The 220,332-nt window shown below is 40.5% G+C and overlaps 2 protein-coding genes across 2 annotated transcripts; one reads left to right on the forward strand and one right to left on the reverse strand.

The window, feature by feature from the left end:
* Positions 1 to 922: 922 nt before the first annotated feature.
* On the reverse strand, positions 923 to 5,887 carry arsa (arylsulfatase A). The gene is made up of 8 exons (XM_073471957.1): positions 5,650 to 5,887; positions 4,444 to 4,684; positions 4,109 to 4,327; positions 3,164 to 3,333; positions 2,916 to 3,040; positions 2,545 to 2,672; positions 2,350 to 2,452; positions 923 to 2,237 (listed from the first exon to the last, which is right to left on the reverse strand). The coding sequence occupies exons 1-8, from the start codon at positions 5,868 to 5,870 to the stop codon at positions 1,942 to 1,944; spliced, it is 1,503 nt and encodes a 500-aa protein (XP_073328058.1). The 5' UTR covers positions 5,871 to 5,887; the 3' UTR covers positions 923 to 1,941.
* Positions 5,888 to 23,877: 17,990 nt separating this feature from the next.
* shank3a (SH3 and multiple ankyrin repeat domains 3a) lies at positions 23,878 to 219,000 on the forward strand. The gene is made up of 25 exons (XM_073471272.1): positions 23,878 to 24,020; positions 46,777 to 46,899; positions 73,403 to 73,837; positions 100,632 to 100,835; positions 105,001 to 105,072; positions 130,701 to 130,809; positions 131,341 to 131,492; positions 132,297 to 132,464; positions 136,186 to 136,302; positions 145,368 to 145,445; positions 145,785 to 145,851; positions 146,764 to 146,993; positions 147,445 to 147,614; positions 157,849 to 158,030; positions 177,356 to 177,469; positions 195,430 to 195,505; positions 198,650 to 198,732; positions 200,046 to 200,170; positions 200,601 to 200,736; positions 204,500 to 204,580; positions 205,187 to 205,314; positions 205,525 to 205,630; positions 207,665 to 208,191; positions 208,279 to 210,374; positions 217,522 to 219,000. Exons 3-25 carry the CDS (start codon positions 73,526 to 73,528, stop codon positions 218,090 to 218,092), a joined length of 5,904 nt encoding a protein of 1,967 aa, XP_073327373.1. The 5' UTR covers positions 23,878 to 24,020; positions 46,777 to 46,899; positions 73,403 to 73,525; the 3' UTR covers positions 218,093 to 219,000.
* Positions 219,001 to 220,332: the final 1,332 nt, after the last annotated feature.

A 220,332-nucleotide genomic window follows, 5' to 3' on the forward strand; every position in this document is an offset into this window, starting at 1 on the left:
TCACCGTGGGGAGCTTTTCATCCAAAATCACTCAACTGTTAAAAATCACAGATCACTGTATGCTTTGCTGTGATTGGTGTGACTTTCAGGTCAAAGAACGCAAAAGGCCCTCTGAAAAGCCATATTCTCACACCTCTTGACTGTTTAACTGGTTTTTAGTGACGTCCTAGTCTCCATTTTCTTTTGACTTGGCAGTTACAACGATGGAAAAGGAACGACTAGATTGAGCGGTAGCCACATGTCAGGAATTCTGTATTGCAGTGTGCCTACTGTACAGTGAGAGCGTCCTGCTAACACTCGGTCCTGGTATCACAATGTAATCAAACCTTTAATAAAGCATTCAAAGGGAGGTTTTATAGTCATGTAAATGGTTAGACTTGAATCTTGTTTTTTAAGTATGGTGGATAAAAGGGACGGCCACATGTTCTCACGTTTGTCTGGTCAAAAGGTCAAAGCATCATTCTCACATTACACAATAACCTACTGGGTTTGCTGTAGCGTACAATAGCTTACAGTCGAGCACCTTATATAGAGGAGGGGGTATATTTAAAAAAAATGATGTGGTCACTACAGCCATCTGAAATTTCAGGCATCTCCATGTTCTCTCAGACACTGTTTAGCATCTCGTTCTGCTGCTTTCAGTCACAGTCCGCCAGAACAAACACCTCAGATCTGCAGGATTTCAGTTTACACTGAAAGCTAAACGTGGCAGGAAGTAGGGTGTTATCTACATATGTATCGCTGTCAGTTAGATCATGTATATACAATAGCGAATTTAAGATAGTGCTGTGTCCTTTATGTTGAGTATGTTATGAAATGAAATGAATATGTACATTAATTAAAAAGACGTTTTAAAAAAAAGAAAAAGATCACAACCAGACGAAAAACCCCTGACGGAAAAAGAAAAACACGTAAATATCTGTGATCTGCAATAATTTTATTTCAGTGTCTTATGTTTCTACACACGATGTTATCTCTGTCACGCGGGTGGCATTTGGGTTCCTGCCAACTCCATAACTCTCTACACACAGGCTTCAGCAGCACATTTAGGGCACATTTGTAAGATGTGACATCATTAAGTGTGTGACACATCCACCAGACTAACGACCAATCTGCTGTTAGAGCTGAATAGTGACTGAGTCAGCCGCCACTGGAAAACTACTTTTTGCGTCTTGCCGATTATAGTAATCGCCTTTGAGCTCCAACAGTGTGACCCATCTCTGATCTGTATCTATTTGCTTCTGATTTATGTTTTTCTATCTTGTTACAGCCTAGTTAAAATCCTTCTCTCCACACAGCTACACAAAAACAACCTCTGAGGATGATCTAGTCCCATATAGCCGCTGAGACAGTTAAACCAAACTTTTGACTTTATTACATTAACAAGATTCTTCACTGTATACCTAGAGCAAAACAGTATGTGACAGAACAAACATATCCTATCTTGTATCTTTAAAAACAAGGACTTGTAAAATTCCAGGGAAAAACTGAAAAAAATGACAAAAAAATCACTCTGCCTTGTCATGGGTTTGGTCTTATGAATAAAATATATGCTTGATGTCCGAAACCTTTATCGTCGTCTTTATTGTTCTGATCTATTTTGATTGTATGTGTGATTGAAACATGTTGCGATGCATTTTCACTGAAGAATCCACACATTTATTTCAAATCTTTTTGGTACTATAATAAAACATATTAAAATAGAAGTCAGGAAAATATACAGTACACAGTCATACATTAGTTGTAAATGTATTAAAATTAAGTAAAATCATCTCCTCATTGAGGAAACAGATTGTTTGCTGTATCGCTTTTCAGTATTAACAGTAATAAAAGTAGCGAGGCATCATCAGAAAATCACAAGTGCAATCTTGAGGCAAAATCAGTGCAATACCTCCAGCCTTCCCCTCGCTGTCATCATCAGAAGCTTAAGAATCTGTCCCATCAACACTGGCAGCAGCTGGGTTTAGGGCTACACGTAGGATTGCAGCAAGGCTCCAGGTTCTGGGCTGTCCCTTTTGATATCTGGCTCTCTCCGAACACCATGGAGGCTTCAAACTGCTCCTTGATTTTCTTGATTCTTTCCAGCAGGGCTTCAAGGTCAGGTCTTCCCTCCGGAGGTAGAGGGTAGTGCTCCGAGGGGTCGGCCTCCAGGTCAAAAAGAAGAGGGGGGTCGTGGGCCTTGAGGGCTGCAAATGGTGAGCAGTCTGGGTCTGGGATAGTACCGCTGTGGCTAGCACCTGTCGCACAAACATGGACAGGCAGGAGCCAAAAAACACCTTAGATCTGACTGTGGGATTAAGCTTGATCTTGAGATTTCAACAAAAATTGTGTATATGAAGCCAACTGTACCTCGTGTATAGAAGTGGGCCTTGTACTTCCCTAACCTGAGAGCAAACAGGCCGAACATCTCGTTGGGATCTGTGGGGTAGAACATCATCGTCTCCCTTTTACTCTGCAAAAAAAAAAGATAGATAAAAATAAATACATCAGCTTGTTTCTCACATCATTTAAATCTCCAAAGAGTGTGAGATATTACGCCACTACCTGTCCTCTGTTAAAAAGGATGTCTGTCATATCGACCCCGTCCAGCATCACCGGGGGTAGTTTGGCTCCTGCCAGACTTGCAATGGTTGGGAGGATATCTAGAGTGCTGGCCATCTCATGAGTCACACCTAAATGGAGCAAGCAGCAGCAATCAGTAGAAGGTCATGCGCAAATCGGTTTAAATTCAATTCATTATGGTGTTTATTCTCATACTGGAATCAAAGGAAACAGTTCATGCGAGGAATGCACGAAATCAGTGTAAAATATGCAGCTTTATCTACAGTGGTATGTGTAGGGAACTCTGGTTTAGTGTCTTTGCAAGCTTCATTAAGTCTACACTTTTTATGCAGATGAATCTAAGGTGTCCCGACCTGGCCTGATTGTCCCTTGCCAGTAGGCGATGGCTGGCTCTCTCATGCCCCCCTCATATGTCGTGCCTTTTCCACATCTCATAGGGCCAGCGTTACCTCCACGGGACATACGCATCAGTTCAGGCCTACACACACAGAGACGTGAATAACATGGTGTTTGATAAAAGACAAAAAAATGCAACACTATAAATACTGTACCACTGCTAATGGGGAGGAGAAAAGAAAGAAAACCAGGGGCAAAAACCAACCCATTGTCTGAAGTGAAGAAGACCAGTGTGTTTCTGATCACGCCTGTTTTCTCCAGGGTTGCCATCAGGTGTCCTATTGTGTTGTCTAACTCCAACAGAGCATCTCCAAATGGGCCCCTTAATGTCCGCCCCGCTGCTCCTGGACCTGCATACTGGGGGTAGTGAGTGTGCTGTACAAAAAGCAGGAAAAGGTAAAGAAATTATTGTAGTATGTACTGTGACATGAATTCGCAAACATTGTGGACTTTGTGGACACATTTTTAAACGAGAACACTGATTCTTCACTGACTTGGCGTGAATGCACTGACCTCCATCTACATTTTTCAATGTCCAAAGTTCATTCAAACATCAAAATATTCAGTTTAACTGGACAGGTCGGCTGTTTTCCTATTCACACGTTTCATACTTTATAAAATATTCCACGTTTTCCAGGAAATCTGCACTTTTTCATACATTTTCAAGTCTACTTTCGGCAAGAAACTCCATAATTTAGACCATTTCCCACTTTTCCAACTCTTCATACTACTTCAGCTGCTCCTTCATAAAAAGTTAATAAAGCTATGCAGTTAAGCTCCAAGCCATTAGCCAAGTAACGCAGTTCAGCCCCGAACTTACACTATGATTTGCATCCTTGAGCCCTTTCACACTTGTCCAACTATTCATACTCTTTTCTATCTACTCATTCATACTTCAAGCCAGAAACTCAAACCTTATAATGTATTTTAATTCAACTTTTAAATCCTGTTTATACTAATTGGACCCTTTACCACTTCTCCGACTTGTATTCATTCTACTTCAGCTGCTTCTTCATGCAAATTGAAACCAAGAATTCAGTTTAGAGTCAGCTTTTCAACATCTTGTATTCACACCTCAATTACCTCTGAAATTGCTTCCCTAGTTTTAAGTGTATTTTATTCTATCCCTGATGTTTTTTTTGTTGCTTACATGAGAGGGATAGTAGAGGAAGAAAGGTTGTTTTTTCTTGGCAGATGTGGTAATGAAATCGGTTGCAAAGTCACTGTAAGCCCTTTCCAGATCGAGGAAGTTGACAGGTTGCTGCTTGATGACCTCGTTGTGCATGAGGGGAACAGTCACAACGCCCACATCGCAATTTCCAAAACACTTGATGTCTGGAGGGAAACAAGTCAGGTTATGACAGGGGCCCTGGGAGAGAGGAAGAAAAAGAACAAAGATTGCTTTAACAAATAACTTCAGACTACTTTTCAAAACGTTCAACCATTGTGAAACTCAGTTTTGGAGCACAGTTCAATCATACCGACCATGTCGTGGGAGTAGGGGATGCCCAGGTACTGGTCGAACCCCTGCTTGGTTGGAAGAAACGTCCCATTTTCACCAACTCCTAAGTGCCACTTCCCCATGGCAGCAGTAGCATAGCCCAGAGGTTTCAACACTTCAGCTATGGTGGTCTCATTCAGAGGAAGGCCACCTATAGAGCCTGGGTACAACACTCCTGGGTAGACACCTGAGCGGGTCTGATAGCGCCCCGTCAACAACGATGCCCTGGAAAGCCATCGAAACAAAACAAGGCCGTTATTTTAATGTGGTGCAGACTCAAAGGTTTTCATGTCGCTAGAAGTATCTCAACCAAGCTCACCACAAATTGCTCATTTACATTTACAACATGGAAATATCCCTCATGAACATCTTATCAGGTATGTGGATGAAGGATGAAAACGGTACAGAATATGCAGAGCAGAGGGATAAAACTACACCCAACTGTCTGTTTTCTATACGAGCTTACATTTTCGAAGGGATTTCAAAGTAACTGGTAAAAACTGTAAATGTGTAACTACAATCTGCATCATGTTGTGTTGTTTAATCCTCATCCACTGGGTTCAAAGTCTGGTCAACAGTGAATTGCTGAGGTGGATCAAATGATATAATATTTCCTGTTTTAGTCAGAGCATTGAGATGTTTTTGTGTAACTTCATACCCAAGCACTAGGAACCACTTAACAATCAGGTTAAGGCGTCCTCACTACAAAAACATGATCTGTTTTCAGTTCCTCCTTCAAGTGTCGTTCTGTATAAAGTCAAATGTTTTGTTATTGTATCCTGGCTATACACACACACCCACACACACATGCACTGGATTTATAGTCTGTCTGCGAATCAACAGTAAGTTTCAATCACTTTTTCTTCTTTTACTGATGTATTTCAATTACTAAAGCATTATTATATGTAAGAGAACAAATCAATAATCAGACCCCTGGAAATATACTGAATGTGTGTGTGTCCTTGCAGGTCGAAAGCAAGTTATATACAGCATGTTACTCACACTCCTCAGCCTCTTTTTACACTCATATTTAAGGGGTGTAAGGTGTATTTAATTTTAAGTCCATAATTTTTAAGCAGCAGAGGGTTAAGGCATAAATGACAGTGTGAGGACAGATAAATAATCAGGTTGTCCAGACCAGCCCTGACTCTCCCTCCCACACACACACATGACATTTAACAGGCGGATACCTGGACGGGCTGCACACCGGGCTGGTGCAGTAGAAGTCTGTGAAGCGGAGTCCATCCTCTGCCAGGCGGTCCAGGTTCGGAGTGATTGAGCTGGGGTGTCCATAACAGCCCAGGTCCCCGAACCCCAAATCATCCGCGAAAAGGAGCACGAAGTTCGGCGGTGAGGCCGAGCAGGTGTGGAAAAGTAAAATGTTCACAAAGAAGAAGCGGATGTAGTCCATCCTGCGGCGTCCTGCGTCTGAGTGAAGGAGAGGAACCGCAACAGAACGTCACGTGCTCACTGTCGCGCGCGGATGACGTCAGGCGCGTCCAGGAAATGTAGTCTGCGTCTCATTTTGGACTACATTCAGCAGGTAAACTGGTTAATTCTTGCTAATGGACGGTTTTACCTTCTTTCTCTGTTGTAAATCACAGCAGCGAACAACAGGAAAGTCCAAACTTCAGACTCAGGTGATGTGTAGATGATTATTGTAGCTTAATGTGTCTCTGAACAATCTGCACAACATGTTTCCTTTGTTTTATTTAACAATTTAATCTGTCTTCAACCAGCCCTGCTTTATGTTATGATTCTAGTGCTGCTATGTCGGCCTACATGCACACCTATGGTATACATTCTTGTGTTTTTGTAGGCTAGTTAAAAAAATTAGGCTAAGTTAATTTTTTTGAGTGGATTTACTATGTGAACTGATTGGAGTTGATCTGTTTATTGATTCAGCAGAGTGGTTTTAAAATAAAGGAAACTGTGCTCTTTATATGAGCCCTTAAAAAGATGGGTATTAACAGGAAGTTAAGCATTTCACCTGTCACAGCTGCTCATCTGGACGTTTACAGTAAAATCTTTGAACACACAAGTTTGTATCAATATGACGTATGAAGAAGTGCTCGTCCTGTCACCAGACCCTGCCCACTGTGGCCGGACCGAGGCTGTCCAGAATGTCCTCAGCTGTTTTTGCACGTCCAGTGTTTTGTCTTACTCTCCACTGAAGTTATTAGTCTGAGGGCCTGCGGCCGAGTTTCTGTCCTCTGTGGCAACCTTGGTTTCTGCCACTGATTCAACCTGACACATGGTCAATTACGTAAACAAGAGCAGAAATAAATCTGGGGTGCAGTGCTGCAGGAGCCACCGGTTTGAGAAGAAATGGACGTCACAGCTGATTTTGTAACGTGGAGGCTACAGTCCAGAAGTGGGCCTATTTATTTATTTATTCTCAGAGCTAAGCTTCAGTGAGGTGGACAGGAGGGCGCTACCTGAATTTAGATAAGCTGGCATTGAGTGTGTCGATGAGAGGGAGAGAGAGAGCTGAAATGAGTACATTGAATACATAAAAATCCCAACACATATGTACACCAGAACACTTCACTCAGGTGATTCTCAGGGGATTTTATGCAAAGTAATGCTGATACCCGAAACAGAGTCAGTGAAGAGTAGACTGCTATCGGAATCCAGATAATGGCTGTTTCCTGATGAATTATGCAACATATCCACTGTACCTTTTCACCAGTGTGTGTGTGTGTACACATATGGCTATCGGTTTGCTTGCATGCTGTCCACAGCACTGTTAAGCCTCAGGGAAGCGTTGCTGTGGCATCGGCTGATAGATAGTTTTGATTTACTATTCACTTTCACATCTCTCTACAGTACTGACCTACATTCAGCAGCCACTGTGTGTGTGTGTGTGTGTGTGTGTGTGTGTGTGAGAGAGAGAGAGAGAGAGAGAGAGAGAGAATTGAGATAAAGGACATGAAGAGGCAGATGCTCCACAATTATTGATACAATTTTATCAGCTGTTTTTACATTCTCTGCTGTTTGGCTTCCCTTACTTGCATTTTCCATGCTGTGGGAATATCAAACTCACCCACCTAACCATAGATAGGTGTTCTGTACATACCGTGGACTGTACAGAGAGGGGAAGTCCCGCCCTTTCCAGTGTGCCCTATGGGACTTTTGGAAAATTGTACAGTAGTCAATGGGGAGAGACAAATACATTTTTGATCCCGTTTGAATCGTGCCACGAATCAGAGATATAATGTCTACAACAGATACTTTCGTGAGTCAAGAGAGTCGCCAATTGTTGTTAGATTAGTAAAATACCATTTAGTTTTGTGTAAAACCGCTCAGTGACAGTGAACTGCATCATCTCACTCAAAAGACATCACCAACACCAACATGGCCGTCATCTCGGCACAGAAAAAATAGCAAAAATAGCGAAAATCACAATAAGTCTGGCCATATTGACAACTGCAGTCATGTGAATGGAGAGTTAATAAGTTCTGTGACAAAATGTTGCCTTTGTCATTTTTGACCTTTCAATGATGTAGCCACTACAATACAGGGTTTTTATTATTTCCTTCCTCTTCCTCATTTCTTTCTTTTTTGTAGTGCCTGGATTGCTTTTGGAATCACCCTTTTCTCCCGTTTTCCAAGAGCACCTGACACAATTTCTGCCTACATTGTGTTAAAAAAGAGCAACCTTCTCTTTTTTTTTTTTTTTTTAAATAAGGTCCTATGGTGGTCTCAATGTTAGCAGATAGGATGTGGGCCAAACTAAAAATTAGAGTACATCGAGTAAATAAAATTTTTTTCTAGAATCTTATTATTGTTCCTTATAATTTCCATCTTTGGTACGTACTTTATGTCGTGTCTGACATCTGTTACTGTAATACTTGACCTACTGAACTAAAGAGAGTGCACATAAACACACACATATACATGAATATTCATATGCAAGCATGTATACATAATATAAGCAAGAATGGAGCTGCTGTTTGCCAGAAAGCCAACATGATCACTGTGAGTTTTTGAAGTACTAGCTCGCTGCAGGAGCTCCCTTCATCTAATCTTCTGAAATCCTGAACATCTCTGCAGGGAGCAACATGGTGCTACATGCCTGGAGGGTAGCCGCTGACATTCCTCCTTTTTCATGGCAGGTGTTGCTTTTACGATTTAAATACCACAAATCTTTGGTTCAGGTAAACGATGAATCAGTCATTAGTCCGGTAGCTTGTAACGGAATACCTGGAAGCAGCCATCATTAGGAGCAAATCATTTATGATAATGACCGTTTATGTTTTTCCACCACTAATGACTTGTGAGGGTGTTTGCCAGACAGCCCATCTAATGGCCAAGCTTGTCTTGTGGAGAGGAATGAGGAATGAGCCGCTGTGAATAAATGACAGTCTGTGTGCTGCGCAGCCCTGCCTGCACTGTGATTCAGTAAAAGATGACTGCTCTGACCTTTTACTGAGAGTAAATGAAAACTGTTGTCATTGACAAACACAGCGCAGAACAAGTAGCTTGAAGCAGCTCAGGCTACAACAAGGTCCTCACCCCTACCTGTGTGTTTGTGGATGAGTATGATGGTGTGTATGAATCTGTGTGAGCCCGTATCAATACGTCTGTTGAGCATCAGTTGCAACACTCTGGTGACTGTTGCTCAGGAGAGTGTTGCTGCGTTTATTTGGGATTGAATATTGGGCAAATTTATATTATAAGATGGATTGTCCTGCCAGAAAAACTCATCAGATTTAATGTCCCTCGACACAGAGGGTGTGTGTGTCTGTGTGTGTGTGTGTGTGTGTGTGTGTTTGTGTGTGTGTGTGTGTGTGTGTGTGTGTGTGTGTGTGTGTGTGTGTGTGAGTGTGTGAACCTTCGCACCTTTCAGCTTTGAACATCTGCTTTCACAGCCTATGGGTGTGATGTTTGTGTCTGGGTGTGTTTATGTATGTGCACTTACAGATGCGTGCATGTGCATTTAATGCGATTGCTCCAGGCAGACAGATAGAGGTGTGGTACAAAACTGCAAAGCTGATGGAGAAAATGAATCCCACCACCCACTCTTATCCCTAAGGACGGCTACAAGGAGAGAGGGAAACCAGTCATCACACCTGCAGGGGAGAGCCCCCACCGCCACCACCACCACCACCACCAGCACACAGACACACACCTCGCCATCTCCCTCTCCTCCTTATCTGAACATGCTCGTTTATTTGGCCTCACGAAAGGCACAGCAGGTGCTCACTGGGATGTGAGCCTACAGTACACATGCACCGATTGATTATTGTGGAGAAACACTTTTTTTTTCATCATCCTCTTGCTGTTTGTCATTTCACACAATATTAACAGTCTGAACCTGTGAGTTAAACTGTGAGGGATAATGCCGCAGTGTTTGTGGACCACTTGTGTGTATGTGGAGGTGCAGGCAAACTGTTTGAGCACTAGTGGGCGCCATTGGATCACAGTTCACCTTCACTTTACTTGCATGCATTGGTCTTAACTGTGTCTGTTAAGGGAAAAAAGGGCCTCCATTCAGTCTGATTTCTACCATTAGTTCCACAGACAATCTCTGTTAGATCTGATCTCCCGGGCTATGCTACACAATGCATCCAGCAGTAATTGGGCCATTGAGGGTTGATATGTATCTGCAGCACATGTTAAATTGCAGTTTAGCTTGGTGACATTTCTGTGCTGGGTAAAGCTGGTCTTTTCATGTCTTCCTGCAGCTGCCTCATGTTAGCATTTACAGCTCTGCCATTTCTATTGGTGAGAAAAATCTCAGATGGATGGATGGATGGATGGATGGATGGATGGATAGATAGATAGATAGATAGATAGATAGATAGATAGATAGATAGATAGATTGCTATGATCTTGTCGTCATCCACATGCATTTTGAGCAAACACCACAGCATCTATGTAGTTGCTTTTCATTTGATCCACCTCAGACAAAGTGATGAATACGGGCAGATTGTAAATAATACCAAAGTGTTTTGCATCCTGTGGTTTTCATTAAAGCCTTTGCGGAGAAACTGCACTTTTTTGTGATAAATGATATGATTATTCATCACACATTGTCAGCATGATATTAGAAAAGCATAAAAAATATCGTTTAATTTGTTTTAATAGCAAGATTACATTCAAGATACTATGGAGACCGCCTGAGGTTTTTTGCTTAAGGCAGTTGTGTGAGGATATTTTGCAACAATCTGCTGTATGAAAGCAGGGATCAACCAGTCCTTTCGATGATGAAAAGTCATTGTTATTCTGGCTCGTGAGCTGAGGGAGCAGTGATAGAAAACATCCTGGCAAATAAACAGAGGTTCATTGGCACAATAGAGGCTGGAACAGAGCGCAGAATTATGCAATGAAATCTAACAGGCCTCTGTGGAGCAACATGAGCTGAAGAACTCATAAATGTTTGAGGACCTGCTGGGGTAATATGCACTTTCGTCGACATTCGCGGCTCACATACTGGAGCTCTCATTGTGCTAAACATAGAGCAAATGCTCCTTTGAACTGCACGTCACCTGTGCACAAAGCGCTGAAGAGACATTACAGGCAAAATGAGCGTTACCGTCATTTTCGTCCTCGCTTCACTACATACACACATTGACAGTCAGATCCACCATCCACACCACCTGTGATCCAGTTGGTGTGTCCCCGTGTGCTCCCTGCTTCCTCATGATGGACTGCTAGTGGTAAGACCAACCTGCCCTTGCAACCATTTCCTCCACAACTGCCTGGTAATATTATAAAGAAAGGCAGCCTGAGTGGCCCTCGTGCCCGCTGCCTTGCTCCAACTCCCCTCCGGCTGTCATCTGCTGCCACACTGCAAAGCTGCTTCCACAAGTGATTTATTCCTTTTTCAGGCTGACTCCTGCATCACCCCTGCTCTCGTCATGCAGACGAGAGATACACACAGATGACTCGAGAGGAACTGCACGGAATAAGATGACTTATTCTCAAAATGGAGTTTCTGCTGCATTTGTTGGGCTGTGAGATAACTGATGTATGCCAGCGGCTGAGCTAAATATATGAAGATGAGTGCTACATGAGATAAATGCCAACAAATGTGCGCGGATGTTGAGATTTCTCACCCACCGGCTCCTCCATCCACTCCTCGGCTCACCTTGAGATGTGCCTCGGCTCAGCTTGTCCTTGGGGACAGAAAACCCTCTGCTTTGATTGTAAACAACTCTGTCTGAATTTATTATCATCCACCACAAGTGTATAATCACAAAGAACAGTTCCTCACGTCTGCATTTCCATATTCATGTAAATGCTGCTTTCCAAACTAAATGGTAATTTCTTTCATTTTCCAATTTGAATTCTGCTTTGTCATCATTTGTAATTGGAACAGACATGGCCAACCCGCTAAGCCGCACCATACTCCTCCCCCATAGCTTCTTGTGATTGATTAAAAAGAGTAACACACAGGGAACTATTTAAATTTAATAAATCCTGACTTACAGTGCTCAGGTTGACAATTTCTTTTCCTGTACTTGTCATGCTACCGAAATTAGCAACAGATCTATATTTATTTATATCACTGTGGAAAACTGTATGTAAATCTGCTCTCACTTAAAAGGTTTGTCATTCGTCGCACAGAGCAAACTGATGTCAAACACTGACACGTGCAAACAGAATATATTTCACAGTAGAGGATGTAAACAAGGTTGTTAGGCTCTTCATTAGCAGCTCCACTGCTTGGCTCAGTTACAGTATATGACCCGATCACTCCTAATGACTTTGGAGCCACAAAGTAATAGATGCAAAAAGCATGAGCTGACTTCATGTTTATTTTGAGAGTTTATCTTGATCAGCTGTTGGTAGACGTGGCTTCTTCTGCAGCTCGTCCTGGGCCCTGGGCAGGTCTGATAGAGGTTAGAGTAAACAATGCAAACAAATGGAAATGGTACAATGGACACTTGAAACAACAGTCATTTTTTTTATATTTAATATAATATGAAATATTCAATAATACGTATATATGATTACACTCATTCACAGTGTGTTATCAAGATATTCATTCGCTCTTTATATACATGCACGCTAATTTCAAACTTCAAACTTGAAGTCATGTTGAGTTTAAAGGTTCATGGTTGATCTTGAAAACAGTAATAAGACAATATAGATTTAAGTTTGAATATATAGGTCTACTTACTAGATTTCCCCTGTGCTTTCAGCCGTATCTCATTGCCTTCTTCAACAGATAATTTTTTTTACAGTAGTCATATTTCAAATGAATGAAGAAATGTAGACGTATATGATTATAGCGGTTCATTTTATCTGCCATGATGCGAGTTGACAGATGCATAAAAACACTTAAAATGTACTTATCTCTACTTACAAATTCATCTTTGTGTGTTATAAACCATTTATTAATTGCCCACACTGCTAATAAATGCTAATCAGGGTGGTTAAAATAGTCATTAGCAGCTATTTCTCAGCTTCATAATGAGGCTCAGTGTCTCTGCGCCGACTTCAGTGGAGTAGGCCTACAGAGCCGCTCATCATCCTTGTTAACGTTTCCAGTGCCAGATTGCTTTAATCACATGGAATTCATTTGGCGAGGAAGCAGGGAAGGGCTGTAAATGAATTAACAAGTATAGCAATACAAAGTGTCTAATTACAGTTTTGACTCTGAATTAGCATGGCAAGCTATAAGCCACATCAGTTTGAGGGGTGATTCTTCATGGAGACGAAAATTCGCTCTCTCCCAAAAAGGAATGTGAGCTATCATGCTGCATATCAGCTCCCATACAACAATGTTCCTGGGGTTAGCCTCTGAGCAGATCTGGATCCTTGAATCAATTACCACTCCAATGCCCACAAACCCAGATCCCATTTCTTTGTGTCACGCTCGATAAAAGCTATTCGCTGTCTTTCTACGCTGTCTGTCTCTCAGTGCTGAAGCTGCTTCTCATTTGTCTCATCTGATCTTTGGCTATTTCACATTTTGTGAAGCCGCACCGAGCTCGTGCTGGAGTAAGACAACTCCTGCAGGTGTGTATGTCACAGTTTAAGTTTTTACTTTTCCTGCCATCACATCACAAGCTCAACTCACCTGTGTCCTCTCTGAAGAAAAAACACATTTGATGAGTACAAGGAATTCACATTAAAGTGGTGGCAGCAAAAATAAAGTTGGCTACCGCTACAAAATGATCTGCTTTTTATGAATGCACCTGGCCAATGCCTGAGGTTGGACACTGTGTACCATTGTGCTTTACCTTTTATTACTGGCTATGGAAATCTGTAGTCTGTATTCAGCTGCTAAATGGCCATCTCTGTATTTCTGCAGACTTTTGTATCAGTTGGTTTTTATATTTAAATCTCTTCTTGGGCTGGTTTCCACTTATTCGTGTACATATAGGTGAAAAAAAAACCAAAATTGAATATGGCCTGCTGTCTCAAATTATTCTATGGATGTTTGTCCGAAGAGTAAACTCAGAATTAAGGAAAAAGCTTTTAAATACGCTGTGCCTTCATTCTGGAATAATCTACAGAAGGACCTGAAAATGTCAGAGTTAATTAACTCTGCCCAGGAGGTTATATTTTCGACCATGTCCCTTTGTTGGTTGGTTGGTCGGTTGGTTAGTTGGTCGGTCGGTTGATTAGTCTGTTGGTTGGTTGGTTGGTTGGTCTGTTGGTTGGTCGGTTGGTTAGTTGGTTGGTCTGTTGGTTGGTTGGTTTGTTGGTCTGTTGGTTGGTTGGTTGGTTGGTTTGTTGGTCTGTTGGTTGGTTGGTTGGTTGTTCTGTTGGTTTGTTGGTCTGTTGGTTAGTTGGTTGATCTGTTGGTTGGTTGATTGGTCTGTTGGTTGGTTGGTTGGTTGGTCTGTTGGTTGGTTGGTTGGTTGGTTGATTGGTTGGTTGGTTGGTTGGTCGGTTGTTCTGTTAGTTTGTTGGTTGATTGGTCTGTTGGTTGGTTGGTTGGTTGGTTGGTCTGTTGGTTGGTTGGTCGGTCAGTCGGTTGGTCTGACGGTAGGTTGGTTTGTTGGTCTGTTGGTCAATTGGTTGGTTGGCCAGTCGGTCGGTCGGTCGGTAGGTCTGTCGATTGGTTGGTTTGTTGGTCGGTTGGTTGGTTGGATTTAAGCATGTTTTATTTCATCTGGATTAGGCTTGATTGAATTAAAGGAGACTGTTTGTCCCTGATCTTGTATTGCATTCTGACTGTTACTGTGTTCACTCGTTTGTGAGTGAGTTTCACTGCTACATTGCCATAAATGCTCACTCAAAGACTGGTAACCCGTTTTTTCACAGTGAGTCTGAGGATGCCCTTTTGGTACTACTCTGTTCTTGCAATTCATTGTCATTTTATTTATGTACAAAAACCTGTCAGTTTAAATATACTGATGTTCAACCATTTCAAAAAAGAATGATCAATAGCTGTCATAGCCAGAGACTTGTACTACACCCACACACACATACACACATACAGATACACACACACGTCTCCCTTTATGTTGGGTACAGAGGCTAGTGCCATGCTTATTGATCAAAGTGCAGCATCTACCTTGCTGACAACAAAGTCTCAACATGGTCCCCGGTGAAACAGATGGATATGTACAGCAAGTCCTCGCTATCAACAAAATACAACTGTCAAACAAAATATAATCATTAACAAAAGGAAACAGTTGCACATGGGGATAAAGTCGTGATAGCATGAAAACAAATACACACACACACACACACACACAAGAAAAACATATTCAAAGAGGTCCATTGAGAGTGGTGAGGTAAGTGGTGCGTTGGTTTAAAGTGAACGAAAAACAAAAGAGGTTAAATAAGGATAGAAATAGAAATGAAGTTGTGTTAACTGAAAGAGCCTTAGTGATTGAATTAGTACAACATTCTCCTAAATGTTTATAGGGCAAATAATCTGGCTGCAAGTCTGTATAAAACATTCATTTTCATCCCTTGAACTTCTCTGCTCCTGCCTCCTTCTGTCTATACGGACGCCACTTGACACTGATCAGCGGAAATCAGCTGCGGATTCCCTTGAAGGTGACCCTTCGGTCAGCATTGTTCCGCTTCGCCATGAATATGTAAATTGTCTTTTTTGGCTCCATTTGAGATGAGATCAATTTGAGGCTGAGGAGGTTTGACTCATGGACTGTTAAATACCCAGCAATCTCATTGACATGAGTGACAGTGGCTGCCCTTCTCAGGTGGGAGAGTGAGAGGAATATTAGGATAGTTGAGCAAGCATATGTGAGTGAGTGAGTGTGCACGTCTATGTGTGTGTGTGTGTGTGTGTGTGTGTGTGTGTGTGTGTGGGTATAACTGTGCCGATAAAGATGTCACGCCACAGCTTGAGAGTGGTAATTATCAGAGGTAAATCCTTATCTCCCTAATTCTGATCTGGTAAATTGCCAACCAGAGAAACAGAATTTTTGCTGACTTTCAATGCGGAAAAAAAATACAGGATGCAGATAGTTACTGCACAGTACAGATAAACAATGGCTGGATTCCTCTCTCTCTCTCTCACACACACACACACACACACAGAACATCCCTCAATTATTAATGTAGGTGTGGATTACCTCTGCAAAGAGGGAGAGTTTACACGTTGGTAAAAAAGTGATCCGTTTCACTCTATCTGCCCCATTTCCTATTTCCACTTTCATCTCCATCAGACCTCCTCAGCCCTATCATCCCCTTTAACTCTGCAGGAGAACCTTTGAACCTGCCTCATGATGAAACACGCTCACGCACACACAAACACACATTGCCAGCTAATGACTGGCCAGTTGCTGAAAGGCTTGCCTCCCTCTTTTTCTCACAGAGGAGGTATTCAGTCCCCCCACCACCAACCACCACCACCACCTGCGTCTGTCTGGTCTGTCCTAGCCTGGCTAAGATCGGCTCAGCGTGACTCAGTTAAGTCTGTTCATCTCCGTTTGAATGGCCAGGTATTGTTTCACTAGCCAGGATCCTCTTACCATGGACAACAAAGAGAGGCCGCCATACCCTCCTTATACACACACACACACACACACGCACACACACACACACACATGCAGAGGAGCAGACAGAGTAGTTGGGTCGACAGCCTGAGAGCAGCAGTCACATTTTTTTCCCAGGCGTCTGCCTAGAATGCTGCAAGGGATTCGAGTTGTTTCTAGACTTTTCAGAGGAGCAGATACAGAATTTGTGGTGGCCGGAGTTTCCTGCTTTCTCATGACTTAATCACTCTGCACTTTTCTTCCTGTGTACTCATTTTGTTGATGGGACTCAGCAGTGTTTTCTCCTCCTGCTGTCTGGGGTCCATCTCTTCAGGTAGGACAGAGCAAAGGATGAATGAATGAGTACTGATGCTGTTCAAATGTTTCTTGTTTCTAGATATCTAAAATCATGGACGATCATTATCAGTGAATGTTTGTTTTTTTCATAAATTAATAATCACTAAGTGCATCACTCATAGATGCATTGCGTTTACTTGGATGTATTTACTGGACTTTATTACATTAGCCTTGGATTTCGTATAATCCTTTTGTCGATTACAACCTCATTGCTGTTTTTTATTTTTCCACAAAATGTGATTTTGATATTCCCAACTAAAGCTGTTGTTGCATCTCCCTGACACAGAGGTGGTTCAGGCTCAAGATTTAAGATTCACTTTATTGTCCTCCACTGCAGGAAATGTGGACTGGGCTTTCCCCATGCTGCTTCCAATCAAAAGAATAATTCCACACACATAAAAGTCATATGTAAAAGACAGCTGCAGGGAGCAGGAAACATACCCAAGAACATGAAATAAAAGCTAGAAAACCTCGTACAGAAAAATTACAAAGAGGCGCTTCAACTGGAAAACAGTCAGTCATCAATAAATAAGTCTTCTAGCTTCATGTCGATTGCATCCCTATTTCATCTGCGACTATTTAAATTCTTTATTGAAGCAGACATAAAAGAGTTTATTAACAACAAATTCTCTTTTTGCATTCACTCTTCCTCCTTTATTCTACAAAAATTACTTGGGAGTTTTTCATTTCTTTCCTAGAAAGCTTGAAATGTGTCAAAAACCGTCGCTGTTGTAGGCCTGAAAGCCCATTGAGACGGAATATGTGACATTCAGGTGTGCAAATAAACTTAATTTGACAATTAAATTGAGCTCCAACTCCTGAAGCATCACTCAGACCAGCACAAATATGAGGGATTCAAAGGGCCCGTACAACAATCAGTCAGGAGAGCAGGAAATGTGTATCTATTTTCCAACAAGTCTGCAATATTCAAGCAGCTTCAATAAAGGAGGCAGCAGAATAATAGAATAGCGCCAAGTAATAACACCAGAAACTATCAAATCAAGGAAACCAAAAGGAAACAGTGTGAAGTTCTGAATGAGAGCTGAGGTTTATTAAGTTCAAGTCAGAATCAGGAGGATGTATAATAGATAAGAAAGCTATAAGAGAGGAGAATTACGTCTCCGTGACTTCCCCTCCATACATTTCCCAAGCTGCATTGAGGACTCAAGCCAGGAGCTTTGCTAACACAAGCACAAGTATATTTGATAAGGGCCTTAGGTTGCTTCTAACCTCCTATGCTTTATATTTAATAACTTTGGGACAAATATAAACAACTTATATTAAAAATACATCTCAGCTGAGTATGCGACGATACAGTTTGATGAGACTCTTTTCCAGAAAAAGTTTCCTCTGTGGCATGACTTCAGGATTGCTCATTAAGAAGCCTCAGAAGGTAAATAGTGTTTGTTTACACGCTCTAGAAAAGTGAGGGTCCTCTCTGTGTCCTACCCTGATGGCCTCGACATGCTCTGTGACTCCTTTCTCCTTTCATCACCGCTGCCCTCGGGGCTCCTCCTCGCCCTCCTCAACTCCTCCATCTGCTTCAATTAGCCGGAGTGCAGGGTGGAGCGCAGAGGTCGATCACACAAGCATAGAGCTGCAGGTGCACCTACAGTATCGCACACATCTGGCAAACAGGAGTCACTCAGTGCCTGTTAGGGGGCTCACTGTCACAGATGAGAGTATGAGGCTGTCATTGCTGGAGATGGAGCTGCTAAGAGTATTTGTGGGGGTGCCGGGACACTGTGGGTGCATTGAGACAGGCAGTCAGTGACAATCAGAGCATCAGAGATACAAACACAAGCTCACCTCCCGAGCCTGGGAATCTGCAAGCTCATGTGGCAGCTGTGTCTAGTCCTACTCTCATTCAAATAGATTCACATCTGTCCTGGTCTGTGTTGGGCCAGTCACAATTTTTCATCTAATATGAAGCGGGTTTGATACAAAACTACAACAATAACTGCCAGAATACTTTCACATCAGTTGAGAAGGGTTTATTTCGAACAGTGGTGATCATCTACGAAGGTAAAATTACTGTTTTTGTCAATGGAGTCTGGTAGCTGTCAGGAAAGCAATATAACAGTTGCTTCTGGCTAAACAAAAAGGATCTCATCTTTTTAATGTGAAGGTCTGTCTCTCTATGGATCCTTTCCATAATATTGTCAGACACTTGGAATAACAAACTGAGCCTGTCAGAGGAAAACAAGCACTTTTAACAGACGCTCTTTGACGGGCACAGTTAAGGATTATATTGCAGCACTGGTTATCGACTGGACCAGTTTCAAAACTTTTTTTTACTTTAGGTGTAATTCCACCTTTACAGACATATCAATGTTTTACCATCACAGCAAAATTTCTGCAGGCTGTAGTCTGTTTACATTTTTCTGCTGCTCAGTGCTACGTCACAAGTTTTGTTGACTTGTTGTAGGTTTATCCAATTGTGTCCAGAAGCATTCTCGGTGTGTGCCTCTCTTAACGCCCCTTAGAAATCGAAAATGCACTGAGAGTTTCTAGACTAATTCGCATTTGGGAAATGGTCTAGCGGTGCCAAGCTATCGCCTCCCCTCAACCACTTATCACACTTCCAGCCCTTACCTTCCCTTCTGCATCAGTGTGTCTGCTGTGCATGTATAAGAGTCTGTCTGTGCTTCTATTCTTCGTGGATTAGCAGTGAATGTCCCCGAGTTTTGTACTGGTGTTCCAGCACTGCCGAGCAGCACAGTGGACCCTGATAAGAGCTAGTGGGGGATATTATTCTGTCTTTACACACAATGTTATTGGTGTGTGATTCAACCTAGTCTTGTTTTACAACATGCGCATCTACATGTGCCTTGTATATCGTGGTAATACAGTAAATGGGGGCAATTTATCCAGTTTGTATCTCCTGGAGTAATGAGGACATCTGGTCTGTAGGCCCATTCTGTCTTACTCTGTACAAATTGTTTTTAAGGAGGGAGGGTGCTGACAAATGTGTTAAACCCCAACAGTGTGATTTACTGGCTGCAGTATTGAATAGCTGAATTCTAGGTGGACATGAAGCATCTGTTACTGTCAGAGTCCTGCTTAAACGTGGTCGCAAATGAAGAGTGAGGGGAAAAAAAGTTCTCAACTTCAAGTAGCTCAAGATGTCAGCCATATGAAAGGAAATGATACACTGATATACAACATATAGCACGGTTTAATTGATGTGCTTGCTGTGATATTGTAATGAGCTGACCATAGGTGGTAGCACATATTTATTATTGGGAGAAAAAAAACTGCAGTGAATGATCAACTTTTTTTTTACAAGAGGAATACCTTTTTTCATTTATGAGCAGGGGTGGTACAAGTAGAAGGACAGATACTAAAAAAGTAGAAGCACTGATTCAACTTCTTTACTCAAGTATAAGTAAGGAAGTACAGAAAAGTGTAAAAGTAAAAAGTATCCCTCTGAAGGACATTTCTACCAGCCATTTCTGTGCAAAGCTAACTGAACCTCACGTTATATTAATATGATTCAAAGACTATTGAACCTAAAGGCAGAATCAGTAGGATTTGTCCAAACACACCAGAAAGATAGTTGATTGGTGAGTCTAATTACCAGCACGTCAAATACCGACATTTAGGGTTGGTAAAGCAACTCGAGCGCAGCAACAAACCGAGAAAATAAGAAAATACAGGCAGAGGGCTGCAGATATGAGACACTAACATGTCTTTTCTCCCCATTTCGAGTGGCCTTGTAGCAGCTAAATGCTCTTCTGTGTTTAACTAGTGTGTCTGTCTACCTAAAAGTGCTGGACAGGTAGTGTATAGTGGGTTATCAGAGCCTCTGAATGAAAACAGCCGTCTGCTGCAGCTGGAAACAGCACAGATGAGAGCTGTGAGACTGAACCAATGAAAACAGTGAGGTCGCAGTTACACATAGTGAGTTTATCCACTGGTATAAAAATATTGATTAGAGCAACCTTAACCTAACAAAACCTCAACACACATTCATGTGCACAAAAAAAGAATCTGACCACTCATTGCTTTGTGCAGTTGTGTTAGCCGCCAGCAGCTGGTCAACCGCAGGGAAGTTTTAGCTCCTAATTACAACTTTCACTGCCGGACAATATACTTCAAAGTGTCTTTGGTTTTTATTTTCTGTCATCAAGTAAAGCAGAATATCTTTCCTTGCTTGAAAGAGGTAGACAGGCCATCTGTGGAATGGGTACAGTCAAGCCCTGGCTCAAGGTTTTGAAGCTTTTTAAGCTCAGAGAGTTCAGAGAAATTTCAACATACAAAATTTATACCAAGGCTTTTGAACAGTTCAAAGTTGAATCGCCGTGACTTTCAGAAATTTGTCAAACTTAGGGGCAAATTTGAACTCTGAGCGGTTTTATAATTGCACATACAGGTCCAGATGTGTGCCAGTCTGTGTTCCTGCTCCTACACAGAAATAAACCACTGAGTCATTTAACCCTGAATCCGTCTCTGTTGTCAGCAAAAGGCTCCCAGGCTGCTGGCAATGTCGGCACGAAGGCGATCAAAGGCCTTTAGATCTGTACATCTGTGTGCCCTGCAAATATTGCAAGTGTTTCAGCCCCCTACCAACAAAGAGCTCTCTTTGACCCACATGCTACGCCACTAAAATAAAACAGAGGACCTCGACGTTTGTGATTGGCCTAACGAACAGCAGACAGGTCAACCAATGGCAAAATGCGATTGAGGGCCTCGAGGGATGAGTGATAGAGGATGTGATACCAGCAGAACAGAGGCAGATGCTCTTTTGACTCCCTGTCAGACACAGGGAGGGATGCTAATGACATTCTCCCTCAAGCACCGAGGAGATATAGAGGGAGAAACACTAATGACTCTCTATCTCTCTGGTCACTAGCGGGCCTGCAGACAGCTTGTTAAATCTCATAGCAGAGTAACAAGATGTTATGCAGAATGTTTGCAGGCAACAACACACAGAAATTGTCTGGCAATTAAAAGCATATGAGCAATTAACAAGGTCTATGGTGATGATTTAAATAAGTTTTACAGGGGCGTCCCCACTGTGATTGTTTCCTCTTAAACACCTTGTGTCCATTTTCTGTGAGAATAAAACAAAAACATGGTTTCATAAAGTGTAAACCCACCGTGACGTCACCCAATTAGTTTGTGGGCCACCGTTTTGAATCCTTGAGTTTGGCATTAAGGTCTTTCCCATCTTGGTTTGTTGGAGCCAGAAGTGACCGTATTTGGACGAGAGGGTGGTATGGGTCTGACTGAGGACACAGTGGCAACTTGCCAATCCATTCACAAGGTAGCCACGTCCAAAAGCATACCCTGCTTTATCGTCTATTTTACTCTATATGGGGCGAGAATTTACTAAATAAACATCATGCTGTATAGAAGAAGACTTGAAACTAGTGATTGTGACCATAAACTCATTACAGAACTGTTTGCTGAGGTGATGAATCAAGTGAGAAGTCAATTTTTCATAAGCTTACATACAATCAATCTTATTTTTGAAACCAGTGGGGTTGCCCCCTGCTGGCCATTAGAAAGAATGCAGCTTTAAAACCCCAACAGCTCACTATTTCTACAAGATAAGTTAATATCATTATCACAACATCAGATATTAATGTAAGCCTACACCTGAAAAATAATGCTAACATTAGCTAGCTAGCTACATTTCCACCTATAACGTGTGCAACTTACTTCAAACTGCTTGCAGAGGGCAGAAGATGATTTTTTTCCAAGCTGAGACAATTGCACTTCATCATGTCACGTTTTATTTTTTTTAGATTTTGGTGTAATAAGTCTGGCCAGATGTGGCCAGGGTTTGTCGCTGGAAGGAGCCTCCTGTTCTGGGTTTTGCTCCGGCATCATTGCATCGTGGTCAAAAGACAGGTGGTGCTTCTTTTTCTTCAGGCAGCTGGCGACTTGGCATCTGCAGTAGAGGTGCTGAACGCTCTCCCCTACACTCAGTCCCCGACATTTAGAGCAGACTTGTAACATAGGTATACACCCCAGCTCTACTGTTGCCTGGAAACCTGGAGTCCAGTCTTTAAGCTACGCTAAGTGCATCCTGGCTGTAACTTCATATTTAGCATACACACATGAGAGCTGTAAAGTTTCTTAGCAAATTAGTGCGATTCCCGAAAATGTTGAACTGTTCCTTTAAAACTAAATGAATATGGAAGGTCATAGTGGAGCTTAATCTGTATCCTGCACTTCTGTATTTCAATAAAGGAGGATGTCTTCACAACTTTCGCTTCCTCCCAAACTAATATCTGTCATCGCTAATGGTGGAAGGCAGAGTAATTGGCGATATTACAGTCTCTTCCTCTGAGAATCCTTCCATGATTAAGGAAATTATTGTTCCCCAGCGTGTGATATATACACGCAGACATGTGCAGGCACACACACATAACGGTGTATCCACACACACACACACACACACACACATTTACAGGAACTCAAGTCATCAGAGGTTACAGTGAGTAACAGAGAAATTACTGGCAGTAGTAAAGCTGTTATTCAGAGGTATAAAATCATCCCTCTGACTTGTGTTTTTCTTCTGTCTGTATCATTGTGACTTTGTGTGTTTTACACAACCTTATTATTCTCAGTTGCAGCGCAGTTACATAACCAAAGAAAACAAAACAGAAAGCTAATACAGGTGAAAAAAAAAAATATTGGGTGGCTGAGCAATAACACAAACCCTCTCCTCTCTGGAGAAGATTTCAGCATCATAAAAAAAACACGGGCTTTATCTAATATCCTCCCGAGTTTTTCCATCTATTTTTTCCGTTCAACAATAAGCATTTAGGCTTCACGAAGAAGGATTTCTTCCTCTGTCTCATATGTTGTTTCTCTCTCTAGACATGAAGCTTGAGGTGAATTCTGAAGCTCTGCCTTTTCTTCATCCCTCATTGGCTGAGAGAAGCCTATAAGGGGAGCCACAGCGAAGAATGATCGACTGTCCCTAACCCCCTATCAAGGATGAGACAAGGACTCTGGGGCAAGAGTCAGACTCATCTGTCACTTTCAGATCCCCTCTTACGCCCACGCATCATTCACTGCTGTTACCATTTCACAAACATGGGATGGGGAACTATAAAAACACCAAGACTGAGGTCAATGAACCTCGGGGTAGTCGCTGTAGCAGGCTCAACACCGTGTGTGTGCTTACAGAGGCTCTGTTTTTTGTTTTACATTGTTTTGAGCTAAATTAAGTTAGTCACTGACACAGAAATTCTCTCTGGATAATTCAACTGCAGAAAACAACAATCAGCCGAGGCATTGTTGGAGTTCTACAGGTGGTCAAGTGAAAGCAAACTGTAAGTGCACTTTGATTGAAGCACATTGTTTTGCTGGAGAGATATGTAATGGAGCGCACTGGAGTCTTTTTCATGTGTTTGTCAAAAACGCTATTTAAATTTGTTTTTGTCAGAAATGTTTCAGCGCATAGAAAACCTGCAAGACATCAGAGCCTTTCTGTCGTGTTGTATTCGCACAGACTCGAGTTGACATTTAACCTCTTCTTTCAAAAGACAGCGTCTGATTACGTTAATTTTCTTCTATCCGCAGGCGCGATATGATCTTCTCTTGAATGTGACACCACACAGAGTTCACGGTTTTGATTTAGTCATTTAAATAATTTATCATGCAGATTAAAGTGGGGGCAAATGATAAAGACAGCCGCATATTTTGATGATCTGGTCTCTTGACAGTGTCACCAATATCATGATAAGTATTTAGATCCTTTACTTAATATATTAACAGGCCTACTTGATAGTTAGTAAAAGTTCTGGGTGTATTTCATTGTTTAAAAGGGTGTTATGTGGCTTTGAGGTAAATATATTTCATGACTGAATAAACTGAATAAACAAACTTTCCTCAAAGGACAACACAATTTCATACTGTTTTATATTTTATATTTGCTGGACCGTTCTAAGTAGCCACCTTCTAGCTTCAAACAATGTTCTGGGGACCTTATTCCCCTCTGAGGATGTCTTGTTAATTCAGTTATGGCAATATATTAAATAAATATACAAATATAATAGTCTATATTGTTAACTTATACTTGTAAACTACATAGCCCCTTTAAGTAAAAGTCCAGAAGTATTGATAAAGAAACTGTATCACCTGTACTATGCAACAGGATGGCCCATGTAAGTGTTATACTAGTAATATTTTATTTATCATTTTGTCATTATTACGTTTACATGTGAGCAGCATTTTAACGTTGTAGCTGTAGCTCTAACTCTGTATACTGCTGAGAGATATAATCTATAAACATGCTAAGAATACTATAAACTGATCACATAGGTTTTGCACGTTAAATCTTAATATTTCGTAGAGTACAAGTATAAAGTGGCAGAAAATGAAATACTCAAGTGAAGTACATGTATCTCAAAAGTGCGTTTAAGTACAGTACTTGAGCACTTAAAGGGGCACTATGTAGTTTCGAAAAAAGAAAAGATGTAATAATACAAACTCAGAAATAGTTATTTAATATGTTTCAATATAAACAGGCTGTCCTCTGTTCTGAAGCTAGAACAGTAGCTACTTAGAACGGTCCTGCAAAAATAAATGCAGTAAAATAGTATGAAATTGTGTTGTCCTTTAAGGACAGTTCAGTTTATTCAGTCATGAAACACTATCAGTGAAGAAACTTCTCTTTTCCTAAAATCTCTTCCCCAAAACTACATAATGCACCTTTAAATATATAATATATGACATGATCCTACAATATTCAAACCCAGAGAAATCCATACTTAATTCAAGGTAATGGTGCGTTTCATTTGGTCTCCTGTCACTTTAACTTCCTGGGAACATCACAATGATACTTCAGAATGAGGAAGGAAGAAGGAACGTGAATGTGCATAAAATGTCACACAAAAGTCACAGCAAATCCAATGATTGCATGCTACTGCTATTTGTTTTCATTGTTATGATCGAGAGACCCCCGGTGGCAGATATACTGTACATACTGTGTGTTTAACTTTCTACCACATTCTCTGTTTTATACATTTGGTATGTATGAAGCTCCTTGTGGCATTCAGACAGTTAAGTCCATATAGTTTCATCTTAAAGTGGTCAATTATATTTTAAAAAATGACAAACAAACAACAAACTGAGCTAATGTATCCTCTCTACAATATAAGTCATGGTACAGACTCAAATCTGCATGTCGCTGTTGGCTATCATAGCTAACGTATCATAATATGTTGTGGCTACCTTCTTATTCCTACTTGTAATACTGAACATTAAGTTAGTGTTAGTTTAGCGAGGTCATGTGAGCATCTCAACTCATGAAGGTCATGTCAGAGCCCCTCAGCTGTGTTCTGAGGTGTTTAGTGTCTCCGCTCCCTGGTTCACTCCTCCTACTGATCTAATCGTCACTGTAATGACAGTGTTGACTTTGCCGCCGGCTTCGCTGTCTCTCTCATTTTCACTGTCATTTCGTCTCTCCGTCTCTTTCTCTTACTTTATGCGTTTGCCCTCTATCCATCGTCAAGGATTGATTCAGTGTTTAACATTAGCATGACCTCAAAAATCCACTCAAGTAAACCGTCACTGTTCTGCATGCTCTGAGCTGTGTTACATCCACCCTAATATTTCCCCCATCTTTGTTCCATTTTATGTTAAGTCAACACTCTCTGGTCACTCTGGGCAGCATGTGTCAAGGATAACAGCGTTGTTGCTCTTGAGTTCATTTGGCAACTCATGTTCTGGTAGGTGAGAAGTTTGCATACATCCAATTACTGTGCGTGTAGATCAATAGAACAAGAGGTTTAATAAAGTCATGGATTATTTTGTAATTTAATTCTCTTGCAAACACTCCAGCATTACATTTCACCTCATCTCATCAAAGAGGAATGGGCGTTATGATTAAACGCCTGTTATTGGATAACTCTCGGCTGTTGTCATGGCAAACAATCAGCCTGTAATTGAATGCGTTGTTCTCAATCAGAGAACCCTTGCATGAATCATGTTGTTGTGTGCTGGAGCAGATATCTGTACATACAATTAACATAGGGTTGTAGTATGAAAACAAATCAACATGTTAGCTCCCTTATGGTTTAATGTTTATATAAGATTTTGAGCCCTCTGAGACGAGTTTGTGATTTCGGCAAACAGTAATCCCTGAGTTACTGTGATTCGAGGACTATAAAGCAGATAACGACAGCGAACAGACTTGGAGATACTATATTAATGAATCATTAAGTCATGATTAGTTCGTAAATATAAGTGAATCAACATACTGACCACTGTCTTAATGAATTTTTGCACAAGCCAATAACCACTTATTAATTACTGCATACTTAATCATAAGTTACTGTTTTTGTGTACCTTTAAGTAAAGTTACTAGCATGTGTCACTCAGCGGCTGGTTTGTAGTTAAAAGTACAATATGTAAGAACTGGCAATCTGTTGAATTTATACCCAAAACAAATAAGAGGCAGCATATCACCAAAGTAACAGCTATAGTAAACTGTTATCCCTTCACATTCTGTGGTTATTTTTAGTTATTTTTTTGAATGTTTTCAACCAAAATTCTTACATTTTGCACCTTTAATCAGGAAACGCTCATGAAGAAAGTGGTCAGTATGTCGAGTCACAGATATTTATGAACTAATCATAACCTAATGATTTCTTAATGTGGTGTCTCTCGTCTGTTCCTTAATTATGAAGTAGTTCCTGATTCATTCCTGACTCGTTCTTAAAGAGCTACGTTACTTATGTAACTTAAGTTATGAACATACCTACATTACATTCTGACTTCAGTGACATAACTATGTAAGTAAGTTAAAACAACTCACTGTTGGCTTTTACTTATTACACTGGAGACGATTAGCGGTCCTGAGCGAAAGTCCTGTGCTTGTTTGACCCAACCATCAACACCTAACCTCCTCCCTATGTGGTCTTTATAGTAGTTTATTTGACTTTCTACTTAGCTGCCATAAAAATGACTATGCCCACTAGAAGTCATCACCTAACAAGAAGCATAAATATGGATCGTAATAGGACCAATAGGGTTTTTCTTTCTGATGAGGACAACCTGCACTGCCTATATAAATAAGACTTGATTTTACACAGGCAGTGGTGCCCTTTAACTGACTTTAATGTTAAAGGACCAACCCACCAGCCCTTCCTGGTACAGGCTTAATAAATCGCTGTCATACCCTAACCTGGTGTTCATGCTGAGTCGAGGAACAGGCCAAGCAACAGGGTTCCACCTGTGCTGGTAGAGCTCAAGTGAAAATGCACAACCTTGGCTTTATTTCATCCAGGTTTTACCCTCTAATGGGCTCTATAGGCTTAAGAGGGTGCTCTCAGATGCTTGCACTCCCTGCCGTGACGCCAGCAAAACACAAGGTTGTACCTTGGGTGATGTAAATGAGCAGTCTGGTGCTCTTTTACCCATCTGCAGTATGTAATGGCATTTTACACACCTTCATGCCTCAGTAGTTTGTTCACTGAAATATTTGTGCAGCAAACAGTTGTCTATTCGCCTGCTTTGCGGTATGTGTCTGCATCCTTCTCAAGGTTTAGCACCAGGACAACAGATCTGTGAGCTGTTGTTGGACTGCTACCTCCTTTTCTGCATTGCAGGAGGTGGGTGAGCAGGGCCTGTTTGTCCCTGACACCTTTGTCAAGTCCAAATGAAATTATCCACTCACCCGGGCTTCTTCAGTTCAGACCTAGAGAGGGCTCTTAGATTAGTGGCAAAACATCTTCGACTCTGCAGCTTCAGTTTAGTGGATAATTTCATTTTGACTTGATGCTGTCACACCTGGGTGAATAAGATGAATCTGTCTGTGACAGGTTGTGTTCATTATTATCTCTCACAAACCTGTAAGTGATAATAGGTAGGAGAGGTTTTGTGATTGCATCTCACAGTGCTGAAGCCACTCATGTGTCAGCATTGACTCAGTGACCCACTGCACCATGGTGTGCAGTGACTGAGGCTTGTGTCACAGCCTTTGGTTATAAAGAACTGAGAGACAAAGTACTTCACCTACGTTCACAGAATTAAAACTACAATATCCAAGCACTCTTGTTTTTAGATGGTTAACTTTTCGATCCATCCATTGCACTCTTATTAGCAGCCCCAAGCAACTCGGCAGTGGTTAACTCAATTAAGCAGCTCCATTATAATCAGTGGGAACGGCAGCCTGAGCTATCCTGAAGCTGATGGAGGGTTTGGTGACGGCTATAACCTGCTGTTTACATGCAAAACGAGCTCACTAGTGGCCATGTGGTCGGGCTCAGATGGAAAAAGGCACAGTTGGATGTTGATTGAGGAGCTGCAATTTACATGCTGTGGAGATGTGGAACAGGTCTTTTTGAATCTTACAGCTTCTGCTCCTGGGGATTTTGCCACAGTGTTTGTCTGCTAGGCTGCAACACAGGCATAGACATTAGTAAACGGGCAGCATCCGATCTGTTGGATGGAGAGGATAGACAGGTACCCATAGAAACAGACAGAAGCCATGCACGAACGTGCACGCAAACCACCACTGAGTGGAGTAAATTCAATTACAGAGAACCACAGGGGAGCATATAAAACAATACGCTTGTTGCACTTTCATTATAAGCAATATCAACAATGCTTAGCCATTACAAATGGAGGAAAATGACTGTAATATTGTGGATTTGATGATTGCAGTCTCTTTCTGCAACATATTAAAATCCTGATTGAATTATTGTGCTTTGTTTTCATATGAACTGGCTCCACCTAATTAACAGTGTTGCAGCTCACTTCTGAGGGTTTGTCTTTGAAGTCTTGCCCTCTGCATACAGTGAGAAAAAATGTGTCTAATCTGTGGAGCTGTTCCTTCTCTCCGCTCTGTGCCTCGACGGTAGCACATTCACTCAGATCACGATTCAGCTGTTGGCCAAAAACAAAGAAAACAGAGAAACTCATTACTGCTCTTCTGGCCTTCCAGTTGGATTTATTTTTCAAGGGGGGAGTCTGCAAAACATTCCAGAAATAACTGCAGCATGTGTGCGTCTGTATTTGTTTGTGTTCGTCTGTGTTCATGTATGAATCACTGAAGCTTAGTGGTGTCTCACAGGGCAGTAAGACCTCAGAACTCTGACGTACTATGGGTGTTGTCCATGCTCAAATATGGATTTCCCTTCAGTCCTTTCGTAGTCTGTGTTTAAAGTTTGTTCTTACATATTGCACCTTAAACAGTATTTATTTAAAATGTGGTTCATGAAAATGTGTTTTCACATCTAGGGACTAACAACAGGCTAATGTATGCGTGCAACATGGGTAGCTTTAGAGCCTGAAATCCATATTTGGTCCAGGCTACACAGTCCCACTGTTCTGATTAATCTGTCTCTGTAACATCTCTCAGATGTATTTCTCTTTATCAGATCTGGGCCCAAGTTGTGCCCTCATTGTCTGTCTGTGCTTTGCCAGAAGTGGCCACTGGACAGACATAGCCGGGCAGAGGTCTCATAGCTTCTCGCATCTCATCACTGGGCAGAGGTCCAGACAATCCCCTTTAGAGGCAGCCGATCTCTGTCTTCTCTCCTCCACGCTCTCAGTGGCTCAACACTTCCAAACTATCAGCCAATAGCTCTGCGAGGCCAGAGTCGAAGCTGAGAGGAAGGCCGATAGGACAAGTAATTAGTGCTCGGCACAAAGCTTTGGTGGGTGTCTTTGTGTTTGTGTGTGTGTGTGTGTGTGTGTGTGTGTGTGTGTGTGTGTGTGTGTGTGTGTGTGTGTGTGTGTGTGTGTGTGAGGGATAGAAAAGGAGAGGAAGTGAGATAGAGATGAGAAGGACAGACCAAGGGAAAGGGAGAGAGGGCTCGTCCTTGTGGAGTCTCAGCGCCCCCACTGCTAAAGAAAACCAAGAAAAGTGATTGCATGTAAGGGTCGTGTTCCAGACTTCATTAGCAAAATGGTTTCCCATTGGGTAAAGGTTACACATCAGATATTCAGGCAAGGGTGTGTGTAAAGGTATAGGCAACACATGCAATGCACATGCAGTAAGGGTTAGGGCTTTGAAAGAGAATGTGTATGTATAGGATCCTCTTGTGTGCTAGTATGAGTGTGAGTCTGTCTTCCTATTGACCTCGGTGTGTGGTTTGCTTTGAGAACAGATGCTCTGAAGAAACTTTTGCTGCGTGTGTAGGTCAGCGCTTGCTGTGTCTTTTATTAAGTGCGTCCCTCAGTCTGCTTCTGTCCTCCGAATGTCCTGTACAGCATTTATTGCTAAGTGACAGCGCTGGACAGCAAGGTCAGGCCACAACGGCCACCGAAAACTCACTGCTGTTAAATACATTCTTAAGTCCTATACTAGGACTGATTATACTTGGTAATGTGAGAGTTGCAGAGATCTTTGGTGGTTTTAATCTCATGGAAATATGTAGATTTGTGAAGTACAAATTCCAACACAAATGACCAACCCCCACTTTGGTGAAGACTGAGGTCCTCTGCTGAATATTTATCCGTAAAAGTCATTATAATTTTAACTGTATTTTGTTTTTGGTGCACATTTTCTTTCATTTTCTTTCACATTATCATTTCCTTCAATTTCTACAGTCAAGAAAGCTGTGAATCATTGTGATTTGTGAAGGTTATAAAATGGTTTTGAACAGTCTTCAAGTTTTCCCTTGATGAATTAGAAAGTTAGGAAATGTTTGCTCTTGACTTACACCAAGGTTTTTTTTTATAGTTAATTTTATTGTCATTTGCAAATATGTTGCACAAAAAAAAACAAGATAAGAGCCTTGGAATTCCCAAAACAAATTTCAGAGTGTCAACAACAAAACTGAGGAGAAGAGGAAAGAGACAGAAAACAGCTGGAGTTAAAGAAACAGAGCAATTGTGTTTATTCCAGCTAGTTTTTAGTAGTTAAGTAGCTAGTTAAAACAATTTGTTTCTAGTAGACGGATTAACAACCGTAACTGCAATATATGTACAATCCATACTCATTACCGTTAGAGCCTTAAGGACACACAGACTCTAAAGAGCCACCCTGACTGGACACACATAATCAAAAAGAACCAGTTTCCATTATTGTGCTATTTTTCTGAGCTCCAATAAACTGAATTAGCACGGTAGGTAGAGATCATTGTACTTTGTCCCTACTCAGTCAGTCACATTAAGGTCGCTTGGTTTCAAGGGAGCCTTGGCGCCAAGAGTTTGATTTCCCTGTTGGAGTGGAGACACTCAAGAACCCTTCACCCTTAAAAACCAGTGAAGAGAAACGCCTCAAATAATCACGCTTTGACTGGAGCTCTAATCCCCAAACATCTGACACAATTACACATATTACCACAGGTAATTAAACTCCACACAAAGCACACACACATGCACTCCGTGTGTATTGCCTGAGCGTATGAGTTTAGAGAAAGAGAAGTACCTGCACATTTGTGAATATCTTATTAATTCAGTGCATAAAACCAGACTTTTCTCTTGAAAAATGTAATTAGGCAGTTACTTTTATCATAAGATAAAAGTGGTTATATGTATTTTTATCTTGTTTAAGATGCTGCAGAAATTGGCATCGAGGGGGATTTTTTTAGTGAAACAAAAATCTCTCCATTCCACAACGAAGGGTAAGCATGCAAACAAACTGCTAATTCACTTTTACAAGATAGGCGGAGGGTTGAGGAAAATGAGCACTGAGGGCTATGTGAGCTCAAGTGATGTCAGCTGGAGTTTAAGGTTGATTACTGATGCGTTTCTCGCTCCCTGACAACCAGTGAGAGGTGAGAGCAAGGAGGGGGAAGACAGACTGACGGACAGGAGAGGAAAAGGAGGAAACGGAGAAAGGAGAAATGTCAAATCTGGTGCATTGGAAGTGATCTTGGCAGGAAACCTAAGTTACCATAGCGACCTGGTGAAAGCTCTGCAGCAAGTAAGAGGCAAGAGAGAGAGAGAGAGAGAGAGAGAAAGAGAGCAGAGGTATTGTGTCTCACTGTCTTGGTCCTTAAAAGAAAAATTTTGAACATGGCTGTTGACTCAATGACTACAGGTCTTTGGCGCAAGTACACGATCAACTCTTTCAATACTGAACACCGATTATTGACATAATTCACGTACCAGTGTTTATCTTAACGATCAGGGGAACCTGACTTTCTGCTACGACTTTCTCTCTTTCATTATTGAAGCCCGGTCAGGTTAATCAAAGCCCTGTTAGTCTCATCAGTGCACCGCTCCGCAGTCTGACAATTCCTGGCTGAAAGGATATGAAGCAGAACTACACATCCATTTACATCAGTACGGTCTTTGTAATGTGGATGGTAATTGGTAGTCTTTGATGCGCCGGACTGCTGGGACCGCTGACTTTAATAAGCTTATTCACCAGCATGAAGATTCAGATAGGGGCTGTACCGTAGACGACCAAGGGGATAAATGAACACACTCTCACACACACACATTTTAAAACACACACCCATGCATGAATGCGCATAGTGTTGCAAATACATGACAGCTATAAGGGCACATTGTACTAGAGAGCAACGTCTGCCTACACCCACAGATCCTCAGGAGAAGTGTCAGAGGATACGGTTATCTGTCTATGTAACAGGACCTGCTGATTATTCAGAGCTTGATATCCATCTCCCCGAAGATGCAACACAAGATGGACACTTGGCAGGACAAGATTGCCAAAGCTGCTGCAGCTACTCCTTAACTCTTCCTGAAGTTGTCCTCATACTATTCTTCTGTCTCTCTTGAGCTCTACCAGTGTTGTGCACCCAGAAGTCATACTTGAGTAAGGGTAAAGATAAGACTCTAAAATATTACTTTGGTGAAAGTGAAACTCAACCATATGAATAGTACTTCAGGGAAAGTGCTAAAGTGTCAAAAAGTAAAGTACAAGTAAAAATAGTTTACATATATTGTGATGACAGTACAGTATCAACCTGATATACTGAAGTGAAGTACCTCAAAAATAACACACTTAAGTAAATATACTTACTTCCGTGTCTGGTCTCAACTGTACACAATGTGTCAGCTGGTGGGAGACCAGTGCATATGGTACATTAGCCATTTGGCTTTGTGTTACCTGAGCTGAGGATGTAGTGCTTTGTCCCTTTCTGTAAACATTTAACATAGTCTTTTTCTTCATTTAGGATTGCTATAACACTGGTCTGTGGGACGCATCACTTGGCCATCAGGACACGCTTTTACACAGATTTTTAATATAACCAACTGTTTGGTCAAAGGTCTAGATAATCACCACCATGAGTGCCACCAAAATGTATGCCTGGAGTCAGGTCACGTCTTTTCAAAGTATCGTGATGTTATTGGGTTATTATTAACGATACATGTGAGCTGTAGTGTTGCAGGTGATAAATTATGTTTTTATAAGATGGTCCAACGTACTTTTGGGATGAGCAAAAATAGCATCAACTTAATTACAACTACCTCAAAATTGGTGTTAATAAAGTATTACTTTCCACCAAAATCCATTATCCTACCTTCAGAGCTGCATATACAGCATTTTTTTAAGGCAGGTGAGCCTTTGAGAGACTCCTGGTAATTTGAATTGTTAACGCCGTGTTAAGCAGGCATTGGTGGAAAAATGGACAAATAATCTGCTCCATTACATCCTGGTTGTCCAGACTCCCTCCTGCCTGATCCCTCTCCAGTTCTCTCTGTGAGTCCTCCACAAATGTCAAGCAACGACATTCCTTGGCGAGTCGCTCACTCTCCTTATCACCCGGGATTTGCGCGTGTGTGCATTTCCATGTTTGCATGAGTGTTTCTGTTTGTGTATGTGTTGGTCGACATTGCTGAAGGGTTTTCTTTGTATGTTCTGGAGAGGCTGAAGAAATGTCACTCAAACTCTGGATAGTACAGCTAACACACCACAGTTACATTTGTTTCTACCCATTTACACAGAGTCACCTTTTTACCCAGAGAAGGGTGGATGGGTAATAAATCATCCCATGTTCAATCACCACATGTTTTGTCCCATTTGGAGAGATTGCCACTGTTTACTTCCTGTTCACACCCATTTCTGAGCAGGGGCTTTATGTGTGTGTGTGTGTGTGTGTGTGTGTGTGTGTGTGTGTGTGTGTGTGTCTTTGTGCAGTGTCATCTGGCACCATGTGTGAAAGAGATTAAATGTTTCCCACCAAAATCTCATTTCTCTCCACTGCTCTTTTCATATGCACTTGTCACGATCCCAACAACTCAAACACTGCTGTTAGAAGTCCCAGGGAGGGTATTCAGCATGTGTCTGTGTGTCTATGTGTGTGTGTGTATACGTGTGTGTATGAATGTGTCAAGAAGTGTTGAGTACATGTTTATTTCTGCTGCAAAGTGATCATCTTGTTTCCACACACGTTCACTGCAATTATCAATTTAATGTTTTGATTGTAGATTTATGGTATCTGTTATGCCTTTGCGTGTGAGTGCTTTACAAAGTGGTATCACAATGTGAAAAGGTTTCTCTTGTGTCGCTTTTAGAAATGCTGTATGGTCTCCATGGTTACCAGCAGGCATGCTTTTTCTCTCTTTTACGTTGAGTAAACTCTCCTATGTGGGTAAATCAACAGAAAAAAGACTGTTTGATATACTGACCTATACTGTTAGAAATGCTCTTTTCTGTTCACAACTTCCTTTTATTATTTTTTAATGCCTTTTGCGTTCAGCATTTCGCTGCCTCGGGCTCATGCCATGTACTTTTATCAAGAATTATTTTACTCACTGATCAATTGAGAAAAAATAACACTAATACTTATTTTAAGTAATTCCTTCTTGAAGATTTGAGGAAATGGTTGCCTTTTGTGTAGATGTAATCATACATGACAATGAAATAAAAACTAGAGCTTTATGTAACCATAACTTTAAAACACTAGAAGAACAAATAAAACAAGATTTCAAGACATGGTCAACAAACAGTCAACACTTCATCAAGTTCATTCACAGGCCACATCAATGTTGTTAAAATGAAGTCTTAATTTCTGTACCTTTTTCAAATGATTCCCATATTCATACCGAAGACAACTTTTCAACAACTAGATTAATAAATATACTTGGAGGTCCCTAAGGAGACAGGGGGTGTAGGGGTGCCTAATTGTATTTGTTACTACTGGGCTGTGTGCATTATAGAAAAAAAGGCTGCAACAAAACAAATATTTTCATGTTTGAATAATCTGCCAGTTATTTTCCCCATAAATTGCCATGGGGAATTGTGAAGTTGTGAACATTTCAGTAATTGTGAAATGTCCTCAAATTGCTTCTTTTATCCAACCGACAGCCGGCACAACCTTCCAACCCAAAGCGTCTCAGACTCAACAATCAAGTGTCTTACAAATTGGACCTTTTTTTTAACAAGCTGGAACCATCAAATGTTGACATTTTTACTTGAAAAATGACTGCAATAATTCATTAATTAGCAAAATAGTTGGCAATTAATTTTCCTTCCATTTACTAATTGATTAATGAAAACCCCCTTAATGGTATAAGTTCAAGGACAGAAACTATAAGTCATCAACAAGCAACAGGATCGTGTGGTATGAATGAAGGCTCCATACAAAGCATGAATCATCCATCTGTTGGCCTCAATTCACGAGACATGCACACGTACACAGCGAAACGAAAACCAGGGGGAGGGGACATTAGATAATTGGCAGTTTCTCTTCCATGAGCAACTGTTTGTTTTGATGTCAATTAACAAAACAGGGGTTCAGCTTAATGAGGCTAATGAGGAAGCACCTCATTCGGCTCTGCTAGTTTAACAATCTGTCAGTAGAAGAACGAAACACACATGCATGCACGCGCGCACACACATTTTCCACTCAGACACTCGCATAAAAATCAATGATGTCTTATGACACAGCTGATCTGGGTTTAAACTGAAAGCGTAATTGTAATTTGTGCGTTTGCCTGAAAAATATTGAAAACATATAATAAACTTTGAAACGGCTGAAATACAAAATTTTCAGCCAAAGAAACATATTTAATAAGCACTGTACTCCACCTTGTTAGACCTTTCAGGTTGATTATTTAAATTTCTAATCAGTCCGAGTCATCATAACTAATAATGACTGTAATCAGAGCCTGTTTCATGGCTGATGATGAATACTCTCCATTTTCATTATCATCATCATGGGTATGGTTGTCTGTGTAATCTACCCCATAGTGATGTGTTCAAGTTTGATGATGCTGATAAGGCTAATCAGCAATTATTTTGCGAGAGAAAGCGGAGGAGCGAGTCTGTCCATGCCTGCATGTGTGCATAAGTGAATCTGAATGTGTTTTTGAGTCTGTGTTAGCAGCACATTAGCCTTGTTTATTAGCTCTGGTGACAGCCGTGTCAGAGTTGGTTCGGTTCAGCTCTTCCAGTGGTGGTGGGTTTGCTGAGACAAACTGTGCAAGCAGTAAACACAGTCGATGCTATGCTCCAGTGAGAGCTGTTAGCGCCTTCGAGAAGAGTTCAGCTCAGAGCATAATTGCGTAATGTATAATTATCTTCATCTGTCTTAATCCTGATCAAAATTCAGTCCAGGTAGGACTCAGAGGGGTTTGTGCTCATCTGTATCTGCTTTGGGAGGACACTCTTCATTTACATTTTGCCCTTTTAACCCATGATTTGCTTCAGAAGTTATGCGCAAAGAATACTTTGGACTGTTTGATCTGTAGGAAGAAAAACAAAGTTTAGATTCAACACCTGAGATTTAAGTTGAAGTGAATTTTAAGTTTCACTGGACGTTCCATCAACTTTCATCGTCTCATAATGAAGTTGCCATTTGTTTTAAACAAAGTGACATAAAATGTAATTTACTTGGGGATGATTCGGTGAAGCAAAATGTTTGAACAATAGATTAATCCCATTCCTAATATCTAAATGAGAAAATTCCTGAAGTGAGGAACTGGCGAGACATTTAAAACACAATACACATTTCCCACAAGCTGTTTTTGTGGATTTTTAATTAACTAAAGCAGAAAGAGGACCACACGACTTAATATTGTCTGTCTGTCTTGTCTGCGATACAGCGGAGAATTGTTGAAAGTCTCTTCATGCTGGGTGGCTCTGTGGTATTTGCTAAACCCACAGCCTCTTAAATAGGTGTCCTTCACTAATGGCTAACCATATTCCCAGGTTGCTACATCTATTTGCATAGTAAATGCCTGATGGTGGGCTAGAGACTGAAGCCCAGTCAAATGTGTGATAGCAGGTGTTCCAGGTTGTAGTCATGGTGGTTTGTTTTTTGCCTTTCTGTTTGATTACTGTTTCTGTGTTCTGCATGGCTGAACACTGAGCCGCACAGCAGCGCCGGTTATCTATCTTTCTGCATGACACACACACACACACACACACGCACACACATGCAGACACAAACACACACTGTGAAACAAAGTAGAGTCCAATTTATTTACACCACCAGCTGTTCACACCCATCAAAACTGGCTATCATAAACACTGCAGTGCGTCTGAGACAAGGTGGACACAAAATAGAATCTCTTTTACATTCATTAATTCAACCGACTGACATAAAAATATGAACCGAACTGACACCACAGATGGGATAAAATGTGGCTGTTTAAACATTGACTTACACCCCATGCTGCAGGTCAGTAAATGGTTTACCAACCTGGCCCCTGTGGCCCCTCAGCACCAGTTTTGAGAGTGGGCACTTTGTCTCATTCTGACCTTCATTTATCAGGCTGTTTATTCACCCAGGACTACACACAGTCCTGCCTGGCAGCAGGGATGTGGGAACAGTTGATGATGGATTAACAGAGGAAGACACTGGGATTGGTTTAATGCCAGAAGATGAACTCTTGTGATTTGGTTCGTTCTGCTTCCCATCCAAAGCTCTCACTTCCTCTCTCTTTAATTCTTTTGCACTCTTTCCTCCAGCCTCCTGTTACTGTCCTCAAATTTTATGCAGCACATTTTTCATGTTTATCAACCTTTTATCAACATCCTCATCCACATATCCACAGACATCCTGAGCTCTATCGGCCTGGGGATCATTTTATCTGTCTTTTTATTCCTGTGTTTCCTTTCCATTATCTGTCCAATTTTTCTTCCTCTTCGCAAACAATTAATCAATCTCCCCCTGCCAGGTGCAAACCATCTATCTCTCTCCATCTCTACACCTTACTCCTGCTCATCTGCATGCTGGTCTCTTTTTACGTTCTCTGTCTCCTTCTCTATTCATTAATTCTTCGTCTCTGTTTGTCTCTTCAGCGGCTGTCTGTAGAATATAAACTTAACAGAGAGAGGATGTCATGTGATAGTGTGTTTCCCCTGTTTGCTGTGATCAATGTGTCGTGCTATCTTACATATGCTTGTTTCTATTGAGCCTGGCAAGAGCTGATCAATATCCTGAGTATAGACACTCATCACCAATTGCATCCTTCTCAGTACGTACGTGCTTGCAGATCAATAACAATGATCCCACTTTAGTTATATCCACAGCCCATACACATAATTTTACATCACAGATAGAGTACTTCAGACTTAATGACACTCAGTTGCTCAAAAGTTTGATTATTTGACAGTGTACAAAATGAGGAGGTAATCGGAAATAGACTGAATGGTAATAAAAAAGCCTGCCCCTCCATTTAAACCTGTTATGACTTGTAATGTCATGACAGGTTTTTTTAAAACTGGGAACATTTGATGAAATATTTGTCAATTTCTTAGGTACTCTTTGCAATTCTCTTTAACTCTATAAGTCAATATAAAGGGTCTTAGTAAGGTGTTGCTGCCAGCACAGCTTCAGTGCCCCTTGGGTTTGATTCCACAAATCTCTTAAATTGTAGTGGTGGAAAGAAACACCATTCCTCCAAAAGATATTTCTTCATTTGGTGTTTTGATGATGGTGATCGGGAGTGCTGTTTAGGTCCAAAATCTCCCATAGGTGTTCAACTGGGTTGAGATCTGGTGATTGTGAAGGTCATAGCATGTGATTTGCATCGTTTTCATACTCATGAATTTATTGAGCCCTTATGCCCTATGGATGTGGGCACTGTCATCCGTGCGGAGATTAAAATCTATTAGGATAGAAATGTTTCATCAGAGGATAGAGGTGATCCCTCAGAACAACTGAAGGCTCATTTATGATCAAATTAAGATAAGCATACAGGTAGGGACTGAACCCTCTGTCCATAATCTGTGTTCATGTCATCCATACTTCTGCACGTTTTCTGAAAGCTTACGGATATGGACCAATGCTAGTGTAGCAATGTAGCCAATAGTTCGAGCAAGACACGAGGACTGGACGGAGGAAAAAGTACTTACAATGGCAAACTTTTTTGCGAGTTGGTGAAAAGTTTTAAACATCTGTATGGTGTTACTTAGCCCGGGCACAGAGACAAACAGTTACTATAGAACGGCTGGGAGGAGATTGGACGGGTATTAATTGTGAGTTGTATGCTGCCAAAGGAAAATGGGAGGTCCGTGAGAGACCGATTTGACTCTGAGCGGCGCCCTCTTGTGGTTTTATTGCATAACATGGATGTATGTGGGCAGTGACGGTTATATTGTTTGAATTGTATAAACATGTCTAATTTTGTACGTTAAAGAAGCATAAATGAGCCTTGAGAGGACAAGTGGACTCAAACCTTGCCAGCAAAATGCCCCCCACAGCATAACAGGACCATTTGTGGTGTGTCTCCACTCAATTATTCATTTAATTTGTCACCTCAAATATGATCAAAAGAATTATGGATTGCCTTTTAAAGATAGCAGTGGTTATTCAAAAACCCCTCTAATCTGAAAGATGAACTGATGTTGAAAGACCTATTGCAGGTAATGAGTTTTTTCACAGATTTATTCTAACCGAGTAGAACATGCTTCTTTGAACAGGTACAGGTGCAAGGGACTGTTTGAAGAAACTCTAAGTGACTAAGATATTGTTTACGCCACAAAAAAAATCACAAAATGCATCTCCAAAATGCCGGCTTTTGATAATGTCAGATGTTCTATCTTAACTGGCAAACTGGAACATTTTATGTAGCTGGGATAATTAATTTATTGACTCACTATGTTTTGATCCTTGTAACTCTACAGGGTGTGTGCTCAGTATTCATGAACACCATCATCTCCTATGTCAGCCACCTAATCTCCTCCTAATACTTCCTCTACTACATTTTTGTCTTTTACTATTGCTGTAAAGGGGCTTTTCCACTGCTCGGCTGGCAACAGTCCAGCAGAGATCTTGAGAGATGGAGACAGAGGGAGAGGATGGCGGAGAAGAGAGAAAAGGCAGCAGAGGGGTGGGGTGGAGGTGGACTGTGGGACTGCCCAGAGGGTTGCTCCTGCCAAGAAGGCACAGAGGAACGTTTGTGTCTGTGTGTGCAGAGGACCAGTTTGCCACATCACAGATCTATTGTTGAGGCTCTACTGCCAAGGCTAACGGTGGGCCCACACAGCCATCTGTCTTCATGTGCTGGCCCGCTGGTTAGCAGCTAACCGCTCAGAGAGCCAACCTCTCCCCTCTGCTGCCTTATGAAGCCAGAGTTCAACTGAGCATTAAAGGCATGATACGCTAATATATGACACAGAGTGCATTTTCAATCATTTCAATAGCTATGAGCCGTTTGAGAGGGCATTGTGCGTCTTGTCATTATGGTGTTTAAATGGGATCATATTCTCTCATAGCCCCCCTCATTACAGGCTTCCTTCAGAGCCAAGGTGAATTATAATCAAAGGCAGAATCAAGCCCATCCTTTATATGTGACCCTCCAACAACCCTACATCTAAATCGTCTTTGTCAAGGTCAGTTGTGCTCATTGTTCTGCTCTGGTAGACAGGAAGTAAGGGAATGGCACCGGCCTTTCCTTCTCGGTTTGTAGGTTAGGGTGCATTGTTTTGCACAGGGTGGTGCTGTTGATGGTATCAATAACATACTATGCCTGCTTGTGAGTGCATTGTGGTTCCTTTGGTGACACAAAAATAGCATCTTGCTGTAAAAGACTCTGCCATATCTGGATTTCAGGTGGGAGATGAATCCTGGCTAATTTAAATGATTAATAGTTCGAGGATTTTTTTGTGCGACATTGAAAACATGTGAACATAATAGATGGTTGCTGTTATCAGCTCCAGAGTGTCCTCTGACTTGTTTTTGTAATGTCTTTTAAAATGCATGAACACACAAAACTATAAACAGGTGACACCTGCGACTTGCTGACTTTGGCTTCAACTTAAAATGCAAAAATGTATCCTCTGCCCAGCATGTGTTCTCTTGTTTTAGTTTGGTGCTTTCAGACGCTCACACTCTTAAATACACACACACAGTCCCACTTGTACACTTTCACATTCATGTACACAAACTCTCAGGCACAGTAGCCAATGATTTACAATTTCAGAAGTGTCATAGGTAATTTTTCATAAAGACAGGTTGACAGTGCTTGAAAGTAGGACCAGAAGAATTTTCAATCCCCCCCTTTTTTTTCTTTTTCACTAATGCTGTAAACACTTGACTCTTTTTTGTTTTCCCCTCCGGCACTCTACTTGATACAGTACAATGCATTCATGAATATTCTTAGGGGGCTAGTTCACTTGTGTTTTTCTAAGGCTGCCTCTTTCATCTGACAGAAGGTTGAAGGAGGATGAGATAAATGAGCTGAGCTGCTGGGTGTCCTGTCTGTGTAAAGACAGTTATTTCCCTTTATAAGGTGAAGTTCATAGCTACCTTCGACAAAATAGAACATTAAAACAATTGTGAATATAGAGATACATTTCTTAACTTCATTTGAGTTTGTTTTTTTTGTGCAGTGCCAGTTCAAAACATGCTGTTATAGGCACAGATTATCTGGTAATGTGAGGGGTTTACAGATCAAGTCTTAAACCTCATCAGTACCACCCTAATAATATCACACATGTTCGATATTTACGATTTAAACTACGATTTCCTTGGTACTTTCTGAACCAGACCACAACAACAACAACAACAACAAATGAGAGAGGCATCCGCTGACAGCTGCCAAGCAAGGTTAAATTTGTAGCCTTTGAAGCTAACGTTGGCTAGCATAATACTGTTGACAGAAACAAAAAATCTCACCTCAAATAATCGTCTCCCCACTCATCCAGACTCATTTAACCTTCTGCTTTTGTGTTATTCTCACTGCAATGCGTTACTGAAGCAAGTTGTTGCATCATGCTAATCTCCATTTTGTTTATGTCTGCTTCCCCATGAGACCACATGACAAGGATCATGTGCAAGCCCAGCTTTAGTCTGCAGAGCCATTAAGGTCGAGTGCTGAAGCTATCCTCCTGCTGCTGATGCACAGTATGGTGTTCGCTGTTTATTCAAAATTTGGAATATTGTACATGTCATGTGTCTGAATTGTACCACATTTGACACTGCACTTGCTTGGGCCCTTAGCAACACACCTGTCAAGTGTGACATAGATTGGGTTGAATGGTTCTCGAGATATGTGAAGGACATACATACAGACAGACAGGCAGAGATTCCTAGCTTTATATTAGATGTCAAACCCACCCTTATTGCAAAAAGACTTAAAATACAACTGATACCATAAGGCACATATCACTAGGATAAGAAGATGCAACCTACTATATATATAAGAAGACATTTGTTTATGTTTTATTTCAACCTTTTGGTGCTACATGTTGGTAAATGTGAAAGAAGCACTGAATATTAGACTAGGCATTCTTATACATAATTTAACTGAGGCAATTCATCACCATTCAAACATCTAAGAGAGAATCCTCTTTTCTGTGAAGCTTTTCTGCAAGATTTAGGAATCTGGCTGCAGGGACTGGCTCCTGTTTAGTCAAATGAGCATCACTGAGGGCAACCACTGTTGGTAGGAAATAATGCCTGGCACAGAGTTCGTTTTTCAAATCATCCCACCGGTGTTCGGTTTTGAAGTCTGGGCTCTGTGCAGGTCAAACCTTTTTTCTTTTACAGATATGCTTTGTGCATAGAGAGGCCAAGAAGGGCCTTCAGCAAACCGTTGCCATAAAGTTGAAAGCACACTATTGTTTAAAATATGATTGTACCGATTGTATCTTCTACCCTGCATACAGTATTATGTATCTACTAATCTATCTATCTATTAGCAGGGCCTAGCCCCAATTATGAGAAAAGACCCAGCACAGAAATATGCTATAAAAAAAAATGACATGACACGATTTCAAAGTAAAAGCATCCCGTCCACCATTAATGCATATAATCATTAAAAAAAACCGCACATGCTTTTATTTTGGAATGATTGAGTATTTTTAGCAGCTAGTAGCGCGGGCCTCGTCGGATCCATCATCTCTCACTCACTACTCGCCATTTCTACATGCTCTCTCAGGTAAAGGTGTTCTCCTTATAATAAGCACGGGCAGGGTAACGTTAAATTAATAACGTATATTGTTTGAAAAAGTTAATATTAAACCTCATACAAGAGCGTGAATTAAAATGCTCACACCTGTAAGTTAGCAAGACAGAATAACTACTTGCTTTGACCTCGGTTTTAATTTAACACGTTAAGGTCGCAGATGAAGAGGTTGTAAATGTTGAGGAGAAAAAAAATAATAACCTAGAAGTTGTTTTACACTGTTTACATCTTACGTCAGTTAGCTAACTTATTTTTAATTGCAGTAACCTTACAGTACATAAAGGTAACGTTACAGTAGAAATGGGCAGCTAATATTAGTAAGCTAGCTTAGTTGTCATTGTTAAACAGCTTCACAGCCGCCATTTTGACACGTCAAACGCAGGTGTAATTAATAACATCAAGCAAAAATGTCCTGTTAGTGTTGTTACATGCTGGCTTACTGTTATTACCAAGTAGCAGCTTAGCATAGAAGGACCGTAATTAATGTTGATAGTTACACCTGTAGTTTCTTGTAAAACTTTTTTTTTTTTTTTTTTTACAGTGTATTGCCACATAAAGTTAAGTAATGTCAATGTTATGAATAGTAAATACCTTTTCTGTTGAGAAGACAGATAAAACGTGTGCTGGGATGAAACTTGGTGGCATCATCGTACTGACTGTAAACTGACTGTATCATTAATCTCAGGTTTATGAGTTTTAATGGGATCTTTAGACCATGTTTACTACTGAATACCAAACACATTTTAGCTCAGGACACAACAGCATACGTATATTGCACAAAATACCCTGAGAATTATCATGTAATGGTATTCAGATGTTATTTTCTGTGCCATCTTCTGTGTTGTCACAACATAGATGACTCAGAGAATTCAAGTACAATGTAGACAGGCAGTCTTTCCATCTATGTCTTATTAAATGGCTCAGTGCTGTGCTCTGTGTTTCTGAGCTCTCCTCTGTGTTTGATATCTCATTTGGCATTCCCTCTGTGCGCAGACCTCGTTATCGTATTCCTATGGAGTGCACTGGCATTTGACATGCAGACACCAAAGACTCTGGCAGCATTGCAGATCAACTGCCTCTCACAGCAGAACTCCCTCTCTTTTTGTCATTGGGACTCCTCCTCTCTATCATGTCTTGTCTCTCTAGACTTCAAACAGGTGATGGACCTAAGGGATCATGGGGACTGTCACGTTCTTAAGCCTCAATTTGATTAGAGTCATTTTCTCATGTTCCTTGCTATTGCAATTGGATTGTACTCTTTATTGCCTAGTAAAGACTTTTTATTTAGGACTCTCACAGAGGGTAATGCTCTGTTATTCAGAAATGCTCTGATCACATTCACACAGTTACACATTCAAACCTGGAAGCCCCACAGTACAACCACAGTCTGATCTGCTGGTCACTGAGTAGCTCTGAAGGAGCAGTGGAGATTAAAGGTCTTGCTCAAGGGCAAGTCAGTGGTAGTAATGGGGTCACTTTCCACACCCAGGTTTATCCTGCCGGTCCGAGCGATTGAAATGGTGGTCTTCTGGCCACAATTTCGCTGGTCTCACCTTTAGGCCGCCTCTGTCCCACCACTTGTATTTAATTGCTTTTTTGTGAAAGATGTGTCCATTTCAATTAAGAAAAAAAAAAGAAGATTATTTGAGCTTTTAAGCTAATCACCAGCTGCGACAGAAAATGTGGCCATGAGACACCTTTCTTAGCAGGAACAACCACAGTGGAGGTTTTGAGTACTTTGCAAGGTCTGTCTGTCTGTGAAGAGATTTTTGTCAGGGCGATTGCATCACAACTATGCAGGATACAGTCACAAAACTTTACAGTTACAATGAAGCCAATTACAAAGATGGATGTGGTCTGACCCATGACTACTGAGTACTCATGTAATAATGTAGTAATCATCATTACTGAGTACTGGTTGGAACATGAACAGCTGGTGTGATCCCATTGCAAGATGGCCTCAAGTTCTTGACATTAAAATCTGGCTTAAGTAAATTTTTTATAAATAGCCCAAAATCAAAAATCATCATTTGCCTGAGCAAAGTGAGTGGCAATGTGGTGCAGTGGTTAGCACTGTCACCTCACAACAAGAAGGTTTTGGGTTCTAACCTGCTGCCCGAGGCCTTTCTCTGTGGAGTAGGTGTGGGTGTTGTTGTGAATATGGGTATGAATGGTTGGTTGTCTCTGTCAGCCTTGTGATAACGTGGGGACCTGTCCAGTGTGTACCCCGCCTCATGCTCCAAAGAACAAGTATTTATAGATAATTTAAAGACATTGCATATTTAACCTAAAAAAACTATGGATCAGACTTTTTAACACCCGACAGTTTAAAAAACCTTGATCTGCCTAATCCTATAGATCAGTTTAAGACACTTTCTGTGGCTAGAGGACTTTTGATTTTTCCTCATCATTAGTTGTTGGTGTTTGGATTCAAAAAAATGAAAGCTCTGGGGGGCCACTGAGTCACTCATGTGATAAATCACTTGACAATAGAAAGGAGTTAATAGCACATTTATTTTTGTTTTTTAAAAAAGATTGTAGTTGTTGTAAGTCATTAAATCACAAAATTAAATGAGTTTAAATTGTCTCCAAAATCACTTTCAAACAAGTCACTACCAGTTGTTTTCCTTTGGTTGCATGAGCAAACTAAATTGTCTCTAAGTAGGGAAGGAATTAGTAAATCAACAGTATTAGCTATTGAGGTGTTATTTATAGCCTGTGGCGTGTGTTGGGATGAGGCCAGATGGACAGCCGTGATCCTATTACCTCTGTTACTTCTCACTGTTGTTTGTCTGCCTCCAGATCCTTCAATCCCACACCAGACAGCGCACATGAACAGGTTTGGTTCTTCTGTTCATTAAATCCGAGCAGACCATTGAGGTCCATGACTGTCCATTCAGGGAGCAGGACTGAGCACAGTTCATGGTATGTGTCTCTACAGAAGGATTTTGTTGATTTTTGTTGTCATTAAATGCTCACATCCGTGCTTTTTACTCTTTGCTGTGTGTTTTTAGTGTAATGGTGTGAAAGTATGTTTGCATAGATGTTAAACAAAGTCATGCATATTTGGTAATTCATGACATCTCCTGAATAATTTGTAGATAAAAACAGATTACATGAAGGAGAGGACTTTTCTAAAAAAATTTAATATTCAAGTAGAAAAGAGTAGAATGTAGAATGATGGCTTTGGATCATGATAACAAATTATTTTGCATCTATAAGGTTTGAAAACAAGTGCACAAGGAAGGGAGAAGGGTAGGAGATCAGTGATTGGCTGATGGTCACTCTGGATGACTCACGTGTAGCTCATTCATGTTTCAGACAGTGTTGGTTTGTTGATTGAGCAGGCTCTGCCACTGCCACTGCCCAAACAGGCAGTTGTTAACTTCACGAGTCTTTAATTGAAATTGTGATTTTTTTAAGATTTTGTGAAAGTCTTAATGTTGTCAGTGAAAGAAAATAAATATGAATTGTGAAAAAATAGGCAACACAATACCGCAGTACCTTTGACAAAAGCCTCAAAGAATATGATTTAAACAGAGATGCTTTGACAAATAGCTAAGCATCACTTTCTTGTGGCGTGTATATCTTATACATGAGGTCATATGATATTTAAATTTCAAAATAAATCTTCCCACCTGTAGTGGAAAATGGTACAGAAAGAAGGGTTGTCAATCTGTTTAAATGTGTGGCTACAAAATGGCAGGGATTGTCATCAGGATGTTTTTTTACATTTGAGACATTCTTATCATCTCCCTGTTAAAAATGTATGATGACTGCATTTTCCTTTTTCCCAGAGTCTGTTTTATGTTGCTTTTCTTATTTTCTGTTGGTAGATAAGGAGACGTGGTGAGATGCAGGATAAAAGATTCAAAGATTATATCTTTATTTCCTTTGCAGGCAGTCTTGGTTTGAGTAGGGAAATTAAGTAAATTATTTATTTAAATCTTATGCGAGGGAAAATCCGCCACGCTACCCCAATTCTCGTCTCCCCTCCTTTCGGTACCAGAGGAACCAAGTTTAGATGGTTGTGCAAATTGTTTCACCACCTTCAGGAGAACACGATAACCACACAAAACTGACTGTATTCTCTCTGCTGATGTATTGACAGGCACTGCTGCATTAATGAGGCAATGAGAAGCAAGTGTTTCTCACGAAGTCTGCTTGCTCTGTTTGTCATCACAAGTTCCTGTTTGTCATTATGATCATGACAGTTCTTTTTGACAGACATACACGTGGTAGATATCCATGATGGCACCAGCAATGGTGAAATGCTGCTACTGAATATCTTTAGAGGCAATTTTGAGCATACTCCTTGCAAAGACACGCTCATTTAAATCAGCTTGTAAAGTGAGTTTCTTAGCTGAGTTAATTTGTATTTCAAAGGAAAGTTTGTATCTTGTTGTGCTGATTTTTTACATTTAAGCGTGCAAAATCATTTTCAGTCAGGTTTCTTAGTTTAGGGATATATTTGCTCTTTTTTTTAGCAGTTGACAGCCGATGCCAGAGTATTCAGTGTTGGCTTTATGGAGATCAAAAGATGAAAAAGTGGAATATACAGTATGCATGTTGATGAGGTGCTTTACCTGAGTCAACTCCACTCACCTCCTCCAACAGCAGATGAAGTGATGAAAATGAGGCATGATGGATCATTAACACAGCTGAATATCACTTAGACCTTGAGAATGGAGATGCATTTTACTGACTAAAGGCGCACTTAGAGTGCATTAATCTGCACTGCCATGGGAAATTATAATGCACACACACCAACTTTTAATCAAGTATTTCACATTTTATGAATCAAATGCACAGTGAGTGTATTTCCATCAGTTGTGCAGATGTGAACTTACTGAACCACAGTTATGTCACGGTACATTCATGGGAATAGAAGATGGCTTTCAAGACTGACTGTAATTTATATTGGGCACCTATTTTTTCTTTCTCTTTCAGTTATGTTGGCTATATTTCTAAAGTGCATTTTAAATATGCTCTTAATATGCCTTCCAGTACTTTCAATTGTTAATATCTTGTTTGTAACTTTGAAAAGGATGAAATCAGACTTTAATCTTTAATATGTTCCAACTTAAAAAAAAAATGTTTTAGCCAAATGTGTTTTGTTTCATATTCACCATAGTCATAAAATACTTCATTTGAATTTGAATGAAAATTCTGCATCTTACACAGAAAGGGGGCATGTGTTGACACACATCAGCATGTACTATGACAGTCATTGCCCCAAGGCATCAACCAGGACATCGCCATCTTCATCAGACTCCACCATCAGCGCTCTTATTCAGCTTCCAACTATCAGTTGACATTTATATTCAATAATTATGCAAAGTCACTTCAGTTGCTGAATGTAGAACAGTCAGGAGATAACAAGTGCAAGGGCAGATAAGATGGAACGCAATGTAAAAGGCCTATCGAGGCGCAGAAAGTGGAGAGCGACAAAGATAAAGGAGGGCTAATTGTTAAGTATTCTAATGGATTGTTAACCAGTTATTTCCTTTGTTGGATGTACAGGGTTAGTTTAAAGTTAAGAATTAGATAAATGGATTCATACCAAGTTAGAATCGGGGCTTAAATGTTTGTTTGCCCATCTCTCTCTCTCTCTCTCTCTCTCTCTCTCTCTCTCTCTCTCTCTCTCTCTGCCTTATGCCTGCTGCCTTTTATCATTTGCCTTAGTCACTATCTTCCAAAACATGCAAACTGGATCATAATTATGCAGACATCTTAGAAAGTAGTATGGAAGGGCTTCTCTCCATCCTGCCTGGTTCGCCATTTCTCCGGCACCTCTGCTTAAGAGTCTGGCTGCTTCCCCAGACTCACGATCCCTTTTTGTCTGGCCAGCTGGTTTCAAAGTAATGTGCTGAGGTTTGATGTTAAAGAGCCATTTCTTTTCCCATGCTGGTGTAAAATCACCATCTGTCTCAGTGTCTGCTCTGATTTGAGTGGTCTCTCTGCCAGACCAGCCTGCGGATGCACCTCTGTGAGTCCAGCATCACACCCTGTTGCCCTTACAATTTGCTCAAGGAACTGTTGCACTTGATTTATATATACAAGCAATATAAAGCAAACAAGTGCCAGTTTTTATCCCTAGTAAATATTTGTTGAAGTTTTCAGTTTGTATGCTACTTATACAATTTACGATCATTTAGGGTTGTTAAGTTTTGCCTTTGGACCCACTGTACACTATTTTGTGTGTACTTGTTGTGGCCTGTATGTTTGGTAGATATTTGCCAAGTTACTGTCATGCATGGATATGACTCAGAGCTAGGCTTAGGGGGACTAACTTTTTCCCACCGCTTTGAAAAACAATTTTAACTCTCCCAAGTGAATGTACACTGTCCTGAAGTCAAAATGATGTTTCTTTACTTTGCTATTATCCTGTAAAGTTGTTAAAAGTTAAAAGTATAAGCATTCAAAGTACTTTTCCCTCCAAACTGTACTCCTGCCATGTGTTTAGCTCTGTTGGCTGTCAACTATTAGCTCTGTTAGCTTTTAGCGCTGTGGGCCACACGCACTGCAGAACTCTGCTGTGCACCGGCTGCTAACAGCTAAGAGTTACTCTACTCCTGCTGATTACCGGCCTGTAAGATCAAAATAAAGGCCTAGTTTAAAGCTGGGCCTGGTTCGAGCAAGGGGATGGAAGATGGTAGGTGGCTCCAAGCACTTTACGTGCCTGGCACACATTTGTGGTCCTGGAGACACCTATTGTAGCAGGAATTACCCCAGAATTAGTTTTCACGACTTAACCAGGTGTGTATATGTCTGTCTGTCTGTCTGTGGACAGAATGTGTCAATGCAAAAGTGTCACAACCATGCAAGATGCAGTTACTAGTCACACAGGTACTTTACACGTGTGTAGTTGGGATCAAAATGAAGGCATAGTTTGAAGATTTGAACCATGATTGCTATGAGTAATAATGTAGCAATGACTTTGTTTGTTGTTCACAATGTAGCAAACCAGGGAAAATATGGGGTGTGCTCCCCATTGATAGTGAGCAAGGGTCTGTGTGACCCTAATTTTAATGTGTCATGTTTTTTTGTATATCTCGTCCTGAGTAGCCAACCAGTATAGTAACTATAGTAACAGCACGAGAAGACGTGCTCCATTGTAGTCAGCGCTTGGTTTAGTGTGTCACTTGCTAAATGATAGTTATGTGCAAAAATCCCTTTTTGTCCCAGAGGCTTCCCAATGAAGATCTCTGTTCGTCCCAAACATATTTTAGACAGGACGCCGTTAGTCTTGAGCTCTGGATATCACTGTCAGTCAGTGAATCATGTCAAAAATTGTGAACAATGTCTTTAATGATTTTTCTTTTATCAAAGGAGGGTTTAATCCCCACAGGTCTTCATTTTCTTGTATAACTTGCTAACATGAAGAGGTCACAAACACAGTATTTTAAATAATAATTAGATAAAATGCAGATGCTATTCAGGCCCTTGCCTTGTAAATTGTTCCAACAGCAGCCTTTGAGAGAAGAGATTAGCACCATTGACATTAGCATATTGGTAAAAGAAACAGCTACCTTTACACTCGTGGTTAATTGACTTCATTTTACATGCATGCTTCTCCTCTCTCTCTCTCGCTCTCTCTCTCCCTCCCTCTCTCTCTCTCTCTCTCTCTCTCTCTCTCTCTCTCTCCATCACTCTCTATCACACTCTCTTTCTTTCACTCTCTTTCTTTCACTCTCTTTCTTTTATCTCTCTCCCTCCCTGCCATCCTCTGGGCTGAATTAATGAGAGATCAGTGAAAGGATGTTTACAAGATTAACAAATGCCTCAACACTTAGTCTGTGTATATGAGCGTCAGTGGGGGTCTGTGTTGTCCCAGAGGGGCTGTGAGGATTACACCAGCATACAATTTACAAGATGCATTAGTTTTCATCACAGCTCTCCATAGCACCAAACTGATCTGACACAATTATACCTGAACAATCTGCGATGACTTGTGTATTATGTAACAGAATTAATGTCAATAAATAACACAGGCCATGATATCTGTCTGTATCTGTTCTCTGTTGGGACTGCCCGACCAGTAGACTAAGTACTGGACCTAAATTCATTAACTGTCTTTGCTTAGTGTAAGCTTATTATCATAAAAGTGTGTATTCTTTATTTAAACCCACACATTAAACACATTATCATGGCCAACATGGCAAGTTTTTGAGAAGAATGTGCTTGATTGATTTTTCTGCAGCTTTATTTTTCCTGTTTCTCATCACTGATCCTCCTCTCCTCCCTGCTCTCCTTTTTCTCTCTGTCTATTTCCCCTAAGCCTTTGTAGGCTTAGAAGTGATTCCACTAAAGAACATTTTTACACAAAATCTGCCATCTCAATCTGTGCCTGACTGAATTGTGAGTTAGCATTGTAGAGGATATTATATTCTAGGTCTGCGCCATTAATCAAAATAAGATCGAAATTGCTTTATTGCCAAGTGTAATATCCAAAATGCAGAAGCTAAAAAGATAAAATGTTTTTTAACTGTGCTGAACTGAACCAAACCATCCTAAAATCAAAATGTTGTGTCCTTGTTATTATAATCTATAGGTGCCAGTTAAAAGTATCAGCGTTAAAGTAGTTTTACCTCCAAACTGTACTCAGCTAAATCACTTTATTTACTGTGAACATTAAACTGCAGTTCACTGTTTAACTCTTGATGCTCCTCTTCACATAAACTCTCAGTGCTGTGTGTTTAGCTGTTAGCTGTACAAGCTCTATTAGCTGTAAGTTATTAGCTTATTAGCTAAGTTATTAACACAGATTTGCTGTTCACAATATACAGTAGCACTATCAGGGAAGAAATAGAATGCTTCCCTTGTCGATTGTGAGTCCACTGCGTCCTTTAGGATTTTAAACGAGACATATTTTTCATAGATCTCGTGCTAAGTAGCAAGTCAGTATAACTAGCGCTGTCACAGCGCTGTGGAGATGGGTCTGACTATGCAAGACTGTAACTTAAGAACCAGCTTGAGAATACACGCTTCATTGTATGCGGTGCTGAGTTTAGTTTGTCATTTGCAAAGCCATAGTCATACATACAAATTACATACACGTTCTTTTCCCTCGTCCCGGAGCCGTCTTGGAGAAGATATCTGGCCGACACATTTTCTATCTTCCCCAGGATGATGGTATGCCGTTAGTCTCGAGCTCGGTTATCATTAGAACATTTCCTACTCTTGCAACATTCAACTGAGTTTTGGGACGAAGTTGGACTGAAGAGATTCTCAAAGCCAGATTCTTGTCTCCTTTGTAAGTAATTGCAAGGGGGAAGTTACAATAGAACTACAATCAGGTTTTTTATTAAAAGGGCTGTATGCACATGCTCGCACAAAAATATTTACACACATACACACACAGCGAATGTCCCCTCAAGTTAAAAGAGCGACAGGTAATTACCATTGGCTAAGGGTATTGACACCAGCGAGGCAGAGATGAGAGGAGATGCTCGACTGAATTATTCGTACTAATTACTTTCTCCCATACACCTATGGGAGCTGTGTGTGGGTTTAGTGTGGTTTGCATGTACATGTGTATTTGAGTGTAAAATGTGAATTTGTGTGTGTGTGTGTGTGTGTGTGTGTGTGAGATAGTGCCAGTGCCAAAGGAAAAGCTATTGCAGCTGTCTGTGGCTGGCAGAAAGGCATCTTCAAAAGCCTTCAGCAAGCTGAAGGCGCACATTTTCCCCAAACTGCTACACTATACAGTAGACCAATTTTAGCTTCTTTTGAACACTGAATTACTCCAATTCTCTGTGAATTTGGCAAACATTTTTGTTACTGTACTATTTGTTTGATTTAATGGTTATCTACTTTAGCTTGAGGGACAACTCTCTTATAAATCAAACCTCTGTTGTATCTGTGGTAGCAGGTCTACATATGAACAAGCTGGAGCTATTGATTTACTGTACTGTGTCTGTATTAAAAGTACCTGTATAAATGCGGTTAATGTGGGCAATGACAAGCAATTTATAACATTTTCTTTTCCTGACAGCACTAGAGACTACTCTATTGCCTACCAGCCTTATACTGTGGTAAATCTTCCATGAATATTAGGAAGGATTTTTCTGGCGATCCAAATGGTCATTACTAGACACAACATTTAGTCATTATGGCTCCATCTGGAAAATAACTCAGGATACACTTCCTGTTACACACACGTGTGTGTGTCTCTTTGCATTTGGGGTGTAAGGTTACACAAATTTCAGGGTTTGGTCAGTAACTTGGGTTTTGGGTCACTGTTCAGAACAATTTCAGCACAGCAGGGAAAACAAACAAATGTCACGTCTTGAAAAAAGTCAACATTCAACAGTGGGGTCATTGGCAATAACTCTTAGTGTAACAGTTAAGGCACCTACACTGGCAGATTGTCATTAAGAAAAAATGCTGTGGGGAGAAGGACTTGCCTCCCAGCCATTATACTAATTGGCAAATTTGGATGATGCCATTGTAAATGACATGTTTGGAAATGCTCTCACAGACATGCTGGACTTCAGTTGAACATAAGCCCTTTTCACACAGAAACTCCACATTATTGCTGCAAAGAAGGCTTGCTTTACGCTGCCTTTTTTTGTTCACACTGAACCAAGCAGCGCAGTTTAAAGTGTGTTAATTCATACAGCACGCCGGTGCTGCAGAACCAAAAGAGAAACTCCTACTGTCCATGGTCATTTCTGTTTCTACTTACAGTATGTCTTTGTTATTCCAAGAAAGATAACCCCATAGGATATCTGTAAATTATCCAGTAAGGGAATCAAACCTGCATACATTATGGTGTACGGTTAATCCTGTAAAAAACTGGCAAGGCCACTCGTTACTCACTGTTCATCTAGATCAACTTCTTAAGATAATAGAGGAGTCAAGCCAAACTGTGCAACACAAGCTTATGACCTCTCATGGGGCTTGGTTTCCATAACAACTCCTCTGACTTGCATATTCATATTCCAGTGAAGGTGACAGAAAGTAGACTAAATGGTATGTGTAAGTGGATAGGAGGCAGTGTAGTAAGTGGGAAAGTGTAAGAGAAAAATATGCGGATGTTACAGAGTATGTAGGGGAAAGAGAAGCATTGGGTAATGATGCTGAACATGGTCTAAAACTGACAATGCTTTTGATCAAAAATGGAACTGCAAGCATGATTATATTATCTCATGCATGCATAGTGAGTGGCATTTTGGTGAACAACATGTTATTTTAGTACTCAAACCACTGCTAAAAAACAGAATACAAACAGTATCAACATAGTAAAAATAGCCTTGTTTGCACATTTGAAATTTCTTGTGTGATGCTGAAATGTGATATTTGGCCATGGCAAAATTTGTGTTATCGACAAATATCGTTTTGTGATGATACTGATAATTTAAACCCCCGAGATTTGTCAATAAAGGAGCTCATTTGTGGTACCAAATAGCTGTTCTGTGTTACAAACACACACACACACACACACACTACTGCCTTTTATATCATATGTATATCCCCGAAGATGCTCAGATGATTTACGTGGCAGACTTCTGGTTCAGTGGCCAGGCCAACTACATAGTGAGGTCAGTGTTTTTATGCAGCCCTCTGCTGTGCTTTGCTCTTTCTTGCATTACACATTTAGTTTTTATCTTCAGTCCTACCTTTCCATAGTTTTTCCGTTTCCGAGTGGTGGGTGTGCTTTGTGTGGCAGAAAAATGCATTGGACACAACTGCTCTTCATTCACTGCCCCGGCAAAAGAGGGGAATCATTTTTCTCTGCTGGCTATTAGGCTGAAGGACCTCAATTTCACATGCAGGCAAATGCACACAGGCACATATACACACACTTAACTAACACACTTAACTAACACACTGATCCCTGTGGACATAGACATGGGGGTATTAAGTCATTATTGTAGCTTTAGAGAAACGAGTACTTCATCTCGTACCCCTCTCCAGAGGAGGCTATTGATTAGCCTTCTCTCTGTAGATTTGTAAGTGTGTTTGTGTGTGTGTGTTTTTTAGTCTCAGGGCATAGTGTGTCTTTGTCAGATATTTATCCTTGAAATGTCAGATGTGAGTGAGAAGTGTAAATATATCTAACATACTGTACTCTTTATCCAACCTCCAATATTCCTTTGCCTCCCTCCCTTGATTTTTTTAATGCTTAAACAGTTGTGAACAGTTGAAATCAGACCGCTTACCAGCAAAATTATAACTTATCAGTGTACTCATGTGGCATAGTCCAGTTCTCAGCTATTCATTTATATCCTCATTATATCCCAAATGTGTGTATTTTTGTTATGATAATTATTACTGGTTGAACCATCTGCAACACCCTCTCCTTCCTGCCTCTTTGTCAGCCACTGGCAAGGAGCCCTGCTTAGTAATAACTCTCTTTGGTTAATCTGGTGCTAGGTAGCCAAGGGGCAGCCAATGAAAGACAATCCATTAGTGAGTGACCATTGGGATAGCCAGAAAAATCCTTCCAAATATTCATGGGAGATTTACCACAGTTTAAGGCTGGTAGGCAATAGAGTAGTCTCTAGTGCGATTAGAAAAATAAAATGTTATAAATTGCTTGGCCATTGCCCACATTAACCGCATTTATACGTGTACTTTTAATACAGTCGTTGCACAGAAGATGATGCAAAATGGAAACCACACTGTCACTGTATAACCATCCATAATGTCCTCCTCTTTGTATCCCAGATGACATCTTTATTGTCAGCTCTGTTTCCACTGTAATTTACAGTTAAATGTCTGGCAACTCTGACTGTGCATTATGTTGTAACCCCTCCCACACCAGCCCACGCTGTCTGAGTAGCATGTGCTCTCTGTCTCTTGTCAGAGAGTCTGCCCCTTCTGCCTACGTCACTATTATCTCTGAGGTGCATTTGAGAATAAAGTTATTTTTAACCACACGTATTATTCCCAACATCATAAACTATCCACTGCTCTGGGCCCACTGCCAGTACTGTCATTGCAGTGTAATGGGCAATACATCAACAAGTGTGTTTGTGTGTGTTTGTGTTTGAATGAGTTTGTGTGATTCAATGTGTAATGTCTCAGCTTTTTCAGACATGAAGTGGCATGTAGGAGTCTCACAGTGCTCATCTTTTATCAATGGATCTATTGGATGTGTGCTGGTAAACGTTTGTAAATGGGCTGGTCAGAGATTAAACCTGTGACTCATTTTACACAACATACAATATGTTGTAAAACTGGTTTCGATGGCTGTGTGATATTTATAAACTCTAGGTAAACGCATAAGGAAAATTAAGGTGGTAATAGTTGCTGTTCTGAGGCTCTGTGGCATGCGGCAGCCTGGAGTTCTGAGAATGCATTTTCACACCCGCTGCCCTGTGCAGTCATGTTTGATATGCTGCTTCTCTCTCTATTGCTCAGCTCCTAGTGCTGTACTGTAATTACTGCACTTGGCAGAGAGTCACGACACATCGACAACAGATGAATTTGGGTGCGGGGAGGGGATGAGCAAAAGAAAAAAGAGATGTGGGGGTGCGGATGGGTGTTGTGAGGAAAAGGAGTACGACAGAATTATTTCAGACTTCTACGAAATAATTGCAGCACTGGGAAAATTGAAGTTTAAGAGTAAGCCATGCCAGCAGATGCAGGTGGACATATGTTTATGGATGAGTGTGTGTGCTTGTCTCTGTGTCTGATGCGATATCGTACAGTTGCATGCTCACCCCAATAGTTAGCAAATCTCTATGACAGTTTGTATCTGATTTGGCCGTAAGACATTCTATACGTGACATGTTATACCTTGCCATATTATTTGAACTAACCTTTTTACTATTTACTTTAAAAGAATGTCCAGTCAGATTGGGATTAAGAAATGTCGCTCACTATCTGTAGAGTGCTGTATTAATTTACTGCAAATGCAGTATGCAAATGAAACATTTCCTACTGCTGCAGCTTCACGTAATAGCATTTTACTTGTGAAGCATAAGTTGACTTTTATTATGAAGTAGGCTAGTCATAGAAAATGCGTGTGTACACTTACCACTACCGTTCATCAAAAATTAGTCTACAGAGCAAAACAATGGTCAATTTCAGCATTTTATGACAGGGGATCAGTTTGAAATATATCAGGGAGTAGTTTTATACAGACCTCCAACTTCTTAGTGAGGTAACCAACTCATTTTGCCTTATGATCAGGTTGTCTATTTTAATTGGGTTTAAATCTGAAATATTGCCAAATAGGCGCTTTTGGTTTTTGCTTTGACAACAAATTATCCACTGTCATCTTGTTGGTCAACTCTCCTTACTTTTGTCACATGAGAAGTGAAATGCGACTCCTGTTACTCTGTGCTGCCACTCTGCTGCTGGCACTGCTGCTGCATGGTACAGACACCTTTGGTTTATAATTGTAGTGTCTGTCATTTCAACTAGGTGTTGATAAAAAAAATGGCAAAACAACAGTGCCTCCTTGGCAAGTCATGTAATTGCTGTATGCCAGAACACCGTGTAACACCAATTTGTGACAAAGAAGCTTAAATGTAGTCTCTGAGTTTTCATCCATTTAATTTAGCTAATTTTGTGTATTGGCACTCATCAGCACGAATTAGAGACTCCATACTGTATATGTAACTGCTGGAGTGAGAGGAGGAGATACAAATAGGCAGAAAGGAGTTGAAGTGGTGTCACACGCTGTGATAATATCAGGAGAAGGGGAATGGGAGTTATGATGTAAACAGAATTCAAGAGATTTTTGTACTGTAATTATAGCTGTGCATGTTGCAGACATGAAAAAATGCTGTTAAATACAAAATAGCTTGTTTTCATTACCTTATCTGAATATATTAATTTCTCTTACTCTTACTATGTCGTGGGGATGACAACTCACCCAGCCAATGAGATTCTGTGTCTGTTTAATTGTTTTACCAGTATGCCGTGAGTGGTGGTGACTAGTCCTAACTTTGAGTATTGTTTATAATTGTTAGGGTCAACGTGTTTGTTTGTTTGTTTATTGGTTTAAATATACAGAGACAATGCACATTAATAAACATTTCTGTAAACATGCCGGTTTAGCCACGTTGGCTAATTTTCAACCGTAGTCTCTGGGGCAGGTGACTTGAGCACTACAATAATTAAAAATGCATTAAAAAATAAACAAACACAAAACAGTACTATGCCTACTTATAAAGTACAGTATACAATACAATATATTACAGTGCATACAATAAAATACCTTCATTACAGTTTCAGAACAGATGGTCACATAATTGACCGTCTCTCAACCATAGTTTTAAATTTCTTTTAAAAGAAAGATAAGTGTCATACTCCCTGAGCTGCACTGGAAGAATATTCCAGGTGTGAGTAGCTCTCACCGTGTTGCATTTTTGAGTAAGAAGAAATGGAAGTAAATCATTGTGGACATCTGAGCAGCCAATAAAGAACTACAATGAAATGAATAGAGCAGAACTGGGAAGCTAACAAATGAGAAAAGGCTCTCTGAGTTAACTTCCAGTTGTGCCCTATAATACACTGTCCACACCAGGTAATGTTGGTGTGCATAGCAGGAGAGGGAAATAGCTTTTTGGGATCAATGATGCCTCTCAGAAAAGATTTTTGCTACTGCATATATATGCTGGTTCAGGACACATTTTATTCATGCTTGTTGAAATTGAACAGGAGAAAGACTGAGCAAATCAACAAGGATGAAATAATCTATATACCTTGAAATTTTATGCTTAAAACAAATACAAATATTAATCATGGTGTCATTGTAACGATGCAAACTATCCAAGTGCAATAAGTAAACCCCAGGATAACATACAGTACGGCTAGGACAAACCAAACTGAAAATGTTTACAGTAACTAGTAATGTTGAATATTCATGAATACACTTGTGAATCACTTGCAAGCCTAAAAGTAAATCAAGCATAGATTCTTGGACTATTCAATGTTGGCGTTAAAACATATTAAAGCATCTCCTCAATATCATTATTCAGCTGAACTGAGTGCAAGGGAAAATTGAGATTCTCTGTTTCATGGTATCCAGCAAAATGCATAATGGCAGCAAGCAGGCATATTAAATAGTCTTTATACTGGCAAGTCATTGACACACAAAGCCACACAATGAAAGAGAGATTGAGCCCCTATCCATGAACACTCTCCGGATGCATTGAAGGGCTGTCACTTCCAAATGATGTCTTGATACCATCTGTGCATGATTGTTTTACCATCTCCTTTAATGATGCCTTAAAATCTTGAGCACATAAATACCACATTTTGTTTGCGTAACTGTGAAGAGGCTCATATTAGACACTCTTCCATACACCAATCAACACAGCACTGCACAGCATAATTCACTTCCTCCTGTTACCTCCTCTTGATGTCACTGGCATCTATTTGTATGCAAATTAATTGTGTTACATCAAGCAACTGATGGGAGCACGAGAAACATGGCAGGGTTTCAGGCAGGTTAGGTTATGAATGTCAAGTTCGTCATATTTCTCACACTCGTTGTGCATCCTGTGAGATGGCATTCACCATCCTTAAATCCAGAGTTAGAATCACTTCAAGGAGATGCCACACACAGAAAAAGCAAAATTTTAGGCATGACAGCACAGCGCTTACATCAGGCTCTTAATGATGCTTGTACATCAGGCGGCACAGTCGAAGTCACACATGGATCAATGATATGAGACTGGTGCGCTGTTGTGTTCGGCAGCTGTTCCAAACTGAAACTGTGGTGTTACCATGTTGAGTTTTTAAAATTGTTTCAACAGTGCCTCCTGCTAACCACCTAAAAACCCTCTCATACTTGTTTTCTACAAAATCTCCTTGGCAATAATAACAAATTGCAATATCACAAATTATTATTGCACAATTCCACAAATGTTATGAAATGAGTTAATGAAATGTGGTTCATTAATTCTGGACATGATGCGCAGACTTTTTGCAGCAACTAGCCTTATCTGGTAAAGAGCTGCCCTTTAGTAATGTGTGGCTGTTATGATCTACCCTTTTTCTTTCTCTTCCCATTACTCACAGTGATGGGGTTGGGTTAGGGCTGAAACACTGTTTCCTCTGTTTTTATATCAGTGAAGATGACACAACAGTGGAAAAGGGGTCTGCTGCAAGGATTGAATAATGCAACTGCAGAGACTAACTTAAACTACTTGAAAATACTGCAGCAAAGACCTCTCGCTGATGAGAGTGTTTGTTTAAATGTTTTTATGTACTTGGCAGCATCCATACACTTTGATCCTAAATTTTCTGAGGTGAAAGCTAGCATGCATGTGGTGAGCAGTGCTTCTCACATCCACACATACACCTGGTAAATTCCCAGCACATTAGATTCTGGAGGGTGGCTGCATAGGATTTTTTTGTGACTCGTGATCCAAATGTTTCCACTAAAGGGTAACCCCACCAATCTTACACATTCAAGTGTGTTTACAGTACTGGGGGAATACTACGGCATATGTGAAAAAAGTAGTATAAAGCATTTTGTGGCTCCTGAGGAAGCTGCATGTAATCTGATAAATTGCCTACAATGATATCACTCAGTGGCTTAGTTGCAGTGTGGGTGGGTGTAAGTAGGTGGCAAGTTTTGAAGAGTTTTGGTTGCAACAGTTTTGATCATTTGTTTTTTTTAAACTGCCCATAATGAGTCCAACAGTGTTATAGGAGTGCTTGTTAGACTGATAGATTGCTTTTCAAAACCAGTGCCTACATTACCCACAATACAACACAGCCACTGAGTGACATAATTGGAGACAATTTATCAGATTACATTACAGCGCCAAAGTCCAAAAGTCAAAGTTTTTGAAAAAGATAAATGGACTAATTCCAAAATTATTCTGCTTTAGTCCATTCAAAAACAGCATTATCACTGCGGTTAAAAAAACGTCTGCTCTGCCGCTTGCTGCACACAAAGGGAGGCACGCCGCTGTAATAATGAGGGGATCTAGCAGCAATCTTAAAGCACCACAGTGACAAAAAAGCTATAAAACACTATAATAATAAATTACTTGAGTTTTTCCACAAAGAAGATCATATTTCATATCTGCATTTGCTCTTCGTACCATCGAGACACCATCACTTTCATACCAACGACAACTGTAGAAAAAAGAAGAAATCCCCAGTTTGGTTTAGTTATAGTCATTAAAGAAAATTGATGTTATAAAAAAAAGGCTAGCACATTTAATCTGATGAATCACTGTATTCAAATTGAGAATTTGTTCGAGATTTTTAGGGTGTTGACGTCATAAATGTTAGACATTTAAAGCTTCAACTGAAAACCTCAGTAAAAGCTTTTAATGTAAAAAAAAGGACATTCGGTACAGCCCTACTTCTGATGAAGTTGCTGCCTGTCGTAATTAAGATCATTTAAAAAAATGTTTGAGTTGGTTACAAAAAGACATCTCGTGTGTGAGTGGTAGAAATGATGTACACAAAAGAACATCTTTCCATTCATGTTAAGTATTTTCCTCAATTTCATTTATTTATCTGTTCAAACTGCAGCATGAATCCATTATTCTTTTTAAGATGTGGGTTTTTTGTTTGATACAGGTCCAGATAAGATTTTATCTACTTGTAGGACACTCACAAAAACAAACACGCTCTCAGCATGGTCAGAGTTGTCAGAGTTTCTTAGCGTGACTTCTCAAATCAGCTATCTGGTCTGTTGTGTCAAACTGCCATTGGACTGGATTGTGACCCAGATTCAGTGTGTTTCTCTCACAGATGACAGATGTAGATCAATAGTCATAAAAACTCAGGAATAGATGGCTTAGTAATGGCTTATACCCCTGCTTTTAGAGGGATCAAATGGGTTTATCTTTTTGTGAATGAATAGGGGCTTGCGTTCAGTCTGTCTTTTTCTCATTCTTTCTTTGCCTTACACAGGAGACACTTTACTTGTTTCCACCACTCTGTGTTAATTTCCCCTTATTATAAACCTCATAATTTATTTCTCAATTTTGCATGGATAAGGATGCGTACAAGCGCAGAGAGAGAATGCTGTGGGGTTTAAGGGCAGCAACAGAGTAAACAGCATGAAATATTGATGATTTTCTGGAAGGAGGATGCCAGTTGCAAAAGACACATTCATATTAACAATTCTCTATTATTATTCAAAAATGATTCTTGCTGCTTCAGCAGCAATATGGTCAGAGAAACAGTGTATGCACTCACTGTGCATTGGGTTATTCAGTTGTGTAATTGTAGGCCAAAATGTGTTCTATTATGATGCCTGCTCATTTATTTTTTTATTCAAATACATTATATACAGTAATTTTATGTAATGATGAACACTGCCTCAATTTCGGGATTCATTGGCATCATCCGCAGTTCTGATATTAAATCAGCAGTTTCCTTCTTGGCCAGGGGGTGTGTGAAAATAAAGAAAAGAGGCTTTGGCAGCAACCCTTTTGATGAAATGCACTAATTTGGAGTTACTGTCTTCTCTTACTGCAATACATACGTGAGCATTCATATTCTTTTTAAAAAAGTGGTGAGTTTTATCCAGCCGACGGCCTACATATTGCACTCTCTTTGTGAATTTTTTTTTTATCTTCTGTATGTAGCTTGTAGGATTCTTTAATGTGGCATTTGTAAACCAAATTTAGCTTACTTTCCTTGAGAGAGAGGAAGAGAAGAGAAAGAGAAAACAAAGGTTCACAGTTGTTTTGAATTCATCATTGACTGCTATTGTACTTGTTGTGTATTGAACAGTTTTTACATACAGAGGCTACCACTGTGTAACAAGTCATGAGCAGCAGGAGAGCTATGTAATTTACTGGGAGGCATCTACCTTAGGCAGCTTTGCATGATTAATTAGTCCTTAATACTGGCCTCACACTAGCACATTGGTATTTACGAGTTGAAATCATTTGGTGTGAAAGGAACAGTGATGGGATATTTGTGGAAATTTTAAACATTTAGACCTGCAATAGCCAATGAGAGCAAGCTGAATGGGAAGTGTCACCAACCAGATGTTGTGTAAAATAGAAACATGGTCACCAACAGCACAAATTGGACCAAAAGATCAGGGTCCATATCCTGTAGTGTTAACCAAGCTTTACATCATCGTAGACCATAAACACATGTGACACACACATATGGTGTATGAGTGTGTGTGTGTTATGTGTATTGTAGACATGTTGTGTTTGATAGTATTATTTATCTCTTTTCTCATGGTCTGTCTTTATCTGTGACAGTTTAATTACTCCATGAATTGGATGAGTCTTTGCTGACAAATATCAGACTCAAGTTTTTGTGTTGATTAATTAAATCATAAATTATTGTTTTTCAGTACTTTGAAAGATACCCTGCACTTTCATTGTTTTGTTGTCTTGACCAAACAGGGATGGTCCCCAAAAAACTGATAGTAAGTGGCAGTTGCTGCATTAGAGAATGAAAACTATGCGGTCACTGCCTAATTCCTTTTTTTAGAAACATGGACTTAACATGGGCTTAAGTAAACAAACAGTCCAGTTTGAGAGTCTCTGCTGACCTCAGTCTAACATTTCTTGGGTCTGATATGGATTTTTTATATGATCACTAAGCACTATTGAAAATAGTTATAATATCTATTGTAGTATGGGAGGATAATACAATTTGGATTCAGGGAAATTGTGTTATGGCTTACAGTAAATATTGTCTCTGACTTTGCATTGCAGTGAATAAAACAATACATGTCTCCTGTGTAAAGGTTTCCTAAAGCTTTAAGGTAGCTTTTAGGGTGGCATCTGCCCCAAAAATCAGGTATTGGTTTTGCTCTACAGTGTAGTCAGTGTGCTCATCATGTGCGGTTTGCTCATTGCAGGAGATGTGCTGGCAGTTAGCCCAGCAGGAGGCTGCTGCATGACAGATTCTATTGAGGAATTAACATCTCATTGTCATTGGCAATCTGAGGTGTTTAATTGGGAAATGTGATGATTTCCAAATGTTCAGCCTCCATCAGCCCTAGTCAATGTAATACTGTCAATTATTATCCCAGTTTTTTTTTTTTTTTGTTTTGTTTTTTACACATTATTGCATTTTTTCCTAACATGTTATATCTCTTCATACTTAAACTATAATGGTCTCTTTGATTTGAACGAAACACCTGTGCGTCTCACTTTACTAATGCACCTCATGCTTTTTGATAAACAGTTTAAAAGCTCAGGGACTGAATATCAGCCATTATATGAATGTGCGTATTTTAGTTTATACAAGGGTTGCAGAACTAGGCATGTGTTAGCCTTGAGTGTATGCGTAAACTTACTGTAGCTCTACTAATAGTAGAGGTGTGGACATTTTTCTCGATTGTAAGATGCATTTGCATGCAACAAATGGGGACGTGGAAGATTATGCATCAATGCAAAGACAGAGAATAATCAAGAGTTTGTAGTTTATGCTGATTGTTGATTGTCCTGCCTTGGCTGGACAATAAAGTTATGTCACGATTTTGCTCCCATGGTTTGAATTGTTGGCGGACATTAGGCTAACGTTACTTATGTAGGAGGTATGTCGGAGGGAGGCAGAGATCATCTGCAAGTGATACAAAAAACAAACCCGCTGAGTATTTTTTTAAACGGGGCACATGTCAGATTTTGTGAACTTGCTGGGAAGCACGAACTGGATGAGACCCACGCTGAGTGTGATTTCTGTCTCACAACGATTACTGATCACGTTAGCTCTTTTCACCTGAAGCTAACATCTGCAGCCATAAATAATAACTGTTACAGCAAGCCCAGCTAATCAGCCAAGATCTGAGGAGGTGCTGTCAACCTTGCCGTCCAACTCTGAGAGAGGTGTATGCAGCACAGTCAATAAATGCCTGATCTTAAAGCTGCTATGTGAAAACAATTTTATTGTAGATAACAAAAAACAGACAACAAAACTTCCAACACCTTGGAATGAGGATGGGTTGAAACTGCATTAGCCGTTGTGGTAGTATTTTGTGCTTGAAGGCATGAACCCTGATTCCCCAGTGTAGCATATATTTGATAACATTAACTTAAGCCTGGCACAGTGACATCCTTGACCTCCCCAGCATCCCCTGCCTTTTAAGCACTGTGGTGGTTTATGGAGAGATAGTGCAGTGCATGGTATGAAACAGGTCTTAATTGGCTGGCAGGCTTTATGAAGTTCTCTCTGGGGAGTCCCATTGATTATTAAAAGGCAGGCTGCATCAAAGAGCCAACTGCCACTCCAGCAGCAACCCTGGAAACACAGAGATCAACAAAAAAATGATCATCCACAACTTCCTGTGGTTACATAGAGAGAATTTCTAAACAGACAGACAGATAGCGAAAAAAGGAATTGTGTGAGAACAAGAGGAGACAGTATCAGTGAAAGATAGGAGGAGAAAAATCAGTGAGGATGCCGTGTGGAAATGGATTTTGGTACACACATTTTTTTTTGTCAGTTTTCGTCTGCATCCCTAGAAATATTCCTTAGCCATGTACTTTACACACAGCATGCTTTCGAAACCTGTTTGCTGGCTTTTTGTCAGAAGTAATCAAGAATGAAAACCCAGTTCTAGTTGTTATATATTTCTGCTTTGTTTGTTCAAAATCGTTTGATTTTGGATATTGATAGAACTGTTTGCATATGTCTGTGTTGCTGTCTGTAAGAGAAGGTGGTACCACAAACCAGTGTTAAAAGTGTCACATCAGCTCCAGTGATGCGTTGCCCAGACTCCGTAGAAAATCTTTTCTGACAGAGCGTAGAAATAGCCGTGTCCTCAAATGTACTCTTTGCAGTCTAGGCATAAAAAAAAGAGATGCAAAAGGTTTCCCATAACATTAAATTTTTTCTGGCTGTCACATTTCCAGTCCTGTCTGCAGGGGTGACAGATTGAAAAGCCATAGTGAAGGAGCTTGCCAAGCAGGATTTCTACTCTGCCAACCAAATCAAAACAAATATTGATATCATAACTCATGACCAGCCTAACAGTGTGATTACCCTGCTGTGAGCCTATGAATATCACTGTAGTTTTCATGTATGTCAGCTCTGTGTGTGTGTGTGTGTGTGTGTGTGTGTGTGTGTAAAAAGAAAAAAAAGGGGGGCACATCTGCTTACTGCGTCAGCCCATGCGTACTGGATAGAGACAGTGGCTTTGGGATGTGGTGCAGCTACTGTAGAGTATTGATTCCAAAAGCTTTTAGCGCATGGCTAATTTTCCATATGGGGCCTCTGCGTGTGGCCCCGGGGCTCTGAATAGGTCAGGCATTGTTTTGTTTACACTAAGCAGCTAATCTGTGTGAGCTGGCTGTGCATGTGTGTGTGTGTGTGTGTGTGTGTGTGTGTGTGTGTGTGTGAGAGAGAGAGCGAGAGATTGTGAATGTGTGTCTGTTGACAGTTCTGATTTTGAAGGAGGCTACTGTAACAGAGTATGTATGTACTCTAACGCATACACACATTATGCACACACACACGCACACACACACACACACACACACACCCCAATATATGATGATACTTATGCTTCATATATTACACTTCAAAGTAGGCTGCAAGTGTAATTTTTAGAAAATAATTTCAATTTTAATTTTAGAGATGCTACAAAACTGTTTTTTTTTTCCAAACGTCCCAAGTGCAGTAGAGGTTGACTACTCTCCAGCAGCCTCAGCAAAATCATTCTAGGTTCTTAATCAGATGTGTGAGGAGTCCAATATTTATAGGATTTTATTTTTAGGAGATAGCTACTGTTGCAGCTTGGTAATGCCTCCTCACCAATTCCTGCTTTTAGGGTGTCAGAACATTTCCACATTTGATTAAAGAAAAGAGATTACTGCCATATGCATTAGCATCCTGTTGTGTACACAGTAGTCCTCTACAACAGATGTTTGTCCTGTAAAACATGAAGCTGACTTGCCACTTTCCTTGTCAATCAACTTCAGCCTGTCTGCTGGACTGGTAGAGGGGGGCTGTAGTCATCAGTCATTAATGTCCAGACCACATCAAACCCACCAGCTTCCTCTATGTATCCATCAGAAGACTGTTAGGAGTTGTTAGTATAGCCTGATAATGCCAAAGCATTGAGCCATCTGGTTACGTAACAATCAGCATCTGCCATTATGTGAGAGCAAAGAGAACTGTCACTTTCCTTTTGACAACCTTCCTTCTAATGCCTCAGCTTCTTCTTCCTGTTACTAAAGTGTCATCCACCTCAGGTGTACCCTAAACAGCCCCATCTCCTGTTCTTGGAGATCAATCAAGTATTGTAGACAGACAATTCAGTTCCCCTTCCCTGATGGTCCATATCTGGATCAGCACAGATGGTAGCATTTAGAAAAGACATGCTGCTTTCAAAAGCCTTCTACTGATGCTGGGAGATGGCCCCACTGCTCCCTCCACAAAGTCAAAAAACAGATAGAGACACAAAGAAACAAAAGGAAGGCTAAAAAAACAATACAAATTACAATTAAATTATATGAATCTCAATATCTAATTCACACCCAATAATATCACATTTCTTACGCTAGCTTCAATCTAGTATAGAGTGCATGTCTGGATAATTGATATCCATCATACTTTATCTTTATTCCAATTGAAAAATGGATGTCTGCTCTCTTCTGAGGTCATCTCTACTGAAAGAACAATCAGCCTATTACACCTGGTAGTCTAAAAACCACTTCAGAACGTTATAGCAGACAGGTAACCAAACATATTCTCCCTTTTTGTTTGATGCTTCTCAGCATTAACAATGAATAACCTTCATTCAAATAAGAGAATGGAAATGTTTTAAGGGGCAGAAAGATAAAGTGTGTACTTTGTGTGTATGTGCAAGTGTGTATGCGTGTGCATGTGTGTGAATAAATGTGGCCCCGGGTGACTTCAGTTTGTGAGTGGCCATGACATTTGCTTTACCAGGTGTAGAGGAGCGTGAAGCAGACTCTGATGGGGCCTGTGAACAGTTATCACATTTACTCCAGGCCATGGGCTATGTGGCTGGTTTGTCAAAGCTGACTGTATGTAATGCTCTCCCTCCCTCTCTCCCACCTTCCTTTTCTGTCGTTCCTCTTCCACCCTCCCTTTTTCTTTCACGCTCCTTTTCTCTATACTTTTTTCTTGGCCCACTGACTGTCTCAGCCACATCCTCTCTGACCCTCTCTGCTTCATGCTACCTCAGCCAACTGTTTACCTTTATCTTCCTCCCTCCCTCAGCCCCAGCCTCCTTTTTTCCAGTGTGGAAGTCTTAGAGGGGAGCAGGTAGGGCTGGCTGAAGGCTGGCAGTGGATTTCAGGAGTGTTTGTGAATGTCCTCATGTACAGCTCTATGGCAGTGACTTTTAAAGCCTAGCAGATGTTTCAGATACACGCATATATTGCACTAGATCCATGCACACACTGCTCTGTATAGTCATGAATTATTCACTTTGTTTTCACTGGGCTGGAGCGCAAGAGATGGTGGTGAGAGGGGATGGGGTGAAAGAGATCTGAGCAGAAGAGAAAAGAGGCAGTAGCTGTTAGCTGAGGCATGGGAGCTAGCCTTCTTATAATTCTAGTCCACTCTCTTAATGTTCCCAAGCAATTGGAGTTAGACAGAATCTGGACTGCAGTGTTAACCTATAGGTACACTCATAGCTCCCAAATGTTTTTAAGTTAGCTCTGTTGCCAGCTAAGTCTCTAAGCAGGTATTCGAATCATTACATTATGCTATGCACGTTATTAGAGGTGCAGGTGAATTTTGTCACTGTACTATTATAGGGAAAGATGATAAATGGTGATATTGAATTATTATCCTGGCCAAGTTATGCCACTGTAATTTTTTTTCCCGGCCAGATTCAAGGTCCAACTATTTCATTAAGTGGTTGAACCATTGCCAAGTGGTGATCATTTATTCATTTTATGCTGTTTTCAGAATGGAATTAAAAAAAAAACAGTACACCGTAAGTATGTCTGCAATGTACAATTCTTCCCATCTGACAGTCTATTGATTGTTTTACAATTTGGAGGTTCATCAAAGTAAATAGCTGAAAATAGTTATGATCATTTCTGAGAGCCCGAGGTGATTCAAATTAATCGATGATCAAAATAGTTTACGTCCCAATAATCTTTTTAGCTAACCAATCATTTTAGCTGTAATTATACACATACCAGAGTAATGCTTTGATCTGAGATATGGAAGTCATATCCTTCAAAATGCACTGGTGAAAATTAAGAGGAAAAGAGGTTTAATCAAGTTGAATAAAAAACAGTGTAGCGCATTTTGCAGTTCCCTGTATTTTTCTTTTGCCATCTGTCCAACCAGATAACTTGTTCCTTATATGTAGATCTCTTCAAGTGCTGTTGCCCACACAGCTTATTCTTGTATGATGCAAGTAGGATGAAATCCCTCCCTGGCCCTGCCCCAGCTATCTAGGGGAATCATTATTGCTTATTGGCAAGGTATCGTTGGTCCCTTTGCCACATTCCCAGAACTTAATCCTTCTAATTGTTTGATCCGTTGTTAGTTATTATGCAGTTCATGTACATTCTCATTATCAGTCATTTTAAAAGTGTTGCATTCTGGCTTCTGATATTAACAAATACTCAACTCAACAATTCTAAATATCTTAATATGTGGTTTGAAATTTACAAAATGTGTTGGGAGATAATCCATTGTGTGAGCTTTAGAGTCTTTTGACCAGCACTGTAAGGGCACAGAATTGCTTTATAAAAAGTGAATATTGAGCTGCACTACAAGGCCTGGGGAAGACTTATTAATTTTCTTTACCCGAGAGACCTGGCAGGCTGAAGTCGCGTACAGGTAGAGTGATCTGCTAAATCCTCTAATGTATTAGGTCTGCCTGCCATGCTCTTTCTCCAGTGCTAATGGGATTACATACTGTAGAGTGTCCAGCAGTGGCAAAGCACTCGCATGCAAACCTCTGTAGTGCAGGGAAACATGTACACACAGTTCACCCTCTACTGGATGATTACAACACAGCCTTCGATTTTTAATGAGAAGGATACATCTGATTCAGAATGACTTAGGGTGCACTCACACTAGGCAATCTGTATCGTGCCCAAGCACACTTGATCCCCAAAGTCCAGTTTGTTTGACTAGTGTGAGCGCTCCATGCTCAAGCACGGTACACTGTCTTTGCCGTGGCATGGTTGGAAGAGGTGTGCTTCGGCACGGTACAGTTGCTCATGCACGAACACGAGCACGGGTACACAACATAGAGATGTATGTACAAGAGTTAACCGTGCTCAGGCCCGGCTGGGGCTGGAGCAATATGAGTGCAGGCCAGCGGGGGGACTGGGGAGGAGGGACAATCGTGCTTCGGCACGGTACGGAGCAACTGGGCCAAGTGTGAGTGCGCACTTGAGTCCATATTTTCTACCAACCAGGCAATAGGTGCGATTTTGTGAGCCAAATAACTTTGCTCTCAGCTCAGGTAAACAGAAATTATTAGTAAACATGTCTCCAAATTATTCAAATTAATTAATTAAAAGTATCAGCTCTGAGACTTTCCTGTCAGTTAAGTCTTTTCACAAGGTCGATGAGTGTATAGGATAGCAGCAGGATTTGCTTTAAACTCTTTTCTCTGAGAAGCTCTCAGCAGGAATCTGAGGCTTTTCTGATATAATGAGGTGATATTTTGGCTAAAACTATCATGGCAGGAAATCCAATGAGACATACTGAAACTTTACAGGAGGAAAAACCACTGGCAGAAACTCTACCCCCTCATAGCTCTCTTCCATCACATACTGCAATACTATTTGTTAGAGCATAGCATGTAGTCAGAATAGCTATTCCTTTGTTTGTATTTCTGGGTCTTGTTATCAGCAGCTTCTTGGACAACTTTACCAAACTTTTACCTTTTTTGTGAGTTTGTGTGTGCATGTATCAAGTAGCTATAGAGCTTTCATCACTTGTATTCTCCCTAAAGTACTTGCTTTAAATTCCAGCCAATAAGAAAATGCTGTCTTGGGGCTGTCGGGTCAGCTTGAACAATGATGGCACTGTGAACACAATGGAGCATAGCACTGACTTAAGATCACAATTAATAATTTACAGACCTGTCACGAATGTTTCATGGCACATTTTCTTTGCATGAGAAGCTCACTTTGGAAGTGGCAAAGCTGAAACCCTCAAGTATTTGTCCTACACACCACCTGGAGTTCATGTACTAATCTCTTCTGATAATCATCTCCACTGATATCTTGAGTCCTATGGTTCAATTAAATATGACAGCATGAACTGAATAGGTCAGTACCTTAAGGGCTGATCAATGTAAAAACAACACATCTTTCTTTTTGAACATCACAGTCACAGACTTTGAAATCGCTTTGGGATATCTATTTTACATCACACTTAGATCGAAATCAAGGTGCAGTCGAAATGAATCGCAGTCCCAGTCTTCACAGGGCCTGCATGATGGAAGTGTAAATGAGAACAGTACCACATATGAGAATGAGTAGAACTCCCATGAAAACCTTCTTTTAATGGCAGCCTGCTTTGTCAATGTGTCGCTATGCAACAGATAGATAAAGTGAAGCATGAAGGCCAAATCCTGCCCAACATTGATCTGAGCAAACAATCCCCCCTCCTGTGCTGTCCTGACGTCACCACAGTGTCAGTACACTACAGCAAGAGCAACAGCGTGTGAAAGCAGCTGTGTCACACTGTGAACATTGTAGCAACAACATGTGCAGGCTTCATTTTTTGTGTGGTACTGGAGATACGAAGTTGCTTTACATCCGATGAGTTTAACATACTAAAAACGGGTAACATCAAACTAAAGTGAAAATATTTTCATTTCAGCAGTCACATTAATTAAGTAATAGTGCAAATGTTGAGTAATGCTGTCCAACCATTCTGATTTTGGTCTTCTGTTTTTGTTTTATCTACTTTGTAAAGGTCCAGTGTGTAGGATTTAGTGGCATCTAGGGGTGAGATTGAAGATAACAGCCAACTATACACCCCTCACTTCACCGTCCCCTACAGTGGCAGCTAAAAACAAGAAAAACCCAAAAGAACCTCTTTAGAGCCAGTGATTTGTTTGTCCGTTCTGGGCTACTGTAGAAACATAGTGGTGCAACATGGCGGACTCCTGCTCCCTCTGTAGATATAAAAGGCTCATTGTAAGGTAATGAAAATACAACAGTCCTCACTTTCACATGATTATACACTAATCAAAACATAATCATGAGCATTATATTTCTACCAATATTGAATTCTGCCCTCTAATACCCCGAAATCCTCACACTGGACCTTTTAAGACTAAATGTGCCTCATTTTTGTCAAATTGCGTCAGGATAATCTCTTCTGCAAATTACAGATTAGAGTTAAATAATTTAACACCATTCAGTGAATGTAATTCCTTAAATCTCGACACATCTCCACATCTCTTCTCAGTTTTATTTCGAAGTTCCCCTGGTACTTATCTTCTCTTTTTGTTTTTACCCCTCTCTCTCTGTAATCTCTGATTACCCCCTCCTCTTTGCCCATTCCCTCTCTGCCACCCTCCTTCCCTGAATCTCTCTCCCTCCCTCTTTTTCCCTCCCAGGCGAGTGATGCACGCTGCAAGCAGTGTGTGAGCAAGAGCCATCGGTGTGTGTGCGTGTGTGTGCGCTCGCGTGTGTGTCTGGAGAGAGAGAGAGAGACATAGACCGAGCCCCTAACACGGAGCATGCCTCTGCGTCCGGCAGCCGGCAAACATGAGCCACCCAGCCCTCCACGGCAGGACCAGCAGCAGCAGCAGCACACACACACACACTCACACACACCCACACACTCTTACACACACGCAGCAAACGGCAGCCAGGGGGCCAGCACTGACAGCGGCAGCTCCCGGGAAGAGGACAGCGGCGTTCCCTTTCCTGTCGGTGGTCTGGCTTTCCGTCCCGGCGCAGAGCGGAGCCACAGTGCAAGAGCACCCATGGAGGAGCCGACAGGCAACACCGTGGTGATCCGCATTGGAATCCCAGACCTACAACAGACGGTAAGAGCTCGTTCTTTAGCCACTGCTGGAGAGAGGATAAAAGAGAGGGAAGCTGCCTCTCCCCCTTTCTCGCTTACTGTTACTGGATGCTTTCTCTTGTCTCTGCTTTATGGATTTTGCTTTATTTCTTCCAAACATCTTCAGTTATCTCTCTTTTTCTCTTTCTGTGCCATCCTGTCTTTATAGCATTCCTCGATTTACTCTCTATTTCTTTTTGTATGCACACTTAGTGGCTGTATTTACTTGCTGTCTTCTGGGGGTTCCTCTCCCCACCGCCTATTCCACTGATGTCTCGCTAATAAATCTACCTCTTCATTAACTGGGCTTCAGCTGACTTTGACAACTGGCCACTTAGGGTGAGAGTGGGAGAGGGGGAGGGAGGGGAGAGGGAAAGAAAAGGCATCACGAACAAAAATGCCTATGAGCGGCATCATAAATCCACAGGAAAGACACAAAGTAGGGAATCAAGATAGTTATACCTGAACTGGGAAACTTTACCTCAACCTCTGTCTGCCCCTCTCTGTTGATGCTTGTCCAGACAGGATGAGGGATCCAATCCTTCATTCTTCTTAATAAAATCTTTACGCAGAAGATGTAGCCCGTGTCTGTGTAGGCTTGCAGCTACTGAAAATGCAGAACCATTAGACTGTGACATTGATCCTTTCCTCCTTCTATTCTCCCATTTTCAGTTTGCCTTTCCTTCTCTCCACAAAATCGCTATGATTCAATGTGTGCCTTTGTCTGTATTTGTTTGCTGCAGAAGGTGGTATGAAACAGGGCAAGTTTCCAGGTCCTAAATAAGGTCATTTCGTTCATTTTTCTCACTCTGCTGTTGTAATTTATTTGGATATCCTGCCGTGTTTGAGTAATTGTTAAGGACAGTACAGCCATTCTTACTGAATTGTTTCTTTCAGTTGTTTTAAAGCACTTACAAGTACTTCAGTCTTTACTGTAAAGTGAGGCCAATATTTCCATTAAAATGTCCTTTACAAGTCACGGGTTAAAACGATCTTGAACAGAAAGTGATTGCCTGGAACTGCACATAAACGCAGAGAGGAAGAAACATTTTAGCCTTCATTGGTTGTAGAATGAAATAAAGTGTTAGCAATTCAACATAATCTCTAACCCAATGCATAGTCTCTCTCTATCCTTGCTCTCTCTCCCTCTGTCAGTAGCACACATTAAGATCACACTATTAGAGAGAAACCATGTGACATTTTCTATATACAGAGCATCAGATTTCCACTCGTTCTACACATAGTCTACTAATGGTGCCGAAATAAAAGATTCAACTTTTCCAGCCAGTCACCGCATTCTCGTCTTCAGGTGCTCAGTCGGCTTTCTGTAGGGGGCTTAGTTGGAGTCTCCTTTTGATACTTTCTCCAGACATTGATGGCAAGGGCAGAAGGCTGCCTTTGTGTTTGTTATTGTTGATTACCTCATTGTAGTTGGCTACTTGGCTGAAATGACCCATTGTATCTTAGCGAGGCTCGGGCACTGCATGCTAAGAATAAAGACAGGAAATAAAAGGAGAGCAGTTGAAAAGAAAGCATTCCCCTAAGGTGCTGCAGAAAGGCCGTCTGTGAACAAAAACGGTTTTCAGTCGAACTGTAACACACCAACATGCACTCACACACACATTCAAGCATGCACATACCTATCATATATACACACACAAAGATGTACTGTATGCGTGGACACACAAGCACACCTGGAAATGCTCGTTCATGCATGTGCACTCACACACAAACATGCACACATGCCTTTAAGTCCTAATCGTAATTAAAGATGCTCTGCAGATCATTCGTTTTACTTTCAAGGAGTCACATTTAGTCCAATATAAGGACAAACAGTCAAGAACACAGACAGTGCAATATAGTCTTCGATGGAAAGACAAACAAAGAGAAAGTCTCAAAGTCTGACAAACAAACATGGAGGCAGATGACAGATGGCCAGAATCTTACAGTTTGAATCTTTTATGGAGCAGTCAGAAGTGACTTGTGTATACTCTGAGTGAGCAAGAGATTACACTAGAATAGTCCTTCCGAAGTAGGATTACACACCTCCTGCTGTGTTTCAAGCCTGGATCAGGAGAACGAACCGCCATCTAATGATAACACCAGGCAACACTTTCCCTTTTTCAGCAGGAAAGAATAGGAGGAGCGAGGCCTCATGTGGGAGGAGTGAAACCTCAAGTTTAAAATGGCTTAATCCTCACACTTTCTTTTTCAGTGCATGGCCTAATTTGCTAGCTAATTAGTATGGAGTGTTGGTATTGTGTGTTTTTATGCAGAATTTCTATTTGTGACTGGGAACTGAGGAGCATCATATTTTCATTTTATCAATTTAAAGTAGAACTCAAAGGGGAAATCCAACAACTTTCTCCCTGTAGCATTTTCAAGTGGACTTATTGATGGCAGTGCTGTTGCAAAGACAACTGGATCAGTTCCTGTTTTCATCAGAGTAGCAACTACCAACAACTCAGGACAAAATGTGAGATTACACATTGATTTAGTCTGAAATGGAGATGTGAAAGCACATAGAAATGGTGCCAGGCTGCCAGCCTGACTGGATCGCCAGTCAGTCATTACTTTCCCAGGAGATTTCCTGCCTGGTGGTAAACAAAATTGCATAGTGAAAGCAAGGTTTATAGTCTAAACACTGATGGTGTCATAGATGAAACCCAGCCTGTGTTGAATGTATTCTGATTGTGCTCTGTGGGGTGTATAGTGAAGTAGTGAAGTGAAGTAGAATTGTCAAGCGCTGTTAAAGTTGGATGTGGCATTAAGAAAGTTGTGCTTTTGGTCTTAAACTTAAACTGATAAGGGTTCCAATGTGTAGCCATTTCCAAAATATAATGGTGATTAAACTTATGATGTAGACTAAGGAAAGTTGATTATTGCATGAAAGTTTTGCTCAATCTTCAGTGCAGCATCAACTAATTACTATGTCTTGGCAGTAGGAGAAAGTAAGGTTGCATTTGCTCTTGATACCACCATTTGTTCAGTCAGACTCTTGTGCAAATTATTCTCAAAGATTGTGATATTTTGTGTGTCATCGGTATCATTTGTCATTCATCATATCCAGCTCCATCAAAACTCTATTTCTATGATTGGAGCAAAAGGGACAGCTTCCCAATACTGCTAATGGGTGCCATTCATCTCTCAACAGAGGAGAGGCAGACACTGACATAAATAGCCTGCCCCACTACACTTTACTCTTTACCTGCATTGATCCTTATTCTTCATTTGTTTCTCTTATTGCCTCTTTCAGTTCATTCCCTCTCCTTTGTCATTCACAGAAGGTGAACAAAAAATCTCCGTTATCCCTCATCCAGGCTAGTATATGTCCTCCTTAAGTCAGGGACCATAGACCTATGCTATATATCTGAGGGTTCTGCACAGTATGTTTACTGTTTGGGGAATCATTTGTTTGTCACTTGTGAAAGTCCAAGATCTCAGCTCTGTTATTCTCAACTTTATTATTCTCACCTCTATTATTCTCAGCCATCCTTTGGGATGTGTCTTATCGAGAGAAACAGAAATGGATGGCTAGGATGGATGGCAGCCCTTACTAGGTGCATATTTTCCTGTGCACATGACTCACATACTTGGTTGTGCCAGGTTGTTCCTGCTTTCATCATATACCTTTATGCAAAGTGTTGAACTTCTCTCAGCAGCATGTTTGCACTGTCTGCAACTATGGTCTTGTGTAGTGTGGTTAAATGTTAGTCCTGTTGACCTGGCTTTGAATCTCTACTCCTTCTGCAGCTATGACTTGTGTCCCTATGCTGTCCTTAAGTCTGACCTTTTTTAGCCATCTGTAAAATTTTGGTTATGTGCACCCACCTCTATCTGCTCCCATCTTCCCGTTTAGGAGATTGGCTTTCCAAGGATCCTCTTGCAAACATTCTCCCTATCTGCTGCTGCTATGAGGTATTCTCTGAGTAGTTTATTTTCAGAAGCCTTTTTACTGATGTACTTGTGGATGCTTCATGTTTCATTCAGGACAACAGCCTCGACGCTTACTAAGCCCTTCTCTCTCTCTAGAACACATCCAGTCTCTGGATGCTGAAATTTGGACACAATATCCAACGTTATTTTTGTGAATCAAATCAACTACCCAACTAGTCTTAAAAAGAGTAAGAGGGCAAAAGAGCCTGTAAGCCAGAGAATCTACTCTTAAATTATAACTTCAATTCACACGTTAATTGTTTTATTGCAAAAAAAAAAAAACACAACAACAATAGCAATGAGCTGCCATAACTTGAAGTTTAAGAGGTCCTTTCCTTTGAACACACAAGTAGAGTTTAATTGACTACTGTTTTCGATGTATTCTAGGGAGACATTTGTGTCTAAATAACTAGTTGTTTTAAAATTTCCATCTCTGATTTCTTAGATTTGATACCAACAGCTTCTGGTGCTCTTTTGGATAACTTACCAAATTAATATGTGAAGACATGTAGGGCTTGTGTGATAGCCTTGGACCTTGTTCTTTCCGCTGAACTGAGAGATAAGTACCTTTACCTACTGGGATCGCTTGTGGAATCGCAGGTACTTGTAATCATGCTGTTTCCAGTTCGTGCTATGTAGCCGTTTGATCTCTTTAGTCCCAATTATCCATTCTTACTTAACTACCATCTGCCTGCACCTTCAGTCTGAATGACATTCTGATGTCATTGTTGTCGTTCCAGGTAAAGTGAAAGTGTTGGTTTGCCTTAGCTGTTCAGAATGGGAGCATGCTGTTTGTAACTGGTTTATTTGTGTTGCTGGTAGGGCTGACCCTGTTTAATCGATAGATTGATTGGTTGGGTTTTATGCATGTGTGCAACCAAGATTTCAGTGGCTGAAAAAGTTGCTATTTTTAGTAACTATTTGTTTGATACTGCACTCTTGGACTAAATTCACAATGTGAAAGATTGCCACTGTGGAATTTTTGAGTTGAGACCAAAAATTTGAAAAATGAGCATGCTCTCTTTAAATCTTCAAGACCAGAAACCTTTACAATTTGTGCTTGGGATTCCTCTCTAACACAGTATACAGTATAAAGGTGTATGTCATACTAGCAATATGTTTTCTGGAAATTCTATTAAGAAAATAACCATATAATATCTACATGTCTTGATAATTTAGTGCATAGAATACCGAAAATTCATGCTACTATCATATATTTAAAAAAATTTTTTTTGTAAATATTGCCGTAAAGTAGCCCTGGTCTATAATGGCTTAGAGATATCTTGTCAGAAAAAGTAACGCAAAATCTCTACTAATTGATAAATCCCTAAAATGTAATGGTGTACTGTATATCACCAGCCATCAGCCACTCTCTGTCAAACCACTTGGGCTCATTGTAATCTGATGAGAGAGCTACAACATGACAGAAACAATTAATGACACTTAGATAACATGAATCCCAAAACATGATTTGGATGGACAGTAATCCAAACTGTACTCGGTGGTCGAAAAAAGAAATGAAACTCGTCTTTTATTGCACAGCTTTTAAACGATGTATTTAAGCAGATGTAGCTATCTCCTTGGTGCCCTACAGTAGACACTGAGCACCATCCAGTGCTGTTAGTTAGAATCTACTCAGTCCTCTGTGATATCCAATTCTCTCCAATTCTTCATGTGCTTGTTGTTGGATGTCTGCTGCTGTGCTGGTGACTGGTTTCTGCTCTGGGAGAATGCAGTGTACTGCTTTCAGATCTGTTACCCACTGAGCATCGGTGGAATGCGATGATTGGTTCTCCCATATGTTCTTCGAGCAGTCTTTACTTTCAGCGCTTGGTGGGTCTGCTCTTGCTATATTTCTGCATTGCAGCAGGTACATCACTGTAGATCAGAGCATTTATCATTTTCGCCTGTGCTTCTCTGGTGTTTTTCTTAGTCTTGCTGCCAGCATTGTGAACCTTTGTTTAATAGTCTCCAGGGCCTCAGTTATGGACATCTCACTGTAGTTCTTTAGTAGGACATGTTCTTGATTACTACACCTGTAGTTTTTCCAAGGATGACACTGGTTATATCTTACTTTCCTGATCTTGTGGCTTAAAATTCTTTGTATGGGGTATAGTGGTAGTGATGATTGTGACGTCTCCAAGGTACTCATCAGTTCTGGTAAAATATTCAATGGTAATGGATGGAAACAAGCATTCATTTGCATTTTCTCAAAATTGGGTTGAAATATGCAATAAATTTAGATTTAAACCTGGCTACAGTAGCATTCTCTAAATATTCTGTGTTTATATCTGACTCATAATTTCATGTGTCATTATGACATTATGATTCATTTCATTATTTCCCTTTTTGGTCTTTATTTTCTCTGCTTCCTCTCTCCCTTTTACTTCCCTGTCCACTGTCTTTCATCCACACTTCATGTCTCTCTCTCCACATCTGACTTGAGTCTTAGACACAGCAGTGGTTTGACAGTTCCTCCAAATACGTTCAGGCTTGCACACACACACACACACACACACACACACACACACACACACACACACACACACACACACACACACACACACACACACACACAGATTGACATGCAGTGTTGTATCAGTGATTGGTGGGCATCAGGAAAGCCTCCCTTGTCCCCATGTTTCTATTTTTAGCTTCATTCACGTTGGCAGCAGACGTGGCTAGCATATTCCTACGTCCATTTGCCCACAACACTCAGGAGAGAGAGAGAGAGAGGGAGAGAGAGCTGGAGAACGATTTGACCTAGTGTAACACACCTCCCTTGGTCCCCCTCCATCTGTCCATCAGGTCCTATCCAAAGAGAGATAAAGCAGAGAGGGAGAAAAGGGTAGAAATAAGAGTAGTGTCATTTTCTGGCAATTCTGAGAGCACAGTGGGCAAAGCAGGATTGTGTTTTGAGATCAGCAATGCCAAACCACTGTTCTTACAGAGAACACAAATGTTCCAGCACCAGTATGACCCAATACAGATCAGTTTGATTTGTACTAGTGAATCTATCCAACATTTCCCATCACAATACCTAAATCACAAATACTGTACAAGCTTTTTTTGTCTTTAGTGCAGATACTCACAGTCTTACATTAGGGAAAAGGTAATTGTGATGTAACAAGAGAATAAATGATTTTTTTGGGGACAGTGCATTTGGTTCCTAATAAATTAAATCATAAAACAATTAATGTTCACTGGAGGATAGCCAGTTCTCAGCCTTTTAATTGGTTTATTGATCAACTCTCCGTTTGGTTTAACTCTATTATACAGCTTCTATTTTTTTTTTTTAATCTTTCCCTTTCACTGCTCTCTTCCTCTCTGTTGTTTTTGTCACTTTGTTTTCCTCCATCTCTTTCTCTCCGCGTCTAGCCTGAGAGAAGCCTGGGAATAGATGGAGACATTAATATTAGCCCAATCAGACTGAGCTTTTGTTACAGGTCTGGGCTGGATATTCTTTGTGTTTGTGCAGCGGGAACACCTCTCACCATTGTAATATTATCTCTATAACCAGGAAGGAGACGACAGTAGATTTTAATATGTGATTTCTTTTTTTTTTATCCATTGGACGTGTGGTGTGACCTCCACCAAGAGATGAGATAACCTAATTGAGTAATATTTTATGAGACTTAAGCTACCTAATTGTACAGTTAAACAGGAACGGTGCAGGTACAGTGAGAGGCTCTCTCAAAGAGCCTTTGAACACAGTCCTTGCAGTCGATATAGCAATACCATACTCCTTACCTTGCTGCCAATGGGAAAAGGAGACCCCCTGGCAATTTACACACTTCCAATAAGCTGCACTACAATAGTGCTCTCCTTCATTCCCCTTAACAGCAGGGGAGATCAGGCTCTGCTATTATAACCATAGTGAAATTGGTCTCTCTTTGCGGTAGCTCATAGGTAAGCCACAAAGGTAGAATGTCTTTTGCTGTCTTATTGTGGCCCTTCCTTATAGTCAAATATGAAAAGAATCACAGCTTAATTGCTTTTGGTTGAAGCTACAACCCTACAGCAAGCTTTGCAAAGACTATAATTACATATGTTAGTCATCATTTGGTTTTAAATTATGTTGAGCCACAGTCATAATATTAAACATGCTATCCTCTCAGGATGGGTCGGCATGTTGTTTTAGCACAGTGCTACAATTTTCCACAAATTATGTACTTACCGTTTTCATGCCCACTGGAGCTGCCTGCTCCTCCATCTTAAGTTGATTTGGTCACATGGATGCACATTGTGCAATCAGAGGTTGTAATTAGTCACGCGTTAAGGAAAAGCTTGATAAGCCATATCAGGATTTCCAGAGAAAATGTAAAAGATAAATTTTACTGTTACTTATTTTACATATTTTTTTAGTTTAAGTTTAACATTGTTATTTCTAAATGTATTAATTCCAAGATATCAAAATAAGTAGTTGGAGCCATGTTTTATACACTTCATAAATTGCTGAAATGTTGACTCTTTACATGAGTAAGATAAAACTTACTTTATTTCTCTGCAAATCTGTTTGTGTGTGTATGTGTGTGGAATTATGTGTCTGTATGCTTGTGTGTCTGTGTCTTTATGAGGGTTCATATCTCCCGGTTGACTGACGTTAACCGTAGATCTTGTTGGCATATTCAGTCTCGCCTGTCAACAGTAATGGAGAGGAGGACTTTAATCGATATTTGTTGTGTGTGCCACTGTGTGTCTGTGACTGTTTATGCATGCATAAACACACATATTGTCTGAGTGAGGCAAATGGGAAGTAGAGAGGTTCACTTCTGACAAACGTTTAATATATTTAATTGTGAAGCTGTGTGTATGTTTGTGTGCCACTATGCACACACATCAATACAGTACATTTATAGTATGCACTACACATGTGTCATATGCGTCTATATTGTAGCTTCTGTAGCCTTTTCCTACCTGGAGTTAGTCTTGCAGCAGATGAGTAGCTTGTCACTCACCTCTAATTCTAGTTGACTTCTCTCTGGTTGTTTTCCTATATCATGTTGTTTGCAGTCATCATATCTGTGTGGTTGTGTGTGTGTGAGTGTGTGTCTGTGTATGCATGCAGATGTGCGCGCATGCAGAGTTGCGTGTACACTTTTTCAGCAATTATAGATGAAATTGAAAAGTCAAGTGGCTCCTGTGGCCGGTGTGGGTTTCGGCTGAGCAATCACACCGGTGTGCAATATGCGTGCATGTGTCATGTCGCACAGTTGAACAATTCACTGTAACTCAACAATATTAGTGTGTGATTGGCTGATATGAATTCAAATGTTCACTAAACTGCACTCATAGTTAACAGCTTAACCCCCGCTTTACACTCTGTTGCCAGTTTACTAGGTACACTTCTGCTAAACCTAATGTGGAGGTGCCCGGCAATAAATCTTCATTAGGGTTCAATTTTGTTGCAACTGTTTTACAATGATGTTGACCCAACTTAATGACCATCATTGATGCCGCGCTGGTGATAGCTATGGCTTAAGATATTATCTTTCCGTGGAGTCCGTGTGATATCTCGGTAACACCTTGAGGGAATTTCTTTAGATTTGGCACAAGTGTAACTCTAGTCAGAAATTCTCCAATACCATTTTTTCCCTTCCTGATATCGATTTTAATACCTAAACTTGTGTATCAGCCAATACCGAGTATTGATCTAACACCAGTGCGTTTAACTGGTGTATACTACTAACCTTTTATGGCTATGAAGTAATTGCTATGATTGTTGTGTGGCCTGTTTAGTTGCACACAGGTGTACGGAAAGCTACTGAGACGTAACAGGGTCCCCTTTCAGGGCTTAGCAAGTGTGTGATGTCAGATGGGTGCATAGCCTGCCATTTGTGCTGATACATTTGCTGAGGCATTCTATGGAGAGCGAATTCTATTGGAAATGCATTGCAAACAAAAGACAGCATCTGATAGATGTATAACCAGGATGCCAAAGCCGGACATCACCGCAGTGATGCGCCTGACATGTGGGAAAGGCAGGTTGACAGTGACAAGTAAAAACAAAAGAAGCTTACATTCAATGAAAAGCACACAAGGGATATTGGCAGGTGATGTGTCAGTATCTTGACATGGGTTCAGACATGTCTCCAAAGGAACCTAGAACCTTTATGGATCCTGTCACTCCAGAGCTTTACCAGATGACTCTGAGCTTTGACAGCAGTAGACAGATGATACCATTTGAGCTTTCTCTGCTTCATGACAATGGCAGTCTTCAGTTTTTTTAAAAAAAGGTTCAATTTTAATCAATCAAAGACATACATTTTGAATGTCAGTCTAAATTTGGACCAAAAAAGTATGAACAAAAAACAAGATGAGTCAAGATGAGTCACTACACCAGGTGCCATTTACAAAACAGTTATTTTGGTGTTCTTTTCTTGGTAGTAGTTTTACAATTATTAATTCACTTAGAACGCTTGGAACGCTTTACTTGGAACATGGAAAGTTTGAAGAAATAAAGAATTTGATTTTGAAAATGTAGTCAATGAAATGAACTACACATTGTGGCATTGCTACACAAATGGGCAGGTATAGTGAGAAGCGTGTCATCATAGTGGTAGAAGAAATGTCTGTGCTCAAAACACTTTAACCAACAAGCCCCACTGGCCAGTTTGAACATTTCAGCAAGTTTCCTTGGCAACTAGCTAGGGTGCACTGCTCCTTGGCACACCCTGAGAGTAACTGGCTGATGATATGCAAATTTAAGGAAACAGAAACTAAAGTGAAATAAAACAAGTGAAAAGAGAGAGGCAGGATAAACCTGTTCTGTGAAAAAAACAAACATTTCCTTCCTCAAAATCTGTTTAAATGCATACTGTAAGTTGAAAGTGTGTTTACTGAATGCTGACATAGTTGCTGCACCTGTCTGATGTAGTTGTTAAGATGCAGGATAGTCCTCTGTGTCGTGCTGCTGTGGTCCTACACGAGGGGATGCAGAGAAATACAATGTAGATTTAAAATGCAGTCTGTGTAAGAGGGGACTGAGGCAGACAGAGAATCTGGCATAAAGAAATTGGCAGAGAAGAATATCTTTGTAGCAGTACCTGTTTGTTGGAGTGCGTGTTGTGCATATACCAAAATGCTGCATTTTGGTAAGTCACGACGTTCTGCCATTCTTGATATATTTTCATTTTTACCTCGAAACTTTTGTTAACAATGTCCATTTAGGGTTAAAGCACTTTCTCACCAGTGCTGCTGCAAGAAATGAACCCTGTTTCGTGTCCTCCCGAGTAGTGATTCTCTGTGTAGTAGTGACAGATGATGGCACCATAGCAATCTGCCAGATCTACCACCTGACAGGTGTTCAGAGAGGAGAGTTCAAGAAACTTTTGTGGTCACCCAGAGCCAGTGACGGGAGAGAGTTTGCAGTACAAATGAAGCCAAATACTCAACGTGAAGTGGCCACTGACCAGAGATTACAGCCTGCAAGCTCTTTAGACATTCAGGTCCAGGGTTCTCTGCAGATGAAAGATAAGGTTCCTCTGAGTCTCAGCATCTAAAGCTGCTCAATTTGAAGCTGTTAGAACTACACATCTATAATCTCTCCCCCTCTGTCTGGCTCACACATTAACTCCCTCTGTTTCGTTCGTGGTTCATGGCAGTCTGTGTGTCCTGTAATCTGTACCATGATAACAGGAGATTGTTTTATTGGAGACATTTAAAGTCAGCTTGAGGAAATCACTACAAATTCTTGTCTATAACTCGGTCTGACATAACAGATATCCCCTGGCTTTGACTGGTATGATGCCATGACTCATAAGAAGTACTCATGTTAAACTGTTTAGACTTGGAACTAACCTTCTGTGTAATTACATGCAACATTTGCCTGCAGACAAAGAACAAAGACAGCAGCAACTCTTAACATTCTGATCTGCACGTTAGCCATGATATTTGTCATCCAAGTCTTTAATGACTTACCGTCTCTGGTGTCAGCAGACCTTATGGGCACCCTTGTGGAATAACGGCAGTTTTTTGCTGTCTTTGTAGATGATAATTTCTTTGTTGGTCATTGTGCACTATCCTGTAAGATAAATATGCATTAAAACCCCTTTCAATCATTGAGATTCATGTTGTGCTGCTGCTGTAGCACTCAGCAGATTGCCCACACACCTTTACTTTCTGATCTACTTTCCTTGACAACATGCCAATTCAACACAAATTAAACTCAACTATTCGTAGCAAATGGACAGCATGAATCACGCACCATTTTCCATAATTAGGGAAAGTCCATCCTCAGCATTTTCTGTGTGGACAGTGTTAAGTGTGTGTTCACACAGTGTCTTTCAAGGTGTCTGAATCTTGATGGTAGCCCATTAATCCGACTTAATTGAATCAATGCTCCCCCCCCCCCGCCTTCCCTGTCTCAGGGGTGTAGGATGGTAATAGTTCAGACGTAAGCCCTTGGGTGATGTGTCCATTCTATGCTATTGGATTTGGAAAATTGACTAGAAAGTCCAATGTGTATAGTCAGTAAGATTTAAGATTAAAGAGAGAGGCTTGTTGTGTTTAATTGATAATACCCCATATGAAACAGATTGTGTGTTAACTGTTAAGAGTGAGCTCAGTTGTGGTATGTGATTACCAAAAGGGGTCAGACTCTCATTCAAATGCATGTGGATGCTGACTGTCATAGACACAAATGGAGACATATTGTGTTTATATTAGTTTGTCCGCCAGCCAGATGTGTCCTCATGACCTGTTCACTTGTAACAGCAATGTTTCATGGTTGACTTGCTGCATGCAGTTATTGGAAAAATAAAAGATGGCTGCTGTTAGTTATTCACATATTTCACTGATGCAGGAAGGATGCTTTCTAGGACCTTTTCTTTGAAATTGATAGGCTGGTTTCAATATACTGAATTATATAATCTTTTATATTAATTCCAGATTCATTTCAAAGACACTGCTGAGTGTCAGACCATGCATTGGACCTTTTTAAATGTGTCTTGTCAAAGAACCAGTTCTACTCAACCAAACCTAAAAAACAAATCAAGAAATAAGGCATACAGCACGTGAGAAATGGGCTTCCCCAACTTCTGAAACTGTAGGTCATGCCTTTTTAACATTTTGTAAAAAACGATTTAAAATTATTTGCCAATGATCCATTGCTCAACTCTTTAGCATGCTAACAAGGCTAAACAGGGAGAAAAAGACTAGTGTGATTTATCGGCACACCACACATAGTGCAAGTGACTCTGTCTGCACTCTACACACCAGTGAACACCTGACAAACTTGAGTTTTTGGCGCTGTAATTACACTGCCCCAAACTGTGACTGATTTCCATTCTCCTTTCTAATTTGCCACATCATGTAAAGAAGTCAGGTTGTGAGACAGATTGACTGTTTTACCACTTTACACACTTGTCCTGAGCATAGACTGTAGAAAAAGAAATGGACAAAGCCAATGTGACGTCTCCCATTGGTTTTTGGAGAGAGTGGAGCTGGGGTGGATACGCATTGCTTCATCTCTATCCTGACTGTATCTGACTGAGCCCGAGGACACGCCATGCCCTGAAGCATACCCTGCTTTACCGTTTACTCAAAATGGGACAAAATCATAACAAAGAACTCCTACACACTGTCTACTTCACTTGGAATCAGGAAAAATGTAATAATAATCTTCCAGTACACAGACCGTAACCAGTTATTTTACAAGACAAAAAGACAGGTCCCACTGTTGACCCATGTGGACCAATCAGGTCATACTACAAGTACTGTATTGACTGCAAGTGAAGAGAACAGTGTGAAAGTTTTTTGTCGTGACTTTGCCAAGCCTTGGTTTTCTCCTAATGTCAATCAACAAAACTTTGCTCTGTGACTCTAAATTGGACAATAATTTACAAAATTAACATCATGCTGTATTGAAGAAGACCTGAAACTAATGAATGGGACCATAAACCCTTTAGGAAACTATTTACTGAGGTAATAAATCAAGTGAGATGTACAGTCATTTTCTTATAAGCTTACATACAATCACACCTCTTTCTACAGCCATTGGAGTCACCCCCTGCTAACCATTAGATAGATTGCAGGTTGATGGCACTTCACCATCAGCTTTACTTTTCAGACATGTAAACTATGTCCACTATTTTATAATGCTGTCTATGGTCGTGACAGATTTCATCAGCATAACCTCAAGGTTAAGGAAGTCGTTCTCTTCACATCAAACTAAGTTTGTTCCACTGAAAAACTCAAGTTATTGGAGAAAAGTTAACTAAACTGAAACTTGATATTACATAAAACAGAAGGAAATCTTTGAACATTAATGATGCTGATGAATATTCTTCTTAAGTCTTCTCATGTTTCTTGTGGATGCACTGCTGTAACACATCTGCCTGACATGAAATTGCACTCCAGGTCCCCTGAATTACCCTGAACGCAATATGTAGCCTGATGCCACTGATGCCATGTTTAATATCACATGATGTTTGTCTTCTGCTACACTCCAGTACTCCTCTCACAAGAATGGAAAAAGAGCTCTGCCTGGCTTAAACTTTCTGAAATTATGTTTAATTGATTGCTGCCTGAACTTGTACATTATTGAAGGCTGATGTTGCAGCTTTTTTTTACGATCCAGAATAGGCAGGTTGACCATTTCATCAATCAATCACTATAGAAAATACATCTTTGGTCTGTAAGACTTGGTGCAGTGTAGTTAGGAGCAAGGTAAGATTGTTGATACAGGGTTTATATTTGGATGCTATTTCTTATTTATCATCTTTGTTTTATTTAACATCTTTGTTAGTAGCACAGTGACATAAACATATTGTAGACAGAAAGAGACAGAGGCAGAGATAAACAGACTCACTAAGGGGGCGTTGTAACGAGACAGAGAGCAAGTCATTCACATGTCAGGCACTAACATGTGCTACCTCTTGCTGCTCATTAATTATAAATTGTTGCTTTAACTGTGCTATAAAATATGGAAGGCAGAAAGATGAAACAGTATTAGTTTATGTCCCTGTTGCAGAGTCCCCTCCTATGGGATCCTGATTGAGACAGAAAAACATATGCACCTGTTATCGTCTTGGACTCTGGCCAAACAGAAGGAAACCCAAAGAGGAGAGAGCCAGGGGAGGTTATGAGGAGAAGACAGAGGCAGTTCATTTAGCCTGTCTGTCAAATAAACTAAGCCTGTCCAGAGTTGATTGCTAGCACAATGAATATGCATACATGCTGGAAGTTTCTGTTGGCAGAAATCTCTTGTTAAACTCATCCACTGTATAGTCCGGTTTACAAGGGAACAAGTTATACTAGTGATCTGTATTTCCCCTGCAGGGCATTGGTTAGCACTCGTAGCTCTTCCCAAATTCAGTAGGAGGCTCAGCACTGTTAATTAGTGCATATGTCATCTGGGCAGCGACAGCCAGAGGTCTTACGAGATGGAGACAGGGCTGTGTGAGAGTCATTACACTCCATCATCTCAGCACTCCTCTCTTATTCTTTCACTTCACTTCTCCACTACGCTTCACTCTCCTTTCTCTTCTCTGTCGATGCATCACTTCTTGCTAAAAGGCAACAACAATGCCCTGTCTCTTTCTATTGTGACTGGATGCCATCTGTGCCTTTAGAGATACCATAGTCATGTCCTGCTTCATGCATCATCTCTGCTTCCGTAATCACAAACAAACACACACAAACAATACATCTTAATTAGTAAGGCACTTTTGGGCCGTGTTTTGAAGTCAGATGTGAAATGATGTAATGTGTATTTGTGTTTTTTCCACTTAGTTGACCTGTTTGCGCTTACTTGAACTTGTGTTCACACTGGCTTGTATTTTTTATTTCTCTCTAAAACAAAACCACTCAACCCATAACCCTAACTTTTTTAAAATTCACTCTGACTGTGATGCATTTTGCCTCATTTTTGTTGCATTGCAAACAGAATCTAGCCTACTAATTGTATTCCTTAATGTACATGAAGGACTTCAGGTCAGACTTATCAATTAGTTAGTGAACTTTGTCTCTGCATTAGTGTAGCTCCTCACGACTTAAAAGCAGTCAACTGGGTAAGTAGGCAACGAGTTTGATCTCTTGCTTGAACAGCAGGGTTATTTTTATGTCACATATTATAAAGTCGCGTCAATAGACTGTTGAGTCGGAAGAATTAATATATTTGTGATTCTAAGAGGAATAAAGAGAGACTAACACTTGTAAATCCAGTTAGCTTTACCCTCCAAATGGCCACTGATCCATGCTCCACGCTCCATGCTCCACGCTTCCTCTGTTCATTGTCCCACAATGCTACTAAAGTGTGACCTACAGTTTGTCTGTCATCTCCTCCCTCAAGCAACTACACTCCTGTCCAATCATCCTTCACTTATGTCTCTAATTTAAGCAGACAAAAGATCAAGGCCTGGCCTTTGATAAAAGAGTGTGAAGACGAGAGGAGACTAAAAAGAAGAATGTTATACCCCAGGGTGTCTGATCTCAACCAGTGTGTGAATGAGTTTGACATGGACGGACATTGATTAACACACAAGGCCAAACTGGCTGTACATGTAAACAATCAGGAACACACCCATCACATGCACCTCGGCAGAAGAACGTGACTTCACATTTCTCATGAAAAATTGCTCTTTTAAGTGTCGTGACTAGCTAATGTAGTCTTATCTTGAAATAAAACACCCCCTCCGGCTCTCCTTAGCACTTATTTTTTCATACTGTTGCGAGATCATTTTAGTGACACAAGAGTGTTACAGTACTGAGCCTGTATGGCTCTGATGCTTTCATGGACTGTGTAGAATTCAAGCTAATTCTACCCATTAAGTTAATTTGTATATGGTCCTTTATATAGAATCTAGACCTGCAATTAACTATTTTCATTATCAATTAATCTGCTGATTATTTTCTGAATTATTTCTTCTGTATGAAATGTGAAAAAATAGTTAAACTCCCTGTACCAGTTTCCCAGAATCCAAAGTATTGTCTTCAAATACAAAGTCTCACATCTGAAGAGCTGGAACCAGCAAACATGCATGACATTCCTTGAAAAATAAAACGATTTGATTGATCATCAAAATAGTTGCCAATTTATTTTCTTTCGATATCTATCGTTTCAGCTCTAAAAGAATCTGCCCATACTATGTTTGCATACATACTGTAATATCATAAAAGAATAACACTGGACAACATTTAGTCTGAATACCAGCTCTTACATCTCAACATTTACCTGATTCTTCGTTTGTGTCCGTTTCTTTTCTTCTTGGGTCTTGTTGTGGAATTGTTCCGCTCTGTACACACAGGGTCAAGATCAGGGCTTTATAGTAGGAGAATGTAGTTACACATGGTTGAACATGGCATGCTTGAAAGGATGATCACTCACTCACCATTTCAGAGGGGATCTACCAGTTGGACACAAATACACGTGTACGTACTCACTTGCACTTAACGTGTTTTCAGGCAGCAAGCTGCGACAACTGCATCTGTCTCCAAGCAGTGTTGTGTAATTTTGCAAAAGTACCAGCCATTGCTGCTACTAGATTCCTATGACATGATTAAGTTAAGCTAATTAATCATAAATCGAACTAATCAGAAGCATTGTTTATCAGCCCAAATAAGATAATCAAACTTTGAAGCTGATGTTGCTCCATGACATTTTTTTTTTCATTTAGCAGTTTGTACATTGCTGTTGAACAAGTATATGCAGTAATTCCAGTAAAATATACCCTTTTAATGGTGGATATTAGGTGAAATAAATAACACTAGTGATGGCTGCAGTCCATTTAAATGAGCCAGTTCCAGGGCTCATTGGGACACTTAATGGAATGGAGCCTTCATTTTTTAGACCTGTGCTTTACTGCTTTGAAAAGTCGAAATGTCTGCGGTGGAACGGTTCTGTTATCTCTTGATTTGTTTTCCTTGGTGTACTGTCAGTGGTTGCTGTGGTCACATGACGACCCATGACAGTAGGAGTCAACCATCATTACCTCAGGTGGGAGTAGGGAATAACTCATGAGTCATGAGAGTAGCAGCAGCTTGCTCATTTCTTGACACTTATCCTGCTGTCTGTCTCATCTGCCAAGATGCTTACATTGAAAACAATTTAAAAAGCCTGGTGTAATCGGTAAACAAGTTTGTGAGCCGGTGGAAAAATGTCATCACTGCAGCAACCCTACTTGGAGTATGATAGAAGTTATGACTGTTATAACTCGTCTGTTTAAATCTTTTAATATCAGTCCCGAAAGTTTCTAAGAACTAGATGACTGGTAGCTTATTTTGTGGAAAGAAAATTCAGTGACAATACATTTCCATCTTTTATTTGCCACCTCCTGCTTGCAAAGGTTGTTGTGATTTTACTGTCAGAACAGAGTCCTTTGATAGACTGCCAGGCAGAAACACACAAACACACACACAAAAACAGTTGCATATACTCACAGTTACACACTATCCTTCTTGGTCAAGGCGTTTTTCACTATCCTGCTCCCGCTCTCTCTGTCCCTCAATTTGTTTGTCTTCTCTCCTACCGCACTCACGCTCTTTCTTTCTCTTTCATGCTTTGAATGTTATATCAAGTCTGGCTGGCTCTGCATTGCAGTTTAAAGGCACGACTGAGCAGAGGGAGAGATTCATTCATAGCCTTTATTTAGACCTCTGAGACACTTGGAGGGAAAACCCTCGTTTCCAATGGCACCAAAGAACCACAGCAAAACACAACAGGACCTGTCCATTCATTTTAGTGTTTGTGTGTGCATGCATGCTTGTGTGTGTCTGTCTGTCTGTCTGTCTGTTTGTTTGTTTGTTTGTGTGTGTGTGTGTGTGTGTGTGTGTGTGTGTGTGTGTGTGTAGGATAGCAACAAAAATAAGTTTTAATTAAATTGTATTAAAAAGAAACTGTGGCTGGTCAGTTGAGGTCAGATTTTCTCTTTATTAACATGTTAACAAGCACTATTGAGTTTAAAAATTGCAGTTTTAATGTTGTTTCATTAGATAATGAACACATTGGGTATGTCAACCAAACCTAATGTGCAAATTATAAAGGTATTGACTCATTTGACATTGAGCAATGTAATCAACAGAAAGCATTCAACAACTGCAATAGTTCATGTACTGCTTCTGTTGAGGAGACTGCAAAGTTTTTATTTCAACATACTGTTTACATTTGAAGACCAAATAAAATCAGTCTACCCTCATTAATTTTGTAATTTATGCTGTCAATTTGTTGTCATGAAAGACCGTGTAACCTTCCAGCCTCATTCGTTTTGTCACATAATACCCCTATTGGTAAGAAAGTTGACTCGTCAAAAACTGACACTTTGGGATTGGAGGTCAGGTTAGCTTTAAGATTTTGGTGATCAATGAGGCAAAACCATCACAAGACCAGAGTTTCATAGAAAGTCATGCTAGAACATGTTCACTCAAAATGTTTCAAAAATGCAATCAGGCTGACAAAAATCTTTTACTGTTGAGGACAAAATCATCTGATAATCAAGACAGTAAAAGATGGCTTTTTTTTTGTTGTTGACTAAAAGGGAACCAGTTTTCTCAGGCTTTGAACAAATTTAGTGAATATCTGATTTACTGTCCAACAGCTAGCGAAAAAATCTGTGCAAATATCATATATGGTATACTTAATCTTTACTGACACAGCATGGAAACAAAGCACTACACAAATATTGCCCCGTCATCTCTTACATCTACACTGACAAATTAATCTATTAACACCTACAGTACACATAAGTAAACTTGTGATATGTCAGACGTTACCTGTTGTTTATTGATAGTCTTTCACAGAAAATGTAGTAGTTGTAGACTACATGGTGCATGGTAATTTGACTTTTCTGAAACAATTGTTATTAAACAGCCAATATCTATAAGTGAAAAAAAAAACGTGGATAAATTAACAGTTACAGTATTTATTAGCTAACTGGCTTTTTTGTAAATAAAAATCTGTGTGGAGTTGTGGTCTGACCGACAGTCAGCTTGATTGGGAAGGTTTGTGCACTGGAAAGTTCATTGACATTGTTGGTGCAGCTTTAAATGTTACACTGCAGCAATTACTCTTTTGGCCAGAGACCTGTGTGAGGCCTGGAGCACACAGAGAGCGAGAGAGAGATGGTAGATTATCAATAGAAATCCAGACACTGATTTTAGATGTATAGCTTTTAAGAGATCCAATTTTTTTCATCTGTGATCCGATTTCAGTCCCTGAATTTGAATATCTGCCAATACTGATACAATTTACAGCTGTTTTTCTTTTCTGTATTTCAAGACTAGAATATCTGCAAACTAAAGACATGCTGTGTACAAGCTCACTCAGTTGCAGCCTGTCTCATGTTACATTACGACAGGATCTTGGTTCAGTACAAGCTCCGCCTGTCCCTCTATCTCTATCTATCTTTACTGTTTAATCACTGATTAATTAATTAATTTGTCCTGCAAGATTTTGGCCATTGTCTTGAAACTGCATTAGTACATATTTAGAGACTAGAGGTCCTGCTACTGTGTATCTAATACGTAAATTGATTTATTCAACATTATTGGACCAATTCATAAATGGAATTTTGCAGATGATGACTGGTGATAGAGAGTGGGAGTCATATCTGTGCAAAAAGAAATGAGTTGCATTGACACATCACGAAAATGTGCTAAAATTAAATAGAAAGTCTATCATTTGTTGTGCACTTGTGTGGGCGATGAGACAATGGTTGTGCAGACTGCTCCTTCCAATTGTGTTTTTCCAGGAGAGTGTTAGGGCAAGAGTTCCTGCCTAAAGACCCTGCACATTCACACAGGTGTTTAAAGTTATTCTGGCTGATTAGAGTTTAATGAGGTCACTTAACTCCAGGTGCTTAGAAGTATAGAAAGGGGTAGTCAGGGAGATGTCAGTAATGTCCTGAGGTCTAATCAGCCAAGATTTGTAAAAGTGTAGGTTCTTATTTCTGTTAAATAGGAAATGTAATATATACATGTTCCACTATTGATTTTATTAATACTGTGATATATATTTTAACTGATTTAATATTAGGTTTAAATAGTAGCCACATACAAATTATTGTAAATGTATTATCTGTCAAAATCTGGAAAAAATGTTAAATCAATCAATTATAATGGCCCGAAATTTGGTGATTTCAGCCATTGGTTTTAATTGTTCTTTAATGAAACAGGAATAGGGTAATGTCCTTAAATGAAAGTTTTACTGCTGATGCTTTTACCGAAATAGTCTCAGCAGTGAATGGACAGGTGGGATGAGATGCTGGCAGGAAAGGAGACTTGAATCAGTGAACGAGTGGACAGCATGTTTTACGACATGTAGGGTGTCAGTGTTTCATTCTAATGCCAGTCCTGTTTTCGTTGTAAATTCAAGCACAGTCAATTTACACAGAAACAGACAAGGAGACACAGTCAAACACAGATTAACTAGGACAAGTGATGCAAACAGACTCAAGGACCTTCAATTGCATAAATGAGCAGCTTGTGCTGCCACCTTTAGAACTTAAATCAAGGTTACTAATTTGGTTGAGTTTTAGATTTAAAAAAGCACTTAATTTCTGCTATAATGTTTTTGTATTGAAAGATCACAGGGAAAGCGAAACATACATGAGGAAGATATGAAAACATTACAAAAAACAGCAAATAAAAAACAATAAATAATTAAATATATGAAAAACAAACTGTCTCTCATAACTAACTCCCTTTCCATTGCTTAACAGTTCTTTGATGTCCCTCCCTTGTGTTGAGTCATCGTCTGTACTGATAAGTGATGAACTGTGCCTAACTCTCTCTGTGTAACTGTGTTTTATTAAGAGCTGTATGAGAAGCCCAGTGGACTGACTATGTGCCAGGCTGATGCATAAACTGATATTTTCTTTCATGTTGTTTTAAAGCTCAACAGAGAACAAATTATGTTCTGTGTTCTATTAAACTAAACTGTCAAATGGCTAAGAATTGTATCTTACATGTATGTGAGCTTAGTAGGATTGTTAGTCTGCACAGTGTAAATGTTTTAGTACATGCAGTTTTAGTTGCTCAGCAATGGCTCCACGGTGCAATGGGGTCCAAGAGGGTGCGGTTTTCTCTTCAGATACACTATATTATTTTGTTTGACTGTTTTTTCTGTAGAAGTATATGAATAAATCCTAATGGCACCTGCCATAATTCTGTTGCTTTGCTTGTAGTCTGTCTAAACCATGTTTTACAAAAGCGTTGGCTGTCGGCCGGCTGGCAGCCGTCTACTTTCTTAATGTTTCAAGTTACGTCAACGTCACTTTTTATGTCCTTCTCATCTTTAAGTCTTTTAACTTGATGAAGGATTTCAGTCATTGGACAGCAGCCAAAGTAGACTTGGTGACCAATTTAAGCATTTAGATTTTTTTTTTTTTTTAGAGAGAACGATGCCATCCATTATGTATTATCTAGTGCACAATCTCCCCTCAGTCAAAACCTCCCATCTACCTAAAGCGCAGATGCTCTGCAGAGAAACACACAGCGCTAGAAACATTCTCTGGTATAATGTCCTGCCTTTAAATGCATTGATTGTGATGTGGCCTCTCCTTTTTAATGTGGGCGTGCTTATGCTGTGTATTGTAAAAGCTTTTAAGTGCACCTGGTTGGTGTGATGTCATGTGATACCACAGTGATTTTGATCATTATGAAATGTTTTATACTTAACAATTTGCCACCCCCACACGCGGACCCCCATTTGTTGTGAAAATGGTATCACAGCTAAAAAAGTCAAAAATGCAAGTTGTTTGTTGTTTGTGACTAAACACTAAAATAAGGAGGGGAAATAAGTCAGTCACACTGGAGAAATACTGTACCTTCTTCTCATTGTTATAACAGTGTCCAGACACGGACAAATCCTGGACGTATGAGGTCTTGTTCAAAGCGAGTGACCAATGAATGATGATGTTCAAATCCTCCTTTACTCCATCACAACTTACTCTCCACAGTGGCACCTTCCTACTTTTTGTATGTACAGTACATTATTAGTTTTCACTTTCTATAATTACTGCAGTCACTCTTGAAAGTGACTTTGCCAACTCCGACTAATTTTGATTGAGTTTAATTTCTCTTAAGTCCTTCAAGAAGCTAATAACATACAAGGACATTTTGCCATGAGTGAGTTTGCTTTATGGGTATTGCCATGTCTTTTTGTTTTTGAGGTGAATTTTTTAGGAGTTGTCCTCTAACAATTTGCTTGTGGCAACAGCAGTGAGAATAGGAGTTAGAGATGGAAACCTCGCTGTTAAGAAACACATCTGAATCCGATCTCCATTTATCTTAATTTATCTTATGCCTTAAAAAATGTCAAGACAGTACTCATACAGAGAAAGACAAGTAATACAAGATATGCATACACACGTGCAACAGAAAAGACAATTCCATATGTCTTATAATGACATTTGAATATATATTTTTCTTTGTTACAGATATGTGCAGTTGTGTTTGTGTGTCTGTGTTCAGTTATTGCTGTGTGGCTGATGGTAAGAGCTCTGTGTTTCAACTACTCTGTCCCAAGAGGCCTCCTTAATCCTAGGCCTTCAGTCTCTATAAGCCTCAGTTTAATGAAAAAGACAATCAACTTCAAAGTGAAGATGCTGCTTTTTAAAAACCTATATTTGATGTTAGTTTTGTCACGCTGGGGGGAAAACATTCTCATATCTCTTATCTTACCCAGGTTTTCAAGTAGACAGTGACAGTACATTACAAAAGTAACCAGCAGAGGGTGGGAGTTTGGAGATGTTGCTGCTCAAGGCATCACTTTTCATAAACACAGATTAATGTGTTTTGTACGTTGTCCTGAAGATTGCTGTTTGGGTGGACTGATCCCACTACTTAGATGGAAAATAATTCCCGCTGTCAATGTAAACATTACTCTAAGATGTAACTAAAATGGAAAGGAGCTTGGAGCTCAATCATAAAGTGATCTTTTTTTGACTTGTTTTGAAATGGTTGGAGGAAAGATATGTGGCTGGAAGGGTTGCAATATTGAGCATGTTGCACTATAACCTTTTTTTCCATTCTGAAAACTAAAGCTGCTACAGGCAGTAAGAGTACAGCTGTTGTCTGAAGCCTTTTTTTCATTTTTTTTTTTTTTTATTTATTTTTATTTTTTTCCACTCCAGACCAACTCAGATAGAGGCATCCCAGCAGAATGATAAAGAGTCAGAGTGTTTACGGTTTACCATAAATAGCACAAGCTTTTTGCAAGCTGGAGAGAGAAACATATTAGTAATGGCTGGATTTGATGGCCTCACAGCCAAACAACATATCACAAGCTCAGGTTTCATTAAGAGATGTAAGTCTGGAAACAACCACTTGAGAACCAATTTAGCCCAATCAGATACTTATCAACCAATCAGTGAATGTTTAGTTGATAAAATGACTCCCAACATCATTATCTACTACCTGTCTGAAAGAGGAAACTCTTGATCATCTGCCTCCTTTTTTATCAATAACATTGATCATATTAAGTGTAATAGCACTTCTGCAGTTTCCTTTCCCCTGAATTGCTTTTGGCCAGTACCACTGAATGATCTAATGCAGTGGTTCTCAAAGTGGGGGTGCACCCATAGGAGGGACCTGGAGTTATAACAGGGCAGGTGCGGCGAGGTGAAATGAATAAGGCGTGGTTCTGCACAGCTTACAAAGCATGGAGAAGTTTGTGACCCGACTCCCAGGTAAATGTAAAATGTAAATGTAGTGTCACTGTTAATGATGCCGCAATTAAGGTCTCTTGTTACTTATTTAATTTTTTCAGTAAGATGTCATACTAAAGTTGCAGTTTTGTATTGATTCCAGACAATGCTTAAGATTATGATTAACAGAGGAGTTTGAAAATAATATCTACATAAAGGGAGGCCCTTCAGAAAATGTTTGGGAAACACTGATATTGGATCGATTAGATAGATATAAGATCAGGATACCATACTGATCAGTAGTTTTAAGAGATGTAATAGGGGCTGTTGGCCCTAATCTGCACTCTAAACTGCAGTAAAAGATCCTGCCTTGTGGATGTGTACCAGACGTGTTTAAACGCTGCTGAAGAAAGGCCATCTTGATCCCAAAGAAAAACCTTTTCCAAAACTCAACAGCAACAGCAACAATTCTCAAGAAAGAGGTATCAGAACAACTTCATGGAATAATCAATAGCACTTATTCTGACACGCTGTGCATCATTCAACACTACTGAAAATCATATCACTACTTCTGGACCTGCCCTCAACTGCTTTTCGCCTATCTGACAAAGAGGACATTGTTTCTTTTTTGGATGATTTAAAACCTCATCCTCTCCTGAGATCAAATGTGATCTACTGCTAGCTCAGTTTTGTGGAACCCTTCTTTTTTACTGTATAGCTATTTTTAGAGAATATTTTATGTTTTGCCATCACAAAAACTCTTTTCCAATGTATCATACCTATGCAGATGATGTCTAGATACTCATTAAAACCCACTGACATCAGCTGATTACTACACATAGCTGCCTGGGTTTTTTAAGGATCGATGACCTGCAATATTCAACTGCAAATCTCTGTTCAGCCCCTGATGACTGGAGGTGAAAAGCGCTACCATTAAATAGAGCCACTCCTTCCTCCCTCACCCTAACATTATATCTGCTTTAGTGTATCTTGGTGTTGAGTTCAAATCTTGAGCAGTGTACAAAGACATTTGTTCAATCATGCTTTTATATCTTTGTAGTCAGAATTCCTTCTCTAAGTATGATGTGAGATTTCTATCTGCTTTTATGTCTTTGCACCTTTTTTCTTTTTACTAGGCCAAGATTTTCACATGGATGCACTGATGTGCACATGTTTGTTTCAGTAGATGTGCTGTATTGATGTGAGAGGGTGTAATTTCTTGACAGTTGTGTGTGAGTGTCAGAAACATAGTTGTGCTGAACAGTATAGAGATGACGTTCCAAATCGATATTGCAGGCAGCATTGATTGATTTATTACTCGTGGGTTTCACACATTACTTCTCACTCTTTCTCTCTCCTCTCTCTCCTCTCTCTCTCTCTCTCTCTCTCTCTCTCTCTCTCTCTCTCTCTCTCTGTGCTCCCTCTCTCTCTCTGTAGCTCAGGCTCCACAATGTGGTAACTAGAGGGAAGTGCTCTGCCTAGCCACAATAACCATAGACCTTTACACTCTGAACAGACTTGAGCACAGCACAGTCATTTATTTTAAGTGTTAAACTTAGCTAGATATACCCACTATGTAAGGTTCAGTTCACAGTTAACCAACCTTTAACTAATTTCTAAACATCAGTAATAAATGGCAAAGATAGTACCATTAAGGTTATCTCTTAGAGGAGGATTTCAGTCTTTGATACTGTTGTTTATTGGAGTGCAGAAGTTAACCAAATGGATTCTGTTTTTCACATTACTCCCACCGGCATCCAATCCTGTGAACTTTTTCATTTATAACTGGAGACTGCAGCTATTGGTGTAGCAGTTACATATTGCCCAGCTTAATTTCAGAGCATGAATAATGCACACTCACATGTAGACTTCAATTTATGTTGCTGAAAAATGGGTATCAGAAGAGTGTTTCTGTAAGAGCCTTTGCTTATGTTATGGTTGTGTTTACTTTAAGTAACTAGCACTGGATGACCTTTTGTGAAAAGTAATGGATAATGCCACCATACCAATGTGAATTTCTTATTATAATAAAAGGCCTTCATTCTCCCCTGGGCATGACATTGGAAGTTCAATAAATGCCTCTCTGATGAAAGAGGTCCTATTTAATATTCTTGCTCATTTTTCAGCACCTAAATGTTATATTTATGTGAATCAGTAAAATGTACCTCTTCAATCTCTTAGTTTTACCTAACTGAATGTGATATTTAGAAAAATGACATGTGCTTAACCTTTTCCCCTTTTTCGCTCTTGTCTCTGCAGAAATGTATGAAATTCAATGTGGATGCGCCTATCTGGCTGTCCAAGCAGCGGATACTGTGTACGCTCAACCAGAGCCTGAAGGATGTACTCAACTATGGCCTATTCCAGCCGGCTTACAACGGCAAGGCTGGCAAGTTTCTGGATGAGGAGAGACAGCTAAGGGAATATCCCTTCCCATCCATCGCCCCTGTACCTTACCTGGAGGTAGGTATGAGCCATGTGTATGTATGAGGCTTTAGGGAGTGTTAGCAGGAGAGAGCAAAAGGTGGAAAGAGAGGTGGTACATGCAATCACACCACACATAATCTCTCTGTATGCACCATTGACACATATAAAGATGGTTGACCTGTCTCCACTTACTCTAACTGTACAAAAATGTAGCCAAAATATCCCAGTTCACACTTAAATTACTTTCCTTATGTTTAACAATTCTGAATCAATTCTCAGATTCCAAAGCTTAAAGTTTTCTGTCACGTTGACTGGACTGAAAAGGCAGAACCCAATAGTGAGGGCACTGGGCACCTGGACAGTATACTGCGTACACGCGTTAGTATTATCTTCCTCAGAAAAGATGAGCGTTTGGGCATATTTTAGATTTATTACCTTAATAATTAGCTTTACAAGATAAAGGTCAAGTATTTCATGAATACACAACACACCATCAACAAGATACTGTACCAGTGTTACAGTGGAGAGCTAGTCTCTGGGGTTAATGATCCAGCCTTGGAGACAGAGGAAACTGAGTATACAAATAATGTAGGAGTGATCTTCTTTAAATCAATGTCATATTAGTATGCAACAACAAGGTGATGGTATATGCTCCAATATTCAACTTCAAACTAACCTTTAATGGCCACTGAAGAGGTGCCTCACATGATTTTCTTCATATAGGCTAAACACATGGTGCCTCTTGTTGTCTGTTAATCATCTGATAAGCAAACTTATAAAAGAGTATGTACTGCAGCTTTTTTGAAGTTTCCATATGTGCATATTTTTCCAAGTAGGGTGTGGGTGTGTACATCATTGTACAGGCAGTGTATGTTTTTTCTGTTATGATGTGTCAGTCAAACCCGCAGCAATAATACCATGCTCATTGACAGTGTGTTGTCTGCAGAGGCTGTCATCTCTCAGAGATAATTGTTGTGCTTGTCCATCATGGTTCTTGATCTGAGACAAAAACAGGCATATAAAAATATGTTGTGTGTAAAGATGTCAGGTGGTTTTCTGAATGGCCGTTTTTGTTTTCACTCATTTTATGATGTGTCGAGAGATGGAGAACATAATAAAGATTTACTCTACCCACGAGCGTCAGTTTAATGTCAGTCTCTGATGCATGGGAAGAAAATACTATTATTATGAACAACAACATTACTTGTGATGCCTTGGAAATTGTAATATATATCTTTAATGAAAGAGGCTTCTCTGTTTTCTTTGGTGGTACAACATTTTATAAAGCCAAAACCCGTTTTGTATTCTCAACCTCTTATCATGGCTCTTTTTATTTCAGATTTGATTTGCTGTTCAGAGTTGGGCTCTTAGACAAAAGTCGAAAAACTGACAACTTTCAGGCTTGAGGGTTTTAGCAGGATTTCACCAGCTTTGATGTGTTGTCACAGAATCAGACATGTTTGTTTGAAATGCTAATATCGACTTGATTCAGACGTGTTGAGAATTGACAAGTTCAACTTGAGCCATTTGTAAAGTCATCTACTTTAATTAGACCTTAAATGGGTTTGAATTGACATTATTCTTAATGTTTTTAACTTCAAACTAATTTTATATAAACTGGCAGACAATCACTAGACAGTGAAAGAGATAAAATTCAAATAACAATTTACAAAGTCCTAGAAACCATCCAATCAGATTAGCTCTTCCCTATACTGGAACTGTCGAGGTCGATGTCACGAGTGGTACTCTTTATAGCTAAAACTCTCTAGTTGTAAGTTGGCAAATAAATGGTAGATGGCAAGGATCAAGTTGTTTATAAGGTCATCTCTTTACCCTTCATTGTGTCCTTGAGGCTGCTACTGCTGTTTGTGGCTCTAAGTATTAAGAATCCTTGATTTAAACACGCTGTTTGTTAATTAACAGAGCTGAAACAATGACAGAAGAATGGGGCAGTGAAAGAAGAGAAGAAAGGAGAAGAAAGTATTACTTTCCATGAACCATAAAGCGTTTTGGGAGTGTTTCAGTCTAAAAGCTGCTGTGCTACTTCCTGGCCTGCACATATAGGCGGATAGGGCTTAATGTCTCTGCCTAAGTATTGATGTAATTTTTAAATGGCGTCTGCCGGTGGGTATAGCTGTGGTGGTAAATGGCATAGGTCAAGAACACGAGTGAAATGCCATTTAGAGGTGGCATAATCTTATGTCAGTAGGACAGCACTGACATATGCCAATACTTCAGGCATATGGCATTAAATTGACAGTTTCACCATAAGTGACACACAAGGAAAGACGTTTACCGGAGAGGAAGTTAGTGTATGTTGTCATGCGATTTTGTTCTGTATCATACATTTCTTGTTCAATCTAAACCTACGTTGTTATCTTTTTCATGTCTAAACTTGAGTCTATGGTTGTACTTACAAAAGCTTACAATCTAGCTGAATAGGCGCCGGCTCCAAACCGTTTGTGTGAGTGTCTGATACTACTCTGTTGGAGCACTGTGTGTGTCATTGATTGACCAGCAGTCATTCCCTGAGGGCCTATGCTGTGTAGAGATGATTGACAGGTTTGGATTAGCAGCTCAAAACCCCTCTGCACTGTCACGGATTTACCCTGTTGGTGAACACCGTGCATCGGTGGAGAAACAGACGTGTATACACACACATACACATGAACGCTTGGAAGCAGGTGCACACCACAAACACACACACATGCACACATAAAGAGAGAGAGAACTGAATTACCTTGTGAGTTGCGGGCAGTGGAAGTTCTAAGGCTATTACAGGCTGTCAGTGTTCAGTGAAACCCATCTATTAAATAAGCAGCATGCAACAGACCTAATGAATGATCTGTCTTTTGACAAGTTGGGGTATGGAAAGAGACCAGAGCTGCATAGTACAGAAAACTGAAACCATGCCAGTGATTTGGCAGTAGTGTAACCATCCTTAGAAAAGTGCAAATATATCTTTAACAGTCATTTGAAACTTTGATTGCTATGTGGTTATTGGGTCTGGTCTGTATTGTGCAATGCAGTATTTACATTACATTATATTAGCATATTGAAAATGCAGTGTTATGAAGAAATTGCTTTTAGTTACTTGAAACTAACTGCATCTAAATACATACTGTAAGTATGTCTCAGTGGGCTAAAGCACCAGATTGCAAGTCCAAATTTCACTCTAAGCATGGACAAAGTCATCACATTTATAAACACGACATGATGTTAAAAGAGCTTTGATGTTTTTAAAAATCTTTGTCAATGTATTGTTAACAGTGGTAATTAGAGCTACAACAAGACCAATGCAATTTGGTATATCTCCAGTTGTAGAAACAGTTTTCACTAAAAGTGTGATAAAAACACATCTTTTTTTTAAAAAATTGTTTTGCAATTTATATTCCAGGAGTAGTATGTTTTTAAGCTAGATGCAATACTTGAATACTAAGATGACAAGCAGGAGTGCTGGAAAAGATAAGACAGCCATATACAGGGAGATATTTGGTTATTAAAATAGTCAAATTTTTGTTTCTTTCTCTCTGCTCTCTCTTGCTCGATTTAGAGCTCTAGCTCCAAAGACAAGCCAATATTTAATTAAAAGTTATTTGACATAGTTTGGTCTGAGGAGCTGATTCTGTGTAACAAATTAATTTGGAATGACTTTGATAATTAACACCATTACAGTTTTTTTTACAGTTCTCAATAAAGTCCACTTTTTTAAAAATCGTCTCATAGCATAACGTCAATGTCAATGTCGAATAAACTGTAGCTCATCTTTCATGGCTTTGACACACAATGTATTCAGTGACCACATCTCTCAAAATTCATTAACTCTTTTCTCACTCAAGCTCATGCATATGTTTATGTACTGATGAAAAAAATGTAAAATTTACCCTCAAAGCCTTACATGACCCTATACCCAATATACAAGCAACCAAAGTGACTGTAAATCAGACTGAAATTTGCTTTGTTGTTGTTTTTAAGGTAATTTTGTAATAAGTTGGAAAATGTGTCTGTCAGGAAAAAGAAATGCCTGTTTGGAAAAAGTGAGCTCAGTCTCGAGAAATGTGTTATCAATTGTAAGAAAAAAAAAAACTGCATTGTTTGCTTATTGTGTGTGTGAAGTATTTATGTAAAGCAGTAAAGACACAAACAAAAAGAAAGGGTAAAGCCAGCTAAGCCTCTTATGTTTGTTCTTGGTCTGTTTCAGTTCCGCTATAAAAGACGTGTCTACACCCAGACTCACCTGGATGAAAAGCAGCTGTCTAAGCTCCACACCAAGGTAAGACCAAACAGCTGCACACTCTGTCATCCTGACATCTGAAGAGCTATTGCTGTGTGCAATCCTCTAAGCTGAATGAGTGACACCTAAGCAGTACATAAAGCTTTGGTTGCTCATAGCTCTGATAGCATGGTGGCTAAGTGGTTACAAGGTGCTTGATAAGAGGACCTTAGTAACAGCTCAGGTACTGTAGGTGCGTTTGTTAGTTCATTCATGTGTGATTGCAGTACTCTCTTTAGGCCATGCAGGGCCTTGAGAATGTTTGTTGTGCTGTAGATGTGACACAGACATGAACCAGATCTGTCTTGTGCTGCTACAGTATAGCGTTTTAAACAGGTGGAGATCAAGATCAGAGTGGTTTCATGTATTTCCAGTCATGTGCATCACCCCAGTCCTGTCAATTTCTCTGTGTAATTTCTTTTGTCAAAATACTCAGCAGGCCTTAAACGTAAAACACATAATTTGCTGTCATACTCAAACATAGGAACTATAATGGAAACCAACATGACATCTAATGCTGAACTAATGCTGCTCCAACATACATATGTTTAATTATGGAAAAAGGTGGACATTTAAGCAAAGGCTAAAGCAAAACTAACGTCTATTAAATCATTTAGAAAAAGTCTGTTTCTGGTTGAGAATATGTGTAACTAACACTAACACTGGGTATGAACAGATGCAAAAGGCAAGACATGTTCAGAAAAATCAGTCTTTACTTTTTAAATAGTTTATATAGGTTTATAAACAGCAAAAATAGGCAGTTCAAACTGGCAACCAGAACCAAAGAGGCATCACTGGGAGAAGGTGGCCGAGGGCAGGCAGGTGGACACCAGGGCAGATTGATTCTCGGTAAGGCTACTGAGCAACCTAGACAGTCTAGGAGAGTGGGCACTGTATAAAGTATACAATGACCAGTGAACTAATCTGGAGCAGGCATGCAAGCAGATGACTATTTTGGTGATAGTTAGAAAGACAGACAGACAGAATAATAGTGAAGAGCTGCTGTTGGGTGCAAATCGCAGAACTGCAGTTATGCACCAGTCAGTTCTTTTTACCCTTGTCATTATCAAAAGCCCATTCTTCAACCAAATAATTAATTTATCAGCATTTAGTGATGCTGTCATCACATGCAATTTAAATATGCAGCATCACATAATAACTTGATGAATAAAATCCCATGAAGTAAGACCACAAAGTAAGCCTCTATCACCCTTATGTGTGACTAATATATTTAGATGTGCTTTTCTTGTAGTTAATACACTAATGCTGGTGAGAAAAGCTTAACAGCTTATTGCTGATTTAGCTTTGTTGTGAGCTTCATTTATATATCCCATGAGGAAATTTGATTATATTGTTAATCCTCTTTTTCATAGTTTGAAGAACAAGTGGACAGCAAATATTTGGTGGTTCAAGTATTGATTAGCACCCCTACTCACAAATTATGTTCACCCCCTCAAAATATCAGTGAAAGTATGCATGCGCATGCATTGTCACAGTAATATATTTGGCTGCCTTTACAGTCTTGGTATGTTGCATAGTTGATTACAACTTGGTGATCAGATGGGACAACAGCGCTTCAGAACAATATACATATACACAGGATATTGAAAAATACAATTACAAAATGAACAGAGTTTGTGACCACATGTTTTGTTTTACAGAAATGCAGCACACAGCTGGGCTCCTTCTGAGAGACTTTTTAACAGCATTTGGAAAGTAGAGGCTAAATGTAGCCTGGCAAGATCCAGCCTGATGTTTTGGGGATTTGTGGCAGTGTCCTGGATTTTAATATGGGACATTTAAAATATCATTGAAAATGTTTTCTTAGAAAGAGAAGGAACTTTCAAAAATTTAATTTTTGTTTTGTTTTCTTATCTCTTTGCCCATCTACTGTATATTCATGTTCATATGCTGTGTATTTGTAAAATACAAAGTTTAAAGTTTCAGAGAGAAAGAGAGTGAGAAATCGTGAATGAGAGGGAGATGCAGAAATCAGGGTTGAGAAGGATGAGTCATGCTGTCAAATATTGTTTCTTGTTTAACCAGTCTGGTGTGAGGCGCTGCCGTCTGCTACTGTGCTACATTTTTATGACAAAAATTATGAGTGGTACTCAACTGACACACTCAACCAAGATCTGTTTCTGCCCAGCTGCAATTTAGGTGGTAATTTCACACAATAAATCATCAATAAAGAGAGAACTGGCTGTGATTGGCCTGCATCATTGGCCAGTAGAAGTAGAAGTGGTAAAATTCTGAAATGGAAGTGTGAATCTCCCAGTCACACAACGCTATCTCACTGAGAGGACACCTGAATGTGTGAATGGGCTGTGAAAGCCACTGTGTTGTCTCAGCTATGTATTTTCTTTAGCAATGAGTAATCCGGACAGCTGTGTTATTGGAGAGAATGAGGGGGTAATTTTGCTATACAAGCAGCCATAGTAAATTCTTGTTTTCCCTTTGTTAGACAGCAAAGGGAACATAATAGGCACCTAAACACAGATGCACCAATCAGTATGAGGTCAAATATATCTCACAATGCATGTGTTCACAAAATACATTATTATGTGTGTTTGTAAAATATTGTGCACAGATTTAAACGATGAAAAACTGGAAAAGTCTGATTGCATTTAACACACCAACCTGGCTGCTATAAATGCTACAACATCCACTGTGCCCTTAGTGAAAGTAATGTAGAAGGGATGCATCTCCTAGTTCATATACTATTCATAGTCCTCCTGAAGTCTGTAGTCTACTCCAGAAGTGCAGATATGCAAACTATATGCAGATGTATGAAATGTTTCTCTGTGAAACACTGACTTTATGTAAGTTGTATATTAATTATTCCTAGCAAAAGTTGTAGTATGCTGATTATTCAGTCATGAATGTTAAAGGCTTTTTACAGATCTCTGTCTTGGCAGTGGTAATTAAAACAAAATATTCGCTTGGGCTTGCATTAGCGAAGATTAGCTTTTAGGCAAGTGATGTTGCAGAGTAATGGAGCATTGACGTTTGCCCCACTCTCTTTTTTCTGAATGGCAGATTTGCTTTTGTTGCATAATGACATCTAGGGGTAAAGCGGGAAATCCTGTTATGGGTGACTCTTGCAGCTTTAGCAGTCACGACATTCACTATTCATCCTGCAGCAAGCTGCACTGTCAGGGAGAGGTCAAGCATTAGCCTACTTTGCTGGTATGGAGCTCATTAGCCGCAGGCTAAAGTTTAAAATGAGGTCATAATTGATAGGATTTTCCCATTCTTTTTTTTTCCCCTCTTCACTCGACCCAGCAAGACCTCCTCACCCCGAAACTGTCCTGGTTAACCACACAGGGTAGCAGTATAGGGAATTAACATTGTATACGTTTAGAGGAAAAAAAGGGTGCATGTGTGTGGGTGCTTGGTGTAGGAGGTTGGCCATGTGATAGAAAGGGCTGCGGAATGGTTGGCCTTCTTGCGGTGGGACAAAGGGCTTCCAGTGATGGAAATCCTCCAAACCCTTTTAGTATTTGTAGTCCTTTAGGCACTTTACTTAAACTGACTCAGTCATTAACTGTCGTTAACATCTAAAACTTGAATTTACCCCCAAAATTTCCAGTTGGTTAAGAGATGTTCTAAATGTACAATGTTCAGTCACCAGCAGGATCTGTGCTATTATTTAAAATACAATTTTTATGAACTACACTACTTTGCCACTAAGAACTGTTGGGCTGCATGAGAGCAGCATTCCAGGAATTAACAGTTCCTCACAAGATAACTTGCTGTCTTATTTATTAGAGTACTAATGCTTAATCCTGCACCAAGGATTCATCAGTGCAGATGTGTATGACCTTGTAGGGAACTCCTCAAACATATACTGGAGAACAAATCTTATGCAGTTTTATTGGACTTTTATACCATTGCAGCCAATAATATATATAGACAGTAGGCATGCTGGTTGCTGGATGGATGGATAGAAAGATTGGTGTGATGTATATACAGTACAATTATGAATGAAAGCCTCATAGCCATAGAGACGGCTGGGGAGGGGGTGGAAGAAACTAAAGAAGCATATACAGTAGTAGAAAGCATTTAGTGACGCCCTATTTGGTAATGTGGTCACGGAGCCAACAAAGCATGTACACTGCCGGATCGTGGGCCTTTCATTTGTGCTATTATCATAGAACCAGTTGATGAATTGTATACAATATATATATATATATTTGTTCTTTTGGATAAAATGATTTTGTCCATTATGATTCTCACGCTAAACCAGTGCTGACATAATGCCAAATTTTTGTTGTGTACATGTGTGGGAAAGCATAATTCACAAGCGTTTTGCAGAGTAATGCTATTCCTCCTACACTGAGGCGTTGTGTTGCATAGCTCATTGTATTTGTGAATGAGAATTCCTGCATTATATTCAATTTACAATGAAGCTACACATAGAATGTAGCTCATTGTAGGTGTGATATTATTCTGAGATGCTAGATCCCACTGAGCATTTGTACAGTGCCTAAACCCTTCTATCAGTGCAGTGTTATTGCAACTGCAACCACCATGAAATCTGATGTGGGATTTTTGTATAATACACACACACACACACACACACACACACACACACACACACACACACACACACACACACACACACACACACACACACACAGTTCACAATTGTACACACAACTTCATGGCAAAGGATGAGAGGATATTTCCAGTGGGGAATCCCTCACACACAAAGGTCCCCTTATGGATAATCCCCTTAAAAGAAGAGGAATGTAGTACTTTGAACAAAGTGGAGACATACAGTAGCTGGCGATAAAACATGAACACACACACACACACAAACGCAAACAGAGACATGGAACATGGGATTTTAAAAATATTTTCCAAGTTGTAGAGAGGGCTCAGCTGTTTCTAATTTGAGATGTATGTATCTCTGTTGTTGTGTTGATGTGTGATGATGTACTACATGCGTATTCACACACATTCTGTGCTGTATAGGTGTGAGTTGTGTAATTGGGGTTATTTGTTCAAACAATTTGTAGATTTAAAAACCATTGATTTTCAGGAACACAGAGAGACAAAAACATGAGCATTAGTCAATATTCCTAAAGCTCCTACTGTCATGTAACACTTGGTTTAGCACATCGCTGTAATAACTGAGATTGCACCAATATCCCCTCTGTATTTTCACATCTATTAGGGATTTCCACTTTTCCCTCTCTCCTGCTCATTCTTTTCTTTAATTCCTCTCACTTGGGATATCAATATCTACCCTCGCTTTTACACCACACCCACTCTCCCTCTCATTTTCTCTTTCAGTTTTCACTCCCTCTGTCTTACACTCTCACTCCTCCCTCTATTTTCCCTCCCTCTTCTCTAGCTCTCTCTTTCCCCACCCTCCCTCCGTTAGCTCCAGCATCCTGCAAAATCACCCCTTACCATCTCTCCGTCTGTCTGTGCAAGTACAGGAGTCAGTGTGTGCATCCGTGCTGGGGTGAGTGCTTGTGTGAGTGACCATGTGAGTGTGCATGTGCTACTTTTACGAGACGAGAGGTAGTGAAGGAGAAGGAGAGGAGACGAGGAGGAGGGGGACTGGATATGGCCATGTGGATGATGTTTTGGTATTGGGACTGTAGCTGACCTACGGGATTGCGCGTGTGACAGGGAGTGTGTTTGTGTGTGTGTGAGATGGGATCCGCTCTGGGCAGAAGAAAAGCAGCTGAAAGAAAGGAAAGAAGAACTAAAGCAGCCAGGAAGGCCAGACTCAATAGTAAGGTACCCCAATTGCTCTCATCATCTCTTTAATTTAATTTTTATCATTATCTCTGGTTTAAACATGTCTTTGTCATTCCTCTGCCTTTCTGCTTTGCATACTCTATCTCCAATTATTTGCGAACACTCCCAAACCCATCCCTGCCTACCTGTCTATGCACTCTCTCTCTTCCTCTCTCTCTCTCTGGCTTTCGTTCTGTTGTTATGCTCTGCTGCATGTTGGCTGTGTGAAGAGCTGGTGCAGTCTTGTCTGAAACCCCGACAGAATGCTAATGTTTCTTACTGCACTGGTTCAGTTACTCACCATGGGCTTGCATCATTGCGTGTGTTTGTTAGTGTGTGAATATATTTGTATGCCTGATTATGTCAGAAGATGTGTGGATGTGATAGCTGTGACCAGTGTGTGTGGTTGTGTTTTGCCTTTAGATCTCTGAGTAAGTAAAGGAAAACATATTTTGTGTATGCGCGTGTCTTTTTGTGGCAGGCACACAGTCACAGTATGCAAGTGTGTGTGTGCGCACATGCGGGTGCACGTGTGTACTAAAATGCGTTTATGCATGAATGTGACAATGTGTCTGTTAGGATATGCCAGTGGGACTCTCTAGGACAGATCTTGCCTTCTGGACACTGTCTTTTATCATAATGTTCTGCATGTGTCACATTGCTGTCATTTTGATGCTCTCTGATGGAGACAGCCTCACTCTGTGTTTGTGTGTGTGTGTGTGTGTGTGTCGGAGAGAAACAAAGCTGCAAAGAGCTGAAAAGACAGCATTATATCTAGGGCACATTGGGTAAACTTGTTAATCTGAGTAACTGCCACACACAGTATTTTCTGTGAACCTCTGCTGAGAGTCTCAGAGCTGTCAGTCTCAGTCAGTGAGGGCTCAGCAGGTGGCAGCTGTCAACATTATGCCCTGCAGGCAGCTTGACCTGAGCTGATCTACTCTACAAAATATTCCACAAAAATATGTCTTATGTGAGTGTATCAGGTCAATTATTCATACAGTATGTATGGTATGTATGTGGTATGGAAGTCCATCATTTAGAGTTCAGGGTTATGTCCTTTCTGTTGTTTTGTAACTTTGTTTTTCATAAAATTACAAATTCAGCTGGTGTACATTAAAACTACACAATGCCCTTAAGTGTAAGTTGTTTTTTTGTTTTGGCCCTGCCTTGTAGGGTGACCATCTCTTTTAAAAGTTCAGATGCCTAATTGCATACTATGCACTGGGCTGCTGCTTGCACACATAAGTGTGTGTGTCTTCTGTACACTGCTGCTTGTCTAGTATGTTTGAAAGTTCTTCTGTGACAATTTACAGCACTGTAGTCTAATATGTTTTACTTCTTCACCTCCCCTCTTACTTTTTCACCTAAACTGAGTAGGGTGTATGTGTTTTTGTGTTTGTAAGACATATACATGATTAGACAGATTAGAAAAAAAATTATTCTGTTGTTTTCAGTATGCACTGAAACCAGGCCATGTAGAAACTACAGCCCCAGGCTATTCATAATACACCCTAGTAAGCTTTATGTGGGTCTCTGCTTGTAGGTACTGTTAATGTTAAGTATTTTGTTTCTGTTTTGTGATTCATGCTTAATTGCCTGGGCCCTATGTTTACATATATTCGTCAATGACTAATAGGTACAACACGTTTTGGAACTGGTCCAGTAGATTGCCCCAGTGGGGCTGCAATAGCTGAAACCTAATCTTCAAGGGCTTACAAGTTGTACATGCTGCTGCCAAGCTTCTAACCCTAAGTCCACCAAAAGATCCCATGTTATACCAATCCTTATGTCTTTCAACTGGCTGCCGATCAAATTTAGAATCTAATTCAAGATCCTTGTAATCTTCATTGCATGATCAGGCACCTGCCTACATTAAAGAGCTACTGCTGCCATTTAACACATGTAAGACTCCGAGGTCCTCTGATCAGTTTGTTATCTGTACCTTGCCCTGGGCTAAAGACAAAAGGAGATGGTGCTTTTGAGAATGTAGCTCTTAAGCCTTGGAACTCTCTCCCAGTGGAGCTGGAACTGTGGACACTAGTGACACCTCTAAAAGGCAGCTAAAGACACATTTGTTTAGACTTGCTATTGGGGTGATTTGTTTCTTAATTTTTTGCTTTGCCTCTTTTTTTTTAGCCGGTTGTCTGGTTTAAATGTCTGTTCTGGCTCTGTCTCTTTGTTTGCTTTTTGTTTTTCTTTGTTTTTTTTGTGAAGTGCTTTGTGATGTCTGTTCTTTAAAGGTGCTAAATAAGTAAATGTATTATTATTGTTATTATTAATATTACTTTGACCGTCAGAGTAAGTCCACTGACAGTGCCTTTTTTGTACTTTCAGACTGAGATTGTTATTGTAAGTGTGTGAAAACATTACGGAAAGGATCCCTGCAGAAAATGACTTTTTTTTTTTAAAAGAATTAAATCCTTCTAGACCAGAAGCAGAAACAGAAACAGCCTCTATGTCACTCTCGCCAAATCCACTAGACCCCATTTACAGAAATAGTCATTTTATCATCATAAAACACACTTCATTCAAACTCGACAGACCACCAAAATACGTAACCATATGGCACAGGTTTATAATTTCCCTACTTTTAGAGAAGAAAATTCAAACTCATATTTTTAATATTTACAATATTAATGAGGTAATGATACAAACTCAGAATTTTTTTTCCACAACTGAATAAACAAACTGTTCTCAGAGGAAAAAAAGGTCCCAGAACACTGTTTAAAGCTAGAAAAGTGGCAGGGTCCTTAAAACATAAACAGAGTAAAACAGTGTAAAATTGTGTTGTCTATTCCATTTATTCAGGCATGAAAAGGAGGAGAGTTTGTTTATTTAGTTTTTTTAAGATCTTCCTCTTCTAATTAAAATGTATTTCCCAAAACTACATAGTGCACCTTTAAGTATTATGTCAGTGCAGTAGAAGATATGTAGGAATATGCAGACATAGCATCTCTTTACCTTAAAATTTAAACCAGATTGATTCATGGCACTTTGGACAGTTTGGTGATGATTCTATTCTGAAAGTTTCACTAAGTTCTGCGTTGACATGTAGAAATTGGTGACATCCACGAATTTGGAGCTGAGGTCAGGTTACGAATTTGGTTTAAGTGTGTTGTCCTACTCCTATTGTGTTTATATTGGAAAAGGTTCAGTGACAACAGGCAACAAGACAAGCAGAATTTAAATCGACCAATTTCCCAGTTTGCTCTCCATCAGTCAGCCTCTGACATCTGCTGTATAGTGGATGCAGTCACCTCCACATTCCCCATTCTGTGTGATATGGTTCATAATGTACCTACATTTCTGTGATAGATAACACTCATGCACACCACAGCCACCTGCCTTCACTGGCAGAATAAAAAATATCTTATTTTGTAATCCCAACAGAAAGACCATTGTTGGCATAAAACTCCATGTACTCTCTGCAAAAATCCTGTCTGCTGTTGGGTTTGTTTGTGTGTGCATTCTGAAATCTGAGAGGACATTTTAGACACTTCTGATCATGACTGTTGTTTTTGACAAAAAGTGGAAGTATCTAGCATTTTGCCTCCATACACTCAACCGTCCATTTAACTGAACTGGAACTGGACTTGCTTTTTGGTCTTGATGATGTTACAAGTCATTGCACAAGTTCATTTCACAGTAAAAATAAATAACACATTGTATGGCTCTTGCTCCACATCCCACTAGCAGGAGGCTCAATCATTCTAGGTCAGGCAGTATGAATAGATGACTGCAGAATAGGGTGCCAGAGGCATAAAGTACAATAGAGTTCTAATAATCATCTGGCTGAATAAATACACTACCCACATACCTGCTCTCTTAGCCTGGAGCTTGCTGGCTACCCTCTTCTGTTCGTGCTCTCTGGCCCGGCCTGTTTGCAGCCATGATTCAAATGAATGGGAGGTTTATTTTTGCTATATTTTCAGCTGTATTTGGACATATGTTTTACTAGGCGGGCTCCAGTTCACCTTTGGACTCTTTAGTTGTGTGTCAGCCCCTGGCTGTGTCCCCCTACTGTCTGCCTGCCGGTGTCCTGGTGTCTGTTTGTGTGTCTGTCTAAAAGCACATGACTGAACCTGATTCAGCTCTTTCTTTCTCTAGACTCGACTTGATTCTGATGACAGCATGCATTCCCCTCATCCACCCTACCCACCCTGCTTATAAACACAAACACACAAAAACACAGAGTCATGCATACACACAACAAGAGAGCTCTAGTGTCATATTTCATGTGACAGATTTATGGTCTAAAACTTGGAGTGCACACTGACTTTAAGTCATTACTCAATCCAGAATCTATCTTTTAGTATCATCCACCCCACGTAGAAACTGTGGCTATGAAAAATGTTGTTTTCATCCACACCTGGTCAGCTTACATTCATGGTGGTAACAATGAACTTTTAATAGTGGCGCAGAGAGAAATATATGATAATGTATTATTCAGAGAAACTTCTGAAACCATTTCTGCAGCATAATCAATTGCTCATCCATCTCTAAACTCAGCATGTTTCAAACATTCACAAAATACGGCTGGATACACTTTTCCATCTCGGTCCTCACATACACATTGTTGTCTTCCTTGAAGGCAGGTGCACCCAATGGTTTGGTGTTGTTTGTGATACATTTAACTTTCAAATCAGGCCACATTTCCAGCTCACTTAATATACAGTATACGGCTCTATATTTGTGAACCATGCGGCGATGATCACAGTCAAGTGCACCCTGCCCATTGCGTTAGGGGCACTGCTCCAAGTGGACCTATTTGTGTTTTTGTGTCAAAGCTTGCCTGCTGTATCAGTGCTACACTTGGATACAGGATGGGAACAGAATATATATTATCAAATATTATAAAATGCCTGATTCCAAAAAAGTTGGGATGCTGTGGAAAACATAAATAAAAACAACATAATTTGCTAACCCTCTTAGACATATACTCTGAAAAACAAACATTCATTCTGATGCCTCTGTGCTGGTGACAGCCGTGGCCGGAGACATTATGTTTTCAGGTTGTCCATCTGTCCCATTCTCGTTAATGCCTCTGGGATGCCTAGAGGGACTTGGGCTCAAGGATGAGCTAATTAGCATTTGGCGGTCAAGGCCACTGTGATGTCACGTCAGTCATTGGCCATAACTCATACACTAATTTTGACAAAATTTCACACAAATGTCTAATTGGACGAAACGATGGGGTAATGACATTTTACATTCGTAATGACGAATTCAAATTCATTGTGACATCATAATGTTCTGCATGAACATTTCTTGCTATTATTCAACGCCATAACTCAGGAACAGAAGGGGAGACTGGGAGCATACGTTACTAGTGACTAGTGCTCGGAGGCATACAACTGTGAGGCGGTAATTGTACTTTACCTCATCAACTTCATTGACTTTTGTATATATATGTTTATTGTGAAGTTGAAGCCAGCAATACGTTTCAAACAAGCTGAGACGGGTAGCAAAATACTGGGGAAGTTGTGAAATGCTCAAAAATACCTATTTGGAACCTTCCAGCAAGACCTTCTAAACGTAATCCTCCATTAATTATCAGTAACACAGATAATATCTGATAACTCTCTACAGCGCCTTTCCACCCATTGATGCTCTCAGCGAGTCACCAAGATGCAAAACCTGCACAGTAGAGAAAATAATCTTGGTGCAACCAAGACCCCAGGAAGAATGTCAGACTTTGAAGCCTATTTGACATAGTGGTCAAACTGTGTGATTACATTACGTGATGTGACGCACAGGGGCCAATAAGGGGTTTTTACAGTCACATCCCCCGCAAAATGACTTGTTTTAATATCTGAACGTCATCAGCTCGGTCCAATAACATTTAAAAAGTCTGGAAGAGTCGCACGAATAAATCATTTTATCCCTTTTCAAGTTAGACTAGGGCTCAAACAGAAGTTAGCCAGCGTGCATGCTTACTTTTTCGGTTCATACGCCACTGAGCAACTTTCATTGGAACTAACAGGACTTCACGTCCACTGCTGTATCAAGTTCTCACTATATGTTTGGGGGTGTACTGTGGGAGAAATGCCAGTTTGCCGGTGCAACAACGCGTTTCGCACCCTGCACCACCATGAAAATAGGATCCTGTAGATCACTATAACAACACCCATGAATGATCTGCCTTTCAAAGAGATGTTGCCTGTGTGTGTGTGTCTCTGTGTGGTCATCAACACAGATTTTCACATGTGTGTGTTCCTGTTTATGCCTCTGCCGTCTGTTTTTGCATTAATGGGTTGAAAAATAAGCCAGATCTGATTACTGATGGAAGAGACAATGCTGGATAAAGCCATGCCTGCCAGTGTGGCCAGAAAGGTGGGTGGAATTGGTTGAGCGTACAGCAGAATGTGTTGTGGGGTCCACAAACAATAAGCCGGTGCTCTGCGTGTTTGTGGGTGTGTTGATGAGTGGGAAAGAGGCCGTGGCATGCTTTGTTCCGGCCTTTAGCCAACCCTGTCAGAGCTAGCACACACTGTCCCGCCTGCCCAAACTGTAGTTCATCAAGAGGAATACTAGATATTATACAGAGCTAAAACACATTATTCCAGTGCTTCTGAAAAGGATTTCTCAGGAGGCACCATGCTGCTGCGTTCAGAGAGAGCTCCGAGGAGCCGGGCCACAGAGGTTAGACACAACACTCTGCTAAAATGACTTATGAGATCAAGAGTAAATGCAGGTTACTGTCACAGGTTATTTATACTTATTTAGAGACCTGTAGAGAAAGGTTTGTGGAGCAACATGTTGTTTGTAGTGTCTGTTTGCAAGCTTTGTATTTTCTGGACTTTCTGTTCAAGTTTGTGGCTCGGCATTTGCAGTATTTCAAGTTGACACAACTTTTTGTGACAAAGAAAGTCGTGTTGATTTTTAATATTCATAGCGGAATTTTTGAGTGCAGTCCGGACATCCACTTTGACATGTATGTGTGCTTCATCTGAGTACCACTGCTGATTTCTGTAATGTTAGGTGTATGAATGACACAGATTTTACATCAACAGAAAGTTACTGATCACATCAGATGAGCTTTTGGTGAAGACTGTTTTCACATGTTCCATATTTGAGGGATGGGATCAGATCATCAATTTGTCTGTCTTATCATGTTAAAAACAGAGATAGCCCTCATAATAGGGTCATCATACTGGTATGTCCATGCTTTGTCAGCAGATGGCATGGGTCCAGGTAAAGGCTGGCTTTACGCTAGAATGCAGAGAGGGTTTTTTGTTTCTCTTTTTTTCTATCTGTTTTCTATTACCCTTCAAAAATCATCAATAAAAAGATCAGGAGCCCCCTAGATGAACAAGACACTTGCAGTCAATGGACAAAGTACTCAATCTCTAAAAACCCTGAGGGACACAGGAGGGAGCAAGTTATTTAGAACATGCTTTACGGTTATTACGATAATGACTGTGTCCTGTGAACCAAACAAGCTGTGAGATCTTTCTAAATCTTCTGGTGTACAATTGAATTGCATGTACCCAAAAAACATTCATGGTCAATGACGTGTTAGATGCTGTTGCTATAGCAACAGCACCACCATCACTGTCTTTGAATGTGGTGAGGTTTATTTTTACTGCACTCACACATCATAAATAAAACGTGTGTTCAGTGTGCTAAATTATGAATCAGTAAGTGTAATTGTACGTGTATGTGTGCGTGTGTGCACGTTTGTGTGTCCAATGAGTCCAATAAATTTCATCCTCAAGCCTCTAGTGCTTTTTCATGTGGCGTTAGTCTCCCCCTAAGCTCAAGGGTGTATCAAATTACTGAGATTTATTTGCCGCTATACAGTAAAGGTTGAAGATTCCCCTCACAGAAAATCCTATTCCTCGGGATCAAGTCCACACTCTGTCATACACTATATTGGTCTTTTTGTAGCCGAGAGCATTACACTTTAAGCCTGTTAGGTATGGATATTGGAGATTACTTAGCTCTCCCTCTCTCAGACAAACGTGTTGTGGGCTGAAGTCCAACAGACAGAAATAAAGGCAGTATTGCTTATAGACAACCACAGCTGAAGCACAACAAACAAAGAAACAACAGTCTGTTCTAACAGGCGTGAAGCGGCACATAGCAGCTCTGTCTTTTAATGGTGTTTAAACACCCACATTAAACCAAGAGGGTTAATTAATTTGTTCTTTTATTCAACAGATTTGCTAAATCTGCCAGTAAAATATAATGTCAATTGTACTTAAGACAGCAAGACTTAAAAAGTGTCTCTGAAAAGTTGATCCCTTGTGGATAATTGCAGCAGCAGTCAACTTGGATTTACTATAGTAAATCGTGATATAGATTCACTGCAAAAAATAAAGGGTCTGAAACCATCCTTGGAATCAACTCCTACACCACTTCTTTGTTGCTCATCCATATGCTCAATTTGTTACAGTCATTATTGTGGCTCGTACAAAGCTTCAGTTTGTTGCTAGCACAGTAAGATGTTTCCATTTGTCACTCAAAAAATGTTTGTACTGCAGCAAACTCAAAAAATGTTTTTTTGCCAGAGTGTGGTGACCCTCACTGACACATCCACAAAAGACTTCTGCAAACAATCTGTGACCAACCCTCTACATATTCTCCTACCCTGTTTATATACAAGCTCCACAATGCATAGGATAACAGTTATTCGAACGCCTTTACTGACCACGAGTCTTCAGTTGTGTTTGGTGTTGTTGGGTATGGAGTGTTTTGTTGTCTGCTATGTTGTGTCAGGCTGGCAGTGAATTGGCTTCTGTCCATAACAATGGTCACAGAGCCAATGACTGCACTTTATATCACACTATCAATGGAGCCTGAAAACCCAGTGCTTACAACTGTAACAGTACTGTAACACAGCGAGATGCCTATGATACACAGGAATACACTGATACAGTAGTACAGGTTAGCCTGATATCTAAAACTCTTGTGCTCAAAACGTCTAGTGCAATACAAGACAACAGCTCTGGAAGAAATACATTACAAAACTTAAACAAGCAGTATGTAAGTTTATTTGTCAAGAGCTGTCTCCAGCCGTGAAAAGCAACACCAATGATGATGGAAACTCTTGTTCTGCTTCTATTTCTGTTACTTGCTTCTTTGCTGCTGAACATGGTTTCCTGCCCTCGGGGTGCTACTTTTTAGTCGTCTCATGTTGGACTGAGGGCTGACTGGATGCTACGGTGACTCACCACCACCGCTTGAGGTACAAAGCGGTCTTCCGAGACAGGACAGGCAGAAACTAGGTAGTTAGTGTGCTAACTTTGGTACATATCTGTGCAACACAATACATAGAAGTCTTTGACGTAAAGTTAAAACTGTTACTGTTACTGTTACTAGCTACTTTAATAGTGTTGAGCTCCACATAATACAGCACACTTCCACAAATTATGGCCCCAGAAGTGTTACCATAGAGAGAAATTAACATGTTTCCAAATAAATGTTAAAAGCTTCCAAAAGGTAGTATTCATAGCATTATTTGTTTTTTAAAAGACACTAGCATCTGTAGATACTGGCATGATTAAGAGAAGAGCTGTCCAAGCATTGACAGTGATTTGTTTGATGATGATCAGTTGTTTCTCATTTGTTGAACACTTTTGCCAGAGAATCTTAACTATATTTATTGGCAAATATTATTGTTCTGCTTTTGTTACTGTTTACTGTTTATTAATTAAATCTTGCCAACTCATGTATCCAATAGGTCACCGTGTATGGAATGCAAAATAGACTTTGAAGACTCAGTCACTCACAAAGACACACTGGCAAATACACACACACTTTTAAATTTACGGTTTTACATGTTTTTCTTAGATTCACAACCCAGGGAGTTTAAGACAATAGTAGTTTGTGTAAAGCCATGGTATAAGACAGACAGTCAGGAGCTTGTTTGACACACAGCCAATATTTTGCTATCATAAGATTGGCTCACAATCAGAGCGAGCACACAATGGTCGGCATATGTGCTGACGCTCACTGACACGTCTACAGAGGACACATTTTACCTGTGCTGGGTTGGTGTTTCAGCAGACTTTGAACCAAACCTCAACAGAATCTGCAGCTGAGACCTAAAGAAGTCTGCATGTAGGATTTCTAATCAAATAGACTCACGTCTGATTGTTGTATGATAAAATACATTTTACAGTAGTCAATTGCAGTATTACATAAGAACTCTACTGTCTTTCAGTCAGATGTTTCTGTCGTAAGACTTTTATTTGCTCAACGCTTCAAGAGAAACCATTACGGCATGGGATAAGACAAACATGAGCTGTAAATAGATCTCTGCCCTACTCCACTCTCTTTTCTGAACTTCACCCTTTTTTCTCTTCTCCTATCTTCTATCTTTTGCACTACTCTCTTCCATTTCTTCCCCTCACGTGACCCCATTTCCTTGTGTTTCTGCCACAACACGTCATCGTGTTGCATTTTTAATGGGAACATGCTTCTAGACCTTCATACTCTGCAATAAATCCATGAATTATAGAATAAACTGACAAATAAAACTAGCAAAGCCATTTGCCTGTTTTTTTCCTTCTGATGAGAGGAGGTTTAAAAAGAGCTTCTGTTTTCATAGTGAACTTTGAGTCAGATGGGAGATGCAGTACATCAGCTTCACTATACAGTCTCTACTCTGACTGTTTGCCTCTGACTTCCAAGTGCAACTTAGTTAATACTTGTTTACATCTTGTCTTGCTCTTGCTCCGCTGGGGAACTGAATAGATTGCATGATTCTTTCAATTTTCATTCCATATTTATACAAGATAATCAAAAAGACACAACACATTGTGAACTATACAATAATGCGTCACCTTAACTGTGTGACTGTAGTTTACCATCCTCATCTTGTTGAGCTGTGCTTGCCTTATTTTGTCCTGATAACTAATCTTACCATTTCGGACTCACCCTTGCACTACTTACCAACGCAGAGCCTACATTTGTAACATTTGTCATTAAATTTTCCTCCAAAACCAGCACTTTTCTGAGGCTAGATGTGTGTACTTATGTATTGCTAGGGCAATACAGTTTAAACCCATTATGTCAATTCATTTGAAGTTATTTTGACAAATGAAGGAAATACCAGAAACCCTTAGTATGACTAAACACAGGTGTTTATTAGTGCATTACTAAGGAAAGGTGTAAATTGCTTTCTCACTGCTGCTCAAAGCTGTTGCGTGAGTGTGGGTATGAAAATACAGCCAGATTCGGCATCTACCTAATAGCGAAGTATGTCTCTCTCGATTTGTGCGTCTAATTAAAATGCAGTGCCCCTGCAGCAGGACAACCTCGATACAAAGCATTTGGGAGACAGGGGTCAAGGCCTGCCCACTCTCACTGCAGCCTTTATATAAGTGACTGTCAACAAAGCACAGACAGAGAATCAGGAACACTCTGTGCCAGATGAGGGTGATGTGTTTGCTAACGTGACTACACACAAGAATAAGCAGTGATGTTGACGCCACTATTTGTAGTATGAGCATCTATATTTCATTAAGTGAAACATAGTCAGCTAATGCTTAGGTTGGACTGAATTGATGGACGCTGACTGAATCTCTGCTCTGTAACAATTGTAATTCAGAGTACTTAGAGTACATTGTATATGTACAGAACTTCCTACACATTTATTTATTAATTCAGTGCTTGCAAGTAATTAATTGAAGCAAATTGATCTCAACAGTTTGAGCTGTTCTGCTCATCAGTGACACTGTTGGGTTTGATTTAACAGACTGTCAGTCAGTGTCACAACTGTTTTCCACATCACTGTCAGACAGGCTGAATAGACGAGTCACTTGGCATCCTAACAGGTTTCACAACACAGATATGACAGCTCGAAGCTGACAAGGTCTACCTGAAGATTTGGAGGCACAAAATATCCCGGAGTTGTTGTAAAAGAATAAGATCACTGACAATTTTTTAATTTTAAAGGCTACTTTGTTGTTATGTATGTTGTTATGCTATGAAATACTTAACTTCACTCAACAGTGTCAACCCAGTCAGCAGAATAAATGTTGGCATTGTATGTTTCAGCAGACCAAGTACATATTTAAACTTTACATTTCTTTATGTTACAACTTCACATTTCTTTATGTTCAATTTTCAATTTTAGGTTGTACATATGGTCTGGTTAGGTTCAGGTGCAAAAATCACTTGGTAAGGGACAGGAAAAGATCATGTTTTGGCTTATAATACCTAGTTTTGTTGCCACAAACTTGCCTGGAGATGTCCCAACATCTCATTTAAAACACAGCAGTGGTTTCACACTTAAAAATTTTGAAACACCTCAAACATTGGTCTCTGGCATGGGGGCATTTCTTGATGTGAAAATAAGCTTGTGTAAATGTAACGTGAACTTGGTTTGCAGAAGCCTAATGTCGAACATTTTATTTTGCAGACTGGGCTGACAATATAGTAGTTTGACCTCCTTCTCATGGACTTTAAACACATGTGACATGTAGGCATAGGCAATAGGCCTTGATGGGAATGTGGGAATACCTCCCGTCATATCTATCAGTCACCATATGCATGTCTTCACGTGGCAGCAGGACGCTGTTTTGACAAGTTAAATCACTACTTCCACGTCCACTTGAGCCCTCTGCTCTTTCCAAACTGTTTAAGCTATGCTCATATCATCCTGACGTCTGACGATCCCCAGAGCATCTCGATGTCCCACTGCACTGGCTCACTGTGTTTATTGCCTAAGCAGTTGTTATGCTTTAGAGCATGTGTGTGTTTTACGGGCCAGCTCACATTAGGCCAGTATATGATCCTCCCGAATAAGCATCATGTTGGTGAGCATTGTAATTACTACTCATGCATGGCACAGTGTACTGTAGGCCAGCTGTGAGGGACCACGGGCTATGTAGCCATGTGGTAATGAGTGTAAATGTAGGGCAGTGAAAGTGTCTGACACACATAGGTTCATGCTGTATGGATCACACATGGATGCACATGAGCTATTGAACAGGATGTTAGATGTGCACACCTCCTTTTATAAAGCTAAGGCAAAAACCAAGGGAGAATAGCTGCAGAACACACTGAGTTAAAGAGGCAGGGAAGTCAGCAAGGGAGGCAGGGGAGAGTCGTGTTGTCTCTGTAATTTCTGGCCTCCTACCCAGGCTTTTATCAGGTAGTGGCAGATAATCCCCCCTTAGTGGTGGAGGAGACAAGAGCCTCCTCAGGGTACTGGACTAAAAGAAGGAACCTTTATCCGCTTTGTCCTGCTAACTGGAGTAGCTCTTCCACTCATTTTCTGCCACTGATGTGTGATCCTTTACAAGGTACTGCCTAGTATTCAGGACATATTTCCAAATGTGCCAATTTTCAAACAAAGTAGGTAGGGCAGGGCAGAATTAGTCAGGGGTCTGCGTCCTGCAGGCGTAATTCTGAGGACAATTCTAAGCACTTAAATCCAGAATACAAATAACAAAGCTGTGTCTCAATATCAGGTGCTTGTCTAAAACCTGGCTGCTGGCTAAATAGTCAGCTGCTGTTATATACTACGGTGAAGTGTCATTTCTGGGTAGGGGGGTCTCATAGAATGAACGTGAAGTCAGCATTGATATTAGGAGAGTTCAGAAAACTTTTCTTTTCTGGAAATTTCCACTTGTAGTAGCACAAAGATTTTGTAGTTATCTGTGAAAGAGATGTGCAGAGACTGAAATCATATCCAAATCAAAGACAAAACAAATCAAATGGTGCTCTTGAAGAGTAATTTTTAATCGTATGTAGAGCAGACGAGGTAACATTGTGCCGAGCATCAAACTGAATCTGCAGGCTGTTTTCTTGGTAGATTGCCACAGATTCTAGGAGTTGATTATTGCTGCTGTTTCTTGCTCTGCCTGCACTGAGATGAAACACTATCTTTCTTTTCTCCCTTGCTTTCTCTCTTTCTCTCCTCTCATCTTTGTTTGTTTTCCCTTTCCTTTTTCTCGATCCAGCACAGCAGGGTTACCCCATCCTCATGACAGTAGTGTATGTAAGGAAGCTACAAACACCACCAGTCAAACTTTTATTCAGGGTTTTGGGTCTAGATGAGTACCACTAATGAGTAAATAACTGCATCTTTTAATCTGCGTACTCATTGCAATCTTTTTAATAACACTTAATGGTAAAGCATGCAAACTGTGGGCTTGTTATGAGATAGATAGAAGATTAGACTCTGACATACTATCATAACCTCAAACTGATTAATCATGGCAGATGGAAGAGGAAGACACATGAAATGAGAAACAGAAATAATAGGAGGAAACAAACCATAAACTAATCATGTGATAGTAGTGAGCAGAAGCAGGTAACAGTATCGGTTTGCTGTTTAAAATCTTTGTGTGAAAATTCTGTCTACTCTGGTCATGAGCTTGTGCATATTGCAGCAGTTTTGGTACACCATTTTGGCTGTGCAAACATGAGGTTTTCTGTTACCTTCATAGTATATTTGTTAAGATATATTTTTGTCACTGTTCCCACACCAGACCAAACACTTATCTTTGAAATAAAGTGTGAGATGTGAGGAGCAGTTGAGGTGAGACCCTGTGAGACTGAGAATTTTGTTGTGACTGCTGTTTGAGAGTGACAGACAAGTATCAGCTGCCTGAGAATTTCCTGCCATATTGGTAATCATCACTGAATGGCTTCTGTCTGCTCCTTCATTGGACAAAATTTGTATGGAGTGACTAAGAGTACATATTTTATTCTAAAGGAAAACTGGATTTGTGTGGTGTTCTTTCTGCAGCAGTTCTATAAGTCGGGATGTGACTGAAGCGCTTTATCTATCTGTGATGAATTAGAGCTGTGGCTTTTTTGAAGAATGCAGATTTCTTTTGTGCTTTCTTTTATCTAGACTGAGCTTTTTCTCTACATTAACATATGAGAGGTATGGTAATGCAGAGGTACTCTCTTGTTCCTCTGTGTGTCGACATGTTCATAATAATCATAATCATGCACAGGTCTCTAGGTATTTATGTCCATATGTACATGTGTACATACTAGGGCTATAACTAACACTAACTCATTACTACAACTAATTACAGTTTTTTTTTAAAATTAATGTTTCCCTACACTATAAGGCTTATGTGCAGCACCCAAGCAGTTTTGGCTAACAAAATGACTTTTCCCAGATCTTATGGTTTCAGGTCCCTCAGCCCCTAGTGGACATCTTTAACAAGTTTTGTTATTAAGATTTCTGGCTTGTGTTTATTTATCTGCTCTAGATTTTCCAACTTTTTGTAGACAGATATGGTTAACTAATGGTCCAAAATGTTGTGAAATTGCATAGTTTTTATTGAATAATGTAAAATGTTCTCATGGGGGACATAACCACCCTGACAAATACATCTGTAAAATGTCCATATATTGTTAAAAACGGTCAACACAGTTTCCCAGAGCGAAAAGTGAGGTCATCAAGTTCATTTACCATCATAGATGACATAGAAAAGCAGCAAATCCTTACAAGATTCGAACAAGCACATTTTTTGCTTGAAAAATGCCTGAAACATTTAAAGCTGCTGTAAGCATTGTCATTTTAGCTAACTTCCTGTCTGTTTTTCAGTTAGTAATCCCCTTCCTCTTTTCTACGTCACCACATGAATGTGTAACAGTAAAAACCAGACACAGCAGCATACAGGAGGATCCTGCCCTCTGCACTTCATGAGCAGACAGGACCGCCTCTTTATGGAGTTCTCTATCCTGATTGGATAAAGTGGGCAGGGATACAGAAAATGTCTTTTCATTTTTACTACATGATCAAGGGAGGAGAGAGATGAAGTACTGACCAAACACAATAAAACAGTGATTACAGTTGGAATATAGAGCTATTTAGCAGCTTTAATTTATTTCAAAAACAGTTGGAAATTATATTCCTGATTGAATAATCGATTAATCTACTAATAGCTGACGTTCTAGTAACTGTGTGTATGCAGTGAACGTCTATCGTTTTTACTGCTTATATGGTTAGGGACAGTAAGGAAGGGAAGTTTAAGGCTGGTAATAAAAAGTAGCATGTATTGCACATTCATCGACTATGCCAGATTTTTGTTTTTATATGGAAATAGTTACCTACAATATGGCTTCACCATTGCACGCACACTCCCACCCCCCAACTGTCTGTTATTATTGATATACACTTCTGTGTTAGTGGGTTAGAACTTCCTACGGCAGCTTATTTAGTGGTTTGAGGCAGGTTGTCATGCTGGTACAAACAGGGCTGACTGCCAGACAATCCTACATGCCAACAACATTCTACCTCATACACCTAGGAAAGCAGCAGTGAATGTCAATTTGCAGCCCACGGCCACATCCAGCCCGCCAATTCTTCCAGTCTGGCATGCGGAATATTTACGATTTCAGAAAATGCTCATTTCTGTCATTACTGACCACGCCCAGTCCATCCTGAGAGTGATCGTGATCAGCTTGCCAACCCCTGACAATGAGCCAAAAATGCTGTGATTATGTTCCAACTCCATCCTCTGCTGCTGGTGTCTCAGGCTGGTCATTGTTTTGAGTTGACAGCAGTGCGCTGGTTTGACTACAGGAGGGAACTCCAGAGTTGTCAGAAAATCACTAAGCTTGTGTATTCAATGCACAATTGGTTTATTTTTGTTGGACCATTATTGTATTGAGTCTCAAACTGTGGATATTTGTTTGCTTGCTTGGATCCTGAGGAGAAGTTTTTTTTGTTGGCATAAGAACTCATTCATTGGTAGTTGAACTGTGGGTTCAGTAGTGAGGACTGCCTTCTTGGCGATTGTCTGAGAGCAGGCTACCTACTCTAGTTATCACTATGGATTTCCCATGTTTTTCAGGAGTCTGCTTAAACTGATATAAAAAATAAAAATAACATTAATTTTGTAAGCCAGTAAAAATATTAAGTCATAAGACCTAATTAGCCTTTTTTTTATTTTAAGTCCTGACCCCAAAGTGTCTGCTTTGAAAAATTCTGGCCATTGGACAAATTTAGTTGATGACCCCTGCTGTGTAGTCCATCAAGTCTATCTACAAAAAATAACTGTTTGCGATTAATTATTTAAGCTCAATTCCAGGATCTTTGCCGAAGACTTTATTGTTAATTATTTTGTTTTTTGAAATTTTGTATTGAAACTTAAAGAACATACATATACATATACATATACAAGATAATATCACTGGTCTTGATGGTCTTTCCCAATACCCACTAATTTTTTATGGAAGGTAATTAACAATATTTAATGTTACATTACAATGTTGCTTGTGGTTTTAACAATGTTTTCACCTACTGCTGTGTGCATTATCTGGCCCCTAATTATGTTTTCTGCTTCAGACTACATAGTCTATCATTATAAGAATTAAGAAAAAAGAAAACATCAGAAAGAATACCCCACCCAGAATACAGCGAATAACCTACCACATGATAGCCTCTGAGGCACAGTAGTCACATCCATATTTGAGTGAAACTTGGCAAATGAATGAATAAAATGCAGACTGACTGAGTACTACTTAATTTTCCTTCTTTAACATTTGTTATTGAAATATCTCACAAGCATTTTATGAATTGTGGAGGAGGATTTTCTCCCACCAGCTGTGTGTGTATGCACAGGCTTGGATGATGAATGAAAATGAAAATGCAAAATACGGACCTATCTACTGTTAAGTTGATGCTACTAAAAGTAATAGGTATGAGTGCACAGATGGCTGAAACAAAATGATCCGCACTCATCTCTCTGTACCAGCTGAAGGCTTTTCCACAATATTTTGTTAATGGTGGGAACATGACAGGGAGTTTTTGACTAAGTCAGGAAGAAAGAGAATTGCTAAAAGAGGAGACATGAAAGAGGTGCAGAGATTAAAGTTTGGATTTTTTGATATTGCCAAAGGATAAAATCAAGGCAATTTTAGAAATGTTTCTGAGCTTGAAATATAAACTTTAACACTGTCTTACCTATTTATGAGAACTTAGATCGGCGGGTTTGAAATACAAGTAAAATTAGGTCATTTTATATTAAACTGTTATCCTGAACAGTTAAATATAAAATGACCTAATTTTACTTATTTTTAAATTTGTGTAAAAATCTTTTTGTGGATGTTGTAATAGATGCTATTAAAATGTTTTCTCATTTTCTTGGCAAATTATTGGTCTTGCAAAAATACGGGCAGATTGTGTTTATTGACTGCACCGGTTCTGCACAGAGCTTTGACTCTTTAATCTGATCAACTGTCAGTATGTCATGGTGAGTTGGAAATAATGCTGTGTGTATATGTGCATTTGTGCATTTGTGCATTTGTGTGTGGTGTGTGTGTGTGTGTGTGTGTGTGTGTGTGTGTGTGTGTGTGTGTGTGTGTTACACAGAGAAAAGATAGCGAGAGGGAGAAAATATCAAGACTTTATTAAGACCCTCAGCAAAGCAGATAAAACAAAACCCTCTGTTCAACAGGCAATAAAACACACATCACATCCAGCTGATCAGTGGCAAATCGTCCCTGAGCCTCTTCAAGGCATTATCTTAGGCATTATGCGGGACACACAAACACACAGCCACACTCACACTCACAAACTCAATGCTCTTCCCACTCATGTGTACATTGGCTGCCAGAGCTGTCTTTGTGTCCCATCACCATAACAACTGCCTCACAGAACATCCAGGAAAAAAAAGGAAAAAGCCAAAGTGAATTTCTCTCACTCAGTTTGACTTGGAGATGGTGAGAGTGGCAGTCGGCAGCTCCGCGCAGCATGTTGGTGTGAGGCAGGCTCGTCGAGGCAAGCAGGCTGCAGATGACTTGTGAAGAGAAAGGGGGTGTGTGATGTGAATTTCAGAAGGTCTTGTAGAGTGTGACTTTTCAGAACGAGGGACATACAGTATACGATGCCGCACATGGTGAGTGTTGAAATGGCTGCTGCATTCTGTTCGCATTCTTGCACGTGAGTGTTTGTATGTCTCTGTTTAAGTTTGTTACATCAAATGCTGTGTGCTTAATGATTAAGTCATGTAGAATGTAGTGTGTAATGTGTCTCGAGGCTTTTGAACATGTGGATGTTACATAATGACTGAGAAACCTTGAGTGAATGCAGTAGTAATGAAAGTTCTCTGTGAAGCTCATGCGAGAGACTGCAGATACTGTGTAATTAAATCTTCAAGAAACATATCAGGCTATCATCCATGTTATCATTGATGTTTTATATGCTCAGGATTAAACTATAGTGTAGTAAATTTGTTTGAATAATTCCTGTTGTTTTAGATACATTCTGGGCTATAATTTTGTGTTTCAAATAGTCCAAGATAGAGTGTTGCCCTGATTCTTCAGGCTATAGTTATCTATCATGAAATGTTAGTGCTTTTGCCTCGCTCATAGCTTCACTTTTCACTCTGTACTCTATAGGCTTACACCCATCAGCAAAGGTGATAAATAATTTGAATCCTAAATCACAGACTTAAGTCTGTGTATGTGTGTACAGTATGTGTATATTATGGCTGGGCTCGGTTTGTGCATGTGTCTGCTTGTTTTATGACAATGGTTTTAAACGTCAATGTTAGACCTGGTGATGTACAAGTGTTCTCAGGCACTGAACGATATTATCACCATTATATTTGAACTCTCAATGAGATGTTGGCCTCAGGATCTAATTTTCTTGGCATTAATCTCCAAAGGAAAGGTCTTCATTTTAGTGTTACTTTACAGCTCTATTCCTGTCTCTTTGGGTCCATCCTATTATAGCATATATATCTACCGCACATGGTCCATTTGGTTGGCATGACAGAGCAGAAATAAAACCTTCAAACACAGAAGGAGAGAGCAGCGACTTTAGCTTTCATCTCTGTACTGCATTATTAAACGGCCCCATCCACATGAGTCTTACATCACCCAATCACAGCTGTCTCTTCCTCTACTTCCCCCTCTCCCCGTCCCTTGTCTCCCTCCATTAGGCAAACCTGAAGAAGTTTATGGAGTATGTGCAGCAGAGGAACACTGAAAAGATCTCAAGGTTCCTGGAAAAAGGCCTGGACCCCAACTTCCATGATCCAGACACAGGAGGTGAAGAAGTCTGTACTAAGATATCCCATCCCTACCCTGCTCTAGTTAACTCATTATCGTTTTTTAACCTTGATTTGTCTTTTCTCTCATGCTTTTTCTCTCTCTTTTTTTGTCTTCACCACAAAATGACCATGTATGGATTTTCTGAAATAAGCCTTCTGCACGCTGGGCAAAGCTGGATTATGCTCTTCGCTAATCTCCTCACGTTTATGCAAATGTTTGTCCAGCCATAAAGAAGATTTCCCTGTTGGGTGACCTGTAGTTTGACTGAGAAGCTGTGAAGCGAAGGGAACATTAGAATACGTTGGTTTAACACCAACAGCGAGCAACCACTTAAGTAGACTGGAGGCTGACAATCACAGTGGCCAAAGCAGATATTCTGATCAGTCACTGAGGATTTTAAGAACCATAGTGGGCAGTGTGTGTGATCAGTTACTGACATATTCATTTTCTAAGAAGTATGCACAGTAATGCCACTGTAAATAAGAGGATTTTTAATATTGTTTGCTTGCTCATCCTTGGATTTTACAGAATGTCCTCTAACGCTGGCAGCACAGCTGGAAGGATGTGCAGAGCTGATCAAGGTGCTGAAGAGTGGAGGGGCACATCTGGACTTCAGAACAAAAGATGGCATTACTGCCCTACACAAGGCCGTGCGCAGCAAGAACCATACAGCGCTTATCGTGAGTATAACACACACTGGCATTCAAACACATACAATCATACCAGAAAGCTGACTCATCTCTTTTATTTCTTTTGCTGCAACAATTGCCTGCTTTCAAACTTTCCCTCTGGGAAAGTAGAGTTTGCAGGCAGGCAGTCTGTGGCAGAGGGTGCTCGAGGTATTGAGTACAGAGAGCGCTTGAGCAATTACTAAATACACGAGGCTTAACATGCCCGCTTTGAATGGGCTGGCATAATCACTGAATGGCCTTGCATGTTTCTGGTTTGAGGAGGCTTGTACCCTAAATGAAAGGATTTTCATGAGTCATATAATAGATTTCCTGTTGAGCCAGAACTGTTGAAATTGGAAATTTGTTATTTCCCCTCAGTCATTGTCATTGCCCACATATTCAATGTCACAGAGCCATATAACATACATAAGCTGTTGCTGCTGTTGGTATAGTAAGCCTATGAAAGGTCGTACTCTAGCTAATCTGTTCAAATCAAATCTATAATAGTGTATATACAAATATTTTATACATGTCCTACAGTATTCCTACAGAATTCTTATAAGAGTACTTTTGCAGAAGTGTGATCAGGTCAGAGTGACAAGTACAAAGAGCTGTAATATATATATATATATATATATATATATATATATATATATATATATATATATATATATATATATATATATATTACAGCTCTTTGTACTTGTCACTCTGACCTTCACATTGCATGCTGATGATAGATGCACCAGAGACTTGGGACTGTATGAAGTATTTTAAGCATTATTTCCCCCCTTAACCTTCTTCTCCCACTAGACGCTGTTGGACTTGGGTGCATCACCTGACTATAAAGACAGTAGGGGGTTGACTCCCCTCTACCACAGCTCGATGGTTGGAGGAGACCCCTACTGCTGTGAGCTGCTGCTGCATGATCATGCACAGGTCGGCTGTGTGGATGAGAATGGCTGGCAGGAAATACACCAGGTAATACACACTGACACACACACTCTGACACAGACACACACACACATACAGATAAAACAGTGCCAAGTTGTGTGCAGAATACAAATGCAGGGGCAGGGGCAGGTTTCATCTGGTTTTCAGAGTTTTATTGAAGTGATTTTTGTGTTTTCCTCAGTTTGAGGTTTCTTTTGAGGTGGTTAAACCCCTTGGGGGGGTCATGTGCTGGTTGGAAGCTCCAGCTAGGAAAGGAAAGAAGTCGTTTTTCTTTCTCCTATCTAAAGGATTGGACACCCACAATTTTAATCGATTTTTCAATCAGTCTGCACTTTTAATTGCATTTCAGAAGAAATCAACTTTTTTGTCTTTTTTTTAAATGATTGTGGGTATGGCTGCTCAAATAAATGTTGTATTTGGAAATTAACTTCTTACACAAATTCATTGATACCTACAAAGTTTCCCCTTTTACTGTTGCTGCAGCTGTATGTAATCCATTACAGTACATGGCAGTTTGAATAGTGATGTCCATCTGTGTTAATTGTAGAAAAAGGTTCTTGACTCACAAAGAACATTTTATGTGCATTTTGTACACAAACAGCTTGAAGGCATGTCCTATTCTGTAAACATAATGGAGGCTAGTGCCTACATGTAGTTTCTGTTTGTGTCAGGGCTTTTAAGCTTATAACGCAGCAGTGGCAGAAATACACTGGAGGTCTGAAGGTCCTTGTACTGTAAATGGAAGCAAACAGACTGCTGACTTCTGTTGCTGATACTGAATATGAATAAGTGTTGAGGAATGTTGAATGGCGACATTTTGAAGCGGAATCAAGCAAATCCTAATGTTAAAGACTCACTGTGGCATATTTGTATGCAAACCTTCTTGAGTCTTCTCCATTTTTATTTTATCCATACTATTTTATCCATTACAACTGTAAATATAATAACTTTTCAGAAGTGAGGAGCAGGAAAAACTTTTCAAATTAAATTGCAAAAGGAGGCCCCATGTAAATATTTCTGTCTCCTGCACCAGACATTCATTACTCACTTGTTCCCACCAAGTTCATCTTTCATCTGTTATTCTCTCTTTCATAGTTACGCTGCATTATCAGCCTTGCGCAGTTCATCTCAAGGTCTTGCTATTATTGTTACTGTGAAGTAATTATAAGCAAGATGAAAGTTCACAAGAAGTTGTTTCTTCCTGGGAAAGGATCAGTTGAGCGTTGTAGTCTGGGATAAAATACAAATGTATCCAGAAGTTTAAATTAAAACAGTTCAGTTATTGGCGAACTATGGTAACCTATGCGTTGTGTTTGTGCAAGTTCAAGGGAGACTCACATAGAGGCACATTAATACTGGAAAGTATATAGTCTCATGCATAAATTGGTGCTGTTACAGATTTGTGGCAGTTATGATAGAGGTGTGAATTTTCACGAGCTTCACGATTCAGTCCGATTGATGTGAGAAGCCCTGAAATGTCTGCTTTCAAAATGCTGGTGGTGTTTATTTTCTCACTCACTGCTGATCTCTGCCTCCCAACAACATATCTCTGAACATAAGTAACGTTAGCCTAATGTCCACTCACAATTCAAATGTGAGAAGAGGTGTAACTTTACAACTTTATTGGCTAGCTGAGGCCGGAAAATCACTTAATGTAGGCTGCAATCTTCCATTTATGCTCTGTCTCTGCATCGATGCAGAATCTTCCACATCCAAATTGCGATGCATCACATAAACGAGAAATTTCCAAACTTCTAAGGAGAGAATTGTGGTATGAACCAGTTTCATTTCAGATTTTCTCAAAGGCATGACCAAACTCATGAGAGGTCCAGACTCTTTGTATGAGTCATGAACATAGAATCTGTCTGTCTTTGCAGGGGAAAACACGCTTGTTTGACTTAAATTTAGTGACTTGACTTAGTTTACTCTGTTGCCATTTATTGTTTCCACCAGGTGCCCAAAATGCTGCTACACAAACAATTTAGTGAAAGGGTCATCTTCGCAGAGACGCAAAGACGTTATCTTACATCGGTTCAACACCAGACTCCATCATGCTGGCTGCTGCTCTGCCTCTGTTATGTACTGATATCGTGAGACAGCTTTTCATCTCGATGAGAAATATTGTCATGTTTTAATATCGTGGCACGAGATCTCGTCACACCTCTATCAGCCACACTAATATATTCAGTCTAATATGGTTAGGGATATTCTGTGACTGACGTCCACTTGACCGCCTCTTCTATTAGTCATGGACCGCTTTGCTTTAGAAAGACATTTTTTACCATCTAACCTCCCTCTTTATGTTTGTCACAATGTGGCAGCTGTGCTATTAATATTGTATTATTTGGAAAATCTTCCAAAAGACTACTGACACTGTTAAATTTGTTATGGGTTTTTCTGCTGATATCAGACAGCAGGGTGCAGGGTGAAATTCTTCTTTCTTCTCTTGTTTGTCATATTTGTGAATGAAACTTAAGGTTATTGTTCATACAGATATTCTTGCATGAAGCCCACTGTTTGGTTTTTGGTGTCTCATCTGTGGGTTTCTTAGCACAGTGGTACTGTTTCCATCGCACACCATATCCATTCAGCTTTCTCTAAAGCATGCTCATCTATGACTGTAGGGAGTATGAATGAAGACATACACTGAGAGAGTGAAAACTATGAGAGCTTGTTTTTATAAGTGCGCCCTTTCAGTCTGTGGGTCCAGAAAGGGGTTTAAATGGAAGGAGTGATAGTTCAACACTGAATCTGATCATGTTTTTTTTAAATTCAAGATACTCTGCACTAAGTCCAGTAGTCCTTCAGTACTCCACATTTTCTCCCCATTTCATTTCTCGTCTCGTCTCTGCCTTTTCTCTTTGTCCCTTCCAGCATTAGTATTCTAGTGGTATACATATTTCATGTACAATAGGCTACACTGCTGAAGGTCTGATAACCAAAAACAATCCCAGCATCATTTGTGCACTGTCTCACTGCTGTCAAACACCCTTAGCGAGACTGAACACAAGAGCGAGAAAACAATTGCTGGGGAGAGTCAGTGTGCTTCTTTGTCAATGACACAGGACAAAACCACAGAGTAGGAGGGATAAAAGAGAGAGGAGATAGAGATCAGCTGAAAAGTTTATTGCTTACAGTTATGTGAGTTATCTGTGAAACACAGAAGTTGAAAAAAAGGCATCACTCTCGTCAGAATAATTTTTGACTCATACCTAGATTTACAATTAGCCTCAGGTGATACAAACAAGGTTTTCTCCGGCTTTTAGAGACTAAACATGAGTGAGGAGAATTAGCCCAAGGAAAAGCAAGAAAAGATTCAATAGTTTTAACATTTCTGAGGTGTACCTGTTTCAGTTTTAAAAACGTGTATTCGGCTGCTTTTTGTATTTGAGCATACTCAAGCTATTCCCCTATGAACACTGCTCTATTGCATCTTGTGGCAAAGGAAAGAGGCAGGTTATATTGAAAAAAAACAAACAGATTTGGCCACACAGGCAGAGACAGAGGAGGACCACACTCAAACTCTTGATTGTTTATGAAGCATCCGTTTTCTAACTTTAGTGGGCTTGGTCAGCTCACAAAAACACAATGTGCCACTGACTGTCTCTGGTTAAAATCAAGTGTGGAAGCTTTTATACACCTGATTTTTTGTTCCTCTTCAGTGCAACAAATATGACGTAGTAAGTCAACAAGGGTTCATTTAAAAAGAATAACAAAATAAAGTAAATGTGTGAATCTCTCCTTTCAGGCATGCCGCTATGGACATGTGCAGCACCTGGAGCACCTACTGTTTTATGGAGCTGACATGAGCGCCCAGAATGCATCTGGAAACACGGCCCTTCATGTGTGTGCTCTCTACAACCAGGTACCAGTTATATAAAATATGTGTTCATGGCTTTTTTTAGCTTGGAAAGTGGACCGTGTTGTTATAGTTGCCTAAACTTCGCCAAACTGTGTTTTCCACGCATAGACCTTGTATGAAGAATGACCCACAAATGCTTACAGTAAATATTCACAATTATTGGCATTTAAGTTGTTCAGATGAATTGTTCAGCGTTAATGATCTGTTTGGCTTGTGGGTTTGTGTGGTTGGTGTGTCTTTATGTGTGAACTGTAGCATTTATGTTTAGGCATTATGTAAGCACGTAAGCTTTTGTCTGTTTGTTTGTCCTTCAAGCGGTAAGAGCAATCGATTTACTGCAGTATTGAACTCATGATAGAGCTTTAGTGTCTTGCTCACTGACACTTATGCAATGTAGAGACTTGTTACTGTATAGGGCCCTCTGACTTGCAGGATAGCATTCATGCCGTGCTTCACCTCTCATGTGCTTACGTGCACATGCACAATTATGTCAACCAGAATCTGAAGCAGAGGTATCCTTTACCAGGATTGTATCCCCGCTATTTGTTGCCTGTTGTGATAATGGACTGAGAGAGGAGATTGATGTGAAGTGGTCCAGGTGGGAGTGAGGCACCAAAATGGCCAGAGATCAGAAATATCCCCCCAGAAAGGTTGGCTTCACTGCACATTAATACACTTTGTCTGCTGCAATTTGGATGAAAGCAGCGAACAGTTTTTTGTTATAGTGCTTGATGCTTCGTATTGAAAATCAGACTGATATCTCAGAGACGATCAGTGCCAGACTGGAACTGTGCGCAGTTCAATAATTATTTTTATTTAATTATCTTATTTTTATTGTCATGTGAAAAGAGTCTTTGGCGATCAGGCCCCATTGTGACGTCCATCGTAGATGCTTGTGGTGGTGATAGGATGAAGATGATTGCTGAAGATCTGGATGTGATGAAGTGCTGAGCTCATACTTGGCGCAGATGAACTGGGGGTGAACGGGGTGGAGGATGGGAGAGGAGAGCAGATTCAAAGTGTGACAGCAACGGCATGATTGTTTGATTTAATCTTGGCAAAATCTGTTTGGTTTAACTGAAAGAGTAAATACTCATAGTCAGTTGATTAAGAAGTGGGAAGAGACAGTAAGAGAGAGAGAATTGTGACTGAATGAACATTAAGATAGTCTTGCTGATTGAAGTAACAAGCTTTATTTGTAAATTGGTAATTATTAGGCTGTCCTCATAAGGACCAAAGATCAGCTTTCATTTGTGATGCAGTGACATCCTCAAGCTCTTATTCATGAGTACACACTGACCTACCTTTTCCCTTCTTGTTGTTGTTTTTTTTTTTTTTTTTTTAGATAAGGCTGACGTTGATGTATGTTTTTCTTTTTGTCACAATCACAGAAAAATGTGTCAAAAAGCAGCCTAGATAGGATGACATGTGAAACACAGTAGTTTACATGTTACTCAGACAAGAGTAAACACATATTTGGTGCTCTAGTGTCTTATCTTCAACAGATATCCGCAACCGCTAGGGGGCCCTTAGAGTTGCTGCAGTGCTGGCTGGGAAATTATTGTTTGATAATATTTTGGATGTTTCTATTTATTTATTAATTTGTTTTATTATTTGACATACTAATGGCAAAGATTAAATCTGAAATTTGATTCAATATATGTTGTAGGTGATCCCTGCTGTGTCTCTCTATCAGCTAAGTCGCCCTTGGCCTGAAAAACAATGGAGACCCCAGCTTTAGTTGTTTTATGGCTCCTACATAAATTAAACTTTTGTGTCTGTGGTAATGACTGTAACCCAGTGCAACACTGATGTGGTTTTAATTGTTTTTGATTAACAGTAAATGTCTATGGTAAAGAGGAATAAGCCATATCATGCTTTGGCTATGCAGGCATGACTTGTTTACAATATGAATTCATATTTTTGTCAAAGGATTAGTTGGCAATAAGAAAGATATAGAACATACCCAGCCTCATACTTTGATTTTCTATAATTTCCAACAACAACAATCAGCTTCAACGTGTGTGAGGAATTCTGCCTGAAAATAAAGAAGAAATATGCGGAGTGTTTATTTTAAAATATGAATGAATGTGTTCTGTATCAGGAGAGAAACAAGATGACATTGGGAGATGAGTGCAGTGAAAACTAGAATACTCCTGGGAAAATGAAGAGTGTTGTTAGGTACAGTATGCCCATGTACTGTGTTGTCCTGTTTGGTTAAAGGCTGCTCGACAAGCAACTTGTAACCGGGCGTTGTGAAAGAGGCTTTTCTGCTCATTGGGAAATAGAGTAGTGTTCAGTTCATGAACATTAAATGAGCACTTTACTCCTCTCTCTTACTCTCTCTCTCTCTCTCTCTCTCTCTCTCTCTCTCTCTCTCTCTCTCTCTCTCTCTCTCTCTCTCTCTTCCATACAAACAAGTGAAAAAATGTCTGCATGCATGTGTGTGTGTGTGATTGCCAGTTGTAATTATAACTGTGTATTGCTCGGCTAATTCCAGTCATGAGGAATGACCTGCTTCTACTGGACTGGAACACCATAGTCTCAGGAGAGCGAGTGTGTATGTTTGTGTGTGTATGTTTGTGTATGTGTCTGTCAGTTTGGGTTTGGTAAGCACCGCATTGAAACTTAATAAAAAGCTGTTGGTAACAAATCCACGTGACTGAAGTCATTAGATGTTACGCTTCTCAGTGGAGAAAGGGTGTGTGTGTGTATGTGTGTGTGTCTATGAAGCAAGTGTGGATAAAATCAAAGAAAGAATTGATGAATAGTTTGATTTACAGTTACTTGAACAACTTCTTGTAAGTCCACAGTCTGGTAATGGACCTTGCCGCAGCTCTTGTGTGCAGCCACTGCTAAGGACGGCTTGTTAATCCTGCTGGTGGAGGCCGAACACCACACCGAGCTGATTGATCCCGGTATCTCTTAGCAGGGATCCAGCAGGCTCGAAACAGGCTTGGCTCGGATGATTATGTACCATTACAAAAATAAATGTCTAGGTAGAACTGACCATGAAACTGGTAGTGCAGTTGGAAGAGATCAATATATCCATATGGAGAGAAAAGAGAGACTTTCTGAGAGAGGGACAGATAAATGAAGGCAGAAGAGAGTGGATAAATGACAAGATAACATAATCTGCAATAGAATAAGATTTATCAATGGTCTGAAAGTCCTATTCCTGGGGTCTGTCTAGCCATTAACATTTACCTACCAGGTCTTTAGCCTTCAGATGTGATCAACAGCGGTGAACGAAGGCATGGCAGGGGTCTTTTACCTGGCAGACAGAGCCATGGGAGGTGGTTGGAAGAATGATTGAGAATGGACACAGTAGGTAATAGCAAATGGGGACAACACTAATGAGTGAAATTAAAGAAAGGTGGCACAAGACACACACAGAACTGCCCAAACCAGTCAGATCAATTACCTCTTGGGACAACTCTATGATGAGCTGCCTAGAGGAAGGAAGGAAGAGTATGACTGCATTTCTACAATATTTGTATGCTGTTGCTATGCACAATAATGAGAATCCAGCTCTTATTTTAATTCTTTTAGCCTTGAATCAGACAATCATTAAATAAATCATTAAATCATTTCAGGCATAGCTCAATGTTTAAACAAGCTCTACATTCAGTGGAGGATGCCAGATCTGCTCCCTCAATTCTAATGAGAGAAGGGATCCTCAAATGTATAAACATGGCTGTGAGAGGTACCATCTGTCACAGTCTTTACACATGACTGACCCGCGCTGTTACTGTAAAGTATTCGACTTAGCTTACTGTGTATTCCTATGAAGCTAATGTACTCACATCAAGCAAACCATGGTGAAGACTACTGGAATAGTTTTCTTAATGAATTCCTATAGAAAGCCTTGGAGAGTAGAACAAGACAGATGGCCCAAACTGTAATTGGCCTCCGTGTGTGTGTGTGTGTTTGTGTGTATGCGAGTGTGTGTGTGTGTGTGTGTGTGTGTGTGTGTGTATGCATGTTTGTTTATGCTATGATGCTGTGTCTGTGCAAAAGAGTGTAGAATGTCTCTAAAAGGCACAAAATCCGGAGTTCAGCTGGTAAGGTGCTAAAATCCTTCATTAACTTGATTATTTGAGAAGGTAACACGCTTTAACATTGACACAATAAAACAAGGTTTGTGTCTTGCAACATGCATGTAAATGGAGAGGTGTGCCAGATGTGTAACCATTAGACCAGTGGTTCCCAAAGTGGGTTACAAAGCAATTTGGGGTGCCTTGAGGCCTGCAAGATTGATCATATTCATTGTTTGTATATTGTGCGTGTATTGTGTGTTTTTGTAACATTTCACAGCATTTAAAAAATCAGCTACATTTACCTTAACTAGGGTTTATGTACCATTTTCAAACATTTCAAACCAACTAAGCTAAACTCAGATTCAACGCTCCTTGGCTAACGGGTAAATGGACAGGTTTTGGCTTTTGTGGAAGACATATCGTTTAGTGTCCAATTGTGCATAATGTAATGTGCCTCTCTCATCCCCAGTATACATGAAAACAAGACAAATATATTCAGAAATATGAGCTCATTTTAATGTTGAAGAAATTGTAAGAAATCCATTTAACATGTTAGTGTATTTAATTGTGTCAATTGCCTTTTTAAGTTAAATATTTATCTGTATTTATCTGTAAGTCTCTTGTTTGGAGGCTTTGAAGAGGCAGCCATGGGCAACTGCCTTCTGTTATAAACATCCAACAATAACAACACTAAATGTGTCATGTACTAAATAGTGATACAAAATGACATTTACCACCAATTGTTCTTTTATCTCCATAGCATGGTATAGAGATATATGTCTAAATGCAGAGAGAATTTTATTGATTATTGATTGACCCATGGCTTAAAGAAAAGTTACAAAATACTTTGAATCAGGTTAGCCTTGTTTTCTAATGCTGTGTGCTAAAATAACAGGACAGACTGTGACGCATGTGGCTCTTAGAAGCGGCCCACAAATAAACATGGACATAGCTAAGATTTCTTCAGCTATAGTGCTTCACTTCAGTATGGCTTTGTATTTTCTTTATCATTTCCTTCTTCTAAATACCTTTACCTTTCTTCTAAACTGCCTCATTCAACACATCTTTCATTAAATCTTTGGTAAATAAACCTGTAGTATCCAGAGTCTAGAAGTACAAATACATATTAGCGCATGAAGTTTAATCTGAGTAAATCATACAAGCACATGCACACTTAGCTCCTCAATTAAAAAAAAAACCAAAACGTTGAAAATGGTGATCATTGTGTCTCTTTACGCCGAAGTGAGAGAAAGTGTGCGTGTACATTGTGCATGAGGTTGCATAATGTATGCGTGGTTAGCAATTAGCTAAGCTAACAGCCGTGGGCGTTTATCTATATAGGTTTTTAGATGTTTTAGACCCTTAGTAGTATAGACTATTAGCAGCAAGAGTAATCATGCATTATTCATAACACCTGCTCCATTTACAAATACCCCCATGTATTCACCGTGTGTGTTTACATGGACTTTGCAGATTCATTTATGCAGGTTCATTCATGTAGGCCAGTCCCAGTTGACATTATGAACCCTTCTCAGTTCAGGGCAGAGTCAGGCACAGCACCCACATAGCTACCATCTAGGAATGTGTTTTACCAGAAGAGGGTGCTTCAGCAGTGATAGCTTCATGCAGTTGTCTCACTGATATAAAACACGAGGGGCTCTCAGATAAACCCTGCTTGATGAGTAAAGTCACATTGTTATTATGATGATTCTTTCATGTTCAAATAATCTGTGCGTGCATGTCCCAGAATGAGCAACTCAGTGGTGATAGTCACCAGAGTCATTATACTGATACTCCAGTTAATTCTATGCTGTGTTAAATTACATATCGACCCTCAGCCAGCCAGCACATAGACACAAAACCATGTCTGTCAATCTACAATCGGGCTGTTTTTAGCCAGAGGGGTCTGTGCTCATTTACAAACACACAAATTATCGCAATCGTCTGTGAGCAAGAATGTATGGTTGTGAACTGAGGAGAACGTCTGTCTGGTTTGTGCTTTTTGTAATGTGTTCCACCTACAGAGCTAATTTCCGACTACATTTTTATATCCAGATGACGCTTTGCTGTCATGCTTTATGTTGAATGCCTGAACTATTGTCTTATTTAGCTTACTTGTACACTTTCATGCCAAGACTGGGCTTGTATAGGGTATGTTTGGGTCTTCTTGTAAGGACTGTCCATCTCTTTTTTTTTCATGCTCTTTCTTTTTGTTTACTGTAACCAAGAAATGTATCGCTATAGAAACAAGGGCTGGATGGTATGAGGTAAACTGTTGTATGTATATTGGCATATAGTTAAGAGCTAAGAGTTAAAGTGCTTGTGGTGACAGAGTTTCATACATGTTGGAGGTAGGGTTGGGCCATGTCTGCAAAAGACAATGTCCATAGTGAAAAATTTTGATGAACGATGACATCATTGTTGGGGAAGTCTTTCTGATTTTGAGGCAGTGTGTACCCTCACAGTTACCGTAAGGCAGGAATTGATCATTAGCATACCGCTGAAGTCACCATTGTTTCCCACTGGCGCTCTGAAGTGCTGGGAGTAAAAGTGTCTTTGTCTCTGCACCACATGTCCGTAACTTATCTGTGTTCAGGCTCAGAAGTCGCTGGCTAGCTGTACAGAGGAAGCTAAGCTAAGAAAGCACAAAAAACAAGAGCAAAGATGAGAGAAACACATTAATAACGGCCTGCAGAAAAGAAACTCCCACCAATGTAACCAAATGTCTTGGGTTCGACTAACTGAGCTGGTTTAATAAAAAAATAATAAATATGATGAAGACATAGCGTTAGTGCAGTGAGCAGCAACAAACTTCTCTTTACTTTCTCTCCCACATGTCACAAATTCTTGCCTCACAGAAACTCTGAGTTGACACACTACTTTTTTGTGCTCTCTAGTGGGGGGCTTTTTAATCACGATGCTACAATGGTACAGGGCTCAGAAGTCGATGACTGTCAGCCATCGGAGCTTATTTCTGCAGAACTGAAGATGGTGTGTGTTTTTGTGTGTGTGTGTTCTGATTGCTCCATTTCTGACAGCGCTGTAAACAGCTGCTTTGTAACTTAAGGGTAGCTGTGTTTGGATGAAATGTTTGCAGACTGATATTACATACTGTGCATACATTGTTTTCATCCATGCCTTAAAGCCTTTGTTCGTAACAGTTTGAATGGGAATAATTTCTTTATGTAGACTAGATTCAGTGTCTGTTGGATTGTACAATCAGGAGGAGGGCATTAAATATTATCTATTATTATTAGTAATGCCTTATATCAGTTATCTCAGTTTGTTGCTCTTTAGATAATTATGTGCTGGGCTCACTTTATGTATGGTGTTACGGATGTACTTGTAAATTAAAAGATAATTTACGTTATATATCCATTCTGTGCTGTTTTCACCTGCTACTTTGTTTGATACCCACATTCTGTCTGGGAGAGAATGCATCACAGTTGCATCTCTGACGCAGTCTTGAATTTTTTTCAAAGTGATCGGTACACCTGATCTGTGTCCAGTTGTGTAGTTTATGCTGGGGTTGTGAGCAGCACAGCAACTCAGAGATCTTGAAGGTCTTAAACTCTGCACGTGGCTTCAAGGAGCATATGTATTTGTATGAGTGCATGTGTGTGAAAGAGAAAAAGAGTGTTGGCAGAGTGTTGGATTTATTTAAAGGCGCCTTTCAAAGCACTCAAGGACACCTTACAAAACTCACATAACATAACAACAGTGCATCAAACAATAGTAGCATGTAAGAGAAAGGAAGTAGAAGTATTTAACTAATATCTAGACTCTAATTAAAGCTGTGCAAACACAGCCAGCAAACGCTTCTAGTACAACTGTTAAAAAAAAGCAATGTGTCCATGTTTGGATAGCCTCTCATTACTTCAACATGAAATATTAATTTAATCACCTCTATATTCCATCCAAACTTACATACTCTTATGTGAGGTAGGTTGTGAAGACAGCCACATGTACAGCACAAGGTTTTCTCAAGGGTCGTCCTTGTTCACTCTACCCCAAGCTTCCTCTGTCTGAGTCATCCTCAAACAGTCCTCATACTTGCAGCGATGTTTCTTTTGGAGGTGATCAAAGATGTTGCTTGTAATGCTGCTGGCAACAACTGTCGCACTGCACGGCCCCATAATAATGTATTTCACTCCATAAACAGCTTTTTTAAAACCAAAAATTGCAGGAGTTGTTGGAGTGTCACAATTCTCCAAATCCAAGATTCAATTTGACTTTGATTTCAAGGTCAGGATTCAATTCGATTTTCAATTTCCATTGTCAGACTTATTTCATAGACACATAGACCAATTCTGGATTTGTAAAGATTAACAGATCAGTATTTTACAACAATGGATTGACTTTATCCTAGTAGCTATTTGCAGGTTAGGCAAGTTCAAATTATATTCACCAAAATGAAGAGTCCAGAATCCAACAGAAAACACCAACCTCTGAGGATTCAACAAAAAACAGCAAATTGTTGACATACAGTTTGTTACAAAGTTTGGTTTCTCAAATCTATCCAGAGTAAACTCTCCTAATAAAGGATCTCTGAGTAAGAAAATAAACCCCTGAACTGTCAGAGTAACCTCCGGTACCAGTGAGTTGATTGTCCTCAAATAGAAATCGTGACACCCCGAACCAACAGCACAAAGTTTTGTTTTGCTAGCAACTTTATAATTATTTAGTCCTGCCTCTGTTGCAGTTTATTGCCCAATTTCTTCTTTTAAGTGATTACACATTGATTTTTTTTCTGTAAAATAGGTAATTATCTGCAGATGTTTCCCTTTTATGGTGTGTTGTTAACACACAAGTTGATTTGACACTTTAGGGTACTCGATGTGACATTTAAAATCCTGTCTACACTGCTGCAAACAGTAAGGCCAAAATCCATTTCATGGAACAGGACTTACTTGTTTACCACCCACCTCTAATTGAGAGACCAATTAGAAACTTGGAAATGGCACCCACAGGAGCGGCATGTATGTGTTAGTCCCAGCCAAATACATAGATGTCTCTGTTGTCTTTCAGGATAGCTGTGCGAGAGTTCTCCTGTTCCGAGGGGCCAATAAAGAGATAAAGAACTACAACAGCCAGACCGCCTTTCAGGTACGTGTGGTATCCAAGAACCACTGCGTGTTTCTCTGTGTGTTATTATACTTTACATCCTTGATGTGTCAGAGCTAAATGGATTGACTGGCTTGTCTTACAAAACCTAATACAGCTACATTGAATGTGTTGATTACTGTTTAAAACTTAAGCAGTGTAACAGCCCCCCACCCTGCAGGACTAAATGTGTAAAAAAATAATTAGAAGAGAGAGTGATGAAAAAAATATTTATATCTATATTTTTTTTCTGTCTTTTTTTGTTTGTTTGTTTCCATTGAATGAAATTTTGCACTTATGTGTTTTCCCTTCTGTGTCCTCCTCTCTTTTCCACACCTCCAGGTGGCTATTATAGCAGGAAACTTTGATCTGGCTGAAATCATAAAGGTCCACAAAGTATCAGATGTTGGTAAGTTGTCGACAGTGGCAGTATATCACCAAGCTCCTTCAGTGTGTGATTTAAATGTTAATGTAGTGTCCAGGAGACATCAGACTGAAGGATGGCTGAGCGTTGATAGTGGAGAATCTCAAGGAAAGTGATTACAGGTTATGTACAGAGGTGTGGGGAAATGAAGGAAAGGAGATGGAAATGTAAGGGATGTGGAGAAGGTCTGAGTTGTGTATTGGTCCCTGCTGTTGAACATAGTCTCTGTGACATGAACATACAGGAAAACTCTGCCATCTAGTGTGCACAAGAAGTAACACCCCACTTTCTAATATTTGATCCCTTTTAACACTAAAAAGGTTAAGATAAATATCACATATAATGTTTGGAATTAATGGTTAATTCATTCTAATTGCTAGTTTCCTACTCTGTCATTACACTATAGAACTTAAACACACATTGTGAATCATTTCAGCAAGATTGAATTGGTCATGATGAGAATATTTAGTTCCAAGGTACAATTGAAATTCAGTGATCAATATTAAAATAATAACAAGATCGACAAGGCACAACTATGTTTCAATAATCGTTGCTTTACTGCAGTTCCGTCAGCACCAGATCCATTTTATCATTTGATCCTTGTATAAAAGATTGAGTATATTTTATAGTTTTTAGTTTATTTCTTACCTCTGTGTCGTTGAACATACAGGTATGTATGGTGCATACAGGTGCAGAAATACAGTAGATAACATAAATTACCTCATATCTCATTATAGCTGTATTAAATGGAGATTAATGTCGCTAGTAACAAGCTTTAGACAAATTTGAGTGACCTTGGGATGTGTAGAGTTGCAGTTATTTCCCCGTCAAAGCATTCTGTTTATTCTGCGGGCTGCAGTTTCTTCATATCTCGCATTTGTCTCTTCCTCCTCTCAGTGCCTTTCAGGGAGACCCCCTCCTACACCAACCGTCGACGTGCAATACCTGGCCCCCTGCCCTCGCCACGTTCCTTGCTCCGCTCTGCTAGTGACAACAACCTGAATGGGGACCACGATCACATCCACAGTCAGGCCCCCAGAGAAATTCGTGGCCGTCAGGGTCACTCCCCTGTCCCCTCACTGCGCAGTCTGCCAGCTCTTGGGCAGCAGCACAGCAGCCTTGGAGAGGTAAGATGGAGCCAGTGAGGCTGTCGGGTGTGTTTGAATTTTTGGTTTGTGTGTGCACATTTTAGCATGAAGTTGAGAGTAGACAAAGCAACACAATTTGATCTTATACGTTAAAAGTCTTTTTGTACTTTCGGTTGTATGTTACACAAAAATGAGGGCTGCACAAGAAGCTGCAATTTTGTGTTAGGTAAAATGTGTGACAAAGTACCATAGTGATGTAAGAAAACATGACTGTTTGGTACAGGTCCCAACAAATGTCACATCATGATAGTTTTATTTTTCAGTGAAACTGAAAATTGTAATACAAAAATAACCATTCCTTCTAATCTTTAATGATATGGCAGTCATAGTATGTCAAAATAATTATCACCATATCCTGCAGTCCTGACAAAGACAATTCAATGTTTTACATGTGCATATGATACTCGTCTCTTTTTCTGTTCTGTGTCAGAGCCGTCATGGAGAGATCCCTGACAGCAGTCTCCAGAGTACAGGTAGCTCCAGATCCTCCCATTCCCGCTCACCTTCGCTACATCACATGCATGAGGAGGACAGGCCGGTTCCCAGAAGGTCCCACAGTCATGGCTACCCTCACGGACATGGCCACCGTGGGAGACTCAGGTTTGTAAGATTTGCTTTGACCTCAGCTCAACCCCATATGTTATTTCTGGTGATTTCTCCACTGAGCAAGTTTTGAGAGAGCTTTGTAAACAAGCAAATCTGTTTTTCTTCCTGCTCCTAATTCATGTCTCACACTTGCCAGTCTTGGCAGCTATTCACTTTAAATAGATGATCTGTGATTGGCCTTGTGATTACGCACCTACTTTGATATTTAAACCAAATTTCAAGAAGCAAAAAGCCCCATGTGATGTGTCTGAATCACTTGTTAGTCACCAGGCAGTATTCTGCATCTTGTTTCATCTGCTATCACCTGCTGCGGGTAATAAACATGACACAACATTAGTCAAAAATCAGTGCAAAATCGTGTTTACTATTCAAACATCAGTCCCAGGCACACATGAAAGTCTTTCTCCTGTCGAAACTGTACTTGAACCCTGCCCAGAAAAAACTCATCTGTATAAAGCATTAACTGGGAATTTACTCAGCATGTTGATAAATTCTTATCAGATTCATAGTGGCTGATTTAAACTCTGATTAGTATGAGGTCTGTTATAATTGCATCCGGTGTAGCTGTTGTGTGGCCTGTGCTCCTGTCAGGGTATGAGGGCAATGATCAGTGGAGTGGTGTGTGTCTGGCATAGACAGACAACAACCCTAATTATGTAACAAGCTGGGCCAAAATGCAGCGTTTGTCCTGCTGGGAGGACAGAGGGCATACAACATTCTTCAAATCTGTGTGTGTGTGTGTGTGTGTGTGTACCTGTGAACTTGTATGTATAGCCACTTGCACACTGCTATGGCCATGGGTGCTTGCACAGTTCAGAGACAGACAGATGGATGGCGGCTAATAATGATCACCATGGGGACCAATTGAAGGCTGCCAAGCTGTGAATGTGTGTCAGTTTGTGTGTGTGTGAGAGAGAGAGAGACGGAGAGACAGAGGATACATTCTGAAATTAGAGCTATGAGTAATGTCATTGGACGGGCCACTCAGTTCAAAACAGCTTGTCACTCGATTGATACATAAATCCACAGATGTAGTTGTGCTGCTGGGGGTGCTGGAACAAATCTCCTCCCTTGTACTCTGAACCATTAGACGAACAGCACAATAAACAGGGGCTCTGATCACATCTCAGAGCAACAGATTTAAGTGGTTTACTGACACTTGGTTTGTTAAGCTTTTTATTATGATCATATGTCAGAGCAAGATCACCTACCTACAGACACACACCTAATGTGATTCCTGGATGCCACACACTGCTTTTATGTGTGTGTATGAGTGTGTTTGTGTGATACAGTCCGATGTCTCACAAGGGAATTGCATTACAGACACAGCTCCAGCGGTACTCCCCTCTCCCTCTAATACTCTCCTGTCACTTTACTCTATCCATCAAAGACTCTCTCTCTCTGTCTCTCTGTCTCTCATTCTGTCATTCATACACACACACACCAACACGTTCACACAGAGCCATTAATCTATGGTTTGCAGCCACCATCCTTTGTTAAATGGTGAAACATGCACTTATCACTCACAAAGCTCTGAAAGTCTTAAAGGACTAAATTGTATAAACTTTGTTTTCAAATTCTTAAATTGAATTATATGAAGTTCATTCGTACATTCACACTGGAGTGCTTGACCACCCTCCTCTCTTTCTGTCAAGTGGTAACAAATTAAGTATATTTGTCTCTGCTGTGTCTGGCATTAACGCTCATTGACAAAGAGACATGCCTTTTGCATTTTGCACTGTCACTGTGCTCATTTTGTACAAGGTTGATTAGCCAGAGTGTGAAGAAAGTGAAAAAGAAAGAGGAGGATAGCAGGTTTAGTGTGTCTGCTGTGTCTTGGCCTAAATGGCCTTCTGTACACAGGGAGTTGAGACCTTGTTCTTCAGTGTGCATTACCCTTATACCAAGTATCAAAGTGAGGTGAATGTATAAAAAGCCCAAAACGAGCAGCTGGTCTCCATGGCCAGAACCTGCACCCAAGTGAGACTGATGCTGTCCTTGAATATTTTCCCTCTAATATTTCTCCCTCCCCCTCTCTGTTTCTCTCTCTGACCTTCTGTTTATGCCCATGGTAACTCTAGAGGCATTATGGATACCAGGGGAGTGTGAAATTAGCTTGGCCAGTCAACAGCCCGCCCAACGGCAGACTCCAGCAAGTTCCTGTGGAACTCACCATCACTTCCTCCTCGTTGCACGTGTGCATTGCTGCCAGGGTTAGATGGCTTGGCCAGGCTTCAGCAGAAAGTTTAGAAGGAAACAATAGAGAGAATACAGATAGCGCAGGTCAGAGTGGCTTATTAAAGGGTAATCCCGGTATTTTTAAACCTAGGAGCTAAATTAACATGTGTTGGTGTCTAAATGACTAAAGGGTACAAAAAGCCAGCAGCAACGAAATTGGCTGCATTGGCTGTAACGTAATCCTTGAGGGCAACTGCGCAAAGTATGTCCACTAAAAATGCTTGTTTTTGCTACTGATGGGCTAAAACTGTATTCAAAGTGTCTGACAACATGATGGAAATGATCCCTTCAGAGACAGAACTTTTTGTTAAAGCATAAGACTCTTTTTGTTTAACCTGAAACAGCTGTTATATCTCCCTACTTATAGCCACTGGACTTGTTAAAAGACGTTTTTTTACCTTACAGATCATTGCAAAACACACTTCATTTAAACTTGACACAAACGATAGAAAATTACAAAAACTGTCTTGGTTTCTCTTTGCACTAATGCAACAAGCACCAACCCCAAATAATCCCTTCATTTATTGCGTTAGACGTGGAAACATTCTGGTTCTACATGCTTTTCCCTCACCACCCGTTTTGATGCTCAACCTCCCTCTTGTTCCTCTCCTGATATTTTCATAGTGTTCCATAATGTTGTCAGACAGTTAGAATAACAATCTGAGTCTGTCAGTTGCAAAAGCAATTCCAATACTTTTTGTACCTATTTATCATATTATATAATACCAAAATATGTAAAAAGGTTTAAAAATACCAGAGTAACCCCTTAAGACTAGATCATGAAAGAAAAACCAAGCTCATGAAGGCAGATTTAAGCATAACAATCACTCCAGCTGATGCAGTCGACAATATAGTAGGACATGACACGGAGGGATAATTTGATAACATGGCAGAAGTTTATTTAGAAGCAAATTTGCCCTCTGTCAAAAGAGGTTAATTGGTTATTTACCAAGATGTGCTGTCAATACAAAGGGATAATTACTCATCAAGATGACAATGTCTTGACAGTGTCAGTGTCAGAAATTGTGATATTATTGAGCTGTGCACCTTAGGACCTAAATATCAGTCTTTGTTTGGAAAGAACGCTCTCAAACTGTCAGATTGACAGAAATTATATTGCTGAGCAGAAGAAACCAACTTTTATCATCTCCATTTCCAGTGTGTCACTCTTCACAGAACACAGAGATTACACGTTCAACCAACTTCCTTTGTAGTTGTCATGGTGAAATGTGTTTTTCACCAGTATTTTTCAGGATAAAACAATTATTGCATACAATCTGACTGGTTTGGTAAGACATTGATACGTTCAAAAAACAAAGAGCCTAGTTTATTAAATAACCACCAGCACTGTTCTGATTCCCCCTATTCAAACATGTTGTCCCCCCATTAGCTGGACAAAATGTTTGAATGTCATGATGAGCTCTTGCTATCCTTTCTCTGGAAGAGTGTGGACAAGTGTGGGAGGAGATTTGAACACAAGGGACCAAATCTTCTTTGCGAATTAAGATTTAGTCAGTCAACATTTAATGAAACATGTTGTCATGTAAGATTGTTGTGGTAGCTGGCGGTTTCACTAAGTGAGAAATTGTATCATTACCTGCTGATGTGCTGTATCGCGACCCCTCATGTGTTGTATAATGGCAACAAGCCCAACATCACCTTTTAATTCTTTGTTTGTTGCTGTTCTCCTCACCTCTTTTTCACCCTGTATCCCTCCCTCTTTCCTGCATTAGTCACACCAGTGGCTGCTGGCGTGTAGATTATCCATGGCGTCTAAACACAGCCAAAGGGCTGGGGTACACAGAGAAGAAAGGAGGACAGGAATAGGGAGGAAGAGGAGGAGAAGATAAAGAGCTGAGCTCCTTCTGTTTCACTGTGGAGAACCTACATCAAAGGCATGCACAGTAGCATTGGTCTGTGCACATCAGAATTATAGGTGATGCTGATAGGCCAACTGTAGTCCATGTGGCTTTGTATCATCATCATTGTTTAAAAGACTGATAGTGTCTGCACATGATAAAGCAACAATATGGTCATTTCATGCAGTATTGAGTGAAGTGTTACAGAAATGTGTAAGTGTTAATCAGGGTCAGAATACATCACACAGTGTGGATTTGGTTAACAAATTGTCTCTAAATATGGTGACTGCCAGTAATTCCAGTCACAGAACTTAAACATGCCAGCACCTCATGTACGTTAACTACTTTTTAGCATCTTCTGCCACTCATTCTGGTCCAGGTCGTCGTAGCAAGAGGATAACCATGGTAGCCTTGATGTCCTTCTTGACAGCTACATCCTCAAGCCCTTCCTGGGGGATTATGAGGCATTCCCAGATTCAGTCAGATTGAATATGCAATCTCTTCAGCATGTTCTCTGTCAGCCCTGGGGTCTCCTCTGGTGTGATGTGCCCATGAGGTTTTACTCTGAGCTCCCTCTGCATATCTAAGCCCCTCACCTTGCTCCTGAGGTTGAGCCCAGAGACCCTGCTAAGAAAACTAATGCTGCCTTCTTGTATCCATGATCTCCATCTTTCTGTCGGTTACCAGAGCTCATGACCATGGGTAAGCATTGTGATGTAGATCAACTGAGAGCCTCGTCTTTAGGCTCAGCTCCGTCTTCACCTACAACACCTACATCACTGCAGACGGCGCATCAATATACCTGTCAATCTCAGATTCTCCTACTCTCACTTATGGATGACACCACTAGGTCTAACCTGAATGCTTTGAAGCTTCAGAGTTTGCCATGGTAATCCACGTCCAAATCAATGTTTGAAGGAAGGAGATATTGCATCTACTGCACTGAAAAAAAGGCAAATGACTGAATAACAGCTAGAAGCTTCGTAATGGCGTTTAAGTAGTGTCAACACGCACCCACATGAAGACCAGGGAGGGAGCATTTCCCCTGCACAAATTAATACAAGCTTGCTTGCTCTTCAAGTTGACTTTTGAGACTTTGGAAGCAGGGAGAATGATTGACATCTCCCCTAATTACAATAATAGAAAAATATATAAGTAAAGAATGACCACAAGTTTGATAGCCCACATCCCACTGTTGAAGCTTCAAATATTTGTGGGTATATTGTCAGTTAGGTAGTTTGTCTGCACAATTAAAGGCTGTAAATGTATGAATTTATCATTGAACGTTTGTTGTCCTCAAGCTGAGAAGCACCTGATTGAATTACAGATACGTGGAGAACCTGGTTTCTAATAGATTAGCAAGTATATCTCAATTTAGCTTTGAGCAGTCTACATGCTATTCATGCAATGAGACTGAGACTTAGGTACGTTTTGTAATTTGTAATGTAATTTTGTTGTGCACTAATCAGGACAAATGTATGTGTAGAAAAGTGAAGTGAAAATATTTTAGTGTAGGGTGAATAATGTGCTGAAAATGATGGCAAAGCATGTATATGTAGTCAGTAAGGGCTGAGCAGTTTGTTTATCCGGTCCTCCTCTGCTTTCTCAAATTGAGGTGAAGTTTAGGGTTATGTGTTAATCGCACTAATTGACCCAGTCTTCTAATTTCTCTAAACGATAAAGTCTCTGTAAAGCATAAGCTGTCCGTGCACAAAAAAGAGTTGTTGTTCACAAACTTAATATGTTCTGCCCAATGAGCAGAGTCCACATTCTGCTTCCACCTTGATATCCATAAACACTCCCACATTGGGCAAGAAAGAATGAGAGAGCACATATCCATTCAAGTGCAGCAAAGCAAGGACAGACCGATGATCATTAGGATGCAAAGTGTGATGCTGATTATGACTGTGTTTATAATGTGCTCATCTCACCTTAGAGAGCTGGTCTATTTGAGGAAAAAGCCATTTACCTGAGAAGGCGAGGCAGTCATGTGAGAAAAAGCTACACTGAAGCTGCTTAGTTTGATAGCATCTGTGTAAATGGCATTTAATGACATTTCCAGTTGCATCTTCTGAGTTATATATGCAGTTCATAGATTTTGACAAAAAACTGAGTCAGTTAGACTCATTATTGAGCTGTTCAAATGTTAACCTGTCTTTAGTGGGCTCATTGATCCTAATCAAGCATTTGATAAGACACAAGTGTTTGCCCTTGATTTAGCGCAAATTGTACTTCAAAACCTCATCCATTCTTTGTTCTTGGTTTCTTTGTGCAGCCCACAATATATGAAATATACACTTTATGTTTCAATGACAGAGTTAACAGCAAGTATACTCCTTTTTCACAAAGGTTGAAAGCATCATATCCTATAAACTATTTAGGATAAAATTACATTTTAATAATATTTTACCTTTGCTTACATGAGGGATAAAACCATATTAGGAGTCAGGGTCACTGTAATCCATGCAAGCTCAATTACTTCTGCCTCATTCAATAGCTTCAGTGCACTGTTTTGAATCCGTGAGATGATAATATAGAGAGGAAATGGTCAGTGGGGGACAATAGCACTTGATTTTACGACAAACGATCTATGACAAATGGATTGTTATAGAGATCCAAGTTCATATACAGTAATGGACTTATCAGTGCGTTTGTTGGCTATATTTTCTTTCCTTTTATTGACAGTTGCCATCGTTACAGAAGCAGGGCTGATGTCGGAGACGATAGAGCTTTTGTAATACACTGCATTAGAAGTTTGTGTATATGTGTGTACTTGTGTGTGTACATGTAATGGATCCTGCATCTGTATCTTGTAAAAGCCACCTGTAATGAGGCACAGTGAAAGAGAAGAAGATGCAATAAAAAAAACATAATAAGCAAGAAAACAAAAGCTGTTATGCCAAATGCTGCACAAGTTTGCATATGAAAATGGTGACTCATGTCATCATGCAAAATTCATGCTTAAAATCGAAACACCAAGCATTAGATGTGTAAAATATTTGTTGCTTCTGGTAAAAAAGGAACAACATGCTCAAATGAAACAAATGACAGGTAGAATACTATTCAGTACCCAGCAGTAAACAAAAAGTTACACAGTGCTGTACAGGATACAGATACAGAAAAATGAACAACATATTGTACATACATCACTAAATACAGAAAAATAAATTACAGGCCCATTAAAGAGAAGAGAAGTCGTTTTTTTAAAGCTACTTGCAACCATTTACTGTACAGACTCAGCTGATCTAACCCATGTATGTAGCTGATGAAGGGATGCAAGCATTGGTGTGTTGTGGGATGTTGGTTTTGGAATAGGCATGAATCCTTTTCAAAAATATCAACAAATGCAACATGGATAGGCAAGAACGCTAAGTCGTTGTCACGTCCCTCTTGAGTGCAGATAAGAAATTAATTAGAAATCATTGAACTGCTTTTTAAAGCTTCCTGGTCAATTTAACAAAGAAAAGTCTCCTCTTTGCTCTCATTTGGTCTAATTTCAAAGTGATTGTACATAGCTTTCTGGTCGACTCTAAGGCTATTAAACTGTATTACAGCCAGAGAAGATATGAAATAATGTAGAATAATGTTGGGTGTTACCAAATTCAACTCATGGATGGACCATGATACTATTGCTTTCAATGGTAACTATATTGAGTTAACTCCTAACAGAAAGTGCTTTCGCATGAGAAATTGTAAAATCTTAACATTGTAAATGTAAAGAGAGCAGAAATTAAAAAGAAAGTAGGCTTGTCAAATTTTAGTTATGGATGATTTAAAATTTCTGATATCTGATCCGCGGTCATTGAAGTGTTGTCCAGTATTTTTACCTTAAATGTGGAGAAAATGTGCCTTGGCTCATCAAACACAAACTACAAAAGACAAGAAGTGAACAGAAACCAGCTCCACCCCCTACCTTCTGTCTAACACATCGAGAACATATGTCACCCTGAGCATCATCAGCTCAACTACAGGGAGCATCTTGGGTCAAGCTGTGCACATAACCTCACAGCATGTGTATGGTGTTGGAGAGGAGTGTGAGTGGAGGAAGCGGATTTGAGTCATTGAAATAGGTGTCCTTTACGGGATCTCATTTTGGCTGTCTTTGTCACTTTGACATAGCCTCATATCCCTGCTTCCCCCCCTCAGCTGTGTGTGCTGCTGATGTTCAGCACTAGGGCTCAGACATTAACATGCGGCAGCCATCCAGGCCCCTCAGTCCCTGCGGTAATTGGAAAGCCGTCAGCAAGCCGTTGTCTCGATGGAGAAGGGGACACAGAAAGAGAGGCTGTGTGAGATGGGGAGAGCAAGAAAAGCAACAGGGAGCAGGCGAGAGAAAGAGACAAACAAGGACTGAAATGAGGAAAGGCATAGACAGAAGGATGGAGAAGGGAAGGGGAAAGGGCACAGGAGGCTGGAATCAGGTGTATGTAAGAATGAAGGCTATGAAGTAACTGATACAACGTGCCAGGGGAGGAATGGCAAGAGACTGAAAGAGGTCGAAAGGTGTATAGACAGGGATGAAGGTGTTTAGAGATTTCTAGTCTTTTAAGGAAAGTGGCAGAGATTAGCATCAAGAGTCCCAGTCCAGGAGCATAATCAAGTCACTTGTTGCAGGGAATAAACAGTTTGTAATACATACAGAGCAGAGCTTCTATTTTTATAAAATACGTATGTCGTTAATAATATGTATTTCATTTGTTTTGATGTGTGTCCAAAAATGCTTGCGAGAACTCTTTGACGGCACAAGCAACAGAATGATGCTCAATGCAACTTACACAGCGGTGGCAAAGTAGTGATGAATGAAGACTATAGGCGGAGCTCTGCCGCTGCTGTATTAGAATTCACCGCCAGAGAGAGAGAGAGAAGAAAAGAGAGAGAGTGAAGATGCAATGCGAAGAAATGTTGAGAAGGAGAGCGATAGGAGGGTGAAATGGAAGCAAGAGAATGAGAGAGAGAAGGAGGAGATTCAAGGCGAGGGGAAAGAGGGAGGAGCGACAATTAAACCAAATGGGCTGGAGCTTTTTGCCCCCCGCCCCACTGCACACAAGCACACACACTCACTCACACACACATACACACACACGCACATGCACATACTCTAGCAGCCTGCCTCAGGGAGCCATGGCGCATGCACGCTCGCAGGCAGACAGGCAGAAGGAGATCAATCGTGCTCTGGGACTAGTGTGTGTATGTGAGTGTCAGCGATGTGTTAGCGACATGCTGGTGGTGGCGTATGCCATGCTTGCGGAGGTGCAATGTTAGCGGGAGTGGAGGGGGCTGTCTGTGTATGTGCCTGTGCGCACAGCTAGAATGCACACAGAGGGCTTGTGGTGTGTGAGTGTGAGCGAGCCGTCAAAGGGGAGGGGAGCCACGGAGCGCAGCAGCAGCAGCAGCAGCAGCAGTAGCAGTAGCAGCAGCAGCAGCATTGCCAGAGTGTGTGTGAGTGTGTGTGTGAGCGAGCGTGTGTGTGTGAGGGGTGGAGGGGAGAGGAGAGGCAGACACGGCAGGACTCCCGGGAGAAGAAGCGGGAGTCGGGGAGCAGACCCAGCCTCTCTCCTCCACAGCTGGAGATCAAGGACCCAAGGACGAGGCAGGATCTGTAGCCCAGCCTGGAGCAGCTAATACTGGGGACACACAGGAGGGGACAGAGATCCCCTCTCTGGAGAAGGGCTTCTGCTGGAGCCCTAACTCAAGATGTGTTTGACTAAGGGGGGCTTCCAGACAGATCTGACAGACCCACACAGAGGAGGAGTCAGTGCAGTCCCGCTTACCGTTAAACATTTCGGCTTCTACATCGGTTAGGATGCGGGGTAGAGGGAAGAGATAGAAGGAGGGTGAAAGGGAGCAAGAAGGATATTTTCTCTGCTATTAAGGAAGGAAGAGAGGGAATAAGAAGAGGAGGAGGAGGAGAGAGTGGTTGGGAGGAGTGTACTCTCCTCTCATGACTCTCCCATGGAACACTGACTGTTGAGCGGCAGGCACTGGGACGTGTTTATGAATCCCTCCCTGGCCACCGTTACAACCAGGGGGTGTCACCAGGTTGCTGTCCCACTGACGACCATGTCGGTGACCACGGGCTTCAGTTACCAGCTACCTGGAATCACCACAGTAACATATGTGTTTGTTTACAGCCCCGGCTCAGTGCAGCGAGACCCAAGCCCCCCTCATCACACCCCTCCAGCGCTGACGGGCCCCCGCGGGCCCAAGCGTAAACTCTACAGTGCTGTCCCAGGACGTACCTTCATTGTGGTCAAGCCCTACACTCCACAGGGGGAGGGAGAGATCCAACTCAACCGTGGAGAAAGAGTCAAAGGTAGGTTGTCTGCTATTATTTGTGTCACTACAGATTTTATATCCTCACTTAACCAACTACTGTGACTACTTCTTCTTGACCCTACAGCGGTTAATATTCTGTTTTTCATAGCATGTCAGCAGCGCTCTATCCCCACTATTGATGTTTAGGATCTCCTGTAAAGTTCATGGCTACATGTGGCTTTCATGACTGTCGGAGCTGGGTTTGTTGCAGAATAAAAAAGCAGACATTCATATGCTCTCATACTTTTCAGACAACAAAGCACACCGTTACTTCACTACGTTTTTGACTGCAAAGCAGTTATGTAATCTCTCAACCTGGAAGTCATTTCAGTGTCGTTTGAGCTTGACATTGTGAATTATCATTTCATTCACTCTGTAAATGTGCTGTTTTCTGCTCTACACAGAGGTGCCGTGGCTTCGCTTTTATGTGTTTGTGTGTGTGCTTTTGTCTCCATCCATGCTTCACTCAAGACTATGACTGTAATGACGTAGAAGGTAAACTCCATAATATTCTTCTCACCCTGTATCTCTCCCTATACACTTCAGTGTGTCAACCTTTCACCTACAGTGTAGCAATTAGTTCCTGGTCCTGTTTGAATCCACTTGAGATATGTGTATAATCTCAGTACTTCAAGGAGAGGGCATGCAAATTCAAACAGGTCCTGTGTGCCTTTTGGTTGTTGGTATGCATACACAAACTGTGTTGTTCCTTCTCTCTGACAGTGCTTCCCCCTGAACGTACAACTGCTTTTCTCCCTCCTCTTATCACCTGTCCACAGACACCCAGCTCCACATTGACCCCACACCCTACATCCTGCCACTTCACATACATCACCATGGATCAAACCCACATTAGCTTAATGGAACCAGTTCCCTCATGTCCTCAGAAAGGCTGGAGAGAGAGCGGCTGCACTCATGCAGGTCATGCAGACCTCTCATGTTCCTCTCAGATCTACAGAGGCACAGGAAGTACAGATTAAGGGTCAATTTGGATTTTCAATTTGGATTTTGTGCAAAAGACCACAACACACACACAGACAAACAACACACACACACACACACGCACACACACACACACACACACACACACACACACACACACACACACACACACACACAAAAACATATCTCTTCCTCTTTCTCAGAAACATTGGCTAGCAAACAACACACAAACACCTATCTATACCGACAAAAACCCCTTCTCCATTCTTGCCTAGATGTTTTCTGTCTTCCAGCTTCTCCGACCTTAAAAGCTTTTACCAACAGACCTCCCCTTGTATGTTTTGATGCTTCTTCTTTGTAGTATTGTGTCTTTTTCATGGAAACTCTGCTGTCATTTACACAGGAATTATTAAAGCTGATGATAAACAATTCAGATTGAACAATTCAGACTTGTGTTTTTGCAGAACAAAACCGAATGATACGCCATTGTCTGAAACTGATGCATACTGATGTTGACACAAATGTTATCGGGAATGTGATGACTCAACAGCAGCCAGTTTGCCTCCATCTACTGAATGGATATGCTGTCACTGTTTTTTTGTCGGTGCAGCTGAATCCATAACCCTGCCACTAATGTGAACACACAGTGTTTTGCCGTTCTTTCATGTTGGCCATGCAGGAAACAAGCTTACAGTCGCATGGCTGCCAGCACTATGGCCCAGCCAAGTAAACCATCTGGCTCTGTTATGCAACACTGACCATCATAACCATTACTGTGTTGAATTCACTATGCTTCTGTAGACCAGAGATGTAAACTGAGAAATATATCACTGATGTCAACTGGTTGTTGTACAGCTTAGAGCCCAGGCAGTTCAGGTTCTATGTTAAAGGTTCGTTTTTGTTGTTTAGTGCAGTAGTCCTATCATGTAGTCATGTAGCAGGGAATGACCAGCCCTCCTGGTGCACAGATAAGCTAGGCCTGAGAAGCCACTTCTTTTAGGGATGGATGACCCTTGGTTTGATACATAATGCATTTCATCTGATCTGCATTCATAAATGGATGAGTTGCTAATAGTGATAGGGCTCATTTGCAATGGAGGGCAGGAGGAGGTAAGGCAGGTGAAAGAGAGGGGAAACGATAGGAGGATTTATTTCTCTGTCTTTCTCCTGACTCATCTTCCTGATTAAGATGAGGAACAAATCAAAAAGCATCTACACCTTCAGGGTTATTGATTAGGCCCAAGGAAAGACCAGTATACATGTGTGTAAATGTGCACATATGTGATGTACATATCCACAGCATTGTTTGTACCTGGAAGCTAACTCTGATAATGTTTCATACATCAACTTGTTGATGATTCAGCTATGGTTAGATAACTAGCCTCTTCACCCCAACCTACCAACCCCCCAAACACACATACACTCATACACACAGTCACTCATACACTCATCTCTGTCTTCCTGTTCATGTCCTCACACCCTTGTTAATCACTCTCCATACCAGAGGAGCATCTTTACGATGAGATCAGACTGGGTAAATCTCACTAAATAATTTGTCTGTTTGTGTGTGCGTGTGTGTATGTGTTAGCATTCATGCTTACATTTAAGCATCACATAACTGTCTATTAGCTCATCTTTTAGTAGGACAGATTGGTGGCCTGTTGAGGCAAGGAATATTGTATGCCATACAGGTAAATATGTGTCTCACTGTATAGTTTAATGGAGACCATTGATTTTGTCCTAATGAAAGACGTACTGCACTGTTCTCAGCAGTAGACTGTAGCACATTCCCTGTATGTTAGTTACCCATTTGTAATATGTGATTTTTGAACGTTTAATATTTGCACAATATGATGATTTCTTCTCTATTTTTTTTTTTAGTGAAGGATGATGATCTGGATTCAGATGGTAAATACAGTAGAGCAGTATAGAAAAACGTCCCATAGTCTTGTGTTTGATGTAAAACCCACAGCTGAAATTACTGGTTGTAGACTATCATGTCACTTGACTAGGACAACTAGGTTGTCTACACATGGAAGGCTTGATGCTGTGATTATTAGTTGGTGTTTGTACACTGCAAGATATTCATCACAAATTTGAGTGAAAAAAAAGTTTTAAAATTTAATGAGAGCAAACAGCTTAATTTTGCAGCTGATGAGTGCTTTCAAATTCTAAACCCCATTTTAGGTCAACTGCAGGGTCTTCCTCAGTTATTTATTACTGTTTCACACATCATGACAATGATGGCAGTGTATAATAACCGACTAAAAATGAGAACTGTTATTTCCTGTAATAATTTAATGGAAGTATTTTGATGACAAAAGTCCACCAAACCCATTTTTTGAGGGCAGCATTCTGCTCAGAAGTGACAACAAGCCTCATTTATATATGTTTTTCTTGTAATGGTTCTAATGATTTTTCTCTGTTAAAATTATTCATAAAATCAGAAAACGACTATATGAAAACCCTACACCTGGTTTAGAATATCACACTAGAAATAGAAGCTAACATGGCTACTATATAGCTATATAACTTCTTTTAAATTAATTTTGTTAATTAAACTGGCAATAGAACAGTTTGTTGTTTTATCGTATCATTATGAAGTAACAATGTAATGGCTATAGAATAATGACGCCATCGGACCTTAGATTGGTTCCCTATAAATCTCGCTTTCAATATGCCCATTTGTCTGCCACGGGGCACAAAATCTACCAGGAAAATCAAAGTTGATTGGCGATCCAGTCAGGAAGACAGCCTGCACCATTTCTTTCTGCTTTCATGACTTTGCAACAGCTGCACAAGCAATAATACCACTTGGAAAACACTGTGGCTCTCTATTGGTAGAAATGGAACGTATTATTAATAATAATATGTTTATTAGTGTATAAGCACCTGAAACTATCGACAGAGGGAACAGGTCCTCTTCCACGGTGTCCTTTATGTTGCTCCACAATGTTTCTACAGTAGCCCAAAATAGAAAAACCATATACTGTCTCTAAAAAGGGTCTTTTGTAATTTTTTTTTAGCTTTTTTTAGACCCATCGTAAGTAAGGGTTAGGCGCATGGTGCTCAATTGGTTGCCATTAAATCCTACACACTGAACCTTTAAAATGACTTGCCATAATAGCTTTAAATTCTAGATCAATCTCTAACACATCTTTGATTTTTAAGATAATACGACAATCAGTGGTGCTGATTGGTTAAACTTTTATTTTGAAAATAAAAAGAAGGGTCTTACAGGATGACCCTTCTATCCCTGGTCAAATTGAGCAGGTGATGCTCTGCTCTCAGTTCAGGTTTGTGCCCAGAAGATTCAGACTGCCAGAGAGAGCGTGAGCAGCTTTGATTATAGCGAGCCTGAGAATCACTATCTCTGCTAAAAATGCACTCACGCAATTACTCCTGAATGCTCTAATAACCTGTTATGTTCATGATTCAGCCCTCCTTTGTTCAAAAATCTAATTCTGCTCATTCGAAACAATGCCTCAGAGGTTGACTTGCTGACTGAGTAGTGCTTGGGTTTGTTTTATGTGTCTGTTCAAAATGTACTTTCATACAGTAGTGTATGTTGTGGTAGGATAGTGCCAGAATCTTAACTGTAGACATCCACATACATATGTTTATGTTTGAGCATTTTAGTTTTTATATTATTATTTTGTTCAAAATATAGTATAATAATATATAATAAAGTATATACACCATAATGATGACCAACACTACATTTTTTTCAGTTATGTAATTATTCACGTAATGCCTTATAGCTGACATCCCGTTCAATGAGGACGATGAAGATTCCATTGGCATTAATGACGATGACGATGAACACATAGGTAAAATGAATATTTTTCTTTTTTAATTTTGAAAGAAGGATGACAAAGTGGTTGAAACTAAAAATCATTAAGGAGAGTCAACTATTTAACATTCTGCTACCACAAATAAATAATGTGAATGTTAAAGGCTTGTGTTACATCTACCTCAATGAATCTTCAGGCTTATTTTCAAGTTCACAATTTTGTTCTTAAAAGTGGCACGGTGATCCCACGTTTTCATCCTTCATTTTCATGTAGACTAGCACCCATAGTTGCACATGCACCCCTTGAACATTAGTAGATGAGCCTTAAATGCGTGCTTAGTTCCAATGACTGTCCCCATGAGCCATGTAACCAGTTCTTCCTCCATTTTGAAGAATTGCTTGGAAAAACTCCCAGCCTTCAGTCAGTGGTTGTCAGTCCATTGGTCTGCTGTCTGAGATCAATGTCTCTAGACAGCCTTCGTCTAGACAAACAGCCCTGCTGTCCGCCATTTAGCAGGGTCATCCACATCTAGCTCTCCAAGCAGACTGTTAGTCTCAGGTAATGAGATCTGTTTGTCCTTCCTCACTCACTGGACTGCCACTGGACCACAAAACTACCATGCATTGGTATCGTGGGGTGTTTGAGGGTGTGTGTGTGTGTGTGTGTGCGATGATGTCAGTAAATGAAGTTTAAAGAAATGGATGCTTCCAAGATCATCAGATCTGTGGTCTCTGTATTTGTGTACACGTGTGTATCTGGTCATGCTCACAGCCATTTGTTTGTGTGTGTGTGTGTGTATATGTGTGTTTTTGACGATATCTTTGCTACACTCCATTAACAGGTTGCCTGGGCCCATCCCCCCAACCTCTCACCTCCCCTCTCTATACTCATTCCCCTGCTCACCCCCTGTATTTGTTTCTGCTCTTCCCCTTCATTGATGTAATCTGATCTCATCATCCGGATGGACATCTCTTGAAAGGCCACTTACTATCACCATGGTAACGGACAGGGACACATGCCACCGTAACCTGGTCAAGCTTTTTGCACACTTGTGCGCCCATACACACCCACACTCGCACATACAAACACAGTCACTCACATGTACACACTTGCTCAAACTCAGGTGCAAAGGTAACACACAGGATCACAAAAACACATTCAAAGGAGCAGTTGTGTGTATCAACACTGCCGCCCCCTATCCGGGAGCATGAACTGCACATTCAGGACATTCGTCTCCTCAACAAGGTGACACATTTAAGAGCATGCTTCCGTAACAATGTATTACATCTCTCTCACACACACACACACGAACACACACACACACACACACACACACCACATACACCTTCTCCAAACGCCATTATAAATCTTGCAGACAGCCATGAAAATGAAACCAGCGCAAGTAACGTTGAGATTAGACATTCACAAACATGATTAATGGGGTTTGGCCGCACCCAGTGTGTGCAGAATATTAACACTGCTATGGGCAGTGGAGGATACCTGAACCAGTAATACTGACACAAACACACACACACGTACTGGGTTTTAATGGATAATTTGTGGTCTAGCTTCACACAGGTACAGAAAGCAGTTACTACTTGCTGTTAGGATCTCTGGGAACACACACACACACTACCTCAGCCATTTACTGATGCAGGCACAGATCAGCTGTCCTAGAACTGCAAAATTTTCTGTTGAACCCATTGTCTGAACATATGCTTCTCTTCTCATGTACTTAATCATCTCCAACAATAGCTACACGTATATGAGCACTGATGTGCATGTGTGTTTTGAACAAGGCCAAGAGCCAGTAGTTTATAGGAATGAAGCTCTGCACAATGCATTATGTTTTAGACCACACAGCTTGCTGTTGTTAAGACTAAAATGCATATGCATCTGCCCGTTACCAAGCAACAGGTGCTTAGTGCATTACAGCTCTGATATGCCATTTAAGGACAGAAATAAAAATGATAAAAAATTATGCCTTTAGTGAGTTTCAAAAAATCTGTTTGATCCTGAGAAACAATATTATTTTACCTGCATACTTTTCCTTTGAGTATATTTCCTTTTAGGAATACTCTTCCTTCCTTCCTTTTCTTTTTTTTTCTATCTGCTACTTGCAAATCAGGTTGGATGAGAGCCTGTTTGCTCACTGTTGACTTTGGAATAAATATCATTGTTGGCTTCCCACAGTGAGCTTAGGTTGAATTAATTAGACTTTTGCTGTCTGGCAGTTGCATGAAGTGGACAGTCTGTGCATGTATGTGTGGGTATTTCTGTTTATGTGCAAGTATGAGCATCTCTCCATTGCTCTTCATGCTTCATGAAGTGTGTGTGTTGGGTGCGTGCACGTGTACAAATGTGTAAGTATATGTCTGCCTGTGTGCTTGGCTTTGTGTGTGTTTGTCTTTGTGCAGCACAGTGTAAGTAATTGCCTCCCACAAGTTAGATAAACAGCATCCTTCTAGTATTCAGCAACCAGCTGTCCTAATATCCGAGGCACATATGGAAGAAATGTCTCGCTCTCTCCGTCTTACCCTGCCCTCATTCTCTCTGTCTGTCTCTCTCTTTTTTTCTTCCTATCCCTTATAAACGTATGCACACATATGTGCACATACACAATATACATTTATTTTTAGCAGTAGAAGCAGATGTGCGCTGGGCTTGTGCAGGTTTGGTGATTTTTGATAATTAATTTTGCAGTTAATGTTCTGCAATTGTGTCTGTATGTCATCCACTCATTTACTAGCACCTTATTAACACAGTGTGAGGCCTATTTTATCAATTATACAACCTCCGAGCCTATATCAGTGTATTTAATGCATTTAAATTAATTTTGTACAGTGTAACAGCTTTTTTATATGTGTAAACCAGATTTTCCCTTGGCAGATTGTGGCTGATGTGGCCATTTAAACATAATTTCAATAATGGTATTATTAGGCCACAAATATAGTAGAGACGGATATTAAACTTGGCTTGAGTAACAGAGTCCATATAACTAAAATGTAGGTATATCATGCAAAGGAATAGTATGTAGGTATGATTTTGACAATGGTCACATCCTTATGTAAGGACAGTATTCTATCAGATGATTTATTTTTCAGTTTCATGTTTTCTGTTATGAAGTAAAAGATTAACTAAAGATTTTTTTTGATTAGCAAGGTTTTGCAATTGCAGCAACATGTACTGTTCAATTGTATATCCCTTTCTTTTCCTAGGTTAAAACCGTGAGCGCTGAGTTCCTAAAAATACTGTCTTTTAAGGCTAAAATGATGATAGAACCCTTTATACACACACTCTTAGATTTGTGAGCTATTTCACAAAAAACCCTCACCTTAACACTGCTTCCTACCTGGTAGCTACAACCCCAAATGCTTTGCTCTTCTTAGATATGAACCCTAGATGTGAAAAGTGGAACCAAAAGAGAGGAGAATAAAAATGTATGATACTTAAACAGAACTTTTCAAACAAAATACTCTCTGTTGAACCTGTGTTCTCATTTATCTTGCCAAACCCTAAGAGGAAAGCCTGAGAGACCACGAAGATGTATAATAGCATAGTGTAGTGTGCATGGGGGCATTTGAGGAAAAAGTGCGTTGGGGATGAGAGGTTTATAGTGTGTGGCCCATGTTCCCAGGAGAAATTAATGGTATCACAGTATGGACCTGAGGCTAGTTTATTAACAGATTTCACTCGTTGGCCATTCATATTGTTCCAAGATGTGTGTGCGCATGTGTGTGTGAGAGTGTGTGTTATTGATACTGGACAGGGCCACAAGCCTAAGGCAAGGACGTTGATGTCACAGCTAACCTTCTAGCTGTCCAATCAGAGTAGCAGCGGGGTGCAAAGTCCCGCCCACACACCTACTTGCTCCCTGCTGAACACACCACCTGTCCTCCTATTCCACTCTCATCCTCTCTGTTTGTTTGTTTTTTCCAAATATGGCCATACGGTGCTCACAGGATCGTCCCACACTTAGCCTCTCACTGAAATTAAAACCCATGCTTGCCTAACCTACATGTGATTTACTGAGCCTCACACAAAATGCTAATTAGAAACACAGCAGTTGCAGAGTTAATCAGTATATGAATAAACATGAACAGGAAAACTGCTGCATAAACAGGAGCCATTGACTGACGCAGTTACATATTCAACAGAAACGCTGATGTGCTTTAGATTTACAATCACTCTGTTATGTACAAAGAGACGCACACTGTTTGAGTTGGGCACGGCGAGGGACAGGGCTGAACTGACTGAGTGGCTCCAGATGGTTGGTAGCAACAGGCATTTTCTATCCTGCACAGTGACAACCTACTTTGAAGTCATGGATATAAAAATGTGCGTGGAAAGGTCATGTCCTTACCCAGTATTGTCAAGTAGAGTAGCTTTTAACAAATTTTGAAAGCCTTGTGTCTTGACCTCTTCTTGTTGAGCTCTCTCTTGTCAACTGCATGCACAATCTCCCTGAAAGAAAAAAAACAATCAAACAAGAATTGAATCTGAGATTGTCCTTGTTATTAATGTCATTCTGTTCAACCCCATGACCACTCACCACTTTAAGTCCCCCATGCTGCCACATGCAATATCAGACAGCAACAGGCATTTTTTGTCATGTAATAATATGTAGCCGAGGCTGGAGCGTGGGCACTGGTCAGCTCATTACAGCATGTTCATTTATCATGGGATAAACACCATCACTTATGTGACGCCATGACTGGTCAATCAAACGATCAGGTGTGTGATTAATGACTCCACAACAAACAATCAATCACTGATCTATTTAACAATCAACAGGCAATCAATGGTTGGTCTAAAGCTAATCAATCACTGGCATACTCTGATGGAAGACTCCATTATTGTTTTTGCTCCATGCTGATCAGTTTACCAGGTAATATCATCTGGATATAATTTTGTCACATCAGTTCCCGTCACTGCTATGATGTAGATTTTCTCGTATGTGAACATGCATACAGCTAACTGATAATTCACCCTTTGTTTTTGATATAGTTTGTTTCCATTTGTGAGCTGGGTTTTTGTGTAGTGTAAGAAAAGACAGAGGGTAACTGTTAGGTAGCCTGTTCTATTTTTGTCTCCACCTGAGGGCTGATACAGAAGAAGAGAAAGAAAGAGAAATGGAATAAAAAAACAAGCGAGAATGAAAGAAGAAGAATGTCATGTAGGTCCCCTGAAGCCTGAGAGGGAGGGAGGAGATGAGATGAGAAGAGAAGAGGGATCCCTCCGAGTCAGCCTTGGAGTTTTCCTCCCTCCTCTCTTCCTCCTCCTCCTCTCCCACTATAATTTACAACACTTCCGCCCTCCTCGCTTTTTCCTTTTTTTTTCTTGCTGCAGCCCTCTTCCTTTGATCCACTCCTTCCTCTCACTCTGCTGTCATTCACAAAAAAGGCATTTCTCATTGTTTCCATATATTTTATTATTTCTTCCTCAAACTTGTCAAGTCTTTATTTCTTTCAGCCCCCACCCTCCACCCCCCACCCCCCAGACTCTCTGTCTCAGTTGAATACTGATGAGCCAGACTGCGCCACTTCCTCGCCCTCTTCTAAGCAAAAGAAGTCCTGTGAGGACAGGCATGCTGCACACATCTGACTCAGAGCAGTGTGACTATCCCTCCTTCTTCGTATTTATTGGCTCTCTACTTCATTCAGTCTTGGGTCTACTCTGGGGTCCACTCTCCCTTTTCCACATCACCTTCTTAATTGCCAGCCACCTCCACTTCTCCTAGACCATGCCCACCTCCGTCCTTAAACTTCATTTTATTACCTATTCAACTCTTCATTTTTCTGTTTCTCTTACCTACTCCTGCTATATATATATATATGGTTCCCTGTGTCCTCTGTTCCTCCTTCAGAGCATTAGCATGTATTGTCCTACTCCTATATTATTGGTAATGATGACCATCCTTGTTGCATGACTGTACATGGTCATCCCCCTTTCTCTTCCTTATTGTATCTGTGTGTGTGTGTGTGTAGGCGTGTGTCTCTGGTTGTGTCCCCCTTGTTTCATAAAGATGCAACTCTGCTCTCTCTCTATTACACTGAATTGAACCGAGGTTTAATAAAGAGTGCAGGGATCCAAATCTAATAACAGCTCCACTCTGGTTATTGGAATGCTCTCCACACTCACCTTCACACACTTTCCATCACGCGCGCACACACACACACGGTTATGCAGGCTGAGATATATACTTACTCTTTATGCAGAAAAACCTTACTCAGCACTCTTATTTCACAGTATATTATACTTACTGTTCATCACGTGCAAACAATAGCGCTGTGATTGTTTTCAGTAAAGCATTGTCACAAATTGTTTTAAATGAAGAATAGTGGGATCCCGACATGGGAGCTAATCCAGAGGTCAGGACCAAAAGTGCGATCCCTGATGTATTAATATTTGTTTGGTACACTGTATTAATCATGAAAAATTATGTGAATACTCTTAAGACCAAAATATCTTTATCTCTTCTAACATAAACCTCGTTTTTGAAACTGTTTTTTAATTCAATTGAGGTTTGGTTTTTGTCTGAGTCTCATGTGTGAACACATCTCAAGACTGAGAGTGTTTGTTTATCATTAGGGCCCACAGAAACCAAACCGACAACAAATAACTAGTGGCGACGACGGCTGACTGTTGCATCACCTCATGTCACTTTAGAACCCAGCCATGCTGGGACTGGGAGACAGAGTTGAACATTACGATATTTTTGACCAAATACCCTCACTGATGCGACAATATTGGAGGGATGACTGTTGATTCTTTCACAAAATATTAACACAGAGAATTTTGATAAATAAACATCAGTAATATGGTTATTTTAACTCAGTGGGTAGAGGCAAGTATTAGAACAAGTAGAACAGTTTGCTAAGTTCAGAAAATTACATCAATTTACTGTAATGCAGCCTTTATAACCAGGAAAAGATAACACTTATGACATATAACAAGACGATCACATAAGACGATATATAGTCTCATATCTTGATAACGATGTAATATCTTTGTATTACCCGGCCCTAGTCTCGGCCATAAAGAACACAACACAAAGACTACAGCTGAAGGCCATCTCGCTGTATATTCTGTGCCTGTGTGAGAGATAATACCTCTCTATGCCACCAGGTAGAGGTAGTCTGTATCCGTTTTTCCATTTCTCTTCTGCACTGATTCACTTGTCTGAACACCAATTCAGAGGAATGTCCTCACCAACGGGCTCCGACTTGTGTCACCTTTGCAGAACAGACAGCAACAACTAGGTGCTAGATGCTAACCAACAGCTACAACGATGGTGTTGGTGTCCTGGTGTTTCAAAGCCCTTACATTAAAGACACACAGAAGACACTGAGAGCAGAGCACTTGGTATGAAGTGAACAGCAGGGAGCAGCAACAGAATTGTGAAGAAATTAGCCTGTGTTTTGTCAGACGGCTCCTGGTTGCAGCTATTTAACTGTGTGTAAGAACAGTATTTACCTGCTAGCTTACCAATTGCTTTTAATCTTTTCAGTCTGTCCCTATGCTATAATGTCTGCATTATGCAACTGGCTGCAGAAAATGTACAGCACGTCTCTTTAAATTGGATTTTTCTTTAGCATATACAGTATAATCGCAATGAATGTCTTCCTGAAGACCAAAGTTAGAAAGGAGACACAGGAAAAAGGGCAAATGACAGATAATTGTAGAGTATTTAAACGGAAAGCATTAAGAATAGAATGCAGCAGCTAGAGAGACAATTTAATAAGTAGTCTACAATGGAACCGTGAAGCAGCACATCTACTTTCATAATTAAATATTTGCACCATATGGCCCCATTACATTATTTGACTCCTTTAATACATCCTATTATTTTCATTGGTATGTAAATATGAAATGTTCCCCTTTTCGTTTCTTACAGCAGTACGTATGGAAATCCTGTCATGGCATTTTATGGAAATCAAGCTGTATTTTGGCTTTGGCAAGTTTTCCATGGCATCCCTGTCTGAATCAGTGTGAGTGCATCAGTGGCAGAAAGCCATCAGCCTCTCTCAGCACAGCCGCAGCCTTTATAGTCTGTTCCTGCAGGCAAATATGGGAGTCTGATGCACCCACTGTTACCTGTGGAAAATATGTTTGTGTGTTCTGACAAGTCTACTCCTTCCTCACCAGCTGTCACTCATTCATTCATGACAGTTGGCCTCACTGTGTATGACTGCATGAATGAGTGTATTGGTCTGTGTGTGGCTGCTTGTTATACAGAGAAACAAAGACGATGAGAGGAGAAAGAAAATGAATGACTCAGCTCAAAGCAATAGAGCGAAGCAAAGCAAGAATTAAAATGAGCTCAGTCGGCTGTCACACACACAAATACAAAGACGCGCACACACACAGAAACACACACACACACACACACTCGAGCAGGGATGCATTGAAGCTTGCAGGCAGGGTGTGTGAAGAGTATAAATAGCTCTGCATCCTCACTGATGCTATTTTTAAACCAGGAGCCGTGACTGACTTCACCAAGGGCAAAACTCAGAAGTAACACACACGCGCACACACACACACACACACACACACACACGCGCACACACACACACACACACACACACACACACACACACACACACACACACACACACACACACACAACAAACTGTACCAGACTTTCCACCAGACAGCAGACTTCTTGGACAGTCATGAATAACTGTGCGTCTGTTGAAACATAGCTCTTTCCTTTTGTCAGCTTGTGTCTGTCTTTAGCTGGCTCTCATCTCTCTTTGTCATTGCTGAATGCAAGCCTCTTTCTGTCACATTCTTTTCCCTTTGTTTCATTCCCTGGGGCTCTCTATTATGCTACTCTCCTTTCTGGTCACATTTCATGCTTCGTTTGTATGTTTTTTCTATAAAAGCTGAGAATTTTCCATTAATTCCCAGTGAGATGTTGTACTATCTACTGTGGGAACACGCTGTGAATTTCTATCGGGCCTTACAGTACAGTTCCAACTGGTACTGACAGATATCAGTTCAGTAGAAATTAGGCAAAACTCTATTTTTGCCATTCTTAATGTGACTGATTTATTATGATCAGGTATAGGTGGGACGAAGTAGCAAACTAGATAGCTATGCTAGTTGGATGAATAACTTCACCTGGCTCTTCCTTGAGTGAAGTTTGTAAATAATGCAACTTGAGCTACTTGAGCTACTTATAAACTATTGTTATATATGTCAGTGATTGTGTTAACAGGAATATCAAAAAGTGAAGAGCAAAAAATTCAGGCCCCTTTAACATTACGGCGATAAAAAAAAAACTGAATTTGGCGCAAGCAGCAAAAACCCACGGAGCCATTCTGTTAGGTGTAGACATGACAGGCTGCTTGTGTCAGTGTGATGGTGTGGGGAATTTCTTTGCACATTAGCACATTGGAGTTCCTGATACCCACTGAGGAATAGCTGAACAACACAGAATATCTTAGCACCGTTGTTGACCATGCCAGTCCCTTGTGGCTGCAGTTTATCCACACCACCAGCATGATGATGCACCATGTAAAAAGGCACATATCGCCACTCTACTGAGCATTGTTTGGATGGACAGGGCAGGTCTCAACAAGACTGTACAGCTGTTGAAATTGCAGTAACTACCCAACACAGACAACTCCACATTTTGCAATAGACCCGTGTCTTGTAGAATCATTCCCAGACAATTTACTGCTGTTCTCGAGGAAGCAATATATGCTACAACTGTACAAAAGTGCATTGTAAAGTACAGTGTATAATTATGTGTGCAGTGGGGTATATGTGTTTATGTGTGACAGTGTGTATAAATGCATGTCAACATATGCTGTGTCTTAGCTCCCACTAGTTTACCTGTGGAGGTGATTATGAACCAGCGTGTGGCAGCTCACTGCTTCTAGTGACACAGTCAAGAAAGGCCTGACTTGTTATTATACAGTAGAGAGAAAAGCTGGTGCCCAGCTGAGGTGTTAATTGTCTTATGTAGTGACCTGTTGTTTAGTTAAACCCCAATAGACCCCCATAGAGTATAACAAAGCAGAAATTCAACAATGAATTTATTGTTTTGCGCTGAAGTAACTCTTCTTAATCTTCAGTCTCCAGTTTATTTCTTTTCTGCCTCAGCTCATGCAGTATTCGTAGTTAAGGCTTCCATTAAAGACACAACTGAATTCTTCTTTTTGACCCACGTATCCAGCTGTTGAGTTGCTCTCAAATTTCCCAAAACTGAAATGAATTTAAAAAGAAATGAAGAGACGATCCAGTATGAACATCAGGCACTTGTAAAACCCAATTTTTACGGCCCTTGTCTGTCCTCCTGCATTAAAATTCTCCTCCTTTGTTATTTCTGTGTTTATAGAATCAATTCATCAAATTTGGCTAGACCATTAAATCACTTCTAGTGTTTAAGCGTCTTTAGTCTTGAACCACTGAAAAATATACTGTATGTAGACCCTAAAAGTATAGGAGAAGGATAATGACTTTCAAAAGGCAGTTGAAAAAATAAAAAATGAAACCTATCGCCCTCAGCAACAGTTTGCCAAGATTATCCAGAAATGTGTGGAAGCGTATACATGTATTGGAGCCTCTCTCTGCACAGTGACCAGTGATCTTTCAGCCACTTAATGAGAAATACTTCTGCTCTGTGTGAATGAGCGCATATGGCTATTTGAAGTCACCACTGTTTTCAGACTGCTGCCTATAAGAAACCACAGCCGGTGCTTTCTTAGATTCAGTTTCATCTATGAAAAACCTGGGGAGTGACTGCTTTGCAATGTTTTTGCAACACAGTTTGTTTTGGGATTCGATCTGTTTATCTAAAGAACCCTTAACTTCTAGAAATTTCAAATGTCCATTGTGAAATAATAACATCAGCCCAGCTCATTGTGATAAACTGTTCCCATAGTACTAATAATACAACAATAACAGCTTGACTGTAGGCAGGCATTTTCCCACTACTATCTACAGCTGTAGCTCTGCACATGGCAGTGCTCCCAGAGCGGTCTGGTTGGACGACAACATCAATTCAGCACACATGTTGTAAATCCTCTTGCACTGATATGCACTGTTTGATTTCCTTTCTGCCACTTGGCTCCCATGAGCTCACATCTGATTCACAGGGACAGTTGTCATGCCAACACAGTGGTGGCAGAGTTGCAGTATAAGGTAGAGGCTACTCACACAGCAGGGAACTCTCTAAGTCCATGTGAGGACATGTACATACTGTACATTTATGCCCTTTTTGCTGTGTGGACATAAACTGTACATGCGTGTGGATTCACTGTCTGTTTGTGCCAGATATGAAGTAAAGCAGCTAACTCTGATAACTATGGTGTTTGGCCTGTAGAAACAGACTTACTGCAAATACGCGGTATCACTTCACACTGTGATTTAGCCAAAATAACCCTGGCTGTTTTGATTAAGGACTTATGTAGAGTGTAAGAGTGGCAGTGAGATTTTGTTTACTGTGTTTATTTTTTCCTCTGTCTGTTCATGCAGGCGCTCTGCTATCAAATGCTGAAGGCACTGTGAGGATTATTATGCTTGTTATGTATTAAAATACTTTGCTAGTGTTTGTGTGTGTGTGTGTGTGTGTGTGTGCATGCCTGTTTCACTGACCTTTTCTTGACTTCACTGACAAGCAATTAATTGGCTTGATTACAGCATTTAGAGTGCCTGGGGTGTGTTTGAGGTTAATTGAAGGAGGATGTTTATATGTGCAACACATATATGTGGAGGAACAGCCTGCAGTATTAAGGTGTACATGGATATTTTGGATGTGTAAAATAGTATATTTTCCTTGAATTCGGTGCTCGAGTCTGTCCATATCTGTCGGTGTTGGTGTCAAGGATCAAAAATGGATTAGAAGTGAGGGATTAAGGGAGTGAGGGAAGTGAGCGAGGGTACCCCAGAAGATCAATCAGAGGTTTCACCTTTTTTTTCATGCCGGCACTTGTCTACTGCAGGAACACCATTATAGTATAGACGGACATCACTGACAGAGACAAAGAGGGGGGTTGGAGACAGTGACCGGGAAATCATTCAGAAACACAGCGAAGGGGACGGGGAGAGAAAGACTTGAATAGCAGAGAGAGGGCAAGAGAGAGAGAACAAAGGTTTTAGACAAGGGAAAATAGAGATGGAGGGAGTCTTTTCTCAGGAGACAGGTAGGGTAAAGATGTGTTAAGCTGGGATCAGAGAGGGGGATCAGCTCATGTATCCTCTGTCTGCTGAGTGTCATGTTTTTTACAGCGGGAAGTCGATAAACAGCCATTCTCCCCTCTTGTACACCACTTCTCTCCTAGCTAGCATAAAGGTGAGCTATGGAGGGTTTGCAGCTCAAGTTCACAACTGCATATCAAGATTTGAAAATCATGACCAGTTTAGGATACAACTTGTTGGGATAGCGTATTTACTCTGGATTGCCACTGAGAGGAATCTTTTGCATATCTGTTCATGAAGACGAGTAATTGTTCTGTTTAGGCCCAGCATTTTGGCATTGATTATAGCCATAGTGGTTTTGCTTTTCTTATCAATACTTAGTCAATCACAAACTGAAGGTGTCTGCTCCATGCACCAGCACCAGCAGCAGAGTTGCAGCACAGAGTAGCAGGAGTCATTTCACTTATCGTGTGACGTTAGTCAGGAGAGTTGGCAGAGGTTTTGTTGTCAAAGCAAAAGCATCTATTTGTCAACATTTTGGATTTAAACCTGGTGCAAATAGGAAACCTGATAATGTTAATGAGGGAGAAGGAGTTGGTTATATCAGTTGGTGTGCAGCCTGTCACCTGCTACAGATAACTGAGGCTTCCTCTTGTTTCATTACTCCTACAGACTGTATAAAACTACTCCTTGATATATTTCAGAGTGATGTGCTATCAGAAATAGCGGAAAGTGACCATTGTTTTGCTCTGTAGATGCATTTTTGTAAAACGATTGTGGTAAGTGCTAAACTCACTGAACACATGGCATTTTCTGTGACTAGCCTACATCAGCCCGCACCTTCATAATAAAAGCCACCTTGCCACCCTGCTGCAGCAGTAAATAGTAAAATGGTTATTAGACTATACGTCTGTAGCACCTTTCTAGTCATACCAACCACTTAAAGCGCTTTACAACACAAGTCAGCATTCACCCGTTCACACAGCGGTGGCAGAGGCTACAATGCAGGGCACCACCTGCTCATCAGGAGCAGTAACCATTCAAACGCACAATAAAAACACACTGATGGAGGAGCTACCAGGAGCGATTTGAGGTTCAGTTTTCTTGCGCGAGGACACTTCAACATGTAGACCTCTGATTGGTGGACGACCGCTCTACCTACTGAGCCTCAGCCACCCCAGTGGGAAATGTTCCGTTTACATTAGCTATCAATGAATACAGCGCTCTACAGATAGTAAGGTGTTTTCCTATAAAAAGCCTGGTGTAATCATTGTTGTTATGAGTTTATGAGCCGGTGGGAAAATGTAATCACCGCAGCAACACTGATTGCTTATATAATACATTACAAAAGGAGACAACAGTCAACCAGGACATAATCTGGAGAAACAGGGTTCATTCGAAAATGTGTACTGAAACACACCTTCCTGCTCTGGCCTGTTCCTGTGTGTCTCTGAACAGGATGTGAATGGACATGAATTTTCAGGTAAATAAGATGTGGGCACAGTGTGTTACAAGATACAGCAAGGAATCCTGTGAATGGCTGATATTTTAACTTTTTACTATCATGTCACTATCAAGTCCAGTTGGCTGCTTCTCATAGTGCCCCAGGTTACATCACCGTGACATGTCCCCATGCCACAGCAGAATATAGTTTGGGGGAAGTAGACTACATCATTTAACAGGCTGTCTGCTGGCTGCAACATCATACTGCCGTATCCTAGCAACCAGTTTAGAAGAAGGGCTCGCTCAGGCAAAGCTTCAGTTCCAGCTGGTGATCTCTGAGGAGCATGTGTGTGTGTGTGTGTGTGTGTGTGTGTGTTAGCTTGCTAGGATAATGAATGAGTGTTGTAGAAATGAGCGTACTGGCTCAGTCCTGCAGGGAAGATCAATATCAACTATACATTCATCTCTAATTACCACAGCGGAACTTAGAAGGAATCTCTCCTTGTCCTTCCCGCCCTCTTGCTCTCTTTCACCATCTCTCCTTCCTCTTATTCCCTCCTGTCTTTCCACTCTTTCCCTTTACTTCATCTCACAAGTCTTTCTCTGTATTTTTCAAATGTAAAAGCTTTAATAGCATGAAAGAGAATAAAACCTAGGTTGCCTGAGCACCTCTGTACGGTACATTAGTTACAGACCAATATTTTCTCATTACAGTTTCTCCTCCTGTCTTGTATCAGTGTTCTTTATGTGTAAAACAAAACAACAATCTTTCTTTCTCTGTCTCTCTTGTCCCTCCTTCCCTCTCCCTCTGTGCACACTCTATTATAATTTATGTACCCAGAACATAAAAACATAAATACCTCACTCTGCTATATGGCCCTTTGTCCTATTCTGTCTCTTTTTCCACAGGCTCCAAAACCTCACAGTGATGACAACTAGGCTTGTTTTATGACTATATTTGACTGACCCCCCTTATTCTTTCTCTCTCTGTCAGTGCTGAGTATAGGGGAAGGAGGTTTCTGGGAAGGCACGGTCAAAGGGAGGACAGGCTGGTTCCCGGCAGACTATGTGGAAGAAGTTCAGATGAGGCAGTTTGACCCACGACTAGGTAAGATGTTTACATGTACACACACACCACACACATACATCTACATACTGCGCACTCACACTGTTTCACTCCAACAAGTTTGTATCTTGCAGCCATGTGTTGCACTGGTGTTTGGCCATAGCTCTGTCCGTGGTGCTGAAAAGAAAAGCGCCACACTGAAACTCTTGTTATGGTGTCAGAACATTTGCTAATGTATTTGTTGTCAAATATACCAAAAGTCTGGATGTCAAAATGATGTCAAACATTTATGTTCATGTCTCAAGTAATATAATTCTTTGTTTTAATTATTTAATAAATTAATTGTAACTACCTTAAAACTAGAAAATAAAAATATGTAACCAATTTGCTGGGAGACCCTACCAGGAGATCATGAAGAAGTACATTTCATTTCAATGTTACTGTACCTAGATGAAAGACTCTCAAGGGTTTTGGCAATTTCCCTTTAAAATAATGTGTTTTTCTCAGAATATTAACAGTTTGTCATTTCTCCTTCATTAGTATACATTTGCCACCCATGCTGCCTGAGGAGTTTTTCCACCAATTGTCAAGCTTTTACAGACACTTAATTAGTGATTAATTAAATGCAGGTGCACTGAAAAGGTGGACCAGTTTAGCTGGTGTTAAAAACATGTAAACAGGAACAGGCTTTTTTTTAATTTTTTTTTTTACAGGAAATGCAGCACAAAACTACCAGTAAATGTTTCAACATTTCTTAATTCACATTTGTTACAGATTTTTTTCTTATTTTAGAAAATATTCTTTTAAATTTGCTATCACATTTTTTTGTGATTTAAAAAATTACAAGTTCAGTTCAGTAAATTGCAGTCATTGCATTCAGTGTATCATTGACGTGGCATGTTCAGTCTATTCTAGGAATTGTTTTTAAAACGGTAAAAGTTTACTAACACTGTAAATCAGTTTAACAGTCAGCTACTCTAAAGAACTATTTTGTGAGGATAATTCTCCTTATTACAAACTTTAAATATACTCTTACCCTCATGAATCTACCATCCATGCTGCTGTAAAATATTTAAATGAAACCCTTCAACTGGGAGTCATTTTAATGGGACCACAGATGGCAAGTTTCATGTGCTTTGGACTTAGCAACAACATGTGCAGCATCACAAAAAACATCTGTTTTTTTGTGTGAAAAAGTTTAGCCAGCGCAGCAAGTACATATATTGGAATACAGGTTTGTCATAAAATCTCCCCATTGCTCGTGTGTTTATCATGCATCTCCTGAGACCTATTTCTGGAGCAATTGGGGCATTTTCCCTTTTCAAAGGGTTGTTGAGGGATTGAGGTTACCTCAGAGTAGGTGTGAAGAGATGAGAAAGGCCGGAATCTCTAAATACCCCATTTAAATGCATTGTGAGAAAAAGATAGGGGAAGGTGCGAAAGAAAGGGCCAGATAGCGAGGGAGACGGATGGTGGAGCATACTCTAAAGGACAGCAAAGTGGAGATGGCAGAGCGTGTCTTTCAGAGAGGTAGGGAGAAAAAGAACGGGGAGAGGGAGAGATGGGCCGATATTGAACCCCACTCACTCATAAATCCTGAAAAACTCAAACCCTCAGATACCCATTTCTCAGGGATTGAAAGTGTCTTATGCCTCCCCTGTCCTTCCTCTCTGACACTAGGTATTGTTTTTTTCTTTCTTTGAAATTAAACTGGGATTCTTGGTGTTAGTTTTTAATCATCAGCATACGTTTATTGTTATGCTCAATGAAAAAGCTCATAGGTTACCCCCAAAACACCAAGCACCTTTAGATACACAGATGTCCCTGTGTTAATCTGTTATCTGTTGTTACTTGCCAAATACAATTAAAAAAGGCTGTGGTTGAAGTCTAATGCACTCAGTTCTGTCTTGTCCGCCACCTTCTGATCAACGACTACAGTTGAGGGAGGTGTGGTTGGAGGACAGCTCTCTTCAGTTCTGTGTCTCTCTACAGCTCTGTCATGGTTTTTGTTTAACTGTGTCCCCTTTTAACAATCAAATCAAATCAAAAAAATGTGATCTAAGTCCCTCTCATCGCATGAAGCTCCCTGGTAGCCGAGTGGTTACAAAACATAACTTAGAACTGCATCATCCCTGGTTTAACTCCAGCCAGCAATCTCTTCTTGCACGTAATTTCCTCTCTTAACCTCACTCTGTCCAAAAAAGGCAATACAGTGTCTTTAAAATTACCTAAATATAAAGACAGGCTAACTGCTCTTTCAATGACACTTTTAACCAAGCCTCCCAGCAACAGCGGCGGGCAATTTTTGGGGTTGTGGCAACACATGGTATGGCAGCATCACATGACACAGAGAGGCCACAAAAGCCTTTTTCCCATATGCAGTCACTACAAGAGGAGTGGGTGTAAAATGATGACACATCAGAATCAGAATTTGTATCTAACCAATAATATTTGAAAAGTGTTGAAGAGCTGTATAATAAAATTATTTTAAGGCGTCTATGCTTGAATGGAGAAAAAAAACATTCATGCTCTCAACCAGCTGGGCCAGAGAAGGACTTTTTGGGCTCTGTTGACCCAAAAATGCGGAAGCCAGTGAAAGCCTTAAAAAATGCTCCCACTGAGCAATTCTCATGGGAATTGATTTTTTTTTATATAGCCATGTTTTAAATGCACAGTATGTTATTGTAATAAGTGTAATGTAATAAGTTGCGTAGGTTAATGGGAGTTGTCAAACAACCACAATCCGATCGATCTGACGTGACACAGGCATGTATATAAGTTATATTCTCATTACGTTTCGTCACGCTCACCGACTTTCTTCCTCACTCTCTTATGTATCATCTGGTGTTTCTCCATAAGCTATAGTGAAAGGATATGGATTTCTCTGAGTTTGAACATTGTTGGAAACATTTGGAAGTACACAATTCATTAAATTATGCAAGTCGTTTTTAAATATTTTAATACTGAAAGGTTACATATTATTCCTTTACACTCCAATCTCCAATGTAAGTGGTGTATTTCAAGCCCTGCATAAAATGGTGACAAAACTTAATAATTGTGTTTAATACAGTACAATAAACGCATTATATTATTGAACAACTTACTAATTTCTGAATCTGCAGAGGCATTTCAAAGCTAATCTCTTCCTCAACATTAGATTCATCAACAGTGATACAACAGCAGAATAACACAGGATGACACAGTAACACACACACTGTGACACACTAAAACACACACAGTTGTTTATCTGAAGGCAACCATTGAGGCATCACTGACAGTTAGGGCAATATGTCTCAGCCTAGTGAAGCAGGAAAGACAGCCCTGTCTACAATTAAGTAACCCAAATACTACTGCTATCTCTCTCCCTCTCTCTTTTGCTCTCTCTCTCGCTCTCCCTCCCTTTTTCTCTGCTGCTATAATTCACACATGGGTCATGACTCTAAAAGTGCTATCCCTCTTTATCTATCTCTGCGTCCATCTCTTTGCTCTCCTTTTTGCCAGATTTGAAAGAGGAATGATGGAGACCAGGGGGGAAAGACCAAAAAAAAAAAAATTGGATGACGAAAGAGCTGTTTCAGTTTGGTTGAGTAAGAGGAGATGTGTAAAGGCAGCAAGCAAGAGAGAGACAGAGTGAGAGAGAAAGAGAAAGCAAGCAGGTGACCATGTAAAAGGGGCACAGTTTAAACCATCACCGACTCTCTTGGCTGTTATCTGTCACCACACTGCTCCTTTCTCTCTCAGCATGGCCAGAGCCAACTGCAGCCAGCAGTTCATCTTCAACCGGTGCTCGAGGGGACAGAGAGGGGAGGAAAGACAAAGAGGAAGTGTAGAAGTCAACGGGGGGAAAAAAATAGAAAAAAAGGAGCACATGAGCGACTGATGGAGAAAATGAGGGCGAAAAGCAAAGACTATTGATTGAATTCATTAAGAGTACAATGAGTGATGCAGTGGTGAAACGCTGCTGGCTGTGTGCAACTGGCTGATATGTGTTTTTGTTGGGGAGGTGGGTGATATTCATGTGTTATTATAAATCATTGTAAGGTAAAAAACAGAACTGCGCTCCAAAGACTAATGAGAGTCCAGCATCGTTTTTTCAAAATCTAAACAGTCGTTAAATCTGTAGAAAATGCCTGAATATGTTCACCCATCCTGCAAACATCCCGCTCTCTCCAGCACACACGTGCTGCTGGCCTGCATGTGGGGGTTAATAGTAGATGTTTACCCATGTTAATGGAGGGGATAATGATGTGACTATGAACTGCTCTTCCCTTTCTAACGATGCTACCAAATTGCCAGGGGCCACTCATTTTCAGCAATAGTACTGTTAATCTGTTGGCTACAATCTGTTGGGATTTTACAGCCCTCCAGCCAAAAGATTTCACCCCCCCATCCTGCTGTCCCACCATAAGATATTGACATGCCACAGCCAAATAAACAGATATATTTTGCCAACATTTGTTAACAGTTTTACCATCCCAAATTTCCATTATGTCAGCCTTAACCTGTTGAGAACTAGCCTCTATTTTGTGTCTCTGCTCAATAATTAACAGAGTATATCTCTGCAACTACAAGGTCTTTTTGAATAATCAAGGTATCATAATAAAGGAAACACTTGAAATATTTGTTCAGATGTGTAAGTGTAAGTGCATATGCCATTGGGTCTGAGTAAATTAAGTTGGCACACAGCATTGATGCAAGGTCTTTTTAATACAATTTTAGAATGAATATCCTTGAGGAATGATGCAGCTGCAGCTCCAAATCTCTAGCAAAAGTGAAAAATGAAGTGAATCAGAACAAAATTAGAGAGGTTTTATTACAGAGCACTCAAGCAGGATCTCAAAAATGTGCTATTTTGGCACATTTTGGAGGATTTTGGCACCATCTGTGCCATTTAAAATTTCTCAGGTACCAAACTATATATTTCACTTATATGTTACCATAGGTGCTCAGAAAATAGCCCAATTGCGCTCCGCTCTGGCTTAACAGGTTAATTTTTCTTAACTCGCCCTGCGGCCTCAGATGTCCTTAAAGACCTCTACACACATACCCTCTCAGTATAATAATGCACATTTTTCTCTGTGATTGGATAAGAAATGCTTGATTTTCTCAGTGGTTTGATATCTTAACGAGCGTGCAAACTTTTATTTCTTTTCTCTTTGTGCTCGTTCACTCTATTCCCTTGCTCTCCTCACACCGCGGCACAGTTGAATGACTCACAGCCGCATGAATCAGCCCAGTCAGATCCAGCCTGAGCTATTTTTAGCCTGCCCATTAAGAAGTTTTGGAGTGTGTCTGCACTCCCCTAGAATGCTTAAACATCAGCGTTGCTGCGGCAGCTGAGACTGACATGGGCAGAGCAAGTTGGAGGGTAGGGTGGAAGACAGAGTTAAGGGGATAAGACGATGGTGCAATGGATTGGTGGAGATCATACAGGAAGTCATTCCGTCATAACTATGGAAAAGTCATCATAGTTCCCTTGACTGTGGGGGGTCTGTGGGGCCTTTTAGTAGCATGGTTCTTCCTTACTCATATCGGAGTTGCAAGGTAAATAGGTATTTCTGCTATGATGACAGATTTCATTAATCTAATCTAATGGCCAAAGTAGATGGGGCACAGACACGGCCCAACACGTCTGCTTCAGCATGCTCTCAACAGAGCCAGTCCATTATTATCAACTGAAGCGCCGACATGAATCACGGAAGTTACGCACGTCTGCTTAGGATTCGTGATGGGTAAAAACTACATAGAACTGTACAAATTTTGTTTTAAAAATGATTAAAACACCTCACTGTACCAGAGGCAATGCGACGACGAGTTATACACTGCACACAAAAATAAATAAATAAAATCAATAGTAGCCATAGTAGCCATGATCCTTTTGTACCAACGATCTATTTAATTCATTCAGGACCAGTTAATATAGCTTGTGCTTCCAAACTCTGTATGACCAACTGCATTATCACTTGGCAAAATTCAATATGCGTATGGTGAAGCTGATCATCTATGTGAAGAAATACTCACAATGTAACCAGCAGAAGGGATGCACGTTTGTTGGGAGGTCCTCGGCCACAATTGTCAGGTCAGGGTTAACCTTTATAAACAGATATCTGCATATGAAAGCAGAATCTGTAGGTGAGGATTTTAGTATCGGAAGCATTCTGGTTTTTCGTTTCTTGTCCGAGTGGCATTGACCAATCACATCTGAGTGTGATTTGGTTGCATCCAGGTAAACAGTCCATATGGGGGGCACAAGAAGTGGAATGCATTGTCAGAAATGCAATCTTGACCATCGTCTGACTATATTTGCTTTATTTTTATTTTATCTACATTCATATGTCGATATTTGTTCATAGAGGGGGGATGGTCTCTCAACCCATCATGTTTTAGGCCAGACTAAAGCAAAACCCCATGACAACTCACATGCAACTACATTACAAGATTGAGACATACATACAATGGTTGATGAAATATAGAAAGATTGATTTACTCAAAAACTAATAAATTCATGCCAGCCGGGGAGATGAGTGCTATTGGAGCATAAGGACAAAGAAAGGAATAAAAGACAGACCAGAAGATGCTCTCTGAGTCCTCAGGGGATGGGGAGCCACATGTGGATGCTGGAAAGAGAGAAGAGTAATTGTCAAATAATGCGAGATTTTTCACCCTTAGCTATAATTAAGGAGCTAATGGATGGTGCATTTTTCTTTGTGGTTTTGGTTATTAAATGTACAACCAGTTGTTTTGTACATAACTTAGCTATTATTGTATACCATGTATGCTCAACATAAGATGTTACATGTTGATAAAAAAAAAAAAATGTCTTAAGTTGCATACCTAGATGATGAGGTTTAGCATAATTATTCAATATTGTGTATTTTTAAAAAAATATATTTTTAAAAGCATAACTATCATTTAAATGAAAAGGAATGATATATGAAATGTCTCTGATTCAGTACAATCTGATCCATGATCATAGAAACCAAACAAGACCCACTCAGATCAATAAATGGTGGCAAGATGTAAAATCCAGAGCTGCTTCATATGAAATAAATAAAATAATCATTTGAGTATAAAAGTCTCAAATATTGCTCTAATCCTCACGTGTGTCCTCATCCCTCATCAAACCCTGTGCACTCTCACAGTCACAATGTCAATCTTCTGCTGTGATTTATTATAGCGGCAATTCTACGTTTTATGCCTTATTGTTCAGATTTATTCAGTCTGTAGTTTTAGTGTTCTCAAAGGTTAAACTGAGCAAGCTCATAAAAGTAACGAACAGAAAAGCATTTGCCTTTCAATGACAAACTACTCTCGGTTAAGTTCTCTCATGGTGCGATAAATTTGTCCGTACAGGCCGATTGCAAATCACGTAGATAGTGAGTTCAGTCAGTAACTCTCTAGTGAGGACTTGTAAAATGCAGAGTGAATATGCAAATGCCGACGCCACAGAGCCCTGTGTGTGCACGTGCATACAAATGGACATGCTTTTTTACACGTTTACGCTCATGCACACACACACACACATACTTTAGTTATTGTCTATATGATGTGTGGAGTCAGCAGATAGATTAGCATAGCCAACTAATCCATCTTATTAGAAAGAGGGAGGGAGAGAGAGGGGAGGAGAGAGAGGGGGGAGGAGAGAGAGAGAGAGAGTGACAAAGAGTATAAACCACAGGTTGGACGACATGTCTTTGGTATTAAAGTTTAGCTGAGTCAGTGTTATACACTTGCAGTTCAAGAGCAGTCCTGCCATTTACCCCTATAAAAAAAGATCCACGGAAAGTGTCCTACAGTAACACATCTCAAGGTGTGTGTGTGGGTGTGCGCACAAGTGTGGGTGATATGTTTGTTTGTTCGCAGCAGAGTGATGGCCACTATCTGTACTTCTCATCAGAAGTCAGTCGAGTGTGTTGAGCCATCTCTCCCCCTCTGGAGGACAGATCCATATCAAATCATAATAGATGGCAAAGCTATTTGAACAATGAATCAAAGCTGAAGCAGGTCTCACAGTGGAGCAGAGACATATCACATTTGACAGGGGCTGCATTGGATGACAGCAGGTCACCTGCACACACAAACACACACAAACAAGCACATATACACACAGAGGCAGGTTACAGCATTTCTCTCTGAAAGTCAAGACTATTTCACAGTGTAATGGCTGTTCTTACACACAATATTCACCTGTAGTAGTCGTTCTTACAAGTTATCTGGAGACATAGTTGGCTGAATCATTTTGTTAAAATAACTCTCTCACTGCCACGACTTGACACTGACTGTGTTTCAATGATGTGGGGTGTCGCATCTAAAAAATGTGGCAACACACAGGCAGACACACAGAGCAGGTTACTTGGCAAAGTTGTAAAGCATCCCTCTGACTGGGCATGACGAATCATACTCCTACCTTTATACCAGGACTTCTCTGTTTTCCTCTTTCCCCATGTTTCACCCACATTCTCTCTCAGTATCAGTCATCCACCCTCCTGTAGAGTTGGAAGGTGGAAATCACAAATCTATTTTTTGATTTGCTTCAAATTTGATGTCATAGTTTCTGACTATGCGGTTCTTCTGTTTTTAAGCTTAATGATCATCTTTCTCTAAACCACATCAGTACTTTCCGTTCATAACAACATGACATCATTTGGCTCCTTTTGACCAAAATGCCTCTGTATGCAGTGTTTATCAGCAAGAAAACGAGACGTAACGCTGAGCTAGTTAACGTGCACAGCTCAAAGCACAGATTAAATGTTAACTCCCACTGAATTGTAGTTAAGGGAAGCTAGGTAGCTACTGCTAAAGTAAATAGAAAGAGCAGCTTGAATTGTGGCCTGCTGCTTTGTTTGTAGTGGCATTGTTATAATGTTGTCGATTCAGCACTAAAACTACTTGCAAGTAAGGCTCTGTGCTTGGTAGCCACGGACGTATTCGGTCGAAAGTCACCAGTAAACACTGACAGTTAGAAAAAAACTTAGGTAACAAAACGGATCACAACATTTTAGATCTAATATGACTGAAGATTCAGCAACTGGGTTGTATATTTCTTGCCTCAGAAGTTGGTTGACAGTTAAGATGAAATAAGTGAAAATTAACTCACCTACTTCATGCAACAAAACCCTGTTACTCATGCTCAAATCCCATTAGCTCAAATAATTTTATATAGACTGTATATAAAGTTACTGTATCAAACCCGCCCCATATTAGATGAACAGTTGTGATTTGCCTGTCACAAATTAGAATGTAGGAAAAATCTGCCTGAATGAGAGGGAGGATCTAGCATGGGCTTGCAGATTCATCTAGTTCCCGGGCTAAGCCTATATAATCATTGGACAAAAAGCCGAAGTTTTGCACACGGCACAGTTGGTGCTGATAACTGCAAGTTGGACGTTCAGTGATGTTTATATCATGAACAAGAGTGAAACGCAATTTTCAAGTCAATGTTGTTAAAAAATCCTTGATCATATACTTTTATGGGTGGAGTATGGGTGGACCACTACCACATTTATTTTTTCTGCTCTTTCTTAACAATAATAATAATCAATAACTTAATAGCCACCAATCTTCAACTTGACTGTTTCCTGTTCCTTTCACTATCTCTTTTTGTGCCTTTATTTGGTGGACATCAGTGAGCAGAGGTCACAGGAGGGAGAATGAGGAGGGATGTTATGAACCACTGTAATGCTCAATTTCAAAGTTTTTCAGCAAGTTGATATTAAAAAAACAAACTGTTTATCATGCTACTGAGCTGACATCGATGATTCAGTAGACATAGTTCAGCTTGAGGATTCAGAGTTGAGATACATTCCTGATCTGAACACTCCTACTCTCCTGACTCCCTTTTTGTTCCTAGAATATGTGCGTTTGTGTCTGTGTTTGTCTGAGTGCATCTGTGCTTGTCTTGACCTTGACTCAAAGGCGTGTCGTGATGAGCTGTCACACTGTTTGAAGAGCTTGTACAGTAGTTGCTTCTTGTTGTCTGAATTTGACTGAATTATTCAAGGCTTCCACTTTGACAGAGCGGAGGTATTTATAGCCGTTGGTCTCTGCCTCCGCCACTTAGATGGTAACAACGAGCTCTATGAAAGCACTACAACAAACCAACCAAATCTGAGGTGGAGGAGGAGCAGGAGACAGAGAGACAACAGAAAAGCAGAGATGTGAAATATGCGCTGGAGTTTTTCGCTGGATGCTGAAACAGAATGGGACATTAAGGCCAGAGACACTGACACTATATTAATACTACTCTTCAATACTGCTCACCCAGGAAGTCTTATTTCATTCTTAAAATGAAGAAAACTGGGAGTGTCTCACCAGGAAAATGGAGTTGAGGAATTTTGAATAACCGTCTGCACAAAATGGAAGTTTCAGGAGTGCTCTTAATCGTCTCTAGGTGAGGATGAAAGTGATTCTAAACCCGACTCTTCTCAGTGATTGAAGCTGGGACATAGACCATTGGCAAGGTTGAGGGACGACCTCCTTGTCAATGTCTTAGAGAGGAAGATAGAGTTAAAAAATGGACTGTTGTCCAGTCCTGGTGTCAGATCTGCCTGTGATGTGTAGCAGGATAGACGGGGTGGTGACGGTCGTCAAGGCAGAGCAACCAAACTCGACATGCCATGACCTGTACTGGGGTAAGTCACCCCCTGTCCACAACTCTCTGTACTTTTCTGATGTCAGCATAACAACCACTAGAGAGGGCAAACAGATGGCTCACTTGTAGTCATATGGCATGTAATGTTAAAAGGGTATTTTGTAGGAGCACCTAAAAATAGATGTCCTCTGTAGAAGTGAGAAACTTACATTATGACTCAGCATGAGGGGAAATGTAAAGACACAAAAGTGGTGTGTCTGCAAGCATACAAACTTTTCCTATTTTAGGAGAGGATGATGTACGCTACTTCAAATTATCGCAACTATGATTGACAGCTTGATTCAGAACAAAAACAAAGATATTTGCAGAGAGAATATGACTACTTTTCAAATAAATATTTCACAACTAAGACCTCTTGAAAGGTCCTGTCAAAGTCCACTCAGATATTGAAGGTAATATTATTTGTCCACTTTCCTTTGTTCTTGCTACCCTCTGCCTCCTCTTCTCTCAGCCCCACCGACTCCACAAATGAAGCTTTTTGTTTTATTCATGAACATTTAGATGTTTGGAGTTGAGTGTTCTCACTGGTGTGTCTCTTTTTCATATAGGTACTGAACGTCATGATTATCAAAGAAATACCATGACTGTTGTTCTCAATGAAATAAGAGAGGGCAGATCTGACATTTTCACTAACACTGCCTAGGCAAAATGTTGTCCAGCTCTCACACTTGATAACTTTGATGGACTCTTTTCTTTTGGTGCTGGCATGATTACATCTTATCTCCTATTCTGTTTTGTTAAAAGCCTGTCTTGCAATGTCATTGTCTTAGTCGGTACTATGATCAAAGCATCTTGTTGAGTTTATATCCAGAAACAATCTTTGCCCTCCCTTCCTCTCTCTCTCTCTCTTGCCTTCTACAAAGTTAGACAGTAATTCTTGGTGTAAGCCTCTGCAGAGAAAACTTAAATCATCTGCCTGCCAGGATGAGACTGTCCTTATGAGAAATATGACAGTGTTGGTCATTTGTTCAAACACATGAAACAACTTATTTGTAAGATGCATGACCTCATGGGATGGTGCAAATAATTGCTTTGTCCTTCAGTAGCAAAGGTGGAAGCAGTCAAAACCTCTTGAGGACAAGGTCAAGGATGATGTTTGGGCATAAGTGTGTAACGTTGACATCAGAAACAGCAGTTCTTGATTTTAACAATGAAAGTGATCTCTCCCTAACCTTTGCCATCCTCTTTCCCCCATTTTCCCTTAAAGTTGCAATCCTTAAGATTTCAGTTCTGGTTCACTCGATAACATCACGTAAGGTTTAATACTGCTGGTTGCATAATTAGGACTATTGGGCAGAATATAGACTTATTAACATTCACTGTCAGTCTGTTGTCATGTACTGCTCTCCCTCACTCTGCTGTACTGTAGTTCAGTCTCCTATTCAACCTGTCCTCCGTCTTTCAGTTTTTCTTTGTCATCTTACTCTTTTTGTTCCGACACCCTCCACTTTACAGTTAATTAAGCCACCCTATACTCTCCTTATTATGTCCATGTATGCACACCAATGGCTTGATGAAAAGATTTACTAGAGCATGAAGCCCATATCAAAAGCATGTGCTCATACTACTTAAGTCACCTTTGATGTTGAATATTAGAATATAAAGATTAAATTGATACAGAGCCTCCTTTAAGTTCTTCTTTTGTACTGTGTCGTCTTTTCCTTCAGTGTCCTTTCTATCACACTGTCCTTCTGAGCATGGCTAATTTTGTCCAGGAATAAAGAATTCACCTTTCCTTTAAAGTCTGACTTGAGAATCGTTTGGTAGAGGAATAGAAAATCAGGAGTAGACACAGGAAAATGAAAACGATAATGAAGATGTTGCTCTGTCCTCTGTGCTCTTTGGAAGTGGGTTAGCCTTGTATCCATCTGCACGGTACAGCAACTCCCTGTTGGATCTGTGGAAAGTCAGGCAGATTGTGTGACAGCACAAAAGAGAAAGAAAGAGAGGATGGTTCTTTATTTTTCTTTTGCCACAAGCATCCCCTCACAGGCTGTGTTGCTCTTGGGAAGTTGATACATCGGTGAGTCTGGCATTGTTGTGATTAATTTAAACGCTGTTTTAGTATTCAAGGTGTAGGGAGCCCTCAGAGTTTACTACACCCCCTGCTTAGTCTTCTACCCACCTGGTTTAGAGGGTTATAACGTGCACCACATGAATGAGGAGGCAGAGGGAGAGAAGGAGAAAAGGAAAGAAGGGATGAGTGGGGGTGTGGAGGAAAAGAATTAAAAAGTCAATGAGGCTGCCTTGATAAGCGTGTGTGTTTGTGTGAGTGTGTGTGCGCATGTTTGTCTGCAGCTCTTATCAGTGGTAAAACAGCATAGGTTAATTCTCATTCAGCAGGGTTCAGAGACAGTGTGTGTGCCTGTGTTGGTAGGTGTTTCCGTGCATCTGTGTGTATGTGGCGTGGCTCTTGTGTCCTTCAGACAAGGACAGTGAAGTTGTTACAATCTGTCCATAATGGAGAAGCACTGTGGGCTAAGACAGGGACATTTACAGTGAAGTAGCAGGTTTAACAGAGTGGCAGAGAGAGCAGAACTGTTGCAGCATGACATATAGCTTGATGTGCTAAATATGCTTTTGTCTCGATTATAACACACTGTGTTCACAGCTATCAGCAGCAAGAACAAACAGCTTACAGTATTCTCACATTTTTATGGATGAGTAATTCCTCATAACACATAGAGAAAAAACCTTGCAATCAATACCACATTAAGTCTGTAGATCAGGCAGACGCAGAGCGTTCATCTCTGAAAGTTGGTGAAAAATCAGTGCTGTTGGTAAATTCTGGAGAAATACAATCTTTTTTTAAGTTAAACAATAATTTAACATTTTTTTGTCATTAAAAGAAAAATATGTGCAAAAGACACTGAACAGCTAGACTTATTGCAATGTGTTACTGAAGAGAAAAATATGACCTTCTACTGGGAGGAGAAAGTGCTCTAAACACATTTTGGGCTGAAGCTTTTATCGATGCTTTAAGGTATTGACATGATCATTGGTGCTTTCAAAGCTTAGCAGTTTAATGCAGCGTGATTTACACGGTTCTAGTAGCAGAGCTTAAGACTAACGGCCTCCCGTCGTCCCATGGGAAAATGTGGGCCGAACAGAAATCTTCCCTGGGACGCCTCCGGAACAGGATTGTTGTACAAATGTAACTGCTGCTTAGCAAACGACAAACTGACTGTAACTACATCAGAGCACTTCTTTTCATGCTGCTCCTATAATTTCTATCATCGGCTGGCTACTCACAGCACAAGGCCTATGAAAAATATGACACAGTAAACTCAATAATGACAAGGGACACCACCTATTTTTTGCCTGATAATGCTACATTATGATCAACCAATCTCTGTTGAAATTGTGTGAGTGGCGCTAGTTAGCTGTTAGCAGCCAATGGGCAGCAGAGTCATGTGTTTGGCTAAGGCAGCTAGCAGCTAATCGAGCTAAAAAAAAAAGCTAACACTGCAGGACTAAGACTTTCTGATCAGAGGAACATTCAGAGTAAATCAGTGAACTGGAGTTTAATGTGACAGCAAGTGCAAATACAGCAAATAAATGTAAGAAAGTACTTTAGCTGAGTACAGTTTGGGGGTTAAAGTATTTTTGAGAACTTTGAGAACATTTTTTCATATGAACTGTTTGCTGTCATCAGAAATGTGAAATTCATCACCTCCTTCGCAGCTGAGAATTCCTCCCAGGAAAGACCAACTAAGGTGTTTTGAACAGGAAACCTAAAATCTTTAATGAGCTTCAGTGTAGAAGTGAGTGCTGAATGCTGTTTTGTCATATCAGTCTGTGATAGTGACGGGGGAACTCTAGATATGATAATTCTGTCTCTTGTGTCCGTCGTACCTATAGTATCTATCTGTCTGTCCATCAGCAAGCAGCTCAACATAAAACTTCTACTTTGACCAAATTTTTCCCTTTAAATCTAATGTCCCAGCTTTTTTTTTTTTTTTCTAAGGATGCCACTACAGCCATCTGTGTTTCAGTCACCAGATGCAGCATCTACAGTCTAATGAAAATGCCACTCTCTTCAGATCTCTCTTATTAAACCACATTGTGAGGCCACCTCCTAATGCGCACTCACAGGCAAGTCGTCCCTCATGGTGTTCACAGAGGGAAATTAACTTCCTCTCTTCTTCTTCTTCTTTCTATGTGTTCACTATGTGCTATGCCGTTTAAGTTTGCTATTTCTTTATTTTCTTCTTTTAGATATTTTGCTACTGCTCTGTACTTTTTTTTTGTTGGTATTTCTTGGTATTACTTTATATTTTGTTCCTCTGAATAAACTGTTCAGCATTATGTGTTACAAAAGAGAACAAAAATGTTTCATCTGGACATTGATAATATCTCCAAATAGGGTAATCGTTTGGTATCGGTAATATGGCTTATTTTAACATGACTGTTTAATGAATGGTTCACTGAGTAACATCCAGCGAGTTCAAGTTTTTCTTTGTTCTCTGAGCACTTATCAGCCCCTCTGACAGCCCAGTTGTTGTTGCTCTGCTGGAGATCAGAAGATACTCTTTGTTTAATTTGCATCTGGGGCTAAACCTCAGACTACTGCAGTCGAAATCAAACTAAAAGCATAAAAATTACAACAGCCCCCCCCCCCCCCATGTTAACTTATGAAACAGCTTTTATCTACACAAGATGCCCTTTTGTCATGTCTCCAACCCCTGTGTGTGTGTTTGCGTGTGTGCGTGTGTGTGTGTGTGTGTGTGTGTGTGTGTGATAGATGGAAGTGGAGTTTAGGTTATCTCTGCTATCAGATGCTCCTGGGCTGTACAAAATAGATGACAGCTGTGATGAATGAGCTGCATTTCACACTCTTACACTGCATCTGGTATCACATGGTGTGCACACAGGCACACACACGTATTGTACATACACAAATGCATACACTGCTCAGACACACAAAATACTGTCATTGTACACATTCACACTCACCAACTCCCCAATTTATTCAGCGTTTAGCAGATTTTCTTTTTCTTGACGCTCAGGCTTTTTGATGAAGTGTTGAGGCTGAATGAGCATGTGCTGTAAATGTGCAGGAGAAGAAGATGAGTGCTGACTCATCTACAACTTTCTCCCCAAATATCGCCTTTTTATCTCATCACTCCTTTGACAACCAGTGCTAACAAAAGGCCACATCTTTCCTCCCAAGACTGGACGTACAGTAACCTTCTAACCCAGACAAGATAACAACCAGCCTCACTACACTTTTCTTTCCCCCGTCTTTCTGATAACCTCACAAAACACCCACTCAGTGTCATTCATAATTACACATCTCATTCTTTGGTACGCCAACACACTCTTGATTAATCTACAATTCAAGTTTATTTCATGTTTTTGCAAGGAAATGTCAAACTTAATTTTCATGTCCTTACTTTCCCTCCACCTGCCTTTTCTGCCTCTATTTCAGTTTGTGTTTTTGCACAATTCATGTCTGTGTAGTCATCCAGGTTGTAAGATGTCAAAACAAATTCAAAAATAATTGACTGGACTTCCTTTTGGCATCAGAGAAAGCAAAGAAACAGTCCGATTGGATGGAAGGAAAGGTGGCAACACTTATCTGCTGCTTACAATGTTGCCATAACATCATTACCCTCCTTGCCAACAAACACCTATAAACCCAGTCCCGCGAACTGGGTGCCAAAAGGAAAAATGCTTAGGATTTCCATAAAGAAAATTCAGATGAACAAATAAAAGTCCAGTGGAGTTTGTAATTTCTTCAGAAATACTTTTGTCCACCCTCAGAGAACAGTCATGAACTTGTTGCTTTCTGTGGGTTATTTGTGTAGGCGGAGAGAGCAGTAATTGATTCTATAGTATGAGCAAGAGGAAGAGCAGAGGATGATTGTTCAGACGCTGCTAAATTCTTTTTTTTATTTTGTTTTATTTTATTTTATTCTATTCTTCTTCTTCTTATGTGTCACCAAGTGTCGGTGGAGGCAGTTATCAGAGCTTCACGTTGTTCTCAGCTGACAGTCTGTCACTCAGACACACAGTCAGATGGACAGGCTAAAGTGGATCTCAGGATGCCGGCCTCCTCAAGTCTGCTCGCTTGCTTTGATCTCTTTTCCCTTTTTGCTCTTTACATGTCTTCTCATACACACACATATACAGGGTGTCTCACACAGCTTGATGTATTGCCTTTATTAGATAGCAGACAGCAAATAGTGACAGGAAAAATGGAGCAGGGGACCAAGGTTACAAGCCAGGCTCGTGGCTTCTTAATGCCGTGTTTCTCACATCACCGCCAGGATGCCCCTCACTCTCACAGCTTTGCCCAATTAAGAGTTTCTGTATGGCCTGAAAGGGTCTTGGGGTGTGAAGTCAGCAGATTGCTGTTTAGTGGAGGTACAGTGTGTATTATTGGGATGGAGAGGGGGCATCGATCTCTATCAGCACTCCCATAGGATAAATACACCCACATGCTGACAGGAACCACACACACATACTGTTCACACACACACACTATAATGGTTGAGCTCAACATGGTTCCCTTTCTTGTGAATTTGCTCGTTTTCAAAAATTTTCAAAAAACAAAAATGCCATGGAACAATTAAACCTCTGATAGGTTATGATAAATGAAGCATGTTAACGACAATTATCTCTCTGTGGTAGCTCATATCCTCTCTGTGCTAACTGAATTAATTTTTTGCTCGCATTTTTATACAAACATGCTTAGAGCTGAGCCAGAAACAGCAGTGACATTTTTGGATTTTTATTGATTGATTAAAACGTCTGAACTGAAGATGATTCCAAAAGTAAAGTGTGTCCTTCCTAAATCATATTTAAGCACTGTATTCCTCGAAAGTTGTTCTAAATTCACTCAAAATTCACTGAAATCTGCAACAAATATATAAAACCAGCACACACTCTGACAAATGTAGGTGACCTTGCCTTGAAGAAGCTGCAATAGGAAATTTCAGCCTTGAAGGATATGTGAGTAATTGCAAGAGTGTCTCTGATATGAAGTCATAACAAAGATTTTATTGAAATGTGATGGTTTTACAATTTACCATTCTGTGTGTGTGATTTTTATTTACCAAGGTTCTTGGTTAATAAAAAAAAAAGTGTTTTATATTTCCAAGTATTATCTTCATTTTTAAAATTTAACTATTCTACCTAATCCCAAAATCAGGTGACTAATGGACTCTGAAACTCTAATAAACAGCTTCAACCCAATGTGAAAACATTTATGTATTTTTATATTTTCAAAAGCTTTCCAGATGTGTCAGTCCTTGATGCCAGCATGCGATATAAGGGGGGAATATTAATGCAGAAGTATAAGTAAGTACTGGATTGTCTGATTAAATGTATTTAATGTGTTTTACAGAGACTCGGGAGGACCGCACAAAGAGACTGTTCAGACACTACACTGTGGGATCCTACGACAACTTCACCTCATACAGGTACAGCCTCTTCCTCCTAGCTAGCGCATTTTAGTGTATACTGTACTGCACCAACTATAGTGGTCATATCAGACTCCTTCTTTACCTGAACAGGGGTAATAAAGTCCATGTGACAAGGTGTTGGCTATGAAGTTGCTGCCATCTAAAGGCATAAGGCTGCCAATGCACTCAGTTCATATTGTAAAATGCACATGAATCTGGATTCCATATTTGTTAGTTTGGTTTTGTCTGTTTGTGTGGGTGTCTACACACTGCGCACTGTACATACACATGCATAATATATACTGAACATGCATATATGGTTTTATAATTTACATTGTTATGATTTGCTGCCAGGATGTTCTTATTAAATCCGTTTAATGTTCTATTTTCCTAATAATATTTTTATTTTTTCCCTCAGTCTCCATATCTTTCTCTTTTTTTGCCATTCCTGTCTCAAGCCAACATTAACTGTGTAGATAGCGTCAGTGCTCCCTCTCTTTTAAGTCAGATTTGTTAGCTGAGAGTGGAGTAGAAAGCTATGTGCTGTTTTGTTATGATGCAAATTCCCACATTGATGCCACAGAGTGTCACTTGGAGACACGGTGCTAGTCTGAATAAGCATTGTTCCCACCCACTTTCTCAGCCTTTCATAAAATGTCAAGTTCTTGCATTCTAGGTTTTACCAAAGCTCCAGGTTTGTAGAATTAGCATCGCACTGGCTTGTGATACATGAGGCATTTGAAATAGAAAACATAGTACATTTCTTGTTGCTTTCCAGACAAAACCACAGTAGGTTACTATAAGATTTTAAGATGCCAATGCAACATATGAATGTCTGAATAAAATACCATTTGCACATGGCAGCAAAAAGCACAGGGCGATATCCAAATTCTTAGATGGATATCTGAACTGAGATCTGAGGGATATTAGAAAATCACAAATGTCAAAGGACAGGATCATTTTGAGGAAACATTTACCATTTCAAATTGTGAGTTTTTCTTTATCGAGTTATGTAGGCAGATAGAGATTCTGAACAAGGACAGTGAGCATATCGCTTTAATGCAGCATTTTGGGGCGTAGAGCAGAGATGAAAGCGTAGTGTATAAAAGGGTTTTTGGATTGCAACAGCATCTTAGTGATGCTTACCCAACACAGTGTTTTGTGCATAATAATTGGTGCAAAAGTGGATGGATAGCTTTTTATAAAACCAGACCTTTGACCTCCCTTCTGCAGAAAGGTTTGTTACGGGTCTCCTGGCTCCAGCAGCAGGGGCTCTGTGTTCCCTTGGTAAGTCTGAGAGAGTGAAGTGTAACTAAGCTAATGGAGACTGCAGCCGCCTACTGAGTTGCAACCTGAACACTAGCCCTCTACATCTGCCTTAGCTGTGCGGTAGGATGACTGATGATGTTGAAAATGGCAAAACTCTTGGCTTTTTGTAGAGGTGTTCAGGCTGTAAACAAGCAGGAGTCTCCCCGTTCAAAGTGTGGTGTGAAAAGGATGGGAGATGCAAGTAACGCTGCAAATTCTTTGTTGTTGTGCACATCAAGTCTAAGCTAAGGCATATAAGGTAATCGACATCTGCGCTGAAGGTGCGGCACCTTTATTAAATTATTTTACTTTAAAAATGTTCTGCATTAGATTTGTTTTTAAATGTCTTTTAGTTCATCTACCTTCGTTCATCTACACTAGTGTCGGGTGGGTTTCCGGTTTTGCCGGTCCGGTGTACAATCTTCAACTGGTTTGATTCTGTGCCAACCGACTTAATCTGCCTGGGATAGCCAATTAGCTCAGCTCCACAGGTGGTGCACTGCTTATGTCTTGATATGATGTACAAAAACTGAGAGTTCTATACACAATGCCACTATACTACTACTATTGCATTACGCTCGTAATACAAGTTTAACACTTCCTGTATCCGTTTCAAATTAAAAGCCCTCTAGCATTTCAGTGGACAGAAATCCTTCATTTCTTAACAAGGCTTTTATTGTGAAACATTTTTTGGAACATGTTGTGGAAAAGTCATTGACTTGCTAGATTCACATACATGACTACTTGAAATGTCTGCCATCTTTTCTCCAGTGTCACTCACTTGAAGTCTTATTTTATTTATCATTTTGACAATAAACTTTAGAAGAAGAAGACAAGCTAAGTTGAATTCTTGTTGTGAGAGATGAAAACATGATGTGTTGCAGTTGCCCTGATGGACTCTGGTGCTGCCACACTCTCATTAATGGGTTGTGTGTTAACATTTGGTATTACCAGGCTGGTCCGCACTTAGGCTTTATATCAAACCAGTTTGAAAATGTTTAAATCAACCTAAACCTAATCTACACCACAATGAAATTAGAGTGAAGCTTTTAAGATTCATATTTGGCTGAATGTTCCCAGTTTCAAAGAGAAGGACGGGTGGCCTGAATATTTTTTTGCACTCACATGCAGCCCTCATGCTGACGTTCGCTTTGCTGCTAAAAACTGCCTTACTAATTCTGCTTTGCTTTTGGCTCACAGGCTTTGGACACAAATGTGTTGCTTTAACAAAAATAGCATTTAAATGTGTGCAGAGCCCCACAGGTTAACACCATCTAAAAACCTCCACCCCTCAACACTCAGGAAAAATCAGGCAGTGATGAACTGCTCACTTACTGTTGCCTCCTATTCCCTCTGTCATTAGTTAGGGGATAATATTGCATCTGAGTCATCTCTGTCAGTTTCTTTAGCAGAAGCCCTCCACCCCCTTCACAGTTGCAGTCTCATCTGAGAGATCAGCAAGAAGATTGATTCACGCTTAGGTTTTATCCCAAAGATACTTCAATCACGAGGACTCTCTGTGTGTGTGTCTCTCTCTCAAAATACTTATATAACCCCCGGGAATCCTGAGCTGTGGTTGCTTGCTTGGCTTTTATCTTGATTGGTTAACGGGAAAGGAAGTACAGTACAGGTGTGTGTGTGTGTGTGTGTGTGTGTGTGTGTGTGTGTGTGTGTGTGTGTGTGTGCGTGTGTGTTTGTGTGTGTGTGCCTCAGTCACCTCCCACTTGTCATCCCCCACCCGACCGACCCTCTTTACTCTCCTGCCCTCCCTCTCGCCCCTCTCTCATGCTCCTCTCTATGTGTGAGGATGCTGGTGGATTCATACCTGCTGTCCCTCTGCTCTCTCCTTCACAGTGACTATATCATAGAGGAGAAAAATGCTGTTTTACAGAAGAAAGAAAATGAGGGGTTTGGCTTTGTCCTGCGGGGAGCCAAAGGTGAGATACAATCACACACAAACACACACACACACCTATGCCAAAACATCCACGTTCACTAGGCCCTTGTTTTCAACGTATGAGAGTTTTGATGTGAGAAACAGTTTGTTGATCTGAGTCAGGGAGTGCAGCTCAGTCTGTATTGTTACTGTGTGAGTCAACAACAGGACCAGCTTCAGTCAACACTCAGCTTGTATACTCAGATGCACTCAGGCTCCTGTGTGTGAGCGTGAGCGTGAGTGTGTGTGTGTGTGTGTGTGTATGTAGCCCCTTTGGTGGCGTCATCCTTGGCTGAGCTGTCGGCTAGCTGTCCCATCTGTTCCCCACACATGGCGTTCAGCTTTAGTAGAGACACACTCCTCTCTCCCCTCCTGTCTTATTTCTCTCATCTCTGCTCTGTGTCTCCTTGCTTTTGTTCCTCTCCACTCTCCTCCACCTGCCTTCACGTCCTTCCCGTCCATTATCCTCTCACGATACATTTTTGCGCTATCGCCTTCATACCTTTCCGCATTTTCCAACAGAAATCTCCTCTCCACTCATCTCCATCGCCACAAATTCATTTTACTCATGCACGTGCCAGCTCTCCCTCCTCATGCTGGTTACCATGGCAACCCCTCTCAGGCACCTTGCCGGGAGTCTGAATGTGCTTTACTGCTCCATCACTCACTACCACGGATCTTGGCCCACCCCGCTCTCTTTTACTCACTCTGTCTTTTACTCCACAGCACCCTTAAAGACACACACTCTCTCACACACACACACACACACAAATACACAAACACACAGTGTAGTTCACTTACTGGTCCTCTGAGAAGTCTCATGTGTCAGTGATTTAGCTGGATTCGTTCCAGGATTAAATGGAGTTTGTGGTAGCACACTCACTTAACAAATTGTGCTTGTGTACTGTGTGTGTGTGTGTGTGTGTGTGTTCGTGCGTCCGTGTGTGCGTGTGTCTATTTTCTTGACATATGCATGAAGTTCAGTAAGTGTGAGCATGTGATTGTATGCAGCTGTACAATATGTATCAGCAGTACATCTACTCAGGGTTGCTCCTATTTCTCCCGAATATACTTTGACATCTTTAGTCAACAAAAAAAAGAGAAGTTTTTTAAAACTTATCATTGCCTCCCAGGAAATTAAAATTGCCAAAACCATCAGCCAACATTTTCCAAATATTCTTCTGAAATATTCTTTTCAGCCAGTTTCGTTTACTGTTTGTGGTCTTAGGCAATCTCATTTACTAGGAAAGCAAATAAGAATCAAAGGAAGCTATAGATTTCACCTAACTCTGTTAGCTCTGTGTTTCCTTTCAGCTGAGACGCCCATTGAAGAGTTCACCCCCACCCCAGCGTTCCCTGCCCTTCAGTACCTGGAGTCTGTGGACGTGGAAGGAGTGGCCTGGAGGGCTGGTCTGAGGACAGGAGACTTCCTCATTGAGGTAATTAAGGACAGCGCTTCACTTGTTTCTCCTTCATCTGTAATTACATAATTATGTTCATCTCGTTACTGAACACACTGCCGATGGCCTTGAACAGAGAACAAAAACTAACAACTTCAGGATTCTGCACAGCTGTAAGGTGTATTTGTAGATATGACACAGTTTTTCCTTTGCCAGCAAAGAAAGACCTTTTCTGAAAATTGCAGCTAATATCTGAAGGTATGTTAGGATACGCCTATATTTAAATGAATATGAGATACTGCTCAATAAAGAATAGGCAAGATTTTTAGTTTGATCATGTGAAGTATCGTATACTGACTTGCCAGAATTTGGTAACTTTGGTGCTTTAATGTCAGCTGCATGGCCATAAAAACAAGGTTACACTGATGTCGACACGTCTCATTCTGTCTCTGTGTGCATTTTTTCTCAGGTAAACGGGGTGAATGTAGTGAAGGTGGGCCATAAGCAGGTGGTGTCCTTGATCCGCCAAGGGGGCAACAGGCTGCTGATGAAGGTGGTGTCTGTCACACGTAAACCTGAGTCTGAGGAGGTCGTTCGCAAAAAAGGTAACAGCTCCTCTGTTCCCTATCTTTAAGAAAAGTACATGTTAAATTTATAGCTCCATAAATCCATATGATGTCACACTATGTGAAATGCTGCTTCACTCATGTGCTTATTATATGATAATGGCTTTATTAGAAGTATATTGTGTGCTCAGGGATTTGAGCATGGCACATGTAATTTCTCACAAGTTATTTGCTAATGAATTTTAGAACTGTATGTAATGAAAGGTGGTTTTATGTACAGAGGACTTAGGCAGATATGCGTTTCCATTGTCAATATGATTTCTACCACATTTCCCTGCTGTAGATTCATGTGGTTTCCATGTCAACCACAGCTCGCCATTACTCAGCTCCCACACAGTCCTGGCACTATGACCTCAGGACTGTGTACACTGCAATTGTGTGCGTGCGTGTGTGTGATAGAATGTTGTGTGCACCTCCTTTGCAATTATTGAGATACAGAGACAGTGATAAATGGCTTTGACCCAGTTTTATTGGGAAAATACTGTATCAAGTAAATCCTGCTACTCAGGGCCTTATGGTCCCTCTTAATCACACACTCTTCTCTATCTTTCTGTCTCACACACGGCTGTTGTCTTTGTATCTTCCCTTATGATTGTCTCCTTTTAACCCTTTCATGCATGAATATATATACATATACATATATACATATACACATATATATATATACACACACATACATATATATATACATACATATATATGTTACTTTGAAGGAGTTACGTAATGGTCCACTGCAGTGGACATCGTGCATCAACAGTATAAAAAGTGATTCAGGAATATCTGTTAAGTTCTTTCACTCTCAGAAAATCAGACAGGTAAAAACAATATCTTTCAACTAAATAAGAGATGTTAGAAATTCTTTTATTTAATATTTTTCTTGACCATCTTGTTTCTGTGACTGAAAATACATCCATACCAAAGGGTATATTCTGCCTATTTGGCCTCTATTTATATCAAATCTGGCGAAGATTGAATGCTGTTTAATAAAATTATTTCAAGGAAAATTTTATCATAATTTTAAAGAAAACATACAAAATAAGGCAGAATCTAAATAGGCGGAATAACTCTTTGACACATAATTTCGACCGGAGCTGACAGATGTATTTTCAGTCACAGAAAAAATGATAGATAGAAGATATAATTAAATTCTTGAGTATTTCCAATATTTTATTTTGATGAAGAATATTTTTACCTGTCTGGTTTATTGGAGGATATAATAGTAACTACAGATACATCTTATCTTCCCTCTGACATTTTGAATTTATGATACCATAATCCAAAATGACAAAGATATATAAATAAAAGGCTTTGGGGATCCACCACCTGGTGTTTGGAAAATGCTACTCCACCTTAAATGGTTAAAAATGGCTTCCAAATATCTGTCTAGTGGAGTCATTCATTAAAGGGTTAATAAATCTATTTTTTCTATTTTAAATTTCAAGTTTCAACTCCAGACCAGTACAAATCGGAGCCAAATGAAAGCCAACCTAGTACCTTTGTTGGAGTTTTCAGTTTGCTCATTTGTCATAAGAAAAAGCTTGACATTTTGGGAAATACACTCCCTCACTTTCTGGCAGAAAGTTACATCAATACTTCTCTCATCTCTGTCCCTTATATGTGCAGTTACAGATAGCAGTTGGTTAGCTTAGTTTAGCACAAAGACTAGAAACAGAAGGAACCAGCTAGCCTGGCTGTATCATGGTAACATAATCCACCTTTCAGCACCTCTAAAGCTCCCTAATTGTTTCCCTTTATTTCTGGTCTTTAGAGAGATATGAGTGTGTTATTCTCATGTAACTCTCAGCAAGAAAGCCAATAAGCACATTTCCCAAAATGTCAATCTGTTCCTTTATGTTCCTTTCAGTATATTAAGGTTTTTGTGCAATGTAACACCATCATGGTAGACGTATTGGAACTACATGAAAATATGTAGACATAACTATAACATAAGTTTATTTGGAGTGCCTTTACCTTAGTGGTTCATGTCCATTTCTTTTTGTGTTCCCAAGTCATTGTCTTGTTGCCTCCATTAAAGCTTGCTTATCGCTGCTTGTGTCTAAGCTGCTGAGACCGCAGATATTCGGTAGGCGGAAGAAGGAGTGAGGTAGACTGAAAAGACAGTGTTTGTCAAGCTTCCTGTTTTGAGTCGAAGAAAAGATGGTGTAGAGACAGCTGGAGTGTGTTTAGTGTTTCAGAGATGAGGGAGAACAGGATTCTTCTCTTCCTGTTTCAAACTTCCATCCTGAGCCGTGTTGAATACCCTCTCCCGCCGCACTGCTCCTCCAGCGGGACTTGCTCTGCATCTTGTGCCGCACCTTTGCACAGACGCATGCTCACACACACACACTCACACAGAGAAATTTTGCAAGCAAACACACATTCTCTGCACCATGCGAGGCCTCACTACTGCCACCGTTGCCATGGTGACTACACTGCATGTTTGAATTAAGCATTACATTACAGCAAAAGCATCTCTCTCTCTCTCCCTCTGTCTCTGTTTCTCTCTCTTTCTCCATCCTCCTCCATCTCCTCTGCTCACTGCTACTGTACCAGAATGTGCAGACCGGTGAAGGAATGAAGATGTTTGATATGGACTGTACACAGGATGGCGTATGTACACTAGATCTGCAGCGGCTGACGACAGCAGGATGGTTAGGCTCTAGTAAGGCACTTGGGCATCTGTGGGATTTAGAAATCTATCGCTCTACAGTGGTGCATTGAGTGTTAGTTGGTCGATCTCAGATAGAGTAAGCTGATCCAGTTGTACTGTGGGGCTATTTTAATGAAACTTGAATTTGTTATAGCATGTAAGGACTGCTGTTGTATGTAGCTTTATGATCTCTGTTTGACTGCATTGCAATACGTTGTTACCGCAGACTTAACATGCTTTAATACCTGACCCACATTATTTTTATTTTGGTGTTAATAACAGTGTTTATTGTAACCTGATTTAAAGCCTTTTATTGAAACCTCGAACTCTTTAGTTTGCATTTGGAGCTAACATTTGGTTTGAGTGGGACGATAACAGCTCAGTTGCCTTGTGTGTATACTGGGATTGGGAGGCTCCCATGGGCTTTGGGCTATAAAGTCTGCAGCGCATCATTTTCCGTAGCCGTTGAATTTACTGTCATCTCTTCGTCTGCCAGCCCACATGTCATTATGTCCTCCCTCAGGGAGTTTTGTCTGCATATCTGCATGTGGTTCCGCATGTGGGAGGATGTGCATGTGTATGTAAGCCGGCTGTGCGTTTCTGTCTGATGCACACCTGCTAAATTCCAGACAGGCAGCGTATTAAAAGTAAGATGGATGACCTTCCTCTCCTTGCCACACTTATTTTACTCATTCTGCCTATTGTGGTAGACAAATTCTATTGTTCGGTGTGTAATGGGAGGTTTCAGCGAGGTAGGAATGTCACAGAGAGGACTGAGCTACACATTTACTGCCTCTGGGCTCCTCAACAGAGAGGAATTCTTGCAGCGCAAAGACTGAAAAACTGAAAGTTTTGAAAGCAGACAAATTTTTCAAGCCATCGGACATACCATGAAGAAGTTGGGCTCCAACCGGAGCCTGAACAAGGTCCTGACTAAGTGCGAGGGGTCCGGTTCGTCTGAATTTGAAAAGATTAAAGTGAAGACAGGATGGACTGGCCGTCTGGGTGATGCCAGGAGGGCTCTGAGCCGCAAAGCCAAAGGATTTTCAGCCCCCTCAACTTCATCCTCAACACCATGCCTTTTCTCCACAGCTCCCCCACCACCCAAGAGAGCTCCCAGTACCACCCTGACACTGCGCTCTAAGTCCATGACCGCTGAGCTAGAAGAACTGGGTGAGTGCCAGAGAGCTGGCATGCAGAGTCCTTACTCTCTTCTTCCTTTTCTGTCACATTTCTGCCTTCCCTTTGTCATTAAAACTTGGTGTGTCTCCTAACTTTTAGAATAGTCACTTCTTCTGTTGGCTTGTTCTTGTCATTTTCCCTCCTCTGCTGACGCAATCTTTTTCCCACCAAGCTTCTGCTCGGAGAAGAAGAGGAGGTGAGTCTGAAATTGACACCTCTCTGAACGTCATTAAGATGATTGATCACTGCTGTAAATTTAAGCAGCTTTGATTTAGATCAGAAGAGCAGAACTCTTGAAATATATGGACTCTCTTTTCTCCACTTCTTTTTTTATATCTCTCTCTGTCTCCTTCCGCCCTTAGTGCTCACTCCCTAGTGGTCAACAAGGAAACACAGCAAGCTTGTATTGAGATAGTGCAATGATTTTGTGCAATACCACAGTGCCTGACCTCGCTTTTTTATAGCTACATTTTGGAGATGCTTTTTTTTATCACAGTTTGTATTCTCTCTCGTGTTAGCAATGCCAGATATGATGACACAGCGTTTCCCTGGTCTTATGTCTCAGTATTTAGTTCTGGCTCATTTCCTCCTCAACAGAGAGACTAGATGAGATGTTGGCATCCCAGGAGTCTATGTTGCGTTCTCAGCCCTCGGAGGCAGATTACAGAGCAGCCACTGTCAAACAACGGCCCACCAGCAGGAGAATAACACCAGCAGAGATCAGCGTGAGTGCACCTACACACAGCACACTGGCAGATTGCATATGCCTCTCTGTTGGCATGCATTCAACTCAATCTATCAAATAAAGACATACTCAAAAACACCTGGACAACACAGCAGTACCACCACTGCTCACATGTAAGCATGCACTGCTTTGTGCTGCTTTATTCCTGGTATTACAGTTTGAAACTTTTCTTCGTTTTGTTCTGCTGCAGTCACTCTTTGAGAGACAAGGAATGACTCTACATGGAGGTCTTCACCCAGGCATTGAGAGAGGTCACATACCACTACCAAAGGGGATGTCCAGGACCAAGTCTTTTGGTAAAACAATCACCCATCCTGTACATATTCAAATCAGGTGAATGATAGTGTATTTATGTACAGTTTGCTTATAGGTCATATATTGACATGTGGAGAGGAAGGATGTAATTGCATTACAACCCCCACAAAGAATAGCATCTAGGCAGCAATGCAACAAATAGAAAATACTGAGGATGAAGCTCAAGTTCCTATTGGCAAGAAATTATTTGCCATTTCAAACCTTTAAAGGTCCCATGTTGCTCATTTTCAGGTTCATAATTTTGGGTGACTACTAGATAGTGTTTACATGCTTTAACCTTCAACAACACATAATGTTCCCATACTGTCCATTGCTGCAGCACCTCTATTCACTCTCTGTCTCTTTAAAGAAACATTATATAACTGTTTTACCTTAAAATAACAGCTTCAAAGTCAAATTTATTGTTAGTGTCTTCTAATAGGGTGACTGGTCTCTGTGTCAATCACTTCACCCCACTATTTTGCTTGTTTCTACACTATGTAGTGAGCAGGTAGCATCACAGTGTGTAACGCTTTACGGCAGTACATCACACACAGCACCAGCTATCAGTGAATCTGGATCATATTCTGTGGAGACAATATCGTCTGCTTTTCCCTCCCATGTCCTCCGACTGCTGTTTCCTGGAAGCAATCTGTAACTAGTGCACACTGTAGCTTCAAGTTAGCTCTGTTAGCTGTCTCTGCTTGGAGCACAGGGAGTGCTGGTGTTTAGACAACTATCACAGCAGCTTTGGACCGCTTGGAGGAGGAGGTTTACAGGTCAGGGGCAGAACTGCTCAGTTGAACCAGAGCTGGGCGAGCGGGCAGTGGACCAGGCTCAGCAGCCTCTATGGACATCATGACAGAGGCGAAGAGACCTAACAAGACACTGATGGAGGAAGCTCAGAACAGAGAAAGACACAGTGAATGAGCAAGAGACAAGAGTACATTTCAGATTGGCTTTGAGTTGTTAGCGACAGCTTCGCTAAGTAAAAGCCTTCAGACAGACGCAGAACTGGACTTGTTCCTGTTGAATAGTGAGTAATATTAGCTGGCTTGCTAAGGTATATGTCTTGCGTTGTCTCACTTGGTTCATGTTTGGATGTGTTAGTTGTCAACTTGCTAGTTTTTGATCATCATCCGAGTCAGCCGATTTTGACAGCGGTTTAGCAGGTAACATAATACATCCAAGTGTCTTTGTCTCTGGTTCAGGTTACTTTGGCTTGGCACCATTGTTCTGAGTTTTGTGCAGCGCTTGTGCAATTTTAACTGCCGCATGGCAAAAACATTTCAGAGCATGCATGTTACTTTAAGACATAAGCTTTCAAGACGTGTCATTGTTTTGTTTGTAGTACATCACATCTGACTAATTGTTCAAGAAACCTGGGATTCTGTATCAGCTCTGCCCTGTTTTTACAACCACGGCCATGCTGATGGCTTTACTGAGGGCGGTGAATGAATAGTTGTGACATCACAGCCTTCTAAGGGCTCACTTAAAGGCACAGTTTCGGAATACAGGCCGTGTACATTTCTTGTACACTGACACAGAAATCTCACTTTCTACAATATGGGACCTTTAACAAAACAGTTACATGGTTACATACAAATACTTACTTAGATTGTATTACATGTTCAGAATGTGCAAATGTGCTCATTGGATATTCCCAGAAGCAGATTTGCAGAGCAGATGTGCAAGTACAGAACCTAATTAAAAAGTAGATACATGCATAAATTATTAATAGTCTTTATTATTAAACACGTCTCCTGTTTAAAGCACACTCATTAAATGACTATTGAATTCATTGTTAAATAACTCAAAAATAGTTAAAGTTACAGGTTTTATTTAAATATTGCACAGCTGCCTTTGAGACACCTGATACATTATTAACTGTGTGAGTTAATAGATTTACAGATGGTTGCATTACAGTGTATTTTTCATGAAGCAGCTGAGTACCTGCTAGGCTGCTTTAAAATGGTCCTTTTTCATGAGCTTACTCCCTGTCACCAGATGATCTGTGCTCTCCCCTTCCTCATCAGGTGCCACTGAGGAGGATCGGCTGTCTGCCCTAGCAGGCGAGCACAGATTTCCCCGCAGTTCCTCTATGACAGACAGCCTCCGAGACCACTCACAGCCCCATCCTATCCCTCCGCCTCCTCAAATGGCACCTCCTCCTCCTCCCTACTACCTAGACACTGGTCCTCCCCCAGCCTTCTGCCCCCCTCCTCCCCCATCTAGGACCCAGAGTCAGGGCCATGAGCCTGGAGGACGCTCTAGCTTCAAGCCCTCCTCCTTGGATTTGCCTTATGAGGCCGCTCAGCGGCAGGCCACGCAGATCGAGAGACAGAAGAAAGCCCGCTCCATGATCATCCTCCAGGACTCCTCCCATCTACCTGTAGAACCTACAGAAATTCCCCGTCCTTCTGCTGCTACTCCACCTGAGCGAATCAAAAGGAAGGGTCGGGTTATTGACAACCCTTATGCTAATGTGGGTCAATTTAGCATTGGACTATACACGCCCACCAAGCCCCAGAGGAAGAAAAGTCCCCTGGTGAAACAACTACAGGTAGGCTGCATGTTGGGGATGGTCTTCTGGTCTTCTGTCCCTTTGATTTTGACACGTTTGGTTGATTATTTCTTTGTCTTACTGCAGGTTGAAGATGCACAAGAAAAAGCTAGTATAGCCTTAGCTGCTGCCCACTCCCGAGAGAGCTCACCCTCAGGACGACACCCACACGCCCATGGGCACACACACACCAGCCGTGCAGACTACTACCAGCAGCAGCTGATGGCTGAGCGAGAACGTATGCGTGCCCAGGGAGAAATGATGTTTCAGGGTAAGGGCCCCTTTGCTGCTGCAATTGCTGGAGCAGTGAAAGATCGGGAGCGTCGCCTAGAAGAACGGAGGAAATCCACTGTCTTCCTTTCTGTTGGGACCATGGAGGGGGCGTCCACCACCAGCTCTGACGCCCCTTCTCTGACTCAGTCTCACTCCATTGATGAACGGATGCTCACCCGAGAGCTGGGACAGCTGCCCCCTCCTGCCTTGGCCCTGAGCCCCTCACCCAGTGGGACCACCTTTATCCATCCACTCACAGGAAAGCCCCTTGACCCCAACTCTCCACTGGCTCTTGCGCTGGCCGCAAGGGAGAGGGCACTGACCTCCCAGTCCCCTACTAGCAGCCCAGAGCCTAGGACTAAACAGGAGCGGATAGGCCAGGGCGTAATGTTCATTGACCCTCAGACCAAAGAGTCTCCACATGGGGAAGGGGCATCCACAACTCCTCCTTTTTCGCCTAAAAGCGCCAAGGCAGTGGGGCATGGAGTTGGATCCCCCCTGGCATCAATTTTAGTTCCCCAGCCCACGAAACCACAGTGGGCCACATCACCATCACCTGTATCATTCCGACAGGAGATGGAGGCCAGAGTAGAGGAAAGGAAGGAGGAGAAGAGACTGGAGGATAAAAAAAGTATGTTGATCAGTATTTTGGATACGTCGCAGCAGAAGACAGCAGGGCTTATCATGGTCCATGCTACCAGTAATGGCCAGGCTGTCGGGGTGGGTTCAGAACTAGAACAGGCACCTGCCCCAAAGTCCACGGAGCCTAGCAAATCTCCAAGTCCACGGGCTAAATCCCCCAGTCCCACAACCTCCCAGCCCCAAGCCCAGCCTCAAACTCAGCGTCCTGCAAGTCCAGCCCAGGAGAAGAGCCTGGCTCAGGGAAGCTCAGAAGAGGATGTTGATCCGTACACAGTAACCCTGCCCCCTGCAATGTTGACTTCCAGTGACGAGGAAACAAGAGAGGAGCTACGCAAGATCGGAGTTGTTCCACCACCAGATGAGTTTGCTAATGGGCTGCTCGCACAGGCACAGGGGACGCCAGTGTCCTCAACTAAACCTGCTTCCTCTCCCACCACTCCTACAACACCAATACCCCACACTCCCTTAACCCCAAAAATCCCAACTGTGACCCCTGCGCAGCCTCAGCCTCCCCAGCCCCAACCTCCACCCAGTGCAGCAGCTGTCTCAGGGAAGCCCTCTGATCCTCTGGAGCCCCCACCAGTGGGCGAGTCTGGCTCTGCGGCTGACTCAGGCGTGGAGGAGGCTGACACACGCAGCTCAAGTGACAGAGAGCGAGACCACCATCTTGAAACCACCAGCACCGTCTCCACGGTTTCCAGCATGTCCACATTGTCCTCAGAAAGCGGCGAGCCTGCCGACACACATACCACGCACACCTCCTATGCCGACGGGCAGACTTTTGTGCTCGACAAGCCGCCAGTGCCTCCCAAGCCCCGACTCAAGTCCCAGATAGGAGGCAGTAAAGGCCCCGTCACCTTCAGGGACCCTCTGCTGAAGCAGAGCTCTGACAGCGAGCTGCTATCACAGCAACAGGCTGCTGCCCTGGCTGCTGCCGCAGCTGGGGGTGCTGGGCTGCCCCCAGGTGGTTCAGCCTCAGTGACTGGACTAGCCCCCACCAAGCCGCGCTACCTCTTCCAGCGCAGGTCCAAGCTGTGGGGGGACCCAGTGGAGCCTCGTGGGCCAGGGGTGGGGCTAGGTATTGGGAGTTTGGGCAATCTTGGTGGGCTGGGACTGGGGCTGGGTGCAGATGAGGGAGCAAAACCATCTGTTATGGGGGAGCTCAGCTCCCGACTACAGCAGCTAAATAAAGACACTAGGTCGTTGGGAGAGGAACCACTGGGAGCATCACTTGACCCTGGCAGGAAGTCACCTGTGGCAGGTGCCAGGTAAGAGGAAACCTAGTAAAATGTACTCCAAAACTGTATTTAACACTGAGTGACAGAGCAAATGGCTATATAAGAAAGTAATTATTTCAAGTTTAATTCATATCTTACTCATCCGAGACATCAGAACGAATAAACTGAAGCAATTCCAGTGCACAGCCTCAGAGAGAAGGGTCTTAAATTGATAAAGATTGCATACTTGTTAGACTTGTTAGAGTTTAAATCTTCTCTCTTGTTAATCATCATTTTGTATTACTCTTTATTGAAATACTTTTTTATGTCTACAAGGGATAATCCCTCTTGGTTCTTGCAATAGCAAGCCCACTGGAAGAGAGATTGCAAACACAGAGGCTTGCACTTATTATTTAACATCAAAATTAGGAGTCTGTCATCTCATAGCACTACTCTGGAAAGAGAGGCTGAGTCAAAGACAGCAGCTTTAAGTTTTATTTCTGTGCATGATGTGGTTTTACCAATATTTAAAAATATGCAAATGAATTCATATTTAAGCCAGTCCACTGTGATGGTAAGTGATAATGATAACAAAAGTCACCAATATTGCTAGCATTAGCTTCCCTAATATAGTATGATAGCATTTGTGCAATTCCTTTCTATTGGTCATACATCAGTATAGAAAGAGGCATAATCAGACTTGATTCTCACACAGTGACACCAGGGTAATCTGAAGCAGCACTGTTTTTTCGACTATTATCTGTGGGTTTCTTATTTTTCACACCATACCTGAAACAACACTGAAGTCCTTTATATTTCTGCAGATATGAGGACACCGAAGAGAGTAAACCTTAAGGTTATAGCCCCTAGGGTAAACTTAAGTTTTTTTCAATATATTTTTTTTCCCCTAACAACCCTATCAACTAATCCCATTTAAAGAGAACAACCCTTTTATACATTTTGTTTCATGTATTTTCTTTTAAATATTATGTTACCTTGTTTGCATCACCTGATTTCTCACTTTCAGAATAAAACGTATCTAAAAAAGAATATAAAAATATTTGGCTGTAGTACTGGGTTTAAGGAAATAATTCATGTATTTGAGATAATAGACAGTACTAGTCAATAAGTTTGTGTGTGTATGTGTGTGTGTGTGTGTGTGGTGTGTGTATGTGAGGTGGATTATCTGTTGGTGCAAACAAGGTAACAGGGCTTGGAGGCATGCACTTCTTAAAGCCTCTCCTCATGTCACACACACTCTCACCTTTGGGCTCAAACCTATGACCCTGCTAGTAGCTTCCCTTTCAACTTTTTCTTGAGCTTTTCCCAGAGTCCTTGTTCAAATAATGCATAATACATCCTTACATCCACAGCTCTTTGCAGCCATCACTGATATGAATTTGATAAGACCAGAAACTGTTGTTTCTTTCTTATCACCGTCCCCCATCCTGCTGAAATATCAGTGATAACCTCAAAGATTTAAGGATGTATTTTCAAAAGTATTTGAACATAACTGAACTATAATGGTGTGTCATGTTAAAACCATCCCCTCATGATCTTGCCATTAATATCAATCTGAGTGATAAGACAAGGTCCTTACCTTGTCAAAAGTTCTGAGGTGCCACATCGAGTAACTGTCAAATAAATGAAGGTGTCTTCTCCTTTTATCTACTCAGGTTTTGTATTAGAATTTTTCCACAGGTTGTGTTTTTTATAGGTTGGCAGGTCGGAAATTAACATCTGACGTTTGAAGAACAAATTCTGTCATATTTTGGTTGTCCATTGCAGTTTTGCTCAGCCATGAAATTGACACTAATTGATGTTAATTTTAATTTGCTGTTCAGGAGAGTCATTCATATACAGTAAATTATCAGAATGTAGCTTTCAAAAAGCTTCAAAGAGGAGTTTGTAGGCTCTCTCCAGATGCGGTTGGTTTTTATAGCCTTGCTCCTCTCCTTTCCTCTTCTCTCATCCGCATTTCTTTTCATGTGAATAAGGAGGGTGTAAAAAATACCTTTCATGTTTGCTGTATTTCACTGCTGATTAAGAGGAGTTGAAATGTACGAATAGACAATGTAAGATTGAAAAACTGTAAAATTAGACTCCACACAACTGAAACCAAAGTGCTTCACATTTTCAGGCAGTTTCCATCTAGCTGTCAACTAAATTAGCTTCATAGCTATATCGGAAACAGAATGTAAAGTCTCTCTAGAACTGATCAGCATAGGGCTACTAGTTATTGGCCTTTAAGGCAGAATTTTGTAAACCATAACTGTTGTCCTCTGCATGGGAGTGACAGTGTAGTTTGGTGTCAACAGAAGTCTGCTGCTACTTCTTGTTGTTGCTTCGGACATCTTGGATGCAGGAATTGTGTAAGCATAATCTTTTCTGTATTGTAAAAGCCTCATGAGCATGTTTTGCAGTCCCATCCTTTTACCGGTGTTGTACTATTATTAGTAATCTGTTACCAAAATAGTTTGGGTTGAAAAGCTCATTCATTCCTGTTGCTTAAGACAATACATTGCCCTGGTGACCACAAATAAAATATGAAGTCACCATGTGACATTGAGCTTTAATTCAGCCATCAATCATTGATCTGTACCCTCAACAGCATCATGATACCTGGATGGACAAGGTGACCATGATATCAAATACAACATATCATGTATTACTCACTCCTGATGGGGCTCATTCCCTTCCTAAGATGCAATCAAAATCATCCCCACCGTTTCCATCTTGGCAGTTGATTGCCCTTGGCTGTGACAAAGATGATCATGCACACCATTATTCTCTCTCTCTCTCTCTCTCTCTCTCTCTCTCTCTCTCTCTCTCTCTCTCTCTCTCTCTCTCCCTCTGGCTCTCTTTCTCTGCCTCTGCATCTGTTCCTCCTCACCTACTGGAGCATTTCACATATAGCATAGACATCCCAGCACCCTTAATTGTAATGTGAGTCCATCACTTACCCACCATCCACTGTGTGCCCCATTTAAACCCCTTCAAAAACCATACAAGCTGCTGTATTTTGTCTGTCTTGTATCCACTTCGTTCACATGCTGTGTGTCATAGCTTTAGGTGATTTAGAAACCCGTGGTTCTCATTTTATTTCAGTTGTGCTCTTTGGTTTTCTGTTCTTCTCTGTTTATGTAATTTGCATAACTTTGTTTTGTTTTTCAGTGATTGTGTTAAAGATGGCCATGGTCCTTGACTGACTTGCATATTGGACACTGTAGGTTTCTTAAACCACACTAAAACAGAACAGAAGATTTTGCAATTTATATTTCTTCATAAATATGTATGTGTCTGTTACAACTACTACCAGCAAAAAACATAAATACATGTATGTCTGCAAGAAAAAAATCGTTTTAGTCGACATCATTAAAAATAAGTTACAGAGCAACCTCAAAAGTCAAGGGACATGTGCCTGCCTTTTATTTGTTCATTTATTTGTTTGTTGGTTTTTCTTTGTTCGTGCAGTGTTTGATATGTGAATAGTGTGCTCATTTCTCTCTCATGAAGCCCACTGGTCAGACCTTCCAGTGCTGAAGCCTACTCTGCTGTCTTTGTCATGCCCATACATCAATATCACCAACACATACACAGAAAAACATAAATACATGATCGCACACATGTACTCACAGTCACACACATGTCAAAGACAGCAGAGTTGGCTGAAGCAGAGTATGAGTCTGGTTGGCAGGCTGCGTCTCATGGAGTGATGCTAACATTCTCTCCCATTGCTCTCTCTCTGCTCACCTTGCATGCTCCGCCCTGCTGCTCTGATCTGATTGGTCTAGAACTGACTGTGCGCCCAGGAGGGCAGGACGACTGTGTAAGTGCGCATGGAGCTCATCTCATATCCGTCGGCTCCCTGTAGTCTGATCATTTTTTCAGCCTGTGCGCTGCCTAGCTTCCTTTGTTCCCATTACACTCTTTAGTCCTAATCTCACCCACATCAAAGCTGTCAAACGCAGTAGAGAGAAAACATGTGCCACACCTGTACATAAGACACTCACTTACATGCATGAATATAACACTTTACCACATTTAGGCCTCTTCTTTCTGCTTCTCCCTGCTTGCACCAAGCTAGATCAAACTCTCATGTAGCCTTAACCTCTTATCCATCCCTCTTCTCCTTTCTGACCATCTTCTCCTCCATTAGATCAGTAGTATACTAATGGCTAAGCAGACACATTTAGACTGTTTTACAATTTCATGTTATGCCTCTATTATTTTTTTTAAGAGGGTCAGATGTAAAAAAAAAAAAAAAAAAAATTAAAAAGTAGGTAAACCAGCAGCTTTTGTACCTGGGAAAACAAATTGGAGTGACTGTTGTTGGTAAGATTGGGTTGGTTGGTGTCATTTTCTAAATGGTAGACTGAATTCAGTGTAAGCTGCACTTCAGAGGTAAATAAATATTAAAGGAGACATATTATGCTCATTTTCAGGGTCATAATTTTATTTTGGGTTACCTCTAGAATAGGTTTACATGCTTTAATACTTAAAAAAAAAATACATCAGTTTTCTAATACTGTCCAGTACTGCAGCACTGTAATCCCCCTCTGTCTGAAGCGCTCTGTTTTAGCTCCTGTCTCTTTAAGGCCCCCCTCCTGAATACCCAGTCTCCTCTGATTGGTTAGCTCACACATGCCTGACCCAGCATCGCTAACAACAACAGAGCAGCTGTGCTAAATTCTTCCATTCCAAACTAGCCTCGAGGCATTAATTATGCAAATGTGTGACTCTGTGACGTAGTGTGATGCCACATAGTCATTGAAGTAAAGGCGAGACTACTGACGAGGCGTTTCAGGAGCAGAGTTTTCTGTGGGAGAGAGGAGCTTCGGTTGGTGCGAACCTTTTTAACTTTCAAAATCTTTTACACGCACAAGACCAGAAATAAAACACAGAAGGAAAGGAAAAGAAGAAAAAGCATAATAGGTGTCCTCTAATGCAACTAAGTACAAGTTACATTTCAGATGACAACTTTTATATCTTTCCTGTCGGTGAAAACCACCTATCTCCAAATATCTGGATTTAGAAATGTTCTGATATACTGGAGGATCAAGTGTTCCTTTATATGTTGAGATAATGTATTTCATTTGTGAAGCGAAATAAACTATTTGAACTCTTGTAGGATTAGCTGGAAAATGCATTGTCACAAAGCCAAAAGCTGTAGATTAAACTACCCAACAGTGTATAAAGCAGTTAAAATGAGCTCAACCTTAAACGTCTAGCCTTTAACAGTGGTATAAAGACATGATGAATGTCACCATTATATTCTTTGTACATTGTAATTCTTCGTCATAAAAAGAAATTTACAGGTACTATGCAAAGCAAAGCTGAAAACCAAATACAGAATTTTTATTCTTACTGAAGGTCTGCCTACTGTGTATGCATGTGGGTAAATGTGTGCGTGTTTGTACTCTGGTTGTTTCATATTAAAGGAGACATATTATGCTAATTTTCAGGTCCATATTTTTCTATGTGTCTAAGATTATAGGTTTACATGCTTCAGTGTTCAATGACTCGATCAGTTTTCTCATACTGTCCAATGGTGCACCACCTCTATTCTCCTTGTGTCTGAAACGCTGTTTTAGCTCCTCTCTCTTAAAGGCCCCTCTCCTGAAAAGCCCAGCCAGCACCGCTCACCCTGTCTCAGGTCAGCTCAGCTGGTGTTTTTCAGCTTTTAGTCAGCTGCGCGCCCACCAGAATTATCTCCACAAGAACCAAAAACTTGTTTGAGAAGGAATGTGATCCGTATTAGCCTCAGCCTCACTGCCCAGCAGGCCAGTAACATTACAGCTTTGTAACTGTTAATGGTATTACACATACTACTTGTTAAGTTCATTAGTTTCTAATGAGGCTTAAGGTTCACACAGTTTCTCTTGACTGACCCTCAATATTACAACACCAGTCCAACAGGGTTTCCATGTTTGAAGTACGATCACAGACAACCGGTATCAATCTTTTCTTGCGCTTGCACCGTTACTGGCCCTCCTTGTTAATGTGGTCCATAGTAAAATTCAGACGTCCTTGAGCTTGTGAAGTTACCAGAGCAGTATGCTAGTAAAAATCACAGACAATTCAATAGTTTTCCGGTCATTGTAGGGACATTCCTGTCATGTTTCCATCAAAAATAAAGTTAATTCACAGATGTAGACTTTTGTATTGATTCGTGCAGACAACAGAGCAGCTCTCAGGCTTAGCTCTTGACTTTCTAGTGGCCATGGTCTCATTAAATCTATCCAGTTTCCCACTGGCAAATGCTGAAATGCTGTGGTCTTTTGTTACAATATCCAGCAAAAGCTGTCTTACTTGCTTGTACTGTTCACCTCTTCATAAAACAACAGCAGACAGTGAGGTGGGTGGGACATTCACCTAGGTCTCCTAGCTGGAGGTGGTGCTGTGTTACATAGAGATGTAGATAAGTTACAGAAATAAAGGCTGAACTACAAACAAGGAGTGTCAGACATTTCAGGAGAAGTGTTTTGTGTAGGAGAGAAAAACTTACTTTGGCATGGACTATGGACTTTGCAGATGTTTTTCGTGCACAAAAAGCTATGTGACACAGTAAGGGAAAGGAAAAGTCCCAAATAGCATAATATGTTTCCTTTAAAATAGGACTTCAGTGCTTTCAGGTTACTACAGGTTATCTGCAGTTAAAATGTTAAACACTAAATCTGCTTGACACTGAAATTCTACTGCAATTCTCAGCCTTTTGCTGTATGAGGGTCACAGTCACTTCAGGGAAGCTTACAGTATGCTTTTAAGGGGAAGTAGCTTTCGATTAAATTCATCAGAACAAAAATGCTTTTAGTAATGGTCAAAAGAAATGGGTGTAGTATGAATGTCAGTAAAAATAGGGTCATCTTATCCTCAAATGAAATAGTGTTGTAAGTCGTACATTATGTCTTGTGATTGAATAGGAAAAGTTCTGTTATCCAAAGCTGACAGTGATCTCAGAAATCCATAACCAATATCTTGCCGTTTTGATGTTGTTGTGATGTGAGACGAGCTTGCTCTGTCTAACAGTCATTAACCTCTAGCCTACACTAACTAAAACTTTTTAAAAAATCTTACAGCAGTTTATACATACTGTTTAACCCAAAGCTTGTTCTCCTTTTCTTCTTCTTTATTTTCACTTTGTTCACCTTCATGTCCTCTGTTAACACTCTTGAAACCCTCTCTCTGTCTCCACCAGACTTTTCAGCAGCCTAGGCGAGCTCCACACCATTTCTCAGAGAAGTTATGGCACTACATTCACAATCCGCCCTGGCAGCCGTTACCCCGTCACCCGACGCACCCCAAGCCCAGGTTCAGGCTCACCTGATCGGGGCGACCCTCTCGGACGATTCTCAAGCTACGGCCTACCGACCTCGCCAACTACACCACCACAGACCATCCTCAAATCCTCCAGCCTCAGCCTACCCCAGGAGCCTAAAGAGGTCCGCTTTGTAATGAGGAGCTCCAGTGCTCGTTCCCGCTCTCGCTCCCCGTCACCGTCACCTTCCCATTCCCCTGGGCTGGGGTCACCACTTTTAGCCCTCCGGCCCTTCCACCAGAAGCCCCTCCACCTCTGGAATAAATACGACGTTGGAGACTGGCTTGAGAGCATCAACCTGGGGGAGCACCGAGCAGGGTTTCAGGAACATGAGATCGAAGGCTCTCACCTCCCAGCTCTAACCAAGGATGACTTTGCAGAGCTGGGAGTGACGCGAGTCGGACACCGCATGAACATTGAACGAGCACTAAAACTGCTGCTAGAGAGCTGACCCCTGCCCTGAGACACAGCAACAGATGGAATGAAAGATAAAGAACGGGCAAGACATGGAGTTGATGAAAGAGAAAAGACAGGAACCGCTCCTCTTTTACTCTGGCTGCTTTTTATGTTCCGCATCACAAATGTTTACCTGTGGTCCTTAGCGACACATTGCGTTCCCGTTCTGCATTATTACCCTGCACTTGGCACTGCACTGAAGAGGAGGAGTCAATACATTCATCCCCCTCTACTCGGCCCTAAGTGTCAGCCCACCTCCTTGCCTGCAGCCAATTAGATCGGACTTCAAAATGGGCTTTGGTCTTTCTTTGCCGAGGAGAATCGCATGAGCTCCAATTAAAACATTTGATTTGTGAACGCTTCAGTTGTTCCCTTAGTAACACCCACATGCTCTCTCTCACTATTCCCTCCTCTCCTCTCTACCTCTATCCCTCCATCTATTAGGCCTCTGGAAGCCTTTTGCAGTTTGAGTAAAGGAGGAGGAGGAAGAATTTTTCCTTTCCAAACAGAAAGCTCAGTTGCCTTTCAAAAATATTTATACAGAGATCAACAACGATGGACACAGGACTATGGACATAGTGCTGACACAGCTCTGAAAAGGTGCGTCTGCTCTATACCTGCTGTTGTTTTTAAACCGAAGACTTTAAAGCCCAGAGGTGGAGCTCCACGAAGTAAACCACAGGAGAAACCCCTCCGCCTTGGTACCCAGACTGTGCTATCTATTATATTTGGAGAATGTTTAACCAACACTCGTGGCTTTTTTCATAATCAATTTTTTGGTTTTCCAAAGGGAATATTATATATAGGTATTATATAATATGATATATATGTATCTAAATATAGCTTTCAGAAGAAAAGACAATGTTGCAAAGATGAAATATAATAAACTAATCTGCGCCTGTTTTTGGTTTTTAGTATAGAAGGCAGAGAGAAATCTTTAAAATTTATTCCACCAATAGTTTACTCATTTCTACCAATTATATATATATATATAATATATATATATATTTGAAATTAAAAGACGTATATAGATATGGAAATGAAATTTTTGTCATAGGTATACAACTTTCCTTATGGTCACCCTTTCTTGAACCGTAGCATGACGAGTTGCATCACGTGTTGGACAGAGTTTGTTGTTTGTTTTTATTTTCTTACGGTCTTCCTTCATACTAAAGGGCATCCCATAATGTGAGGCTGAGACCCCAGTTGACACCCATCCCTACTGCTTCAGCTACAGACCTCACTGACGTGGTTTAGACTCTATCCACGACGACATACAGTAAGGACCACGTAACGAGACAGCTAATTGGTAAACGGGGCTCTTCATCTTTTGCCTGTAGATCACTCAGGGATGGAAGTTTGGGGCACTAGCATGGAGAGGTTGTTGGCTGTTGTTTCAATACTATCCATCAAAATTCTTACCCATGAGGACATTTTGATACCACCACACAGTCTGAAAAATGCTAGTAAAATTTCCATCCCTGTGACTCCTGATGATGCTTCTCAGACCAGACTTTTACCTGGCCGTTAACCAACAAAGATTTGTCATACAAGGGCTTTTATGAGCGAGACATAAATTATGTGCCCTCTTAAAATTCCACTTCAGGAAATGTGTGTGTAGTTTATCAGGTTGTGGGGATGGGAAAGCCTCTGTAAGGTCTTAAAGAAAATTCAGTATTTTACAACCTGGCTGTGTCTTGCAACATCGCTGCTTCGCTGTATCTCTACAGTTTACTTAGTGAGTAAAATATTATCATAAACGGTGGCAGCCAGAGCTCTTAGATTAAGACCCAGGTTGTAAAAACTAAACACAACTGAATTTTACTTTAACAATACAAAATCTACAATTGTACTCATGAGTAGCTTCTGCTGGCAGTGAGAAACAGTGAGTTTTATTCACGCAACAAAAAGCATTTTATTCATAGCTTTTCTCAAATAAGAGTCCAGGTAATCTCTATTACCACTAAAAACCTCCGCACATCAGCAGCATCCAGTCAGAACGCCAAGGCACTTTCACCTGGCGAGAAGTTGTGTGCATCTTCTTTCTTTTTCTTTTTTCTCCTTTTTTTTGCTAAGAGTTTGTAAAAGCGGGTGGTGAATTTAAAACGTCGTATCTGGGTTGTAGGAATAGCACTCACTGCCTCACTGTGACCTCACTGATTATTTTACTTCTGACTCCAGTTGTTACAGTATGTCCTCAGACTCATTTTGGACTTTTTGGTTTCTATTCTTTTT

Source organism: Pagrus major, chromosome 8 (assembly GCF_040436345.1).
Source record: "Pagrus major chromosome 8, Pma_NU_1.0".
Lineage (NCBI taxonomy): Eukaryota > Metazoa > Chordata > Actinopteri > Spariformes > Sparidae > Pagrus > Pagrus major.

Bases quoted from the DNA above. Each gene is read 5' to 3' on its own strand.
- arsa (XM_073471957.1), bottom strand. From the start codon at position 5,870: ATGGACTACATCCGCTTCTTCTTTGTGAACATTTTACTTTTCCACACC. The intron at 3,334-4,108 runs GTAAGCAACAAA...CTTTTTGTACAG, and splicing joins TCCTCTACTATCCCTCTCAT to CACACTCACTACCCCCAGTA. The intron at 2,673-2,915 runs GTCGGGACACCT...TGCTCCATTTAG, and splicing joins GCAAGGGACAATCAGGCCAG to GTGTGACTCATGAGATGGCC.
- shank3a (XM_073471272.1), top strand. From the start codon at position 73,526: ATGCCTCTGCGTCCGGCAGCCGGCAAACATGAGCCACCCAGCCCTCCA. The intron at 198,733-200,045 runs GTGAGATACAAT...GTTTCCTTTCAG, and splicing joins TGTCCTGCGGGGAGCCAAAG to CTGAGACGCCCATTGAAGAG. The intron at 205,315-205,524 runs GTGAGTGCACCT...GTTCTGCTGCAG, and splicing joins TAACACCAGCAGAGATCAGC to TCACTCTTTGAGAGACAAGG.